Consider the following 280,435-nt stretch of genomic DNA (forward strand, 5'->3'; position numbering starts at 1 on the left):
TCATGGGAAAGGTCCCATTAGATCAGTGGGAGCACACACTAAACAAATACAGCCACATGGATGCACACATTTAAATACTGCCCAAGGGAATATGTGGACATATGTTCAGTGTGGCTGAGAGAGGCAGGCTCTAGGCCTCAAGAAAGCTATGTTAAAAAAAAAGGATTCCATCAATCAGTCCTGGGCCCTGTGAAGTATGAAGATGAAAACTGCAAAGGAAACATGTGCTCGGCTCTCTCCACCAGCTGCCCCATTAAGCAGCACTGCTCTGCAATACTGCCCTGGAGACCCCGCGACTTCAATTCCAGCCTCCCTTTAAGCCCAGATGAGAGAGGGAGAAGGAGAGAGGGAAAAAAAGAAAGAATTAAGAAGATAGACTGGCATCATTCAGCTTTTTGTGTGATCCAGGGTTTTTTGCCAGTGATAATGAAATTTACTTTTTATGTTGGTCTCTGTCCTTTTGACGATGCTGACTGAGGCTTACACGGTAATAGAAATGCTGTTAGCACGGCAAAGCAGGGGGAAAAAAGATAGACACAAACTCAAACATGATAATCTGACTGTGCCAACTCTTCTGGTGCCAGCCGGGGCTTTGTGATGCCATCTGCAGTGATGCTGTCACTGAGGCATTTCCCTGCTTAGGAAAAGAAGATCAAATCAAAGCAAAAGAAACAGGTCTCCCTCCCATAGTGCTGTGCCACTTGCAGATATTAATTCAACAGTCGAGGGTGCTTCCTTGCTTCACATCGCTCAGGCACATTGCCCCAGTGTGTGCACAAAGTCTCCTCCAGGGTCTGCCCATGGGGCTGGCAGGGTGGGGTGGCCAAACCGAGGAGGAGGAGGAGGGATAGGGCGCCTGTGTCCAGGGCAGAAGGATAGGGTGGCAATGTCCATGGGTAGGTGCTGGCCTCACCTGTGGGGTGCAGGCCTCGCTCATTCTTTAATCTCCCAGTGCCTTTAGAAAAGCCATAGAAAGAACCAGGGACATATCAGCATCAGCTTTCAGCAGTAGTTTCAAGGGAGCTGCCTTATAGTCAGAAGACCTTGTTCTTAACTAGCTTTGGTACCCAAACAGCCCCAGTCACTGCTACAGCTCCAGGTACCCATCTGCTCACTTCAGGAGGATCTAAACCCAGACTAAGATTTTCCACTTTTTGACAGCTTCCCTCTGAAAGACAGGACCTTATACATTGAGAAGAAATACTCAGGCATCCCCTAGACTGTAAGCTGCAATAGGCAGCTCAACTCCACCATGGACTTCACCAAAATGTTAAAATAAGTAAAGAAAGAAATTCAACTATATCTGTCTGTCTCAATAAATGCTTAGAAAACTGCTCACAGGTAATTATCACTCACATTACACACACAAGAGCACTCCTCCCCTCCCTCTCTCCCCATGCACAGAGCCCTTCACACACAACAAAGAGGGAGGCAGAAGCCTGCATTTTATGTCCCTTTTGACCTACAACATGGATCTGTTCCAATCTAGCAGGTAATTAAGTGATGAGGCATCTTTTTAATCCACATTTTATGTTCACAATCAGGTCTTTGGGGTATTGATATAATTAAATCATGTGATCCCCTATAATGAAAACCTTAATTAGGGAAAATATAATTAAACTGGGTTTCTTAAAAACTGAATGTCACGATGCCTAAGTGTGTTTTTTCTTTTAAGCATGCACAGCATTTTCTTTTAAACATGCACAGCAATCAGACCAAGTCTCCTGCTGCTGCTTTGCCCAATTTTCTGTTTTAAATGGCACTATCTATAACTTTAAATAGAACAGAAGGATTCTAAACTAACACGTAAGTATAGCTTTTAAAATTAGTTCTCAGTGCAAGATTACCAGATTCCAGATATTTTACTTCGCAGAACACAAGAAAACCTACACAAACTGACACCTGTGTTTGACAAATATCACAATGTTTAAGCTTTCAATCATGAAATACAGAAAATGAGACATAGTTCCAGCTTCTTTGTTTGCCTTTTAGTATTAAACCTTATCTTTATGAAGGTTGCCATGCAGAGAGCTGCTGGAGACCCCAAGGAGCTGTTCCTTTCCCAGTCCCTAACCTCATACTGTAACATTATTCAGCAAGCCTTTTAGGTGGAGGCAGAGAGGGCACTCAGCTCACCTTTGGCTCTTGACTCTCTGCCCCTGTAAGCTGCTCATTGTTAGAGTTTCAGTTTTTTTCTGGGGGAGGGATGGTCTTTTTGTTCACTGCTGGTACAGCCCATGGCACAACACGGACCTGCTTTCTACTTAGGCTTTGTGGGACTTAAGCTCAGGCTGTGGGACCAATGACAGTACTGAGGGGCATCAGTCCCTGCTGCAGGCCAGGTATTTTGGTGGGTGTATTCCTGATGCATACTAGGTGTGTATTAGCAGGTGGGCATTGAGGGTGAGGGTAAGCCTGTGAGTACCCCAACACAAGAGTCCCGTCATGCTACCTGGCACATTCATCTACAATGATTTCCTGAGAGGACAGTGGGAAGAGATCCTGTTTATCCGCTTACACTAATACATGACAAACTGGTGACAAAAAGCTTTGCGTGTTCAAGATTCGCTAAAAGAATGAAGACCCTCAGCTGTCAAGTATCAGCATCTCCTAGCTGCTCAGGGCTGCAGGATCTACTCTGGGGCTACTGATGCCCAGGAGGGGTTTGATGCTGCCTAAGTAACAGGCAAACAAAAAGCCTGGTTGTACTTTTTGCATCTTACCCTGGAGGCCATCAGGCCTTTGCTGCCAGTTCCTCATATGGGGGCTTGGGCTGGTGATGACACTGTGGCTCCTGCTGAGTCAACAAACACTATGTGTTATGCTGGTTTAGGCAGGAAGGAAGAACGAATGGAGAAGGCAGCGTGTCTAAACCTGGCGGAAGACAGTGTCTGAAATGAGAAATATAATTTTATGTATGGTTGAGCACAAAGCAAAGTTTTCTCTGTTTCTATGGCAGTAAAATCAGCATTATCACCTTTGGTAGTGAACGATATAAAAAAGTCTGTTCTGTTCTAACTTGATAGTCAGTGAAATGCACTTTCTTTTAAAATAGCTTGTTCATAACTGCAAATGCTCTGCCACTTTAAGGCAGTGTTTGTATGGTTGTTTGGGTGCAAGTCAGTCTGTTGAGAGGATAAACACCGCATCTTAGGCTTGCCACTGACACTTCCCAAGGAGCTGAGTTTGTTAGAAGCCTCCTGCACTCAAACAGGCAAACACATTAATCCTGAAGACAAGCATATAAAATGTTTGCATTATTTTTGGAAGTAACTCCTTAAGGGAGCGCAAGCTTCTGACCTGAAGGAAGCAGATGAATCCCAAACTGACAGTTGATGTTGACACTCCAAGCAACAACGGCATTTTAGTTTTCATTTTGCAGGAAAACATTAATAGTTCTGGTAAATAAAAGTATTCACGAGACACACGATTTAACCTGTAATCACTTTCTGACTGAAACTGACAGTGAGGTTGGCATTTCATTTATGGTTCATCCGTGTCATGTTTTTCCCACAGACGGGACACTTGTTTTTCCACTGGCCTTATCCAAAATTCCAGTAGTCCCCATTACCTGCTGTGTGGCTGGTCACTGTCAGTGTTTCTTAGAGTGAATTAACTATTGGGTGGTGTTGGAGCACATTCCTAATACCTAATAACGTCTGCAAGGTAGCTGTAATGAGTCAGATTTCCCAGCTGTCTCTCTGAGCCTCAGCTTCTCCTTGACAAAGCAACTGTATGACAGTACCGATCTAAGATGCTTTCATATTTGTGTTTCAGTTCAGATCTGGAGTGCAATTCTGAAGCGAATTTTGTGGTTGTCCCTGCTTACCACACTTCAGTTTTCACCAGAGCGCAGTCCCAGAGGTGCCAAACATGCATGGTAGAGGTTGGGTCCTCAGCACTAGCTCACCTCGTCTGTTGATGCAGTTGAAGGGGCGCCTCCAGGATACCTGAGCAGGCTGAAACCGCAGCCAGTGCTTCTTTGCAGCCTTGAAACACCATGCCATTGCTCCAACAGGACTGCCTGGGTGGGACAGAGCTGCCACTGAAATTCCTGCAGTAATCATAGGTGTGGCACAATGATGCCCAGGAACACGGAGCAAGACACACTCATGGGAGTGTGGCAATATGTACCTAAAAGGCTTGAGTGAGGTGGCAGAAGTGCAAGCACAGCATCACAAAATCATCTCCTGCCTGGCAACTGCAGTACTTGCAGCAAAACCACTCGTAGCTGTGGTTTAGTCTATGGACCACAAGAAAATGTCTGTTGTGGTTATATCCGCTTTTTACCACAGTGCATCATGTCTGTGGTGCAGTATGAGAGAAAAAAGTGGCTTCTCTGCACTTGGAGATGCGGCTACCATTGCGGGAACAGGCTGGCCATGCCTTAGCACTGGCTTTGAACTCATCATCAGCAAACAGTACACAGCAACACAATGAGGAGAAAGCCAAGTATCACAGGAACAGCCCAGCCGAGTGCCTGCTGTGCACACAGCCTTCAGGCTCCAGGACATGGGCTCAAGTCAGGGAGGAGCAGGGGTCATCCCTGGCACCCCTCTTCAGTGCTGTGGGGCAGCTGAGGCTTTCCACATCTTACAGCTTCTGCAGCACTGAGCATCAGCAAGAGCTGGAAACCATGGTCATGGGCCAGGCACACAGCCTGTCCTGTGCAGCAACCCTGATTTTCCAGTAACACCAGAGCCCTGGTAAGCCATTGCTACTGGTGTCATTGTAAATCAGGACACAAAACATGGAGAGTAAGAGGGGGTGAGAGTCAGCCAGCTTCAGCTCATACGATCAAAAAGTATGTCTCTCCCATAATGGCCTTATCATATTGTCTGCTGGAAATAGAAAAGAAAAAACATTAAAGTGCACAGACCAGGTGAACAGCAGTATTGCTGAAAACACATGGTAGTCACTGCACCTCGAACTGAGGTCACTTTCCAGGATTTTTTCTCAGAAAGTGAACAAAACACATCTTCAACTGGTCAACACACTTGCCCTATGATAGCCATTGAAAATACATACTTCAGATGCTTCTGAAGTCTCAGCTAGGGTACTGAGCCTGGCTTTGGGCTCAAGGCAGATAATAGAAGACAGACCAACAAACTGAGGTTGCAAAACCATGAAAGGCCGCAAGAAGAGGCTGCCTTTCATGGCAGAAAACACGTCTGCCTTGACAGGGAGGAAGGAGGGTGAAACAGGCCATAAGGAGAACATATCCCAGTGTATAAAAGGATGTTGTTTTAATTAGTATGATCAGCTATTCCTCATCTCCTCCGGCAGTGTGACAAGATTAACTGCAGTATGAAGTAACAAAGGAGATATAAGTAATGCAGAGGGAAAAGGACAAGAGGTAACAGCCTCAACCTGTGCCAGGGGAGGTTTAGGTTGGTTATTAGGAAATGTTGCTTCACCTAAAGGGTGCTCAGGCATTGGAACAGGCTGCCCAGTGGTGGAATCACCATCCCTGGAAGTCTTCAAAAAATGTAGAGATGAGGCCCTTAGTGCTGGGCTCGGCAGTCCTGGAGTAAAGGTTGGATTTGATCTTAAAGGTCTTTTCCAACCTTGCTAATTCTGATTCTGTGAAAACATAACAATTAAAAAGGTGTAATAGGTACTTTGGTTTGGTAATGTCATTGGCTACACCATTGGAGCAGGGTAGCTTGAGAGACAAAATCCTCCTTAATAGTATTTAAGCGCAGGGTCAGGCAAGCCCATGGTCTCAGTGGAGTAGAAGCCATCCCCTGCCAGGAGCCAGGGGTCCCAGAGGTCCTTACAGCTACCCATTCCTGTGGGTGTCTCTGAAAGGGACCTGCAAAGAAATAGGAAATCTGTTTGGGTTTTCAACATAAGATTCTTATTTCCCTGCTGATTAAGAAAGCAGCAGTCAAGAATAGCGGCAGTTATTAACGATTGATGAAAACAAACAGCCAGAGTTCACATATTTGGGTTATTGTTGTTTTTCATCAGTACTGTGTTTTAGTAAACAACAAAATCTACGATTTTTTCTTGTAATGGAAAATGGTGTTGAGACAGCCATCTTTGATAGATTTTATATCTCATCATATACTGTATTAAATTAAACTGCGTTCATGCATACACTGTTATTTGTCTATCTTGGTGTGTTTGTGCTTAGTAAGAGGCAATTTAGAAGCTGTTTATCTTCAGCTCTTATTTGCAGCCTGAAAAGAAACAAAAAGGAAGAATTCCCATGGCTTTGTATCAGCTTAGACAATTGATTATAAAAGACAGTAAGTTAACTAAATGATTCAGCATGTTTGGCTGCTCAAAAAAAAAGCATTTTTTTGCTGATGTGACCAAAGAGAAAATGTTTGAATGCCACTCTTTGCATTCTGCTTTCCTCAGAAAACAGGTTTGCCTCAACATTAGGGAAATGTATTTTCACACAGCAATGCTGTTGACTGTGGTTTTGTTAAGGTGCTCCACCTGTAGATGAACATAGTGGCTGTTAGCATTTAGGTTTTGTAAATAATATCTCTATTAACAAATCCATATTTTTCCATGGACTGCTTTATGATTTCCCTGATCTCTGAGGAGGATTTTCAGTTTTATCACTTTTCAGATGTTTTATACAATTCTCCCAAAATGAGAAAACCGCCTTTATTTTCATCACCACTGTGTACATGTTGTACTGATTTCAGTCTAATGAAACTGTGTCAGGGCAACACTTGGACTACACGATTCACAATAACAGTGTCCTCCATACAGAGCCTTACAGTTCAACATCTGAAGATTGTAGAGAAATCAGCAACCTTTTCTTTTCCCCCAGTCAGCATTGCCTGTCTCTAGTATCATGGGATGAAAAGCGCGCAAAAAGCCAACAAGCTCAAATGGACATGACTCCTCACGTTAGCTTTTATGACATGATGCACACCGTTTTCGCAGAGCGCATGTATCCCCCCAGACTGCTGTTTAGCAGCAGGCCCCAAACTCACGCTTCCATTGAATCAACACTTCTGATGTTTGAGCATGGATTCTATGCTTCCCATTGCACCCTCAAGCTTCTTCAGCAACTAGAGAATAATGGAAACTTTACAGACTGTCAGCTCTTTGTTTGATAGCTGTCATATGCTTCAGAAAGATGTACTGTCAATAGTTGTCACCTCAGGGGAAACGCTTAACAAGAACATGTGTTTGTTTAGTAAAACTAACGAAGGTTTGAAAACTGAGCCCTCTCATAATACACAGCACACACAGAGTCCCACAGGACCTCCTCCACCAGATCTTCTCCTCCATACGTATGTCCCAAGCACGGTGCTCTCAAGTTTTATGAAGTTTTTTCTCAGGCCTTAATTTACAGCTAGCAGATATTTTTTAACTATCCAGAAGTTGCTTACTTTACCATTTTCTTCACTCCTACAATGTCTGTGGCTTGAAATCACAACATCCGCACTGTTCCTTTTCTTCAAACATTTGCTTTTTGCTCTTTACACTCTGTGTGATGCTCTTTAGTGGCTTCTCCACACGTTCTGTTCTCACAAATCAGCTTCACATTTAATTAAATGTGCATCTTTTTTGCATCTAGACGTCAGACTTTTATTGACAACTTTGCTTTGGCAGGGAGAGAGCATGGTGGAGGAAAACTAATTATACATTGCTTCTTTAGCCAAAAAAACCCAAAAAAGCCACCACAGTCCACCAGTGATCCTTCTAGCAAGGAAGTATGGATGCAAATGGGATTGCTCCAATGCAAAGCACAGAAAAGCTCTGTACTTGACAGTGCTTGCACTCATCTCTCTCTCCTGGAGCACCCATTGTAACAGACTGTGTCACAGCTCACTCACTCATCTTTTCTTGCCAATAGCCTTCACCTCTAAGAAGTAAAGAACTTCAAGAGGTACATAGTTAAGGAGAGAACGTTACAGGGGTTCTCCTTCTCTAGCTGTGGAAAGAGCACATTATTTGAAAGCTTCAGCGAGTACATCCATTTCTTGTCCCTTTCTTCTCTCATTTTCTAAGAGCATCCTATTTCCTACTACGTTTTTCTTATCTTAAACACTTTTCCATTACAGGATAGAAACACCAGTTAATTTGGCATTACAGATATCTCTGTGTAGAATGTTCTCATTGCAGATATTTCTGTGTAGAATGTTGTCACTGCACATCTCCAAAACATCTTCCAACAGCCAAACAGCTCTACTTGTAAGCCTTACGTTATTTTCAAGATCCCTACAAATAACTCACTTCTATTCCTTGGCAAGCCTGGAACTCTCTGGCACCCCCATTCTCTACCTTGTCACCTTACCTCCCCGAACCTTCATTACCCATTCCAAGCCCCTTTCCTTATTACTACAGTCAACAACCTTGTGTTCTACTGATTATGTGAGGATAATGCCACAAACAAAAACAAATAAAACTTCTTCAGCTGCAGCATCACCCTCCCCAAGACTGGGGCCCCACCTGTCCCCTATTTATCTGCACCTGCCCAATTAGCACCTCATTAAGCAACACACCTGCAGTGGCTTTGCTGTACTGTAAACATTAACTCTCTATGGCACATTACATGAATAACATCCTCTGCTCCTAAGCCACTGGGACTTTTTCTTGCGGGTTTTTTTTGTAGCTGTTAATTGAGAACCAACGTGGTCCGAGGCTCCCCCTGTAATAAATAAATTGTAACTCTAATTCACACCTTTGTAACTCTAATTCACACCTGAGTAGCACTGGAAATTCGTGCTGGTGCTGGTGTTGGTGAGGTGCCAGTCTGGTGTTATGGGTTGTTCTGCGAGTTGTATGTATGTAGAACACAACCTAGTGCTGTGTTGCTGGAAAGGGGAGAGTTACACCACGTGGAGGACAAAGACACAGGCACTTCTAGGTAGAACAACATGAAACTTCTTTTCCTTTGAATTATTTTCTATGAGACAGTACTGTTTTAAATTCACAGGCAATTGGAAAGGACAATGGTCCTGTATGATTACTCTCAGAGGCAAAAATAATGAAGATATTCCCTCTGTACCATTAAGGACATGTAAGTAGAGTTGTCTCTGATCTGTATTTTGTTTCATGTTTTTGCTCGTATAGCCTCTGAGAGGCAACAGCCAAGGGAATTCGTAACAGTGAAGCCTGTGCCAGATCACATCAGAGCCGACATCGTACCTCTGACAGCGGCCTCCCGCTAGATGCTCCAGGCAAAGACAACAACAGAAAGCTCCAACCCAAACCTTGCTCCCAGTGGGCAGTCCCTCATCCTTTAGCCACGAAAAATACCAGGATGACAAAGGAATCAAGGGCATCACTACATAAAACTGTATGAGGACTCAGCTGATTGAAATTCTTAATAAAACTCCTGGTGTCTTTCATGAAGCACACTTAGGTTAAGCTCCCAGCACACCGAAGTGGGCTTCTCCTGCCTCTCAAGGCATTAATAGAGCACATATCACCCTTTCTAAGCTACGTGCAGAAAAAATTTCTTCTTAAACCTTCTCGCAGTCGAACTGTGCCCTAAAGCAAGTTTGGCTTATTGTGCAGATGAACACATGATCTCCTGCTTCTCTTTTATTAGGAACTGTTCTCAAAAAAATAACTAGTTGATTATTTTGCCCCCAATGTATAGAGATTTTTAGGCTGATTATCACTGAATGAACAGGCCTCTTCTTATTTTGGACATAAATACTCTCCTTATTCATTTAACATGATCTTACAATTGCCCCAGAAACACCTTTGAACTAGCCCTCCCTCCATATTCTTTAACTATCCCACAAATATTTTTTGATAAATGAAACTGAAATAAGCTAGAGATATTCATGGCTTTGGCTTCTGTTTAAATTGTAATCAAACATATTCATAAGTTACAAAGCCAGCGCCACTGTGGTCATCCTGCCTGATTTTCCCTGTAATACAGCATGTAAACGTCCTCTGATTCAAGTAAAGCATCTCTTTTTGGGGGGAGTGGGTGATCATATGGGGAAATTCAGATGTGATTTAAAAGTGTCCAGTAATAGGGAATCTGTCACTCAGTAAGTAATTCCAGTGGTTCATTATCCTCTGTTGCAAACCTACCCTGTAGCTTGCATCTGCCTAATTTCAGCTTCTTGCTCTAGATTTTGTTAGACTTTGGCAGACTGAGGACTGATGCACTGCCAGGTTTCCCTTCAACAGGGAGGTTCTTGTGCAGGGTGGGAAACCCTTTCTGTTACATAGACACGTTTCCCCATTTTGTACTCAGGCTTGTAGCTCTGCCCAGTTCCCTTCCCTGAAGCCTGCTGCTCCTTACTTTCCCCCCTTACAAACTTTGCTCTCTGCCAATCTTTGTAGACAACATGGCTTTTAGTTTTCTTTCAGATCACTGATAAGAGCGTTAAAGAACTTGGTTCAAGAGCACATCCTTTGAGAGCCAATACAGACGTGTTTTTTTGCTTTCTATTAACTTCGGAGATGTATCATCTGGTTCCTGTCCAAAGCTTTTAGTGCATTTTGTATCTTTCTAGCCTCTTCATTAACAAACCTTAAAAAACCAAGGCTTTCTTACATGGCCCAAGTGCCTTAGTCACCCAAACACACAAATTCACTAAAAAAACCCAGAAAAGAAATCACATTGCTTGTACAAAATCTGTTTTCTTTACTTCCTAATTTACTGGCACAAATTATACAACTTCCTTCTAATTCCCCATTAAGTAAATATCACATCAGCTATTGACTCAATAATATTTGTTTGTTGTCACAAGAAAACAACCTGAAAACATTTAAAGGTCAAACGTAGGTAGGAGGCTGTGTAGAAGCAGAACATCTGTTCTAACTAAGAGCATCAGTATATTGCACGCACAGCATTTATTGCCTGTACCAGGACAATACAGCAGCGCTTCAGAGTGTAACCACCCAACACTCACGCGTTTTAACATCAGCACAGACCTTTTAAGCAGCTGTGAGCAAAATAAAAGCGCTCATGCTTCTCCTTGCCTGTGTGAGTAACATTTCCCAGCGATGCACCTAGCATGGAAAGCAAGGGCTGTTTCTGTGGGGAATGAGAGGAAAAACGAGCCCTGCCCAAGAAAAACCACCCAGCACAGCGTTTTTCTCTTTTCTTTTCTGTGTGTGTGTTTTCTTTTAAGGGGAGGGGGAGCTGGGAGGAGGCTCAGGCAGAAACAAAAGACAAGATTTGTCTTCAAATAGCAGCACTTAAATGCTAAGCCCCGACCACGGCAGGTGTTTCAATCCCTGATGAGCAGGTGCAGCAAACTGGCTATTGGGCCTTGCAATGCCCTCCAGCCAGATTAGACCATTCATTCAGGGAAAGAAAAGGAATGTGCAAAGCCATCGGGGATCTGGCCAAACGCTGGGTGACTCTCACGGCGGCCACCGCTCCTAAAGTGCCCAAGGCCAAAATAATGGGAGCCTCCACTCCTGGTGCCTGCCTTGCATCTGTCGCCCGGTCTTCCCAAGAGAGGGACAAGAGAGAGGGATGGGATGAGCCCACCCGCCCTGCGCCTGCACCCTATCCCTTGCCAGCACCCTGGGGAGGCAAGCCTGGGCAGGGAGGCAGTGAAGGGAATGCATCACTAGGATGCCCCTTTTTCCCGCTTTGGGGATGAGGGTGGGAGCTGGGCGGCCAGCATCCCCTGCCCGTGAATGGGGCATGTGGGCAGGGAAAGCAACTGCGCTGCTGGCACAGGGGAACGGGTGAGTGCAGGACTGCACCCACAGCATAGGCTCAGTCGCCACAACGGCTCATCTGGGTTCACCCCAAATTTTGCCAAGAGTTTTTGTTGGCTTGCTTAAAGCCTTCAGTTTGTGTTGGAAAGCATCCTGCCAGCAAGAGGGGCCCAGAGAGCATCCCTCTGATGCAGCCTGGATGAGCATGGGAGACTGGCTTCCCAGCATCACCTCCTCATCAGGTAGCCAGGATCAATGCCCCACATGGCTGTGTCTGTGTGGGGCAGTGGTGGTAGAGGAGATACATGTTTCTCCAAAACAATCTGCAGATCGCAAGCCACAGTGAGTGCTGCCTGTGCGGGGTCTGTGTGGGGCAGCCATGCTGCCGACAGCCAGTGGTACCCCACACAACCCCATGGCTGTCAGTGATGGGCAGCATGACACACGGATTCCCCCCGCCACGGGCTGGGGGGCTGCTGGGTGAGCATCACTCTATGTGGAGCAAATCACTCTTTGACATGTCCATGGGTGGCACCTTTTGCCCCTTCACCTCCTCCTTGGCCGCTGGCCCCCACACAGCCTCCCATTTCCTTGTACCCTGCTAAAATGAGGCGCCAGCAGATGTGCTTGAAGCAGACCCCATGATCCTGCTGCTTGTCATTTGTGGACAGGACATGCGGTTGCCCAAAAGCCAGTGAAGAAATCAAAGCTGTTGGCAAAGGGCAGTATCTTTCTTATTAGCTGCATGGCTGCCATTAAAACAGGGACCTCATTAACAGCTTGTAATGAACATCAATAAGGCATGTGCTGGTAAATAATAAATACGTGTGGGTATTTGATATGGCAGTTACAAGCATAGTTGATGTTGTTGAATGACTCAGTTCTGGAATGTTATTGTTGAGCAGGACTGTACTAGCTACTCACAGCTCAGTAACAAGGAGCCAGCAGTTTCACCAGGGCTTCCTTGCCCATGGAGGGTGCTGTATGCTTTCCTTCTATCCTCACAGGCAACATGAGCTAGGCTCAGTGGGTGTGATAAGCAGCACATTCATTGCTGCATATTTGCATAAAAATTATCTTACTCCTTGTAATCCCAACCATGCCAATGTATACCTGTACCTATAAATCATTTCTGCAAAGAGTCAAGCCATATGGCCAGGATCTGGGAAAGCTCTTACCAGAATGCTGAACTTTAGGCATTGGTTGCCTCATTGGAACAGGCATAGAAGTAGATATAGTGTGTTTGCAGGAAGAAGTGCAAGTCTGAAAACGTTTTGCAAAGTGTTGCTTGAGGTCCTGAGCCCGTAAGTGTGTGAGAACGGTGCTACTCATTCTGAAAAACAAACCTAGCCTGACTAGGAAGTCAGAAACCAGAAGACATCATCGCAGAGTATCTCAGCAGGGTTGAGTGTGGCAATGGGTGATAGGCAGGGTGTGGGCAGCCACATAGGCAGTTAATGCTGTCTATTCCCTGCTCATCACTCGTCCTGATGGTGTAAAGATCCTCCTGGAGGATTTTAAACATTCATCCCGAACTCCAGCAGCGGAAGGTGCAAATGGCTGTTTGGGGTTGTTCTGACTCTGAGTACACAGGGAACTGAAACCCAAGAGCCAGCTCTGTTATTCTGGTAGAGACACTTCATGAGCCATTCATAAAGCAGTCACCAGCCGGGTGACTGGCTGCCCTCAAGTCACACATTTCAGGTCTGTTAGCTTTAGTGGGGACCAGAGCATCCTGCCAGGCCTGTGCAGCTGTAGGGGTGTTGCACACCCCAAGCAGGGCACGCTTAGAGGCAGCTCTGGACAGGTGCTTTTCCCCAGGTTTTGGGCCACGGCAGAGAGAGCCTGGGAAGATTATTACAGACCCACATCTGGACCCATCAGGACAGGGCTTCCCATGGGCACCTCCATGAAGGAGCCTCTTGCTCAAACCTCACTGCCTCTGAGCATCCAGCATCAAAGGCTGCCCATGGTCAGGGCTTCGCTTGGCATGAAAGAGACACCCCACATGCAGCCTTCAATTTGTGGAGCTTTTGCCACCACTTGGTTGAATTACACCCGTTCTGCCACCCATGAGATTACTGGCCTAGAAAAGAGAGCTGAATTTGTCCCAGCTGGCCAAAATACTATGAAATAAGCTATTTCCAAAATCTGCCCAACAAGTCAGTGCTAGAAAGCCCTTAAAAGAGCCTGAGTGACTGCAGTTTTGTGAAGCTGGCTCATCAAAGGGAAAGACTTAAAAAACGAATCGTAGGCAAAGTAACCTACCTTATTTCCTCACATGCAGGGGCAGGAGAAAAAGAAAACTGGTTATTCTTGCAGCTGCCCTACCAAACTGGCCTCTGAGGCTGGACGGACACCCCTGGGAGGGCACGGGACAGGGACAGCAGTGATTTTGTTTTGCAGTCATAATAAGCATTTGGGGAGGGGGGAAAAGGGGAAGATCAGCAAGCTTTCATAGGGCAAACATACATCCCAGTCTGACAGCAATGCATCACAGCCATCCTCTCTCAAGCTCTTTGGGTGGGCATGTTTACAGCACAGAGCACTAGCAGGGGCATGAGGAAAACATCACAGCTGCAAGAAAGAAAAGTTTGGTTAGACCTCCTGAGTTCATCAGAGCATTCCTGATTTTGGAAGTCAGTTGACACCTCCTATCTACAGCAGGCAACCGCTCGTACACACAGGGTTTGGCAGAGTGTGGTCCTCTTCAAGTCCTCCACACACCAGTATCACCAAACATGCAGCCCACTCTGCTGGCTCTTCCTCTGCCTTGGTATATGTTCTAATGCACATCCAAAAATGCTTTTCAAATGAACAGCCTTGTGTACCCTGAACTTCTGATGCAGTAATGAACGAAAGGTGTAAAGTGGCAATGTTTCCCTCTGATTTCTCATGTTCTGTAGTTGTCTCATGTTTACATTTTGGATGCATCTTTTATATGTTTCTCACCCCTTTCATCCTCACAGCCTTTCATCTTTGAGAAATCATTGCTCAAAACTTCAAGAGTTTGGGTAGTTCTCCTTATCCAGCCAAGCTGTGCTGGGAGCAGCATGGGGCTGGGGAAGGAAGGGAAGAGGGCAAACTCCAGTTGCATCAAAACCCAATCAGGACCGTAGGGTGGATGTGCACCAACTTACGTGTCTACAGCATGCTGGCAGGCTGCAGGTCCAAGCACACAATGCTACAGGTCGTTTTCCACAATCAAAAGGTGGCCGCTGAGAGTGAGCTCAGATTCCTGCTGCTTGCACACTTCCAGGCTGCTTCCTTGTAAGTGGTTCTTTTTTACTTCCAAAGCAGTGTCTAGAAAGTGGTACCAAAGAAACCTAGGGCTTGAAAAATCCTGACACACAATCATTTTCACTGCCAGGGCTGCAAACGCCTCCTTTGATTCATACCAGGCGGATGTATTATTCGTGCTGTAATTTGGCACGGATTTTCCTCCCCTATTTGTGTAGTGTGCCAGGTGCCTTGCTGTTCATGAACCAAACCCTGCTGCTACTAAGGAGCCAGGAAAGCAAACAAGCAGTGGTGACATGCCAGTGGTACAAAACACTCATCTCCGAGGGCCAGCAGTGAGGGCAGGGCCGTACGGCATGAGCTAATACCCGAACGGCAGCCAAGAGGTTGAATGCGCCTTTCTCATTTCCTCTGCTTCTGGAGGTTAAAGGTGGGCCTTTCATGTTCCTTAAGTGTAGCTTTGGTTTTGATGACTCAAACTAATCATACATGGTTGGACACCTATATTTATAGTAGACTGTGCCTCCTGGTAGCTCTCTCACCACCGCGGAGCAATTTATCCTTTTAAGGAGGAGCCGGGAATTATCAGCTACTTGATACTCATTTTGAACTGTATACTCGTTTCAAAAGCTTTCTCCTATTTTTCCTTCCACGGCTGCTTGCTGCCCAGAGCCTGTGACCACTTGTTTCCTTATCTCGCGTGCCCCCTTCACTCTGTCCACAGCTTTTTTGGCAGCGAGCTCTGCAGACGCAGGACTTGTCCAAGTCCTCCTCCCAGCTCTCCCAGTAACCTTTGCAGGAAGAAGTGTCCCATTAAATGTGAGGTGTTAACTGTTCTCCTGCCTACATATTCCAAGATGTTTCCTGCTCATATTTCAGGAGCGGTCTTCAGTGTTGCAACCCCCACTGGGGCCGTTCTGTCAGTCCAAGCATTTAATTAGCTAATTACAACCTGCTGACATGAATACACAGAATATGGTGTTCGAAGAGCAATTTTTTTTTCAATTCATTTATTATTAACCCCCAGTAAACATCTGATATGCTCTTCCCCGAGGGGACAGAGTGGTAATTGGTCCCTTGAACACTGAGTTCCCTTTCTAATCTGCCTGAGCTGGAGCCGAGTGTCACCATCTGTCAGTGTTTGCATATACAGCCCACCGTGCATTTCACGTGGTGACAGGGGAGAAAGAGAAAAAGGAAGCAGGGAAATCTCAGGGAAGGGTTTTGAATGTAGTCAGGTCCCAGCTCCTCTGCCTGTCACTCACCGCTCGCACATCTGCACCGTCCCAGTGGGCGGTACGGAGGACCCAGCTCAAACACCCTGCCCAGGGTGCTGCCCTAATTGAGCTGGCTTCCCTTGGCCTCACTTTCTTCCTTGCTTCAGCAGGCATCTGTATAATGCCTGAGGTAGTGGTGGAAATGGCTCTCCCCTCCTGTGCTCTGACCAAAGCACTACAAAGCTGCAGTCGCTGGGTTATGCTTCTGCAAGGGTGCCTTACAAGTATAAGATGTTATGAGCATCTGATCCATGATGAAACATCCTATCTGGAGACTCTGGTAAGCACAAGATGTACCAGACAAAGCTGGGGTGGTCCACTTGGTACTTCTGAAAGGAAAGAAACTGGTGTTTACCTTTAAACAGCTCCCACAGTCCCCTTCAGTGCTGTTATGTATGGAGCCATGGCAGTGTGAGTCTCGCTGCCCCAGAGAGCTGGGAAGGGCTCCGGCAGCAGGCAGGCAGGCAGGGGGAATAAGGAGGGTGCCTGCTGCAGTGCACTCAGCATGCACAGCCCAGCTTTCCCCCCTGGCTCAGCTGTCTTGCTCCTGTCACACAAAGCTGCCTCCACAGCAGTTGTAGAAAGGCTCGAACCAATCTCCTAAGCATTGTCTCAAAGAACCTCAGAAAACCTGGCAAAACACCTGTTCATGGTGTTTTAAAGCACCGGGACTTCGACTGTACCCACACTGCTCCAGTACCTGCTTTCTACGGATGCAGCACTGATTGCCAAAACACAGTAAAATGCTGGGAAATATCTAGAAAATGCAACATTTTAAACTTTTATTCTGCCAGTAGAGACATATCTGCTTAATGTGATGAGAGTCTTTCTAGTGGGTACTTGCCTGCAGCGTTTTCACACTTGTACACTTTACAGTCCAACAGACAGACAGCAAAGGCAAGGTGGAGGCTTGTAAAGAGGCAGGTCAATCTGGGAAACCACAGGAGTAAGGGATCTCCAGTTATAATTAATAAAATATAATTTATAGTCTCTTCAAATGTTCTCAAGATTTCAACAACAAAACATCTGGTTTTGGCTTATAAAAATGTGATTTGCGCATGAAGAAAAAACAGCAAATCCAGAGGAAACAGGAAAATGAATACAAAATTAATACATGAGAAAAATAAAGATTTGTGTCAAAGGGGAATACAGGAAGACCGAGTACCTTGAGCTACCTGGTCAAAAGGCAGATGTCTGACTGTAGACAGCTTGTCTCGGTACCATCCTGCACAGATGGGGGAAGCTGGTGGTTACCCAGAACTTGTCCTGTCCACAGTGAATCAAGCATGGGCAGGTGCAGGTATCATCACTGAGCCTGACTAAAACATGCGTGTTCAGTGCTGGGAGCATAAAAAGAGTTAGTGTGCGGTGGCTGAGTGGTTTAGAGACTAACTTGCGGTTACACTTCATTGTCTCCCAATGCCAATTATATCAGGGCCCTGACTGACTCCAGCACGGCTTTTTTTGTGGAGGTCTGTGAGCACAGAACATACCACAAAGCCAGTTAGCAGCACTTTCTGCTGCAATGTAGTAAGTTCTAGTTATTTCTAGTGTAAAGCATATGATAAAGTTTCTGCTTTAGGAGACCTTGCTTTTTAGAAAGCTTAGTTCAGGCGCTAACTAGTGACATTTTGGCATCCTGAAAGATCATTCAAAGCTGCTGAGGGCAAAACCTGTGTTACACACAGCGTTCGTGAGGAAAATTTAAGACCTAAAGCAGAAGGCCAGAAATGTTGCTTTCACCCTGTGTAAAGTGCAGAGTCCACTTCAGCCTTTATATCTAGGAACCAACTTCAGAGGCATTTGAGGGTTGCATCTGGTCCATCTCCTCCTGCAAAAGGGTCCGTTCTGATACGATTTTTTTTGCCTGTGGTCCAGCACAGCACAGTGCATGCACTTTGGGAAATGCTTTTTCTCCAGGACCCTGCGGACGCATGGCATGAGCTTCAGCGAGCAGTCTGGCATCAGGACCTGCTGAGAGGAGCCCTGTAAAATGTCTCCACCACAAGTGCCCTGTTTTGCCCTCCGGTGGAGCTGGAGGGACAACATCCATTGGGAAAGGGGCAAGCCTCATGTTTGTGCCCTGGGGGAGGTGGCACAGGCGCAGCAGTAGGCAGGGGCAGAGGGCTGCCATTGATGGTGATGGCACGTGGGAAAGCAGCTGCTCCTGGCAATTCAATAATGCCGCCCTGGGTGTTGAGGCATCCTTGACACAGCTCCACAGCCCTACTGCTGCTCTTTTCTACGTGCGGCTACCCTGGGGCTAAAGCAAAGGGATCTCAGCTGCCTCTCAAAGCAAGGCTCAGGCAGGCACCAAGGCACTCCCAGACCACATTTTTAAGCCTTCCTTCCATGGGCTGGGAATTTCCATGCATGACTCTGGTCGTTCTGGGTGAGGAGAGCACCGGGTCCTTATCGTGGGCAATGGCGCATTTGTGTTAAGCAGGTTTTGGGTAAGTGCCACGCACAGATGGATACAAAGCATTTCAGCTGTTCCTGTGTTGTTTGCTGCAACAAAGGGACATAATAATTTCACTGAATCCTGCTGATAAAGTAGAAAACGTTTCTCTTTTTTAGCTGCCCTGGCCTTTTGTTTGTTTGTTTGTTTCTATATATTTTAATGCAGCATTATTCAAACAGGCTGGCCACTGACAACTGAGATCATGATGGCAAAGACAGTTTAAAAAATATCATGAATTAATTATTTTCTCCCATGCTGGCTGTATCACTTATCAGGCCTTCAATGGGAGCACTGGCCCAGCTCTCTTACCATGTGCACACTAATGGCTTGCTCCTCTATTATCCCTTTTGATCAGACACAGGTGGACAACAAGACCTCCTCCTTGTCTGTTGAAAAAGGTACACACTGTTGTCAGGGTGATTATATCTAATTACATCCTGGTTAATTATCAGACATGAATAATTATAGCAGAGCTACTCTCCTCCAGAGATAGGTGCATCTTCCAGATGTCACATCGCGGTCTCCACAGGGCAGTTTCCCAAGACCTTTTGTCGGGGTGCACCGGATGCAGGAAGGGGCCGCAGGGGAACCGCTGACACCCATTGGGTCACAAACAGTCCAGTGGTCTTCATTTGCCCTCCCTGACCTTACAGCTTGCAGGGCTGGTTCAGTTTCTGTTATTTACACTGCTAGTAGAGTCACACACCCCTACAGCCAAGCTCAGTGCCTGTGCATGCACTGGGATATGCATAAAAGAAAATGCCCCCCTCGCTGCCACACAAACACTGGTGCACTGTTGGGCTCACTACCACCTAGAAGCTTAGGCACAGCCATGTCCCATCTCTGTCCCTTGTCACCACAACACTGCCCAGTGCAGGAGGTCCAAGGCCCTCTTCAGAAAGTGGAAACCTTTTGTTTCCTGGTGGAGTCCTAAAACAGGTCTAAAACCTCCAAAAAGACTTCTTGTTAACTATTGTGTTGGCTATTATTGCTGAGATACTTCTTGTCTTTCCTTGGTCTCATTTACTGGTTGATAGCTGATAGTTTGTAGGTAGTTCAGAGTATTATTTAGGCAAAACCTAAATAGGGAATGAATAGATACCATTAAAAATAGCAGTGCCTACCTCCAGTTAAGTAAGTCTAAGGCTGGAAGAGCTGTCACTGCACATACTATTGAGGTTAAGTGAAATGCAACCACGAACCTGTCTTAAAATGTGTTAGAGCCACCTACCATGCAGACACCCATTGTGCTGTTGGTATTCGATACATGGCATTGCACCCACTTAAACATTTTTTAAAACAATTAATCTATTGGATTTGGTGTAACATATGACTGCTGCAATTTCAAAGGCTACTCCAGAGTCTGCACTGTGGACGAGAGCAGTAAAGAAACAGCAGCACAAGAAACACCCTAGAAAGTTAGATAAACAAATGCATGTTAAGCACGCACAAGTTTATCAAATCGTTTATATTAACCACTCCTGAATATTTCATTTCATGCCATAATTGACTGGCTATGAAGAGACATCAGAGGCATCTGTCTTTGTTAGTCCTTAACCCAAAATATTACGTCCTACTTGTTGGAAAAATACCTCAAAACCTAAAGTAAAACAAAGTAAAAAGAAACAGGTATCAGCTTCCAAGTTTCTCTAATATAATGCTAACATTCTTTTTCTGGTATAATTGTCAAGCCTCACATTGCATCTCGGTATGTTCTTGGGCTCTGAAGATACATCTACATTTCTTTTGAATCATTTCTCCTATGGTCCCTATGTGCCAGACTTTGGTTCACAGTGTGGAGTGGTCACTTCTCTCAACTAACGCATTTACTGGATGAAAATAACCCACAGTACACACCTAAGGAGCGCCGCTGACAAGTTGCTGCTAATGGGCTGTGGCATCAGTGCGGAGCAAAAGCCCTGAGGTCATAATAGCATGGGTGGCAGGTCCCCAGCACTGTCCATTCACTCCACAAGCCCACTCCTATCATGACAAACCACTTGCTACTACAGGCTTAGCAGCTGATGTCCAATGGCATCAAAGCCAATGATATGTGTGCATAAGTTTTTCTGTTCTTAATCAGCTCTGAAATTGCGACTTTTTCAATTCACTCACTCCACTCTTGCTCCTGAATTGGAACACAGGCCAAATAGGCTTTCTATCTGCAATCTGTATATGACAACCTACCTTTACAATATTTATGCCATATCCCCTCTTTTTCACCTTTTTTTTAAAGGCAACATCCAATCTTTTCAGCCTCTTCTCATGTGGGAAATGTTACATGCCTTTTTCCATTCTTGTCACCTTTCTCTGAACTCTTTGAACTTGCTTTGGTGAAGACTGATTGTGGAACTTGGGAGTGCTGGGTGACCAGTCCTGCATATGTTATTCCAAATGTGAATACATCATTGACTTACATTATTAATTGCTTGCATTTTACACATTATTACCCATCCTATTCCTTTCACAGTCTAATATCTTGTCCGACCAATAAATTAGAGCTGTGCTCTGCATCCAAATGATCACTGAGCTGTCCACAGTGACACTCAGCTGCCTTTCCCAAGCCACTGCAGGTAATTGAGAGCCCTGTAAGGCATATGAGCACATCCATTTTTTTCTCCCCTTCAGTGTGTAACACTTTGTCTGAACAGAGCTGAACCTTGCCTGACACTGTGTTACCCATTCATTTCGTTGGATTAGGCTCCTCTGATGTTTCTCACAGACTGTTCAGAATTTGACTAATTCTGTATTCTTTGCAGATTTGGTGATTTCACAGCCACCTTTTCCCAGATCTTTCCTGAATATCCTCAGCAACCCAGAAGGAAGCATGGAACCTCAAATAACCTGAAATGCAAATTTTTACATTTTGAAACAGATATTTAAGCCCACTTTTTGTTTTCTACCTCAGAGTTAATTAAAACTCTTCTATGAGCAAACATTATAAGGGACTTTGGTTTTCCTTTCTGTTTTTCCCCCGCCCATATAGGTGCAAGCAGACGAAACAAGGTCCATTAAGGTTAGCAAGAGGAGAATTTTGCCCCAAGACCATTCCAAAACACTAAGGATGGCTGTGGTTCCCAGTGGTATCCACTAAAAACTCTATGCCTCCTAGGGGCAATTTCCCTTTATTCTGTTGTAATTAAAACACCACCATTTTCCTTTATTCCTCTGTCAGCCCACATTTGCCTGAGGATTTGGGAGCACTGTGTGTTTGTCCCTGTTTTTACTTCTGCTTTATTCTGAGCAAAGAACAGTGCACGGTATGGTGTTGTCCAAGAGTGGCAGACTCAAACATGGCAAGGAAGAGAAGGAAAGGAAAGGTGCCAAGCCTGAATTAAGCCTGCACGCTGCCAGCACAATGCCGCATCCTACAGATGTGTCCTGGAGCACGCACACCCCGGTGATAATTTCACAGAATTAATTTTTCCAAAAAGAAGAAAAAAATAATAAAAAGGCAACAGCACAGAAAGGACGAGGCAAATTACCAGCACTAATCAGGCTCCCTCTCTCTCTTCCCTTTCCCCTTGTATGATAATTATGATAATTAACAAGCTAACAAGCTTCTAGTAAAAACAGTTCCAGAATTTCAATGTATAATTAATATTTACATCCATAACAAGATGTCATTTATGGTGCATGTTGATTTTCCTCTTTTTTTTTTTTTCCAAGAGAAAATGTGCTTTAGACTCAGAAAAGAAAAATCCTTCGAGAACATGCACTAAAAAGGCATCCCAAATTCAGAAACCTTGCCTTATTTGCTATTTATTTATGCAGGGATATGCAAGTGGTTTCTTACAAATTCTGAATACACATATGTAAACAGATGTAGTTTTCTTCTTTTTCTTCACATATAGAAGGCAACAAATCCACCACCATAAACAAAATAAGAAAACAGACACATCTACAGTGCACTTGTGTTTCAGGTGGGTCCTCACACATTATCTTGTATCTTTACTTGGTGACCTGTAAAGCCAAGTTCAGGCGACCAGTCATTTGCAAAAATTACGGGCCCTTACTATGCAAAACTGCTGCTTGGTGTTGCATGTCTTCTCCAAGAAAGATGGATCTGTAGTTTTCCACCTGCTGGGGAATACAGAGCAGGAAGCAAATGCTTCACTAAAATAGGCTCAAGTTTCTCAGTGTTCATGCTCAGATATCAGTGATGATGGACAAGAGCTGTACAGAGAAATAATAGCCCACAGCCACTTCTCTTTGAGTATAAAAGCATCACCTGTGGGCAGCAGGATAAACTGGCTCAACAAACACCTTAAAATTGCTACTTCTGCTTTACAGCTGAAAGAGTTTATAACCTCAGAAATGAGGGTGATACTATCCAAAGGGCAGGTAGCAACTGAGATCCTCTTAACCCATATTCGTATGGGATAACTGTCATCTGACCCTATGGCAAATGGCTGTCCTCAGACCGTCACATCTTGATGGCATTTCAGAGGAGTAACTGAAGGAGATAGGACAACAATTTAAAGTGCTTCAAAAAATAGGTTAAATGTTGAAGCAAAGCTCTATGAAGATACAGAGAGAAGCAATGGGAGATACAGCCAAGAAAAAATCTGGAAGACTTACTGTCCTTATTTGTTAACATTCGATCCAACAATGTATATTCTTGGGCCAGCTGGTTTTCAGGCTTTGTCTTCCCCACAAGTGCAATAACCAGATTCTCAAAGGCAGCATGGGCAGTTGGGTGAAGAGCTTGTTCCAGTGGCCCTGTCCTAGGGGAGGGCTGCTGTGGGGTGGGAACCAGCTTATCCCTCGCTCCCTCTGGTGGAGACCACAGCCCATGCTCCTGGGGTATCTGCTTGGCAGAAGGGTTGGGAGTGGGGAACAGTGGGAAGGAAAAGAGAGGGAATACACACCTGGAAAAACGAGGGTAGTTTGTGATCTCTCTAAGACACAGGTATTCATAAAAAAGGAAAGGCACTCTAGATATCCACAGCCTAGAGAGAAACTCTCAGAAGGGAGTCAACAATGTGATGTTTAATTTGGAACTGAAGGTAGATTTCTATGAAAGTGAAGTTGGACCTGAACTCTGGCATTAATTCTTTGCTACATGACATGAAACATGGCCTAGATATATAGTCAAGTCCACAGAACCTGAACTAATTAAAACAATTCATTAAATCAGCTGCTCATACCCCAGCTGTGGAGGTGTGCATAAGCATTCATCTATACTAAGTCATCATGCTGTACAATATTTCATGGGGAAAAAAAGGAGTCATGAACTTGTGCTTCTTCCAAACTACAGATCCCTGCCAAATGTTGCTAGTGGAGTCATCTTGAGGCTGTTTCCCGAGTGAGTGGCAGATTTGAATGAATTCCCTACAGATGGATTACACCCACCTTGGCTGGACACTTGCACAAGATTGATTAAACATGCACAAAAAGTCAGAACAGAAATAAGTGTTGTGTGCAAACCCAGAAGATTCACTCTAAGCTCTGACTCCTGTAGTTATTTCAAGCCTGAAGGAGGGTATTTTGCCATGATGAAATATAGAAGTATTGTACAGAGGATGCTCAACAGCTGCTGGACCACACATTTGATTAATAAGGGAAAAATAGCAACACAGGAGATTTAGATTTCTTCCATGAAACACTTCACCTGGTACCATATGGCATTTTAATTAAGAAACTAGGACACTACAAGGTAAAAGGCCTGAGATTAAATTTGTTAAATATTAACTGATAGTTCTAAAAGTGCAATTTGAAATAGGAAGTCTTTATCATGGGCATCAATCTCCAGCAACTGGGTGTGATTCTTATACGTATAACATACATTTATATCTATTTTTATCGGGGGAAAATGAGTTTTAACATTGCAGGTGGCATAAGATAACACTTTTCTATTTATCTATGTGCAATTTAAGAATTATGGTAGGAATTAGGCAGTTCAGATGGCCTTGACAAGCTATAAAATATTGTGATGTACTGGAATCCCTCTTTGCTGTGGAAACTGAACCATTTCTCCACTGGAGAGTCAGTTACTTACTGATTCTCTTACTCTGACCATACTTACTAACCGTGCACTGATCCAACAGTGTGAATACTTATAGTTCGCTTAGGCAAGGAAATAGTTCAACAGGGTAGAGCTATACAGGGATAAATTAATACCAGTAGAGGAAAGAAACCTGCTGTTGGTATGGAGAAGGATGGAAAACTGCTTCAACAGTGACTAAATAGTAAGCTTCATATGAAAAAGAGAAAATACAAGAACGCTTTCTTGCAGGAATTTAATTTGAATCATACAACTCTCTAAGTATAAAGAGAACAAGTCTACCTTGGCATGTTTCAGAAGGAAAACTACCAACTCATAAAAGAAGCTGAATGATTTAGAGAGCTTCAGCCTCTTATGACTCTTCAGAAGGATGAGAAGTAAAAATAGGACAAAGATATATAGATGTCCTTATTATTTCTTCTGACATTCATTTCTTGTGTTCTGCTAAGTAGTTTGTAACACTATATTAGAATGTGGTGCCACTGGGCTGTTAGATTCCGTTATGAGAGAATTCCAGTTAGAGGCTATTTTGGCTCACTTTGGACTGGCATTAAATCTCAAACACAAAAAAGTATCTCACAGGTGGGAAACTGTGCTTCTTACTCGGTGGTGAAGTATAAATTTGGTATGGTCTCTACCATATCCTTGGAAGATGCCCAAAAAAGCTTCACTTACTGCACACGCAAGCTTTATTCTTACAACAGGCAACTCAATTTTACCAGGAGAAAGAAAGCTGCTTTCTTCATTCTGTACAGTTAAGGTCTTTTTGACAGCCTGGGCTCAGGATATGGGGACTTGGGAAAGAATGATTTGGATCTTCAAATTAAAAGCCATCACTGAGCTGCATATCCAGATTTTCAAAGGGCCCCTGTTTGATTGAATGTGTTTTAAATTAGACTAGAGAAGGAAACAAATCTGTTCACACAATACATAAATCCTCTACTTTGTGTGCACAATGCAAGACTTGGAGAATCGAGATGTTCTCATGCAAGGACATGGTTGCAATAGTGAAATAGCTCAGAGCCATAGGGAACTAGCGCACCTTGAACATGTTCATTTTCTACTGGGTGGTGCCTACATTCAGGCAGTTCTGGAGATGGGTTAAGTGGCACTCTTTGTCATGTGTAAAGGCATCCATTTAAGGAGCTGATTCAGAGCACTGTTTTAAATTCACCCTCTCACATGCACCCACTTATTTTGCAATAGCCTCCCCATGAGGACAGGTGCTGAGCCTACAGAAATGACGAAGAGAGAATGGGCTTTATCTGCAGTTAATCTTAAGTGCTTCTGGATCAATTGGACACACTTTTGTGCTTGCTCAGGGATGGCAAGACCTCTGATGGGCATGGGACGGCGATAAATCGTGACACAACTCCCTCCAGACGTGACAGTACAATCTCCTCTTGGACAACTCCCAGCACCTATACAGAACCAGGAAGAGCCAGTAGCTCTTGATGATCTTGCTGTAGGTGGAATTTCTATGGCAGTGGCTCCCTGGAACTTCCCTTTTGTTCCCAGGAGAAGATGCCATCTTTCCTGCCCCTGACTCAGCCCAAGACTAAAAGCCATCCTTTATTCTCTGCTGGTGGTACCACAAACAGAGCTTTTAAGTTAGGAGACCCTCATTGCTAACACATGTAAATCTGAACATACTCCTTAAGAATCAACATAAGTTTTTCATGTAAATATGGAGTCTGTATACACCAAAAGTGGGAGAGAGGAGAAGAGAAGAAAGGAAGGAAAGCAAGAAAGTCCACATCCAGAACCAGGGACCTTGACTACACCCTTCACAAAACATAAGGATAGTTATAATTCTCCTCACTTTACTCATGAGAAAATGAAGCTCTCTCACACACATGCTCTTCTTTCTGTTTGCTCCTCTCTCAGAGACTTCTTTCTCCAGTCAGTCGTTCTTACTGTAAGTTTCTTTAAATCATAATAGAATAATATTACACATTCTGGGGTGCCCTTTGTCAGGGGAATTCCTGAGCATTCAGCCCATGTTTGGTGTCGTTGAGAGTTGCAAAGTTAACGTCTAAAGATAAGATTCTTTGTTTGTAATAGAAATCCTGTTTTAGCAGGTCTACTTTTAAGGATCCCTAAAAAAAAAGTAACCACAAACATGTATGTTTATACATTCCTGTTACTGGTTTTTTAGTTTATGTCATATAAGATTCTGAATTTATGATTGCCATGACCTGTGCATGTGCCTCAGTGGGAATTTGGACTGTAAGCTGCAAGATTGCTACCCTCAACCTTACTGATCCCAAATGTGTAGGCACCATTTGAACTAATTTCTCCAAATCCACTCAATTTTTGCACTCTCAGTGTACAAGCAGCTCTTAGTCACATGCAGAAAGCTGCACACGTAACAAGCGAGCTCCCACTAGAACAGGGGCACAGGAAGGTGACAGAGACACAGATGCAGCCTCTAGCCCTTTGGCCACATTTTCTGACTGTGGGCATGGGCCCACTGCCCACCTTTCCATCTGCAGCAGGTTGTGCCTTCTGGCCTTTTCTCTGCACTTGTGTGGAAGGAAAAAGCCCATTGCCTTGCCTTCCTACAGGCCATTCACATAAGGGAAATCCAGGAGCTTTGCGTTAGTCGGGACTTGCAGCATTCGAGTCAATGGCAAACCTGATTTATTTTTAATCCCAGTAGGTAAGAATTGCTTCTGTGCAGAGCAACAGAAGACATCCTCCACCACCCCCTCCTCGCTGCCTATTTGTTTTCTCCCAGTTAAGTCTGTGAGGAAATCCTCTTGGTAAAGCCAGTTAATAAGATTAGATAAATGTCTTTGAAACCAAAATGCTGATATAAAAATCCCAACAACAGAGCACCAGCTGGCTTTTCTTTTGCTCATTCAAATGCAGCTGGAACGCCACAGCCAGTAACGTGCAAACTGGGAGTGATAATCAATAAGCAGTGAAACAAGAGCGAGATGCCTCTGGAGGAATTTTCTCTTGGTGAGAAAGATGGATTAACTCTAATTCTCAAGGCAACAGAACAAAAAACATTTGCCTAAATTCAGACATAATTTAAATACTGCTCCAGAGAAATGTGACAGCCTGAAATAGCAGTGAAACAAGATCCTCCAGTCACAGCCAATGGTGTTATTTAATGTTGGTACTAGCCTTTTATTTTTAATGTTGGTACTAGCCTTTTTTTAAGGGTAGTACCTACAAGCTACAAGGTAGCTGCTGTGTACAATAAGGAACACATATTAACGATGTATAATGATTAAAGGCTGTTTAGTTAAGGACACCAGGTGAGAGAATGATATTGCTGACTATTATAGCTCTGTGCATACAGAGGCACACAGTTCTGGGCAGCTTATCCAGCAGGGTGTTGTGTACACAGCAAGCTGAAGACAGAAACATTAACTAAATCACAAGATTTCAGACCATTTATCTTATCATCACACAGGGGAAGAGTTTAACTTTCAAGCAGGCACACCTGCTCTCCCTGTAAAACTTCAGTCACACCATTACAGAGCATGTTCTTGTTTCTTGTTCAAACATGCCGCTACAGGAGCAGCGCGGAGCCAAAGGCGGGCGTCCATCCCTCTTTGAGCTATCACCCAGCCTTGCATCTGCACATCCTCACTCACATGGGAACACCTGCCTTGGCTTGGGGCACCAGCGCATGGCAGCAGCAGGCAAGCTCCATTACCTATTCGCATTTACATTACATTCTCATGAGAAGGGTGCTGGGCTAAAATTGAAGATGCTTTAGAGGCTTTTAAAGAAGCAACACAAGGTTGTTTGTACTTCTGTCCAATGGGATAAAGTGGTGTGAATTAAATTTGAGAATTTAATCAAATTTGAGAATGTAGTGGGACGTGTTTATGTAGGGAACTGAGGTGAAAATCTCTTTGACCTGAATTTCCAAAGAAACCTGGACTATCTTCAAGACAAAATTTATACAAAATGTCAAACCTCTGACCAAAGGGATAACTCTGTATATACAGCATCAAACCCGTATGGATGAATGATCACCTTGAGAAGAGTACCAAATTCAACAAAAAACACATAAATGCTGGAAATTTGGATTAGGCTCTGAAGAAGTCACATGAGAGATGAAAGTGTGCCATCAAAGTTGAAATTACTCCAGTTTATCTCACCTCAACCTTACCCAACAAAGCAAAGGAAAAAAAAAAAAAAGAAATAAATCAGGCAATAAATATAATGAAAACCACAGAAAATGAGGCTTTTTGGAAGTTAGAGACATCACAGATATTCTAGCATGACCTGAAATCTACATGAAGGCTTCACCATCAGGCATCGTGGGGAAGGGCAATGTAAAAGGTGGAAGCAAAGGTAGGATGGATAATGGGAAGGAAGCCACCGCATCCTGAAAACCTGTGAACTAAGGGACTGAGTAGGAACCTAAAAAAAAAAGCATCATGGGAAGCTGTAAGATTAGTGGCAACATTTTTAACAAGTATTTCAAATGAAGAAGGAGCAAGGAAGATCTAAATAAGTGCATGACATTTTTCCAGAACAAAACCCCAAACTGTGCATGCTTACTTAAGGAAAACAAAGAGGAAAAAGACCTTTATTTGTTAGATTATCATAGAACAATCAGGACACATCAACAGGAGATGCTGCAAAGGCAGATGTGGTCCTAGTGCGTAGCACATGAAGTAAAGCTATTGCAGGCAGGCAGGCAGGTGGGTATTTCTGCTGTTATGTTAGATGGCAGTGCAACCACCTCTGCAAGACTGGTCCAACGGATGAGGAACTGAAACCAGAACAGGTGCAGGGAAAGGCTACTGGGTATATCCAGGAAATAACAAACCTATTTTATTAGTGGACACTAAAAAATCTGGAGTTGTTTAGCCTGAAAGTATAAAGACTGAGAAACTATATGGTTCCTTATTGTAAATACATCAAAGTGATGGGTAAACAACAGATAGAAATAAGAGCTACCCAAATAGGGGACAATGCTGGCACAAGAACAAATGAATATAAATAGGCCGTGAAAAAAACTGGATACTAGAAGAGGGTTTCTAAGCAACCTGAACAAGGTTCTGATGTAGCACTACAGTAAACAGGAGAGTAGGAGACAAATTATTTCTGGTATTTGGTATGGCTCAAAAGATAGTGTGCAATCTGGTTGGCTGTAACAAGAGCATACAGAACCTAGGAGGCCCTTCTAGTCCCATCCTTGACATTTCTAAATGCTTTTCACTAATTGGAGGGGAAACAACATATACAAAGGTCAAATTCAGGATCTTTGGAAAATTTGTATAAAAACACCTGAATAAATAGAACTTCTATTAGGCCAGTTTGTAAAAGTCAAAAGGAAACCATAGCTTCCTCTTGATTGCTAGCAGCTGCAGTCCCTGCCATCCAGCAAGGGTGTTGGCAAGTGAATCCCCACCATCACAGACCCAACAACCTACATGGCAAATGCACTCATGTTCACACCCTCTTTGCTATGAGTCTGCAGAAGCCGCAGCTATAGATCATCGTGCTGCAGATGCAGGGATGCAGGGTTCCCTCCATCCTGTCTTTCCCACAGACAGGACTGCACCTTGCTTGAATGTTAATAAAATATGTTAATCAAAATATCTATGGCATAGATTTGACACAGTCCATGATAAATTAATCTCCATGAATCAAGTAGATGTATTTGCAGAGATGGTTGTTCACTCCTGATCTGTACACAGCATCACACACTGATGAAATCACACATCACACAGACTGAGAGATCTAGTTCAGTTCAGGTGATTTATAATCTCACTTAGGACATCTAATCACAGCCACAGTGCAAATAATAAACAAAATGCAGTTGTAATGCTCAGGAAAGGTCCCTTTCCTGAAATTGGTGATGTCTCTCTTGCTCCAGTACATTACCCTGGTTTAAAGTAAGGGATGCTAAGAATTTCTATTGGGCATTATCTTATATTACCTGGTACAGATAGTCAACCAAAAAAACCCCAACCCAGCAATAAGCCCCCCTGGATTTATACATATGAAAATCACATGGGAGAGTTCATCCCCCCCCCCCCAAAAAAAAAAAAAAAAAAAAAAAGGACAAGAAAAGGAAAAAAAATAAAATAAGAAGGACGATTACAGATCAGGTTAAATTGGCCAGTATTTCTAGCATGAATAATAGGTTGTAAATAAATAACCAACAATGGTGCATGGTAAAGCTTTAAAGCTCACAATGTGATTCCTCATGTCAAGCAACTGCTGATTAATATGAATAGAAATTAACAGCAAACTGGAAGATAATTGTGGAGCAGCTCTGTCTATCCTGGATCCAGAGCGCAGGTGCTGGGCCACATCTGCCCCTGAGGGTAGCACAGAGACCATTATTCTTACGCAGAAAACACCCTGTCCCACTTTTACAGCAGAAGACTCAGGAGGACATAGAAATGCTATCAATTTGATGGCCATCAGTTCACTAATCATCCCATAGCCATCTCCCCAGAGATGTATTTAGTATCAGATGCATTTTTCAACCAAATAAATATTCCAGACTTCAGTGTTAATACACCATTAAAATGACACTGTTGTGCTACATGGAATACGATAAATTAGACCTCGACTATAACAGGCGAGACAGAAATAGCTATTATCCTCTCTGCTGCCCTACTTTCTCCATCCCCACCTACCCTCCCAAAGAAAAATATTTGTATATGAAGCAGAAAAAATGCCTCCTTGTAATAAAGCCTGTGTTTTCAAGGTAGACACTCTTTCTCTGCTGATGCAGGTCATTAAATATCAAGAAATGAGTGCTGAGAGGATATTTTCAGTTCAGAGTGTGGTGTCAAAGAAGTGAGCTGGGTTTGCTTTATCTTCCTCCTGCCTTTTTTTCCCCTCCCTCTTTGCCCACCTCATTTATCCCTGCCCCTTCCCTTTGGTGCTATATAAACCAGAGGGCAGGGCATCCAGATGCTTCCACGGCAGAACAATGTTTGGGCAGAGTCCATGTTGACACAAGTGCATTATATCCTGAAGGGTCAACTGCAGCTTTTTATTTATTTATTTATTTATTTTTGAGGCTACTTTTTCTTTACCAATTGCATAGAATCAACATTCCACTCTTGCACTGATGCCATTGGTCCAAAACTCATGAGCTCATTATTGTCACAATGATTGCTCCTATCATTGTACTGTCCTGCTGGTTAAAGAGTATTATTATTTTTTCCCATTAAAACAATTAAAACCCCTCCCCTTCCTTCACATTTAATAGAAGTTACACCTAGAAGGTGCATGTTGGACTCGTTAGGCAGCCAAGACCCCCCTTCTCCCTTCTTGGGCTTTTCTGAGCAAGGATTATCTAAGCTAAAGGCCAAACACAAAACCACAGTATACCAGCCTGTGGTGCAAATGCTGGCTAGCTCAATACCACAGTATCTACACCCTTGTGAGGTGAGAGCTGTCTAAGGGCTTGGTATGCTGTTCATGACCCCTCTCCACCCTACATCATGCTACTCAGTCATGTGGTCCATAGGAATGGTAAACTTCACATGGGAAAGCTTTTGGAGTACAGCCTCTTTGAGAAGTACCTTGGTAAATGCACCATCTGACAGCTCTGAAGCGGTTTCAGTCACCTAGAAGCAACAGCCCATCCAAGACATTCTGCTTGACTGCCATTTCTGGGAAGCAAAAACATTCCTTGCCTTTAGCAGAAAACGTCCCACTCCAGAAGAGGCACTTAAGGTGGAGTTTAGCTAGTGGAATTGCTTGCAGAGAGATGTATCAGACACAATTCCACCTATTAGACAAGGAAGTAGCATTACCAGTAAAGCTTTTCCCAACTTAGAGACTGACATTCTCAGGACAAGAGGCCCATGATTCTTCTAGCTATTCTAGGCACATTTTCCCCACACCTTACATTTTTCTCCTCATGACAATAGACTCCACAGTCTATCAAAAAATGGACGATGTGATGGTGCTTGGGTTTTCCTGCTCTAATGAGTTGTCTACTAAAATCAGCAAAAGGAACTTTAGAAGCACACCCCCAGCCACCCCACTTCTAAATATTGACTGCACGCCTATAGTTCAGTGTGCAGACATTTCAGAGACAAAAAAAAATAAATAAATAAATCAAACCAATTAAAGGAAAGATTTTTGGCTTTAAAAGAAACTTCCAGCATTCATTTTTCCAGGCAGTGTCTTTGTGTGTTCACTCTTCCAAAACACAATGCTGTGGTATCTCAGAGTTTCTGAAGTGGCAGTGTAGGCACTGTACTCTTATGTCTCATTGAGTGCTCGTTCAAAACAGCTGTATGTTCTATATAAAACATGTTTACATAGTAAATGTACTTCCTGTAGACACAAAGAAATGTTAATGAATAACCGTTCCTGCATTTCAAATTTTGCAGGGCTGTGGGAAGGATCAGGGCATGACAAAATAGTTAATGTTCACCCACTTTCTGGCACATGAAATCTGTTACTACAACTAATCCCTTACACAGAAAAGAAAACATGGAAAACAAACTGGCACTGGCTGGTTCTGCTATGCTTTTCTTTTTTCTTTTTTTTTTAGAGAAACTGTGAGATGCATATACATGGGAGAGGAACAGAGGAGGTATTCAGTGGAGAATGCCAGAAGGCATGGACTCCTTTTGGTAGGCTTTAATTGTATATATTGTCTTGGATTCTCACCTTCAGAAGAAAATGCCAGTTTGATCTCACGCAGTATTCACTACCCATATTTACATCCTATTGCCTGGGGCCCAGGGAAGGCAAACAACAGGCATTTTCATTTCAGTCAATTTCTATCTGAAAACCTATATGACTTAAAAGGCTTCTTAAATAACAGATCTTTATCTATCCTTGAAGATTTTTAAAAAGCAAAAATCAGGTGACTTAACCTACAGTATTGCCCCTGAAAAAGCACCTCAAAAAGAAAACTGATTTCTACTCTAGGTGAAGCTCTTTCTGAAACACAGAAATATTCAAGCACCAAGCATTTGGTATAGAGCTGTTAAGTCCCACACATGATCCTCAGTTCCCTGTGAAGTAAGCCACTAAATTAATTAAGCTTTGCTATACAGCAATTTTATCTGAAATATGTAGCTCTTTCTTCCAGTTCCCTGAAAATACGCAAGCCTGAAAAAGCAGCACAGATAGTAACCAATCCACTTCAAGGAAAACCCAAACAGCATGGGGCAGATCCTCAGTGGAGTAAAGGATCTGCACTGATGAAGATGGGAAAGGAATAGTTTATGCCAGCCAGCAATCTGCTCTGCATCTGCAGACCAATTTATGAAAAAAAGGTGAGACACCATGCACGGACCAGATGCATTATTGCAGTATAAGGCAAAAACAAGCTCTGCTGGGGATGTTCCAACATTCCTACACAAGATTTCACAGTGTACAAAAGTTACTTAATGTGAAAGAAAATCCTTTTTAACTGAAACCCCTCTGCATGGTTTGAAAGTGCTACTGTGGACAAGGTTTTCAAAGGCCACCCAACAAGCAACGCTCAACTAATATCTTCTTCATAGGGTTGGCATATGAATAGCACATTTCGGTTTTAACAGACTGAAAAATCATTAACACAGCAATAAGGCTGAGACCTCAGAGCAATTTTCTCAATAAACACATTCCTTGACAATTATTATTTTTGTTCAAAGATGTATTTTTCTTTTGAGATAAGATTTTTCATGATATCTCAGCAATTAGCAAAGGACAACCTCGAGTTATCAATACCTTCATCTATTTTGTAATAAACAGTAATGCATAAAAATAAACTTATTTATGAAATCCAGTCTCTTCTCTATGAGGAAAGGGGCAGTTGATGAATTTCTGGAAAAGCTGAAAACTCCTCAGCAAATAATGCAGTGAATGTGATGAACCTCTATCCAATTATAAAAATGCCGTTGGCAACACATTTTTTTCAGAGGTGTTTGATTTCAAGGGATCTGAAACAAATGAGGAGAGAAAGCACCAGAAGCAGTGGCCACAATTAAAGACACATATAACAAAGCTGATGAAATCAGATGAAAACTTGATTTCTTCATACACGTTCTAAGAGGTAAGAAAGATGTCAGAATGCAATGCTATTTATGAATTACCAAACACTGCCACCATGTGTTCATTTCAAAGACTACCAGGCGGCTTGAAAAGAGCTAGATTTTAGAGATATTAAAAGATACTAAAAGATAAAGCAGATCAAATTTGTTGCTCTATTACATGTTTCTGTACAATGCAATAGTGATGACAACCTCAAAAAAGGTTGCAAGTACTTCTAGCTACTTGTGTTACAGCTGTATAAGAACACATGCCTGTTTGTAACCCCTCCTATCATAATCATGGAGAGCACCAAGCAGAGAATGACAGTGAGAGAATCATGGACTAGCCAGATGCCTACCGTAACTGAAGTTTCATTGTATTTGTGCAGTGCCCATCTCAGTAAGCTTCTAGTTCATCTTCATGATTCGTAGAAGGTACCAAAACTCACAAATGTTCCCATAACTGCAACATAATTATTTCAAAGATTGGCTTTTATTCAAATATTTATGCATATAAACAAACCCATTCATACAATGATGGAGACAAAGGACTCAGAGGACTTCTTATAACATTAATTTTCACTCATTCTTACGTAAGCAGCAAAGGATCTCCACTCTTACTTGAAAACTATATCCATTCCAACTTGAATTAAGAGCATTCTGTTTATTATTATTTCATACAATCTCTCACCCGAAAACTCCCCTTGAGGTGTAAGGCAGGCAGGGGAACTGCACCTCCCTACTGAAAAGCTAGTATGATTACAGATGCTCCTCTTCTCATCTAACCGGGATATTCAAGAAGAGACAAAGGAATTCCAATGATGTAGTGAAAAAGATGGATACCTGATTTTTCTTTATGACGCATTTTTAAAACTTCTGTCACAAATTCTTTGACTTGGGATGTCTAACATTAGCTTGTAAGATCATGAAGTATGAAGAACAAATATCAGCTATTTTTAATTAATACATATGGACACACACAAATTAATTCATAAGAAACAACTGAAGAATCTTTACTCCTTCATCAGCATTATCCAGGTAAACAAAATATTTCAACAATCTTCCCTGGAGGATGCTGTAGATTCTACATCTATGTGGAAGGCCAACGACTAAAACAACTGCAAGTAACACTTAGATGAAACAACACCTTGTAAGAAAACATTCTTTGATACAATTCTAGGTATTTGAAATTAGAATCATAGAATCATAGAACCATAGAATGATTTGGGTTGGAAAGGAAGTTAAGATCATCTAGTTCAAACCCTCTGCCATGGGCAGGGAAAGTTGCGGGAAAGACTGAATTTTGAAAAAAGGCTGAACAGCTACTCGAATGGCTAATGGATGACTACACAGTTTTGGACAGCTCAGCTCCCGAATTTATTCTGATTAGGAAAAAATGAAGTCAGAACACTTGCATTTAAACATGATGTGTTTTGTCAGCATTACTCATGCATGTATCCACTGGATGCCTTTGCTTATTCCAAGCTTCTTTTGCTCTCAGGAATACTGAGTGCTCAGAGTCAAGATTCTAGTATCTTAAAACTCAAATTGATTCCAAACAGATGGCAAAGATGGTTTGTGGTGTCATATGATGTCACGGTTTAAACTGAAGAAGTCAGTTCAAGTAACTGATAAAGGACAAACCCTATGATCTTTACCATGCCTCTTGCAATTTGTTCTTCAATGTGCCTTGTAGAATATACACTTATTCTGCAGCTCTATTCTGCAAGTCTTTTAACACCAGGAAAAAACTATAAGCCCTGCATGTAGCTCTACTGGTAAATGACAGCATTAAGTCAGAATAAATTGCATTGTCCCAGCCTGTTCCAGATTTGTTCAATAGATGGTAGAAGCATTCCCATCACAGAGCTTCAGAGGTAGGAAAACAAACTGGAAAAGCATCATTGACAAAATTGCCAGAAGTCCATCAGGTTTCTTACTGCAGATTTAAAGCAGGAAATCCTATCCATGGCACTAATTAATAAAAGAGAAACTATCAATGTGCTCCATCTTAAGTAAAAGCATATGAAGAGAACAACATGCAAGATCATTTCAGTAAATTTTACATATAGGAGAACTTATATTGCTGAAAATATACATCTATGGTCTATAAGGTGCTTTTCAGTACATTAACATACTTTCAAAAGGAGAAAGCAGGTCAGCTGTTAATGTACTTTTAAACCATGACTCTGTGTTTGGATTTCTTGATCTCTTTCTTACAATAAATATGTAAAGCTTAAATAAATTTTTTGCCTCACAACATTTACCACCATTGAAGCAAGTGTCATCATAAATGTCCCTACCAACCTACACTTAGAAGATGTTAACATGTCTGAGCAGTCAATGGGTACAAAATAAGCTTTCAAAAATATAATTAGGGTTTGCCAACTCAGACTTTAAAAAGAGCTGAAATTTCAGACTGTGGCTCATATGCTGCATTTAATTCATTATTCTCTATTCCTAGTTTTTACCTTTCTTAGCTAGTTCACATTTCTTCACATCATGTATTTCCACAGTAACAAAAAAATCCCATGGAAAGTGACATAGTTGTATTCCAAACACATACAATATGTTGCAAAAGTAACATAAAGGAAGCAGTATGATATTCTCCATCCCCCACACCAAATAAACCAAACTAGTAATTCTCTCACTGTAATTTCCAGTTAAGAAACACTGCAAAGAACCTTATTAAAAAGTAACTTAAATCTGTGATCCTTTGGAGAGCCAAACATCCTCCAGACATTACCCTCTGGTTTTACTCTCTTCAGGAGAAAGCAATGGATAGAGACCGGTGGTCTTCTGTAAATCTGTTCTTCAACTGCTGCATTCCTTTGAAATTCTACTCTTTGGAGATGAGAAAGGGGAAGAATTTATTTTGAAAAAACAAGTTATTCAAATTAATGTCGTGTGCAACAAGACAGTAACATCTTGAACCATAATACATTTGCGACTGTGACTACATATGAGTGCTCATTTATTCTGAAGGAGATTAACTTACTAACTAACTAGATATTTACTGGGAATGTGCAGATGAAACTAAAGAAACACATATTGTGCAAAACTTATTCCACCCTGTCTCCTTTAAATCCTAGTATATCAACAGCTGGTTACTGTGTTATCAGCTCTATCTCAGTGCAAGATCTGACTCCGTTTTGAACTAACAACAAGCACGGCTGCCAATGAGCACTACTGTCTGCTAAATGTTCATCATTTCTTAACCTGTTGATCAGTGTCTATCATAATTTCCAGTATATTTTAAAGTAAAAAATTACTTTTTTGCATTTAAAATTTTCCAGAGCTTTTATTCACAACCTTTTCTTCAATATTTTCAGTAGAAAAATACAATAATAACAATAGAAAATTACAAAAAAACAACCAAACAACAAAAAATCCAAGCTACAAAACACATAAGGTAGAACTTGCATCATCCTGATTTAGCTCAGTAAATCTTTTTCACTGGATTTAGCAAACAGCCCGCTCTTCAGAAGCTTGATCATAACAACTCCAGTCTCAACAGTCACCTTCGAATAAAAAGAGTAAATTTTGCACCCGAACTTTGACGGCGACTCATGATGTCTGACTTTGAATTAGACTCATCAAACTTGAGGACTCCATAATTTTTAAGATACAACAATGTCCAAATAACCTTAAAGTCATTATGTAGTTAGCTGCATTAACGTTAGCTTTCTGTCACTGATTCTCTTGATTTTTATCAAAGTCTTGTTTGTAAGCTCCAGGGTTTCATCCCACTTGTTTTTCTCGGGGCTGGTGTATGTCACCAAGTTCTCAGTATACTGCAAGACTGACTTCAAAAACCTGCAAGAAATAAAACAAAAGAAGAAAAACTCAAGAAAGGATTTAAAAGGAAAAATAAAATAAAGAAAAATATCTCAATGCCTAATGGAAAGCGGCTAATGTCTCCAAATTTTCAAATCTCCCTCAGGATGGTCAATACATTAAAGATTTCTTCTACTTCTGGAAGAGAACCACTCCCTCATTCCCACAGTACCAAGTCATAATTTTCAGAACTGCAATTAAACACTGCCATAGAAAGAATGCAGTGATACAATGTGTAATAGAATTTTCCCCAAATGGCTTCCTTTCCTTCCTCAGCAAATGTTTCACAACGCCTACGGTATCCAACTAGCTGTGAACTGGCACACAAGGACTAAACAATTTTAAATATGGCTTTTATATATTAAAATATTTTTTTGAGTGATTGTTCTCTATCTATACTAAAGAAGAGTCTAGGTAAAAAGTAAAAATGTGAATAACTGGACCATATATTTTCGGTTAAGTAATTTTAGTTCTTGAGTGAACATTGTCTGAGGTATGATGATGACTATAATAATGATAAGAAGGACGACAATGTACTAAAAGTCATGCTGTTCCTTTTATTTTCTTTCTCTACATAATTTGTATTACAGATCAAAAGGAATGCGTAAAATTTCCTGTTTTCATAAAGTAAACATATACTCACTTTAGATACTGCTGATAATCTGAAGGATTCTTCTTACAAACTAAATGAATGTTGACTAGTTCCACAGTCATCAACACTAAGATGAGTCGCAACATTGGAGACAAAAATTTAATGCTAGAAATAAGAAAAAATATTTTAAAACAAACAAACTAACCCCAAACTAAATACAAACCATTACTATAATAAATTCTTCTGCTTCCATCCTAAATAGCTGGATGCTGTGGGAGACGAGGGAGGAGATGACTATGAAAAGTCCTTCAGCAAGGAGCAGAGCAAATATCAATACTATAATTAAAGACTATAAATGATGAAGCCTCAAAAAGAGGAAAAAAAAAGAGTAACACATATAGTTAAGATTCCAAAGGAAACCACCAGCACCTACTAATCCATAGATAACAAAGTGGAATTCAACTGATTTGCAAATATGTACCATGAGTTGTCAGTTTAAGCTATGCTTCTTAAATAAGATGGTTAACATTTTTAGGAACATAACCTGACCAAGAACACAATATTAACAATTTTCCCAGTTTTTAAAGTAGATTTATAAATCCCTGAAAAATACTTCTGAATAGGAACAAAATTAATGGAATACTAAAAAAATCTCTCTTGTATCTATAAAGCTGCTGACACAGTTATAATGATAAAAAGCAGACATAAAGTAGGCACGGTCTTGAAAGCAGTTTAACCTATTACATTCAGATAAAATCTGAATGGCATTTATATGCTTAAATAGGAAAAGCTAGCAACTAAAGAATTACACTGTAGCATTTATACTTTTATTTGAAAACCCATAATTTACAGTGAAATAATCTAGCAATGCTAAAAATACCCACGAATTATTCTCCAATTTGAGATTTTGGTGTCATCTCAGTACTGCTACAAAACAGATGTCTGGGTTGACACTTTACTCTGAAATGGTTAACAAGAGCACACAAGCACTGTTGACGTCAAACTTCTAAGACAAAGCACTGAAAGCTAGCAACAGCAGCACGCAGCCACCTTCTCATAAACCTAACCACGAAATAAAGAAAAACCATCAGCCAACCTGCTCAACATTCGTAGATAGTTATGCCTCTGACGAGAACGTAGAGTCTTGCTCATCCACTGTTTGTATCTCAACTCTGTGCTGGCAATAACTTGTTCAGACACTTGATGGCACTGTGTACTTATTTTACGGAGTACCACCACTATTTCCAGAACAGGTCTCGGAGAATAAAGCGTGCAAATACGTGTATCACAGAGTTCAATCAACAGCCTCCAAAACAGGAAGGAATTGTTAATTTCAATCTTTTGTTAGCTGGATTTAACACGAGATACATTTCAGATTCGGTGTGGTTTGATTAATCATATTTTAGCACAGAAAACCTGGAATTGGGTTACTGCTACCTCATGACTGAAAAAACCCAAGTATCTGTATCTATTTAGTAGGGGTAGTGATTGTGTTCTCTATCGCTTTACTGAATATAAATACACAACTGCTGGTGATAAATATGTTTCCCATTTCAGATCAAAGAAATACGACCACAGTAAATAAAACTGCCTGGCTGAAATGATATACTGAACACATCAAATCACAGCAGGGTTGTGGTTGAAGCCTCCCACCATAGTTCAATTCACAATGAATTAACATCTACCATAATAAAACTCATTTAAACAAATGGCATTAATTAGTCCTACCATTAGTGTGTGGTCTTTCTTCAGTGAAGAACAAGAAGCAGATTTCACATTTTGCAAAATGCAGGTGGTGGAGCTATTGTTTTAATCAATACCACACCAGAATATGCTTTGTCGAAGCACTCAATTATTTTTCTGCTGTCATATTCTGCTCTGCTAACTTAATGTGTCACACATCACTTTAAATACTCTGTTCTTAAAGAAATGTCTCTTAGTCTACCTCACGCTCAAATTATCTCTGAGACAGCAAAACATTAATGACTAAAAGTGATAAAGGGAGAAAATTCTACAAATGGTTTAATACTTTCGTAATTGGGCTTCTTTTTCTTAAAAAAGAACAGAATGGTAGATAGAAAACAGAAGGCACACATGCTATGTTAAGTAAAGCAACAGATAAAGTCTTCCTTGCACTATCCTATCCATGCCTAACAGGTTTGATTAGGAGGAGTTTTGCTCCGATCTATTTATTCAGTCACAGGACTCTTAAGACTTCTGTAAGAGTGACAACTAAAAGTGTTGTGATCATTATTCCAAGTTAGATGTAATTGGAACTAACATACCTCCAAGTCTGACAAGATATCTTCTATTTCAGAATCTTGATACTAAAGCGTGTAAGAATAGAATTATGTAACTACATATTATTTTAAATACCACACACAGCTGTGACACCAAGCATATTAAAATCAATTTCTGATGCAGTTTTAGTACACAAAAAAGAGTAAAACCAACTAAATATAGTCAGTATATAAATATTTAAGGCATATTGCTTCCTCTCTGCAAGAACAATGGTCATTTTTCTCATGCAGATTTCCAAGTAAAATCTCTACTGTAATGATGTCCCAAATCTACAATTTTCATGTGGAAGATGATGCTCAGCTGCATTCTTAAAACGTTTAGATTAAATCAGCAGCATCGTCAGAAAAGTGCATGCGGTATTTCAAGCATTGTTCTAAAAAAAGGTCAATGAGTAACTCAGGTTTGAGAGTACTTGTGTTGGGATGTGTGGAGAAGCTGACAGTGGGAATCAGTAGGATGTGAAACTCACCTCTCTGTTAGGACATTATTGATTGGATCATCTGAACTACAGCAATTCTGGGGCATGTATTGTTGCAGCTGAGATAGAATTTCAGATATCATAAAAATTAAAGCACTAGCTTCTGTATTTCCTTCCAATCTTAAAAACAAAAGAAAAAATTATTTGAGATTATAAAACTGTGTAGTACTCATTATTTCTCACACGGCATAGATCAAATTGCAGATTCTGGGGACAGTTATATTCAGTGTCCACTCTGATATTATGATTCTTTCCCCTCTACCTTATGAGCACGATTTTATTTCTCGAAATATATCCAACTTTTTTTCAGTCTCAGCATTCTTTTGAAGCCCTCAGCCCTCTTAACACTCCAAAAGACTGCAGCATATTAAGTATGTGGTAGATACACTGAATTTTCTTCTCTCAGCTATAAACAAGTATAATTTCTCCAGTGATATTACTCTTGACTTCCTCCTTTTCAAATAACAAGAGAATATTACATTCTTTTTATGAGTAATACCTCATGTAAAGTCTTCCACTGATTAGGTTACCAAGCCCTTTTCAGAATCAGCAATTGTTTTCTCTTTTACATCTGGCACAAAATCTTTTTTTTTTTTTTAATTGTGAAATTTAAGCTTTAGTTTAACTTCCTAAGAGACTCTTCAGCATCTTTTCAGAAATAAGAGTATGAAGTCACTAACACCTTTGTATGTTTCAGATGTCTTTTCACTCCCTTCAAATTAGCATACTGTTGATCGTATAGTATCTGTACTGATGCGTACAGCACAGATTAAGCTAAAAAGAGGAAAGGGATCTTCTCACAACCCCTGTGGTATCTATTAACTTCCTAGTAAAGTATTTGAAGAGACATTTTGCCGTCTCAAATCCCACTCTTCATCACTACCTTGAGAATTATCTTTTTTTTTATATATACATACCCTTTAGTTGTCTGAACACGCTCCTCAGGCACTGTTGGCAATTCAGGCCATAAGTGAATGCTCTTCATACATTCCAGTACCTTAAAAATATATAATGAAAAATGCTATGTAAAGTATAGCCTTTGACAGCCAGGACAATATATTTTATTTTCCCTAGTGGCATTTTTAGAAAAAAACGCAACAGGCAGTAAGGTACTTGTTCAGTAGTCATAACTGTGTAAGCTGACATCAATTGTTCAGGATCATGTTAGGTCAAAATGCCTTGATGTACACTTTTATGCTAAAACATCATCTGAATAAACTGATTTACTGTTTCTTCCTTTTTTTTTAATATAAAACCATGAATTTTGTAACATTCAGTTTGAATGCTGTCAAAAATTAAAAGCACAAAGTATGCTTACTGCAATCTCAATTCACTAGAGGAATATATTCAAGCAGTTCAATAATTCATGAAGTGATCGGCAGAGAACCGTCACAGCACTTGAAAGCAGATTTTGCTCCAGTGACAGAATCTTAATCAGCTGGCTTTCATCACTAAAAACCTTAGCCATAGCATAATCCAAGATGACCAGTGACATTACCAAACAGAGTGTTCTTGACATAAGAAAGCACAAGGAGATTAATAAAACTACAGAACAGCAAATATTTGGGTAAGAATAAAAGTATTCAGTGATCTATAGCACAAACACAGCATCAGTTGCATCAGCAGTAGTGTGCTGAATTACATCTCATTTTAGCAACTGTAAATTCTGAAAGATAAAAAGATTACAAAAAAATATGTAAGATTTTAACTTTTTGATACAATCAAAGCATGAAGACAACAACTGGACCATTCTTAAGGATTAGCAATTTTAAGGACTGAAATGTTTTCACAGTTGGAAGTACATACCTGTTTCTTGAGTCGGGAAATTGGATGAAATCGAGAGCAGTAGCAACTTGCACAGTTCATCAGTGGTTTTATGACCATGTGTTCCTGATTTACAAAATCACACACAATACACAACGGTTTCTTTAAATTGCCCTAATCATACACAGACCTAGATCTATACTTAATTTTATGCAAGCCACCTATAGTACTGAAGTCGATAAAGACTTCCAAATGTCTGAGGGCTGAAAGCAGTAATCAGCACAGTGAGTGTTTAAAGCTTAATTTCTTTGACACATTTTAACTATGAAACCTGACAGCAGCTGACAGAAAAGCAACCAAATAGTCCTCTAATGCAGCAGCATGCAATATATCTTGTTACACTAACAAGAGCTGCAACTAATAAATGGAAGATTTATCACACAGGTTGGTGTATGATATTGGAAGAAGTAATCCCCAATACTAAGAGGAAATTGGGGTGAACATATATAATAAATGCTAATGTTCAGAAACATGCACTGCTAGACAAAAGGTGTTCACAAATTCAGAGCATGTAGATAGATACAAATCACACCTCCATTAGTGAGCCAGCATTATATAGTGTCTCTGAGACAAAAAAATCCCAAATATTACATACCTCCGTGGCTCAGCTACAGCTGTTCTACAAACCTTTTAGATAATTCAGCATATGAACAGGCTACATATTGATACAATTTGACAAATACAATTAAGTGGAATCACTAAAACTTTTGGATCAACCATACGAATCAGGAGTGTTTAAGTAAACAAATTAGGGTACAGTGAGAAAGGGTAATCTTTAGGAAAACTGCCTGTACTTATTTCACTACAAAACCAGAAAAAAAAAAAAAAGTACTTTCATAATCTTTATGTGGAGGAATACCTCATTTCCATGAAAAACTGCTGCCAGGAAAGATTCAGTCATAAGATATTCTGAAATCAACTTGGCATCCAAAGCAAATGAAAAAAAATCTTCTGAGAACATACCAATCCTACCTTGAAAGTAAACATGTCCTCATCTGAGAATCTGCAGAGAAGAGTAATTGCAAATGCAACTATTTGATTAGCTACTTCTCTGGGAAATGCTTCTAGATTGATCTCTCCATGGCTTAAACGATCTCTTATACGTGGACCCTCCTGGTGGTTCAAGAAATCCCAAAGAAATTCCTGTAGAAACACCAAGTGTATAGAACTCTATTCCATGTATATTCACACTGAATAGAACACATTCAGTATCTAAAATACCTCTGAAAGGTAAGTATGTGATCATGTCTATAGGAAAGGAGCATTTAGAAAAAACAATGCAAACTATGCATGTATTAAAAAAAAGGGGGGGGGACAAAAAAAAAAAAAAAAACAGCAAAACCAAACAAAAAAATCCCAACCAACCAACCAATAAAAACCCCCCAAACCAACCAAAACCCCAACCAAACAACAAAAAAGCAAAGCATAAACTTTTAAAACACTTGCCATGGCTGGCTCCTCAAGAACTGCGGGGAGCTGGTTGACTTCTATCATTATCCAAATGCTTTGCTAGCATCTAGAAAAAAAGTAATTTGAATAGAAGCCTATTATTGAAAGCCAAACACTCAAAGAGAAAACACCAAGTTAACTGGTTTCCCTCATTTTAAGGAATTACTTCCACCACACAAGAACCAAGTTGCCTAATTATTAGTGACAGATAATTTGAGATAAATCAAGATAGCTGTAAAATTGAAGATTTCTGCTTGCAGTGTTTATTTACATTTATTTTGAGTAACTGAATTTAGGAAAAATGACAGAATGTTTCTGTGTGATGAAGAAATTAAAGAGAAAAATATTTAGAAGAAATTAAACTCTGTTCATTAAAATTTATATTATTTTTTATATTTTCTGGGAATTCCAGATTTTACATGTTTTATGTCCATCATCTTCTGTTTGGAAAAACAATTAGAAATAATGTCTTATTCAACACAAGGAAGTGCTTTCTGCTCTCCAGTAATGGGAAACATGCATGTGCTTAAATTCTGACATTGATCTATACTAAAAAAAAAAATTAAAAAAACCCCCCACATACCTCATCGAAAGTGGTGTAGAGAGCAGAAGACTAGAATAAAAGACAGTATTACTTGATTTTCAAATGAAAACAATTAACTCGACATGTATACCAAGCTTACATTTATTCATTTGCATAAGATACCAAAAGTGCATGAATTGCAAATAAATTAAATTACAAAAGGGACTTCCGCATTTTGTGCCAAGTTTCTTAAAATATATATAACATGATCTACTTTCCATCCTAAATTACTGTTTCTGAACACTAACCTTCAAGTGCTTTTTCAGACCTCTTTTACTGGCAGATATTTTTTACAAAATCCATAAGAGGCATTCATGAACTCCACTGGAAATTTGTAAATAATGTTCCACAATTGACTGAAAAAATTTTTGGGGGAGAATCTGTAAATGCTTAGACATTATTCTTCTAGAATAACTATTTTGCAAATATTTTTAAGCACTAAACCAAAATTTACTTTAGACAGAAATTTTACCTCAGCTGTTAGCAATCGATTTGGACAGTTATTGGCTGTAGTGAAAAGCAATCTAAGTCCAACTTCCAGCTGAGGAAGTAATAGAATCACGCAGTCAGCATACCTGAAAAAATAACAGCGATAGCCAAAGAGGTTTTCCTCCCTTATAAATACAATCCTAATGGAAATTAAAGCCATCTCAGGCCAAACAACCCAGACCAAAATTCCTCTGTAATGTACTTTATAAACAAACAACAACTGACAAGCTGTGCCCAAGAGAATCTGACCACCAAATTCAAACCACCTCAGAGATGAGAATAACTTCCAAAAAACGTGGAGCATGAGTGAGGAAAACAAAATGTTACTAATCAAAGATTTGTTTCCACTTGTTTTGTAAAACTCTAGGTTTTTGCTACATCTGCTGTAGTTCTTTTTAGGTTTCAAATATAGTTTATAATCCTAATTGGCATAAAATAAAGTCTAGAAACTTTCCGATACCACCACAACAATGCATAACTAGATATTGTTAAGCAACAGATTTAGCAAAAAGCTTTGTGATCTAAAAATGCTGCTATTCTTCTTTAAATATAGATTATTTTTACTTTCTATTAAAAAAACCCCAAAACAACCAAAACTATTACCTGCTTTGCTTGAAAGCTGTTAAAGCAGCCACCCAAAATGGTATCATTGTTTTTAATACAAAACTGGACAGGTTTATTAGATCTTCAGCTATGGAAACTGCTTCATGATTAAGATCTGCAAGTTAGCAAACCAACATTGAAAAACTACATACAATCTATGGTTCACTAATTAATTCTTAATATTTCACTGAAAATGTAAGATTATTTCAGCATTTGTAAAGGGAGACTCGAAAGCTATCCAGTTTATTTTAACTATGCAAGTACAATGGTAGTCACATTTCAGATGAGGAGCTGAGTTTATAAGATGTGCATTTTTAGCAATAATGTAAAATTACAGAGTAAAACCAGTTAAAAAGTCATGGCTGCTCTGTACTGAGATTAAAAGACTACACAGCAAATGGATGCAGCTTGTGTTAAATTACTTGTTCTCTACCTACTTCTAATACTTTTTAAAAGTGCAATACGTACTAATTATTTTAATTCAGTAAGAATCAGTACATTAGTGCGAACATTTGAACGAGAACATTGTTCCTACTTTATCCATTTTCTGTGCTGGCATAACAAATTCACACTTTGCACGTCAATATAATGTAATATAATGAAACTTACACTTATGAATTCACATTTTAAATATCCAAAAGAAAGCTTAAAATGGCCACTGCAACACTATTGCAGTAGGTGCTGTTTCAAAGCACATCAACAGCTGTAGGACTTATACTACATGATGACTGGAATGTTATCAGATCGATTTGGTTCCCAAAAGCCCTACCTATCTCAGTTGTGTGAACAGATAGACCACTGGTAAACTGATGACATAGCACAAACTATGTCATGACAACCACTGACACCAAGATTCCTCATATGCTGTTACTGGTTTAAAAATAGCAGGAATAAACAAAAAAAGGCCTGTAGCCAGAGAGATGAGAAGATCTTAATCTGACACTTCAATTCCTTCCCTGAAAAAAACATCAGTATGCTGAAGATGTGTCACCATTCTTTACTCCGTTTCACCACTACCTTCCCGGTAAGATGCAGGGCACTCCTGCTGGGACCCTTGCAGCTAGAACTCACTGAAAGAATTAACGAAAGAAGAACTTTTGGAAAGAATTAATTTTCTAAAGACAAACTAGATGGCTGTTACATGAAAAAGACTCTCATCATCAAAAACCTGGAATATACAGCTGAAGTCTTTTAAAAGCAGTAACGCTACACATTTCAAATTGTTACAATTAGTTAAGAATGTAGTATTTTTTGATTCAATAAAATCAGTGGAACTGCCTACATACTAAAAAAGTTTCACAGAATCACAGACTCATAGAATAGATGGGGCTGGAAAGGACCTTAAGATCATCTAGTTCCAACCCCCCTGCCATGGGCAAGGACACCTCACCATGTCACCCAAGGCTCTGTTCAACCTGGCCTTGAACACTGCCAGGGATGCAGCACTCACAACTTCCTTGGGCAACACACTCGAGTGCCTCACCACCCTTACAGTAAAAAGCTTCTTCCTTAGATTTAATCTAAACTTCCCCTGTTTAAGTTTCAACCCATTACCCCTTGTCCTATCACTACAGTCCCTAATGAAGAGTCCCTCCCCAGCATCCTTATAGGCCCCCTTCAGATACTGGAAGGTTGCTATGAGGTCTCCACGCAGCCTTCTCTTCTCCAGGCTGAACAGCTCCAACCTTCTCAGCCTGTCTTCATACGGGAGGTGCTCCAGTCCCCTGATCATCCTTGTGGCCCTCCTCTGGACTTGTTCCAACAGCTCCATGTCCTTTCTATGCTGAGGACACCAGAACTGTGCACAATAAGTGAAGTCTCAAGAGAGCAGAATTCTACTTGTATGACTGACTCACCTTATGCCAGTGTACATAGGTACAGGTATCTTTAAGATTCAATCTTAGAACTGTGAAAAATGCATTATTTTCAACTGTACTTTTGGACAATGAAAGAATAGCAAATATAGTATGACAAAAACTTGTTAGTGGTTCAATACTTGCCTGGAAATATATCAAGCTCCTCTAAGCTAACGAAGATCACGTATGGTCGATGTACTAAATTGCATTTATTTTGTAGAAGATACGTCTGTAACAACTGACCCAGTCCTGCAGTTAAAAAAAGCAGCATAGCACAATATCTAGGGAGAATACCATAATATATTAGAAAAGCCTATAAAACTGAATCTTTTATAAAGAATCAACATTTCTGAGTTGAGGATAAAATTTGCGGTTTTCTTTTTATCTTTCAAAGGCCATCTAAAACCTGGGTTCCCCATCTCTTTTGAATAGGGGCCGTTAATACAATTGCATTCACAAGCATGAAAAAAATACGCAGAATTAGGAATAAAGCATCACTGTATTCTATACTGGCTGACTGTTGCCCCTCCTCTCCCATTCCACTGCCTTTCATTCTTAGTTATGCCTGACTGCTCTCTCTGACAAAAATGAACTAGGTTTCAAAAAAGAGACTTTCAGCTTTCTTGGTTTTCCTGTTAATAAAAAAAACACTGGACCTAAAACTGACCAACTTTATAACGGCTGAAGTATTCTATGCAAATCTCTCCCCAAATGAAGCAGCAGCAGCAAGGGAAAAGTGTCAGGATACTGCCAGAGGCCTTAGGACTTCTCCTTTTTTTTTTTTAGTACAAGCAGTATGTTTTACTAATGGCTTTTTAAGCACTCACAAGTCTGACTGGTAAGAAAATAAGGTTCTTTTTGGTGACTTACTTTGCAGGAATTTCTTTTGGGGATGCAAACCCATGCCACAAAACATTACGAAGATTCAGACCATATGGAGATCCAATGAATACCCTCAGTACGTTCATCTGATTAAAAAAGCAAACTGGTTACTGCATGAAGAAATCTATTATTTATCACCTGTCTCTTTCCCTGACAGAAGATTTCAGAAGTTACTGAGAAACTACAGTGTCTACTGTCAAGATAACTGGCCACAGCTTGTCACAGTAACAGCAACTCTTTATTCGCAATTCCCAGTGTTCTCTGAAAGACAATCTTTCAGCTTAACTGTACATGCTATGTAATATAACACAGGAAGAACAAAACTAATTATTAGACATTCCACACAGTTATTGCACACAAACAAGTAAGATAAAGGTTAGGTCTTACTTCTTGTAGTGTAAATTCACTACAATGTAACACAAATTAACAAGAATACAGAAGTTGTGTTCAAAGCTGCATCCTCAGATCACTATCAGTCAAAAAGGGAAACTCTGTTTTTACTTTCTAACTGTAAGAATTGAGCTATTCCACATTCTATCAAAATCTAATAAATAATCCTTATAACAATAATAGAGTGGCTAACAATACAAGCTTCTACAGTTCATATTCAGTATTTTGTCCCAACAAAAAATTTACGCTTGCAAAACTGTATGCTAAAGACCACCTACTCTGCTTACACAGATTGTAAATTTAATATTTTATTCTTATTATTATGCTTTTGCACATGAGGACGAACAAACTAATTTCCTCTATTTCAAAAAATTTTAGTGTCGTAAACCTTACAAAGCATCTTACTACAGTGATGGCGAAGGTGAACACAGCTTCTCAGAAACAGCGCAAGACGTGTATTTTCAAGCTATGCAACTCAGAAAGAGGCAGACAACTCTGCAGCATGCTCACCTCCTTGACAGATAAGTGACATTTTATACACAGGGTTTTTTCATGTAGAAAAGCAAGAAAGAACTTATAATCTTGCCTTTAAAATATTTCAAATTACAATAGTCACTATTTTTCCATATATCCCCAGACTGTAACATGTATAAAATGAAAGTTTTTCATTTTATATTCAATATATTATAGAATTTGTAAACTCGTCTTCAGTGAAAGCAAAGGCTGTGCTTGGAAATCTGCCATTTGGCAAGAAGAAAACCGGTTCAGCACTTCTTACTCATTTCAAAACTACGCACTTACTACAGCTTGTCCAAAGACAACTGCAAGGTGCTCAGAGGCAATCAAGTCTCTTAGAAGGAAAGGGCAATCTTTACCAATCAGTAAATACACCTATTAAAAAAACAAACAAACAAAAGCAAAACAGGTAACATAAGTAATTCAGTATATTTCTCTGTATTTCAAACATACAACTTGACTATTTCAAACATGCTGCGTGCTCCTGCCTTGCCTCACAGAAGTTACTACACCATCAGATCTTCTGTGAAAGGTATGCTGCTCCCTGTTTCAGTTAAGTCAGAGCAATAAGGACCTACCATACATACACTGATTGAGCAAACTTCGCTCTTTTTAAATCAAACTCACACAAGCAACTCTTAACAGCACAGGTGAAGGAGTCCCAGTTGTTTCCATTAGCAAAACTGGATCCAAAAAATAACATGTGTCCAACTTAAAATGCAGCTGGGCTACTAGTGTACTACTATAGTACAGTGTCACCTCACTTTCTCAACATGCAATTAAATGTAAGAACTTATTCTCTTCTTGTAAACCCAAACCTGTGACAGACTTTTCGTGCTGGCACTTACATCACCCAAGGCTCGTTCCAGGCATGATGTTAGCTTCATTAATCCAAGAGCAACTTCTGTAGTTTGTGTATATTGTAGAACATCAAATATTTCAAGAAATAACTGTATGATGGGGGAGAGGAAGAATGCTGTGTTAAATAGTCAGAAGGAACAATCAAACGGTCAAAAGCATAGAGAAAATTAAATATTCCTCTGTGACAGTTGCTGTATAAATGTAGAAAGAAAACCATGCCAGCAACATGAAAATGTAGATGCCCGGAAATAAATTGCCCCAGAGCACCTCTTGTATTTTTGGTCACAATGTATCTAGTGCCTTACATCTATGAAAATTATCAAGAATAATGTTACATGGTAAAACTTGGTACTAAGCACGGATTATTAGAAAAACAAAATCCTACCATCTTAGGTTAGAATAGGCCCAGCACCTCACGTTCTCTGATTTAAAACCTAATTAGATAGTCAGGAAAATTAGAAGCAACTATGTATACAGAATGACAATCAGTTACAAATTCTAAGTATTTTCATACATTGGTATCTCTTCCGTGTTCTGAAATTAAACTTCCCCAAAGGGTTCATATACCAAAATACAAATTGTCAACAGAAATCTCCATACCTCTGTGCAGTTGGTCCAGTGGAACCACAATGCATACTGAACTACAAATTGCTCCTTGCTCAGAGATTTGAAGTGCAAATAAACAGATTCACATACAGGTCCTAATGATCGTATACTTTTCATATAATCCACACTTTGATCTTAAATTGAAAAACAGAAAGTGATTAGAGTACCAAACCTGCCAAAGATCCAATATTTTAAAACAACTCACAGGGAGTAAAACCTTGTGTGCGTATTTATGACAAAGAACTTTACCCAAACTATTTTAGCACCATTAATACAGTACAATTTACTATCCAAAATAGATAAAATTAAAAGTGTAGTGTGAAACCAGGTAACATCAAGTACCTTTTCCAAAAAAAACAAAACCAAACCAAAAACCAAACCAAAACCCAACCAAAGCCCAAAACACCACCAAAACCGACCAACCAACCAAAAACCAATCAAAAAAACCCCCCACCACAACAAAACAAAAACCCCTAAAACTTAATGGAAGTAAAAAGGGTTATTATGTTCTGATTTTGTTGAAATGGGAAGAACCTACTAGTGCACATAAATTCCACATCAAGATGGAAGCTAGTGCAGGCTCAGAGGGATCAGTCAACTTGCACCACCTATACCCTTTAAAGAACGCAGATGGACATGATACCTTACAGAGTGGTATCAACTGCTCCTCTTTGGTGGGACACTTTTATAGGAAAGGAAATTCTTCTGATTTACTGAAAGATACTGCTTGCGCCAGAACCATGTATCATTTCTGGAAATTAGTAATAGAGGTTGTATGATGCAATTTGGCAAATTAAAATTCAATTAGTTCATCAGGATATAAATACTTTGTTTCGATTAAAACAATTAACAAAACAATTATAAACTGTTCTACAAACAGAAGGGGAACCAAACTGTACTTCTGTACAAGCTAAAGTTGGGGAAACAAAAAAGAGCCTAAGCAACAGCAGGAATACTGATAGCAACAGCGTGTTTTAGATTTACTGAAAGAAAAAAAACAGGAAAAAAAAAAGATATAAAGAGCACAGAAGAAAGCAACAACGAGGTAGGAGAGAAGCAGAACTAAACCATTCATGAACTGAACCCTTTATATACAGGCACAGGAAGCTGAGAACCAAGATGCATGAGAAAGCAAAGGAGCAGCTACTTATGTAGCACAGATTACGTGAATCTTCAGAGGGAGCAATAACCAAATACCAGATGTGGACGAAAAATTTAAAGCTGCTTGTAGATATGAACTGTATGTATTCTAATCTGCAGCAAACCTAATACTGTACTGTGATAAAATGTTATAACCAAGCTAGGATTGCTATGAACTGCACTGAGATTCTGCATTCATGTATCACCAACCTGATTCAAGGTAACACACATGCTCTGTAACAGCTTGCCAACATACTTCGCCATTTTCAGATAAAATATTATTAATATCATAGGTGTCTTTCTTCTCAAATCCAACTTTGCAAATCAGATAATGCACAGGTGGAGAAAGACAAGTAGTGACCGAGTCTGACAATGCCATCTACAACACACAGATAAGTAAAGAGTCTTTGCATTAAGAAAGCATATAAAACAAAATTATCATTAAAGCATACCCATAAGCACATACATATAGCAATACAGCATCTGTATGCAAGTTGTTAAGGTTAACAATGCAGCTTTCATCTATGCATATAATGAAAGGAACTCTGAGCAGAACCACCTTGTGGAAAATTGAGCGGAAGAATTGCTCTACTTGCATAACGCCAGGATGGTATGTTTCTGAACGTTCGATCTACTGAACTGATACCAAGATAGACTGAAGCAAAAGATCCCAGTTTATATATACCTGTTCTATGTAATTTCTGAGTTTGCTGAGAAAATTCATAGAATCATAGAATGCTTCAAGTAAAACCAAGACCTTCAGTCCTTCTGAACAGAAAAATCAGTGGGAGGAAAAGAGGGGAGAGGAAAATGACACATGAATTCTATATGAACTGGTAGAACAATCTAAACATAAATGTTATTTGCACATTAGTCTAAACAGAAAGATGGACGGATACAGAAGCACACACTTAAATTAAAGAATCTGCAAAGACAGAAATACTTATGCTAAAAAGTAGGAAAACCCTTCTGTCCTGGGTTCGGCAGTACCAGTCTTTTTTTTTCTCCTTCTTAGTAGCTGGTGCAGCGCTGTGTTTTTTGACTTTCAGCCTGGGAATGGTGCTGATAACGCCGATGTTTTTAGTTACTGCTCAAATGTTTAGACTGGCCGTAGGACTTTATGAGTCTCATGCTCTGCCAGGGAGGAGTGGAAGCCGGGAGGAAGCAGAGACAGGACACTGGGAGTTACCCAGAAGGGAACTCTCTGTCGGGCTCGTTTCAGTGGGTGGTATCGTATTCTATCCCCTTGTTATTTCCCTTATCATTATTATCATTGGTGGTAGCAGCAGTGATTTGTGTTATACCTTAGTTACTGGGCTGTTCTTATCTCAACTCATGGGAGTTACATTCTCTCGATTCTCCTCCCCATCCCTACGGGGAGGGGGGGGGGGGGGGGAGAAGGAAAGAAAGATGGGGGGGGAGTAGAAACTGTGTGGCTGACTGGGTTTAAACCACGACACCTTCTGATTTGGTAAAAAAAAAAAAAAAAAAAGAAATCAACAAAAACTAATTAAACTCATTAATTAAACAGAAAAAAATAGACAAAAATGGTTTGAAAATGAAGTTATCACAACGAATATAAAAAGACTCCATTAAACTTAAAACACTTTTTTCCCTCTTTATTTAGGTGGTGGAACTGACCCTCACAGTACACGATTTCTGAATTCGCGGCGTTAAGGAGACACTAGACATATACGTGGGTAACAGCACACAGTAGGTATGACAGTTCGTACCAGAACTGACATTGGCTGCCATCAGGAGTATCCTATCTACTACTACTACTAGAAAAAAAATACCTATAACGTCCACACAACATAATTCAGCTCTCCGCCTTACTTTGCGCCCCGCTCCCCATTTCACTGCCAGAGACAGGAGGCAAAACATGATCCCCGCCGCCCTCTGCTGCCTGGAACAGACCCGATCCGGAGCAGGCAGCTGCCGTTTGCAGGGAGCGTGGCCAAGCCCCGGGTTCCACCCGCGGCTGACCCCCCCTCCCGCAGCACCAGCACGTTCCCCGGGCCGGCAGCAACCCCGAAGCCCCCGATCCGCCCCCTCTCGCCCGCAGAGCCCACCCCCGCCGTTCCGCCGTAGCGCCGTTACCTCCGCTACTGCTGGACGCACCCGCTCACGTCACGACGCCCAGCTAGCGCGCGACGTCACGCCTGTCTCGCAGGGGGCTGGTCCAGCCCGCGGCGGGCGAGGGTGGATTTGCTGCGGCACGTCGGCGGGAGCGGGTGGAGGCAGGAAGAGGGGAAAGGAGAGGCGGTTGGGGTCTTCGCTTCGCCTCCCTTCGGGGGAAGCGGCGCTGTTTGCCGCAAGCCCCAGAGATGAGCTCCAAGGCGCAGAAGCTCGACGTTCTGGTGCGGCAGGGCTTGGTGGATAAAGGCAGCGAGAGCGGCCGCCTGGCAGCCCCGGCGGGTTAAGCCGCCGGCGGCTGTGGTATACCAGCTGTGTATGGAAGGGAACGGGTGTGAGGGCAGCGGTAACGGCCGTAACGGCCGCACCGCGCGCCCGTCGCGTGGCTCGAGCGCGGGCTGCGGTGGAGTGCGGTGTCCTCCCGCTCCATTGTGCTCGCCTGAGGCAGGGGCGCTGGCTCGGCCTGTAGCGCTTCAGCTGCCGGTGGAAGGAGGGAGTGATGGGGCTTGGGCCCTTAGGAGGGCCGATGTGGTGGGAGAATGTGGGGTCGGTGTGTGCTTAAAAGGTGAGTGTGATCTTGTGCAAACTTGTAGCAGAAGTGCTGCTGCCATCTGGTTTATACTAGGTTGGGTAGCTTGTCCTCTTTCTGCTTGGTCACATGGCATGTCCATGTCAACCTTGCAGTTGGTATGCTGCCTCACGCATTGGCAGGCAAAGTTGTTAAAAGCTTGTGAAGGTAAAAAGTAGGCAAGAGTGGGCCTCCCTTCAGTGGTGCAGTCTTTCCAGCTCAGGATGCTACTTTAGGTTCTCTAGGTTAAGAAGTATGCCCTCTTTTGAATAAATAACCAAGAACTGTTTTCTTTCATTATAAAGCAACTACTGATTGTTAAAACAGACTTGCCACCAAACGGCTTTTCTTTCAAGTATCAAAAGCTTTTTCTCTCAGTATGCTTATTTCTGTGTGTCCAAAGTTAAGCCTATCTAGTAGCATAAAGTAACATAAGAACAGGCTTTTGTACAGTCACAGAATCATAGAATAGTTAGGGTTGGAAAGGACCCTAAGATCATCGAGTTCCAGCCCCCCTGCCATGGGCAGGGACACCTCACACTATACCATGTCACCCAAGGCTCTGTCCAGCCTGTCCTTGAACACCACTAGGGATGGAGCATTCACAGCTTCCTTGGGCAACCTATTCCAGTGCCTCACCACCCTTACAGTAAAGTTCTTACTTATATTCAATATAAATTACCCCTGTTATAACCTGTTACCCCTTGTCCTATCACTGCAGTACCTAATGAAGAGTCCCTCCCCAGCATCCTTATAGGCCCCCTTCAGATACTGGAAGGCTTCTATGAGGTCTCCACGCAGCCTTCTCCAGGCTGAACAGCCCCAAGTTCCTCAGCCTATCTTCATACAGGAGGTGCTCCAGTCTCCTGACCATCCTTGTGGCCCTCCTCTGGACGTGTTCCAACAGTTCCATGTCCTTTTTATGTTGAGGACACCAGAACTGCACACAATACTCCAGGTGAGGTCTCACGAGAGCAGAGTAGAGGGGCAGGATCACCTCCTTCAACCTGCTGGTCATGTTCCTTTTGATGCAGCCCAGGATACGGTTGGCTTTCTGGGCTGCGAGCACACACTGAAGCCAGCTCTTGTTCATTTTCTCATTGACCAATACCCCCAAGTCCTTCTCTACAGGGCTGCTCTGAATCTCTTCTCTGCCCAACCTGTAGCTGTGCCTGGGATTGCTCCGACCCAGGTGTAGGACCTTGCACTTGGTTTGGTTAAACCTCATGAGGTTGGCATGTGCCCACCTCACAAGCATGTCCAGGTCGTTCTGGATGGCATTAGTTCCCTCCAGCGTATCAACCAAACCACACAGCTTGGTGTCATTGTCAAACTTGCTGAGGGCGCACTCAATCCCGCTGTTCATGTCACCAACAAAGACGTTGAACAGACCGGTCCCAACACCGATCCTTGAGGGACACCACTCGTTACTGGTCTCCATCTGGACATTGAGCCATTGACCACAACTCTGCTTGCGGTCATCCAGCCAGTTCTTTATCTACCGAGTGGTCCATCCATCAAATTGATGTCTCTCCAATTTAGAGACAAGGATGTTGTGCAGGACAGTGTTGAACGCTTTGCACAAGTCCAGGTAGATGACGTCAACTGCTCTACCCCTGTCCATCGGCTCCGTAGCCCCATCATGGAAGGCCACCAAATTGGTCAGGCAGGATTTCCCCTTAGCTGGCTGTCACCAAGCACCTTGTTGTTTTTCATGTGCCTTAGCATGCCTTCCAGGAGAATCTGCTCCAAGGGTTTGCCAGGCACATCGGGAACTTCACCTGACTGCCATGATTTTTCAGATATGATGGGCAGTGTCAAATGTAAATCCTTTCACAAGGGATACAAATATATAGAAAGGTAATTGTTACGTTGTGCTAAAACTTAGAACCACGGTATTCATATTGTGAAATAAAGAGGTAGGTTTATTTACATGCCATTTGTGTAGAGGTATCAGTAATGTTTTTGGTTGTCTCTAATAAATTGCTTCTTGCACATGAGCAAATGATTATGAAGTCTCCTGTCACTAATAGTAGCAGTTAAACTTGTAAGTAACAGCATTTTAGAAGTAATGTGCTATAGACGTGAATTTCTGCTGTCTGTACTGGTACAGCCTGAAGGTGTTGTAACTTATGCTAAACCATATTAGCAAAGAGTTGCTGTTATGCATTTTTCATGGGTTCATTTCCACTGACATGTATTGGGATGCTCATTTGAGCAGCTCAGCTGGTAAACTTGAGGTGGTTTTTATTCTGTTAAGAGACCTGTGATGAGCAAGTAGGGGTTGTAGTCTTTATGGATCTGAGTTTCAGTTAGAGGTTAACAAGTATGCATAGTCTAAGTGCAGTTGTGTTTGTTCCTTGCATTTTTAGCATAGTGTAAGCAGTATTTGGAATTTGCATTGTTGGCGTGGTATCAACAAATACCTGCAGCCAGTCTGGCAGCCCTAGTGTAACATCACTAGTTTTCAACAGCCATCTAATTGTAAGGAACTAAAGGAGAGATGTAGATAATGTCCACAGTGTTGATAGGGTATGTGACAGCATGTATGTGATCTCATAAAGAAACTGCATTGCTTCCCTTATTCTCAAACTCTGACTGAAGGGCTTGTGAGCCCCTGAGCAGTGCATCTTTTCACCAGACACCGTAAGTGTATAATTGTTTTATTATACTTCTTTGTGTAAGCGTTACACTGTGGTATTATATCACCTTTGTGTTCTTTTCTGCTCTTCTGAAAAGGAACTGATGATTTTCTGTCACCTAAGTTCCAGGTGTAGTCAGGTAATGGAGCAAGAGACTGAAAAGTTAGCAGAACTTGAAAGCAGTTAGGAAGCAGATGGTATGGAAGACCACAGTCTGTAGCATTTGTTGTGATCTCATAGGTTCCATGTGCTTTCCTCTCTCTTTTGTTTTGTTATCCTTTTACAGTTATGTTTTAAGCCAGCCGTGGAGGACAGCAGGTGACACATTTTGTGTGCATCAACAGACTTGCAGCTTGCATTCACAGAGGGCCAAATTTTATTATGTTTGTTGAAGAGTGATCATATACAACCTGGATGGAAAGAAAATGTGGATCTTCAGAGTTCTGATGACAAATAAAAAGAACTGCTCTGTTTTTAAGTTCCAAGCAAAATTACAAAGCTCACAAATTGGCGCATAATTCCCTCCCCCCTTTATTTTTATTAATGAGAAATTAAATCATTAATACAGGATGCATTTGTTTGGTATCTTCATAAGGAATGAGGACAAGAATGAAATTACATAGCAAATTAATCAAGCAAATATTTTGTATAGGCTGTTTGAATGAAAATCTTGAAGTTGTGGTTTACAGTTTCGGACACATGTTAATGTTATGTGGTTTTAACTGGGAAGCAGGGCAGATTCAGAGTGCTAGTATGGTGTGTCTGATTCAGTTTAAATGCAAACTTCATTTGGGTTTTGGTTGAAAAGAAGTCAAATTTTGGCAGAAATTAACTACTGTTCTCTTTTTTTCAGTCAAAACAGTAGTGTCAAAACAGCCAGAAGATGATACCCATTTTCTAGCCTTTCTGTTTTTTTTGTAACGTGTTCCTAGACAAATTGTGGTGCTTTTTTCCTCTTAACTGTAAATCATAAAGTATTATTTAAACTGTTAAATGCTGAAATATTGACATGTGAAGTAGAGTTTTTTATTATTTTTCACAGGTGAAAGGAAAAAGTGCACAGTCTTATGAAGTTTCAGGTCTGGCTCCAGTGGAAGAAGAGCAAGCTAGTGATCCAGCAAAATCTAAGCTAGCATCCAGAGCTAATAAGGCAAAGATAAGATACGCTAATACTTACAGGCTGGAGCCGTACAATAGAGTTCAGGACTACTTAGTAAGAAACAAAGCTCAAGCAATACTAACGGTATAGTATTTATTTAAATTGTCTGATTTTATTGCAAAAGTAGTGTGTTTTGCAAAGATTATATTAACAGTGTAAGTTGCATAAACTTAGACATATGATAAATCTGCAGACTTTGGGTTTTGGCACACAAATGTAGAATGAATGCACTCTGTTTTGTGAAGTGCAGGTGGCCCTCTGCAAGGTGAACACGGTGTGAACACATGCTATTCAGATGGAGCTGAAGCTTCTTAAACTCTTAGCCATTTCTAAATCAAATTGAGCTATAGCAATGTTCAGAGTACATTAATCTGCATCCAGTTATCAAAATATCCTCACCTTGAATTTGTGGGATTGTACTCTTCAATTAGTTAGTACTACTATCACATGACCACAAAATATACTTGTGGTGTCCTTGACAGTCTGACTGCCACGTACAAAAATTAAGCAACAATGAAGGACAACAATCTTTTATAGCATCATAGAATGGTCTGGGTTGGAAGGGACCTTAAAGATCATCCAGTCCCAACTCCCCTGCCATGGGGAGGAACACTTTCCACTAGACCAGGCTGCACATTCAACCTGCCCTTGAACACTTCTAGTGATGGGACATTCACATCTTCTCCAGAAAACCTCTTCCCATGTCTCACCACCCTCACTGTAAAAAATTTCTTCCTTATATCCAATCTCACTCTACCCTCTTTCAGGTTAAAACCATTGTTCCTTGTCCAGTCACCGCAGATGCAGGTGCAAAAAGTCTTCTCTGTCCTCCTTATAAGGCCCATTTATATATTGAAAGGATACATTAAGAGCAGCCTGAGCGAGGTCTGTGAACAGTTTTGAGCAGGAGGTTGGCCTGGCTACCTCCAGGGAACCCTTCCACCCTAAGTCCTTCTAGGAGTCTACAGAAATTGCTGTGAAATTCTGTTTAGCCTAAGTCTTCTGCCTTTTCATGAGTGAAAAACAGAAATGTGGCCAACACAAGGATGTTCCTCCCTGCTGAAGCTCCAGGTTGTCCTTGGTTGTACCCCACACTGGTGGTAGAGGACAACATAGTATCTTGAGATATGTAGCTGTTAGTGGTAGGTTGAATAGATAAACCCAGCTCTTGTAATTATGCTGTCTGGAAGACACACCTTGGATATTTGGAATAGATTTTGTAGTGCTGTTTTCCAGTGAACCAAGTTCAAATGATGGAGAATACACTCCTGTTTGATAAATGGAAATTGGCCATCTGTGTTTGTCACTTTCCAAAAATAGATAAAACATTTAACAGTAAAAATAGTGCAGCCTTTGCTGTTTGAGAGCACTGTCTGTATTGATTGTTGTACTCATTAGTTCTTCTAATGCTCTCATAACAGAAATGACTGTAAAAGTTCTTCAGCAAAAGACTACCAGGATGAAAAGCTTAAGATTTTTCAAAATTGTTTTTAATAGAGTGAACTTCAACAAGACAAATATGATGGAGCTTCTAGTCTCTCCTTGTGTGCTTCGATCTCAGAAGAAATATTAAAAGCTGTGAAGGAACTGAACTTTGATCGCTATAAGTATGTGGTATCAGTACTAATTGTGGAAAAGGCAAATCAGGCAGTGGAAGTGAGCAAACATTACTTATCTCTTGCAAACTGAAAATAATTTTTAGAATTGTTGTTATCTCCTAGGCATTCATCCACATTCAGCAGCTTTACTAGTTTGAGGTGGTCTTGAAGCCTTTGGGTTCTTTATGCAGAGCAGTAGGCCGGGGGGACAATTGAAGGTACTGCTGCAATTCTGCCTAACCCTTGTGGATGTTGTAATCTGAGACTGGCAACAGTGGTAAGCAGCCCATGCTGCTCTTCCCCCTCCAGCGGTTATTTCCACTGTGTGCTGGGCCAGTGCAGTTGCACAACTGCAGTGAATTTCTTTTTCCAGTGTGTTTTGATCTCCACTTGGATTGTCACGTTCAGCACAAAATGCTGTGTGGCTGCAGTTTGGGGTGATATGGAAAGGAAGGGGTGACAAAGAAAGGGATGGGAACTGTTTCAACTGTAGCTGCCACCAGACATGCTCCTTGAACTACAAATTAACGTTAGTGATCTGAAGTTGGCACACCCAAAAGAAAAGTGCACTAGATATTCCTATGTTTGTATATGAATGTACATGTATTACAAGCTCATGCTGACATTCAGAACACCTTTAAGTATCTTGCTGAGTTTCAGAGCACTTTTATTTAGGAGTGTTTCGACATCAGCTCTTGAACCTGATGAAAGATGATGAGACTATATGTGGTTTTAGTGGGTTACATGAAACAGTCTCTGAAGGGTTGTGATCTTCAGTACCAAAGCCAGTCACGGGGGTGGGGGGGGATTGCTTTTTCGAGAAGCCAACAGCATTAGGACAAGAGGAGACCTAGCCACTTTTCTGGTACTGTCTCATGGCATGCTGCCCTGAAGTTGTCCTTTGACTGAGGAGCTGTAGGATAGAGCAGGTAACTGAAATGGTCCAAGTTGTTTTGTTTTGGTTTTTTTTCTCCTGAGGAATGTGTTTATTCCAGAAGCCAATTCACACCTTTTAGCTTTGAAAAGAGTTTTATCAAAAAAGCTGAGAGCCCCGTGAATGGTCTGAGATGGACTGGAGTAAGCTGGAGGTGGAGGAGTGGGAGAAGTGACTTCTTTGTGACATGTTCCGCAAACTGATGTCTATTTACCTGGCTTTTGAAGGGGTGCTGTTATGGTACGCTAAAGTGCCAACAAGAGAACATGAGAGAATTGAAGTTTTGGTGTAGAGATTTTTGGGTCTGTTGGGGTGTGAGTGAGAATGTGTATTTTAACATTGAATAGGACCTGTTTATTCTGTGATTTTGCAGTTGTTATTACTTGTAAGTCTGTAATGCAATTGTATCAGCATTTATATCATGCTGTGTGTTCTATACAGACATAGAAAATCTGTGCTGTATAGAGATTCACAAATAGCTTTTTCTTTTCTTTCCCTTAGGTTGCCAGCAGATGGGTCTGGGATGTTGAGAGAGACACTTGGGTTTCAGCTGAATATGAAACTAACACATTTTTTGCACTGGCTTTGGTAGTGGCTTGTTATTACGAGTAATACTCTAAAAGCCACACCTGGTTTTGGTATATTAAAAAAAATCCAGAATGTCATTATTTTAGCACTAATTTTTGCCCTAATGCTCTTGGTTTGTTGAAATTGACATACAGTTGAGATAATATTGCTCATTTTTCTGTGTTAAAAAAAAAACCCAACAAATGAAAGAAAAAGATAGTTTTGAAATGTGTATGATTCCATACATATGAGCTTCAGCTGCTGGAATGCTCTGCTGTGAAGGTTGAAGCAGCTTGGTAGGAGACCAAACTTTGCCAGATTTTGAATGCTCCTTGTCTGTTGCATGCCTAGGGTTGATAATGAAAGTTTACAATAAATGGCAGGTGTCGCTACTCTTAAAAATATTCTCTTTGTAAAAAAAAAAAAGCGAGTGTTCAGTCTTTTCCTAGTTGTACCTATGGTAAAAAGCCAGTCTGTATAGAAACCTGGCCGGGAGGGCAGCTATGCTTCGCACACCTAAAAATTCGTGGACATTTCCAGTCGTTTGCTTCGCATGGAGGGTGAGTTCAGTCATCAGCTTCCCTGATGTCTGAACTTCCCTGATGTTCCCTTCATGTCGAGTGTCAGCTGCGCTGGGGCTGGTGGCTGAGTGCTTAATCAGGCAGGTTTGATCGTTTTGTCTAGTGGCTTCTGCTGGTGATGGCAGGATGGTGGTGCCAGTGTCAAGGTTATTGATAACTGGGCCTTAATGGGCAACGACAGTGGTGACCATATTTTTAAAAATAAGACTTTGGCAGATCTGTTCGGTGTGCAGACATCTGCTTTGGAACGGCCGTGCGTGGAAGCAGAGGGCCAGTGCCTGTTCCACACCCCCTGTATTGTGGAGAGCTGCAAGTGAGCGTGTTCGAGCGCCAGTGGGCTGTGGTGCTCCTGAGTGCCCCTTGGCCTGCTCGGGTTTGGCCACATACCGGCAGAAAGCGACGGGAGGGGGACCGGGCAGAGGTGCGGGCGGCGGGTCGCTGGGCGGGCGAAGCGAGCCCGTGGGGGCGGCGGCTGGGGAGCGGCTCCGCGCTTTGTTCGTCGGAGCGGGGGCCGTGCGCGGCCACGGGGCCGTGCACGCGCAGTAGGCGGTGGCGACAGGACGGGGGTCTTTGCTGCCGGGAGGGGGGTGGTGGCGGCGCCCGTGCTCCGCCTTCGCCCCGCCACTGCGGCGGGAGCGGGACGAGGCGCCGCCCGGCGCGCAGCTGGTTCGGCGGTTCCGCGCAGCGGCGGGGCCGGCTGCGAGCGCCCTCCTCGCAGGGGCGAGCGCGCCCCCCGCCCCCCGTGCCCCCCTCCTGCGGGGGCTGATGGTTCACAAACGTAGCTCGTCCCCGGCTGACGTTCCCGGAGACGGGAGCCTGGCGGCGGAGCAGCCCAGCCCTGCCGCCTGCCAGCTCCCGCGCCGGTCAGCGGCGGCGCCCGGCGCTCACCACCGCGGGGGGATGCTGCCCCTCCGCCCCGCGCTGCTGCCCAAGCGATACCGGGGCGGCTCGGCTCCGCGCTCGCGGCCGGGCCGCGCGGCCGCCCGGGCGGCGGCAGGAGGAGGAGGAGGAGGAGGAGGGCGCGGCGGCGGCGGCGGCAGCACCATCACCATCGCGGGCGGCGGCGCCCCGGCGCTGGGCCCGCGCGGCGGCGTCGGCCCGGGCCGGCTGCCGGTCCGGCGGCGCGGGCCAGGGTCGCCGCGGGCTGCCCGGAGGGGGGCGGAGCAGGAGCTGCGCGAGCCGCCGCGCTCGTGCGCGAGCTGGCCGGTAGGGGCCGTTGCCACCCCCCGCAGGGGAAGGGGGGGCGGAGCCGGGCGCGGCGCGAGGCCGGGTCGCGGGGCGGCGGCGCTTCTCGTCGCTCAGCCGCCGGCGGGCCCCGCGGCGGTCATGGCGGCCGTCCTGTCCCCGCGCCTTTGCGACAGCGACCCGGCTACGCCAGGCGCGCAGTCCCTCAAGGTGAGAGCGTGTGGCGGCCGCGGGTCTGCGGGCTCGGCGCGGAGGCCTGGGGCTGCGGTGCGACAGCCGCTCCGGCGGGAGGCCTGGGCTGCTCGCCGGTACCCCCGCGCGAACTCCGCGACCCCCTGCTAGGGTTCACCGCACGCCGCCCTGGGGATCCGGGCGGCGCGTTGGCGGCCTCCTCTCCGAAGTTGCGCCGTGGGTCCCGGCTCGTGGGGGGAAGGCCCCGCCGGGTGCCCGGAGCCGCGCTCGAAGTCCCGCGGCGCCCTCCCGGGTGCGGCGCCCGGCAAAGTTTGTGTCTAGTGGCGGGCTCCCGTGTGCGGGCCCGCGGAATCGCGCCCGCGCTTGCGGCCCCGAGCGCTTGCTCCGCGGGTGCGGTGGGCAGTTACTTTTTTGAAAGACGCCTTGGTCATTCAGGCTGTCCCATCGCAGAGTGAGGCATCGTTACGTAGCTCTCGCGGGTGATAGGCGTACCAGGAGTGCGTAACGTAACCTTGTTCGGTAAGGACTAACAGAAACATGCGCTTTCAGGGGAAGAAGAGGCCGTTCTTAGCAATGTTTGACTTTCGGTGTGAAGAAAGTCATAGGCCGTCCCTAATTACTAACCTTCTTTACAGCAGCAGTGGTTGAAGTACAGTGTGCCTTTCTTAGACCACAGCGCAAGTGTTTTCACTTCTTTCTGCAAAGTCCTCTGCGAGGAGCTGCCTCATTTGACGGCGCGTTTTAATTTGTGAGCCTGGGTGATAGAGTTTGCTGACGTCTTCAGCAAATGAGAAACCGAAAGTGGAAATGGAGGACATTGCTCTTCCCTGTGGTGTGGATGTGCACATTTTTAACAGTACCGGGTTTAATAAAATTTCAAAGCAAAAGCAGAAACTGATGTGAGGCACTTCCTCTTAATTGTCATCTACTTCTGAATTGAGATCTGTCTTTTAAAAATGTTTTGAAGTTTCTTAGTAGCTTTGGTATAGCAAAGCTTGGCTTTGGCCCTGCTCAAGTTTTTCTCTATCGGTTGAAAACATTAGGCATGCGTTCATGTTCTGTGTGGGAAGTAGGGATGAACTACTGATGAGGCATAGCTGTGTCACAAGTTACCCAGGTGCTATACTGTTTTGATTGGAGACGGCTGCTTGGTTTGTCTACTTGGATTTATACAAGGTATTCTCAACAATAGTAGGAAATAGTGTTGGTAGTCATACTGGTGGAGATGCTGTTTACCTGATTATTTAAGTATAGCTTCATTAAGTTGTGTTTCAGTTTTTGTTGTTGTGTGAAAGATACTTATGAAATGCATTATTGCTAGTCCACAAGAAAGAAAGGAAAACTGTGAAAAACATTAAATAAACGAAAAATACAGGAAACAAATGCCTGGGGCCTGTCTTGGTTATAGTACTTTGAAATGTTCTTTATCAAAAGTAATATATTCTCATTTGCTGTAATCTTTTAAAATTATATTCCAAGTAGTATGTAGAACATACTAGAATGAAGACATTAGCTAAGGTAGACCTAGTAATTGTTCTTGCTATTTAATAAGTGTGTATAGTTTGGCTTCACCCATTTATTTCTGGTATGTTAATTCTTTCTTAAACTTTTCTCAGAGGGTACAAAATGTGACTCTTCCATACTGCTCCACTTCAGCGTTTCGATTACCTAGAAAGCTATCTTGTTCTTGGCTCTACTACTGGTTACAACCGGTGATTCACTTGAACACTTCTGCCTTCTGTTTCTCAATTATAGTCACTAAATGCTTTGAGAGTTGATGATGTAGGCAGGAGTTGTATAGCGTTATTGGATAACAAAGCAGTAAAAAACACAGTAAAAAACATCAACTGAATCCTGGTCTGCTTGATTTTACAGAACTCCTTGTTTTGTTTTGTTGCCATTTTATTCTCTTTCTTTATGTAGATCTCATGAAATCTGAATAGTGACATCTGTAAGTTAAATTCTAAATGTTTGCCTGTAGTAACTTTGTTCTCTTCTATATCTGTTGCAATACAACTTTTTTTTTTTTTTGTTATTTATTGTTTCCCCACAAAAGACAAGTCTTTGCTGCTTGCTGTAATCATATCTTTTCGTGAACTCTGTACTAGTCCTTTAATTTTAACTGTGTGTCCATAGTATTTTCCTTGATTTTATGAGTATCAGCTCTCAGTAAAGGCTTGGTGGTTTTGCTCTGCCCTTGCTTTTGCGAGCTAGTCTGATTAGGTGAATTAGTCCTGTCTCTAACAATCATCAATGAGGGAAGTATGCTGTGTCTACAGCTGTCTGGCTGTGCTAATGCCAAGTTAGTTTACATCAAGAACAGTGAACTTGGTGGTCAGAGCTACAGCTCTGTCTATTCAGTGCTCCACCTACACCACAGGTGAGAAACTACCTAATCCTCCTCCTGTGCCACTGTGTGTCATACAGCTAGTTCATAGCTAAGAATAATTGCTACATAAACTGTCCTATGAGTTGTTTAGTGAAGAGCATTATTCAATAGCTTGGTAGTTCAGGTATATTTAAAATCTGGATTGCCTTGCCAGTTTTTCTGATGTTTTACATCATCTGCTGATTACTCTGAATTCCTTGAATATTAATCTTTATTTTTGTTTTAGGATGACACAGAAGAAAATTCCAATGATGGCAGCCAGCCGTCCAAAAGACGACGCATGGGCTCAGGGGACAGTTCTCGGAGCTGTGAAACTTCTAGCCAAGACCTTGGGTAATTTTTTTTATTTTTCTTTTTTTTTTTCTTTTAAGAATTCCTACTTTTTTATTGCTAGTCTTACTGTATTGTTTGATATGCATAAGAATTAGTTCTTCCTCCTTTGCTTGTCCTTGTTCTTCATACATCTTTCTGAATTGAGGCAGTGTCCTGTGAGGACCCAGCTATATTTTTCTCCCAGCATATTTTAAGAAATCTCATTGTAAAACAGCGCAGAATGTACTGCATCTAATTTACAATCAGAGGCACAGCTTACATGTTTTAAAACGTTACATAATTTTTAAACTTAATTTTGACACTTGAGTAGCTGCTTTTCCTGGTGTCCTCTCTGCTATCATGGGTATCCCTTTGTATTCTGCCCCTCAGCATATTGATGAATGCCGGTTTGAAGAAACATATGTGAAGTGGAGTGTAACAAAGTGACTTTGAAATGGATGAACAGGATGCAGTGTCCTAAAGTGCTTGTCCAAATTAATATAAATAGAAATTACTGAATTTCTAGAAATATAAGTGGCCCTCTTAAGGGTTCTTTGATTTGTTCTAACGTTGTTCTTAGATACAGCTATTTTCCTGCTGAAAACTTGATAGAGTACAAGTGGCCACCAGATGAAACAGGAGAATACTATATGCTTCAGGAGCAAGTCAGTGAATATTTGGGTGTGACTTCCTTTAAAAGAAAATACCCAGGTATTTATTTTTGAAGCTTTTCTTCTGAAAAGTCTTTGTGTATTTTGGATGTAATCTGTGTCTCTTTGACAATATAGCACGAGCCAACTGATTAAAAAGACCCAGAATTATTTATATTTGTATATTTATTTTATAATTTGTTACTGGCCTATTGAAAATGTATCCCCTGGTTTTCCAAATAATTTAAGACTTCTTGGTATTGAACTGAAAATCTGTAAACAAGTTGATTTGAGGGTTAAAACAGCAAGAGTCTTCTGAAAACTGACCTCAGTTTCATTTTTAAGTATTCTGTTGGTGATTTCTTACTGTATAGCTTTATCTCTATATTCTGTTTTCTGAATTGTGGCAACAATTAGATGGGGACATTCTAGGATTTGAGCCTTCATTATTCAGGATTCTCAAATCTGGTTCTTCTGTCATGGAGCTTATTTCTAAGAGGCATATTAAAAGAAAAAAAAATACTGTCAGTACTTGATAATGTTTTTCATGTCTGAGCTCCTGTGTCAGGTTTCTTTGGTATTTCTTGAAATCATAACAACGGGCAGGGTACTCAGAAAAATTGACCATGTCTCTACAGTACGTGCTTAATTTAAAATTAACTTGTAAGATTAACATGTTTGTAGAAATAGTAGTATAATACAGACTTTCCCAGCCTGGAAATAATATTGGCAAAATACTTTGACCCTGCTTGTGGGTGAGTTTGAGTAACTGCATACGTTTTTACTGTTCCCTTTTGTTTTCTTTGGAGATTTAGAAAGACGAGATCTATCTCACAAGGAGAAACTCTACCTCAGAGAACTAAATGTTATTACAGAGACTCAGTGCACGCTAGGTAAGAAAACAAATTGTTAGATTCCTTCTTAGTGTATTAAAAATGTGACACACTGAAAATGTGATTCAGTTTGGTAAAAAATTGCATCACTCTTAACTGAAAACAAATTTTGGAATGAAAACTGAATTATTATTAATTTGCATGAATTGGCCACAGAGTATCAGGGTTCCAAATTTATTATAAGAAATAAGTTTTGGATCTATTTTAATTACTAAGCAAAATCCCTTCTGTGTTGGAAATTAACTTTTAGAACCTTATTCTCTTTCTAGAAAAGAGAGCACCATGATTTTTCAAATTGAAAAGTGCATCAGTCTTGTTTTGCTGAGTTACTTGGAACCCAGCAAATATTGGTGTATCTTACATGGTTCAATTTTTATGTTTGAAGTTAGAAGGGTGTGTATTAAAGCACTTTAATGTACTTGAAATTGAGTGATCCCATGGATTTGGCTTATATTGAAAGAGCTTGAAGTATTTTTTTCTTCTTCTGCTAGTACACATGCCTTGGAGCATGTTAGAGATTGAATGATGCCTGTTGCATCTTTTTTCTGTAATTCGTGGGTCTATGTAAATGCAGTGTCATTTTATATACTGACAGTCTTTGGAGTACCACCTTTATGTCTCACCTGCCAGCCCTCTTGATTATTTTTTTTTAACTTAAACATGTAGGTAAGAATAGTGTCTGATCTTTAGCAATAGAAGGAAAATGCTATATCCTGCCTCATATATTCAGTAGAGATGTGTGCTGAGTTAACTATCCCTATTTTTTTAAGGTTATATTTATAATTGGTGGTAGTAACATAAGTCATCCTCCATTCTATAGTTAATGATTAGAGAGTAGTTGTGTTTGAACCTTTAAAGGAGTTCTGCATTGTAGCTGCAAACTGAGGCATTTTGCCTTCCAAACTTCAAATGATTTACTTCGGAGTCAGAAGTCTGTGTGTGGTTTGCTGCTCTGAATTGCCCTCACACTGATTCTTCCTTGATTTGTATGCAGAGGTTATCTAAACCTTTTAATTTCAGTTAAGGTTCTGCAAGTTAATGAAACTTAACACTTCACCAATATTGGAAATGAAAGCTACATTCCATTTTACCAGGTCCCGCTTAGAACTAAAGTTCTGCCTCACATGGGAGTTCAGTAGCTGGCTGAGTCAATGTTCAGGGGCCTGTAGCTGTAAGGAAGAAATGAGTCTTGACTCATTGGGTAGAAGCAAACCCCTAATCAGCCTTGAGAGCTAAATGGCACAAGTTCACTCCTACTTTAGAGGGGGAGAAGCATTGTGCACAGCAGGTTGTTGTTTCTAGCTGCTCAAAAAGTTAAGCTGATCATTGTGGGATATAAATAACCTACAGATAGTTTTGCCAGATAGCATCATTATTGCTTTTATCTATTTTAGGTCTAACAGCTTTGCGTAGTGATGAAGTAATTGATCTTATGATTAAAGAATATCCTGCCAAACATGCTGAGTATTCTGTTATACTGCAAGAGAAAGAGCGTCAGCGAATAACAGATCATTATAAAGAGTACTCTGTAAGTAGCTAGCATATAAGTGAACTAGATCTGTAACATGTGCAGTATAAGAAAAGGCTGTTCTCAGGCTGATAGTGAAATATATGTGAATTGATTAAATTGTTTTTATTCCAGCAAATGCAGCAGCAGAACACACAGAAAGTAGAAGCCAGCAAAGTTCCAGAATACATTAAGAAAGCTGCCAAGAAAGCTGCAGAATTCAACAGTAATTTAAACCGGGAGCGGATGGAAGAACGCAGAGCCTATTTTGATTTACAAACACATGTAGGCAGATTTAAATTTCTTATCAATCTCAATAGGTATCTCCTTGCTTGTTTAAGGTTAAGTTGGTTTTCATACCATTTTTAACTATTATTGTCAAGGGTTTTCATTAGTCTTATTTCAGTCATGTAGGGACTTAAACAGCTTTGTTGTTAAAGGGGTAATACTGCTAAAAGCAGTAATCTCAAGTACATTTAATGTGAAGTTTTTATCCTTTAACTTGAAAATATTTGTCTTGGGAAGCTTTAAAAGTTTCATTGTAACTCTGTTGTCATCTCGTGTGTCGTGGTTTAAACCCAACCACAAAAGCTCGTTCACTCACCACCCCCCCACCGACCCTCCCCGCTCCCAGAGGGATGGGGAGGAGAATCAAGGGAATGTAGCTCCCACGGGTTGAGATAAGAACAGCCCAGTAACTAAGGTATAACACAAATCACTACTGCTACCACCAATGATAATATTGATAAGAGAAAATAACAAGAGAATACGATACCACCGCCGACTGAGTTCGACGCCCCCTGAAGAGAGACTGTGCCCTTCCGGGTAACTCCCAGTTACCTCCCTGGGCACGACGTGCTGTGGTATGGAATACCTCTTTGGCGAGCTTGGGTCAGGTGTCCTGTCTCTGCTTCCTCCTGGCCTCTCCTCGTCCCCAGCAGAGCATGAGACTCACAAAGTCCTTGGCCAGAATAAACATTACTTAACAACAATTAAAACCAATCGGTGTTATCAGCTGTCTGCCCAGGCTGGAAGTCAAAACACAGAGCTTGCACCAGTTACTAAGAAGGAGCAAAACTGCTCCTGGTAAACCCAGGACATGGTGGTAGTACAAAACTTAAGAGGGAGGCTTAGGTAACTAAGAAGCTTCTTGTTACTATTTTATCTATTCATATGAATGGCTAATTCTGTTTTGGAATACCTTCGAAATTTTGCCTAAACAATACCTAGGAAAAAAGCTAAACTATTTATGCCCTAAGAGTCTGCAATGTTATGCCTTTGTTTTTGTTAGGTGCTATATAGTTTTTGTATTAGATAGGTTTAATGTTTCAGTGCCTGATTTAAAAAAGAATTAGCTGCCATTTCGAAGCAGGACTGTCCTGCTCATGTGAAGACAGTAAAAATCTTCTCAGTGCAAATTATTACATGGCAGTCTGTTATGTTTTTGTGGTGCTGACCTGTGTTAGACACAAGATAGTGGAGAATTAGTTTTATTTCTTTCTAAGGGAAAAAAGACATCTGTGTAGGCTTCTCCTTTCCATATATTTTTATTATTAGTGGTATTTTTTTAATGCTGTGATCTGGTTTCAGAATTAGATGAATGTGTTCTTGCTGCATGCTGCCAGTATGGACCAACAATGTTAATTCAGGCTAAAGATGCCAGTCACAAAAATAATGTTTACAATTTCAATTGTTAGATTTTAATTTTCAAATTCTTTTATGTAATATATTATTAGAAATAGTCTTAACTAATAATTGTTCAGTTCGCTAGTTACTCAGTGTTTGGATTTAATTGGTGATACTATTTTGTGACTGGGATCTCTTACCATTTTAATGAATTAATTTCCTGTGGGAGTGCTCGGGTAGCTGTTGCAATTCAATAAAACTGACTAGTTGAAAATGTCTGGGGGGAAGATGGTGAGGAAGGCTCAAAAGTTTGTGTGTGAAACAAAAATGTCTTTGTTTTGTCTTAAACAATACAGATTATCCAGGTGCCTCAAGGAAAATACAAAATCTTACCTACAGAGAGAACAAAGGTTAGTCCTTATCCAGTGGCTCTCATACCCGGCCAGTTCCAGGAGTACTACAAAAGGTATTTTGAAAGCGTCCTAACTGCTGATTCTGTTGCACTGATCTGTTTTCTTTGCATCTAGCAAATGGAAAACATTTAAATGTATTTCCTGTAAGGTTTTGAATTTTTATGTTTGAGACACTTGCTAGTCTTAAGAGGTGCATAGTGTGACAAGAACTGTCAACGAAACACTGCTAGTTGCAAGGGGGATGTCCCTGCTGATGTGTTGCAGTGCCTGAGATGTGGCCTACTCAGATTTTACTATGGTAAAAGAAGGCACTGATTTCATTCTTGCCACCCTCATGTGTTTACTGATCTTCTTCATGTGCATGAGTGCTAAGATTAATGTTATTATATCAGAATTTTGTAATGCTGGCCTGGGATCGTGTTTTCTGTGTGACAGTCTTGCTGTCCTTCTTAGAAAATTCTTAATTAAAAAAACACAAACTGATTGTTCTTGTGGGCTAAGTTTAGTGTTGGATTTGTAAGTGAGTGAGAAAGGTATCACTAGTTGGATCTTTGTGTTTCGTGAAAAATGCGGACCTGACTGTCCACACAAATTTAAGACTTTTCCAGTGGTATGATCCCATTTGAGAAATACACACTGATTTGAAAATTGTTGCCTAAGTATTACCATACATACAACAGAGACAGTACTCATCCTGTACCTGCACAGTTGTCTTGGGAGAAACTCTTTATCTGTAAATGCCTTGCTTATTCCAGTGTGTGTGCATACAGACCACGCCAGATTTGCATGTTACAGGACATTCTGAAGGACTTACATTTTATTAAATTAATTGAACTAAAGAGTTTGAATTTAATTTTGAATTAAAGATTAAATATCTTATTTTGCACTTACAAGCTGCAAGGGGAACTGCTTGTCCTTGTTAATGAAGGACACAACTTTTCAAAATATGCATTAAAATAATACCCTATTCCTTATGGTGTCTGTCCTTAATAGTAAGAGGACTTTCAATTTTTTCTTAGTATTTCAGGTTAAAAAAAAGAAGTATGTTACAGCTCTTAAGCTGTATCTGGTTATAAGCAATGTGATTAGGTCTTCAGTCTTCTGAAATTGTATTTTTATATGCACTTTTTGTTCTCCTTCAGTAATAAGGAACTTGGATGTATAGCTGTATTCTTTACGTACTTTGCTTTGGACCCTAGCTGTTCATGTGCCCTGTGCTGGAACTGTTGTTCATACGCTATATGGACACTGCACATTTATAAATAAAGTATATCGTTGGGCATAGAAATATGGATTGGTTAAAAAATTTTTAGGTCTTCTGTGGCCTATTATGATTATGTAGGTTTGGAATATTGCAGAGATACTCTTCCTGCATTCCACAAATATCTGCTATACAAAGAAGACAAGTACTATATGGTACCGCATTTGGAAGGAGAAATTAATGTTTCCTTTGTTTTCAGAATTGTGTGTTTTTATGTGCTTCCCTGCAGAAAAGGGAGCTTTTCTTGTTCTTTTTCATTGAAGTCCTTGTACACTGTGTGACATAACATTGATGTGTAAAGTACACACGAAGTAAATATATTTATCTATTAACTTTAGATACTCTCCAGATGAACTTCGTTACTTGCCATTAAACACAGCTCTTTACGAACCTCCTTTGGATCCAGAGCTGCCTGCGTTAGACAGTGATGGAGATTCAGATGATGCAGAAGAAGGACGAGGGGATGAGAAACGGAAAACCAAAGGCAATTCGGTGAGACAAATTGAAAGTATTCTTCAACAGAAAAATCCTTTCCCCTCACTTTTGTTAGGTTCAATAGAATCTTTAACATTTGCAAAATGAAGGAGAATCGTAAACTAAAAGCATACTCCCTGTTTTTAATGCTTCTTTTTATTTTCATAACATTGCTCTCCAGCTTTCTGTTTTGATCTATTTTAAAGTAAATTGAACAAATACTTGAAATTTCAGGCCCTTTCTCCATTCTTTTTAAAGAAATCTTGAAAAGCCTTCCCAACTCCAGCTCTGCTATGCCTTTTTCCTCAACAGGAAGTTGCTGTCATTTCTGGGGTGAATGAGCCTTGTAGTTCAGGCCACAGTATATTTTGCTATTCAAGTCCTACAGAGTCTGTCACTAAAGCCAAGGTGTTGATAGCCTGATAAATTTTTCTTCTTGTGAAGTAGAAGCAGGAAGTATTCAGTACAGAAACAGATACTTTATTTGAGTTCAAAAACAAGGTGAAAAGCACTAGTTTTTTTGCTTTACGATACATCTTTAAAAAGATGCTTGTATTCTCTCTGTGTATGCAAATGCCAAATTAACTGTTACTGGTTTAAGGGAAACTTTCACATGCATACCTTGGCACTGTTTTAAATGCTTAAGAGCAGCTGAGCTTCAGATGAGCTGTCTGAGTACAACTGAACCATTGGTCTGTCGGTACAGTTAGTATGTTGGTGAAAACCATTTTCCAGAAAGTTAACCCTAGTTTTAAGAGAAATAGAACATAAAGTCATGGGTGCATTGAACAGTTTCTGGTTCAGTTCACAAACATTTTAGATGGTGGGTGTATTTAGTGCTGAATTTTGCCATATAAACATTATTTTGTTTGAATATTCATAAGATACTCGTAACTGAAAAGAAAGGGTCAGCTTGTAGGCCAACAAAGGAGAGAGGAGTGTTAATATACCCTTTCTGCTTGCATTTTGTGGAGAAAGAATCATAAACTTAGCAAGCTAAATGTCAACTCAAAATTTTTATTTCATTACATTCCAGCTTTTTTACAGTTGGTCTTTAACCATTTCTTCCCAGTTCCCTTTTCTTTTAACTTCCATTCCCCTTAGTGGTAAAGAAAAGCAGCTGGACCACACAGACCGTGTTCTCATTTTTCAAAGAAGCTCACAGTTTTTGGTGACAGTGCAGAAGGGAAAATGTGCTTGTGTTGGAAAAGCATAGGGAAAATTTAAAATGAGATTCCTGTGGAGTGTGGTTTGACTATGGGAGCAGGGGTTGTTTGCTACTCATTGGGGCATACTGCTTGGGAAAAATACCTGTTGAACACAGAAGTGGGCAGCTGTCAGGCCTCAGTTTTGGGCTACCTACCATTCGTCAGATCTTCCTGGTGAGTCCTACAATATGCTTTATGCTTTTTCCTCTTTCACCCTCCCTATTGTTGGAGTCAGCTGGCAGTTTGCCTGTTCTATAGTGTTTTAATGGGCCTGTCATAAATAACCCCCTAAAATAATGATGAAACGTACCATTTCTTCCTGCCACAGAGTTTTCTTGCTTTTGTATTATACTCCTACCTTTGCCCCGTGTCTCTTTTGTCTGTTTTGATTTTAAGCTCTGGGACATAGGCTGACTACTGTTATGTTTGTACAGAGTGCCTTTTACTGTAGGGCACCATTGTTATTTGGCCTCTTGGGTTTTATTGTAATCAGTGTTATTAATTATATTGCTTTCTTCTGGAGCTTCTTGGAGGCCTTTGTTAACGCTTTTCTGAGAAAAATCTTGTGCTGCTGCTATTAATTATGCTTACATTGATCTTTTACCTTCTTTGAACCTCTTTCAAGCCCCTCTTTCTTGCCTCCTCATTCCTCAAAACAACAACAACAAAAAAGCTTTAACTGCAGCATATATTCATAAATTCTATTATTTGGCTCTGAATTAAATATTGAATTGTGTTTTGCCTTTGATGGCACTCTTCTGCTGCAATCCAAATTAAATTGTTTAGATTGCTCCTGGTGAAAATAGTAGATGAGGGTGGCAGAAAAAACCTTCACATGTTTAATTCAAAGCAATGCTATTTTGTAGTACACTTAAATGCATGGCAAGGGTACTTTTAACTTTTTGCTGGCCCTTTACATTGAAAACGGTATCTCACATATAGTTATTTTCTTGCTGACTCTTAAAGGAAAACGGTTCAAAGAACTATACTGATGTGCTCCCACTCTGGTATCAAGACCAACTGGAAAACATGACTGGTACTGCTGATGCCAGTCTCTCAGCATAATCAAAAATAGATAATGAAGGTTATAAGCAAAGGTGTTCTAGATTGTAATGTACCCTGTGCTTTTGCAGAAGGAAGGATAATATCCTTCTCTTACCTTAGTTGGCTCTAAGGGGCATAGGAAAGACTTGTCTGTCTATCCAAAAAATAAAAAAAATAGCTATGGTATTTTTATTATAGGACAATTCGTCTGGCAATGTATCTGAAGGTGATTGCGCCACAGAGAACCAGGAGGATTCTTTTCAGGGAAGACAAAAAACAAGAGACAAAAGTGCTACTCCAAGAAAAGATGGTTCCAAACGTTCTGTTTTATCCAAATCAGTTCCTGGGTACAAGGTAGAAGAAAAAAGCCCCTGATGGAACTTCTTTACTGACCAGCCTCTCCCTGAAATACACGTTTTTAAAATAATATGGAACTTCTGCTTGCTGTACTTCACTAGCTGCTCTCTTGTGTGCTCCACCTGTTTGCTTCCTTACTTCCTTTTTGCTTTTATTTCATGTGGGCCTTTCCTTTACCCTAGCTATACCGTGGCCTCTGTTTCTGTGAACTTCTCGGATTCCCAGGCAGTAACATCAGAAAAATCCATTGTGGTTTTATCACTGGAACTCTGCATCTTTCTGTCTGCCTTAACAGTCAAAATTACTTGCCAGTTCAAAACTAGCATTCAGTATCCGTTATATTTTTTTCTACTATTTAGTATGGCAGCATACCAAGAGATCAGTGCTGTAAAGTGCAGCTATGTGGCTGAACATATTGTTATGATGTTCATTTTAAATACAGCCTTTCATCCTGAGATGTTGCTATGTATAGCATGGAAGGCAAGAAGCTTACTACAGTTGTGTAGGCAACACTACATAACCACTTTAACAGTATATGGAAAATAGCTTTTTATGTAGTTCACACTATGTAGAAACGTTTGTGGGCAATATGCTTATATCCAAGCTGAAGACTTGGTGAGGATGTTAAGACATTTCAGCTGTCAAGAGGTGGTTGCCAAACCTAGGGCCCAAATCTTCAGTATTACTGTACAATAATTTCAAAAATTAAGATAAAATAATAGTTTTCAGAGGAAATGGGAATTGACATGCATTATTTATGTGTTGTTTTTCTGCATAGTAAGGGAGGACCTGAGTATATGTAGTGTATGAATATAATGTAACACTTTCAAAGCACATTAGTGCCTAATTTGGTTCCACTGAAAGGAATGAGAATTTTCTGTTAACTTACATGGGAGCAGGAATAAACTTGTAAAGAGGTAAAACACTACATTAAGATAGGGTTTAATATTTAGCGATCAGGAGTGCTTGTTAAGAGAGGTTATGGGACAAGGAACACCTTTGTCAGGAACAGGATCATGCAGATGGAGAAACTGTCTTAGCATAAGCAAGCTGTTGATGGCTTGCGTTTGATGTTCATAAATACTTGCTATCTGTATTTACCAAGTTGATAGTAAACTATCACTTATGTTAAGAAGCTAGTTTCCAGCAAGAACTGGACAGCTCTGATAAATTTTCTCCACATAGGATATTTGTACAAGAGAAGGCAGCAGCTGTGTTTTCTCTTTCCCAGAACTTACTCAGAAGTATGCGAAAATGGAGATTTAGACTGTGGTACTGTATGTATATTATTTTATATGTGACTTTGCAAATTGTTGTAGACACAGAGTGCATACTAGTATTCCCATGAACATGAAATCCAAAGATGGAGCTTGAAATTATTTTTTAGCTCTGTTTAACTTCACATTAGAGACTGTGTGCCACTGGTTTAGTACAGAAGTTTCACTTAGCTGTGAGATGTCAGAGTGCTTGATGAGTCCAGTGTGTTTAATTGACATTAGGAAGGCATAGAGAAAGAAATGGTGGAGCAGAACTTCCTGTAAGGTTCTGAACTTCTAATTGTAGAAGAGCAATGGTAGCATACAGCATTGCATTTTGAAAATGGGATCTGGTAGCAGTTGCTTATTGGTTTAAAATCAGTGGCTGTGTTAGTGTTACAGTAACAAGGTGTTACTGTAAATGTACAGTGCATCTTGTACTGTGGCGCGCCCAGCCTGCAGCAGCCATCAGGCTCTTGGTAAGTCAAAAGTGGTGATGTTGTGTTGGGAGGGTGAGAGGATTGGCTTTCTTGTTTGTGGGAACGTTTGAACGCTTTCAGTAATCCCAATCACATGAGCTGTTTTAACTGGTAAGACAGAAAGATTCTTGTTTGTTAGTCATAAAAACACCAGATACTGATACACCAAACGTGCCTCAATGTTAAGGCACTTTGAGCTGAAGGCTTAACTCATTTAAAATGTTGTCCCTATGAACTCTAAATCTTTGTAATACTTCTGTATTGTTCTCTAATATTTGACTATTTTTGTAGGACAGTAATTTTTCATTACATGTAGTTAAAATTGAAGGATAATTGCTATGGTATCAACATGCAAATGTACAGTTATAGCCACATTATAAGTATAGAATTCACACATTTCCACTGAGTTATTTTTGAGTAAAAGAATAATGTATTTTATATGGAGGCATTTTTATTGTCAGTTCTTTAACAAAGAACGGCTAGCATGTTTTACATTTTATCATGTTACAGGTAGTGAGTCTTTGTTGCTGCAGTACTTGCTACTACAGTTGCACACACAGGGTACTGTTGAAAGTACATGAGATTTTTTGCACATAAAACTGAAATGTATTGAGAAACTATATTTTACAACAGTTCTGTTTCAGGTCACTATATATAAAAATGGAACGCTTTGCATTCTGAATAGGACCTTCTAAAAGTGGTGTAGTTGGAATGCTTACTTAAAGAGCTGCAGCACAGCATCATGGAAGCAAAAACTTACAGAGCAGGCAGTGGTCACTTTGACTCTGCATTCATTCCCTCTCTATTCCTCATCCCAATGAGATGAGGATGTAGAAAACAAAGTTTAATCAGATGAGATATTGTAACTTCCCATCTGGATTTTATAGACTTTGTTCATAGTGTTTCTAAAAGCCATTTATGGTGGTAGAACTTGAACTGGTTTGAAATGTGAATAGTCTTGCATTCTTTTAAATTTTTTAATTTTTGTAAAAATACTTCCATTCTGTTGGAACTTTATTATTAATAGGCTGTGATTCTCACCCCCCCAACATGCACAATTTCTAATGAATACAATTTAGTGAAGTAAGACTAGATGGAAGCACTGTTGGTAAAGGCATCTATATTAGTGTTTAACTTGGGAGTTCTGTGTATGAGTGTTAACTCCACATATGCTAATGCAGGTTAACAGTGATCGAAAAGCAACTCACTTTAGCTTTCCTGGATTACCAGGGAGTACGCTGCTGTGTATTAAAGGCAGTCAGATATAAATCTGTAACAAACTAGAAGTCTGGTTAGAAAAGTGCACTTGCTATTCTAGAAAGGCTTGGTTTACTTAGAAATAGATAAAAACACAATAAAATTAGAATTTAGCCTAATCAATGAAAGGGTAGATGCTGCAACACTGACGAGGTTTAAGCATGTGCCACTTTTGTTGGGAGGAGCAGGGTATAAAGGTATACATGTAGGACACATAGTAAACCATAAAGGAGTTTGTGTGGTATTGCTCTCATTATATTTATTATTTTGTAGAGACATTTGTGAATGTTAGACTTTTCTTATTGTTTTATTATATTTATGTATAAAACAGGTTGACTCTGCTTTTTTAAAATAAATAAGCAAAAAAAGTCTGCATGAATGCCTCTGTCATCTTTTGAGGGAAGTCACCTATAAACATCTGGTGTGGTGTGCTGGTTTCGTAAATAAACTGCTTCAGACAATTTGAAGCAGACTGTAGCCATGTTTTAACTTTGAAAGCAGAATGAAAACTTCAGAGAACTCAAAGCAATGTATCCTGACTGCCCTAAACATGAGTCAAGATGCTAATTATCTTGCTAGGTGCTAGAAAAACTGCCTGGGGACATAGGCACACTTACAGATAAGTTGTAGTGCAGAAGATATCACTGATTTTATATATGTATCTATATATATAAACATATATATATCTATATATATGCACATATATATCTGGTTTTGCTTCTAAAATTTCTTTTAAAATTAAACCTCATTCATCTCCCCACCCATGGTTAGTAGCTGACCGGAACTCTTCTTGGTTACTGACAAGCCATTTAGCTCCTTTGAGAACAGGTTGTGCCTTGAACTCCTCTGTTAGCTACATCTTTTAAGCAACACTGTGTTTTAGAACTTTGTCACCTAGTCTGTTTAACACCAGTGAGTACAGTGTTAATTTTAAACCACATTTCTCACTGATTTCATCATGCAGTGGGCAGAGCTGAGCAACAGAACTACTGAAACGTTTCAGAAACTTGCCTTACTGCTCCCTTGTCCTCATTGCAGTTCTAAACTCCCATCAGGGTATCTCTTGGGTTGGCACACAGAATACACGCACACAGCTGTTACTCACTGTAGCAGCCGGCTATTTTTCTCTTACCTTGTAAATGGATCTCAGGAACCCAAATACACTCCAGGTGATAATTTAGACAGATGATGAATGTAAAACTGTAGTTAAATACAAGGCTGTGTTTCTTACCACAGTTATGGCTGGATACAAGATAAAATGGTAAAACATCCAGCTGTGTACAGCAGAGCTAACCAGGTATTTTGAAATTAAAGATAGAAAAATAAAGCTTACTTATTTACTAATTGTTTTTGTATATTCAGGGACAGATGTATTGCAAATGGAAAATTTTATTTCTTCCATAAATGGGAAATCTGCAGGAGTATCCTATATTGGAAAAAAATGACTGTCAATTTCATCCTCTGTCACAGTTAATTTACACTGAGGAGAATGTTAGCTGATGAATTCATAGGAAGAAGCAGGTACATGCTTTTGCTCCAATCTGATCTACATATAACTTGCCACATGTGCCAAATGCAAATCTTACATAGTTAACCTGTTTTTTTCAGTGCCACTGCTTGTCAATGATTGTCCTGTTTTAAGGTTCACACATCCTAACAGTTAATTTTAAAGAGTTAAGGAATTCTATGACATTTCCTGTTAAATCTGTCAATTCTTGTGGAATGAATTTATAGCCCTCTTCTACCCTTCCAGCCAAAGGTCATTCCAAATGCTATATGTGGAATTTGTCTGAAGGGTAAGGAGTCCAACAAGAAAGGAAAAGCTGAAGCTCTTATACACTGCTCCCAGTGTGACAACAGTGGTAAGTATCTGCATACACTAAGCGGATTCCTAAGGGAGTCTGTTTGTCAGATCTGTTTGTGGAAATACTCAGTGTACTAGGCTTCTGTGCCGACGGTTCAGCTGCCTTTTCTGTCCTTCGTTAAGACTCCATCTCTAGTTAACATTACATGCACCAGCACATTGGGTGTGCTATGGGATCTCACCAGGAGGTGAGCCAAGATTCAGCTTCTGTAAAAGCAAACATTCTAACTAATTTTAAATTTCATTTCAGACATAGAAGTAATAATACTGGTTTTAATCTAGGCCATCCTTCTTGCCTTGATATGACCCCGGAGCTTGTTGCTATGATTAAGACTTACCCTTGGCAATGTATGGAGTGTAAAACATGCATTATATGCGGGCAGCCTCACCATGAAGAAGAAATGATGTTCTGTGATGTATGCGACCGTGGTTACCACACTTTCTGTGTGGGACTTGATGCCATCCCTTCAGGTAATAAGAGTTAATTGTTCCCACCCTCTTGGAGTTCTGGGCTTTCTCTGTCAAGAGTTAATATACACTTTGCTTTCGAAAGAATAGTTTAAAACAAGCGTGAAGGGTAGGAGTGAGAAGTGCTGTAGGAAAGCACACCATAGGACACAGGGTTTTTTAATAAGCTTTAATTTGGTATATTTGGTTGCGCACAGTTTAACCTGGCCATTCCTGTATAGGAAATAGAATTGGCTTTTACAACAGAATCCAAACAGACTCACTCAGAGCTAGGGGTTTCTTCCCCCAGATCCACAGAATACTGAGAATAATTACCTCTCTTCATAAAAGAAACCTGTAAAAAGGCTGTATTGCTGCATATTGCTGGAGTATAGCTTTCACATTAACAAAGTGTTTGTGCTATCACGTCAGTTTCTAAATTAAAAAAAGTACACTCAATTTAGTATTTGTAAACACCTTTTTAAACCCATTCCTTTTTTTCTTAAACATCAAAGCTGGAATGCAGTACCTAGATGTCAGGCAGCCTGTACCTTTAAATTACTTGGTCATTTGTTATCAGCTGGCCAGCTCAAGGCAGTGTAAAGAAAATAACTGGTGGTACTGTTGCTTTTTGTGTAATACTAAACTCATGGTAAGTAAATTCATAAGTACACAGTGGCTGTGAGTTATGCAGCAACAGAATCCCCTGTAAGTACAGTGCTCCAAATATGTGGTACATTCCGATTTTGGGAAGCACTGGCACTAGCTGTCACCTTAGTACAGGTTCTCTGGCCCATTTCAGGCTGACATAAGGACAGGATCTAAACAAAATAGATTATATGCCTGCTAGACAATGAAATTACCAAAGCAGCCCTTATGATTCCAGCTGCTGTAATAACAAACAGTTAAATGCTTCTGCTCTTTGCTCAACCCTTTTTTGAGGGTCAGTAATTTTCAGTACAAGGTCTAGTGATGAAGCCCTGCCAGCAGTTGTCTGTGCTGCCTGACTGCACTCAAATAACAGGCACTGGTTTGAGGAACAGGACCCCATACCTGCAGCAGGAGAGCAATGTTCCCCAGCTGCTGTTCGTTCACCTTGGGCCATGGTTATTCACATCAGAAGAGAATTTGCAAACTCAAGCATCATTCGTCAGGTTCTTTCCTAATGATCCACCTCCTTAGCAGCGCTGGTGCTTCCTGAAGTCCACAAATCGGTGTAGCCAGCTGTGACACATCAGGAATCCAACAAGGGAGGGCACACTGCTCACACTGCTTTCGGCACCTCCTCCAAAAGCATTTGCATTTCAAAGCAAAGCACTGGCTGTTTACATTGAAGGAAGTACTGCAAACAGATGAGCACCGATTAAGAGTGGTGAAAGGTGCATAACTAAGCGGGTGAGTAACAAAGTTTCCCAATAATTGATAACTTTCTTTTCTTAGGTCGCTGGATTTGTGATTGTTGTCAGAAAGACTCTCCCGTACCAAGAAGAGGAGGAAGAAGGGGGAAAACCAGCAAGGAGGGCTAAAACCCCCCAAAACTTGCTGTCCAAAACTGCACAAACTGAAGTGATACTTTGGTGCTATTTAACCAACCACTCTAAGAGGAACAATACCACTTCTTTTTGGTGTTTTTTTTTCCTTTTTACCAAATAAACTCTTAATTTTGTCTATATAATGATTTTTTTTGTGATACAAATCACTAATCCTATCCTGTCGGATGTTTGGATAGAGACAGACAAACCAAATTCCCACTCAAAAACAGAAGGCTTTTGATAATGAAATTTAAATTGTACATGCACCATTTGCATAAAGTTATAGTAATGTACTTGTTTACCTCAGTGCACTCATCAGTAAGCTCTGTGAAAAGGAAATTACAGAGCAACTGGTTATTCTGAAAGACTCAACCAAGGCAAAAACTATGCCTCACAAAACCGATTTTCAACAAAGAGTGGGCACAGCCTGACCTTCTTACACCCGACTGCACACTCGGCAGAAGTTTTCTTTGCAAGCTCATGACTTATTCATAAAGATGTTCTACTAAAAAAAGAAAACCAAACGATCAATCACAACAAGCTATCAGGGGAGGTGTAAGAAAACACCTCCCAAGTTCAAGATACCTTATATATAGTGCATCGCTTTTAACAAGGAACAAAACCACCCTACTGACAAGTAACAACAGCTGACAGCTCACAGTGACAGCAGAGAAGTGATATGCATTCAGTTTGGGTGGTGGCTTTGCAAAGGTGATGAGTGACTGGACAGATCTCTGCTTGGCATGATGTAGAGCACAAGCAGGCAAAATATAGATCATCTATCCCCCCTAGACAACTGAGAGGTTTTTCCTTCCTTCGCCCTCGGCTCCTCAGCTTCAATATGCTCAAGCCTCACTGCTAATTATACTGGAGATACTTGCTCAGGAAAGAAGTAGATTTTATTTTTAACCATGCACTAGATTGAGAGTGGCCCTGAAGTGCAGCACTTAATTTCACTTTTCTTTATAAAAAAGAATAGAAAATACTGAATCAGAGTTGGTTTTCCTAAGCACCTGTTTAAAGTTAATTTAACAAGATCCCAACTGTACATTCATTTTTAAGCCCTGATCTCTGAAGAACACTGCAAATACTGTGCTCGCTGCTCATTTTATGTATAGGGGAGGATTGACAATATAAAATTAAATATGGCTTTTTCCCCCACTTCCTTTACGGTTTAGGAAAAGTAACCTGAATACCTCTTCAGGAACCATAACAAAGTGTATTAAATATCACAGCAAGTCATTCGTGTTCAATTTCACAGGCTGAAACGTGACTTAGCCCAGTGTGTCAATTTAAAAAAGAATTTCAAGTATTAACTTCAGGATTCCAATCAGTATAGTCCAGAAAACAGACTCCTCATCCTGAGACTCATCTTCTGTAGACTGTGAGTATTTCTGGTTGGCCTCCATCTCCTCAGGGTTATAAGAAGCCTCACCAAACGGGTACTGTACAACTGTCCGATCATAGTACACTTTCATTTCAAACTCGCTCTCCAAGTGAGAGGGGTGGCCATAAATCCCTATTCCCACTGGGCGGCGGAAGTGCGCTGGTACGTGGACAACATCCTGGCCACAGGTTACAGACTGTAACTCGTACTCGTCAAAGCTGGGGTGAAGTGTCATGTCAGATACGTACAAGTCTGCATCACCTTTCAAACTCCGCATCTGAAGTACGATCTTTCCCTCGTGATTTAGTCTCAAGTAGCTGTAGTTGCCTGCTCCAATCTGACCTTGAACAACATGGAGAAGGACCCATTCTTCAGGTACATCCTCTTCCTCGAAGGCATTCACCACAACGAGTACTTGAGCTGCTGCAAAAATGATCAGGATTCTTTTCCAGCATGCCGCCATGGTCTGGAGCTATATTCAGACTCTTCCTTTCTCCCGTTCTTGTCTCCTCCTTCTGAATACAAAACATAATTCAGATTTCAGTATATACCCTTCTTGGAAGGAATCAAATTTAACTTGGTAATTTTTATAAGTTCTCTCTAGTCCACACACAGCTAAGCAACTTTAATTAAGTACGTTCATTAACTTTTCTGTTTTTAATAGTAAGAAAACCTCATTGCTAAGATTCAGAGCTCTGTCAGATTAAAGTGGCCTGAATTTCTTAATGAATTAATCAAGCAGGTAGGTGTTTTATCATCCAGGACAGACACAGAGCTATTAGTTTTATTCTACCTGCATAGCTGCTAAATTTGACTGAGATGAAACACGATAATGATCTTAGCCTCAGTTTTAAATAAAACCAAGCAGTTAAAAAGAATGCTGTTGTATGCTTGAGGAAGTTCAACGTTGCATCAGGTGTTTAGAGGATCCTATTTGTTCCCCCATCCACTCAACTTCCAGAGGCAGTAAAGGTGCAAGCCTGCGCGCACACAAGAAGCGGTACGCACTCTGACTTGCACTGGGAATGGAGTTAGAAATAAAACCGAGTTACCTAGTGAATTAACACATTCAGATATGATTTTACTGTGTGATTGTTTCTAGGACTAAACTTGGCATATTACCCGTGAAAAGAGGAGTTTCCTAGAGATCCTGTTGCCGTACAAGCACTCAGCTCTTTGCAGCACAAACTTAATGCAACTGTTCAAAGATGCAACTTGTGAACCCTGCTGACAGCTTCCAAAGTACACAGCTGACTGTGTACTTGACTGTGGCATGCGGTCACACTCAAATACGACAGCCACACGTAGACATACACACTTCCAGGTTTAAGAGGAAGCTTCTCATCCTTTCATTAGAACACTACAGTTACCTCAAACATGAAAGCTACAAGCTGTTTTGTACCCTGCTGGCATCGAAACAAACTGCACTGCTTCCACTGCGATGTCACTTAAACCTTGAGAGGTTTTACTGCTAAACACAACAAGGGAAAAAGTGTAAGAGTATTTCTCTAGCTCCAGATTTGCTGCCCCGGAGGCCTCTATACAAGGCCACAATTGCGCACAGACGGCATAAAAGAAGCAATTCTCACAGCATTCGCAGAACCTGCCCGGCCGACACAACACCCACAACAGCGACATTAAAACCCACTCCTCTGCCTCCCCATATCGGGGGACTAACCCTCGGCCACTTTTAAACCGAAGCGACGATGAGGTACCCGAGCGGGGAACCGCGCGGCTCCGCTCCCGAGCGGCGAACGATGAAGTTACCGAGGGACGCCCGGCGCCGTTCCGGAGCTGGAACAGCACCTGCGAGGGGCCGCAGCTTGGAGAGCTGCCCGCCCCGCGGACCCCCGCCACCCTCCGCCGACCGGCAGCTGGGGCACGGCTCACCTCTGACCGGCCGAGGGGCTCCGGCACGGCGAGGCCGCGGCGAGGCGCAGCAGAAGGCTCCGCGGACGTGCGGCAGCGCAGCGCGGCCGGGGCGCCGCGGAAGAGCCCCTCCCCGGGGCGGGCTGGCACGGAGGCGGCCCCGCGGAGCAGGCCGGCCCCTTCGCACCCCGGAGCCGAGACCGGCCCCGCAGAGGCGGCTACCAGCGAAGCAGGCCGGTTGGAGGCGGAGCGAGGGGCCCTCCGCACCGCCCTCTCATAGGCCAGCGCGGAGCCACTCACAGCCGGTAACACCCAGCACTCCTGCCCCAGACCGCCCTCCTCACCGGGGGGGGGGGGGAGCGTTCCCACCTCGCCCAGCTATCGCGAGAGCGGACGGCGGGGGGGGGGCTGTCGCCGCGGCAACGCGGAGTACGCGACGCACGCGTACGCACAGAGCCCGCGGGCCGCAGGGCGGCGCGTCCTGCAGACCGGCGGAGGCGGGCGGTTGCGCCCTCTGGGCGCGGAGCTGTGGCGGAGCGCGGCGGTGGGCAGGCTGTGGCAGGACCAGGGTAATGACCATCCCCCGTACTTGGCACTGGTGAGGCTGCAGCTCAAATACGGTGTTCGCCCTCACCACAAGACGGACATTGAGTTGGTGGAGCAGGTCCAGAGAAGGGCAACGAAGCTGGTGAAGGGCCTGGTGCACAAGTCTTATGAGGAACGGCTGAGGGACCTGGGGAGAACTGAAGAAGAGAAGGCTCGGGGGGACCATATTATTCTCTAGAACTACCTGAAAGGAGGACGGAGTGAGGAGATGGATGGTCTCTCTACCTAAGTAACCAGTGATAGAACAACTTTAAATAATGAGTTTTATCAGGTTTAATATTTCAATGTGTACTAAAGAGGTTGATAAGCCTGTTTGAAAGATTTAAATTGATTTAATAAAACTCAGATTTAACAGAATCTACATTTGGCAGGTTTGTGCAGCCTGTTAGTTTGAGGTATGATTTGACAGAATGCATTACGTGGCGTTGATGAAGTTTGAGAGCTTTGAAGAATATTGAGACCAATAGAAATATGCTGTTTGACACAAAAGCATGCTATGATAACAAACTGCTGTCTGGCTAAAATGACCCTTTTTTTCACATGCCTGTCAGTTCAGTCTGAAATGGATGGATAGCCGAGCTGAGGGAACATGCCGGAGCCAAGATCTTTGAGCATCTTGTTGCACAGAAAAGGGATGTGGCAGGAAGTGTGCTTTACAGGCGCGTGATCTAAATTTCTCACTGCACGCTCACACTGTCACTAGTGTTCGCATGCAGCTGTCACCTTGTGCCAACAGGGCAGAAATCTGCTTCTTGTCACTCTTGGATGACTGGTGTCGTAGCCACTGAGAAGCAGCAGCATCTATTGGAAAGGCAAAAATCAGTGATGGTTTGCACCTGTCTGAATCGGTCTCCATGAGACTGACGCTGCTGGCTGAGGGTCCAGCTGCAGGAAAGGAGCTGGTGTTCTAACTCCTGTTTGATCAGTCAAGAAATCAGATCAAGGTCTCAGATACTGTTTTGGATCTTACTAGTTCCCTAGTTGTTATGGATAGGGGATTGTTGAAAGTATTGTAGCTACAATACTTTTAACATGAAAATAAACCATAGTGAAAAGAACTGGGGAGAAACATGCTAGACTGCCTAGAAACAGTTATGGACAAAGACACACCATGTTTCAGAACAAGTTCTTTACTCCTAGGGGTTGCTCGCCTGTCTGAACAACACCTTTTTTTCTCTACCAGCATTTATCTTTCTATACTGATGCCTAAACTGTCATGACACATTCATGACTGTATCAGTCATGGAAACTGTCATCAGCAAATTACAGTAAATTTTTTTGCTAGTATTCTTATCCATGAGTCACAATTCAGAAAAGAAATACTGTCCTATGCAGTGCACTGAGTTACTGCTGTGTGGCTGGTGCTCAGTACAGTGGTTTTATCCAAATTCACAAGGACACGTGAAGAAGAATTTGGACAGGTACTTTCTCCAGGCAAATCTAATAAAAGGAGATTGTGTTGTCAATGATAATATATATTAGGTGGTCATACAGTGCAAAAATGCTTGTACTGTTAATTACAGACAGTTACAAGAAAGACATTCCTGTAGAAAGTATCTGTTTGAAATGCAGTTGAGGTGGATGCTGAGTCTGCAGATTGACCTGCACCAAAATGGTTTAAGTTGGTGGATCAAAATCTTGATCATAGAATCATAACTTGGGATGAAAGGGACCTTCAGACTCCTCCAACGTCCTGTTCAGAACAGGTCTAATTAAATTCAGGTTGCTCAAGGCCATGTCCATGTGACTCTTGGACAACACCAGGGATAGAGATCCACAACCTCTCTTTAGAAACTTGTTTGAACATTCAGCCACCCTCACAGTATTTAAAATAAATAAGTAAATAAAAAATTCCTGACATCTAATTGGATTTTCCCAGGTTCCAGCTTGTCTTACCACTGAGTGCCTCTGAAAAGAGTCTAGCTCCAACTTCCCTGCATCCTCCCATTAGGTAGGGATCAGTAAGGTCTCTTCTCCAGGCTGAAGGATGCAGATGGCTGCCTCTGCTGCAAGGGTGCAGAGGTGGCTCATATTCAGCTTGTCCAGCAGGATCTTTGGATCATTTTCTGCAGAGCTGCTTCCCAGACAGCCAGCCTCCAGCCTGCCCTCTTGCATGGTCTACCCTGTGCCAGACGCAGGACTCTGCACTTACTCTTGTACACTTACTCCATGAGATTCTTTTTGGCAATTTCTCCTGCCTGATGAGTCCCTCTGACTGGCAGCCCTGCCCACCACCTTGGTGACTGCTTCTCATCACCCACAAACTTGGTGAGAGCGAGAGGTTTCTTTTTCTTCTCCATGATGCTGCTCCACACACTGTCATGAGCTGGTCCATGCTGTGCCCACTGTATCAAAGAACCACAGAATGGTTTGGGTTAGAAGGGACTTTAAAGCTAATCCAGTTCCAACACCCCTGCTGCAGGCAGCGACACCCTCCACTAGACCAGGTTGCTCAAAGCCCCATCCAACCTGGCCTTGAGCACTGCCAGGGTTGGGGCAGCCACAGCTTCTCTGGGCAACCTGTGCCAGTGCCTCACCACCCTCACAATGAAGAATTTCTTCCTAATGTCTAATATAAATCTACCTTATGACAGTTTAAAGCCATTCCCCCTTGTCCTATCCCTACATGTCCTTGTAAAAAGGACAGTTGGCTCAGGCAAGGGGACTTTGCCCGGTGCCGCGGATGGCTAGAGGTCCTCGAGGGAGGCGGCCGCCTGTGCCCATCGCGGACTGCGGGCGAGGGAGGTTTTGTCCCTCTCGGCGACCCGTCGGCGGCGCCGCTGCCCCGGTTACCGGCCGGCCGGTGAGGCGGAGCCCGTGTTGTGCTGTCGCCGGGGCGCGGAGCCGGGCGGGCCCCTCCGCCTCCCCGTATAAGGGTGGCGCTGCCAGGGGATCAGGACGCAGCCGGTGAGGCGAATCCGGCCCCGTGTGGTGCCCCTCCGTAGGATGGAAAGCGACTGGGACGGGTGTGCTTCTGGAGGAAGCTGCGATCCTGACGTTGTCTGCGAAAAACGGTTGTTTAGGTCCGAACTGTCCGAGTCCCTCGTTCAGCTGGCGTGTAGTCACCATCACTGCGCTTTCCCTTTGAACCAAAATGAATTATGCGTCTGGAATACAGCGACTGCTCAGGTAAACCCAGAACATATCCCTCCACAGGCTGATATTTCAGAAAGCAGCTGTTTATACCTCTTAAGGAGGGTATAGACAAAGTATCTGAGGGCAGTGTAGAAGTGAGGGTTTGACTCTAGTGCTGTAAAGAGAGCAGCTTTTGTTCTAAAGCTTTGTTCCTGTCATGAGAATAATGTAAACTGTGGTGGCTGGCAGCTAAACCACCAGCCAGTCTCGGGCTCACTCCTTCCCAGCAGGCTTTGAGGGAGAATCAGATAGGCAAAAGTGAGAAGTCATGGGCCCCCATGATAAACTAAAGAAGATAGTTTAACGAGTGAAGAGGAAAAAAGTGATACAAAGGCAGTCACTCACCAATTCCTACAAGCAGACCAATCCCCATACAAGTTTCAAGCAATGGCCACCTTAGAAGACACCCCCCCTCCTACCCCCAACACCTTCTTTATCCAATACCCCAGTTTTATTGCTGAGCACAACATCATATCATAGGGATTATCCCTTTGCCAGTCTGGGTCAGCTGTTAAAGCTGTGTTCCCTCCCTCCCTCCCTCCTATTTGCTGGGGCAGTTTGGGGCTGGGACAGAGTGGGAAAAAAGAAAGCCTTCATAAAGTCTTCATGCTGTGCAACAGCCAAAACACTGTTTCAGGTTATCAGTGGATTTCATCACAACATCCAAAGCACTGCACCATGCAAGCTGCTATGAAGAAAGTGAGTCCCATCCCAGCCAAACCCTGTACGCTGCAGCTGATTAAGTGGTTTTGAAACAATAAAGAAAAATAGTTGTCTTGTTAATTGCACGTACATGATCCATTTGTAATTTTGTGTTGGTCATAACCTTTGTTTGAGGTGACTCATTTAACTCTTCTTTATCTGCATTTCTCAGCCATTACTTTTGTCAGGACACCATTACTCAATTTCTGCATTGTCATTTGGAAGTAAAATCAACCCACTTCTTGTCTGCTCTGCATCTTGTGAACGCGTGATAGTGTGGAATCTTGATGAATGCACACAGAAGGTGCAAGAAGGTACTGTTTATATAATTTATACATGTTGTATATGTAAAAAAGAAGTGCAAAAGCAATAACTCACCACCTCCTACAAACAGACCAAGGCCCAGCCAGTCTCTGAGCAATGGCCACGTTATAAAATGACCCCCCAATACCACTCTTTCTTCCAGTACTACTTGTGTAAAGAGATGGTTATTTCTGAGGAGCACGTGTTAGCCACTCAGATGCAGCAGCCCCAGCACCGATAAAGAGTGCTTACTTCTCTGCTGCTCCTCTCCGGCAGTGCCAAGCGCCACCAGGGCAGCGGCCCAGCTAGCCTGCTCACCGTACCTTCTGGAACGGCCGGGGTCACCCCTCGCGGCCCCCGGGCGGTGCATCCCTGCGGTGGACGCCGTGCACGGCCGCGGCGGCTCCGGGAGCTGGCCGAGGTGCTGGGCAGGAGTAGGCGACCGCTGGAGACGGGCGGGGAAACGGGAGGGGGAGTTCTGCCCCTGTGGAAAAACACGGACGGGAAAAATACTAATCCCAGTAGCACTGCGTAACTGAGCATAAAATGCCGGATTAACCGAATGCCGCCTTTTCTGGAATATCTGTAGAACTAGTGTTTTACATCCTGCTTTGCCTCTCCTTCTGCCTCTGTCTGGAACACTGATGCGTGTGTGTGAGCAATGCAAGGATCTGGGAGCAGAATGCATGCGTGAAAGAGAGTTGTAATGGCATTAAACAAAGAAAACAGAAGTTCTAGTGTCCTGACTACTGTCTTGGTTTGGAGCCTCAGCCAATGGAGTTAGATTCTACGGATCAGTTCTAACCCCTCCTCAAGCTTAAATTGTTTGGAAAGTAGGGGAATGCTGAAAAACAAAGAAAAGGAGTCATGCAGTTTCAGCACAAAGACTTTTGAAAGCCAGATTCTCTGCTTCTGGCTTGCTTCTTTTTCTTTTTTTCTATCTACAGGCTTTTCAGCAAATGCTGTATAGCCTTTCTTTCCCCAGACTGTGTTCTACACAATCTTAGCATGTTTTCTCTGACCATATTCTTAACAACTGTATCGAGGTGTTTGATCTGTCTCTCCATCCTGCTAGATCTTGACTTACTAATCAGCTGTAAAAGCACTCCACAGCATCTAGAATGAAACCTATAAAAGGACACCTATAGTTGTTGTGCCTGTATCCTAGTTAATTTGTTGCCTGTGAAATCCTGAAATTTCATGAGATGTCCAAAACCTTCTCACACTGTTAAAGGTAGCATCCTAAAACTGGGAACTGCAGAAACCAGGCTGCTTGAAGCAGTGAGATGACCAGAATGAAACTGTGAAGAGAGAGATGAAACATGAGCCTGTTCTCAAAGCTAGTCTTATCATTTGAGTCTGTAATGCTATTTAGTGGTGTACTTCCTCTTTCAGCACACAGAAGAATTAAAACCAGGAAAAGGAAGGTCCCCCTTGCTTGGTGGCTGAATGTCTGGGATATTGTACTGGGAGAAGTATTTTTCAAATGCCTGTTTTCCTGGGCTTCAGTCATTTTATATGATGACACCAGTCAGGATTTCTTGCCTTTAAAATGAACATGGCATTATCAGGTTCCTTGGGCATATAACCCGACTCCAAAAGTCCTGTCCCTGGCAGTCTTCCATGGAAGTATGATGTGATAGGCACACTTTTTATTAGTGTTTCAAAGAGTACCACATCATGTCCAGGCAACAAGGCAAATGGAGGAATCTTACTGGTACATAGTATTGTGCTTTGCTTTCTAATAGCCTGCTACAGTAAAGCTGTGGGTTGTTTGGTACAGCTTCCTGACAGACACCGGGATAGCACTGTGGTTAGGTGAAAGTTTCTAAGAATCTCACTGCAGCAGAGTTTTATATTTCAGCGAGTCTCCTTAACAATGAAATTGCTGCAGGGTTAACACCTCGAGGAGTTGTTATTGGAACTCTTCTGGGAGCAGTACTTCATGTAAGATTTAGTCTGGATGATCAACAAGTGGCAGTATGTGCTGGAAATCAGATCTACATGTTAAGTGCAAAGGTGAGACTCCATTCTTTGTAGATATGGTGCTCGTATTTTTTTAACTTACTTTCAAATAAAATCATGATACAGAAGTGTTAGCATAATTAAGCAAAACCATACATTTTTCTCATATAGATGACAAAAAGTCTGAACTAATGCTTCATAATGCGTCATACAGCAGGTAGAAGACTAGGTTAAAAAATTGAATTGGTCTTACAGTAACTTACAAGAAGAAAACATTCTGAGGAGATCTGAAAAGTTACTCCTGTATCATTCATTATGAAGAAGAAAATGTAAATGTGTGGCTTTCCCAGCAGGATAATATACAGGGCTACAGTTTCAATAAGAAAAACCTTATTGATATAATATTTTGTATCCAAATCTCACAATTTTTAGCAACTTATTAATTATTAAAACATTTAACTAATTCTAATTTTTAGTTTTAAATATAATCTGGTTTTATTTTGACTTATCACAGAAGGAAGCTATACTAGCTGAATTGGATGGCCACCTGGCTCCAGTGACTGCTGCTGAGTTTTGTACATGGGAGAAAAGTATGCTTGTATCAGTGTCAGAAGACAGAACCTTTAAGGTAAGGAAATTGTATAGCTGCACTTTAAAAGAGCAGGGACTGGCTGGCTGTGACTATTTCAATCCCAGCTGTGATAACTATAATAATGTAGTGAAAGTATCTGTGGAGAGGAAAGCTCATAGAAGTAACGAGAGAAAAAGTTTGGTTTTATTTAGCTTTCTTAATTGACTATTAAGCACAGAATTCATCACTTTGTCTTGTTAATAATGAAAGCTGACTTATATGTGTGTCTATAGATCATAATAACTACTGTTATTATGACCTCTTATTCCTGAGCTCAGTATGAAAACTATGAAATTATGCAAGGTCCCTGTGTGAAATTTAGAACCAGTTAAAGTATATATTTTCAATAATTTAGCTTAAGTCATTAAGAGACCAGCCAAAGCAAAGATGATAAGCGTTCTAAGTACTTTGTGTATCCATACCAGGTGAGTTTCGCCTTTTTCACTATAGATACTTATCAATGAAGCAAATCTCTTTGTAGTTATTAAAAAATGCTGAAAGGAGCCCTTACCATGTTGCATCACTTTTAGTGGCTGCACTTTCCCGTTTTCACCACATGATGGCCTTTGAAGTTTGTTTTCCTTAAGGATCTAAGTAGTTGGCTATATATACTTTTTTTCCTAAAGGTGTGGGACTATGCTACCGGCCAGTTAATACATCAGTCAGGAGTATTAACAGGTAAGTTTTATTTTTATATATGCTTTTTCCTAGCAAAAGATTGTTTTCCCTAAACAATAACACACAATTATTATAGAAGTATTTAGCTGATTTAGTGAACATAATTCTAGTAGACTAGGTAGTAGTACACATATCCTTTAAAGCCAGTAGTAAATATATTTTCCTTTAATGTGTACTTCTGGGTAGATTTAGTATACTTTTATAAACAGCTCTTTTTGTACAGGGTATGCATGTAGCTGTTGCCATTTTACTGAGATAAGCAAACAAAGCTATTTGCAGGTACAGTTCCACTCTCTGAGTACTATGTGCTTGTTTTCTTTCAGCTTTATATATGACATAGAAAGAAATACTATGCCATATGTAGATCTATTAGCAGTGGCTGCAGCTGATGGCATACGTTGACTTTAAAGGTGAAAGCTACTTTTATGGCAAGATAAAAGGAGGAGGAGGACAAGCATTGTTTCCAGTGCAGCAGGGCTTCCTCTTCCAATAGTACTTTCCACATAAGAAACATGTAGTTTTCAATGGGACTTGCTCCAACTCACCTTTGATTGTGCCTGATTGTGGTGCTGCTAGTGGTTATTGGAGCACACTCTGGGGCATGAGCTATGAGGAGACTGGTTGTTAAGCTTTGTGCATATGTATTATTGAACTGTCTCATGTAAACTAAAAGCTAATACCACATGGTAGGAAAGGAGAAGAAGAAGGGGTAATTCTACCCTGGTTGGCTGTGGCAGTTGCTTCCCTTGAAAACCTTCCCCAACTGCAATCAGGGTTTGCAGGTGGAGGCCATGAGAGGAACAGCAGGGGAATGAAAACTGCCACTTGGGGCTCTGAAAACCATACGACAGCAGCATGAGTGAAAGGCTGCAGAAAATCACTACCATGGCAGTGTGGGTGGAAAGCAGACTGTACACCTGTGAATGGAAAGCCCTTAGCCAGACAAAGTATTGTGCAACCATAGGAATTGCAGTAAGAGATTTTTTTCCACTCATTTTTATAAACAGGAGGATTCAATTTGAGTTTCATATCTGATTTGTGTCTACTCTGTAAATAATTCTATCTTTTTTTGAACCAGCATTTCCTTTGCTAAGTCTGTTGGTTGATGAAGAAAATAAACAAATTATCACTGGATGTTCTGAGGGACAGGTGAGAATTACCCAGAAAAGTCTCTGTCAAAATAGCCATCTATTGTTAATGTATCTGTCTGTAAAAAAGCTTCATAATCTGCGTATTTGTTTTGAATTGTTACAACAGTTACTTTTTTAGGTAGAATTCAATGCTTTGACTACAAACCAAATATGGTATATAAGACTTCTACTACAAAATGGAAACTTTCTTCTGAAAACCAGGGAAGTGTTTAAGAGCACAATCAGTGTTTATATAAGAAGAGTACACTGACAGGCTATAAATATATCTGTTTCAAAATAAAAAAGGTGAAAAATAGGATTCTTCTATTCTAGCTAAGGAATGAAACACATGACAGTAAATGGAAGAGATTATGATTTCCGCATGTTGAAATTCTAATAAAAATGTGATAAATATGAATATGCATTTTACCTGCTCTTTAATTTAATGTTAAGAATATATTTACAGAAGATTTTCCAGTTGCTTTCCTTCAGTGTTATCATTCAGTGAATTGTGAAGTTAAAGATTTAACTATAATGCTGCCTAAAATCAAACAGGTATAAATGAAATGATATTGTACATTATTCAGTGAGCAATCACATGCAGGTTACTTGTTATTTTTAATGTGGAAAATAGCCTATGAGGCTTTTCTTTCCAAAGACATAGATATGGGAATTGGATGTGCAGTTCAAATTTTAATAACTGCTTCTGCTAATACTGAATATATTCTTTAATAATCTTAAAAATGCGTATAATTGAATTTTGGTCCAAGATGAGATTACAGATACAAAAATTCATCAGTTACATGAATAGTTTTATATCAGACCCTTAGTCTGTATTCATGTAAGCTTTACGTTTATTGTCAAAAGGTCATTGCAGTTGCTTTTTCTTTTTCTTGCAGCTTTGGATCTTCAGTTTAATCAGTGATCATAATTACCGTTGTGTAACACGTATCAACTTAAAGAAAAAGCAAGAGAAATTCTACACTGAAGTGTTGAAGAAATCTGGAAAAGAAATAGGTAGCACATTGCTTTTAGAATGTTGTTTATGATATAGTCTAGTTGTTATTGGCTGCTGACTGTAGGCTTTTTATACAACGAGAGTTTTTTTTATGTGATAGTTATGAGTCTCAGACTGTGGCATGGAATTCTTACTGAAGCTGATGTGAAGTGGGGTATTGACGTATCTGGAAAGAATTATGTGACATATCTGGAAAGAATTAAGCTTGTATGCGTGTAATAAAATCTTGGGTAACGCATTTGCTTATAAAACATTGCAGGATGTGAACTATTAAGTATTTGGTTTTTACTGAATTCATTGCCCAAGACTTTAGTGAGAACAGAATGGGTGCCTAAAAATTAATCTGTTGTCTAAGTGGGATACCATTTCTCAACTACATTTGGTACTTCTAGGAATCTTTCTTTTTTTCTTCTTTTTTTTGTTGTTTAAATCCATACTAATGCCTCCATGATATGATATTTCTCTGGCTGTGGTATTTCCAGTGTTATAATGCAGAGTACTTATAAAAGACTGCACTTGGTCACCTCAGCAAGGTGATTTCATGTTCCCAAATGAGGCATTCAGACTACCTGCACCCCACATGAAGTGAGATGAAGTCCTCCCAAAGGAAGCAAGAGGAAGCTTTCTTTAGGAAAAGGGAGATCTGGTTTCCCCTGCTTGCTCTTTTTCTGGCTTCAATGACTGTTGTGTTCTTAGATGCCTAGTGGTCCAGCTTCAACAATTCAAAGGTCCTAATCTAATGAAAAAGACTGCTACATTTCTTGTAATTATTTAAAATATATGGATGGCACTTTCATATTTGGATGTTTAAAAGAGACTGATATAGTGGCTGTGCCTAATGATGAATTAGTGTTAGTCATTCCTAGGTTTTAACTGCGTATCCATAATGGATGGAGACTTCTTGGGAGGATGAAACTAGTGGTGACTTTCCATCATGGTTTTGGATTATGTTATAACTTTAGGATCAAGGGAATTTTCAGACTAAGCGGAAAGTTGCCCAGCGTATTTAAAGGTTGTTAGAATATGGCTTTCAGAGTCACTTTTTGAGATGGACACATCTGAATTCTGCCAACTGCTTTTCGGTACTTAAGTAGGCTCTTTAGATTTTTATCTTTAGGTATTTGAAACAAGACTGTACTAAAAAAGCATAATAATGAGGAAAGATATTTCAAGAGGGCTCTCTTAGGCTGTATCAATCTGTTTAAATAGAAAGTTCTGGAGTGTGGAGTTAGTTCATGCTACCTTATTACTTTATAACTTTATTTATAGTAATTTATTTTTCTATTTATAGTGCTATATTTATTTATAGTACTTTATTCCTTCAAATTCTCTATTAAATCCTAACTCTTTCCCTTAGTCCATTGGCTTTTGATAGCTAATGTTGATTGTATTTCTTAGGTGAAGGGCAAAATACTTCCAAGCTTTGCAGAACAAAACCCATGAAACCAGAAGGATCAGTGGAAACATCGTTACCTATCCTCTTAATTGAGCACTGTGACTTTTTAGTGTGTTTCCATAATGAAGAAAACATGTAAGTCCCTTAAAATACCACCAAATACTTGGATGGAATCTATTCCTAGGAGTTCCCATTGGTTCTTGGATTATTTTCATTGCAGCTTACTCTTTTAAGCATGCAGTAGGAAGAATAAAAGAATATTTTTAGTGATCTGCTAGTTTTGGTGGTCTGCTTTGGGCAGATAATATACACAAAGTGATACACAGTTAAAACTGGTTTCTTGTTTGCAAAGTAATTTTATAAAAATGGCATTGGGAATATCCGTTTTAGCATCTATTGATGCCAGTTGATCAGGGAAATATCAATTAAAAAATAATAAAGAAGCCCATTAGAATTAAAAAGCCAAATTTATTTTAGTTTGCATTCGTATGGAAATATGTCTGATGCAGTCACTGTGTGCCTCTGTCTGTTTGCTTTCTAAATTTAAATAACTTCTAAATTACATAACCTGTTCTAGGCAAACTTTTGGCAGACTCAGTCTCGTTTCTTTTTCAATGCCTTTTTCTGGACATGGTTGACTGAAATTGACCCCTGATAACAGGTTAATTGAAATAATTTTCTGAGTTCAGATAACATCAATTTCCAATACCCACCTGATGCTGCCTAGCATTGTACATCTGAGGACTGTTTACCCTTTCAGTTATTGCATCACAGTTGGAGGTTTTGCTCTGCTTATAACCAACCATGACCATAAAATTCTTATTATTAATCCAGTTCCATTGTCTTCTGGTTTTATGTTTTTGTTTTTATAATATTTTTCTGTTCACTTTTAAAATTACCATGTATTGGTTTTAGCAGGTGGCTCCGATTCTTCTGAACAATCCCTGATTTACCACTTTACCTGCCTGAAATGAAATGCAACAGTGAAATACTTTTGCAACACTGATGTCCAAAAATTATGTGTCTTCTATAAACTTTTTGACATTGAGTAATTTCATTGCAGCCTTTCATTATTGTAAAGTGGGTGTGAGATCAACTTCCTGTATCTATCACTTGATATTGTTGTTTATTATGACTTCATAGTGCCACTTTGAAATAATTCAAAGGATTCACAAATTAAATCAGTCTGTTACCACCGTGCATGAAAGTAGCACAAACCACAAATAAAACTATACAAAGCACATAAAAGTATCACAGACCAGAACTGAAACTCTTTCCCAGTCTGCTTTATAAAGTATCCGACTGTTTCTCTTCCCTTTTTTTATATAAGGGAAAAAAAAAAAGAAAAAAGCCACTGTGGTGAGTCTTTTCATGCCATTCAGCTTTATGTTTTTCCATTCTCTTGCTTCTGCTCTTGTGGTCTGACTTTAGAAATCAAACCAATAGTTTACTCACTCATATTTGGAAAATCTATTAAAACATTGATGTCAATTTTTATTTACTGTGGCATCAAAACATTTTTGAGTTTTGAGAAGGACAGCTGTTATTTTGTAATAATAATCTTCTGCTTGATAACATTTTTTTTTTTCTGTGAGGGTGTTGACTGAAATTGAAACCGGTTGGTCTACTCTGGTGTTTGTGAAGACTGGGTTTCATTACTTAACAGTAGTACTACTGCCACTAAGCACAGACTGAAACAGATGTTCCAGGCTTGCTGGTTTATCCCCACCCAGCCCTTAGTTTGTGCTGTTTTTTCTCTAACTACGTACAAAGACACTTTAAATTTCACTATTTTTTATGTGTTCATATTACAGGTGGTAAAAGTAAGAATATATGTGGACTTGCCTCTCTGTTTGAATTTACTCTCTGTATATAGAGTGCTTTTACAGCACCTCCCAGATGTTACAAACCACAGTAGTTTTTGATAAGTATTTCCTATGCTGGTTTAGACGAGCACTTTCATAAAATCAGGGACTGTGTCCTGTTTTTAGTTTTCAAAGCTTCATCAGTTTTGATTGAAAGATTTTACTTTGAGCTACAGGTTTCATAAAAATACTGTAAATTTAAAATCGTTTTTTGGTGTTTATTGTTGTTTTATTGGGACTAGGTAACAAGTATTAAAAAAAGCAATTGCTGTACCTTATACTGTAATAAGGAAAGCTTCATCATCATACTTAGATGATTTTTTTTTTTCCTCCTTTCTTAATAGGTGTTCAGCCCTGAATACTAGCTACTTTTGGATAGGAAGCTCTACTGGGTTGTTAATACTTAATTTGGCAAACTTTGAATTAGAAGCTTTTTTGTCTTACAAAGGTACGATTATAAGGTATCTGACCATATCATAATGTGATCACTTTGCTTTGTTACCTGATATAAATAGTATAACAATTTGGTTTGCAAAATAGCAAAATACAGTAGCAACTGTGTGGGTTTTTTTGTGGGTTTTTTTTTTGTTTGTTTGATTGGTTGGTTTTGTGTTTGGTTTTTTTCCTTAAATGTTCATTCTAATTAATTTCTGTGTTTTTCTGGCACTGCTGACTTGTCTCAGAAGATATGTTGAGACTAGATTTTGATACTGGCTAGCAATGAATTTTTATTTCAATTTTGCAGTTCATGAGTGTTAAACACAAGGAGTGTTACTCTACTACTTTGTAATGTAGAAGTAAGCTAGCAGGATGTACACTGAAGATGGTGGATTATAATGGTGTCAAATCAGTATGAGTAATTTTTTTTCCACTCTTAGAGATGATACCTTTTTCTTTTGAATGCAAATACAGTTTAATAGCACTATGTTCTTTTTGGTAAAGATTTCAGTGACCTCAGCATTTGGTTTGTCAGATCATGTGCGTTAACAAGGAAGTCAGTTAATGGAAAGGTGAGTATACAATAAACATCTATTTAACAAATGTTTACATTTCCGTTATTTTCAATAATTGCCAATTACGCATTTTGTTTGCAGATTCATGTACACATTTCTTTTTTTGATGTGAATTACACAGTAGCTTCTCTGGAGAGGGTTGATTCTTCTTTATGGGATCTGCTATTTTCAATAGCTGCGTAGATTTAAAGCTGTCATAATTTGTGTACTGTCCAAAGTGAGTAATAAGCAAAAGGTGTATTGTTTTTTATAGTGTTCGGTGTATACCTTGAATTTCAAGAATGCCTCTGCTTCCCCAGTGGTCAGTCTTTTAGGGGGAGAAAAAAGATATAAGCACTGTTACACGTTGTTCAAACAAATATGAGGATGAACTGCTTTTGAATCCTTCCAAAAAACCTGTGAAAAACTATTTGAGTTGTGAAAAATGTTTGCTAAAAGTCACTAAAAGTGCTTTTAAGGAATCTAAAGTCATTCTTGTCTGATTAGTCCATTTTTGATGTTACAGTTTTCCTATAGAACTGAGCTCAACCTAGGCCTTTCTACATATTTAACATACCAGTGTTTTGTTTTAAAGAAGGATTTTGTTTGAAATTCAGCTCTTACCATGTTCTTGGCATGTCTCTGAATGCAATCTTTCTTCCACGTTTGCTGTTTTTCTCACAACTCTTACTGCAGAAATATCTCTATTGTGGAACATCTTGGAATTTCTGTGACTTCCAGATATAATGCACATATTTAAGCAACATAAGCATATTTTGAAGGACTTCTTACTCTTTAATGCTCTGCAAGATTAAACTCATGGATTTGTTTGCTAATTTTCATAAGTGACAGAGTGATTTAATTTTTCATTATAAATGCAATATACATAATATATAAATACGATATAAATACAATATAAATACTAAATTCATACACATCCATAAAGTGTTGAAGCTTCAATTATGAATTAAATAAAGTACTATTTGATGGTATAATTGCTGCAGGTTTTATGCTTGGTCACATCAATGTTCGAAGATATGATTGCTGTATTGGAAGTTAACCTTACTGCACTGGTGAGAACTCAGCAGACGGATTTTCTCCCACGTGGAAATGAGAAGAGTCTATCAGTTATTGCCAGGTACAGAATAACTAAATGCTTTTTTATTTTTATTTTTTACTTTTTTTGACGCTTTTTTACTGTGAGGGTGACTGAGCACTTGCACAGACAGGTTGCCTTGAGAGGTTGTGTTGTCTCCCTCCTTGGAGAAATTCAAAACTCATTTGGACATGGTGCTTGGCAACTGACTCCAGGTGGCCTTGCTTGAGCGGGGAAATTGGACAGCAGATAGCACTGTACAAAACCATCTGATGCACTTCATTGTCAGGAAAACAAATGGCAGGGAGGAACTCTTCGTTAGGGACTGTAGTGATAGGACAGGTGGTAACAGGTTTAAACTTAAGCAGGGGAAGTTTAGATTGGATATAAGGAAGACATTCTTTACTGTTAGGGTGGTGATGCACTGGAGTGGGCTGCCCAAGGAAGCTGTGAATGCTCCATCCCTGGTGGTGTTCAAGGCCAGGTTGGACAAAGCCTTGGGTGACATGGTTTAAGGAGAGGTGTCCCTGTCCACGGTGGGGGGCTTGGAACTAGCTGATCTTAAGGTCCTTTCCAACCCTAACTATTCTATGATTGAAGTGTGGATTTTGGTGCTTATAGTAAAATCATCAGGTAATAGTCACAGAAATGGGATTTAACATGTAAATACAATGTTCTATGAATCTACTTGGGGCCAAGGCTTGCCTGTGCTGCTGGCTATCTGAGCTGATAACTAATACTGTCTTATCTATATTTATGGTATCTCACTGGTATCACACATATACATACACACAAGCACACAAATAACTAAAAATAATTTTTGACACCTTTTCCTGATATGATGCTTTTATCCATTACATTGATTGATTTTTTTTGCTTGGTTTTATAACTTAGGTGTTCTTTACTGAAAAGTTCTCCATTGTGTAAAGGTTTAAAGAAAAACATGAAAGAAACTTCTAGTAAAAAACTTGGTAAGTATAAAACAATCTTGAAATTAATTAATACTTTTATTTTTTTTTATTTTTATTAAAAGTAACTGAGTCACATCTGGCTGGTGCCTAATACAACTAGTATATTGATTTCTGTTTTAAATATATCTTGCCAATATATTTTTATATTAGTCAGAAGAATTTTATACTTCTAGCAGTGTTTCATAGCATACATATATAATTATAGTGAAAATTATGGTAATATGGTATTTTTCTTATTTAAAAACAATATTTTAAGAACTTTGTGGATTTTAAATGAGTTAAGGTGTAGAATGTTTAGATTTTTCGTAAGTCATTCTTTTTCCATGGCATGCACTAGATTTTTTCCATATATTTTGTTGTTTCTTTCTTGACTTTGATTACCTGTTATGGTTAATTTTATTGTCCTGAATAGTCTTTTGTTAATACCTGCAAGTTTAGGAAGTTAATTTTGGCCTCATTGTCCTCCTGTTTTAAAAAAATAGAAATCTGACTTCCAGTTGCTGTTGAAACACCTGTAGCTTTTTTGCTTAGCAATAGTTAAGCAAAGTCCAAAAAGTACTTACAAAATAACTTTCATCATCACCGTTTCTTTAGGAGAGGTGTAAAAATACTGGTAGCTGTAGACATGTAGAAATAATTGATTTTTACTACACTGATTGTACTTGTTGGACCTGTTAAAATGTCAAAGGTTTTATCTTTAATGTTGTATGATATTCCAAGAATGCATCTACAGAGTTTGTCTGCTTTGGACACCCAGCACTGATACCTGTACTACCCACATTGAGACCTCATGCTCAGATAGATTAGGTGTTCTAAGGAAGTCCTATGCTCTCTTATGACAAGTGGTACTGTGAGCTTCTCAGAAATGGCACTTTTTCTCTTTCTCATGGATACTCAAAGAGAAAACATAGCCTGTGGGAGCTGAAGGAGCTTCTATCCTCAGCATGCGTAAATATGTCCATGAGGTCAATCCCAATGCACCTGAAATTTTTCCCCAGGAATATGAGCAAGATTTCCCCTTTTGCAACATTTATTTTATTAGTTACCTTCCGCTGGTATGAAGTACTCAGAATTAGTTTTGGGCTAGAGGCTGCCCTTCAGGCTTCTTAGTATAGTAGTGTGAATGCAGACATTATTAATGACTTAAGTCATGTAAAACCCCAGGAATATATGTGTACCCACTGACAGTATTTTAATGATATTTAGATGCATCCCATATTCCAAGTATAAGGTGTGAATACAATATGGGTAGTGTTTATGAAGTCAAAGCATAAAGTAGGCCTTGAGAAAACACATTTGTGAAGGAACGATGAAAAAAGTTCCTCAGAATTATGTTCTTGTTAATTCAAAGTTTAAAGTTCTTTCTCTTTGATATTATTGGAGGAGAGCTGTTATGCAGTGTCACAATTCATATTTCTTTCTTTTCCTCAGTAATCTTTATTTTAGAGTGACTGATAATAAATATATTTTGTAACATAAGGAGACATCAGATATTTCTACTGTACTAGCCTGTCTACATAACTGTAAAAATATGATGTTAAACCCCCCTGATTTTAATGTAAATGTAATTATTTTACTGTAGGAGCGAAAAGCACAGTGAAAGATCAGCCATTAGTTTTCCATAATAAAATTAAGTCATCAGGTTATACAGCAGCACCACGGTGAGTAGATTCATTACTATGTTTTATTGGTGTGTGATGTTTTGTCACGTTAAAGACACATAGTCTAGTGACTGTAAAATTAATCACCCATGAAAAACAGGTATGTTATCAAGCAATTTAAAAAGTATGTTGTAAAAAAAATTTTCACAGCTTCTGGCCAGTGTTCAACCTCTTTTCAATAGCTGTATCAGGGATTCTGTCTCTTTCATATAATTAAACTCTTTGTTTCTTCAGCTTGCAGAAAGAAGTGTCTGAGAACTTTATGTCAATGGATTTTGACCTTCAGAATGAATTATTCAGCAAATAACACACAGAAAACAAAACTTAGGTGCAAGTGTGAGCATTAGATCTTTAGAAAGTTATGTTGTCATCAATGAGTGCATTATCTTAATTACTGACATTACATGTATACATTAATAGTAAGAAAGAAGCAGGATTGCTTTTTGTTTGAAATAGACTTTCTCTCATGCAATGTTTCATATTTCATATAGGAGAATCTGTGTTCATTTTTTTGTAGAATGACCATGTTTTCCCCTGTTAATAATCTGAAGAAAAATAGGCTATCAAAGTGGAAGACCAGTTGTAAACGGTAGGTTATTTAACAATTCCATTAGAGGAGGAAAAAAATAAAATGAGGATAAATGCAGGTCTGTTGGAAGGTCTCAGTGGAACTTTTTATTTCTCTTTAGCATTATATAAAGACTTTGATCTATGTACTACAAATATACATGAACATAATAATTAATGCCATCATTATGCTCTTAAAAAAAGAAACAGCAACCTGTTAGTGTGTTAAAAACCACCCAATGTCTTAAAACTAAGTTTTTGTAATCCTTGCATGTATTAGATAAGCACTTCAGATAATTTCAAGGTTGATTTGTGCTATTTTATGATAAGTTAAGCTACTTAGTATTTTTTGTGTTGTGTTCTTTCAGTATCTTGATTAAATGATCAGTGTAGTTCTTATTTTTACATATGAAGATATTTTCATATTGCTTTTTGTCACAACAAGGTAGAGTTTGCATTCTTTAAATACTTTTATTAGATAGGTATGCAAATTAAGAAGTTTGATTTTTATGAACCAATCTATGTTAATTCTTATTCTCGTGAATTCATAACAGGAGTAATTTAATTATGATGATTTAAAATTAATCCTGCCTCTTATGCTGGATTTAACGTACGTTTTCCTGGAAATATTTATATAAAGGTGTTTAAAATAACACCCAAAGCACATTTATTTCTCAAGTGAAATGAAAATGTACTGGGTTTAGATATCTTAATATTTTTATTCTCTTTCTCTTTTTTCCTTCTTTGAAGTAAAAATAAAGAATATCCATTGGAAAGTTGTCCTCCAGTCAAATATGAGAAAGAAATATCTGTAACTGGTAAACCAACCCCAATTTGTTGCATTCAGTATTCTGGTATGTACAGGCATTATAAAATGTACAATTCTGTCAGTGTGCAGAAAGAAAAAAAGTAATTGTTTGACATGGTTTATTAGGACCACGGCACTTAAATTTTGTAGCCTTTTTTTGGTGAAAAGTGAAATTCTCCTGTGTGATGTATAGCTACTTTCAGAATATGCCAGGACAATAAATTAATTGTGTACAAACTCCTACCAAATTCTGTAACATGAATTTGTGATGTCCATACAAAATAGGTGTTAAATGTATGAAATAAGTGTCTCTTCTGTGTTTTGTTGAAGTGATGTGTGATTTTTATTATTAAAAGTAAAGGCATATTAGGTTTTTTGCTTTCAAATATAAATCATCAGGCACTCTTCTTTTTAGGGGATGGAGAGATGCTGGCTTGTGGCCTGGCTGACAAAAGTGTGCTGATCTTCAGTTCCAATCTCACTGATACATATAATGTTTTTTCAGGTAGAGTTATGAACTGTATTATTTAATGAATTATTTAATATGATTATGTTTAACCTAAAATAGCATAGTAACCAAAAGTTTCTGTTTATATTACCCTGAGAAGAACAAGGGAGAGGGGATACTGCTGATTCAAGACGTAGAAGTAATTTCTGTGATTGGTCAATTTTGTTCTAGAATTAAACTGCCTACTAGGTTTTCCCATTTCTTATTTTTTGGGAGGTAAATAATAATCTATCACAATGTATATTGCAATCTGCCTTGTATATGACAATAATTAAATAGAAATAATAAAGGCAGTTGTAATGAGAATGCTTGTGTATATTGCATTAGTTAGCATTGCAAACGAGCCTTAAAAATTCTAAATTTCTGCAAGAACCATCTGTTAAGTTTTTAAAAACAGTAAATCTTATCATTATATCTCAGTCCAATTATATGAATTTCCTGTGTAATTTCATAATGGACGTTGCCTGTAATTTACTAGCAGACCTTAACAAGTATAGAATTAGACTATTTTAAGTTATTTTTTTCTATATATCACAGACTATTTTGAGCAAATTCATGGTGCAATTTTATATAAACAGCACACAGGAATAGTGTTGTGAGGTTTTATTGAAACAAAAGCAGTAATTTTATCCGAAGAAACCCCATATATGTTGAATATATTTAACATTATTTTAGAAGATCAGGATTTTTTGAAAAAGGCAATAAACCAAAAGAGATCAAAAATTCTGTATTTCCTTCCCTTACTTGTTACAAGCATCTGTAAAAATAATAATACAGCAGTGGCATACAACAGATTAACAGTCGTGCCTAAAGAATTTTTTTTGTTTCTTCAGATTATTAACACATTTCAGATTACTTTTTAAGTAATCTAAAAAAACTAAAACATAAATTATTTTCAAGAACTTTATCTTTTTGTTTGTAGTAGTGCTACTCTGAACACAAAGTAGAACATAAATTTGGTGTAAACCAAATTCTACTTCGTGCTCTTTAGGTAGCATAAGAGTGCAACCCGTGCATATAGTTTTTTTCAAAAGCCACATAAATGTGACACTATTAGATACTGTTGTGTAGGGCAGTAGGAACTGCAAACCATCAGTTACATGCTGATGTCATTCATGTTGTTCTTCTGTATAGTTCAAATTATCATGAAATCACCTATTTTCTACTTTGCTTTTGGTTTTGAAGTGTCATAATAAATGTATTTTCTGTTCATTAGAAACCAGAATGCATTCCTTTTATTCAGAGCTGCAATCAGTGGTAATGTAAAACTTTCCTTTTCCAAGAAGTGGCTGATATGTATCCTGTAAAAAAAAAAAAAAAAATTAAAAAAAAAAAAATTGGTTTCGAGGCAGCATCAGCATCTGAATGTAGCTGTTTATTGAAAATAATTTTTATAGTGCACCTTAGAGCAGTGGTATAACAACAGCAGTTTTGCTATAAGCCTAATCTATCCAGTTTTGTTCTGTGAAGTGCTCAGTTACAGTTTTAAGTAGTTTTGCATTCCTGTTCACTGTTGGCTCTTCAAGTGTCTGTGCGTTATAGTGAAGTGCAGGTAATGCTGACCAGCTTTAAAAGAGTTGCAGCCAGGACGACCTTTCTGAGGTCTTTCTACAAAGGCAGCTGCTCTCCTCAGTGTGCTTCAGGACTGGGGACCCTGAGTAATGCCCATTTGGAAGCTTACTGGCCTCTTGCAAGCCAGCCGGCATGCAGCCATCTCCCTCTATGTGTTTTGGGATTGGGGGGCCTGGAGTGTAGAGATTCTTAAGGTTTTTTTTTTAATTTATTTTTTTGCGTGGCTCTTCCATTTTCCAAATCTCAGATTTTCCTGAAGTTTCTCATATTCCTTACCCCTTTGGTTTTTTGTTGATGTTCCTGGTTGTTTGTTTTCTTTTTTTTTTTTTTTTTCTGTAATGCAGATAATTCAAGGCTTCCAAATGTTTTTACAAAACCAAAGATTCCAAATAAATGTTTGTGTTGAGAATAAAAGAAGTATAGTACTTACATATGTACTTACCAAGCATCTGTGTAGTTTCCTGGTGAAAATTCTACAGCACTTTGGTAACTGGGAATTAAAAAAACTTGTTTCTAAGCCTTTTTATAGATATATATTGCCATAGAAGATCTTAATTGCTGAGATAAATTGATTAGCCTTCCTGTAATTTAAAGCAATATAATACTTAAGTTGACTAAAGAGAAAATGTGCACAAGAGGGCAGCATAAGAACTTTCAATGTTTTAAGGCTAGGTGAAATTCATCAGACTTCATCTGAACAAATTTGAATAACATGGGCCAAAGTTTGTTAAACTTGTTTAACATATGTTGTTCTTTTTGACCTTTTTTATCAGCATCAATCTAATTTTATATCATATTAATAATTTTAGCTTCTAGATGATGTTTCTGGCTTTTGAAGTTCTTCCTTTGAAAGTTTCTAATCTTGTTTTTAACTGTGACACCAAACAGGAAAAGTCTATTGTAGAAGCTTTTTGCTATTAACTGAAGCTTATAATATTTTAAACTATGATTTTAAACAGGCAGTTATATTTCTATTTTTTTTTAAATCTAATGAGGCAGTCCTGCAGAAGCTGTTGTGGCACATTCATTTTGTATTTTTTTTTTTAAAAACAGATAACTCAGTAATAAAAGCCTGATGAATAAAATAAAGTATTGCAACTATTTGCAAGGTCTTGTTTCCAGAGTATGTTTAATATAAAATTTCATCATAATATAATACCCAGTTTCTCTTTTCAAGTAATACTGTATCTTTGCTTTAATCGAATATCATGGATGTTTCTTGGAAATGCTCTTCCATTAACTTTGGAAAATGTCAGAATTATCATTGTCTGATTATTAATGAGAGAGATTTTTCCATGATTTTTGGTGGAAGAAAAAAAAATCAATACCTGGTTTACTGTTACCAGTTCTAATCCAACCATTTGAAGCCTGTATTTGAAATGTGTTTTAGTATTGTGTATAATTATATTAAAACAGTGTCATTAAATCTGGTGAAACATATAAACACAAGAAACAACCTTTATAAATATTTCCATTATTATTTTTATTAGGTCATGATGGTGTAGTTAACTCTGTTGGCTGGAGTCATGACAAGAAGTGGTTAGTTTCTGCATCAGAAGACAGAACTTTAAGAGTCTGGTCAGTCTGCAGTAATGAACCTGCCTTAATTCTGGTAATGAGAAACTTCGTATGGTTTGGTTCATAGGGCACTTTATTAAAAGGGCACTGTTTGCACTTTCATCTACTTCCATCTTAACAGCTCTGTAGAAGAAACATGCAGCCTCATTTTCAGAGCTACTGAATGGTGGTGATTCCAACTGATACTACAATCCAGGTGGTCTTTATGGCTTCAAATTAAGCCATGCTAATTTATGAAAATGAGAAACCAACCTTGGTGGACAAAACTAGAGGACATGTCTGGAAGTTCTGGGTTTATTTTCTGCTCTGCTTATTCTACATTCATTGACTCATCTCTACTTGACTGTGTAGTCTACTCGCCAGTTCAAATGGAAGTTGAGTGTGAAGCTAGATTGTGTTAGATTCAATAAACTACAGATACTATTGACTTTACTGCCAACTAATTTAAGTAGAATGAAAACTTTGAGATTAACATCTCAGAAATAGGAAGTGCCGCTACACGGTAGGTTAACCTCTTGGCATATGATCAGGATAAACAGAGAAACTATGCCTTAACAGTAGGAATCTCAGGAAAAATATTAATTATCTTAGAATCCATTCTTAATAATTTTCTTCACATTTCAGGGTAAAGAAAAGTTCCATAAGACTGTACGCTTTGCGCAGTTTTATTTTATAGACGCATTTATATTGCTGTGTTGTGGAGCTGAATTTCATGTATTAAGTTTCCATCCAGATACAACCAAGGATGACCTCAAAAGGTGAGTACAATTTTTCGTTAACAAACTAGTGAAAGTACTTGTGCTGTTTGATCTGGGATTTTGTGGGTTGTGAGATTGGCTGGGGGGCAAGAATATTAAAGAATGAAAAAAACCGCAACCAAATAGTAAATGCTAATTGTAAAAATATATTTGTTCTGGCATAATAGAAAAAACATAAAGTATTTTTTTTATATAGTGCATAGCTTAACTGCTGCAAATACTGTTTTACTATTAGTGTTCCCATTTGGGAACTTCTGAGCTTTACCTCCTGCCTGTTTATGTCCCGATGTGAATTAATGTCTGAAGTTATGTTTGCGTAGCTGTTGCAAAACTTTCTCTTGTGGGAATATTGTATATACTTTTTCCTTCAGAGACACCAACATGCTCTGACACTTTTCTTCCTTCTCTGTAAAATGGAAGTAATCACTTTTTTATAATTTTCACTGACTTTCCAACTGTTACATCAAATTACTTATTATCCTATTTTGTCCCTGTATTTCTTGATTGTGAGTCACCGTTCATACAGTTTTTCCTATTACTATCCTGTTCCTTCTTTCCCACTTGAAATCAGTTCTTTTATTGAATGTCTGATATATTTTTTATGTTCTTTTAATTTATAACTGGAACTAAAATTCTCCTTGTGTCCTTTTACTAAGTTTCTCTTCATTTGCTCTTGCTGGTTTTCAGCAGTATTTGCGTACATGAGACTTTATTATGTCCAAATATATATACACATGTGTATGTTTAAACACAGTAACATTTAAAAACACGTCAAAGAGATATTTGTCTTATATTATGACATCAGATTTTGACTGGAAGGACAAACAGAATTAAGGTTACGACACTGAAGTCTATTAGTATTGTGAATGGTCTGTTCTGTCTGGTCATAGTATTGAAAATAACTGCTGTAGCCTTAGATGGAAAAACTGGCCTACATCCTTGGCAGTTTTACCACTGCACGGAAAACCATACTAGGCACAGGGTTAAGTACATTTTTGAACAGGAGTGCTTTCCTGGACTGAGGTATGAACCTGGTAGGTACAACTTCACTGAAATGTTAAATGCTCATCAAGAAAACAAAAGGAGAAAAAATGGCAAATTATCTCTCTCCTTTAATATATGCTTCTTGAAGAACAGAAATTCTTTCTTATTTGAAGAAGTAGCTAATAGATTATGATCTAAATTCTGTTTAAAAATTCTTCAAAATGGTTAACTAATTGTGGTTTTCAGGCACCTGCTTGATTTTTCAGTTAATCCTCTCTCACTTGTGATTCTTTACCTTCCATTTCTGGTCAAAATCCTTAATGGAAGGAGGTGTCGTTGCTCTTATTTTAGCCACATGCTCTATTTGGAATGGGAATATAGCAAACAGAATAGAATATAAATACCAAGAAATAGATAATTTTCTGCTTTGATTTTATAGTATATACATTTGTCGTGGTTTAAACCCAACCACAAGCCTCATCCACTCACTCCCCCCCTTCTTGCCCTCCCCCTGCTCCTGGAGGGACGGAGAGGAGAATCGAAAAGAATGCAACTCCCACGGGTTGAGATAAGAACAGCCCAGTAACTAAGGTATAACACAAATCACTACTGCTACCACCAATAATAATAATGCTAAAGGAAATAACAAGAGGAAAGAACACAACACCTCAGCACCAGCTGACTGATAACTCGCCCCACTCCCCCCAGCCGAGCACCGACCGATACCTCGTCCAACCCTGCGGTCCCCAACCCTTCCGGGTAACTCCCCGTTACATCCTGGGCATGACGTGCTGTGGTATGGAATACCTCTTTGGCTAGTTTGGGTCAGGTGTCCTGTCTCTGCTTCCTCCCAGCCTCCCCTCCTCCCTGGCAGAGCATGAGGCTCAGAAAGTCCTTGGCCAGACCAAACATTCGAGCAGCAACTGAAAACACTGACGTTATCAGCACTGTTCCCAAGCCAAAAGATCAAAACACAGCACTGTACTAGCTCCTAAGAAGGAGAAAAATGACTGCTGCTGCTCAACCCAGGACAACATTGCATTAGGAGGGTAACACTAATAGGATAAAAAAAAAAAAAAAAAAAACCACCAAAAAAAACCCAAACCCTGAAACCCAAGGTGTAACAGTACGGGAGGAATCTGGAAGGGAAGAAAAGAGATTCCTTCTCCCAGTTTTGCTAGAAATCTATTCATAGTGCAGACAAGTAATATTTGGAAACTGAGGCAGGCAATTGCTTCTCTCAAACCATTCTTGAAATTTATAGAGGCAATTGTGAAAGAACTTAGGAAAAGAAGATGGAAAACCATATTCTGATCTTTCAGTATCCTGATCTTTCAGATCTTTGTGATCTTTCAGCTCAGAATACTTTTCAGGTTTAAGATTTAGTTAATTTATTTTTTCCTTTTATTTGTGTGGGCTTAGGGTTCAGTAAGGAGCTGATATTGCAGTATATGATGTGTTGGCTCTAGGTATCTTCTTATTTATTTATTTATTAACAAATACCTATGCCTCCCAGGAGAAAGTATCCAACAACCTGAGGAAAATCCATGCTGCAATTACTGTTGTGGGAGACTTGTCTGAACCCCCTTTAAGCTAGTTCAGAAACTTAAAGTAGTATGGAACTTGATGTAATTGTAGAATCCACCCAAGCAGTTTTCTAAGGACTTGGGCAGTGAACTTGTACTGTGTTCTGTGTTGTTCCAGTTTCTTTGTTAGGACCGTATAGAATCCTGGTTTAAAGCTGTCAAAGTATGTATGGGGGATTGTACTTACGGCAGAATTTTGTTGTCATGCTGTCAGTATTTCTTGATGTTATTAACACTACCTCAAAAAAGTGCATTTACACTCTGAGATACTAGTGTAATGCTACACAATTGTAGGCATTACAACAAATCCACAAAATAGTTTGAGGCCTTATGTATATCTCTCTATAAAAAAGGTATTATTTGCTTTGACATTTTCTTGTGAATTCAGTTAATTTCCCAGCATTTGTTTTATGGAACACTGCAGCATTCCTTCTTTTTTTCCTCACAACTCTTTCATTCTGCCTTCTGAGTCAAGTTTGGAAGAATGCTTGAACGGAACTGATTCAAGAAGATGCTACTTCTAACCCCAAAGCATGCTTTATAACCTTAATTAGAAGGGCATGGCAGTGCAGTCTGGCTAACCAATAGATTGCCACTGTATTTCAGAGGTGAAGACAGTACAATGACAAATCACTGTTTCTCTGTGCAGAGTTTTCAAAGAACTCATAAGTTGTAATTAACTAAAACATCACAACGACTTAATAAAATGGTTAAATATTGGTTCAGTTTTAAAGGTGAAACTGAGAAGTGGAAAAAAGAAAAAAAGAATGTTATATTCCTTATTGGCTTATTTACAAATGCCAGAGAGGAGATTTATTGCAGTCCTGTGAATAGGATGCAGATACCCTGACTTCTGTTTCTGTGATTAATCTGAAAACTATCCACAATCTAAATTATTTTCTTTACATTCTCCAAAATTACTATTGAATTTCCATACTCATCAGCAGTTGTGCATGCTGTTATGAAGTATAATGTGCTGTTTGTATTTTGTTTGATTCTTAATTATTTTTGATTCATGTATGAATATGTACAGAACAAAGCATATTTGGGTTGTTATCTCATTTTTAGTTTTATATGTTCTTTTAAAGATCAGCATGAGCAAACTGAAAGGAGTTTGAAAAGGGGAAAATGTGTTCCATTCACAGAAATAATGCCTTTAAAAGCAATTTTTATTTAGCAGCTGGTTGTGGTGATTATACATACAGCAAGGGAAGTAATGAGAAAATGCCTACGCTGGTTAAATGAGAAACTATAATAGAACATATTATGGATGGATAGAGCAAAGGCCATGCTAAGTGGGTTTAAAATGTAGCATGCTAATCATACATAGGGGAGTGATTATTTCAGGTACTTCTGGAAAGTTAATGTTTAAGAAGATAATTATTTTCATGCAAACCACTTTAGGCCAGTTTAAACTTTTTATGTAATCGGGCTACACAAACCTGATTTGGCAGTATAATAACAAAAATATTCTGAGCTTGGTTCCTTTGAGCTTTAGCATTTAGATCGGAGAACTTAAACACTCTTTGCTTTTTATCAGAAACTAGATAAGAAGTATCTAAGTCATAAGACAAATTCTAACAAGATTCTAACAGCAACCATCTCTAACTGCTTTGGATTTTCACGTGCTTGTCTTTTACTATGTATAAGATTCATTATATAGGGTCGTTGAATGACATCCACTCTCCTCCTTGGTGTAAGAGAGAGAATAGTTTTTCAGTTATGATAAATTCTAAACGTTCCAGAAGATGAAGTGATTCTTTTCCTTTTTATGTAACTGAAACTGGTGGATTTTTAGATTCAATATACATACATGATTATTTCAGTGTTTCATGCTGATGGAAAACCTGTCTAATGTATATGAACATCAGGTTTGTTTTCATCCAAATGAGCTTTGTTCCCAAGTTTTTAATAGAGTTCAGCAACAAGTCAAAAGGTTTGTGGCTTTTATTTTTAGTAATGAAGGAGAGCATATTGATTTGCTTTGTGATTCCAATAGGAGTTTACTGGTGGCCACAAATCATGACTTATTTCATTGACACTAGCAGTCATTGGATATTTTTTGCAGATATAAACAGAGAAGTGTTTGCAAATTGGTACAGACATTTCCCATGGCTTCAACAATGGAGATTACCAGCCTTTCAGCAGTAAATGAATTCTACTCTTGTATCCTTTATATTTCCTATTTTCTTTATAGTTCTTTGGACTTATTACATGGAAATAATTTCAGTTAAAGTAATTGACATTTGGTTCTTTACTACTGTTTATCTATCAGAGTGAAAATGCTGTATTTTTTTTGTGGTATTGAACTTCAGACCTGGACATAAATATTTTCTGACTGTAAAATTTTTGATGCTGTTCATAAAGCAGTAAATACAATGGAGTCTTGATACCTATGTATCTGTCTTGTTGTCTATCTGTGCTTTTGTACCTTTAGATTAGATTAACTTTAACACAGAGAACTGTACAGATATTGTACTTACAGCTGGTAGCAACCGAGCACTGGAAGTTTTTGACCTCAATGCAGGCTGCAGTGCAGCAGTGATACCAGAAGTTCATACTAGACCAGTCTATCAGATCTGCCAAAATAAGGTATATGCTTTATTAAATTTTATTTGTAGTACCACTACAACTCCATCAACGAAGAAATTGGAGGCTAAAAATATTGTTGATAGTAAGAGTATTTATATGTTCAAAGGATGAGCAAGGTCATAAGTCTGTGTGATGAAGGCACCCAGCTCTCATTTGATATCTAATGGAAAGCAGGGAGCAGTGAGAATAAATGAACAAGCTTGCTATCACGGGATTCTATATTGCCCTTGGCTTTACTTGACTGTAATACTGTAGTTCAGTGGGAACTTTTGCTAATGTAATTGTTCTCCTCTAAAGCTGAATCTTCAGAAACAGCAACCAAAGAAAAAATAAAATTGCTTAGTACTGCACCAAAACAGATGACTTAAAATCCCTCATCCTTGCTTTTTTTTTTTCTCTTGCTTGAAGATTAATTTGAATGTTTGGGGATCTCATGGTACTATACATGATGGAATGCCTACTGCGTTAGGTTTGGTTGAACATGGCTCCTCATCCCCATTTAGAAAGTCCTTGCTTCTGTGGGTTTAAAACAATTCCTTATTACTACTTTGTAGAACTTTAGTGGGTTTTCCTGAGAATTGTGATCTGGTAAATCACTTAAGATTCAGCTAACTATTTCAGTACTGTTTATAACACATAGGCTTAAGGTTCTGGCTTTTCTTTTTGCTTGGTCAGCTTAGTGGCTTCAGGTTATTTAATCAAGAAAAACTTTAAAGCTGTGGGCAAGTATTCACTTAGGAAAAAGCCTAGAGGTATGTGGTATAACAAATAAAATTGACAATTTTTTTGAATATTATAGATCAAGGTTCTCTATTTTTTTTTCAGTTATATGAAATTAATACCTTAGATAAGTCAATAGGAAAATCACACATCAGCTGTTTTGTTACAGTTGTATAGTTTATATCTGTTAGCATAAATATAAGCCAGTGCATTTACATTAAGAAAATACCCTAAAAATTTTACAAACTTTGAAAAATATGCAGAATGCTGTGTGTAAATTGCATTCTGTTTGAAGTGTGAAGCATATTGGAGTCTAAGGCTAGGTAGTCATGAGGGGAAGTCCAATAGAAGCAAATCTGTGGAGTGAAATAGTTGATGCTGAAGATCCAGTGCCTACACAACAAAATTTATGAAGGCTTTCTTTTCGACTAGCCCTAGTTTTGCCTTGTGGACTAAATGCTCATTGATGATTGCAATATATATGTTCTTGAAGTGCATTTTCTAGTTTAGATTCATTAAAATTAGTTCCCATGTTCCAGGACTGCTTTTTGATGCTACCTGGGCAGTAGTAAGTGGGGATGATCAGATTTATTCTTTAAATAAATAAAAAAAAGGATAATCTATTTAGAATGTCTTGTAAAACACTAAGGAAGATATGTTCTGATTAAGTGTGGGGAAAAACCTGTTAGCAAATTATTAAATACATAGGATATTCTGGAAACAGGTGAAGAGCAGGACATTCTTGTTAATTCCGGTTTGGGACAGCAGCAGCCGTAAGCAAGTCTATACAACTTGCACTGTAATGACTTTACTTTTAAATTGTCTTTTGGTCTATTTTAGGAATTGTTTGCAGGAACTGTCAATATATACTTGATAAGCTTATCATATAATTTTGAATGAGCTCTCTTTACAGCATTGTCTGATGTATAATAGAGCAGTATTCTGAATCTTCTTCCAGAATAGTTTAGCAGGAATATTGCAAATACATACATATATATATATATATATGCATATGTATACATATATATATACACACATATTAAAGATTTGGCTGAACTATTATAAAGTATATCTCTTAGAAGATGATGGGGTAGGACACCTGTTTTAATGGCTGTGTGTAATTCCTGTTTTGCTTTTTCAAAATCTGCAGTATAGTTGCCCTTCTTTAAATCTGTGCAAATTATACTGGCTAAAATAATTCAGTTCACCCACACTGTGCCATGACCGTAGGTGGTCCAGACCATCACTTTACATTTAGTAGCACAACCCTTGTTGCAGTGGCAGTTATAAGTATAATGAAGCCTTTATCCAGTAATGGTATGCTGAAGATGATGAACCACCCTACTGAATCACTTGCCACAGCTTAGTTTATCACAGCAGGAATGTTTTAAATCTTCCTGACTGTAAAAAGGTTGTAAAATCAGACTGTATCCTTACCTGAGATATTAAATCTGCAGCCTATGTACAGATATAAGTAGAGTTGATGAATACTTGTCCCTTACTTGAAGCTTGAATTATGCAATGTAATCTCTTTTCTTGTTAATGCTGTGATATATTGCCAATGAACATAGAGTATGTAGCTATACAGTGTACATTTGTAAAATAGGTACATGGAGTGTTTGCTGTTGTAGGCTAGAAAATCGCTGCAATGGTTCTTCTTTTCAGCTGTGTCAATCTGGTGGTGCTTCTGCCCATTCTTACTGACTCGTCTCCTTCGCTGGAGACAAGAACAGTGGCAGCAACCAGATGGGGCTTGCATCTTGTCTTCTATCTTGTCACTCTTCTCTCTTTCTCACTGGCAGCCTCTGGGATGACTGTACTGCCTCAAGCTTCCTTACAGTTTGCTGGAGCTCCAGAACAACCAACATACGGCTGAAACAGGCACCTGTGATCTTGTGTCGCTTGGCCAGTTTACATCTCCAAATTTATTTCACTAGTTGAAGCTAGGCTATATGTCTCTCTGTCATTACAGGTGCTTTGCCTCTGCAACTGTCTTCAACTCTTAAAACCTCTTTCCTTTCTCCTACTTCTCATACTTAATTCCCTCACTCTAGTAAAATCTTTCACCCGCTACCCCTGCCCCCATACTGTTCCAGTCACAACCACACATTACTTACTGTTGTTCCAGAGCTCCTGATTACATCTTCCCTTCTCATCTCCTTGAACCTCAGTGTCTTGCAAGGGTCCAGAGGACACATATACAGGGACTGGAAGAAACTAGGTTTAAAGAGGTAACTGCCATGAGGAGAAGGATGCAGGGAGGCGAAGAGAGCAGCATCAGTAAAGCTCACTCCCAGAAGGTTGGGATTTCTACTTTAGTGTGAAGAATAATTCTAAACATCTTTAAAGGCAGTAGCACAGTTAGAAAGTCTCATTTTACACCCAGCTTTGAATGAAAGGTTTACTTCAGAAACAAAAAATTCAACAGTATAATGCTGAAAACAAATTAAAAAAATTGCATAGAAGCTGGGGTAAAATAGTTGTTACTGTGACTCAGAGCAGATGGAAATGTAAGAAAAAAATCTTGGCTGGTAAATCTTAAAAATCAGTAGTTTCCGTATTTGCACAAGAAGCTGTGCTGTGTTACGTGTTTATAGTGAGATGAAGAATAATAAATACAATGAAAATATATCTGCACACTAACATCACTTCATGATGGAAAGTATACATTGCTGTACTTTATCTTTCCTTCTTTATCTCTGTTAACTATAGGAATAGCCAAATGGCTTAATACTAGCCTGTTTAATTTGAAAACCTTAAATTACAGCAGTGGTTGAAAGTAATGTATGTCTATATATATACACTGTATATATATGTCTGCCAAAGATATATAAACATTTTCACACTATACCTTTCCATCTATAGTTTTCAGTGACTTGATTATGTCTTCCTCAGGTCTTTGCTTATATTCTACAGAACGGTATTTTGCGTTGTGAATTTTTGTTATTTTGTCAACATGAGGGAAGGGAAATCAGAGCAAGAATGCAACAAGCATCTCTCTGATGGGAAATAGATATTCTGAAACTTATAAAAAGGCCATTTTAGATCTACATTTATGGGGCTGTGACAGATCTAAAGTACTGGACAAAATAAATCAGTAAAAGGAAAAGAGAAAGCTGGGCAAAATTGTAACAACAAAACCCCCACCTAGGGAAGAAGTTGTTCTGGGTAGTGTGCTTACCACCAGATTTTTGTCTATATATTTGTATGATGTGGCACATTACTTTCCATTTGACATCTGCTTTAGATTAGTACAGTTATTTAGGATTTGATATATAAAGAACCCTTAATCCTGGAATTACAATAATGTAATTTAGTTTATCAAAGTCCATCAGAGGAAACCACAAAAAACATGCCTAGCTCTTGAAGATCCATGTATGATTAGCGCTTACTCAATTAAATTCCTTGCAGAACTTCAGGCCTTATACTACTTGCTTAAAGCATCTATAATCTGAATCTAATTATGCATATTAATGTTTATTATTCTAAACCTCAGTGTATTTTAGTTTCCTTAAAAAGCTTTTTGGCAGCAATTTCCCCTGAAATATAGGGCATACCGTATGATGATGATACAAAGCTTGTCTGTCTTTGTATGCAGGTTCTTGCAGCAGTAACAAAACTGAGCATTCTTTCTAAAGCCCGTGTTCTCAAATATTGCTTTCCAAATCCGCCACAGAAACTTGACTGTTGCACTCTTTATAACCTTCAGCTCCCCACCACATGCACTTTCAGTTTTGTTCCCTGTGTTCCCTAAAGACTCCTCCCCTGTCACAGCCTTATCTTCTTGTGCTGTCGCTCTTACTAGCTGACTGAGAGGCATGCAATGCTCCATGCCTGTTCTAAATTATTCTTCTGTTGGCTGGTTAATGACTTGTCAAAGAAAATCACTTTTCTAATAGCAGTGCTGGTTTTAACTTCTCTGCTAATTACCTGTATATTGTGGAAACACCATAAGACCATTATGCCTCTGTCAGGTTGGTTTTAAATAGTGAAGCAGGTTAAAAAAATTCTGGATGGGAATCAGCAGAGAGTACACTTGCATAAGCATAATTTCATTGGGAAAGTAGGCTAAATACATGGTCCTGTGGAGATGCAGTGGTGATACTGCTGCAGGTTCATGTAATAGCTTACTTCTCATTGTGCTTAGCAGATGGGGGAAAGAGGTTTATTGTTCCTCTCTAGCCTGAGGCAACTGATGGAAATCTCCCACTCTTCAGTGATAGGCTGGTGTTGACATTGCTTTAAGCTGTTTTATTGATAGAGTCATAGAATCAAATTCAACCAGTCATTTCCAACTAGTTCATGAAGTGAATATGTATACAGGTTTAGAACTTTTTGTATTGGACTTTGAGGTCATTGCTGACTGAAGAAAGGGATGGTGAGTAAAAGTTCGGAAAGCAAAAATGGGTGTTCTAACTTTTGATGGATACTATCCTTTGGACAACTGCTGTCTTTCTCTTTTACAATTACTTTTTTTTTTTTTTTTTTTAAATAGATACAGCTAATGTGAAATTATGTAGACTTTGTTGGAAATATGTTGCATGGTACATTTTAGTTCATCTGTTAGAGCAAGCTGTGGTAATTCTCAGTTTAGAAAGGAAACCCACTTGAAGCAAAATAAATGAAAGCTCCTATAGTCTTTTTAATGCTGAATATGCCACTTTGTTTTGCCATTTGGGGAATTCTATTGACTAAATACTAAAGCATTTTCCAGTTATATGCCAGTTTTCATAACAAATAGAAGATTCCTGGCAATGAAGCACTGATTGCGGGAAATGGCCTTGAGGTTTCTGTGATGTATTCAGCCAGAACAAGAATGTGAACAGTGGGGAAAGGAAAGAAGGAGTTTTAACTGTTTATGTTTAGTTCCCTGGAGAAACAAGTTTGTAGCCGGTGAAAAGGCCAGGATTTGCCAATATGGATGTTAAAAAATCAGAGTTTTAAAGATAGGCTGAACTTAATTATTTAAAGGTACGAAGCCAAAATGAGTCCTGTTATGAATTAATGCAATTGCTGCTGAAGTAAATGAAAATACGCCCACTTATGCCAAGGTTAAACATGGCTTGTAATTAACTGTTAGACTACTGTTTGATCCCTCCCTCTTTTCCTGCCCTTATTTCCTGCCTTAAATGACTATTGTCTTGTGCAGTCACAAAATTATCTTCCCCTGCATCCTATAAAGGATCCCATATCCCAGTAGGTAGTAATCCCCATCAGTTTGTGAGATGACCTGGAGGGCCTCTCCCATTGACTCATCATGGTGGGTGTCACTCCGGGACCAAAGGGCTCACATGGCTGTCCTGGGGACAACACTGCAAAGAGTCGAGGCAGTGCTCAATTTCTCTGACTGCATTATGGAGGTTTCTCCACATGCTCGCTTGCCTCTGCCCTCCTTTATGTGTGGGCAGACATGCTTTTTTACGCATAATCTAACAAACACTTTTTGTTTATTTTTTAAATTGACTAAATTCTTCACTGAGACAGTGGTTGGTCACTGGAACAGGCTCTCCAGGGAACTGGTCTCAGCACTGAGCCTATCAGAGTTCAAGGACTGTCTGGATGATGCTTGTAGTCAAATGGTTTAGTTTTAGGTAGTCCTGTGAGGAGCAGGGAGTTGGACTTGTTGATCCCTGTGGGTCCCTTCCAACTTGAAGTATTCTATGATTCTTTAATGCTATAAATATTTAGTGCCACAAGAATAGTTATCTGAAGCTGATTTCATATTTTACAGGGGTCATCCTTCAGTACTCAACAACCTGAAGCTTATAATCTTTTCATGACCACAGCTGCAGGTGATGGCATCAAACTATGGGATTTAAGGACTCTGAGGTAAGGCTGAATTAGATACCTTGGAATAAACTCCATGCTTTATTCAGAATTGTCATACTTGCTGTGATATACCAGTAGCAATTTGGATGTGGAATAAAATCTACAGTCAGGTCTTCATAAAAGAAAATTAAAGGCTAATTGGAATTTACTAATTTTAACAGACCAAATAAAATGCTGCTTCCTCAGGAGTAGTTAGTTTTGTACCACTGAATGTTCAATATTTATCACCCATGTTTACCTACCTTTGTACATCTAATTGTATATGTAAAATACTATCTTGAACTGAATGCTGATGCATGTCATTACTGCTAAAGGAGGTAAAATTTATGATCCAGCTTTTAAAATATGAAAGTAATTGTATGAAATGACAAATTATGTATGTAGTGCTATGAATTTGCATAATACATTATCATAAACTCAGAATAAAATGCTACACTTGCCAAAAACCTTTCAGTGTTGTACTTAGGAAAGCTATGGGACAAAGACAGAGAGTGGTGGGAAGGGAACATTGGTCAGAAAAGGAGATACTTGGGGCAATCCCTGTTGAAGAGGCTGAAAGAATTATGTTTAAAAGCAAACGGGTTTGGGTAGGAGAATGTTTATATTTTACAGAATAATTTTATATTTGATTTGTGTGTATGTAAGCATATGTTTCTTGAAAGATGTAATTTATTTTTTTTTTTAAGCATTAGGAAATGCTTAATGAGTATTTAATTTATTTCCATCTTTCTGTGGAAAGAATACATTAATTCTATAGGGGGCATATATGTTCTTGCCAAAAACATTGCTATATCACCTGCACTGAATGTCAAAAAGTATTGAAACTAGAGACTGCTGGGGTTGGAATCTGTTACCTTTTTATGTTTTTCTAATAAGCCACTCAAACTGTGTTGCTGAAGAGTAATGAAAAAGTAGAAAGCTTTTCACAGATCACTTATCTGTCTCTTTGTTTCTAAATGCTAATATAAGTAGAGCAGGTGAATGGTAAAATAGTTAAAGTGTAAAATCTGGGCAATCAATTATGTGAATATGTCCTGGGAAGAGAGGAATAATTTATGTGTGTTATTGCTCTATATTTAATTTGGCAAAATTGGTGTATTCCAATGTCCACTGAGTTCTATTAGCCAAACTTCAAAAAAGTAATTCAAGTCCTTAATGACATATGTTTCAAGGGTGTTAGGTATTATGTGTATGTGTGTGTTTGTTACACATTACACAGTGGTAGTAACTGTTGTGGACAAGAAATGATGAAAACAAATGATTACTTTTCCCTTTCACTTCACCTTTCAGGAAAAAAAAAAAATTAAAACTCAAATTTTCTCTCATTGTTCAGAGCAGAGATCGAGTCTTCTGGATTTTAAAATCTATTTTTGAGTTCTCAGAAGGAAGAAAACTGTTCACTTTTTCCTAATGTGTTCACCAGGTGTTTTACACATAAATAAAATTGAAATGGCTGAGTTTGGAAAGATCTATCTGAACTTGGAATGAGTCTCCACTGAAGTGTTAGGTCTACTGTACAGTTACACAGACTGCTGAAAACTTTTCCTTTTTTCTTTCTTTGTTCATAGTCTTGTCCAATCAAATCCAGTCCATCCCTTGCACTGTTAGGTGCTTAAAGGGGAGATTAGTTCCTATACAATCTTATGGTGGGCCAGTACCTTTAATCTCTTAAAGCTGTTGATTTGTAAAGTTGGTGCATCAGCCATTGCTGTGTTTTGAATGGTCCCTCTGGAATGACCTCTTTTTGTTTCTACTTTGGGTTTGCCAGAATAGGGTTTGCTTAGTGAAATGTTTGTCCAGTGTTCTTGAAATATAGCAAAGGTAAGTCCACCTTCTCATTTATACTGTTTGCAGTGTTGTGGCTAATAACACTAACTGCAAGATCTCAACTTTATTGTTTGTTGATTTTTGTTCTAAATATTTGCCCTAAACATCCACAGTGAAAATTGTTTTGCTTTTTGTTTAATTTGCTTGTTGCCCTTCATGAGTTCAATTGATTGTTACTGTATTTAATAATACTGTAAAGTACAAAATTCTGATTAAATAGGGGAAAAAAATCTCCAGCATGGTGCTCTTGAAAGCTGCAGTTGAAAGCATGGGAAATAATTTTCAGAGTAATGCTGCTTAGTTTCCTGGGACTCTTTAGTTGTTTCTTTATTTAATTTCATTGATGATGGTTGGTTTTTTTAATTCTTCTGACATGTGTTCCTGTTCTCTTAATTGGCTCAGGATTCACCGCAGGACTCTCAGGTTCTTTTTTGATCTTTGCTTAGGGTAAATCTTCAGACTTGCTATCCTGGCCTGTGGCTTTACAGGTTTCGAATATATTGATTTTTTTTTTTTTTTTTCTCTGAGTTCTGCAAGATTTTTTCCACTCAGTCTGTGCTATCAAACTACTTCTTTTTTTTTTTTTTTTTTCCCCAGTGGAAATAATTTAACTTTTTTTTTTTTTCTTTTTATATATATAAGTTGGTGAGAGTATTTTGCAACTTCCATTTTCATCGTCCTCACTGGATAAAGCTGTGGATCTGTCTCTCTCTTTCACTATTCATGATCTGGAGGCATTCCAAGATTTCTTCAGAGAATGCCAGAAAATCTTATGGGCTCCTCTGGAGGTGGTACAAGAAAAGGCATTTTAGCTTTCTGATCTTGTCAGCCAATCTCAAGCAGCCAGGTCATCTTGCCAATAAATGAGGGAATCTTGGACACTGCTAGTGGCTTTTGGATTTACTCAGACTCCTGCTTCATTTGCTTTGAAATGCATGAATTTGTAAAGGTCCATCTCAATATTTCAAATGTTTTTACACTTCTCTTGCATTCTTCTCATTTATAACTGTAGCTAAGAAAAGCTCTAGACAATCTACAATGCACACTTATGAACAGAGAACCAAAGAGAATAGATCTTTTTGGAAGAAGAACTATAACTACTCTTCTTCCAGGTTAGGATAATAAACTGTGAGGCTTTATTAATAAATACATTAGGGTAAGATAATGACCTTTGATCAGATTCCAAGAAATTGTGAAGAAGAATTTGTCTAAAAGAATAGCTACTTGGAGAACAGAGGAAAATACTTTCTTTTGGGTCCAATGTGGAAGCAGAACACAGGAGTTAGACTGAGGTGCAATGGGAAACTGAATGAGAAGATCATTACAGTTGCCATCTTCAGGATTACCAAGAAAGAGCCAGACAAACATTTAGTTGTCGGGAGGTACAAAAGCTTGATGCATGCTTAAATGTTTTGAAGGAGTTTGTGTTCTGTATGATGAATCATACAAAAGATGCAGTAGACTCTTAATTGTCCATAATGTGCAAGAAACTTTGCTGTTCTACCTCTGTCTGCTGTCTGTCTATTGAATGTCTTTTAGAAACATCACAACTTCTGATGTCAAGAATCTAACAATGATTCATAGGGATTGGTACTGGTTGTCTCCATCAATTAATCTTTTGGGAAAGCACCAGTATATGCCTGGGGGGGAGTGAATAGCTGGAAAGCAGCTTTGCAGAAAAAGACACCAAGATGAACATGGGTCAGAAATGTGCCTTTGTGGCAAAGAAGGCTAAGGATGCCCTGGGCTGCATCGGAGGAATGTTGACAGCAGACTGAAGGAGGTGGTGGTCCCCATCTCCTTAGCATTAGTGAAGCAACACTGGCTCTATGTGAGCAGGGAAAATAGATCAGGATGACCTCCAGAGCTGCCTAGCAACCTCAACCTTAACATGACATTGTGATTCTATGAAATTAGCATTTGCTCTTCTCTACTTGCCACAGAAATACAAAAATAGGAAACTTGCTGGGAGAACTGATATAATCTTAAGTAAGAAAGCAGTATGAGAGAAGACTCAGGGGAGACCTTAGAGCAGCCTTCCAGTACCTAAAGGAGGTGTATAAGAAAGCCGGAGAGTGACTTTTTACAATGACACATAGTGTTAGGGCAGGGGCAATGGTTTTAAACTGAAAGAGGGAAGATTTAGAATAGATACTAAAAAGAAATTCTTTTCTGTGAGGGCTGCGAGGCACTGCAACAGGTTTCCCAGAGAAGCTGTGGCTTCCCCATGCCTGGAAGTGTTCGAAGCCAGGCTGAATGGAACTTTGAGCATCTCTAGTGGAGGTTGGTCTAGTGGAGTGGTCTAGTGTTAGATGTCCCTGTGCATGGCAGGGGGATTGGAACTGGATGCTGTTTCAGGTCCCTTCCAACCCAAACCGTTCTATGATTCTATGAAATTAGGAATAAATTTAAGAAGAAGATATGAGACATGCTGTCAGATGTGCTTGTCATCTACTGAGAGGTGGGGAGAGCAGGGAAAAGTTCTTACTGCCCAATTTAGAGGTCTGAGCTGCTACTATAGTAGGTGTGGGAAGGTAGATGTGAAAGCTGCTAGACTGCTGGTGTAAGTAATGAGATTGGCAGGGGCAAAGTGTTGGGAGGAGCTCCCAACCACCACCATACTAACACCTTTGGTGGCAGAAGCAGCCTCTCTCTGATGCATACTCCGAACAGTTGAGGAATAGAAGTTCAGCTGCTCTAATGCTGATTACTGCTGAAATAACCATTCCTCATCTCTTTCTGCAAAAAAGGCAGTGAATGCTTATCGGACCACTGGAAAGATAACTGAAAAATATTGGGCTACTTGGACATACTGAATTTCTTCTGCAGAAACTCAGAGGCATGATAATGCTTTGATGCATGATCCCAGGGAAAAATTATATCCTCTCTCAGTCTCTGAGAAGATTTGCTGATCATATATAGATAGTTTGAGACATTAACGTAAAATCTCCAACTAGCATTATCCTGTGCAACTAGATCATAAGCTTCCCTGGCAACATACTTTAGTAGAATTCCTGCAGCCACATGGAGCTTATCTCATACATTTTCTAAGAATTACCCTTTGAGAGCCATAGGGTCATACACGCAGTTTGAGTGAATGGCCCTTAAATTTTCAGATACTTTCCAGTTTGTATCTCCACTGTGAACTAACTGCTCGACATCATCTTTAGGTATGCATAGATACATACTGAGAATTTGATTACTTCTTAGTCTGTTCTGAACATGGGGATCCCGTGATTTGTCATCTCTTTTTTTCCATGGAGCTTTGAATCTTATTATCTGGATTCTGAGGGGAAAAAGGGATGAAGCAGTGGCTGGAGTTCCTCCAATTTTGGGACTGGCGATGCATGAAAGTCTATAGGATGGGGAACATGTGGTACCTGATGCATGCCATTGGCGAAAACATGCTGAGCTCCTACATGAAAGGTTGCTGTGTGTTTAAAATTAAACGTATATTTCACAAAGCTTCTACAGCTGTAAAGTTATACTTGGATTTCATAGAGCTTCAGTGGATCTTTCAGTACTGAAGGGTCAATGAACAATTACCAGAACACTAAGACAAAGCAGCAGAATATAGGGAAAACTGGCTGAAAGAAAGAGAAAACTTTGGTTTGCTGTCAAGTTATGTTTTTTTAATGCAGCAAGTAGAATGAAATAGCCTTATTTGCGAGAGTATTTTATAAAGTCTACACCATTCCAGTATCCTTTTCTTAACAAGACAGAAAACCTTTTCTTTTTTCCCTAATATTCTACAACTTGTTTGCAACATAAAAAGATACGTATTTTGGAATGTGGAATAGAGCTGTACAATGGAGAACACGGGGAAAACTTGGCTGTTTGCTGTCCCATGCAATTACCAGATGTTTGTCATGGTAACCCCTGAAAAGCTCTGACCAGAGAAGCATTCTTAGGAGGCTGGACGTCATGCCAGTTGGCTATGTAAAGCTTGCAAAATTCAAAATAAGTTCAGTCACCACCTGTTGCTACTTAAAAAATAACAGGGGGAAAAAAAAAGCTTGAAATAAGAGAATTCCTAGAATAAGCTAAAATTATATACAGAATACCTATCTATTTATTCTGAGGTATTTTAGCCACTTTTTTCCATTGTCTGGAGGTATGTGGAGTTAATTGAGTCACAAAGTTTCTGCTCGATTCTGTGGAAAGTTTAATCGGAATCAATTTTTTAAATGTCTTTTTAAAGCAGGGTTTTGAGGAGGTGGGGCTGTAGTTGTAATACGTACATCCTGATTGTAATGGAAAAGTTGAACAGGAAAACAATTAAGAAAATAGAACCCAGGATGTTAGTTATTACTACAACCATACCAGCACAAGGAAAAGTGACACTGTCCTTTATTAAAGTGACACTTATATTGCTGTAGTATAGCAGAGAAATGATCAGTGAAAGCACTGGAATCCTGTTAGTTCTTATGCCTCTATTTCTGGGTGGAGTAATTGAGTTATTGGTCAGAAATGCGGAACAGTCAGATTCCTGTGAAAGGAAGTTGTTTGCAGTGATTTATTAGGCGCCTGTTCTGTGAAGAAGAAACACCTCATTGAGGAAGTTAGCTTTTACACACCTTGAGAACAAGGTCTTAAACACTGAGAACTAGTCCTGTTTGGCCAGAGCTCTACTTAATGGTCATCCTGAAGGCATATTCAGGAAGGACAGAGGATATATGAATTTTGTTTATTTTTCTTATGAGGAAATTTCTTTCATGGGATGCCGTTGAATGTTACAAGTATAAGATTAAAAAGAAACTTTTCCTTCAAACATTTCTATGAAAGTTTTCCACATGTGGCAGTGAGCAACGACACTGAAAAGAACTTTATCTTGGGGGGGGGTACTCTGGTTCACAAACAGTGCAACTGGGACTCTGGCAGAGACAATAAAAAGCCATGATTGAGGCTAAGTTGTGGGAGAGATCTACTGTATGCAATGAATATTTGGTGGGAGCCTGAAGGCAAAATCTTGCAGTGTCACATCAGACCACAGAGGAACAGCTGACAGATGCAACACGTCATGCTTTGGTTTTATTTCTGCCTAAATTATTTGAAAGAATTGCCCAAAGTTACAATAATACCTTTGCTGCTTAGTCACAGAATTATGTAATGATGATGGTTGGAAGGTACCTTTGGAGGTATTGTCTGACTTCCCTGCTCAAGGGTTCCCTACAGCTGAATGTCTGCCGCTGTATCCAGATGGCCCTTGAATATCTCTAAGGATAGAGATTCTACAATCTCTTTTGGGTAACCTGTGCCAGTGCTCAGTAACCCTCACAGTAAGAAAATGTTTCCTGATAAAGTTAAGACTGGATCTCCTGTATTTCAATTTTTTTCCATTGTCTCTTGTTCTGTCACTGGGCACTGCTGAAAAGAGCTAAGTCCGATTTCTTTAAAGCCTACCTTCAGCTTATTGATGGCTGCTGTCATTGTGAGGCCACTCTCAATTGTCTTTGAAAGATCACGGTAGTCAGGAGAGGTATCTGAAGACTGAAAGAAAGTAGATGTCAATCCTATCTTCAGAAAGGCCAAGAAGAAGATCCCATAGAACTACGGACTGGTGAGTTTCACCTTGATCCCTGGGAAGGTGATGGAACAGTTAATTCTGAAAACCATTTCCAGTGACTGAGCAGTGGCACAGATTGCCCAGGGGGGTTGTTGAGTTTTGTATCATGGAGATATTCAGAACTTGTCCAGACACGGTCCTCAGTAAATCTAGGTGGGGAGGAAGGCTGCATAAGGTGACTTCCAGAGGTGCCTTCCAACCTCAATCATTGTATGATTCTGTGAAAGCTGTGGTGTGAGAAGCATGTGTTACCCTTTATGTTTTCTTTTAGATTACCTTAAAAGAAAAATAAAGTTTTTTTAAAGTATAAATCAAATATATGGCTTGTAATACACTGCCTAAAATTTGGGGTTGTATATGTTAGAATGCTGCATTTGAGAAGAGACTGAGGTAGCTAATATCCTCATTTAGTGTCAACAGGAAGCTTGAATTGAAGTAAGTTATTCAATGACCCAAATGTGGCCATCGATTATTCAAAGTCCCTGAATATTCTTGCAGTGCTATGCGCAAACTGAAGTTAAAGAATACTTTTACATCTTAAGTCAAAGTAATTGACAGTCTTTAGAAGTTTTCTCTGAACTGTAGTGTTTTCTTCAACAGTTTTAGTGTAGAACTAGTCTGAGATGAAAGATCCAGTTACTGTATACCGAAATTGTCCATTAATATCAGTAGTTTTGTTATACAGAAATTAAAATGTACTATCTGTGAAGGTTCAGAGTTAGACTCTGTAAAATGTGTCTTTTTTTATGCTTTACTGCATGATAGCCATTGGATCAGTCGTAAAGTAATGTTTTTGTTGAAGTATGCCTGTTTCACCTGGGTGAACAAAATCAACTCAGTATTCAGTGCGTTCTTACGTACACATGTGAGTCTATAACAGAACAACGTGGTACAAAGTTTTAGAGATTCCTGCATATGGGTTCAGTCAATCACATTAACACAGAGTCTGTGATTTCACTGGCCAGGAAAAATTGTGTATCACAGGTGTTGGCAGGAGATGTTACTCTTCCAGATTTGTTCCTGGACCTAGCATGCATAAAAAAAAAAAAAGAATGTGTGACAGCTGCATTACGGTGAAGTTGATAACATTCATAATAAAGGCAAAAGAAGAAAACAGATTGTTATGCCTGATTTGAAATAATACCTCATGGCTACAGAAATAAAGCTCTGAAAGAAGTTATTTACATGTAATGATAATTTGGAATGGGGTTGAAACTTTTGTTAAAGTGTCTTTTAACACAGAAGCAACTTTAAACACTACTTTTTTCCTTAGTTTTATAGTGGCTACCAAGCTATCTTTACAACCATGGATTTTTTTTAGATATTAGTCTTCATTTCATTAAAAACATTCTTTTTAGATGTTCCAAGTGTGCTCAGCTATCCAAGAACTCACTCCACAATACTGCCTTGCAATGTTAACATGAAAAGTAGGAAATGAATTCCTTGTATTAAATTTAAATGCATTCCTTCCTTTAGACTATATTAACACAGATATGTAAGAAGTTATCTATAGCTGTAGGACAGATAGCTAGACTTATCAGTTTGATTGTCATTTGGATATTGTCTTTCTTGAATTCACAAGATAAATTAGTACATGGAGTAGGAATGTAAATAGAGTAGCACAGATTAAATATCCAGATTTGGGTATAAGAAAAGCGAACAGTAATTATTTATGATTCCACATACTGGATTTTCATTTGATATTATAAATTACTCAAGGGAGATTTCTAAAGTGTCACAGAGCAGACTGGCTTTCACAGCACCCTACCCTTAATGCAGGGGAGTTTTTCTTTCCCTGCTGTGATGGCTAACTAACAGTAACTTAATGGTAGGCATCGCAGCTTCTCATTTCCAAATAGGAATGATTTTTTTGATCTTTGTAAACTAAACAATGCCCAAGTATGATTTTGGGCATTTTCCTGTGCCAGTTTTGTGTGTTTATTTTCTTTTTAGTTGTTAATATTCTTTAATGACTTTCAGTTTTGACAAAATCCTACTGCAGAGATATTTAAAACTTATGTGGTGGATTTGCCCCAGTAAGTTTGTAGACTAAGAAAAATGGATGACACTTCAGCATTTCATGAAAATGGCAGTCAAGAAGCTAGTTTTCCACTGGTGTTAATAAGACTGAAATTTCTCTGAAGGTGTGAACGTCGTTTTGAAGGGCACAGTAGCCGCTGCTATCCATGTGGAATTGCAGTGTCTCCTTGTGGACGGTTTATAGCCAGTGGATCAGATGACAAATGTGTAAGTAATGTTTTTCCTTATTTTCCTCCTATATCATAGGAGCTACTCCTATTGTATGCAAAGTAGTCTTTTTATGCATGTTTCTAGGATTCAGCTTGATGCAAAACAGGTCTATTATACTTTTTATGTCTTTCATTTTTATGTAGCAGTTATATATGATTCTTGATCTGTATGTTCGTTATTTTGCCTGAAAAAATCCCTGACCAACCAAATCTTAGTGTTCAAAGTAATTGTTAAAAGTTTGTTTCTGAATGGTTTTGTAGTTTTTTGACTCTCAATTGTCACGTGCCATCAAAGGTGGGAACGACAGCCCTGTAGCACAGCTTTATGTAGCGTGTATATATCTGACCACTAGGAACTATGTATCAACTATGCATTATTTTACTTAAGCTCCCAAATACAGCGTGATGAACCTTTCATTACTCGTTTTGTATGAACCCATCAGCTGAATACAAAAGAACAAGTCATTCAACTGTAATTAGAACTTTTGATAATTCAAGGTGTACTTTTGTGTGTGTGGTTCCTCCTCAGACAGGTTCTCTTCTTATTCAGTGTCAACTGTATTTAAATTATTACACTTAGCAAAGAGTCCTGAGTAAAAGTGTATTGCTACCTTTTTGACTATGCACTTATTTTTAATACAGTAAGTCCTGCATTGTTGCCTCAGTTTCTTGGTGTTTACTAAGAGGTAGATGACTGCTAGCTTGTAATATATGGCTTTGAAACTAGGTTAGGATTGGGTTCACTGTAAACACATCCTTCCAAAACAGCTAGGTAGGAAAGCTATTTAACTTCTAGGTATTTCTAGGTGACTTACCAGGACCATGACACAGGTTATTTTTGGACAGCTTCAAATTCAGAACAAGAGGAATTTATCGTTGTGGCTAGTTTTGAAATACTGGCTCAAATCGTGTGAAGATTAGAGATTTTATTGGCATATTGCTAGAGGTTTGGCAATACCTAATGTGTTCTTGACATTTCCATGATAAAATATTTTTTAAATTTTTGGTACTTGGCATTTCAAAATGTAGCTTGCTATACAAAAGAAAGGCTTTTTGCTTTGTTTGCTAAACAAAATGCATCTAATATTGATCCCAGCTCATGACATATGATATAAATATATTTAGTTGAGATTAATGAAAGCTATTTAAAGTTGATTTTGATTAGTATAAAAAGGTGCGGTCACAAGAACTTCTGTCTCCTCTTTTGCATTAAGGTTGTTTGGAATTACTGCTGATGCAAGAAAAGAAAGGCATAAAACTTGATTTTGCCATTACTCCAAAATTCTTGGCACTCGGTTGCTTGTCATAAGAAGCTGAATAGCTGGACTGCATCCTGCTGCAGTTGGCATGTGGTCCCTGGTGGGCACTGTGCCAGTCAATACTTTTTAGTATGGCTCTTCAGTTGGAATTTTGCATAATTTTCATCGTATGTCTGTAAAGATCTTTCATTGTTCTTCTTGTTGTCCCCTCAGGAAGAGGGGTCAAGTTTCAGACTCTTGCTACAACTGTACTGTTAGGACAAAATACAGTTTGAGGGCATTTTTCAAAGGCTTCTCTTTGAAATGTTGAGACTGGATGTACATTTGTGTTTCCTATTGAAAAAGAAAATTGAACATGGCACTGAATAGTTCATTCACATCTCTAAATTAATAATATCCTTACAGATGGACTGATGTGCAACTGAAACTGGTTTAAGATCATCGAGAAGCCACATATTGTTGCAGATTTTATTCTATGAGTGAATGTCCATTGGAATTCAAAAAGCTGCACAAAACTTCAACAGTGTGGATACAAAGTGTTGCCTCAAAATAATGCATTCTGGAAATACATTATGTAGCTTTCCACTGACCAGCAACTGCATCTCCAATCATCTCCGAGATTAATTTATCAAGTGCAATGCTTGCACCCTGTGGTTAACAAATGTGATTGAATTTACAGCCAAGGAGGCAGAATTGGAGTATAATTGAGAGACATCAATCTTTAACTGCCTTTTTTGATTTCAAAATATTCGAAGTGTTTGACGGAGAGGATTATGTTTGGCTGCACTGATTAATATAAAATCCACAGGGCATAGAATTAGAAAACTGAAATATGCTATTGTAAACAGAGAGATGCAAATTCTGTCTGCCTTTTTCTCTACTTACAAAGTAGATGGCCTATTTTATATGAGAACAGCTTGGTACAGCTTCTCTGTGGCTGAAGCAGCCCCTTGTTTTTATTTGAACTGCTTTTGTGTGTGTTAGTATGAGATTTGTACATATTGTAATTCACATGTTGAAAGTGTTCCCCTAACTGATTACTGCAGCTTCTTTAAGAGAACCTTTGTCAAGACATGTAGGTCCTGACAGTGTGATCAAAGCAAGTACCTTCAGTATCCTGGCTTTGAATTGTGATTATCCTTTCCATAGTTGATTGTGATTAGAAAACACAGAAAGTCAACACTTCTAATGTCTTCTCTTCATCTTAAATAGCCTAAGGTTGCAAACGACATGGGTGACATTTTCTTAAATGAATACACATAACATTTTAATTTCTAACCATTGTGCAAAAAGGCAGTGTGAGGTTTCTGTTTATCAGACAATAGTATTTAGGATGCTGGACAAATACTCTGATTTGATTTAGATTTCTATTTTCCTGGGCTCTGCACAATTATGTTTACCTAAACATTTGTTGACCAAAGCAATCTTAGTCTAAAAGGACAAAAATATCTGGAGGATGTTAAATGCTACTTTTAAAAATAGAAATTGCTAAACTTCTCCTGTGCTCCATGTAGTACTAGTTAGCTGGTTTGCTTCACATCTAATTAGGTTCTTCATTTCTGTCTCTGAAGACCTTAGGGTTCTCTGAGTAAATTCCAAGTTTCCAGAAAATAAAATGGGGAATTCAGAAATCAAGATTTGGCTCTTCAGTTGTTTACAAATTCATTCTTGCTAGCTCTCTTTGAACTGTAGTCTTTAAGGGGCATGTTTGATCCTAGTGCTGAAATGGAATTTGCTAACATAAAACCATGTCCATGTCAAATCTCAAACCTGGGCTTACAGTTCACACTGACAGACCCATATTGCAAACCCAGAAGTTTTTCAGCATAACAGGTAATGTATGCAATTGTCTTCCATTTTATTTATGCTTTACATCAAAGTAAAGGATTTTGCCTAAAACACTGTCTTTGAAACACATTCTAAATCCAGGATTAAATTTATGCTTTCTAACTGTGAAGGCAACAAATATATAGAGAGTAAGAAGACTGTTGTGTCTTCTCCAGAGGGCATCAGCACTGAAAAAAGTAACAGGAGACAAGATAAGGCAATTTGATCTTATACGTAACACTAGAGTTCTCACCGCATGTTAATCCCTGAATGTTAACATCTGGACAAAATTGGTTTTAGTGTAAATTTCCATTATACAAGTGATGCTGAAAACATACTGGTCAGAGGACAGATCCAAAGAATTCTGCAAACCTGTGAGTTCTGGCTGGATGCAAATCTCGACCTGATAGTGCTTGCAGACTCAGTTGTTTTCAGATACAAGATTCTGCATCTGCCATAATACAGTTAGAACTGTTAGTTACAGAGGCTGATATTCCAAATAGAATGTCAGTCCTACTGAGCAACATATTTTAATATTTTGCTACGATATATCTATTTAGTTGTCTCATTATTCACTGCCTCAAATAGCACAATATCTTTATTATTTTCCCACTTGGATTAGAAAAAATAACTTATAAGGACAAGAAAAATACGTATAATAGAACTCTTAGTTTTATTTTTATTTATTCTTACATCAGGATAGGTATCTTTAAATATATTATTTCTTATTTTATCAATCACAAATGCATTCAAAATGCAGTGCTGCTATCTCTCCAACTCATCATCTACTTTACTGAGCCACATATGTTTTGGCTTTGAGAAGCCACAGTGAAAGGAGCTCTATAACTCGAAGTAGTTTAATAGTAGTTCATTATTCTTGAGAGTATTTGGAGGTATCATTGATATTTAAATTAGGTATCTTTGATACAGTAGAGTATGCTGTAGTGTTGACTTTAATACAGGGTTTGAAAATTATGAGGATAGTTTCTTTACTGGGAAATTACTTCTAGAAATGTCTGATAGTGGTGTTGCATAGTATATATTGTCTGGTCTATCCTTCATACCAGAGGGCTTGCAGAACAGAATGTATTGTATGAAGCAGTGTCAGGGACTATTTGGGGTGTTTTGGTTTTCAGTGTCATTGGTATCCAGTGCTCATTTTCTTTCATATGTCCATATTGTTTATCTAAGATACTTTTTAAGGGAAAACATCTGGAGAAAATAGCACTAGTAATGTTTACTGTGGAAAAACCAGGGCTGCCATTGCTTGGCAGAAGGAAAACCATGGCAGAGAATGAATGACAGATACTGCCTCTCTGCCAGGTAGAGAAAATCTATCCCTTTCCAAACAAGAACAGAACTTTGTGTTACTCTTGAACCCCAGTTTCTTGGATTCTTTGGTAGTGTGATTGTCTCTTAGACCTATTATCCTAGGAGGGAAGAGATAAACATTGATTTCTTATTGATACAGCCATGACTTTACAGAGTGTTGTTACTTGGTTGTCTCTTGGGTATATCTTTAAAGATGATTGCAGATCTTAGCCTTGGTAGGTTATTTTATGAACCATGATAATATGTGAGCCTGAGCACATCAGTTATTCTTGTTTGCTTCTTGATCGGTTCAGACTGTTGCTTTATCTAAGCCTCTACACCTCTGAAGTGACCACCAAGAAAACAAACTGGCAGTTGAAATTATGGGAGGATTTTCTGCTGGCTACGGATGTGTGCATATTTAACCATTAAAGAACATCTTTTTTTCTAGTGGCCTGTTAAACTGCATTTTATGAGGCTGCAGTGTGTTACTGTGTTAACCTTTAATTTTGGTAATTAGGGAGCTGAGTGAAAGTATGAGAAATTAGCCTTTTTGCTAAAGAAAAATAATTTTATTGAAAAATACCCCATATTTAAACGTAAGCATGACAGGAACCCAAAGTAGATATGAATACCCAAATTTCATTTGGCATGCATGTAGCAGTGAAGTGCCAAAAGTGGGTATATATAGAGTTATACCCAGAGGGCTTGTGTTTTCTATATGTATGCCTCCTACTCTACAACTTTGACAGCAGCTGAATTTTGTGTCATTGGTATATATGCCTATAAACCTACAAGTTGATTGCATTGTGCTTGCAAATTTATTAAAATGGGGTAATCCTTTGTAAAGCTAATGAAATTTCCTATTATACCTGAAGATCTGAATGAAGATCCTCTACATCATGTGAATCTTGCAGTATTTCTGCCAGTCAACACCGGCATGTGAGCAGGGAATGCAATTACTGGTTCAGTTAATAGAGAAGAGTCTCAGCAGCAGTCAGAAAGAGATATGGCCAGAGTGGGTGTGATCCAACCATGCTGCTTTGTAATGAGAAGTGAAATTTTCTGTATTCTTAGAACAAAATCTTCAAGTAATAAATCTGCACTCTGCCAAACCTAAGTATGTTGTAAAAGTAAAAGGAACCTAAATACAACTGTGTTTGGTGCTACGCAAATTCCACAGGCAGATACGTAAAATCGGTCATATACATAAGGCTTTGAAATTGACTAATTAAATAGAAAGTAAAATCAGGAAAAATATAAATTGGAAGCTTCTAAGAAAGATGGCTTACAGAGATATGGTTTAGATTGGTTTATATAATCATTTTTTTAGTGAGGAAAATTCAAACTCCATTAACTATAACTGCTGGCACACTGATAAAATTGAAAAGTAACCCCTGCAAATTGAAAGATGACCAATCTTGATAATATTAACTTTTTAATAATAAAGAGCATTATTAATTTTCACTTACTCCTTTTGTAGGTATGTTGAAAAAACTCGGATGGAAACTTGGATCTTAGTGTAGTGGGCAGCTTCCTGTGACTACCAGGAAGACAGCCTCCATAAGAGACATTTAGAAGGGGAAGGGCCTTTCAGAGGGCATACTGTACTCAACATTTTGGTGACAGGGTTGAATAGACTTTCCATGTTACCATGTGGCAAGTGTATAAGATATCTTGGGACTAAAGAACGTTAATCAGTGCTTAGGATACTTGTGAAATCTGTTTTATGATGTGTGGGTTTGGCACTGATGCCTATAGTTACCGTAGTCTAACACTTTCCACTATAATTCTGTTTTCAGTTGCTTATAATTGAGAACATTTTGGGCTGAAACTTTCCATGCTGGGTGTCTGCTTCAGGCTGATTGTTATTTTTTGTTTTAGTGTAAGTAGTTCAGTTGCTTTTTCAGCATGAGATTGAGGAAAACTACATGGTTCAGTGGGAGATGTGCCCCAGTGTAAACAGGGGGTGGTGGCGGAGTGCAAGCCAAACAATCATATCATGTAGCGTGGGAGTGTGCATCAGGTTTGCTGGCATTAATGGAGGTAATGGAGACTAATACCTTGTTAGTAAATCCAGATATCTTTCATAAAAGTGTAAGTAAGATTATGTATTTATTTTTCTATCAAGAGGCTTTAAAGCTTCCATCTTCTGTAGCTCATTTGAAATATTAGTAAAAATAATCATAGGAAAGGGATGGCTGGCCAAAACTACTGAACTAAAAAATAGTTTTATTTTTGTAAAGTCAAATTAAGTATCCTGGATACCAGTGTCTTTTTTTTTTTTTTTTTTCCCTGTGATTTGTTTGTAAAATATGTGCTCTAGTTTAAAGCCACAGAAATTACAAATGTCTTTTCTTGAAACTGCTGTTGCTTTTCTGGTCCCTGTGCAAGAGCTGATAAAAAGGAGAACTTGTCTGTTATGCTTTCAGTGTTTCTCTTTGATTGATTTAAGACAAGGGGGTGATGGGTTTAACGTTAAACAGGGGAAGTTCAGGTTAGATATAAGGAAGAAGTTCTTTACTGTGAGAGTAGTGAGGCACTGGAACAGGTTGCCCAGAGAAGTGATAAATGCTCCGTCCCTGGCAGTGTTGAATGCCAGGTTGGACAGAGCCTTTGGCAACATGGTCTAGGGTGAGGTGTCCCTGCCCTTGGGAAGGGAGTTGGAAATAGATGATCTTAAGATCCTTTCCAACCCGAACCATACTATGATTCTATGGTTCTATGATTTCCTTCCCTTTCTTTCCCTTCCCAGGAGGGAGTGAGAGTACAAGTAGTTTGATTCAAATGCATATGGCAATGGATTGGACTAGGGGGCTGTGGGAACAGATGGGGACAGGTTTTGTTTGAAGACAGAGTATAAGAAACAGTGGAAAAAATTTCTAGTGAAACTCTGCAGATAGAGAGTCAATTTATAGAGCACAGTCTCTCTACCAATGCAGTAGAATTAAGTAGTTTTCCATATTGATATAAATCCTTCCCTTTAAGGAGGGATCTTCACCCTTCTTCCTTGTCTCTTGCTACAAACTTGAAGAAGAAAGCACAAGTTTGTATGTATGTGTAAGGTGCTAAATATGCTTTTACACTGTGGGCTAATGAAAACTGACTACTCCAAATTTTCTTCAAACTTCAAGTGAAAAGAAACACAAATATGTATGTGGTTATAGGTGCAGGAAACTTGTTTGGAAGCTATTGGTACAGGTAAATGATTTTTACTTTTGGCTGACCCTTGGACAGAAATGGAAAGGAAATGCCAATATCTACTGAAGCAGTATTTTTATTACAAGAAATTGGTCTTAATATAAAAAAAAGAGATTGACTTTGGCTAAAGTCTATAACAGATTATGTGCACATATGCGTATTGGGGATTGCTGAGTACTTCCTAGACTGTTTTGCTTTCTTTTTTATTACATTTGGTTTGCTGAAAATCTGTTCTTCCTCTGTCATTGAATTTATATTTTCAACTTAAATTTTGTTTTTCTTCTGTGGCTAGTGTTATGGTATCATTTATAAACCACTTACTGTTCTTTATGTTTTTTTTTCTGTAGAGAAGAATATGCTAAAAAAAAATCTAGTAAGTATAGAATAGAAAACCAATTTGAATGACTTCAAAATGTAGTAAAACTAGAATGATGGCAGGCTACAGTAAGAGAATGTTTATACTGGAGTTATTCCATCTTTTATGAATTCCTGAATGTAATTTCTGTTAAAATACAATTTCCTTTTTTTTTTATTGAAGTTAAAAATAAATTTACTTAAAAGTTTATTTTTAATCTTGCACCAAGTTGACTTTTATTTTCAGAATTTAAGTCTATCACTGGCTAGCTTAAATACCTGTGACCAGAGTTACTTATATAGAAACTGGTTTTATATAGTTTTTAATGGTGATGTTTTTCTTTTAATCACAATTTATTGTGTTGCCTGTCAAGATTTCTCTGATTTGAAATACTTGCTCTACTTCCCTTAAAGCTGCCATAAGTGGAAGAGAAGATGATAGCTGCCACTACACAATAAACTATTCTGAGATGTAATTGGGGAATCTGCCACTCTTTTTTTTTTTTTTTTTATTTCGTTAAGCTGAACCACCTGCCCTAAATATTTCAGGTTTATAGGTCTAGAAATTCAGTATCAGAAGGAAGCTTAACACTAGTTCTGTTAGGATAGAATTGTATGAATAAAGTACAATGGGAGAGTTGTGTTCCCAGCCATGTTCTGTGTTTTGTCTAGCTGATGAATGCTTCAGTGGTTAGCTACAGGTGGGCATCTCTCAGTACTTGCTTGTCATTATTTTTCTCTGACTGAGTAAATCTTGTTACACAATGTGATGATTCACAAAAGTGCTGCATTCCAAGCTAGCCTCTAGCTCAGGGCTTGAAATGATTTCTATAAGACTTTCAATGCTTTTTAGGTTGAGAGGTGTGATTAGGTGTCATCTCTTTTTAGACAGCTGAATACATGCTTGCTAGATTCTATTGAAGCTGCATAGCGATTTTTGAAAGAAAGGTATGAGCTATATGGTTGATTTAGAAACTGTGTGGAATACCTGGGTTTCACAAGCATTGAATTTGTCTTGAAAAAAAACACCCCAACATTGAAATATTATCACATCTACTTTACGGAGAGGAATGGGGACATAGAGATTAAGACAAAAATGAATGTACTTCTCCCAAAATTAAACTGAAAACCTGGAATGGAAAATTAATTTTTATTGGATAAGTTTGGCAAAGGTCTATAAGCCACTAGATTAGGATGGAAAATTTTCAGCTTCACTAACGATGTCTCTCTGTGGTATGTTCCCTTAGTTAAAACATGAGGCCATGTTTCTTAGCTCAGAAATTGTTGGAAGGCATTGTAGATCTGTAATTCCGAGCATTTGGTGTTTTGTCTCTTGCTGTCCTTGACTTTCCCTTCTTTGTGCCCAATTTCATGGAAGGGAGGGAGGAAAGTAGGCTTGAAAAGTAAACGCAGGGCAATTTGGGGCCAGAAAGGGAAAAGATGGTGTGCGATAGCATAGTGCTGTCTGGTGCCTATACCTCTTTGCAAAGACTGGTCTCAGTATATGCAGAAGAACAGATTCAGGCATTCGAACAACTTGCAATTGCAGAGTAATTAGCTTGTGAATGGAAGTAATTGTTTGCGATAGGAGTTTCATAAATCTATAAATTCTAGAGTTGATTCAGTTATCTCCAGTATTTTCCTTATTCAGTTCTGTTCTTTTTAATTCTGTACTTTCCATCAGAAAAAATAATTTCATGTCTTAGAGACACGGCAGAATGGTTTTCTTTGTGGCATCATATCTATCACTTTTATCTTGTTCCTATCTTTTCCCTTGTCAACTGATCATGTCCCAGATGGTGTAAGTCATGGCACTGTGGTGTGGCCATATGCTTTACGACAAACATAAAAAAAAATCTGCTTTTATATTACTAGCAATCAAATACTCATTATTATGACCAGTTTCCTGAGATGTCTGAAAAGTAGGGAGGAGGGTCTTACTTTTTAAGGGAGAATTTCCAATTACCAAGCATTTGCTGTATCCTTTTAGGAAGGACACGATGATTTTACCACATTACTGGGAATTGTGCTACTTTCCCAGCTAGTATGGCAATATCTTTGTGGAATGCTATGCAAGATCCAGAGGTTAAAAATGGATACCTATGTTTCTTTCTGTTTTTAAGTATTTCATTTATGCCAGTAGGTGGTTTTAATCCTATACCCTGGACTGAATCCAGTATATGTGAGGTATATAAACTGAATGCATTTAAGTAGATTTACAGTTGGCCTGTTGGTTTACCTCTCAATGAATATGGTCATGAATGGAATATTTGACATTGAGGATTATCCGGTGTTTTTTCAGTGCTGGCTTGGACTAGATAATCTTTGCAGTTGACTGATAAGATTTGTTTTCCGAGTGAGGCACTAAATGTTTTTCAGGGCCTACACTGGTCCATGGATCTTTTAATAAATTGGGAAGACTGTCTATTGAGTCCACAAGTTTTTGGGACACACATCTTGTAGCAGTTTGCCATCTGCTACGGGAAGCTCAGCTGCCTTGGTTCTGAATGATAACTAATTTTAGGGTGGTATCAACGAATAAAATGTCACAGAGTAATATATTGTTGCAATAATGTCTATGCAATTTGGGTTAATGTATCTTAGGCTGTGCTCTGAATTCCATGTTCATAGTCTTAACTGCAGAGATTTAGTAAAGACAGTGGAACATTTTATTTTTTTTTATTGTGACTGAAAAGTTTGGATTGTTGTATTTGACTATTTTTTGCATGCTTTACAATATATTATTTTGAGAAGCACATTTTATGTAGAATGTACAAAGTAAGTCTGCATCTACATTTGTGCCTTTTTTGAATATACCTTGTGTATGCATACTGTCTGACTGTATCCTGCAAATAATTGTTATTTATACTAGATGAGGCATAGTGTAAAACAATCCTATGTGCCTGTATGTGACTCTCTCAAGAGTTTTTTAATTTAGAAACTGAGATTTCTAAACTTTCGGTTTAGATTCTACATATTTCTACTTAAAATAAATGGTTTAAATTCTGAAGGACACCCTTTAAAATACATTTTTAAAGGGTCATTTTACCTGCCTACGTGAAATGTTACTAATGTTTTGTTATTTAAGGGGAAAAGATAGTGTTACTCCTTCTAAATATTTTTTTTTTTTAATTAACTTAAGCTTTTGCTAAATTATCCTGAATTATAGAAATCAGTTCTAAGATGCTGGTGACTTTCCTATCTGTTTAGCTATTATGAAATTTTCCTAACTTCTCCATAGGCTGAATCTTTAGTCTTCGTATACTATAAATTCTTTCTTCCAAAATGTTGTTTGTTTTTTTTTTAAATGAGAATACAATTTTACTGTTTTTTAGGCTTACATATATGAAATGCGTTCAAGCCCTTTTTCACATAAACTGGGTGGACACACAGAATCTGTTACCAATGTGACTTTTAGTCCCTCATCTCCACAGGTAAGTCATTGCTTTTTTTCCCTCTATTTGTAATTAAAATATGTAAAATCTTCACTATAAGCTTGCTTTTTACTACTGTTTTATTTACCTGCCAAAGTGCTCTGCGGCTGTAAGGGTTGTTCCTCTACTTCCGCCGTGGTTATTGTGTCAGTTATAAACTCATACAAAATGCTGCATGCTACAGAGACAAATGCTTTGACTAAGTGCCTACAAAGAAGAATTCTGGCATGGGAACTATTGCAAAACTGTACTTCTTGAATGTTGGGAAAATGTACATCTGCCTCAAATTACCTGACTGGACTATTAATAAGAAGTAAGTAGGGGCAAGGAAATGGCAAGGGGCTTAGGTGTGCTCTAGTTACTCAAAGGCCTGGAAGATTTAAAAAGCAGTGTTATTTTAAATGATGCCATGTCAGAATAAATAGTGTAATAACTTTATCACAGTGTTTTGAACAAGTATCATTGTTGTGTTTTGAGCCTTTCAGATATCTATAAGTAAAAAGTACTCCAAAGAAGTTAGGCATTAGGCAATGACAGTTCCTATTTTTTACTGATCATTAATACTAAACTATGTTAACAGCATTGTATTTCAATGTAATGGTTTAATTATAGTACAGCAGTAGAAAACAGACTTCTGTATGTATATGTTTTACCTTGGAACAATAGCTTCCCTACAGCTTATCAGTCACATGATTTTTTTGTATATTGTTTTGAATCCTACAGACTTACCTTCTTTGTTTTAATTCATTGAAACATTAAAATGCATTGAAGGATTGATGCTTTCTATACTTCTTATTTTAAAAAGACAACAGTGGTCGTTACATACAAAAGAGTGTACAGTAGCTCTTTACATCCTCAACACTGGCTGTACTGGGTGCTATCAAAAAATATTTATGGAGTAAGCATAATTTCTTTACATGTGGAAATATTGTCACATTTACATATCTCCTTTCATTTGTAAATAAAAATGCCAGCATTCCTGTGATTTTAGAATTTCTGGAAGCTTTATTCCATGTGTATGATGTGGTTGAACTGAGAACCTGTTAATTGCTATCTTGTGGTAAGTATTATGAATTTCTGTTCTTTGGATTCAGCAATGCTATGTTCAACCAAATGGTATAGTTTATTAAATTTTGCACCCAGATAAAAACTAGTTTGAGGTTTAACACTGGACAGAGTTCTGCAAAAAATACGTTATATTATATACCAAGTAATAGAGCTGTCTGTAGTCTTGCAGCATCCTGATCTGTGGTCCAGCTGTTGGAATGTATTTTAGTGGAAAATATCTTATTAAAGTTTAACTGTTAAAAGCCTAGAAGCTCAATTGCAATAAGTCTGTGACTCAAGACTTTGAAGTAACTATGTTAAGGCAAATAAGTTGTTGATCAGGTGGGTAGAATCCATAAATGGTATAAAATAAACAGTGGCGATGGTTACAAGCCAGACTGGTCTAAATGGAAAGTGTTCCTTGGGGCTCAAAGCCCTTAATACTGAACTGTATGAAGTAGAGTCAGTTTGGTTAAGAGCCAAATCTGAAGTCCAAGGACCAGAAACCCTTTTCTTGAAGAGCTTTCCTGGGAAGCAAGAGCCGTGGATTTGAACCAGCTGATAAATTTCCCTATAAATATGGTTTGGGGGAAGATTTTGAAGCTGATGTTAGTAGGAAGACTTTACTAGAAAGCAAGGAATGCACAGAAACTGCTCCTTTGAAGGGTTACAGTTGCATTGTAAATTCCATTAATCAAGTCAGTCTATATAATAAGTACTCCAAAATGTTTTCTAAATAAGTATTTTTTGGGGAGTTGCAGAACCACAAAAAAAAAAAAAAAAAAAAAAAGAAAGAGAAAAATCACCTGGGCTTTCCAACATAAGATGTAGCATGAAGTTAGGAATAGAAGCTAAGAAATGAAATGGTAAGCTTGTGGAGTGGAAAGGAAGAAAACTGCTATTAAATCAGTAAAGAATAATGCCATGCCTTGGAAGAAAGACTTCATTAGGCAGCCAGAGTTTCCAACACTAGAAGAATTTTATACCTACCACTAGTGAGGGATTTAAAGTTGACACTGTTCCTGTTTCATCCAAAGTTTGAATGAATACGACCGGGAATTATATTGGATTATGAATAACCTCTGCACAAAGCCCCATTGCATTCAATGGGAAACACTGGCAGGGAAGAAGTAAGGGGTGAAAAAAGGGAAGTGGCTGATGAGTGAAATTCAAACATTACGGCTAAGTTTTCTGTTGTGGAAAGATCCAGCCAAGAGTGAGGTGTGCTGGCAGCACTCCAGTTCAGTGGTTGCTTGCCCAGCACCTGTCCAATGAGGTAGTTTGTTCCAGCCATTATTATAACTCTCACTTGCATAAGTGTTCTTCCAGAAAAGGGAAAAAACCTGGATGGGTATAATAGTAATTTTTTAAGTGATGGGGGGCATTGTTGCTTTCACCATATAATACTCTGGAATGACTTATCAAATGGCTGCTATGAAAGCTGGACAAGAGAAATAAAATGGAAGCTTTGCAATTATCTTAATTTTCTAGATGATTTATCAGTTTTATTATTCTCATTGTCACTTCCTCATTTTCACTCATTGTTCAAAACTTACATAGCACAAAGCGTGTATCTTATCAAAAATATTAATTGAATTTCAATCTATTTTAGGGAAAATACATTAAGGGATATTATAGTGTTTAACTGTGATGACTATAACACATTTGAGTCAATCTAAGTTAAAATAGGGTGGGAGCCTTATCTTCCAAATATGGGAACAATAAATCATCTTTCTTTGAAATGGTTTTGAAGCAAGATAAAAACAAATGGGGATACTACTGTCATCAGCTGGTTTTTGGTGGCTTGTAGTTGAGTATTGGTTTCATCTTTGTGCAAGCTGAGTGAACACTGTGTGGCAAAACCGTCCAAGTACACTCTTGCATATTATTATCCTCATCAGTAGCTGCTTAAGAAAAATAATTTAAAAAAATGTCCTGGAATTTAATGTTTCGTGACAGAATCATGACTTTGGATTCAGTATGTAATTGCTACCACTGTATGGATACACTCAGACGTAGCTTTGAGAGAGGAAAAGAAAACCCACCAGAAACTACACATAAATAGAACAAGCCCTGAGCAACCTGATCTGAGTTCAGCATTGACCTTATTTTGGGTGGAAGGTTGTATGAGACCATTTCCTCAAGTCCTCAGAAGGTTTCCTGTTTGAAGTATGCAGATATTTAAACACATGCTTGATAAGTCGATGTAGGGAATTTGATGAAAAATAATCAAAAACATAATTTGCATTGTATGAAATATGGAAAATCTTTTCTATTCTCTTTGTCTATAGATTTAAAGGAAGTAAATATATGACAGTATGATGTAACCACCCAACTGATATCCCAAGAGATAACTTCAAGATTAAAAAACCTCCACAGATCAAAACTAGACTAAAATGCACAAAGTCCTCCGTAACCTGGTCTGAGTTCAGTGTTCACCTTACTTCAAGCAGACTGGATGATAAGATTTCATGTTATTCCTGCAAATTGAATTATTCTTTGTGCTATATATACAAGCTCCAGAAATCTCGTTACTGGAGACATGACAATTTAAAATTGCCATGTAGTAAACATTAACATCTTGTGATTACCATGTAAGCTCAGCTAGTGGTAAAATATCTAATTTACATGTGTGGAAGGTATTAATGAAAATTTTTACTCAATAGAATATATATATATTTTGTATTAATTTATAAGTCTGATTTTATGTTTAGAAGTACAGCTATTTCAAATAGTAGTAGTTTTAGGTGTTACTATATTGTGGCACATTTAGATGTGCCACACTCACACCAACTCACCTCATGTGCATTACTTGGCAGCTGGAGAAAGTTGAATAGTAGAGATCTGGAGAACTCTCACAAACTAGATTTGCATGGGAGCCACCAAAAATTTTGTACTGATTTTCTGCTGACCTGCTTGAACAGGGACATATTTAATGTTCCCAGTCAGGATGTTTGCTTGTGGGTCTCAGGTAGATAGTAATATGATTTCACACTAACACCACAACTTAGTCAGGGTTGGCTACAGGTGATTTTGGGTGTGTCTGGAAATATGAGTTATCATCTTTTACTAGCTCCTAACAAAGTATATTTTTCCTGGTGGTCACATCTGGAGGTGTCACTTTAAATAAACTTATATGAAAACTCCATTCTGTTGCAATTTTGGTTCAACATTGATGGTTCACTTAATCATAAAATTTTCCACAATGGAGGTAGGTTTTGTAGTGATGTGGAAAACTTTTTCAGACTTTAATTTGCTGAGTTTTGGCTTTAGTATCGTATTAGTCTTGCCTGATTCCTATGTAGAGCGCATTTTTTCCAGCATGATATTGTTCCTTAGGATTCAGGGCTATCTTGTCACAGACTAGATCATGTGGATTTAGAAATTGTGACCAGTTTGCCCTCTAATATGATATCACAGAAGTTAGGAAAGCTCTTTCACATGGATCTTTTGACCCTACTGTTTATCCCAGTCGATCCCAATTACTCCCTCTCATAATCCATAAGTACATCAAAGCTAGTTGTAAATGTAATTTCATAATTTTTGGTTTTATCTCTCCCGTAATTTTGTCTCTGAGAGGAATAAGCAGCCAGCTGTCAGTTTTTCTGATCTTCTGTTCCAGAAGATCAAATTCAAAGGCTAGAAAATGCTATCAGATTCTAAAAATTCAATTTTTTCTTTTGCTTTTCTGAAATGTATTAAAAAAAATAATTCTGCTTGAAGATAACTTTCAAGAATCTGGTTTTAAAAAGTTTTTTATAGACATTTGTTGAAAACTGAATTGGTAAAATACCTTTGTCTTATTTACTGCCCTTGGATTGAGCAACCTATATATTCATGAAGCAAGTCGAAGCAGAAGATGGAAAGTAGAGCTAGCTTGGACATCTGAGGGGAAGCTGTTGTCACAAAAACTTCAGGAGTGTGCGAGTGCTCTCATAAGGAACAAGAAAGCAGCGAAGTAGCAATGAAAAGGCTTGAGATGAAGTCTGAGAAAAGCAAGCAGGATCAGAGTGGATAGCTCATTTAAACAAAAATCTGGCAACTCTGCAGCAGCCAAGGGGCAGAGATCCTCTTGTACTGTCTAAAAAACCATAAACATCCACATATATAAAGGCTAGAATGGGTTTTCTGAAGCCTCAGAAAGTTAGGAACTGAGACTAGTGATGTAAGCATATCTGTGGAAAAGGACACCTGGTAAAACTCTGAAGACAGCTTACTTTCTTTAGGACTTTAATTAGCTTCAAAAGTAATAGGCTTTTGCAAATAGGTTACTATTCATCTCAGAAAACATACTTTCCTTGAATTTGAGGAAATTCACAGATTTCCTGAGCTGGAACTTAATATACCTCTACTATGCATGTTAAATAGCTACAGTTAATTTACATAATATGTGTATATATATATATATATATACAGTTAATAAAACATAATTGTCTAAATGCAGTAATGTCCTGCCCAGGAATTATTGATGGAGAAGAAAAGACGTGGGTTTTTTTTCATCAGAAATGGACTGCTGAATTGTTAATTATTCTTGAATACAAGAATTCCCAAACCTACTCGTACCATACAGGTCTTTTTTTTTGCTTTAGGACTTTCTACTGTAGAGACCTTCAAGCATTTGCTGTGCTGCCATCTTAAGAGTTTGTACTCCTATGACAATGTAAGTTAGGTTACATGTTAAACATGCTTGCAACTAAAGCAGTTTAAGCTAGCATGTTTTACTTAATTCTTTTGATTCTCTGGTGCTGTATATGCAGTCACTTAGCTGGCTTGGCTGAGAATCTTCAAATGCAGAGTGTGATTAAAATTAAATGACAAAACAGAGAAAACTGTGAAAGGGACTAGTGTTTTTCTAGCACATCCTTATGCTTCTGAACATCAAGTTTTCAACTCCACTTATTTCACAAACCTGTTCTCTTTCTACATACTACTTTAAGGTGCTGAGGAAGAAATTTCATCAGTTGTCTTTATGAGCAGTAGTGTGCAGTAATGCAGGCTTTGTATGCACACTGTCTTTGCCAAAGACTCTGCTGCAGCTTGTGTCTGCTGAGAAACTATTTCCTTTACCTATGTTCAGCCAAAGAAGACAGCTGCATTAAAAAGAAAAAAAGCCTGCTGCTGACCTCATATACATGCTTTCTGAGGTTTCTGAATGTATTTCTTTCCTTGTCTTTTAGCCAGATTTGTGTACTCTCATTTGTGTAGCCTTAGAGTACACATATCTTAAATTTAATGAACATGTAAGTTTAATTTTTCTATCCAATTTACTGAAATCACAGTCTGCCTAAATTTTATTAACATTCTGTTTTCATTCACCATCATGTTCAATATACCTCTTCATTTATCCTCAAATGTACAGATTTATTATCTTGGTATTAATTGTAAAACAAAAAAACACCTGAGATGGCACTTAATACAATTTGTCTTAATTTTCATAGGCTAAAGGCTGTTCCAGTTTGATCAACTTGTAAATGGTACTAAGATATTAACATAATGCAGTCTAAGGCAGATTCATGTGCCCTTTCTTATAATTCTCAGAAATAAGACTTATCGGAGGGAGAAGTTGGATTCCCTGGACCAAACACTGCAGTAAAAAGATCTCTGCAAAAGGTAACAGCACCCTGAGTGCTGCTGAGCAAATAAATCATTATGACAGCGGGTGAGACCTTTGGGGTATTTTATGTAAGACAGTGCTTTTAAAAAAATCATTAACAGTCACTGACTGATGCAGCTGTGTAGTTTACAAGGCTGTAACTTGTTAATAACCTGTGAGATAGTCTTCAAATTTAGAGAACTGCATAACCATTCAACTTTCAACAGTTAAATGAATTAAGAAATTCAGGCAAAGTACAGAGGCATAGCTTGTCTTTTATCCTAATTTTAGTCCTAGTCTACATGGCTTCTGGGAATAGAGAAGCTTCAGCTTCACCCACCTTTGGGAGATTCTCAAAGTGGACTTGGTTTCTTACAGTGCCTCCTTTGGCTGCTGTGTTTGAGTCACTGGTTACATTTGGAAATCTTGGCCTTTGCCAAGCTTTCTTAAAAGCTGCTTTGATGGAAAACAATGTAGAGCTTTGGGTTGTGCCATACTCTTGCTATGAGGGTGGTCAAGCCTGTGGAGAACCTATTGGTGTGACACAACAGATAGTCCTACTGAATTTATTCCAGTCCCTGAGAATTCAGAATCAGAGTTCCTCACTGCACATGTATGTCTCTGCTTATAGCAGGAAGATCATTTCTTCTGCAGTTTCTAAGAAAACCCAGTGGTGCTGTGTGCCAATTAATACAGGAATTGATGTTGTTTAGCGGGAAAAAATTGTGCCAAAGAAATTCTTGTGAGTATGTATGACAACTCTGAAGAAGGATGGCAGATTTTTAAAAAAGAAAGAAAAAGCCTTCTGTAAAGTAAAAGGGACGTTATAATTCAGCTTAATCACGGGATACTCCGGCCATTCTAAGTGTGTTGCCAGCAAATAACAGCTGTACACCACATGATTTCAGATGAATCTTGCAGTGGCACGCTTCTCAATTCATAGCAGGTTTGTTATAAAACCTTTACTGCATTTCTTACAAGGGTATATTTTATTGAATGACACTACTAGGTTGAAAGGTGTGGTACTAAACAGTTGATTACTCAGCTGTTTAATGTAAATTCTGTTTACCGAGTATCTAGACAGGAAGGGCAGGGGTCCCCTGTGGACTGAAAAGAGAGTATTGGCTGGGAGTAGGAAGGAAAGGCACTAACTGTAGTCATAGGGATAATTTGGAGAACAGACAGCTTCTTGGAAATCATCAGATAGAAAATGAGAGTGAAGAGGGAATGGTGGAGACTTTGTAAGAACTGTATGGAAAGAGCATATGTGTGGAGAGAAGTGATGATAGTGGAGAGATTAAGAGAGTGACTAGAGGGAGGGATTGAAAGCTTTGTAGAGAGAAGAGAAGATAGCTGCAAGGTTAAGAACTGTATTTTCTGCACTTTTAGTTAAGCCTTTTTTTCTGAAAAAGATTGAAAAAGTGGGATGCCCATGGCCTGGTTTTCAGACTTCCTGAGAACGAGAAGAGGTTGCTCTTGACTTAACAGTTCTGCAAATCAGTGTATTCAATGCCTCAGAAAAAAAATGCTTTTTCAAAGGACAGGAAGAGAACTGCCAGACAAAATAAACCTCTCTTACTCTCTTCACACACTACACAACTGTCTTCCAGGAGCCAGTAATACACTATTGAAAGGGATAAGTGAGCACGCTCCATGAAAGGGCATGTAGAAAAATATGTTGTGAAGTGTGCTTTGAATTTTGAATACAGTCTCCTCTTCTGTCCTGAGAAGCTAAAGTGAGGAAGGTTTGCCAAATGGGAAGAACTAAAGGACTAATCATTAGGAGTTCGTTCAGTTATGCCTTTTATATAGAAGTATAAATTAGAATTTAAGTATCTCACACAGCCCTCTAAGAAGCTGTCCTTACAGTATCTCATTTCTTGCCGTCTTGAAAAGTGTCTATCATGCATTTCTCTTGCTCAACATTCATAGAATGCAGTTGGACATTTGCTGATACTAAAAGCCATTCTGGAGTAGATTTCACTTTCCAACTTAGATAAATTCACGCGCTCACATTCCAAGAAGATTCTCCCTTCTTACGTGGTCTTTAAGAAACTTAGGGCCAAAATGCTTGGCAATTATGAAGTAAATGTATAGAGGACATATAAAAAGCAGAGTTCAGCCATTAAATATACAATTAGTTAAAATGTAAGGAGAAGGAAATATGGAATGAACTTCATTCTAAATGAGCTTTTGGAAAGGGAAAAGTCTTAGCTAACAGATTAAATATGAAAAGAAAAACAGACACTTCTTCTGTCTCAAATTAAAATAGCAACATAGAATGATTCCAGCTGTCAGATGGAGTATGATAGCCACACCAAGCATTTTGGCCCAGCTCCTAGCTGTATGTGAACTGTGTACAGCATAGTGCGGGGAAGGCGGGAAGCAAAAATTCTTTTAAGCTACCTTTTGTGCCTCTTTTTTTCCAGTTCACTGCATAAAGTACAGCAGGCTCATAAGTCCTTGTTTCTGCACTCCCTAACAAGTTTACCCTGTGAGCTGATCTGGCAGCAGTGGGGACTTCTCCTTGCCTTCTTCCTTTCAGGCTTGCAGTGTGAACTAGAGAAGGCTGGGAAGGAGATCCTGTGACCCTTTTTCTTACCCCATAGAAAAATTCAGCAGCCACTGTGTTTCTGAAGAGTGGTATTTGAGATGTTTAATGATTACAGTAATTCGTGCATTAAAATACTGGCATTGTAATCTGAGGGGATTGGTTCATCTATGCTTTTTCATAATTCAGACGCAATATATCTACTTTGTCTAGACTATCATAGTAGCTGAGACACTCTGTGACAAGTTTTTTTACAGAACTGTAGCTGTATTCAATCCAGCTAGTTGCTTAGTCATTCAAGAGCCTTACCTGAAAGAAATTTATCATTTTCCAACTGACATACCATACCGTACCTTACCATGCCATACCGTACCATAGATCCACATATGGGACTTCAACATTCATGACTTTCATTTCAGCTCCTCTCCTACGAGGAGTGGCTAAGGCCTTTGGGTTTGTCTAGTTTGGGAAAAGAGGCTGAGGGATGATCTCATTGCTCTCTACAACTTCCTGAGATGGGAATGTGGACATAGTGCTGACCTCTTCTTCCTTGTATCCAGTGACAGGACAAGTGTGAATGTCTCAAAGCTTCATCTGTCAGGGGAGGTTTGGACATGACATGAGGAAACATTTCACTAAAGAGACAGTAGTCAAACACTGGAACAGGCTTCCTGGAGAACTGATCAATGTCCCAACGTGTCAGTGTTTAAGAGGCATTTGGACAATGCCATTAATAACATGCTTTAACTTTGGGAAAACTATATCTTTCATTATGCAGTTCTGGTTTTGTCACCTTTGAGTTTTTTGTTGGTTTGTGTTTTGGCTTTCATCTCCTTTTAAGCATTTGAGAAAAATTAAAAGGGACCTTTCAGAAAACTGGAACTTGCTGGATTTATTTTGACATTTGTCATCCTCACAGGTAAGGTGAAAATTAATACTTCTGCTATCGATATGAAAACATTCTTTGCTAGTAAAAATGTTAAAAGTAAAATGATTCATATGCTGACAGCATATTATCCAGGATAAGTGATGGACCTCACAGAGAGAATTGTTATCATGCATCTACTGCAGTTCAAAAGTTTTGAAAGGCAGCTATTCCACACCACTTTCTTCTTTTAGTTCTATAAGGTCTGGCATACTGCAGGCAATGAAAAAGTTTATGTAATATGGACACTTTTATTATAAACCAGGGATTTTGGTACAGATACTGATCATATGGAGGCAGCTTGAGTCCATTAGACTTTACTAGCTCTGTCTCAGCAGTAGCCCTACAAAGTCACCAGTTGTTCTTCACTCGTTTAGTTTACACTAAAATGTAGCATGTGCCAGTGCAGAATGAGGTTGTTTTTTACAGTTAAAATTCTGGTTTTGAGATGTGATGAGGAGTGTAGTAGAGGAGCCTTTGTAGAACAGAATAATCAGAATTGGATTGCCCAGTTTGAATTTGGACAGAACTGGGGTTGAAAAGCCTGCAGTAGTGAAAAGCAACAGCTGATTCCAGTTATCAGATTTTAGCTAACTTTGCTGTAGTAGAGATTTTATTTTTTTTTTTAAATATATAGATCCAAATATGATTAATAATGCAATAAGGTCAAAGGAAACAAACCTTAGAGCTGTCACTCTAAGGAAAGGCATAAAGTAAGATTACAGTTCCTACAAATTTGTGAAGAATATGACATAAAGGTTACTTTTTCAAGTGTTAGTATTTGTTTTAGAATTTCTTAAAAGTAGTAGATATAGAGCCAGCAGATGAATCTTGAGAACTTCCAAGCAATTGTACTGTAAACCGAATAGCACACTACATCTGGCAGCGTTCGGTTGCATCTGGAGCACGTAACATTTTCTCCTGTGATTCTAACTAAAAGTTGCATTCCTTCCATTTTATTTTCAGGGCCCTTTTACTATGAAGTCTGATACAAAATTAAGAAAAACCTTTTTTGGTTTCACTTACAAAGCAGTCCGAAAGTCTAGAGGAATACATTAATGATAACAATAGATGCCTATAAACGCCTATCATATGTAATTTACCTACCGACAAGTAATAATAATTGCAAAAAAAAGGTGCTATTTGACAAAAATAACCTTTTCATTTTGCTATTGTAGTAAAATATCTATTAGAAGTCATCCTAAGCTTAAAAAAATACCCAATAAAGGACACCCAAACTGTGATTACTTTCAAAATTCATAAGGATTTCCAAAATTCCTTCTCTGTGTTGCAGAATACTGTATTTTTAGTATGAAGTATGAACACAGACTACCACTTTGTTTTCCTTGTAATCTATATTTGATCTGAAAGTTTTGAACAAATTCCAGCTGGCTAGCTGGCATCTGCTCAGAAATTCAACTTTTGAGGTTCTTCCATCAATAATGTGTGTATGCAGTTACGATATTTATTGAGTGAAATGTTTTTCACTTCTCAGTGCATTCTCTTTCCAAATGTCAGATTTACTCTATATTTGAAGGTTGGAACAAATTCTGTCTATGAATGACTCAACTTCAAAATGTTTTGTTTGCACTGCAGAATATGATATGCTCTCCATTGGGAAGCTGCTAATCTGGCAAGTTTAGCTGGTTTTCCCACTGTCTTACCAAGTGTTATGCAAGCATTGCTATCTCATGACTTGAACAGCTCCTGTTACTTTTACTTTAGGTACAGAAACAGAGGTTTTAGAACATCTTGTAAATAATAAGGTCCATCTTGAAAATTAAGTGCATTATTTCAAGATTCCTGTAAGTGATACAAAGGTCTGTATGGAATAAATACGACTCCACTTTCTGTAAGTGTGAGTTATATGCCTTTATTATTTTACAACAGAATATCCCTTTCTCTTGAAAATGTTTAAATATGCAGTATGTCATTTAAAACCATGGTTTGGCTTTTGAATTTGCTATGATCTGCAAATATTTTACTGAGGAAAAGGTGGATTACCCAACAATAAAATTAGCTTTCTGTCGGTAGATAGCTATGGGGAGGAATAATTCAGAAATAAACTATATTTTGGGTCCCAGGCTATATCATCCAGGCACATATATACATTATAAAACCCTCAGACACAGAGAATGAGTGAGTACCACCCAGAGGAAAACAAAACCTCTAAAATAAGGAAACAATCCTTTTTTAATAAAACCAGTTGTTATCTAAATCATTCAGATGGAATGATGAGGTTGCGTATTAAGAACTGCAGGGTGTGTTAGAATGGCAGAAATATTTCTTTCAGATAAGTTATTTTAAAAGGCAAATCACTATTAATATTTCATGAAAATATGATTATTATATAACCAATAAAAACTGATCATTGTGAGGGAATTTTATACAGTGAAATGAGCTGTGTTATCTCCTGTGTGCATGCAAAGGAGCCCTGGACTAGAGCTATCATTTCTGGCCACTTCAAAACAGAGATGCAAACAAAACAGACAATGATGGAGTCTGGAGGAAGAGACTTTTTTTTTTTTTTTGATTCTCCAGGACCAAGACAAGGAAAACAAATGTTAATATATTTAATTGCCTAATTCAGACTTGTATTAGTAAAGACTAATATTAGTAAAGACTAATTCAGACTTGTATTAGAAAAGATATGATTTTCTTTAATCTATTGCACTATATGGGAAATTGTAAAGAAACAAGAGATTTTTATTTATTTCATAAATAGTTTTGTAACTATCTATATGATATCAGGTCTGGAATCTATTCGACTGACATCACTACAGCTGGCCCACCTGTTACAGTGCTTACAGCTGAAGTGAAGAATAGTCATAGTTTTTAAGCTCCCACTTCTGTAAACGTTTCCTGTTCCGCTGAGTTATTTTAGGAGTTTTGATGGGCAGTGGTTTCAAAGAAGTGATGCCAGTGAGCAGAGTATAAAAAGCATATATGAAATGCACTTACTTTAATTTGGTAGAATAGTGTATACTAGGTGGCAAAGTGCCTTTCAACTTAGACATGTATACCTTTTCTCTGACATTATTTGATTTATTGTTTGCTCTTTTGTGCCTGATGGGTACAAAGTATGGCCTCACAGTTCAAGAGAAGAAAAAATGAGAAGGTCTATCAGAATTATATTCAAGACCTAGAATGAAGGGCTACCTAAGAGCTAAACTTAAGTTACAGGTCATTAATGGTCAATATTTGAACCATATCCACTGTGCATCCTCTTGTTCTGTTTACATTTCCACTATGCTTCTAACTTACAAATTCCTTGACTAAAAATTGTAATGATTTAAAGGTAAAAATAAATACTGCTACAGTTAAAACTAACAGAACATCAAAAGTGACTGAGATTTATTCAGTGCATGGTAGGGACAGTATTCTGTAGGGAGTGGAATTTGGTTTATAGCTAGAATAGGTCATATGCCAATTTTCATGACATACTCATGAGACAACTATTAATATTGATAAAGAGACACCTTATCAGTAGTAATATTGCAGTTTGGAAATATAAGTAGGTTTCAAGAACATACAACCGATATTAATGTATCAGAGGCTTTTGTACTGTTCCAGGATTTTATACGTAAGAGTGCAAGACATCTACTACACATGTTGGCTGATAGACTAAATAGCATGACATAAAGATACTCAAGTGATTCAAGCTTCTGAGAGCTTTTTGAAGATCCTTTTTGAAGATGGGATTATCAGATTTTAGCTATCATTTATTAATTTGTTAGATCTTTTATTCGGGGTTTGAGCTTTTAGTCCTTTAGCTTAACTCATGGAGGCTCTTCCTGGTTTTGTTGAATGGCCTGAATTGCATTCCTCGAGCAAATCCACAGTGAGTGGTCATAATACACTGGCAGCCTGGGAGAGTGTGTCAATAACAAATAGCTCTCAAATAGCATGTATTATGAGTGGTCCAAGGGTTTCCTGGGAGGGACAGTTTCAGGAAGACACTGTGGCTTAGAATGGGAGTAGCGCTCTCTGTTCATAGATGTGTTCTTCATTTATTCTGCTAAGCATGGCTGACCTCGTGACAGCCACTCCACTGGGAAGGAGAGAAACGTTATAGAAAAGGTAGAAAAGGAGATTCTGCGTACATAATAACTCCATGTGAATTGGTCTCATAGGTCACAGTCTTATTTTAAGGCATTCTTTGTTTAACTGTATTTTTATTTTTCAGTGAAGAAAATCAGAGTTTGCAAATCTAAATTTATAACTAGAGAGGCAGGCATAATTACTGGGTTGTGGTAAGGTAGTGAAAGATCAGAACATCTGATTGCACACTTTGTAATATCTTTTAAATAGATAAACTCTTTACATTAATTATCATAGTGACACTCTTCTGAAAGAATGCAGTTTTGCTTCTTAATACTGTATAGAGTTGCACCCTTGTGCTTCTTTCTTGTCAAGCCACAGAACTTTTCCAGACCTTGAAGCTGAAGGGAATTTGTGTGCCAGACTGCTGTAAGGAAATGTTGATTTGAATTCTGTTTGCTTAGTATGGGGGTCAATCACTTTGATTACCTTGTAGTTAGAGCAGAGTTTCTTTTTGCTGTTTCTTAAGAATGATACTACCTCCAGTAGTACAGTTCCTTTTGTTCAAAATATCAGTGGTGTTATTGCTAATGGTTTCAATGCTTCTATGTATTCCCCATAAGTCAGTGCATTTATCCATTCTTAGTGGTTTATATTAACATATTTAGGTCAGAGATGATAAACTGCAAAATGCAGCAATGCCAAATCAGAAAAAGTAGCTTTTTCTTTTTTCATTCCAGTAGTCTGGGTAATGTTTGTTTATTCTGCATTAACTGTAGTAGTCTCATGTCTTTTTGTAAAATGTCAATCCTCCAATAACAAAAACAATTGTGCTAAGTGAAATGAAATAAAAACAGAAAAAGCATGTTGCTATAAACAGCTATTAAGGTTGAATCATGCTAGAGTTTTGTGAATGTTTTCATTTTAGCACATCAGTTGTTTATTAATTTCTGACTTTTTTTTTTGCTTTTTGGGCAAATTAATAACACATGTTTTTCTTCTCAGCTCTCAAGAAATAAAAGTTTCAGTATTTTTAAAGTGAGAAAAAACACTTATCTGCACTTTTTCTGTGCTTGTTCTTGTCTGTCTTGAAAAATATGAATACTTCAGCAGTATGAAATAGACACTAAAATCATAACAAGGATCTAGTATTTTCATGAAGTGTCTTTCATTGGCTGAGGAGAAGAGACAGTTGCAGTTTTCTGCTGCATCATGTTTCACATGTACAACAAACCTGACACGAGCCTTTATGCTGCTTAATTTGTGGGGAGGAAAAAAAGATTACAAAGAAAGAAACAATAAACTACACAGCATTAGTATTAGTTAATTCTGGCACAGAAAGCGGCATTAAGGACAGCTCGGAATGAGCTATTGGTAATTTTATGGTTTGTTATGCAAGCATATGAATCAGACTATTTAGTTATTGAAATCTGCACTATGTTCTTATCCCTCTGCTTCTCTGATAATACAAAAATAGAAACAGACTACTGAAGTCTTTATTTAGCTGTAATTAGGGTTCTTTGTCATCTTCTGTTTAGAAATCCATACCTAATTAGGCTAGAAAAATGAAGGTTATTCCAAGATAAACACTGATAATTGATTTTGCAAGTGCAACTTTGACAGTGTTTTGAATTCAGTTCAAGTTTGCCTTGTGATTTCAGAAAAAATTGGCTCCTGGTGTCTTTTATTTTCAAAATTCTTCCTGTGAATCTGAAACCAACTAAATCAACAACAGGTTAATTTCGCAGCTGATTTCTTGAATGGTATGGTCACTTCTCTGCATATTAGTGTTTATGAAAGGATAAACTATCCCTTTTTGATTTTTGAATTTACATTGCTGTCATTTGGAACATGAGTAAATAAGACTGGAGTGTTGGAATGGAAGGTTATAGGCTCTTTAGGAAAGACAGGCCAGGCAGATGGGGCGGGGAAGCTGCTATTTATGTTAAGTATGCTATTTACAAAACATGGTGGGATGGCTCCTATGACTGGAGTGTTGGAATGGAAGGTTACAGGCTCTTTAGGAAAGATAGGCCAGGCAGATGGGGAGGGGGAGTAGCTATTTATGTCAGTGATTGGCTGGAGAGTATGGAACTCTGTCTGGGGACAGGTGATCAGTCAACGGAGAGCTTGTGAGTCAGGGTCAAAGGGAGAACAGTGACGGGGGACATTACTGTGGGGGTCTGTTACAGACCACCCAATCAGGAGGACTCTGTGGATGAAGCACTCTATAGACAGATAAGAGCAGCCTCAGGCTCACAGTCCCTTGTCCTCATGGGGGACTTCAACCACCCTCATATCTGTTGGGGGGATGATATGGCCTGGCACAAGCAATCCAGGAGGTTCCTCAATTGTGTGGAAGGCAACTGTATCCTGGGCTGCATCAAAAGGAGTGTGACCAGCAGGTGAAGGAGGTGATCCTGGCCCTCTACTCTGCTCTCATGAGACTCCACTTGGAGCATTGTGTGCAGTTCTGGTGTCCTCAACATAAAAAGGACATGGAACTGCTGGAACAAGTCCAGAGGAGGGCCACGAGGATGATCAGGGGACTGGAGCACCTCCCGTATGAAGACAGCCTGAGAAAGCTGGGGCTGTTCAGCCTGGAGAAGAGAAGGTTGCGTGGAGACCTCATAGCAGCCTTCCAGTATCTGAAGGGGGCCTATAGGGATGCTGGGGAGGGACTCTTCATTAGGGACTGTAGTGATAGGACAAGGGGTTATGGGTTAAAACTGAAACAGGGGAAGTTTAGGTTAGATGTAAGGAAAAAACTCTTTCCTGTTAGGGTGGTGAAGCACTGGTATGGGTTTCCCAGGGAGGTTGTGAATGCTCCATCCCTGGCAGTGTTCAAGGCCAGGTTGCACAGAGCCTTGGGTGACATGGTTTAGTGTGAGGTGTCCCTGCTGGTTGGAACTAGATGATCTTAAGGTCTTTTCCAACCCTAACTATTCTGTGATTCTGTTTGTGGCTGCCATTACAGCCTGCTTATAACTATGGTGCTATAAATATTGTCACTTGTCACTGAAGACATTTATTCCTTCATGCTATATAAGAAATGTAGGTATTTTTAAAAAGTAAATTAATTCTTTGGGCAAAATGAAAACTTTTCCCTTTTTCCTTTCCTTTCCTTTTTTTTTTTTTTTTTTATTTTTTCCCTGATCGGTAATGACAGAGAAATCTTTCTGGGATTGCAGAAAATGAAAGCAAATTAACGACCTGTTTGTGCTTTAACATGTTCTTGAACGTTTCTAAATGGAAAGTTAATTTAGGCAGCAATCTTTTCCTGTCACTACAGCTGAAAAAATATTTTTACACAGCTAGATCCCATATATGATCTGATACCATGCTGAGGTGGACAGGCCGGGGATAATTAAATCTTGCAGAACTGTTGGCAGCTCTTCTTGATTTCTCTGTGTCCTTAGCTCAGCTTCTCTATCACCATTTCAAATAGTCCGCAATTATTTAGTGGCTCTGCTGGACAACCACGCACACTATTCTGCTTTGATTCAATTCACTAGTGGATTTTTAAAGGACATCACACTAACAAATGTTTCAGAAAGTGAAGCATCTGCAGAAAGGCTCATATGTCTCTATCTCATTTTAATGGGCCGTGGGTGCTTAGAATGAGTAATGAATGGTAGTTTGATGTTATCAACAGTCTGTACTTTTGTTCTTTGCCTTATATCAAGTGACAGAACAAGATCAATCATTAAAATACTTGCAACAAAACCAACCTGTTACCTCCATCGCTACTGGTTTCTATTTAATAATGTTCTTTGTAAAAATTATAATGGAAAACTGGTAAGTTGTCCATGTCTCAAGAAATTGCTCTATGTCAAGAGTTGCATGCATGAAAAGCTTTGACAGGGCAAAGGCCTGGCAGAGATTGCCAGAAATATAGTCACCATCTAGGCTTCTGCACAGCATTTGATCTGCAAGGAAACTGCCCTTTGGAAACTGAATGGATGCTGAGTCTGGAGTGGAGCTGGAGAGAAGAGGGAAGGAAATAGGCTGATGAGAGTGAATTGCATGTAGGTAAAGAAGGAGTAACAGGGGAGAGAAAACAAAGGGAGCCACAAGAAATAAAAATTAAAAATAAAATTAAAAAAGGAAAAATTACCTATTTTGAGTGAATTCCAGACATTTATTAAGGATGTATTTCTTTGGGACCAGCCCACTAGGGAATTTTCTAAGCTTCCAACGAATGAGACAGAGAGTTTGCAACAAGGTAAGAATGTATTTTTAAGGAAATGACTTCATGAGCATCCATTGTGTGTCTGCTTGAGTAAGAAAGTTTCCTGCCACAACATGTAGTTAAAGAAAATCCAGAGATTGCTTACCCTGCCTTGTTATAGTTTGTCCTTGTGCTATAAAGGGATTCTATGGTCAATGTGTGGGCAACTGGAAGTACTGGAATTTCACATTAGACCCACATTCAGCATGCCCAAAGCTAAATATTCCAAGTTCCAAAGAAACTTAATCTCTGTTTGACATTAGCAATTTGTGTTGAATGCTCATTTTAGGCTATTTTTTTGAGACATGAAACGCATATTATTATAGCTGATGTAATACGGTCTTTTTAAACCGAAAGGTTATATAAAGAATAATAATATAGTTATAGATGACATGTTATGAAACTAGTAAATATTTTAAATTTAACTTTGTTATTGTGTTATTAAAGAATAATAGTGGTATGTCTCTTTGCGTTTTTACATCACAGTCATTTTTTATCTCTTCCCTGTGAGCCCTCATTATGCTGCTCAGAGTAAATATAAAATAATTTCTTCAGACCTGTCTGTCCGTAAGTCTTTGGTCATTCTGTGAAAGAACTGTATTCAACATTCACATTTTCAATTAATAACCTACAAGAATTAATACTCTGACAGAATAGCAGTATACCTTACTTGCATGCTTTCTCTTACTTTATACTACCATAACAGTAAACCTCAAAGATAATTATATTTATATTAATAATCTTTTCAGGAGTAATTTTCTTTGCTATTCAAACATAATCTTTTTGATTTTCTCATTTTGGCTATTAACTTAGTTTTGAGCCAATTAGATTAAGTTCTATCTTTGGATGTCAAAATAGATCAGTGTAGCACTAATAAACACTTTGGAACGATTCACAATAACTGTTTCGGTTTTTCTAAATAGAAGGGCCAGCTAATGAATCATTCATTGCAAAATTGCCTGATACAGATGAGTTGTGCCCCCGTGCAAGCAAGATGCTCAAAGCTTGATGCAGAAACAAACTTTGCAAATTCGGTAGTGAAAATTACTAGCTTAGATGCAGTGAAAAAAAGAAGGGAAGGTGGTGGCATGGTCAAAGTAATGGACTTGTGATTTTTGTTTTGAATCAAGGGGTGCCAATAGTGAAGGAAAGGAAGGACAAAAGCAACTAGCAAGGCAAGGAAAAAGGACATTGTTGCAATGAGACCTAGACTTAGAGAAATGTTTTAGCTGTTTAAATGAATGTGGAAGACTGTGTCCTTGATGTCATAAGCAGAAAGAATTTGTAGGACTAACACATAACCTAGAAGTGATGATCTAGAAGGAAGTTGAAGTTGTAGATTATCTCGAACTTACCTGTACCAATGACAAGTTGCTGTCTGAAGTGATGGAGAAGTTTTGAGCAAAAATTTCAATAGAATTAAAATGAGGATCTTTGTTCTAATCCTGTTGGATTTGAAATAATGGTGAATAATTAGATGTGGAGATAGAACAGGAACAGGGGTTTAATTGTGAGCCATGCTTAGAGAGCTAGTGATTTGATATCTGAAATTAAGATGTAAAGAGGGAGGCAGAAAAAGAAAAGACTTCTGTGAGAGGTTGTAGGGAATTGACTGGAAAATGAGAATACTCTTCTGAAGGACTGATTTATGGAGCAGAAAGATAATCAGGACAGAGAAGAACCAAAGAAGCCAAGAGAGATCTAAATTCCAGGAAAACCATTTTCAGCTATATTGAAGGCAGCTTGATAGGTGGAAGCAAATAATGATGACATTTATTTTCAGTTATGGTTAGGAACAGAGGGATTGCGAGGAGTCATTTCAATGAAATTCAGTGCACAATGTATATTAGAGAAAAGGACTGGAAAAAACCCACCAAACCTGACTGCAAACAGCACTTTCTTTGTTAAGTAAATGAGAGATGATCTGTAACTGGAGAAAGAAGTAGGGACAACGGCAGGCATTTTAAGGACACAGAAACTAAGGAATGTTTACATTGGAAGGAGGAAGAGCCAGATGACATTGATAGGTTAATAAGTAAGGGAGAGAATAAAGGAAATAAGTTAATGTTTGAGCCTAGGACTTTGAGGCAGGGAAAGGAGAACAGAAGAGAAATTTCTCAAATGACAAGGAAGCAGGCATTTCCCTTGCAGTAGGGAAAAAGGAAGCTGAAAGCTGGAAAATACTGTGGAGAAATAAAGACTGTTAGGAAAGAAGCAATGGGGGTTACAGACATGAAATTTCATGCTAGAAAAGTAGTATTATTTAGCCAAGGTTGTTACCACACCAGAAGCAGAGAAAAATAGTTCTCAGAAACTTAATTGAAGCACTTCTTGACAGATCCTACAGTTAAAGCTGTTCTTCTGCTTAACTGATGCAGCACAGTTTACCAGGCCAGGTTTAAATTGTTGCTTCTGGACCCATATACATACAACGCAGATTTTATCTGTCATTAGGGAAGGGGTTTGTTGTTTTTTTCTATTGCATTTCCTGGTATTCCATATTTTATCTTCAGTGGAATTTATGTTTGAGATTCGTACTTTGAGCACACAAAGTACAGATAGAAGAGACAGCCCTTCATGGAGTATGCAGAGATTTTTACAATTGTTCTTTGTTTAATCTTTTTGATATTATGTATCATTATGCAAAGTGCTGTGAAAGTTATGCTCTTGGGGAAGAGGATGGAGTAATGTTCTTTAAAAGTGTCTAGAATTTTTTCTTCTCAATTTTAACATAGATCTATTTGAGCCTCTTAAAATCTTTCTTTATTAGCTATATGGGCCAATATAATATTCCTTATGGATTACACTTTATAGGAATGATGGCAACTCTTGGACATGCTGTTCCAAAGTGATCCATCAGTCTTACAACTTCTTTAAGTTCCGACTTTTTAAAATGAAATAAGAACCAAGGGAAAGGATTTGCTTTATGGGTAGTTTTTACTAGTGTTAGCTTATGGCATTAATAAATGTTTGGATAATTACATGACAAAATAGTTATACTTTATGTTCTCTGTATGAAATTCTAGATTGCCAAAAGACTAATTGCACTATCCTACTCTACAGTTATACATGGAACATATTATTAAGCTGGTTGCTTGTGTTTATTCTAAAGGTGCCTTTGAAAGAGGCGGTATTAGCACTGTGTACACCTGTCAGACCTTGACAGTTCAACATTCTTGACTTTATTCTGTCACCTAAGAAAAAAAGTTAAAAAAAGGGGAAGAAAAGATTATTTGTTTCCATTTGCAAAGCCTTTTGTTACAGAAAAAAACACACCTACTAAGTAAGTATGCAATAAGATTTCTGCCTGTTTCTGCTCTTTCTGTGACCAAAAGGAGAAATCCTAGGAAAAAATGCAGAAAAAAATTCTATTGAGATCACAGGTTTGTTCTTTTAAATAAACTGGAATATATTTGGCAGTGATTTGACTTAAAATTATTATTCGAAAGTATTAGCAATTTAGCACATCACAGTATTAAAATTTCATGTAAGATAATTGTATACAATTAAACTTATGGAATGTAACAACAGCAAAAAAAAAAAAAAGCAGAAGTAAACAATCTGAAAGAAAAGAAAGAAAGAAACAAAGGAGAGTTGTGTATTCACACCCAATTTCAGTGTAAAGCTTTAAAGTGCAGGAAAGGGTAGAACGTTTATTTTTACAAAGTGAAAAGTTCTTCAAACAAAGAGTAATGAAAAAAAATACTAAAACCCCCCAGTAAGTGTGAGGTGAATGAAAAAGAGATATGATTTGTATTTGCAAGACAATGACGTTAGAAATAACATTTCACCAAAAATAGTAATTATTCAACAGAAATTGAATTTTGCTCTGATAGCCATATGGGAGAAAGTTTGTGTTATGAAACAGTGGATTCTAATATTATCGTGAAATGCAAAGGATTATCTGGACCACTGTGCATAAGGACGTACTAATAGTAGTAATAGTGTCAAACATACTTTTGCATGTAGATCCAATTTTCCAGACTTATAAATTAAAAAAATATAGTTTCAAATTCCGGAGTTCTGGGAAGGAAATTGTTTTAGTAAGTATTCTGATTTGAAAAGAAACAGTATATTACTAATTTACACCAGAGCCATTTTCTTATACATGTTAAAGTTTAGAGAAAAACTGGAAAAAAGCTTAATTAACTTCAGAAGGAATTTCAGTTCTTTAGAATACAGAATATACTCACAGGATTGAAAACTCTAGGTTTGACAAATTTTCATCAAATGTTTATAGCAGATCCACACTGCTATTTTATTTGGCAGTGGATTCTGCATTTCAGGCCAAGAGCTTGGGGTTTGATTGGCCTGAATAGGACATTATACAATATGTATGGTGAAAAATCTTGATATTTGGAGACAGGATCTTTTTCTAAATACAGATCTCTTTTTAAAGTTTAATCACTGTATTTGGACTTAATTTTACAGTGATTTGGAAATATAAGCAAGGGTGCTTTCATGTTTTGTATGCTCAAAGTACAGGACCTTGCTCTGATTGACATTAGTGGAAACAGCTGTCTGTTTCATTTGGAGCAATATTGTGTCCAGAGGCTGTCATGAAATTATAATAAACAGTAGCAAAGCCTACTAGAGTGGTACCTAGAGCCACAGTTATATAACATAATAAATAGGGAACCTAAATAGGCAAAGTAACCCAGTTCTTTGTGAAAGGTGCATAAACAACCAGTTTCTTTGCAGAACTTATTCAAGAAAATGTTAAAAGCTTGAAAGTACGAAGAAAGATTCTTGACATTATTTCCTGTGTAAGTATTCCACACAGGTGCAATGGGACTGATTTCCGTAAGTTTTCAAGCACATCTAGGTATCTGCTAATTAACTTGACAGAATTAGATGTGAAAAGATAAAATTAAAACCTGACCTGCAAACCTTTGCAGTAAACAAGACCCCAGACATTTATACCCTCTGCAGTAGGCATGTTCCTAATCTTCCATTGCTTGCTATGTGAAACTCTTAGAGAATATGCCACCTCTCTTTTTAACTGTCCAGGGGAGGAAAACTGGCCCCATAATGGACCTTTTCCCAGTTTTCCTACTGCTAGCTCTTCCACCAATAGGAAGATGCCAGTTTTTCTGCTCCAGAACTAGCCTATGGATCCCTGTTGGATCTATCTGTTGTCTTTATCTGAGGCTCTGATACGTGTCTTTTTGTTTCTGCTTTATCAAGCTGTTTTCCTCTAGTACTATAAATACAGAAGAAAGCAAGGCAGCATGTTTCCAAGAAAATTACTTCACATCCATGGTAATGACAAGTCTTGATTTTTGGATGTACTCTGCTTACTAGTGCAGTCTTTAATGTTGGTGGCAGACTTGTCTGATGACTTGGAATGAAGCATCCACACAGACTTTATAAATCTGGTCCAGACTACTGGGATATTTTATGATTCTGAGGACTAAATCGAATTTACTTGGCACTTAATAATAACAGAAAGGAACCTGCAAACAGGCAGTGGATTGGCATTCTAATGGAGAATTAGTCAGATTTCTTTCAATCCCCCAGAATATTTCCGCCCCCTTTACCATGAGGAATTCTGTGAACTGTGTGAAGATGCAGTTGGCATCGCTCTGCTCAGTACTTTTGTGGAAGGGTGTTTAATTTTTTTCACATGCTGACACCCTTAAGCTCTTCAAACAAATGAAATTTTCTCCTTCTAGAGACCATATTCCAGAAAGGGATGTCAATTTGCTGTGAATCTTTATGTCGGTACCTAGTGTCTTTATCTTTCAATGCTAATGACCTTTTGGTAACCAGCGTCTTCCCTGGAAAAAATAGATAGATTCAGGCTTTTTAAAAAGAACTGCTGCATATTATTTCTTTTTCCTGATGTGATCATTTTAAGGCTTTCGCTAAGTTCTTCTCCACAATAGTGTGAACTTTGTGCTTATCTGCTGCGAAGGTCCTGGAGAGAGCTATCATCAGCAAAATGTCAGCTTAAGCCAAAGGGACTCCCAAGAAAATTCTGGAAATGTTTCTAAGGTAGTGGTGTGTATACTTGCCGCCTTGAAGATTAACCCATGCTTTTGTTACAAATTGTGCTACTGCTAAAGTGAACATGTCCTAGTATCTCTGAGTTTGTCTCATCAGTTAGGCTAGGAATGATACTGCTTGGTGTCACCCGGAGTATGAGTGTGAAGGGACAATCACCTGAAGGAAAAAATATTTCCTTAAAAACTTGGGGTGGGGGGGATTCTTTGGAAAGTGTTGCCCGTATTCACAGTTGCATTCCTTCCCCTTGGTTTGAAGTCCTTTCGAAAGGGAAAGGTTAGATTTGTAACCAAAGGTGGGTCACTCTATGTGGCTTTTATCTCACGTTCAGACAGCAGGACAGCAAACAGGGGAGTGCAAACTTTATGGCTATCCCTAGTCTAAGATATTTGACTACACACATATGCAAGGACTGTGAATGTCTGTGTAGACCACTCCACTTTAGAGTTACTAATAAATGGCTTCCCTTTATCAGTAAAGACTGAAGTCCCAATAGTAGTAAGAACACTTTTATTTAGGTGTGCTTGAGGAATCTGCTCTTGCTTTATTCAGACTTAAACTCACCACTGCAGTACTGGCAACCAGTCTGTGGCCTAGGATAACTGTTTTATTCCACCATTGTAGATGAGCTAATAACTCTTGTCACATAAGAGTTGCTCACGCAACTAAGACTGCATAGTACTGTACTAAACCATATGGGCATATCATCTTGGTCCTCTGGTGACTCAAGGATGACAGCACCATGGTCCATTTCACAGTATAGACATGCCGTAAATTTCATACCTTGAAGTTCTTTGTTTTTGTTTCTATTACAATATAAATAGCAGACTTCTCCTTACAAGACTTACAGTTGTTTTAAAACTTGGGTTTAAATTTAATGTGTACATTCTAGCCACCCCCCTAAGTTACTTAATGCAAATGTTTTTATACGTATATTTGAAGTACAGCACACTGAATCAGCTTGTTACTTGACATGCTACATTTAAACTTCTCATCTGGCTGTACAAATCGTGCACTTAGGAAAAACACGTTTTAAGAAAGCTATTAATCTAATTTCTCTTCTGTTTTTCTTTTGTGAGCTAAGAAATTCCAGGAAACTAACTCTGGTTAGTCTTCTGTTAGCATTCTGAGTATTTTGTGAGTGTATATTATTTTAGCAATTTTTTTGTTCCAAATTGCAATGTGCCATTCCATTTCTTCCTGCAGAATATTTCTCCCTGTTTACAATTTCAAAAAGTTAGCAGAAATTAGCAAATATTCAGTGCTCTGAAAATAAAAATATTCTTAGTATTATGCATTCGCCATGTCACTAGCTATAGAGAATGTTTACCCTGGTGTATATTTAGGGGCTTTCATATTTTATAGGATTGATGTTAAAAGCATATGTAGGAATCTGCATGAAATGACAGATAAAATAAATCGAAACATGATTTAAAAGAAATTATTTTGCTTTTTTTGCGTGAAGATATTTTACGTGATGTTCACATGAATAATATTGTATTTCCTTCATTAATATAGAATAAAGAATTAATTGCTACTAGAAATTACATTAAAGTAGAAAAGAAAAATATAGTTCAAGGAGTCTGAAACATTTTAGTTTGAAAAGAACAGAAAACTGTACGAAATCACAAAGAATTAATAATGCATATTGAGAACCAAACTGATCATTTATAAAACTTTTTACTTCAGAGGGATTATGTGTGGTATTAAATAATGGATTTTCCCAACTATGGTATACCAGCAAAATTTTCTTTTAGAAATGAAATATGCCTTACAAAAAATTATTTTATTTTCTCTTGTAAAGTAACAAATCTGGTATATGAGTCCTTGTCTTAGTGAGACTTCTGTAAATGCTTGTATTTGAAGTCCCTGGGCTTTGGCCATGGAAATCAGTTCACATAATTCTTTGTGACTGTTGATCTAGTATCTGTCTAGTGAAAGCTATTTGTTACTAATAGTCTGGCAAGTCACTCAGTTCTTCATGTGCTGAGTACTGGTATCTCCAGCAGTGAGTGCACTGAAGTCATATCTGAGGAATGTGTCAATTTAGTAGCAATCTCTTTTTCTGGGAATTTTATTTCTGGGCAGTTTCTAAACTTGGTGTGTATTATGCCTTCTCATCAAGACCCTTTTTACCTCTTCCCTGTATGTATAATCCCTTTTCAAAGTGCAGTTTTCCAGTGTGATGTATTTATGTTGTATATGCTGTTCAAAAGATATCAGGTTAATGAGGAAATTGCAAACAGTAAAGCATAGAATTTGTAGGAACTTAAAATATAGCCCCTATTTCCCAAATGGCAGCAAACAATATTAAATGAATTGTTTATAAATAATCTTCGTATGATGAAAGAAGTAATTCCATATGTAGAACATGCTATTTCATAGTCGAATTACAATGGTGATGAATCTGGAAATTACACATTTGATGGGTTTATTTCAGCTACCAGAAACATTAAACTTCCTAATTTTGCTAAGTTAAAATGTAAAGTGAAAAGGAAAATCAGTTCATGCTCTCCTTCTACTCTTGCTTGCTTTTGTGAGAGAAGTGAAGAGTATTCCAGATGTGATGACCTACTCTTAGTAACAGTGCAAGGTAACGAAATAAAAATATGTACACCCTCATCTCATATTTTGCACAGGAATGGGAGGCTATTGAAAAGACATGTTTAAATATCACTAGGGCTTACAGTATAGATTTAAAGACTTAAAGGTGAATCTGCAGAAAATCACAATAATCTTAAAACCTAAATTTCATCAAAATATAGGACTAAAGATATTTTTTTTTCATATTCTATTATGTAACTAGGATATAGATTTAGGGCTCATCTGTGCTTTTTAGTGTGTTAGATTCCAAATAACAATAGCCCATGACTGAGAATATAGCCTGTGGAGACTATAAATGCACATTCACACTGCTATTAATGAGTTACCTGGACTCTTTCATGTATAAGATGTTGCGGTGTGTCACTAAGTAGTGGTAAAATAATATTTTCATATGGTGAAGACTTATTATGTTTCATGTTTTTTGACTGCCAACAACTGTACTTCATTATACATGGAAAACACATTTTGCGCCTCCTTCTTCTCCAAGGTTCATCTTAAGAATTACATTTAGTAGTTGCTTCCAGAAGTATTTTTGACATAGTAAAGTCTCCCTGGGCCATCTGTTTCTTTCTTTGGGAAAGTGGTATTATAATACTTCTGCATTTTTTAAATTTTTTTTATTTATTTTTTAATGAAATTGCATTTCCATTACTTCTATCAACAAGGTAAAATTCTGCAATTCATGGACAATTGCATGAAGTTACATTTTAATCTCAGGTTAAGCTTTGTTGAGTACATACATTCGTGGAAAATGCAAATATACATTTTCTTCTTTTATACCATTTTAAGGCAAAGGAATAGACATCTGGATTTTTTTTTTTATTTATTTAAGGACTGTACTTTCACTTTAATAAATTTTGCAATACATGTCTGTTACTTAGTCTGCCTAAAACTCATTACTAAATGCTAAGAGACTTTTGTCAGTTTAACTTATGTAAAAGTATCATTTTCTATTTTGTAGGTGCAGGGCAGAACTGAGGTTGTTTAGCATTTCAATTGATTAAACATTATTTAAAAATTATGTTGGTGTTATTTTTAGTATAAATTATGTATTTAAATAGACTTACTATATGTCAGCAAATTTTTTGGTATGAACATGTAAGAAGATTGCTACTAATCACTGTTTATTTAAATTGCTGACCCAGAAGTAAACTTACACACTGCAAATTTAAGATGCCTCATGTCAAGGTAGTAACTGCTAAATGTTTTAGTTCTGTGTCTGCTTTTCTACCCCTTTCTTTTAGACAACTAATCTGAGGCAGTGTTGATTTTCTATGAATATGAGGTCTTTTTATTTTCTAACGTCTTTTAAACTATGGTGACAATTTGAACTACATACATAGATGTCCTGAAGGAATGCATCCATTTGCAGTTACTTTCAATTGGGTCTAGATCTGCCAGACATAGATTAATTCATTATGCTGCTTTGTGCCTATGCGATCAGTAGTTAACACCTACTTTTTAAAATAATGTTGCTCTTTCTCTCAGCTTTTGTAACCCAGGAACATTATAACAGTTGGAGAAATTTTGTAAATAACATATGGGGATAGAAACAACACTATCAAAGATGAATCATACTGAAAATTTCCATTTACTCTTGTACTTTGTTTTGAAAATGTTGAATACAAGAAATCATAGAAATTTCTTCATACAGAAGGCTATCTTTCGATAGCTGTCATTCTCTTACGAAGCATCATTTCATGATGAAGTGACTGCTTTAAATGTGCAAGTTGTATGAGCATGTCAAGGGTTTGAGCAAAAAAAAAAAGTCCAATATACTCTAAGTAAAAATGTTCAGTCAATTGAATGTGGAATAACAAAAGAGGAAATGTGAGCTTTTTGAGTTCTGATACATACTTTGGTTTTAGGAATAAAAATTAATTCCTCTGGTGTATCAAGGATAATTAGGGGTATAAGACAACTACTTTGAAGGGGACCGCTTGACTACGCTTGTGTGGCTAGGTTTGCATGAAAGGATTTTGGGTTTTCAGTGTATTTTTCTGTGAGCTAATGTCCAGATTTTGAAGTGGAATTTGAAATTATACACCTGAGTAGGATGCTAGTAAAAACTCCTTTTCATGTTTCCCTCAGCTTTTCTAGTTACTGAGTGAAGAGACAGGATTGTAATGACAATGATGTCATGCAAACATTAGCAGCCTCAGAGATTAAGGCAGGCTTTTGAAGAATGTCTGAGATTACATTTAAGTTGTTTCAAACCCATCATTAAAAAAAATGATCTGGAAACCATTCCTGATTATTTGTCCAGCCATGTGAGTTCTAAGTGTATTTTGCAGACTTTAAAAAATCACTACTGTAAGAATATAGTGGAAGTGTTTTCTACATTAAAAATGGTTTATTAGATGTTTTCATACTGCTCATTATGTATTTTCATTCTTCTGAATTTAGTTGAAGTTTGCTTTTATGTACTCAAGAGTTTAGCTAACCTTGGCATCCTTCTTCCTCATACGTTAATGACTGAGTACAATAACGTCCTCCATTCAGTTCACTCTTTGTTGTTGTACATCGTGCAGTATCTTCAGATATCTCTGTCTCTAAATATCTCCAAGAACAACCGAACAATTTCTGTGGGCAACCTGACAGCAATCTGACTGCTTTAGGATTGCTTTCAGTATACTGTAATTATGACAAATCCTTTATTACTGTGCTGCACATTTGAAATAGAATAAGTAAGAGATATGTGTAGCTATGTGGCTGAAAAAGTAAACAGCCGGATTAGCAGCTGTCCTCTGATTTGTGAAAATTTATGTCTGCTTCACGGAACTTGTGTTTGGGAACTTCAAGGAAAGGAGAATTGTACGGCATTCTGACATATTGTGAAGTATGAATATGTGAAATGCTTAGTAGAAGTCTTGGTCCAGCCATGAAACTTTCAAAAAGGATTCCTTAGATACAACAATCATGGAAAAACTTAAAAACTCCTTCCTAGTTTCCTGCCCAGTAATCAAATAAGTGGGGACCTGGAACAGACTTCTAATTGGAGGTGTAGGGATAGAAAACCTTTTAGTAACAAATAGATCTTGACAATATATGAAACAGATCAACATTTCTTGATCTAGAATATTCCTTTTATTTCATGTCCTATACTCCCTTTGTGGGGAAGTGTCAGTGAAGGTTATTATTTGGTTCATCTGTAAATGACTGGCACCGAAACAACTCTGAGCACAGAACTGCAGCCACATGCCTACCATATACTGGTGGTTGTTCTCCTAGCATCAGTTTCTTTTATGCAGTATCGGTTGTTTGATAGTACCCTAAAACACAGTAGTCTTTATCTAGAGAGCTTGCTGTTTGAATTATATATATTATATATATATATAAAGTTAATATATATATTATATATATATATGAAGTTAAATATGAAGTTAATACTAAATAAAACATTCAGAAGCTTAAAGAAATTAAAAAAAATCCCTTGTGGATCACAGTTGTCAGCCAACAGTTACAGCAATGCAGCCCATAAATATTTTCAGGGAAATGTTCTAGACCACGAATCCAGAGTGAAGTGAGCTTTTGACTACCTAGTCCACAGTAAGCCACTGAACCTTGGGAAAGGACCGACGTTAAGGCATATCCCTGATTTCATCATTGCTCCTATGGTCTGTTGGCAAACAATTTCCCTCTCAGCATGTTGTTCTTAAAGATTCCATTCTGAGGTGCATACTTTTCCTTAAACTATTTTATGGAGATCTGAGGTGACCATCTTGAGAATTAGCTGCATGGTCAAATTTTGTGATAGAATCATCATTTGCAACTCAAATATTGACTATGATATCATCAAAACAATGAAAATTTGTAGTTACAATATGGAATTATCCAGTTTAAATCTGGTCAGAAATGAGAATCTGTTCCAAAGATTCTTAATGTTCTTAGATCTGAAAATATTTTTGTGGCATTCCTATTCCACATTTCAATCTCATCAAGATCTTTAAGCAAAGATAATGATCATTGAGTCTATTTTTGTGACTGCAAAACAGATGTAGCAGTCAATATGAATACCTGAAGCAGAAGTAGTAATCTTTAGTGGTGGTATAAACCACAAATGCCTACAGATTAATTCCAGCTTTTTTCAGTTGCAGGTGACTTTCCTCTCAATTCCAGTGGGAGCAGGGCTTCATACAGGGACATAGTAATTCTTCAGCTTTTTATCAGAAAGGATCAAAGCACTGACTCCGAGTATGAACTCTCAAAGGAAATAACAGACATGAATGCTCACAGGCTGTTTAGATACTGCAGACTCTGAAGAAATAGTATAGGTTTAGGTTGTGTTATTCTAACAATGGGAAGATGTTTTTATGTACATAAACAAGTGAAGTAAGATATTTTTAATTCCTGCAATATAGTATCCTGAGGCAAAGCAGCTGTATTTTACATTGTGTTGTGGTTTTTTATATGTTAATTGATGTGTATTTATAAAGACATGGTAATAGAAACATAGCACTCCTGTTTAAATGAAAATTTAACAGGCTCTGGGGTGTTCTTTATCTGAAATACAACCGGCACATAACCAATTTCTAAAGTTTGAAAAAAGTAAAAATAAACTTTGTATATGTGCATGGATATGAACTCATGCATCTATGCCCATATAAACATGCATTGTTTCTGTATGGCATGATATTACCAGTGGGGTGGTAATGCAGTGTCATAGTTAGAAGAGGAAATGTTCGCAGTATGTTGCCTTTTTTTTCTGCCGAAGCACATACATACATTCACAGCACAGGTGGGTGTTCATTAGCAGTTGAAGGCAGAGGCTTTGTAACAGGTTATTTCGAGAAGAGTACGCATATTCCACTCCCTCTTGGGACAGGCCATGGTTTATGTTTCTGCTGTACAATGTTTTTTTCCACTTGGAGCTTTTGTCAGCTCATGTGTGCCTTCAGAGAAACAAATGTTTTCTTAGTTTACTCCATTTTGGTTTTCTTCTCTTCCTGTGCATTTTGACTACTAAATTTTCTGTTGTTTCCTAGTGTACAATGGCTCTGAACTATGGCTTCTAGTACCATTCTTTCCTGCACTTCTTGGCTTTTATCTTTTCTCTCTTAGCATTTTTGTTCATAAACTGTGTGCACAGTGGTTACTCTCTTGAGAGATTGTTTTCCCCTTTTTGCTTTCTTCTTGAAGTCAGTTCTCTTGGAAACATAATATCATACGTGCTTACACAGGGAAAATGAATTCCACCCCAGCCAAAACCAGCACATTTGTCAATCCCTATTCACTCTAGATATCCTTATATTAGTTTCTTCTGGATCTAAATAAGTTGAAGATTTAGCACAAAATTTTTTTTAATTTCTTGTAGATAAACTAAGTGATACACCAATGTATGATTTTAGTTAAAAGTGAAAAATCCAAGATGTGCATTTGAAAGGACTGGAAAATTCTGATGGAAGGCTGCTATAAGAGTTTATATGTAGTGTATCTACCTACTTCCACTGCTGTTACCTTGTAATTACACTAATGACAAATAATGTTTACTGTAACTGAAAATTGATACCTCTGATAGTCCCTGCAATGGACTATGCTACATGTCTAAAACAATAATATGTAGAACTCTGTGTTATGGGAAGTGGGGTGTGGTGATTTCTTGTTATAAGAGATGTGGTCTGTAGAGAACTTTCCCTTTTAATCATGAAACATACGGAGTAATGAATTACACTTTATTGTTGTGCTTCAGTACCTTGACCCTGTCCTGGGTGTATAATACTTTGAAAAGTATAGTTCATCCTCTAATTTCACACCTATTTCTTCAGTATTGCCATTTGTGATTTTTCTTGACATAGCACAAATGCATTCCCATTAGCAGAGTGAGCCTCCCCCCTCACCCATTTAAAAATGAGTGGTATGCTGCCTTTGATAAATACTAACCTGAAATGGAATTAGCTGCTTCAAAGCGCCAGGCTCTGTAATCTTGGAGCGGTCCCTCAAGGTGTCAGAGCACCAGGATGGAACATCTGCTGAGACAGAATTTTATGCTGGAACCAAATTTAATAAATAAAAGATTGTGTGAAAAAAACAATTGTACTTAATGAGACCTTTCCTAAGTTCATTTTTTATTACTAGGATGGTTTTGGGTTTTAAATTAACCTTTCTTTTAAACTTCAGCTTTCTGCTTACTGTGAAATCAATAACAAAAGCAATTATTGTTTTTGATAGAAAACCAGGTCTGATGTCATAAAGCTCAAGCCAATATAATTATTTCAGTAAAAATAATAAGTCTGTAGAAAGAGGACATCTGTAGTGAGCAAAGCTTACCTTCAAGAAAGGAAAAAATAATTTCTTTAGGTTCATGATACAAATTTTGCATGAGACACTCTCCCAATAGTTCTCCAACAACTTCAACAACAAAGTTCAAGCAACACTTCATATATGAGAGTACTTAAATCGTGACTGTTATGTTTATTGAACCATTTTCCAGTGTTGCCACTGCTCACCACAACCTTTTGTTCAGTCTGACATATTTTTATTTTCAGTTATTTTTTAAGTTGTCTGCTTTCACTTGTATTCTAGCTGCTGGGATTTGGTGTACTGATATGTATTTAGTTATGTAAGGAACATTTACCACTACTTTGTCCTAGTGCTCTGCACACATAAGGGTCTACTGCCAAAATGGCATGCTTTTGGGAATGGAAATATTTAATATGGCCTATTAAAATAAATACAGCATTTGGGGGCCTATGTAAGTCATCATTAATAGCCTAGTAGCAAGCAGTGAAACTAGATTTTTCGATCATTGTGAGTTGTAAAGAGTAAATCTAGTGTGTTGTTCCAGTAACTGGCTTTTTTACATTAAGAACTGGTTCAGTGCCCCTTAAGTCAGAGGAAACTCACTTGCTGGGGTTAAGAAGCATTGGCTTATATCATAAACCTGGAAAATGTGCAGAATTTTCCATAAGACCGTATTCTGCATCACATCTATACTCAGAACATTTGCAGTGATGTTGTGTTGATCTATCTTCCAGTAGTGTTATAAGCTTTATAACTATCTTCTGTCAGGTATTTGTTTCTTCACTAGCTCTAGAGGCAGGAAATTATGAAGCGGGTAACATTCTTTTAGATGAGGATATTTAATATGGTTTTTACTATCTTGCTTACACAGATTCTTATCTTTGTTTGAGAAGGCAAAGCCAAACAAATTATATCCGTTTCAGGAGTTTGTAGTCATTTGAGATATCTTATTCAGGTTTCCTCCAATTATTAGATTTAAATGAAAAAGATTTCTGAATGTTAGTTTAGAACAGTAAGATAGGTTTAAGATTGCTTCACATATTATATTTTGGTCGAGTAAATTTCACATATCCAAAGATTTGTTTTGATGTGTGGAAATTACTGTTTTTACTTGCCTATTAAAATGTCATGAGACTTCTGGGTTTTTTTTGAGCACATGAATAATACTAAAAGCTGACAGCAAAGAGATGCAGGTGCTGAAACAGGTAATACATTCAGAAATATGATACCTGGAGGAAACTGCCCAGGAGGTTCCAGGAACATCTGTCCAGAGGAGATGAGCTTAATCTGAATCATAAGGGAACCAAGGTTTTAAAACTCAAGGTTGAGTTTGGGATGACATTTCTGTGAAAAATCAAAGTGCAGAAATTCTGTATTGTCACAGATATGTAGAAACGGACAGGCAGAATCTAGAAGTTAGGCTGCCAAGAGCAGAGCTTGTGATACATTTGCACAAATACTAAGAAATAAGGTGGGAAAATGGAATGGTTGGGGCTGGGTGAAGGCAGCCTTGGGTGATCTGTTAGGCTTATTACAAATTTGGTGGAAGAAGGGCAACCAGTGAAACACATCATGGTTATACAGTTAGAAGCTGCTAACGTGTTTTCTGTGTTTTCTCGGTTCTCATTTCTGGAGTAGGACAGCTATCTTAACAATAATAACTTGTATTCTGTCTTTGGTCTCTAAAAAAAAACATGTGGCTTTGGTCTGATTGAATGCTTGGTGTGTGGCTGTCAAATTAAGTAATCATCTTTCAACAAAACAAATCTTTCAAAGTGCTACTTACATGTCTTCTGTTGTTGGGTTACACCACAAAAGCAGAGCTGGTAAACCTTTCATGCACTGTAGATCTTCAGGAATAAAGGTGGGGAGTTCTACATTGCTTTATTTAAGGCTTTCTGAACAGGAAAAATACAGTAAAAGTCAGCTCCATAATGTCTTCTTCTCTTATTGCTCTTGATTGTTGCTAGCTGTCAAACCAATGCAAGATTCAAGAGCAACAGTAAGTACTACAGTATGGGTGGTTTTGCTTTGATCGATAAACTCTAGTGTTTAGTGATATCCCATCAATTTAATTTCAGCCACATAATTTGCTTTCTGAGAGTTTTATATTTCAGCTGTAACTGTGACACTAATAAATTCAGAGTTTACATCTATTCATTCAAAGGTGGTAAAACCAAAATTCTATTCTAATAGACATTGACTATATCCATTGAAGAGAGACCTGTCTCTGCTGCTCTGATTGATGACATTTGTTCATCCTAAATTCCTACATGAGGAAGTCCCTGCCACTTCCTCCTGCAGGGGCTGCTGCCAGGGCCAGCAGTACCACTTGCCGAAGCACCTTTGGTGCCCAGAACTGCCACCGCAGTATAGCAGGACCAGCCAGTCTGTGGGGTGAGTGGGACACTGTGCTGCAGGATGGGATCCCACTGTCCCTCCCTGTTTCTCTGAGGGTCACATGAAAAGTTACAATTAGTTAATTTAGTTAGTGGGATTTTTTACTGTTTCTTTTAGAAGGACAGAAATGCTAAGTTTGTAATCAGAGCAATTCAGTAGGTGACAGGCTCTAGCATAGCACTTCTTGGTTCTATGAAAAATCAGTGATTCTGGTTTTGAATATCTTCAATTTGTGATTTTAGTAAGTTATTCATACAAAATCACTTGAGATACACAAATAAAAATTATTTTTATTTTTAATTTGACCATTATTTACTGTTTATTACTGCATAGTTCTCTATATAATAACTGTGGCGGTTGGGAAGCAGCTCCATATGACCAGTTTCAAAACATGCTAATTTAATAGACCAGAAGGCTATGGGACATTACTTTAAACCTTGAACTTTCTGTTTTTGATGTTTGATGACTGTGTAATGAGTTAGTATTTCCTTTGAAAAGCATTTATTTCTTTTCGAGTTAGTTAGGTTTTGGTGTATTGAAGCACAGGCAATGACAAGCCTCTGCAACAAGTGGAATAGGAGCCCAGACAATGTTAAACAGATGCTCTTGAACTAAAGTCTTTAATGTGAAAATGCCACTAGGGCACTCAAAAGCAGGTGTAAAAAAGCATAAGTTGAATTAGAAAATGTGTGTATTTATCTAACTTGGTATGTTTATTTTACCTGTCAAGTACATGGCAGAATGCAAAACAGCTCTAAACTTCCGTAATGAACAGTCAGCCGTCGCAGGCTCTTGTGCAAATGTTGGAGTTACAGTTGGTACTGAACAACGTTTAGGTTATTTATAAGTAAATATTCTCCAGTCTCTTATTGAGGTATTAAACTAAGTAATAACTCATTATGTTAACTTTCATTTCTGTTTTGATTACTTTTTTCTATCACATCCATATAAGCCATATAAGAAAAAGAGGGGAACAATAAGATTAACTAACTAGCCAAACCGTAAATAAATGCTTCCCTGAATTTGATTTCTACTTTGAAAATAGAATTTGTGGCAGTTATTCCTATAAATTGTATGTAACAGCTTGACCTGCAGAATTCTTTTTCTTGAAGCTTGAGGGATGGCTTTGCTTCTGGTAGTTTTGGTTCTATGTATGCCCTCCCATTTTCAAATAACAGTTTGAATAATGAAAGCTAACCCTCTAAAAGTTATATTCTCATCTGGTCTTCTGAGATAGTGGATTTTTGGCAAGATTATACTTTTTGCTGTGCAGTTGTGGACCTTTTTAAGATTTTTTTCTCTGCATATTATACATATTTATGTATTTATACTAACTAAAATGAAGCAAAAATCATATTGTGTGCCTGTAATGTGAAACTAGCTGGAATTGCTTTGATTGTTATTATTTCCTAAAGTACAGTATGTCCTAAAACTTGCATTGTGTACACGTAAGCATGTCATATGAAAAATTAAAATAAAATATTTTTTATATGTATTGCTGTGCATAACCAACTGCTTGTGGCTTAAAAAACTCCAGTTCTCTAATTTAAAGCACATTTTTTAGGTGGCATCACTACAGGAGCATATTTTCCACCCTCCAAAGATAATTCTAAAACAAAATATATACTGTGTTATTATAAAAAGAAATTTATTACACCTTCTGCAGCCCATCACATAAAGGAGGACTGTGGTCAAGAAGTTGCTCTCCCCCCATTCTGGCACCAGGTGTTGTAGGTGCTTTGTAAACCTTGAAGTTCCTCTAAAAAGCTCTAAAATGTACGAACCCTAAACCTCTGCCCTGCTTTATGGCCTTCACTACTCACACATTCATTGACATGAAAAACAGTCCATGCTCTCATACTCCTTCTAGTATTCCATAATACTGTAGTGTTTGTCCCATAGGAAAGCTTTGCATAGGTTTCAAATTATTCACAAAACTGATGCCAAATTTTGAATACATATCACCGAGATTTTTTTTTATTTTTAATTTTAATTCGTATATTGACTTTACTATAGAGGTTTCAAATATAATTTAAAACACAGTTTTAGAGTAGTATTCTTGAATAAAAGGTACTGTTTGTAGATCATCACTTTCTGAGTTACCACAGGTTTTTAACTCCTTGTTTGTAGAAGTTTGCAGAAAATGGTATTTGCTCTTTTTTTATAAGTAAAAAATTTATTTGCTCTTTAGACTGGTAAAAGAAAGCTAATGCAGTTGAAGGCTCTTCATGCATGCCTTTGAGACTTCCCGCTTCATAAAGGATTGTGGCCTTTTGCAAAGTACTCTTTTACGAAGGAAATTCTTATACTGCATTCAACACCAACAAAAATCAGAAAACTGCATTTGTTGGTATGCCTGATTGAATTCATAGTATTTTCCATCTTCATTTATTCCAGCTCTTTCTTATTTCTTCCAAGCTCCCTTCCTGAGTCATACAGAGTGACTGCTGTTTGACTTTATGTGGTTTAAACATATGCTTTGGTTTTAGAGACTGTTGATGTGTTAACGGATGTTGACACAAATCTGAAAATAGTTGGAAAATAAAAATCTAAGTAAAATGGAATTTTCAGATTAGCTTGGTTGAGAAGAGTCTATAGATTAACTTGTTTCTGTTTCTGAAGTGAATCCTGGACCTTTAAACATGGAAGTAAATGTCCTCTTAATGTTCTTCATTCATTTCGTTGCTCTGAAGCAAACTTCACTCATTTGAAAGATCTTTATTAAAGCCATATGTTCTTTTCTTTTTAACTGCAGCTCACCACAGCCACCTTGGATGGCAAACTCAGATTGTTTCTACCCTGATATTTGCCAGCTTGTGGATCTTTGTTCCTGGTGGTCTGAGAATAATGACTTGCTGAGAGAAAGGAGACTGGTAACTGGCCATAGGCAACAGTATAATATTTCCCTTTAAACTACAGTTTTCTTCTTACTTTGTTTTCTGCAGGTTCCTCAGGCTGTTTTCAAAGTTTTTTCTGTTGTACAATCTGTTACCTTTATTGCAAAAATAAGTGGAAAAGATCACGAAAGACTCTACTAATTCTGACTTCATTCTAGCAAGTCATCACAGAAATGGCTTGGGTGCTTAGTTAGGTGTATTCTGTATTGCTTTGCTAGACTGGAACCCCTTCAGTCTAGATTGAAAATGCAGTTAAAACAACAACTGTTCCACTTTTAAAGCTAGATCTGCCTGTGACCAAATATTTAAAAGAGGGAAGAATTGTATGTCTTCCTGAAATACCATGAGAGTCCTTCTGTTGCATTCCTTTGGGGTTACTGGAATCAGCATGAATTTTGTTTGAAGGCAGAATTGTACTGGTTTACCCTTTATACTACATTCTATAAATTTCTTAGGGAATATGTGAGAAAGATCTTTTTAAAATATTACCTTGTTGCTGCAGTCTGATATTATTAAAACAGCTTTAGTTGTAAAGAAACTATTTCTGTCTTTTCATTACTGTTTAAATATTAAAAAATAAAATATTTAACTAAAATGAAAATAAAGTTATGGGAAAAAAATTAAATTCTTGTATTCTTCCTAGCTTACTTGGCTTGATCTTAGAAGAGATTTCTTAACCAACTCTTTGGATTTTGTTGTTTGGTTTTTTTAATAGGCATTCAAAGTGGTCATTGGCTCTAGGTAAGAGTAGAGAGCTTGTATATGACTTGTGGAAGGAGACAGATTTCTTCTTTTCCTTGCAAAATTGTGCTGCAATTTCCATTAAATTTGCCAGAACAGAATTACTAAACTTCATTAATCAGATTACTAAGTTGTTTAATTTCCATAACAAATGTTCTTTGAAAAGGCTTTAGCTGCTTTTTGCTAAGGAGAATAATTTACCGTCACTATGTATCATATTCAGACATTTTCTAAAACACAACAGTCTCTTCAATAACTATAGGAGTGTAGTGCATCTAGATCTACTCAGCAGGAGTCTGAACATCAGAATCGGACCTGCTGTGATTAAAAGAAATCTGAAATAAGTCACATGAATTCTTTTTCAGTTCAAAATCAAATTAACCAAGAGAACACCTTCTATGCTGTGGCTGCACACTCGTGCACTACAATCACAGATTATCAGCAAGGTTGGAATTTTTAGCTCCCCCACAGAGATCCTCACAATGGTCTTCAACAAACATTTAGCTAAATTTCTCATCTGTGTGCTCTGGACAGCACACCTGAAATACAGAAAACCAGCATGGTGCATAACTGTCTTTGCAAGGAAAGTGTTCCTGAACCCCACGTTGCAACTTGCTTAGTAATGACCAACTCTTTGGAGAGTTTGAAACATTTGCTGAGGGGATGTGAACTGTAATTATTACTATTATTTTCCTTCTAAAAGTGCCAGATTTTTAAACAGGATAGCATTCTCAAGGCTCAAGGCAGAGGATGCACAGAAAACCTCTGAATCCGTGCTGCAAGCATGAACATTGTCATGATCCCCATGGAACTGAAGTAAAGGGAAAGGCTTTGATTTTCTAGATCTCCTGTCTTCTAGGACTAATTATTGTCAGTCCTCAGTCAGCCAGTGTGAATCACAAAACTCCCTCTTAATCCTGGGCTAGTTTATCTTTGCATGAGGAGCTCTTCTTCCAAATCTAATGTATTATCTCTGTTTCCTTAAAGACTCAGCTGTCTGATGCTTTCTGGTTACTTTCATCAAGGACTTTTGCTATACAGAAAAGCCCTTTGGGGCATTTTGGTCATAGCCACAGCATCATCAATCCATGCTGAATAGAGGCTTTCATGTGTTCAGGACTTGCAGATGTGCAGCTCTTCAGCAGACCAAGAATTCGTTAACCCCTTTTCCCCTCAGGGGCTGAGAGAGAATCTGACTTACCACACAGGCACAAGAACTTTTCAAATGGAAATTCACAACAAATTTTTCATGTGTTTAAAGAAAAAAAAAAAGAAAAAAAGAAAAAAGAATTTTCTCCCCCCTGGGTTCCTCAGAAATGCCTGAATGCTTGTGGGTTTGAGAATGGAAAACTTTAGCTGACATGCTTAAAGTTTGGCAAAGTTAAATGCTCAAAAGCAGGTTTTCTAATGGCACATAGGAGGAAAACAGCATTGTGGATGATGCTACCATCTTATAATATTTAAAACTTTCATAATTACTAGCTTTTCCTTCTGAGATCTGATTGATAGAAGGACACTACTTAATTACTAAAGGGTCATAAAAGATTACTCTTCAACATATTGCTGTATCCGCAGAAGCACTAGACCTTTGGTTTTAAACAGCTTGTATTTTCAGTTTCTGGCATAGAGGCAGAATTATTTGAAATGAGACAGTCCTGAAAGCAGATAGGAAAAGTTCCTGGTTAGCTAAGGCGGATAGCATATCTCAGCTATAAAAACTTGACACAGACAGCTGGAAGTGTAAATATTTAATAGGTCATTGTGAGGAATTTTGGAATAAAGTGACTATAGGATAACTTCCAAATATCTTAACGAAAGATAGAATTGTGGCTTTGAAGGAATATGTGGCAATGTGTGAGGGAAACAATTGGCAGAAGAATAGTCTAGTTTCATTAAGTATTTGCCATGTCATTATGTTGCATCTGACCTTGATTATCCTATATGTTGAGGAGAGGAGTGGTGTTTTTCTGACTCTGTGTGTGCTGTTATGTGGGGGACTTTCCCAGCTGAACATCTTCTACCAAATGTTGCGGAATTCTTAAAATGGATTTACACAGCACTTTGGTCTGGTGCTCTAAAGGTCAGAAGGCCCAGAGGAGCAGCCAGCACTGCTCTGAAGCACATCCTATTGAAAACTGTTTGGGATTAAGTGGTTTGCAAAATATCAGGTATTGCCCATTTTTCTGTGTAGAATGAAAGAAAACATGGACAAGTTTGGGTTGCACTGTCAGGATGCGGGGAAGAACAAAGACCATGGAAACACTTCACTTTCCCTTGGCCTTTTCTTTTTCTTTAATTCACCATGAAATAAGTGCTCTTTAGATGTATTCTTCAAGACTATATTGCTTTCCATTACACATGATGCTTGCATTTAAATACACAACTAAATATTCCTGGAATATCTGGAGGTAGTCAGTGGCACTTATTTTTATTTTCCTTCAATTATTCCTTTATTTAATCATACCAAATTATCTTATCAAAACTGCATTGCGAATAATATTTTCCCTTTTAACCAATGAACAGACTGCTTGTGTTATTGTATCTTGTTACAAGAGAAAAAAACCTCAATAAAATTGCCTAAAACAATTAAAAAAAAATGTTAAGGTGCGCCTGACAAATAAAAATGAAGTGACGTGATATGAAGTTGCTATCAATATAATTTAGGGTGCCTTACTTCAGTGCATGAGGAACTGCTCTAGAATGCATACCAACAGAAGGGATTTCAAGGAAGACTAAATCAATGCCTTCCTTGAAATCCTTGCAGGTTTAAAAGAGTAATCTTATTTAAGGACAGTAAGATGTTGCTCTGGGAGATATTCCTTTTTATCTTATTGTCTAAATTTGACTTCTCTTCACCAGTATTCCCATCATCAAGCCAAATTCTGCTCTTCAGAATTCTGTACTACAGTAAAGTAGGAGTAATTCTGATTGGTTTCATGAGCATGGTGCTACTGGGAGTGGACTATCTCAGGCATTTTAATAACTTTCAAGGGAGAACAGTATACTTCTATTAATAACAGATTTTTGGTGATGGAACAGTGTAAGCTATGAAAGCTGGATACACCTGAGGAGGACTACAGCAGTTACTGATGACAAGCAAGTTCTATGTTTTATGTTAAATCTTTACATGTTTTATGTCAATATGGTATCTTTACCTGAAAAATATCTTAATCCTAAAGGTATTATTTAGCTGAAGGCCTTTCTTGGATATATTTCCATGAAAACCAAATGTTGCTAAAAGGAACAACGCAGAGTAAATGATGTAGCATGAATGAGAAGAATTATAGCTATGATGAATTTGATTTAACATTAAGTGATTTACATTCTGTTCTCTGATGAAGAGCTTCCAGATTAATTTTATGTTGTGGCCAAAGTTAAATGAAACATAGTGAAACACTTGCATTGCTATACTTAATGTAAACAAATGAACTCGTGCCTTCCCTTCCATTCAAAAAAGACAGTTTGTGATTTGTTAGGTTTTGCTTTGTTAGATACTGGGCAAAACCCTGTTCTGAGCAGAAAAGTGTTGTAAGATAATATGGCAGTTATCTTTATCCTGTCATCCAGTCACAGAAGAAAGACAAATCCTTGAGAAGTCACCTTCAAAGACCAGTACACTAGCCCAAAGCATTTACTTCTAAAACATTCCTGACAGATGTTTGTCTTGACTATTCCTCAAAACCTCTGGTGAACAGAGATTCCACAGCCTCCTAGGTGGGAAATCCCCTTGGTGCAATTTAAACCCATTACTCTCTGTCTTAATCCATTAGGCACAGGGGATAATTCATTACCTTCCCCTTGTAGCAACTTTCTACGTACTTGGCAGTTATTATCATGTCTCGCCTCAGTCTGCTGTCTACTAAACAAATCCAGGTCTTTCCACCTGTCATAGGTCATGTTTTCTACATCTCTGCTATTTTTTGTTTGGTTGGTTTCTGTACTTTCTCCAGTCACATGTTCCTCTTTCTAGCAGTGCAGCCCTCTCAGAAGGTTACACCACTACATGGTATGCCAGTACTGTGTAGGTTGAAGGTGTCACTCAGTGTATCTTAAATATGGCACTCACAATTTGACATTGCATCATGGTGTTGAGTTTGTCTGTAGCTGTGGGGCATTACTGACTCATATTCATGCCCTAGGTTGGCTGGGTCCTGCATAATTTCAGTTCTTCTTTCCAGCTGGCCAACATCACAAACCCAAGTGCCTCCGGACCCTCCTAATTCATTATTTTCTATATATTGGGTACATAATGATTCTGAAGGGTGGAGGAAGTTAGTTGCTTGCTGTCTTGGCTCCTAGGTTATATATTCACTGCCGAGAAAGGTGGTTTCCTTATTTCACTTACTCTAGATGGGGGCAGGGAGAGAAGACATCCAGTGAGATAATCAACTGAAATTATTGCCTTAGTCTAGCGATTCAGTGAAGGAAGGGCACTTCACCTTTTACTGATGTTGTTGAGGTCAATAACGTGTGAGTGTCATCATTACTATGTGACAGGGCAAATTTCTTGTTCCTTCACTTATCAGGGCTTTGTATAGATGCATTAGTCATCTGCTGTAAAAACCAAACATTTTGCACTGTTACATGCACACATTTTGGTTTTATAGGAAGACATGGGCTTTGAAACAATGTGTTGGCCTGACTCTCCTATTAGGTTCAAGGATGTTCCTACCATGAGAAAGGTAATTGGGTCTTGGACCAGGATGTTAACCACAACAACTTCATATTTGTTTTACACCTAATCTCTGCATTCATTCTCAAAGAGCTGTTCCTCATTTGCACGAATAGAATTAAGAGGAGTTAAATCTCTTGACTTTTCTTCCCTTCAAAGACCTTGTATTGAAGTAGCACCAAATGCTGCAGTTTGGTTGTGTGGATTCAGACTTGGGGAACTCGCATAATTTGGAAAGGGACAGGAAAAAGAGAAAAGGATTACCACTCTATTCTTCAAGAAACATTTTCTGATTTTTATGCAGTTGTCATGTAAAGGCTGGAATGCAGTCCTAATGCAATACCAGCCATTTGAGGAGAAGTACTGGAGGCTCTGACTACTCTTTCTCTCATTACAGAATTATAGAATAGTTAGGGTTGGAAAGGACCTTAAGATCATCAAATTCCAACCCCCCTGCCATGGGCAGGGACACCTCACACTAAACCATGTCACCCAAGGCTCTGTGCAACCTGGCCTTGAACACTGCCAGGGATGGAGCATTCAAAACCTCCCTGGGAAACCCATACCAGTGTCTCACCACCCTAACAGGAAAGAACTTCCTCCTTATATCCAATCTGAACTTCCCCTGTTTAAGTTTTAACCCATTACCTCTTGTCCTGTCACTGTAGTCCCTAATGAAGAGTCCCTCCCCAGCATCCCTATAGGCCCCCTTCAGGTACTGGAAGGCTGCTATGAGGTCTCCACGCAGCCTTCTCTTCTCCAGGCTGAACAGCTCCAACTTTCTCAACCTGTCTTCATATGGGAGGTGCTCCAGACCCCTGATCATCCTCGTGGCCCTCCTCTGGACTTGTTCCAACAGTTGCATGTCCTTTTTATGTTGAGGACACCAGAACTGCACACAATACTCCAGGTGAGGTCTCACGAGAGCAGAGTAGAGGGGCAGGATCACCTCCTTCGACCTGCTGGTCACGCTCCTTTTGATGCAGCCCAGGATACGGTTGGCTTTCTGGGCTGCAAGCGTACACTGCCGGCTCATGTTCATTTTCTCATTGATCTACAGCTGGACATTGAGCCATTGACCACAACTCTTTGTGTGCGGCCATCCAGCCAGTTCTTTATCCACCGAGTGGTCCATCCATCAAACTGATGTCTCTCCAATTTAGAGACAAGGATGTTGTGTGGGACTGTCAAACGCTTTGCTCAAGTCCAGGTAGATGACATCAGCTGCTCTACCCGTGTCCATCAGTTCTGTAGCCCCATCACAGGAGGCCACCAAACTGGTCAGGCAGGATTTCCCCTTAGTGAAGCCATGCTGGCTGTCACCAAGCACCTTGTTTTTCATGTGCCTTAGCATGCCTTCCAGGAGAATCTGCTCCATGACTTTGCCAGGCACAGAGGTGAGACTGACTGGTCTGTAATTCCCTGGGTCTTCCATTTTCCCCTTCTTGAAAATGGGGGTTATATTTCCCCTTTTCCAGTCGTCGGGAACTTCACCTGACTGCCATGATTTTTCAAATATGACGGCCAGTGGCTTAGCAACTTCATTCGCCAGCTCCTTCAGGACCCGCGGATGGATTTCATCAGGTCCCATGGACTTGTGCACATTCAGATTTTTAAGATGGTCTCAAACCAGATCCTCTCCTACAGTGGGTCATTATCTGTGTCAAGTACAGGGAGCTTGGATAATACTGCATAATATTTTTGTGAGCAGTTGAATTAACAGAAGAAAAGAATTATACAATTTTCTTAAGGCCAGAGGAAAAATGCAGACTATCTTAAGTATGCATTTTGTCCATTGTTTCTGGCTCTTCATGTGGCAATTAATAGCAATAAAAGCAAAGAATTAAAGTTAACCTGACTTTCCTGCACCTTGTTTTAATTTTAAAACAAGACAAGATTTCGAAGTTCTGAATGTTATTAGTTTTAAAGCCCTGTCAATTCAAAATTTCATATTCTGTACATGAAAAGAGGCTTCTAATTATCTACAAGCATCACCCAGCTTCTTTCTGCCTAGGCACTTCAGTGTGGACAGTTGAGCTGAACTCTCCTCCTAGAGGGAGTCAGCTTATACACTGCCAAAGATTCACAGCACTTTCCATTATTTTAAGCCACAGTGAGACAATAAATAAGAAAAGACAGCTATAGCTTAAATACAGGCCCAAATTCATTGGAATACTGGTTGAGTGCTTCCCATTCGTTGTGGAGTTTGTAATGTCAAAGAGCTGACTTGCAACATGAGCTGTGAAAAGTAACAGCACATAGTAATGTAGCTGTGGTTCTGCTTCCATGCTACTATTCAGAGACCTGCCAAAATCCCTGGATTAAGCACTTTTTGCTTTCCCAGTGCAGCACCTGCCCCTAAACTTGCCATTTAAGCTTTCATTTTGGAGCTGAGAGATGTCTGTATATGGTTTACTCTCCCACAACACCCAGAGTATCTCAATTTACCAATTTGTAGACAGGACTCACAGGCAGCTACCAGTCCCTGGGCAGCAAGTATTGCCTCACGTCTGTGCATGCTGCCTAGCCAACCCGAAAGCCATGCCTCATGGGAGGATGCTGGTTTCAGGTGGTAGTGATCCCAGAAAGGAGACCAGAGGCTGAAAATGTTCCTGGCCCAACACCACCCATTTGGCTTGGGTTACACCAGGGGCAAGCTTGGCCTAATGAATATAAAACACAGCCTCCACAATTGTAGATAAAAAGACAACTTGAGGAAAGGAAATAGAAGCTGAAAAAAGGAATGAAATTACTTCCACCATGTGTGATCCTGGGCTATGAAAAATACATTTGGAAGGAGCTTTTTACCCGCCTCCAGTTGAAACCACTGTGATCAGTGGTCTGACATGGTGGTATGTATCCTTTTACCCATTCATCGTCTTTGCTCCCACCCATGAAGTCATAATAGAGAGTATATTCAAGTGAAGCATGATGTAGAGCCAGGATAAAGTAAATGCAAATTACCTTTCAAAATTACCTACCAAATTACCTTCTTCTACTACTTCTAATAGAGTAGTGTGGGGGTTTTTTTGTTCATTCATCCGAAGGTTTTTTCATCCGCAGCAGTTTTTTGATTTCCTGATAGTTGCTTAAATGAAAATGCTTAAGAAAACAAAGTTGTGTAATAAGATAGTTGTGAAAAGATAATTACAGGTTTCAAGAGACATGCCACCATGCTTTTATTACTATTCTTCAGAAATATTTTATGCTTTTGCACTTTCCAGATTACTAGTCAGTACCTTAATACAAATAATCTTCTTTATTATCTCACTTCCAAGCGCCTTCTAAAATGATCTTCATGCTGAGAACAGTCGGAGTAATCTAATATACAGTGATTAAAATAAAGACTGTAAGATGATGTAAAAGCAAACACAGTTTGGGTGGAGGAGACTGGAGATTTAAGGCATTTTTCTTCAAAGTGTGGACATTCACTAAGGGTGATGGAGTTGCACGCCCTTTGTATATGTCATAGTATACGCACACCATCATCATCCTACATAGTCCTTTGGCAGACAGACTGGAAAAACATCTTAAAGTAAGTAAATGACAACAGGAACTAACACCCAGCAACATCCTTATGCATTTCATATTTATTGTATGCAGTTAATACATTACTTAAGAAGACACCTATAAAAATATGTAATTAAGAAGGGAAATAGCTTTGTCCCCAAGAGAAACCTGTAAGAAGGGTAAGGTTTCCTCTTGTAGTGCTTTTTCCAAATTCCTTTCCAGGAGGTTGCCGAATTATGTGAAAGATACAAGAGTTTCAAGTCCCAGTCTTCTCTAAGATTCACTGGGAACATATACTCTCTGTATTTTCTCTAAATGAAGCATAGCGAATGATATCCAGAAAATGAACCTGGTTAAGTGACTAATTTCAGGCATTTCTTTTGGTCTAATTGGTGTTTCCAAGGCCCTATATGATAGCAAAAGCTATAATCAAAGCAGAAAGGATTTTTTTTTTTTGCTAAAGATATTGACTCCAGGCTTATGGGTCCCTAACAGCACTGAAGAACCTTCCCCCAAAACTGGCCTTCTCTGCAACAGAGAATAGCTGGTTTTATGTTCCGCTACTTTGTGTGTTATATACAAAGGATAAATAAAATAAAATGAGTTGCGACAGCCGCTTCCTCTCAAATCCTAACCCCATCATTAATATTCAGTTGGGAAAACTTCCTAACATAAAAGTCTGGATTAAAAAGTAATATAATAAAAAAGACATTATGATAATTTCATGGTCTTTTAGCCCTTCCTCTAGATGCTTGTCCTCCTCTGCTTTTGCAATTTGCCATTTACTGCAAAAGGACTCTTCTGGCCTTTATTTTTGAGAAAAAAAAATAAATCTCAAATGAAATGCCTGAGACTCCAGGACTCATCCCTGGCATTTTTTCCTTAAGGAATAGAGCTCTGCAGAAATTCAAAGTTGCAGTCACATTTAGCTCTGCTTTCCTCACCCTTCTTTTGTGTGCACACTTCAGAGAGAGAGGGAATGCGTATCTGGCTCCCATTTGAAACAAAATTAACCAATAGCCCCATCCATGGTGCTGGCAGAAAGAGAATGTCTTCCTGGGAAATGTTGCTGTATTGTAAAAGGGGCTTTGTTTTGAACAAGGACAAAATGTCAAAGGGCAGACTTTGGGGTTTATTTCCCAACATGGGGAGATTTCCAGGAAATTCGCCTTCATGAGACAAAAAATGAAATGTTCTGCTCTCCCTGCTGCTCCTGCCTGGGTTGTAGGCAGACAGGCTTCCTGCTTCCATGTTGTCTTGCTTTTCAAGATAGGAGTGAACATGGCAAGTCAGATACCTGGAAAGGAGGCCCCAAAGCCCCAGATGAGCTCTAGGAGCCGGTGAGCAGCTACTCTTGTTCCCAAGCAATGCAGGGAACAGCAAAGCCTGGGGGTCTGAGAATCCAAATTGCTGGATGGGCAGGGAGCTTGCCATGGAGTGTACTGCTTGACTGCTGGGCTGGCACACATGGTAAGGCAAAAAAGACTAGGGAACTAGTAGGCTGCTTACTCAGCTTGGAGTAGCCTCTGACATCTGGAAAAACAAAGGCCTCTGTCCAGATCCCTGGCATCTTCTTGGAGACCATGAGCAAATGTAGAGAGGTGAAGACCTTAAAGCTAACCCACACAGAGAAACCAGGACCCCGTAGCATAGGTGGGCTGAACTTACAAGTAAGTAGTGAGTTCTCTGCCATAAAAGTGCCAAGTTTTTCTGAAGTTGCCACAGTATCAGCCTTTTCCCATGGAAAATTTTGATCATGGAAAAACTTCCACCAGAACTAGTTACCTGTCCTGTATCAGCAAACTCCAGAAATGTACAGGATTTCAAGGGGCTACAAACTAGAGTGCGTACTCTGACAGGATGCGTCTGCAAATCCAGACTAGAAAATGTCCTTCTATTCTGTCCTTTCAGAACAAACCCCCTGATGGTCCATATGGTATTTAACAAGTTAATGGCTTTCTTTTCTACTTGTGTTCTCTTAGATAGCCCGAAATCCTGAATTTTCAGGCTGGGAGCAGCCTATGCTCATCAGCTCATTCCCACTTCCACGTTGCATTTTGCAGGAGAACAAAAGATTGCATTTTTCACATTTTTGCCCCTTAAGAAATTTTCTATTAAACCATTTTTCATTTTAATGAGGGCTTCAATCAGAAGATGAGGTTACGACTAGACTAACTGGCAAAATACCAGTGAAAGTGAAATTCAGATTCCATCCTAATGCACAGCAACCACATGGGATCGCTAGGCACAGTCAGACTATGAGAAGTACATTTGTTTAGTGCAACCCCTTGAATAGCTGCAAGATCTGGTAGATCACTTTGTGCTTGAGTGGCCTAAATTTAATAGCAGAACCACAGCTTCAAATTGTATTGACTTTGTTTTGCTGAACAAAGCAGGAAGTGGGAGAGGCTTTCCATGAGTCCAACTGCAGTTTTAATGTCAAGTGCTTGCCATCAAGATCTCTCACTTATGTTATTCCAAGATCTGCTCATAAAGGGCTCTGTGTTTCTACCAGGAGATCACAGACCACAGGGCATTTACAAAGCTTGCTCAGTCCATTGCCACACTTCATGGACCAGAAAGCCACTGTGCTGGGAAATGTCAGGCATAGCACTGACATTTTGCCCTGATGATCTGTGCAAGTATGGTATCTCTGCCCGCAATGTTCTTTGGAATAAGGCCTTGACACATCTGTGGGATATCTGCTACATGTCCCAGATCTTCCAGTTCTACCCAGACGTAGTTTCCAGGCAATACAGTAGGAGACCTAGCCCTCTGAACATCCTCCCAGATCCAGCTCAGCAATCTCTCCTATGCAAATCCAAAGCCTCTGCCTCTGGGCTGGAAAATAATATTCAGGCATTAGGGTTTGAAGTTTGTCCTAGTTTACAAATAAGAGTGCAGTTGGAATGCATGGAACTCTGCCTTGGGATGAGTCAGGTCAGGAGCCAGTCGAGAGCTTATGGCTCATGATTCTGGGCAACCTGCTTTAGGAGATCCTGACTGAGTACGTTGGACTAAATCTCTAGAGGTCCCTTCCAACCTCAAGCATGCTGTGATTCTGTGATGAGCTAGGTAGGCACGAAATACCACTGCATTGCCGCAATTGAGTAGTCGCATGGAGGCTGGAAAATACTTTTAATGCTAGTCTAAGGGAACTAAACAGCCTTTTGGAAGGATGAAAGCGTTTCATACTCCAGCTTGACTTAGTTTCTCTGGCTTACATGCTACCCAAGGTTTTTTTCAGCTATACTGAAGGGCTACATTCAAAATTACTAATATTAGTTAGGTTTGACAACTTTTGCCACCTAAGAAGTAGAATTGTGGCAGTACTGATGCTCATGCAGTAAAGAGAAAGGCAGCTCATGTTTTACGCAAGTGCAATAAATTCCAGTGCCATTTCTTCTTCAGGGTAACTCAGTGGGTAGCTGAGAGGAATTTGTTTGTATCCCAAAAATGAAGATAAAGTTAGGCTTGAATATTATTTGTTTGGATTTGATTGCTTTTGTGGCACATGAGTGCTTCGCAGATAAAAAGTTAATTTTGTTATTAACTAACAACCAAATTTGGTATGATTTATTGATAGCCTTGGCCATGACTTTAAATAGGAAGGAAAAAACATATTTCAAGTCCTTCAAGCCTACAGCCTTTCATTTGGACTCCTATTACCATTAGAGGACCTTTGAAAATCCAAACGAAGGTGTCAAACTTTCAATATAACTTTGTTAGGAAAATAAAAGCAGTAGGTCTCTAATGACATGACTTTCAAATGCAATCTGAAATAAGAAATAGTATTTTTCTTGATAACATTTTAGGTTTCCTACCACATGTATTTTCTATTCCCAGTCTTATCTATAGGAAGAGTACATATAAGTCTGAGGTTTGGGGTTCTCAATCATGTCCAATCAAGGCACATTTGTAGCACAGAGACACTCACATGATGTAAATTTTTATGCTGGTACAGATGCAGAGATAAAAAGAGTTTAAATTCTTGGGTCTGTTGAACCCACTGACCTCCTGGCAACCTGAGTGTTAACCAGGGATTAGCATTTACTGGTACTGTATGAGTCATAGAATCATAGAATAGTCAGGGTTGGAAAGGACCTTAAGATCATCAAGCTCCAATCCCCCTGCCATGGGCAGGGACACCTCACACTAAACCATCCCACCCAAGGCTCTGTGCAACCTGGCCTTGAACACTGCCAGGGATGGAGCATTCACAACTTCCTTGGGCAACCCATACCAGTGCCTCACCATCCTTACAGTAAAGGACATCTTCCTTATAGCTAACCTGAACCTCCCCTGTTAAAGTTTTAACCTGTTACCCCTTGTCCTGTCACTACAGTCCCTAATGAAGAGTCTCTCCCCAACATCCTTATAAGCCTCCCCTTCAGATACTGGAAGGCTGCTATGAGGTCTCCCCGCAGCCTTCTCTTCTCCAGGCTGAACAGCCCCAACTTCCTCAGCCTGTCTTCATACGGGAGGTGCTCCAGTCCCCTGATCATCCTCGTGGCCCTCCTCTGGACTTGTTCCAGCAGTTCCATGTCCTTTTTATGTTGAGGACACCAGAACTGCACACAATACTCCAGGTGAGGTCTCACGAGGGCAGAGTAGAGGGGCAGGATCACCTCTTTCGACCTGCTGGTCACACTCCTTTTGATGCAGCCCAGGATACGGTTGGCTTTCTGGGCTGCGAGCGCACACTGAAGCCGGCTCATGTTCATTTTCTCATTGACCAACACCCCCAAGTCCTTCTCTGCAGGGCCGCTCTGAATCTCTTCTTTGCCCAACCTGTAGCTGTGCCTGCGATTGCTCCGACTCAGGTGTAGGACCTTGCACTTGGCATGGTTAAAGTTCATGAGGTTGGCATCAGCCGACCTCACAAGCGTGTCAAGGTCCCTCTGGATGGCATCCTTTCCCTCTGACGTGTCAGACGAACCACACAGCTTGGTGTCATCAGCAAACTTGCTGCGGGCGCACTCGATCCCACTGTCCATGTCAGCGACAAAGATGTTAAACAAGGCTGGTCCCAACACTGATCCCTGAGGGACACCACTCATTACTGGTCTCCAGCCGGACATTGAGCCATTGACCACAACTCTTTGTGTGCTGCCATCCAGCCAGTTCTTTATCCACCGAGTGGTCCATCCATCAAATTGATGTCTCTCCAATTTAGAGACAAGGATGCCGTGTGGGACAGTGTCGAACACTTTGCACAAATCCAGGTAGATGACATCAACTGCTCTAACCCTGTCCATCAGTTTTGTAGCCCCATCATAGAAGGCCACCATATTGGTCATATGTGTTCAACTCAGCATGCTGTGGCATTGATTACTCTCATGTTTTACGTCAAATTGTTTGAAATTTCTCTCATAGAAAGTTTTAATTGCTTTAAATTCTTTTTGTCCAGACTGAACAGATTTTAGATGGGTGGAGTGAACTTGCAGACATGTTTTTGTGTGCCAGGAAGTTTTGAGATTGCCCAGCTACCTCCCTTCACTTCACTGAGGTTGCCTTAAGTCAGAAACCACTGAGACCCACGTCTGTGTCTCACAAAGAAGAAATGTATTGAAGTGAATGACACAGAAGTGTGTGTGTCTTACTGAGGAATCAAACAATATTAATAGGCATCAGCTTCTCCTCAAAGACCAGTCAGCTCTGCATTCACTTTGCCTGTTCTGAACACAGAACCAGGCATGTAGGTGTTTCTTCCAGGCACCTGGCATGCTTTGGGACAGTCTCAGTAAAGAAAATAATCATGTTTATAATTGCCCTACATGGAATTCATCATAGGTACACTCAGTGCTAGATTCAGGACTGCTGTTGTATAAACCACTGAAAGAGACCAGAAGGGAACAAAATATATGCACGGATTAGGATAACAGTGGGACATCCTGGCTCTCATTCTTTCTTTCACCATATACATTTCCATCCCTCTCAGCCTTCACTGTGTCTGAGCTCCAGACAGCAAAATGATTCAAAGTTTTGTTTGAATTCAAATTCAAAGTTTTGCTGGTACTGAAAATCAGGCCAACACTGAGCAGTCAGGCGGACTGGGTACATGTGTCTGAACTCAAAGGTACATGCTGCACAGCACGGTCAGAGCTGATACATCACCTTAAGATTTGCCCCAAACTGCAGACAAAAGAAAGGGTCATTCTTGCTGTCTGGGTATTCTTGTTTTGGTCCTTACTGGAACAGTGGGGCTCTGCTTTCTCTGCCTGGGAGAATATCCTGTTTCCTGTTTCTTGAGTCTCTCCTCAAAGGCTGATGAGACAAAACCCGCTTAAATTTTTTTGCTATGATATTCTTTTTGAAGATTTAAGTACAAAATGCCAAAAAAGCAATGCATGCAAAAAAGAACGTCACCTTCAGTTCGAAACAATAAGGGTGATAATGAAGTTCACATAACATATGGGAAACGGTACTGCTTTGTTTAGCCACTTGGCTTGAAATGTAGACTCTATGGTGCTTGCTATGCAAACAATGCTCAGTTGATCAATCAAAACAAAATCATAGCCGTATATAATAGTAACTATTAAATGCTTATTCTCCATGATCACATAACATATGGCTTTGTGCTAGAACTTACACAATCCCGAAGGACATTATGTGAATATAAAAGATTGCGGACTCATGATTCCCTGGTTGCGTTCTCTGGCAATGTCTTTTCAGGAACAGAAAGACATATACACGAATAAGAGGATCCTAATGGGATTCTTTTTCCCCCTTCAGCTTAATATAATACTGACAGTAGTGTTTAGGAACTTTATTAGGAAAAATACACATAAATATATTGGCTACATTGAACTCCAGGCTGCATGAGTGATCCAAGAAAGCTGAATTGAAGCAGCAACTTTGAAAATATTCTTTTTCTTTTGTTTTGCATCATGTTTTTCTTCACATTTGTTATTCCTTTATGAGATAGTAAACAAAGGATGGGGTAACAATAGCTTGCTTTGCTTTGTAAAAATCCTCAGAAATACTGCTGTGGTAGCCACAGACTTTCCAAGACTGTATCTTCTTACCGTTTTGGCTGCTTCTTGAGGATTTTTTTTATTCCCCTTTGCTTGGACCCCACTCTTTTCTTTCCAGCTTCCTTTCATCTTGTGCCTCTTTTCCCTATAATTCCTGTTAGCCCTCCTTGGCAGCCCGCAAACCTTTTATTTGCTCAGCTAGGAATGGATGGTGGCAAAGGTCCCCAACAGTTTCCTTTGCCTGCTTTCTCTGCCTAGGCAGCTCCTTACAGGTCTGGACCAGGAGGAGCCCGGGTTCTGCTGCTTTCCACCAGAGCGGAGATGCTCAGAGGGAGGAGTGACATGGTTGCAGCAGGGGTCCTGGCAGGTCTTCTGAGTGTCTGGAAACAGGCAGGGGGCAGGGAAGGAGGGAATTTCTCTCCTGGATGGGTGAAATGGCAGCCAGGGCATGACAAACAAGCTATTAGTAAGCGCACAAAGCTACTGAAACCTCCTACCAGGAAGGAGCAGTTTGTCAAACTTCCTTCTCTGAGGTGTGAACAGTGGCCTGGATGGCTACACTAGAGTCATGGCTGCAGAGCACTGCTCTGCATCGGTCTGTGCTCCAACCAAGACTCACCTTTCTCCTCTCTACAGCAGACTGCCATCTCCCTGGGCATATTTAACACCTGAAGCACAATGTGGAGGCATTGCTGCATATCTTCAAATGAAAGTTGAGTTAGCAGGATTCACACCATAATTTGCATGCAAGCTCTTGCCCTTACTTTTTATATTATTCATTCTGAAGCGTCTCTATCTAAATATCGGCATTGTAAATCCTTTCTTTTAGTTTTCATTACTTGTGAATGTACATAAACAATGTTTGAGGACATGGCTGGCACATGTGACTGGTAAACAGTCCTTATATTGGATGAAAAACTAAATTTCAATGAATTTTATGTCTTCTAGTACAAGTACTGAATACTTGTTTGTACTTAGGAGTCTTCTTGCCTGATTCACGTATAGGTTTTAACAGGAATAAATAAGTACTAGTTGAAAATCTGCTTCTTTGGTAGCCTGTTTGTGGCTGACCAGGAAGGAGCATGGGTGCTACAAAACAAAAATGTTGAAGTTTTCAAAAATATTTTTTAATGTTCAAGTGTTTCTGATTATGTTTTTATCATTCAAAAATGATGCTCTTATTCTCTATTTATGTTTCTTTTAATCTGCCTGCTCTGGTGTTTCCAGGTACTTGTCTTCAAAATGTTCCAGAGAATCAATGAACTCCTTTATTTGCCCTCACTGTGCCAGTTTATTTGCTCCACAGAGGTGTAAATGGAAGTGCAATGCTATTTACGAAGCAAATCTGAAGCAGAGGTTGGGGGAGAATCTCAGATTCATTACTCTCCCTCCAGCCGATTCACAAGCTGCCTTACTTCAGTGGTATCTTGGCTGCAGGGCTGTGAATTGGCTAGATCACTGGGAAAACAACTGCGATAGTTTGTCCAAGAATTAAAAATCCCATGCTCCACAGCTGTTGATATTTTGCCTCCTTAGCCAGATTTAGGCAACATATCAGTAGTTTATAACGAAAACCTTTTATCTTTCCTGCCTCCATTTAGCCAGAGCTGTAAACAGGACACGTGTAACTTTTCTGAGCTGAGCCAGGCTGAGCATGGCTGCAGCTGTTAATCAAACGGAGTAACTGTAAACATTTGATTGTCTAAAAAGTACCAAGAGGTCTGCTTCGCTCTCGGTTGCAATCAACAGCACTGACCCACAGGAGCGTTGCAGTATGTCTTCTGGGGTCTGATCTAAATTAAGAGCTATCAGATGGACAGAAACCCAGCTCTGGGCTTTGGCTCTGGAGGTAATACCAAGGCTGCAGGTGAGGCAGCAGATAATTTGCCCAGAACTTTCCAGTTCACTGGGTAAAATCTGGAGTTCCCCATTTCAGTGTAAAATGTTCAACTGTTAAGACATAAAGCTGTGTATGAAGTGCAGACATCTAACTGGCAGGCTGCAGTAATGTGCTGGCCAGGTCAGAGATTTATACTAGCCTGAGCCATGATTAGGTCACTGGCAACCTGTGGAAACAAAGCAGGTTGTACTACAAAGTAAAGAAGTTGCTTTCCAGGTCCTGGGGAGAGGGCTGAAGTTTGCCAAAACATTCAGAAAGCTCAGAAACAGCCAAGGGGAGGCTGACATAGGTTCTTTATCTGAGATGTTTTATCTTCTCTGCCAAGTCCTTAGCTCCTGAAACAAAGAAACTCTGTCTTTGTTCATGCAGAGCATGGCACCTACAGCCAAAAGCTAAAGGTGACTTTATCCTGTCAAGCTGCTCAGGTCTGTGCGGCTGCCAGGTCCTTCACAGACCATGCTCCTGGCGTAGGCTCAGGGCCAGGGAATGGGCCACAGGCATGCAGCAGTACCTGAAGTGATGGAGGGGGCAAAGCACTGGCCTCCAAGTGCTGATTTCTTAGAGAAAAAGCCAATTCTGCTTGAGAGATGCAAGAACAGGAGTGGGATTTGGAAGCATCAGAAAATAAAGGATGTCTCTCTACTAAAACCATGGTGGAGTGGCAATCTCACCGCACCAATAAAAAAATATAATCCTTTAATATTGACAGAAGTCGATATATTTGTATTACATTCTTTACTATCAGACACAGATAACTTCAGTCCAGAAATTTTAAAGCTGAGAATATCTTTGGCCTCCTGATACTGTTTTTAAATAAATCTTTGAAAAAACTGAGGACATTTCATAAAATTTAAGTGTGCTAATGTTCTGCCAATATGTAAGAAAACTACTACACTGTGTTCAGATGAAAAATACTGGATCTGAATTAGGTCTTGGATAAAATGACAGACAATTGATACAGATATCAGATGATGGTTAAAAACCAAGGCTATAAATGACAACATAATGCATGAAAAGTTATTGTTAAACAAATGCTATCTAAATCATCGAAGAGGTTTCTAATAACTAATGCAAAAGAGTTGCATAATTGAGTGGCTTAGACTTGGTAAAGCAATTTGGTTACTACAGCATGGTATCTGAATTAACACTGCACAGTAACAATGCATTTTAAATGGAGTAAGGATTGAGTGTGAGATGAATCTCACAAAATACAGTGAAAAACTGTCATTGGAGAACCATTATCAAAAGAATTATTTCAAAGTGTGCTCTCCAATGGGCCATTGTTGAGCTGGCAATCTTTAATGTATCCGTAACGCGGAGGAGGAAAAATAAAATAGATAAAATTTGCCAGTGGAGCAAAACTGGCAGTCATATACAAAAATGAGAACACAGCAGCTGGAGAAGGGGTTACAGTGGACTTATAGCTGGTGATTAACTTACAACATGAAACTGGGACACAGCTGAGGAGACCTAGGAGAGCAACAGAGTGATTTTGCTTCGAACATGCCAGACATTAAAGATTCAATGCTGCTGTCAACCAGTCATCAGGAAAAAATAGAAAATTAGAGAGAGAATTTAAAAAAGAACACCAGAAACAGCTGAAGAGATAGAAAAATTATTCATATTGTGATATTTAAACTGCTTCAACTGTTCGGATTATCAAAAGGAAGTGTGCTTGGTTGTTCTATTTGAATACCTTCATGTCTGGGGTAAAGGAAGTACTAAATATAGATCCATACAAGAAAAGATAGAAAGAATCTGTGACCGTATGGTTTTAACAGTGCGTGAGGAAAACTATCAAGGGAAGACGTGGATTCTTCATCTCATGAGGTCACCAAGATGGGGTGTCTTTGTCAGAACTAGGAGTGCATCAACTGACAGGAGTGGAGAAAAGAACTTCCTCCACAACAGAGCCATGAGATCTCAATTCATGTAAATCCGACCTGTGGGGAAGCTGCTCGGCTGTATTTCTTCATCAGATTCTTCTTAGAATGCAGTTAGTGAACTCTAGAAAAAACTTAAGCAATGATCTCCGGTTCGTGCTTAGTTCTTTTGTAAATATAGTAAAAGTGTTAGATAAGGAACAAAGTTTCAAGCAAGAAGCCTTACATCTGCTCTCATGTCCTTGGCTCCCCAGCTGTTGGTTTTCATTCACAGCATGCAGTTATATTTCACAAGAAAAGGATCTGAATGCTGGTGATTTTTGTCACCAACACCAAGCTCCATGCCTGGGGTAGCATCCAGTAGGGTGGATAAGATAGACAATGGAGTTGTGAGCCTCCTGCATCCACTTTAGTGTGATATTCAAGAGGAGTTACAAGGCCATTGGCATCTTCTGCAACTCTGCAGGAGACCTGAGAAAACCCCAGGGGTCATTCCCTGCTCCCATCCACCATTCCTGTCTAATTTGGTGGGTCTGAAGATGCTGATTTATAGAGGGGATCCTTTCTTAAAAGGACAGAGTTGTGGGAGTCAGTTAGAAACTCAGAGACACCAAGAAGTTTGCTTGAATCAAGTAGACACCTGGATAGTGTGTCAAACCCAAGAGGTGCCTTTGGGATGAGTATTTTGCTGTTGGCAATCAGTTGCCTCATAAGTCATGACTAGACTCAATTTACTATTAAAGGTAAATCAAGCAGTAGAGGATTTATTGAGTGTTGGGTAATTGCTGAATCAATGCTATGCAGTTTCTTTTACACAGAATCAGATGCCAAAGTTGTGCTTGACAGCTAATTTAGGCTCATGGGAAAATTGTAGGTCTGGAGTTTTCACATGGACAAGCAATGTTAACTGGGTTGTGGAGGTGATAATAAAAGAAAATGAGGGAGGACTGTTGTGTCAGGAGGGAGCAAAGTCCATACAGAAGAGGAAGAGTTAATTTTTGCCTAGATCAAGGGTACTGAAATGAAAGTTCTCACCTCTGAGGATGTGGTTATGTGGAATGGTGAAGTCAGAATAAAGGGATGCAGAACCTCAGGAGAAGTTGGGAAAGATATCTATTGGAGATGCCCAGTGTTAGAAGGTGGTGCACAGATTTGAAAGTGAGTGTGCCAAGAGCCTGGGAGGCTGCAGACTTGCTGTGAAGCCTTGGGCCTGGGTAAGTTTTGTCCTAGTGCAAAGCATCCTTGAATATTCAAGTGTTTGCTTTGGAGTTACTGAGAAACATTCCTCTTGTGTTCAGGAGATTCAGCTTCCAAACTGCATTGCAATCCATGATGTCATGTATATGCTGATATCATATGTACCTTAGGGTCCTCTTAGGAGGGCCTTCATAGGAGGATGAGAAGCTTGAAATAGCCCTCATACTGAGATTTCATTGGGTTACTGTGGGATACCAGACCTGCACTCACGGTTTCTGCTCTTTTTTTCTAGCACAGGTGAGACGCTAATGCAATCTGCTTTATTCTTTTATGTTGGGTATCTGAAATGTAAATTTCATCTTTGCAGCTTTTTTGTCAACAGGAAAAGATCAGAGTTTTTGAAGCCGCTTACAATAAATTTTCATGAAGTGCTGCTATTTTGAAAGCTTAGCTTAGTGCTAGCTGGCACTTCTTCTCCAGTTGTAACCATTTTACAGGCACTTCATGGGTTTTGGTCTCTGTGCAGCATGCCCACAGGAACATTTTTGGTCAGAACTGGGAATAAATGCTGAGAACCAGACTGTATTTGTCACCTCCTAATGACAGGCTTATTTTGAGGAATTGTTAAATAACAGGTACATGCTCTGGTTTTAGTTGTTTCTGTGAAAAATGAAACTTATCCTTGAGGAATTTTTCTGTTACTTAGAAAAGTAACTAAAGTGAAGACATGATTTACCCCCTTTTTGGCCTAGAATCTAGTCATTCTCCACAAAATGATCTCTGTCTGAGAACTGGATCAATAACTTCAGATCTCAACAGTGCTTTAATTCTATCCTGTGGATGACATATACCAGAGACCATGCGGGTGGTCTGCCAGAGCCCACGCACCAATGTCAGGGAATGTGGCACATCATGTAGTTTCCCATGCAAAAATTAATAGGCTTATTTTGAATCATGGATCATTTTACTACCAGTAGGCATGCATGCACCGTTGTAATGCAGTATGCTGTCCCTGCAGTTTAGAGGGTCACTCCTGAAGAAAGGTACAGTTCAGGATTAGCCCTCTATTTCTCACTGTCTGCTTAAAACCAGTAATAAACAACTACCACACTCTGCAGCACATTTTGGGAGCAATACTGAACTCTGTTCTCCCTATTCACTTGAATTTCTGCTCTCCTTTCACCCTGGTGAGAAAGTTGTCCAGGAGCACTGTTTAGGTAATGTTGGGTTTAGATAGGACAAAAATGAGGAAGGAGCAAAGCCCATACAGAAAAGGAAGAGTTAATTTCTGCCCATAGCAAAGGTACTGAAATTAAACTTTGTAAATTCATTTACTTACTATAATTTCATAACAAAAAAATTAAGGCAGAGGCGATGCCATTTTGCCAATGATTCTCACTGAACTATGGCTCATTAATTATTTTATGTTGCTTAGCAGAGTCTGTTTATATCTACAGAAATTCAGCTAATTCAATGAGTCCCTTCTCTCTGCACAGACTTCCCAGTATCCTTGCTCATCTGCCCATGCCCTGTGGGTTTGCCATCCATGTGATATATACAGAGCTGAGAACATAGGCTTATTTTGATGAGGAGAAACAAAACTGTTGAGATCCATTTCAGCTCCACTTGCACTCATCTGGGCTATTTCAGACAAGGCCAGAAACTATTTCACCACGATTCCCCCCACCTTTTCTATGTTTTTATGAGCCTTTAGATCCAAATCATATAGCTCAGGTCCAGGCCTCTTAGAAATGCTATGTTTCAGGAATATGTTTGAAATATTTTTTCTTCCAAGCTGTGGTTCTTTCAAGCACTCTATTTTGACACAGATAAAAATAACCTTTCCAAAAGTTCTTGTATCATTCACAAGGTACTTTGCTGCCGCTGATACCAAGTACATATTGTGCCCTTTCATAGGACAACAGCCAATGGAACACAAGCAGGAGAGCACTTCATTGATGTGGAGTCTTGGGAACAACTTGCTGGATGCTTCAAAGAGTCAGGAGAAGACCACGGTCTACTTGACAAGAAGACTGGAGCTGCTCGCGAGCAGATTGGTGTACTTCCAATCTGATGTAAACCAAGGGTGCTCTGCGATTAAGACTAAACGCACCTGTTTGCTCTTCTATGTAATGATCTGATGAGGTCCCAGTGACCCTTTCTCAGCTGATTCACAAGTAAATTGCCATCACAGACAAACATGTATATCACGTTTGCTTTTTTCCTACCTTTAGGTCTTAATGCTGGTGGTAGAAACTACCTTTGGTAATTCATAACACATTCTATGTAACTGCAGCTACTTGGCACATTTTTAATAATATATAGTAGATAAAAAGAAACATCAAAATTGGTGTTTTCCTAGTAGTTTATGGCTCTTTTTTTTTTTTTTTTTTTAATGTACTCCCCAGACTGTTTTCCAGTGCGATTGCTTTCAGACACAATAGCTTTCTCTTTAACAGCAGAATGAACCATTGAGACAACAGCAGTCCCAGGATTTGGTCTTACACGCACCATTGGTTGGTATTATTTCCAGTATAGAGTTCAAAGTACACAAATCGTCAGCTTCAAACCAATGCCTAAAACTCCATTCCAGGCACACTAAATAATATGTTCACTTTACTCAACATATTTCTTCAGCAACACAGGAATATAGTTTTGACTTGGTCTCCCATTTCCATGAAACTCTTTGTTTAAATCCTTCCAGAGTGAATTTTGTAGGCAAGAAGCCAAGTAAGTAAGTGAATGAATTGTTGGCAAATTTTTGAGTGCACTGAATGGTAAATGACTTTATGATCTGAACTTTATACCCGTTTTCAGATCTTTACATGTTTTATGTAAACTGGAAGGATACTTAAGAATGCCTCTGCTTTCCCCATCCCCTGCACACACACACGTGCGCACACAAACACGCACACAAACACACACACACACACACACACACACACACATTTCCAGGATTTCAAGTCAATATTTCAGCCAACGAAAGTTCAGGGAGGCCCAGTCATCACCTTAGAAAAAAACACCATGATGTGCCACTGATCTAACATTCAATACGTGCAAATTCTTATCACAAACCCACAGTTCTTTTTCACCTGGAACATTGAGGATCCCCGTACATGGCTTTCTCAGATTTGACAGATGCTGAAACCACAGGTGTTATTAAGACAAACTAGACTTTCCTCATCAAAAGGGCTTCCTTTCTTGGCACCAGAACACCCATCTCTCTCTCACCTTGCAGGTATTTGAATCACTGCAGATTTGTCTTCTCACCAAAACTAAAATAACAAATTGGAAACCAAGCTGGAACAATACATTTTTTTCTCTTTCTCCCCCCTCGAGCTCCTTCTCATAGTGGAATGAACCAAAGGGACAAAGCGCAAATAAGCAATTGGGAATTGAATTAATTGACAGCCTGAGGTAAATAACAAAGTTTTAAAAATAAACCAAACCACCCCATTAAACAGGAATGAATAACGTGATTCAATAACACCCCAACAATAACAGCAGCATCTTTCATAGATTCTAGGCAAGCAAAGTTCAAGCCAGCAAAATACTTTCCAGTTTATAAAAGTTTTAAAAACTGCCAGGGGATATGTCCTGGCCTTCCCAGTAATGGAGCAAGAGTGAGCTCCAGCAAATCACATGGAAAAAGCACAAGGGGAGCAGATTTTCCAGGCATCAATTCAGTGAAAAAGGGGGTCTCCCTTCCAATATTATAGAACACTGATGTGTTAGTGGTCTCCTTTCTCACATCACTGAACTTTGTTGGATGGATTGCAGGGGGTCTCTTTCCAAATGCCAGTAAGTCCAAAGAAAAGGAAAGTTCTCTCTTCTCTAGTATCAATCTGTTGAATATTGAGAAATGGATATATAGAAGGTCATACATTTTGCTGGAGATTTTCTGCTGCAGGATAACATGGGAATATTTGCTATAAGCACTTTTGCACGTAGAACTTATGGAAAAAATATAATAGATTTAAATACAGTGATAGTTTTCCTACAGAATTTAAAAATCAATTTAGAGAACTGTATAGGAGGGATACAAATGTTGGATAAAGTAATTTCTATTGGGACATTTGGACTTCACTCTTACTATAATCCAAAGGATTTTTCCATTAGTGAATAAAACTGAATATAGTGTACTGGATGCTTCTACAGTTTACCTTGTGTAATATAGTGTTAATATATATGTGCTGGTACAGTTTTCTTGTAGTACATTTTCATTGTCTTTTCATTCATTTGAAAAAGCCAAACAATTCACTAAATCTATTTTGCCTCCCTTTACATTTGGAGAAGATCTGCGCAGCGTACCTCCTGGTAAGAAAACTGACCCCTTATTGTGAGTTTTTATCCAATGTTATGAGAGCCATTCTTTCCCTAGTACACAGCAAAATGAGTTTGGAATCATCAATGAAGTGATTTATTATTCAGACCTCTGCTTATTGACAACAGCCCAGTAATTTTCTCAGTTTGAAAACTAAGAAACAGAACGATTTCACCCATTTATGATATTGTGAGATACAAGCAAAATCCACTGTGCAGTCTCTGGAAAAGTCCTCAGTCTTTCATCTTTGGTGCCTTTGACCATAACCTCATTAGCTCATTATATCTGTGTTATTTCCTCATTGATTGATTGGAGCATATTTATCGATCAGGACATATGTTCATTTACTTGATTGCCTGTGTGCTTAATTTCCAAAAAAACATTTTATAGATTTTACATAAAAATAACTGCCTTAATGTGAGAAGGAATCCCTTATTCCTTTATGTCTGCAGTCTTGTTGTTAAGGCAGGTCTTTGAAGTTACTCTAACTTTACCACCTTCCTCTTCTAGTCTGGTATCACTTATATATGTATGGTATTGGAAGAGAGGTGTGGCTAGTGTTTTTAGCTCTCTTTTTGCGAACAACACGGGTGATCAGTTTGTGTCCAAGAAATGTTATTTCAGAAAAAACAACTGCAGATGCTCATGTACAGCCCTCATGGTCTATCACAGTTGTTTTCTTAGACTTCATGCTCCTCTGCAGCAAGCCTTCTGCTATTTCCTTCCAGCCTGCTCAAAAAGAATGTGCTGGTAGTTCAGGCATGGCCTACAGAATATTTAATGTTCCCATGCCTGCAAATAGATGCTGAGCACCTCAAAAAAAAAAAAGCTCTCAAAATCATCTTGTGAGTATTTTGGACAGAGACAGATGGCTAAGACCAGTGAAATTAACTATTCTGGGAAGATATCTAGCACTCTCTATTGCCTGTGGTCAACTTAGATTGGATGTCTACACTTTTGTGACCCAAAGCTACGTGTGATGAATACAACCCTTAGTGGACATGGGTGCACTGGACGTTGCCACCAATTCTGGAGAATTCCTCAGGAGGAACTCTCTATAGAAAAGTGTTACTTTTTCTCAGCATCTAACAGAACATCTTTCTCATAAAAATTGTGCTGCTAAATCATTCACTTTTGATGTGCTCTATAGCAAGGAATAACCCAAATGTTTAGTTCAAACTATCCTATCAGACTTAGCGAGTAAATAACTGATCTAACATTTTTATTCTCTCTCACTGTTCCTGTATTTTCTTCTTGACCCTTTAGCTACTCAGACGTTTATGGCAAACCCTTTTGTTTACCACTGTGTTCTAGATAACACTTTTTAAACTGTAAGCTTCCAGCTGTCCAGCTCTAATACAACAAGCAGCTGCTGAGCCCTACTGTTGTCAAATGCATCTGTTTTCCAGGCCATGAACAATCTAGAATATATTTCACTGTTCAGAATCTGTGAATGGTTACATCTCAAACCTTGCTGGGTCACAGAGTCCTCGCTACATCTGTTTTCTTTGATTTTGTAACAGCTGGAATAAAAAAAGGTGAATTTCAACTTCAGTTCTGGTAGGACAGATCCTCCTTCCCCCCAAACTCCGGTTTCCTATTTGCAGACCAGAATGAAATTTGTCAATACAACTTCAAAAGAGAGAATCTTCTTGCTGTCTGCAACCTGTGGTTAAGGAGAAGTCATGGAGGACCTATCCTTCTGTTTGCATTCAAAATACAATTCATTATCTTCTTAAAACATTTGTGAAATACCCAAATTTTGGCATATTTCTCTAGATACCTCTGTCTCCCTGACAAATCATATGCACCAGGAATGTCCAGCTGCAACTTTTGCAAGGAGAATCCTAGAGGAGCACGTTCGTGCTGTTCCTTGAAGAGTGAGGCAATATCACTACTATTGCTGTCAGCTGATCCTTCAGAGCATACAACCACAGGTTCTGGGATGAAAGGCATCCTGGACCTCTGCCACACACTCAAAGTCAAAAGGACTTCAGAAGATGAGCAAGATACAAAGCAGATGCTGCTAAAAAAATTCAGGCAGAAGTCATGGATTGTTTTCAGCTCAATGTGGGATGTAATTTCTTTTGCTTGTTAATCTTTGGTAAAAGTGCAAATAGAACTTTCTGTTTTCCAGGAAAATAGCAAAGCTGGAAGTTTCTGCCTCTTGAAACTCTTCTACCTTGGGCCATGAGAGAATACCTGGTGTAGACAGATAGTAGGGAACATGCCAAAGACTGAGATCTGTATGAAGTTCTTTCTGTGCTACATATTACTTAACAGCTTGGGGCAGTCTGAAGAGGGCTGTGTTGCTCGTATTTGCCTTCTTAGTGAATTTGAGATTAATATTTTTAATCTATATTCTGAGACTTCATCCATAGTCTGAGATTGCAACTAAAGAAACTATTTAAAGACCTAAAATCTGCATGGCAGTTTACTATCTTCTGTCAACTGTGGTGATATGGTGGTCTCTTTTTGCTAATCATTCAAATGCTCTACATTAAAAAACATTGCATTTTAAAATTTATCATTTTGCATTTCCAAAGTAGGCATAGTACAGATTTTTACTGCCTGATTCCATCCTAATTACATACTTGAAACTAGAGTTTAATGGAAAAGGAATTAAAAATATTTTCTTCTATGTAAAGAGGATAAATATTTTCTGAAATAAAAAGTTGAAAAGAATTTAAACCAGTTGTAAATCCTTTGAGAGAAATTGTGCAAAATGGTCAATTTTTATTTTTATATTGCTTGGAATGAAAATTTCCTGCTGCTTCCCATTGAAACCTGACTTTTACAGCTATACCTGCAAATACCGGCAATACATGCAAATACCTCCAATACCTGCAAATACCTCCATTGTAGTGTGTGTAATTTGATGTGATCATAGAATGGTCAACGCTAGATAATATTGTGGTGGGTGAACTCTCCACGACTAGGAAGGTACAAAGTTGAATGCTCAGCTGACCTTTATTTGAGCCACCCAAACTATTGTAGTTTGCACAAAGGAGTCAGAAATCTTGTGAGAAGACCATTGCAAGAGATAGAATCATAGAATCATAGAATAGTTAGGGTTGGAAAGGACCTCAAGATCATCTAGTTCCAGCCCCCCTGCCATGGACAGGGACACCTCACACTAAACCATCCCACACAAGGCTTCATCCAACCTGGCCTTGAACACTGCCAGGGATGGAGCACTCACAACCTCCCTGGGCAACCCATTCCAGTGCCTCACCACCCTAACAGGAAAGAATTTCCTCCTTATATCCAATCTAAACTTCCCCTGTTTAAGTTTTAACCCGTTACCCCTTGTCCTGTCACTACAGTCCCTGACAAAGAGTCCATCCCCAGCATCCCTGTAGGCCCCCTTCAGATACTGGAAGGCTGCTATGAGGTCTCCACGCAGCCTTCTCTTCTCCAGGCTGAACAGCCCCAACTTTCTCAGCCTGTCTTCATACGGGAGATGCTCCAGTCCCCTGATCATCCTCGTGGCCCTCCTCTGGACTTGTTCCATCAGTTCCATGTCCTTTCTATGTTGAGGACACCGGAACTGCACACAATACTCCAGGTGAGGTCTCACAAGAGCAGAGTAGAGGGGCAGGATCACCTCCTTCAACCTGCTGGTCACGCTCCTTTTGATGCAGCCCAGGATACGGTTGGCTTTCTGGGCTGCGAGCACACACTGAAGCCGGCTCATGTTCAGTTTCTCATTGACCAGCACTCCCAAGTCCTTCTCTGCAGGGCCGCTCTGAATCTCTTCTTTGCCCAACCTGTAGCTGTGCCTGAGATTGCTCTGACCCAGATATGTATAATGTTTACTTTTCCAGGCAATATGGGGAGAAAACCCATCCAAAGGTTAGTCAAAACTCCAGGTGGGTAGGTTTTGATCAACCCCAAATAATGAACCATGTGTACACCGTTTCTGCTTTACAGCAACTAGAAATCCCAGGTTTGTATCTGGTTTTATTTCATGAAGGAAAAAAATATAGCTTGCCAAGTAGAATAGACCCTGGGGAACTGCTTCTGCAGTTTTGAAACCACATCAAATGCCAGTGCTGACCTCTGCTCTCATTGCAGATGTGTGTGTGATGAAGTTTTCTAGCTTTCTTTTTGCTGTGGAGACAGCAAGAAAAATGGAAACCAATCAATCAGCTCCCATCCTGAGACTCTTGTTAGAAAGAAAGAGTTGTTTCTAGTCCAGATTTTCCTGCTTAGGGTCTGTTGTTGTAGGAACGATGACTATGTGCTATCCCTATTCTCTCCTCAGAAGAGAGGAGAGATCTGTGCCTGACAGATCAGTGGCTCTGCATAAGCTGTAATAAAAGTAAATCCAGTGGTTCTGGGGTGATAACTTTCCTCCACCAGGAAATACTCTGTGGAAGTGGAAACAGAGCTGAACTCAGGGGTAAAAAAAACCATCCCTGCAGTCAGGGAGTTATAGGAATTATATGGGGCAGACGGGTGTGTGTGTCCTTGCTATGTAACTTCTGCCCCTCCAGTAAGAGGTGCGAGAATGTGTTCTAAGTGCAGCAGATGCTGCTGCTGCAGGTCAAGGAGAGTTGATACAAGATAAGTAAAGAAATCTTTAGGACACTGGACAGTGCTGTTACCTGTTGACAGGCTGCATTACCTGCTGTAACAGTGAACAACCTCTGCTCTCAACACTGGTTTAAGGAATTATTCCACTGAATCAAGAGTCACAGAGACCTCAACCATGCAATGCCTGCAAAGCCTAAGTCCAAGATGACAGATTTCCATTACCCACCCTTGCCTGGTACCCTCTTGGGACCCTAATTGGTCTGTTAAATGATGAGGACAGGAGGCATTTGCAAATTTCATGCTATCTTGAAGAGAACATTGATTTTTTTTTTTAAGAATCTGCAGAAACAATAAAATATCCCTTATTTATTTTGTGTTTATTTCTGTGACTGAGGCCTTTCATTTCGATTTACCAAACACCTGGATCAATGCAATGAGTAAGTTAGTTAGGGGGAAAAAATGTCACATAAATAGAAACAAAACAGAGCAGAAGAGCCATGCTGAGATAATGAACTTGACAGGAGGGAGACAGAAAGGATGATTATGGGACACTGATTCGCTCCCTGTGAACCAGATCCAATTCCAATTATTTTGTACCATTCAAGATCACGTACGGGAATTGTTTATGGCCAGGGGAATGAAGCAAAAGGGAAGACAGAGAGTGATCTCCTTTGGCTGGCCTTTCCCAGGGAGCCTGATACACTTATGACTCAGAGAAACAAACACATTGAAATCCTCAGCCCTGACCTTGTTTTGAAGGTTGTGTAACCAATGCACCACTCTGGTCAATTGGACTTGTTTATTTGCTTATATTTCAGTTAATATCTGAATGATTCTGTGCTGTATTTTGGCGTTTGTTTCTAATTCTTTGTTTTTCTTTCTTACATATATATTTTTAATTTCAGAAGTTCTGAAAATTGGTTGAGCTGAAGAAATTCCCATGAGGCGTTGCAGAAGGCTTGAAGGAGGGATCAAGGTGCCAGGTCTATAAAGGACAATATGGAAAGTAAATGAGAAAGAAGGCACTGAGGACAGCTTTTGTTGTATAGGCTTGGGGTCAGAATTTTTATTTCAGGACATGCGGCAAGAAATGGAAGTTTGGGATGGGAAAAACAGACCTGCCATAAGAATGCTGTTAGAGCTCGACATCCGATAGCTCTCTTCCTGCATGTGTCCACCTGGCCTTTGGGATGAATGAAACAAATCCTGCCTCAGAAGAATGGTAAACAGAGTCTCAGGCAATCCACTCTGCTGCTAAAGGGTAGGAATGAGTTTTCTTTGGTTCTCCTGATGTCTGTAACACTTTGCAGCTTGTTTGAGAGATCCCATTCCTTCAAACGAAGTGTGGCCAGAAATGAAGGAGACAATACTTGTTGATGTCCAACAGTTTTATTTTCATTTTTCCTTTATGCTCACTGCAGAGACAGATCTGGAATTGAGTCTAAGAAGTAAATCAGGGAGAGGTCCTAGAGGATGATGAAGCTTATAGGTAGAGTAGGAGGACCCATCCTTTTTACCTTCTTTTAGTTCTGAGAGGTACACGTCTGAGTGGAAGAAGCTCCTCCTCCTCTCATGTAGCTGTCTACCCTTTTGAAGCAGCCTGTGGGAGCTGGGACTACTGCTCATACCCCTCTGCCCTGTCTGAGCCCCATGGGAGCTATACCTCTCAGGCTATGTGTATCTTCCCCTTAGGTGCTCCGTGTTTAGCTGGGGTAGAAAGGCTCCCAAGGGCACAGGTTATCTCTCAGCATGAAGCTCAGCAGATATTCCAGTGAGGTAATACGGTGAGACAAACAGTAAAATGACTCATAATAAATAGCCATAACTTCAATTTGTAAAATGAGTTTACCATTCACCACCTTCCTCGCCTTCTCTGCCAACATAATGAATGCACTCGTCACTGAGTTTTAGGGTTTTCAGTGTGTTATGGCAGCAAGGCACTCTGAGTCATAAGCAGAAACAGATTAATATTAATAGCAAATGTCTAAGATTAAGCTATGGACATTACCCATCTCTAACAGATAGACTCTCAAGGTGTGCACAAGAAGGAATTCAAAATTGCTACTGATACTCTGGATATAGGCTGACTCCTATCTCCTTCCAGGAGCACAATAAAACTAAAATGATCCTGTTATAAGCTTGATCTATAACTAGTTTCAAACCACCTCTGTACATTTAATTAGCAGATATTAATAATGTTCTATGCACTCTAATGATCCAGTCAGATGCTGTATAGCATTGCAAAAGTTTTGTTTAAAACTCTTATGTATTCAGACAGTAAGCACATTTAAAAAAAAAAAAAAATTAAATGTAATATAAAATGTAGTGAAACTGAGAGGGCAGAAAAAGGCCAATGAATGACATTTATGAAAGCATTTTCTATAAGGTTAAAACCCTGCCAGAGCCAGTGGTACGGCAAGACAAACTTTGCCAGAAATGGCTTTTATGGAAAATGCACACAAAAAGAACATTTCTGAAAACAGTGGATGGATCCTGTGCTCACAGTATGGTAGAGAAGACCAGAGTTTCCCATCTCAGTTATTGTTACATGTTAAATTTTCCTCTGGTATGAAGATAACAAAAAGTGATACCTTGGCTCCTCCCCATCACAGGAGGTTCATTCTTGCTCTTGTGCCACAGTTTGCCAGGCCTTCAGGTGTGCTGCTTGAACTGCATGTGGTATGTCCTTCTGTCTGTGAGCACTGACATCCCTCTAAACAAAAATAAACTCCTTTGTGAGGAGATGGGAAGGGAGAAGGCTTGAGGGTAGGTGAGCTGCAGCCTGAGGACAGGTGTGGGTGATGGATGAGGGAGTGGGGAATGAGAACTAAGCCATCTTTGCTGTTGCAGGGAACTTTCCTCATCTGTCAGTCTTGGCCAGTACTCGATGTTGCAGAAGAAGCAAAGACATACTGAACAAACTGGGGCAATGGCATGCTGTGACACCGCAGCTGCATGTCACCCTGGAAAGCATTTCTAACCCAAATATCACCAGTTTGCACCCTGAGCCAACACAGCTGCTTGTCCTTTCAGATGGTCCAAGCCCTCCTCGTCCTCCCTGAGCAATTGCTCAGTGTCCAGGAGCTGAGATTTATTTCTCCCACACTATTTTCTTGCTCTTGCCTTGCCTTCCTTGTCCCCATGTACTTCTAAGCTGTCAAGTGGCAGGGGAGCCCTAAATGCCTGCAAGGAGCCAGCCTGCTGAGCCGTCAGCACTCTCCCCCCCTCAAGTTCATGTCCAAAGGAGACTGAGCTCTGACTGTGGACTGCTAATGTGTTACACAGAGCAAATGAATAGTCCCAAATGTGGGATCCTCCTTCCTCAGTCAGAAGCTTTGGCTGCTCAGCTGATTTAATTTCATAGCTGAAAATATTATTAGTGGTAATAAATTTGTCCACCCTTTTGGAAATCCAGCCAGTGAATCTTCACTCTCCTTTGTCATGGGATGTAAAAGGATGGGGAATTGCTACAGTCCAAAAAAAAAAAAAAATACTGCACCAAGGAGCTGCAGGATTTACAATGCACTGGTCATGAGAAGAATGTTTGCAGTCATCCCTTGTGTGTGTACCTAGAAACGCCTGTTGAAGGGGTTCAAACAGAAATAAACACACACAAACCACAAAGGCTGTATCAGGTCAGAGTTTCATCTCCTGAAAATTAATACCAGGCAACCTGAAGTAGGTCCTTTATGCACCACATCTCTGCACAAGTGAGATCAAACTTGGACCTCACGAGGGAAATTCAGAGGATCCCTCAGGCAGACTTGCACAGCGGGCCGTCTTGTGATGCTCTGGATGCTCACAGCTAGAACAGTCCTGAAAATGTAAACTTACATGGAAGAAACATGTAAATATTGCTTCCCCAAGAGGGCATGTTCTAAAAAATTATACAAAAGCAAGTCTGGCTGTGTGGTACACTGCAGATCTGCGATTACTTCTGCAGCACCACGACTGTTAATCCATCTCCTGCAGCCTTGTTCTAGCAGTCCACCTTGAGACAACCAGTATCTTTAAAGAGTAAAAAAATCCCTTCTCTCTTAATATTTCTTTTTTTCTTATGGATGTGAAAAGTCCTCCACAAATTACATCAAACACAAAAATAAGTTAAAAGCAAACCTGCTGCATTTCAAAGAGCTGCTCTAGGCAATGCAATTGCTGGTGCACCTCTGAAAAAAGGTTACAAGGATCTGTGTAATGGAGGCTGTTCAGTCAAGGATTCATTCCCCATGTGCTGAAATGGGCCTTCACTAGGCTCTGCTGTAGGGATAAAACAACATACATGAAACCTGTCAAATTATTTTGGACAAGTGACACTATTGTTCCAGGCTGATGTTGCTCTCTTTTATTATTTGGATACCTAACATGGCTTGAGGTCACTTGTAACTTCTGGCTATTCCCCTAACAAAAAAGATACTAATAAAGGAAAAAAAAAACAAAAAAAAACACCAAAACAAAAACGAGAGAAATAAAAAAAAAAAAAAAAAAGCTTCAACAGGTTGAAAGTTTGCTTTAAAACAAGTTTATTGCATTGAGGATTCATTCACATCATGACGTGACCATACAGTTGTGCTGACCAAACTTTGAGACCTGTGTAAAAATCAATTCTATTAAGCTATTCTTCTCTGAGGTACAGAAGTAAATTAACTTTGCCTATTGCTACAGTAATAGCCCATTGCTACAGTAATAACCTATTGCTACAAAGATAACAGCAGCCTTTTTTCTTTTTTTTAGAAAGGAAAGGACACCATGTGGTAAATAAGATTGTTTCCCTTCAATTCTGGTCTCACTGAAGCACCCGGAGCTAGAGACTTCATATGGCTTTGGGTTAATAATGCTGTGAATAAGAGCACAATGCACTAGTCACGACCTTTCCCACATTCTGCGTGCCATGTTACTGGGAAGATTACCAGGCCTAATAAAGCAAATGATAGGTCTTTCTTATGTAAGGAGACAAGAAAGCTATTGTCATATCTAAAGCTGGGATAATAACAATTACTTGTTGCAGTAGGAATGTCAAAGATCTTGCCTGGTTATGTCCACTTGGCATAAAACACCTTTGTTTATGCCAGGCTCAGAGGAATCACTGAACTCATGTTTTTTGATTGAACATTTTGCTCACCAGAGCTTTCCTAGGACAACATAAATCATCCAGAGATAGTAACGTGATGCTAAGAGACAACTCATAACTCAATAAAACTACTGTCTTTCTGGAACTGTTTTCTTTTCTATTCTAGCGCTTTTCAAATCTAGCAATTCTAGATAGTGCTTTTGTCTGCTGACCTTCTTCTCAGACTTGGAGGCACTGGAATCCCTGTGTGACAGATATCTTACAAAAATCTTTTTGCTGACATGCGAATCACTTGCTAAACTCACACACTGGGATCAGCTACTTTGTTTTATTCAAAAATCTACATTCCAAGATACGAGATGCATGATGAGGTTTTGCAGCACACTTGTCTCTCCTCTTTCCCTTTCTGCTGGTACAATACACTTTCTATCACAAAACAAGCCCTTATAGGTGTTCTGCCTTTGAAAAAATGCTACTTTTCTTCTTAGTGCCAGACAGTGTTTTCAGGAATCTTTGATTCCATGGTGATTCTTGCCCTCAAAGTAATACTGAAGCCTCATCAGGAACAGGTCTCTGATGTGTTCCAAGGATGTTTTCACTAATGGCACATCAGGTCCAGTTTGCTCTTTAACAGTTTTACTCACAGCTTGCTTCAGAGTGGACATTTGCATCTACATGCTTGTGAAGTTAGAGGATATGCTTGACCCATAAGAACTAAACCTGTGCTTCTGCTGGAGTTAATAACTGTTAGTCTAGCACTATTACCCACTTGGAAAAAACTCTTCAAAAATCTCCCTGGTGTTAAATAACTGACTTTGGGGTGCTTCAAATGAAAGTGCATCACCAATTAAGGATTATTTGGTATTTATAGACCCATACTGTGCAGTTTAAGCTGTGTGGCTGATTATGGCTCCCCCTCTTTTTAACAGCTTCACACTTTCTTAAATCTTCAAATCACTGTTTCTGTTTGTGGTTAGTCAGACTCGAGGACCACAGCCTGTTCCTGGTAGTAGACAATTAGGTTACTCTTCAGCTGTCAGGTTTTGACACTTGATGGTTTCTAATTTTGTCTGTGGGCAGTTTGTGGTGGATAAAGGTTTGGACTGCTGCCCTCTTGCAATCCTGCTGGCGTCTGAACATACCTTTGATGCTCTTGGAAGCTAAAGTGGACAGCTCACATTTCTTCCTGGTAAATGAGCAAAGCCCTCGAGAAAGACATTACCTGGGCCTACCACTAGGTGATCTTGCCTCAGAGACATTTTGGAGTGCTGGCGCCGTGAACATGAAACCTTCAGATTTGTTCCTGACCAGGGTAAACACTTTTACACTCGTTACACACTTTGCCAGTAGATTTGTAGTAGCTGTCTGCTCCTATGACAGTCAGGGATACAGGAAATCTCTTTGCAAAGATGAAACCAGTAAAAGCAGGCTCTGGAGTAAGAGGAATGGGGTAAGATTTAGACAAAATGCAAAGAAAGAATCTTTTCCCCTGCTGTCATTTTCTTTTAAGTAGAAACAGATGTGTCAGTAAAGACTGTCTATTTTAAATTTTGCAAACATGAATTGTACTCTGAACTTCCCAGGGAAAAAAAGAGGGACACTGATGTTTTTGATACCAAGGGAAAAATACTTTTGGTTTCAGAGCCCCAAGGCTATAACATGTTAGTGTCTGAGAAGCATTGTTATTCCAGAGCCTCACAGGGAAAGGAGACCTGCCACTTTGTCAGAAAAAGAAAGAGACTAATACCCCCTCAAGCTTTCTTCTAGCATTACTCCTCCAAGCCAAGCAGCCACTCCTTACAGTCTCCCTGTGTCACCCATTGCCTTCCCCTGCTTTCTACCTATCTTCTCCCACTGTAATGATGCTTTTATTTCTCGTTACTTGCTCTAATCACAGTTTCGCTTTCTCTTAGGTTTATGATAACATAAAAAGGGACTTTCTCATAAGAAGTTTGTATATGAAACATGTTGACATAGATTCCTTAGATGTGCTGAGGGTAGTTTGGGGGCAACACCCTTTGTAGACAGGCTGAGTCCTTAGGCAAGAGATGTAGCTACAACACTCCATCAATGTCTGTGCTGTCATGAAGAGTCAGTCTGAACCAAACATACCATAAGGGTAAGTTCTTGCAAGCTGGGACTCCATTCCATCTCTGAAAATGGATATTAGACAGTTGTTTTTTAAAGAATTGTTATTACACTTTTATATGTAAAAGAGCTCAGTCTGGCAGCTGCAAAGAAGTAGCAGCTTTATAACCCAGTCCAACCTGACCCCTAACCTTCTGGTAAAACTAGCACACGTAATGTCTCTGGTTTTGGCTAGTCGTAACAGATTACCAGTAGATTGTGAACAGATGCCTTCAACATATTTCTGAGAAAAAAATGAAGACATTTCATGGGCAAATATGGTAAATGAATGCATCTTTTCATAGTTTTAAATTGTGGGAAGGACCTTTTTAAAAGACAAAACAGTGGGGTATTTGGGAATTGCTAAAGAGACCAACTTGAACTGCTATTATGGGCAGCAGGGAGAGAGAACATGCAGGCAACAGAGAATTTCTATTGTGTAAACCTAGCTGTCATTTTTGACCTCATATGTTGGTGGTGAATTGTGTTTTGGAGATGAGGAGTTAAATGTTATATTGCAATAACAAAGTCTATGGTCCACGTGTTTCACACTGCACTTCAGGCTGCTGGCTGCCACGTCAGCTGTAAAGACTTTGAAAGCCTTAGGGATCTCACTGACAGGTCTTTATTGTTCCACAGGAAGGGTTTCTTGGGAAAATCAGAGGGAAGCCTCGTGAGTTCATGTGTTACAAATGTCCAGTGGTCTTAGCCTTGCATGGTGTAGGCAGGAAAGGACAGCATGGCTCTTTCAGTGACAACCACAGGCTACCCAAGCAGGCCTCTTGGCCATTTGAGACTGATGATTTCATTTCTCCTTTCTGAGTTTTGCTCATTTCCTCTTTATAGCCAGATCTCTGGAGTATTTTACACTATGCTAGAATACTTTTCAAATGTCTCTATTCTCCCAAACCAAAATTGTCCAATTATCCTAGGAAGAAAGCCTTTGTAAACATGCCCATCAAGCTGAACCTATCATACAGAAGAATGCATCTCAACATGATGGATACACATACCCTTGGGTAGAGTAAACTTCTATATTATTAGCTTGTGTTTCAAATGATGGGGTTAGCATTCATGCCTAGCCACTAAATAATTTGGTTTCCGGAAGCTTTTTTGGAATAGGACACAGTAATTCTAGTAGCTGCATATTATGTAATGTAAATACTGAAAAGCCAGCCCCACAGGATGGAAAATACCCCATAAGTTTATTGTGGCTTTTCTCCCTTTCATATTATTTTTCCCTTTTGCTATTTAGAAGTACGCTAAGTTCCTACCCTTACTGAACTGAAAACAGGGTGTGACTGACTTTCAGGTGCTTGGAGATACAGTTAATGGTTGTAAGAGGCTGCTTTCTTCTCCCTTGTTGCAGCCACCACTTCACATTTCTGTCCAAGCAAAATGGAAAATGCAACATAGACTATTCTGAAATCTGAAAAAGAGTCATACCCCTCAATAACTTCAGCTTTATTAAAAGATCAGCTTACATGCTGTTACATTTATTAGTACTTTGACTCCTAGCCCTGTAAAACTGCATGAAACATCATGGCAGATCAGACCACAGGGACATGTACCTTCTGAGAAAGTAGAGTTGTGCTTGGGCATGTGGAAACTGGTTGGCAACACATGAGAAAGTCAGAAACTGCCATTGTGCAAGCTGATGGTTTTCTTGGCATATACATGCCCTCCAGCCAGGCTGGTTTTATGGTATAGTCTTTAGCAGTGATTCAGTGTGGGAATTCTTCGTGACGTTATTTATAGCTTTATGTCTCTGCCTGTCTGCAAACCACATTCATAGATCTCCAGTCTGGTACAGCGAAAGCAAAGAGCACACATTGAGCACCACTTGAGAAAAGTCTGGCTTAAAAGACTAGGCCTGTCCCCTGGGCATTCTGGGGGAAGAGAAGAGATAGAGTCTGTCTCTGTGGCATTGTTCAGCTGCCTTAGCCATGAGCTTATCCTCTCCAGCAGTCTTGCACAGTTCCCTACAGACAAGCCTCTTACCTCTTGACTTGTCTCTAGGTAGAACATCTATCAATTCAAAGGCATGAGGTGGCATTAGGAAGTACAGGCAGCCCTATTTAACAATTACTAGTTTTGGAGAGCTCAAAGCTGGAGCTTCAATTCTGCAGTATAAGATAGGATTTATGCTAGATATTAATTCAGGTCATATATTAATAATGTAATTTAAACTGAAAACCAGAATACTGACACATGTGCATAGTCATCATTCGACACTTACCTTTGACACTTGCCACAGCCCTATCCTCGGCAAATCTCCATGAACACACATCCCAGCCTGATCTTAGCTTGCTCGCAGCTTCTCAGTGCTGCTGCTCAGGACTGACCATTCCCATTTTTCTATCATAGTGAATTTATATGCCTTCACGGCTTTTGTCTCCCATTGTCTTGCTGTATTGTTTATCCCCATTGTTTCCAGTCTTAGTCTTCTTCATTTGGCTCTTCTGCTAATTTCAGTCCTTCTTCCCTGATCAGGCACCCCTAACATGGTTCTCACACCTTGCTTTGCTGTGTCTCCATGTCACCTTCTGCCACACCTCCACGTCTCTTTCTCCTCAGCTCCATTCTCTTTGCAGCTTCAGGTTTCTCTTCCTCACCTTTCTGCCCAGATTATTACCTTACTCCCTTACCTACATAGTCATTCTCCTCATCTACCCGAAGTCTCTCTCCTTCCCACAGCATGGAAGATTGCATTCACACATATACTATCTCCACACATTTGTAGGTTTTCTTGAAGGGCAGGAAGTACCATCTACACCCATCTAACCTGTAGACTGTGAAGTTGCCATAGTCTTGATATGCTGGTAAACCACTCTTGAATCAAGACTTTGGCCTCATATTAGGAGGAAAGAGCTGGTGTGGATGAACTCTGAACACCAAAAGACGCAGGAGAGGGTTTATACGAGAAAGGAAGACAAGCCTTCGTGAAAAAATAAGCAGCATAATGGGAATGATGGACGTGCCCAGGCTGCGAGAAGCTCTGTGAAAATGTGTCTGTCTCACTAGATGGCACTGCAGAACAGTTTGGCAGAGGTTTGCGGGTGCTTTGACAAGGATTAAAAATATTCATGTGTGATGGGGCAGCATCCTGTTTAATCCACAAAAGGGTCTGGGAGAAGTGTAAGAAACTTCAACGTTTTCTCTGTAGAGGTGGGGATGTGTCTGGGAGCAGGGAGTGGGTTTCCATCATCCCTCACTGAAATTTGAGAGTGATTTCCAAAAGGTTTTCCAGCTTTGGGATCTGACAGTTCTGAAGGATGACTAGATGAAGCATGAGAGGGTATTTGGGGCCAAGAAAAAAAGGTGCTGAGAATCCTGATAATAGCATTTTGACTACTGGAAATACTGTAGTATAGGCTCTTACAAGTCCTTAGTAGGTGCCTCGTAATTCCCAATTTTCTTATTCTGATGAATGGCCAGGGTACCAAGGAATTCTCACAGAGTTTCATTGTGGAGGTGAGGATGAATTCTCCTTGGAAAGGTGAGAGCTAGAGAGACCACGTATGTGTAGACAGAAATGGAGCTATCAAATAGGAAACAGCTGCTCCCTGGGACTAAAAGGAAGCACAAAGTACTTACTTACCCCTCAAAACACACAACCGAGGAGGTTGGGTTTGCAGCATCTTTTTGGGTAGTGAACAGATGAGAAAACCTGTGGGGCTCCACAGGACCCAAATCGGGGAACAAGAGAGACAGTGAAGAGAGCTCAATTATTGCTTTTTCCTCATTGTTCCAGACAAAGGAATGAGCATCAGCTCTTTGGTGGCCTGATCACCTTGTGCATCCGTCAGCACATGGCAAAGCTGCTACATCAAACTGCATTTTGGTAATACCTCCTGCTCCCATGAGCCACATCATGTTCTGCCTCCATTGCTGTGAACTCACTGTTTTCTCAGTCACAAGCACACACAGCACTGCATAAAGCAACCTGTATTTAACGGTGACGTGAGCGAGTTCATATCAACAATCCAACAACACATGAGGTAACCTAGAGCCTGTGTGCCTGGCTGGTTTCATGTGGAGGAAGTGGTTTCATCAGGAATAGGAACTAGGTGAGTGTTGACCCAGAATAAAGAAAGCACTTTCTTCATCCTGTTTTTTTCTGCTTATCAGGATTCCTCACATAGCAGCTCTGCTTAGGGACCCTCTCAGAAGTGCTCTCTAGGAGACAGTGCCCTGAAGTAAAGAAGACAGTAAATTAACTTTGCCTATTGCTACAGTAAAGTGAACAGCAGCTTTTTTTCAGAAAGCAAAGGACAGCCAATTAACCATTTGGTAAATATGATTGCTTCCTTTCAATTCTAGTCTCACTAAAGCACCAGGAACTAGGACTTCATACGGCCTTTAGGCTTAATAATGCAGTGAACAAATACACTGCACTAGTCAAGACTTTCCCCTCATATGCGTGCCATGTGACTTACCTGCCCTGGGGAGTGCGTGCTGGTCCCCCAAGCCTTGTTCACATCTCTGTAGGCATTGCAGGGGAAGGTGACAGTAGGAAGTGGTTCCTTCTTGCTCCTCTGTCTCTGGTCTAGCAGTTGAAGGCAGCAGGAAGTCCTGCTGTTGGGCTGTTGTTTGTTGGCCCCTGACAAGCACTGTCTGGGCTGTGTGTGGTCGGTGTGCTGCTGTGGGGGCCCTGGGGCAGAAAGGATCAGTACCTTGTGTGTGCTGCTCTGCTGTAGACTTGCTTTATAACCTCCGGTCCCAAACATGCAAATGTTCTCCCTGTCCCTGGGTTAAATTGAGCTTCCTAAAAATTATGTGACTGTCCTAAAAACCTTGAGCTTCAAATAAGCCCATTTGTGTTTGCTTCATTGCCCTTTCATCTTTTGGAGTTGAAGTTTTAACTAAGTCAAATTCTTCAGCTTTTTTCAGCAGCTATAAGGGTGAGAAGCTTTGTGGGAAAAAATAAATTCATACCATCCTTGTCTGTAAGGCTTGGAATAAACTCCAGCACTTGTGAAATGCAAGAAAAGTTCCTTGACTCAGAATAAAAGGCTAAGAGTTGGTAAAGTTGCCTGGTTGTCAGTGCAATAACAGCATGTGGTTGCTTTCCCTGGGGAGCAATGAAGTCGCGCTCTGCTTCCTGGTGCTCAACAAGCTCAGAGTAAGCAGGTCCATACCCAAAGCTCCTATTTTCTAATGCTAGGACATGTTATCTTATATGTTATGGCTACATCAGTTGGTTTGTTGTAGCAGCCAAAACATTGCTAATCCAGTCTGCTGTGGCCAGAGAGTAGGTGCCTGAGGCAAGGAATAATTGGAGAAGAGTCTCAGTGAAGCAGATAGGGATGCTTTGGAGCCATTTCTTTTTGTTGTTGAAACTGACTAACATAATCCAAACTACACGTAAATTTATCAATTTTGGGATTTTACTTCCCCATGGGTCATACATTTTCTAACATTTTTTGACATAATGTTGTCCCTACAAAATAATAGCACATATGGGAGGGATTGAAGCTTGACTAAACCAGTCTAGCAGCACTTTTATTTTAACTGATGTAATTAGCATTATATCTACTGTGTGCTCCTTGTATTCTCAAAGAGAGGCAATCAAACAGCAAATAGATAAACTTCCCTAGCTGAGGCACCTAAACTATACCACTACTGCCTGATTCCCAAAGCATAGCTCTGTTTCATTGAAAACATTGCTAGTTCAGATATATGCATATGGTCACTGGAGGAATAAATTGCATTGCAAAACTAACAATGCAGTATTTGATGAACAGTGAACTGCACCTGAGTACTGAGAACCTATAAGCATGTCCAGAACCTATAAGCATGTCCAGCAACATCATAGGTAATGTCATCAAGGCAATCAAGAATAGGAAGTAATCTCTTCCTTAAAATTTAGTTACATGTGACTGGATTTTAGTCTGACTATTCACAGTTACTTTATCTTTGACACATCCTATTGAGATCAAGGAGACTATATTGTATAAACACATGCTTGCAAGTCAATAATTCAGCATGTTCCCTAACCTAAACTTTAAATCACCTGTTACTATAGCTCATACATAGTACTATAAGTTTAAATAGCACTCTGAAGTTGTAAGATACAATTAGGTGGCAAAACTGAACCCTTGATGGTTACCTGCCTCCAGAACACTGAAGAAAGTCACTGTCACCATGATTTAGGGTTGTATTTAACTCATGCATAGTCATATGGGTAAGGAAAGGAGGAAATTGATTGAGGTAGATCTCTCCAGCTGTGTTTGCTCAGGTATAAACGAGAGATGATGTTTACCAGCACGAAGACCTGCAGAGGAATTAATCAGTTAACGCTTTTGAAGAAATTAGAAGATCCAAGTGGTGTCTTTAAAAGCACGATTTTGCTTTCTCTCTAGTGAAAACAGTGATAGTTTCAGATGTTTACAAAGTCATTTCCTTTCTCTGGTTTTCATATTCTAATAAAGTAGAAACAGATACTATGCAGAACCAACTGAGAACCAGTAAAGATACATCAGCCAGTAAATGGAGAAATCTTTTCTCTTTTTCTCCTGCAAAAAAAAGTCAAGATGGCTGGTACGATGCTCTATCTGAAAGTGTACTGCTAAGGTGGTCTATGCTTTCTATAGCAATCCATAAGAATTCCAGGTGTTCAGAGCTTCTGAAGGAATGTTCTTGTTTTCCTCTTTCACAGTGCCAAAATTGTGCTGGGCATATACCATACTGCAAGATTAATGAGGTTCATACCAGATGTGCCTTAGCACAATAAGCTCCAGTTATTTCTCAGGGATGAAATGGATACTTTAACTATTGGAATAAAAATCTATTGAAAGGCAAATTCGGTACTAATCATTTCAGGTGTCCAGGGCAAAATAAAGGTGAATAACTGCAAGAAGAAAGCCCTGGGTCAGCTGACCATCATCCATTGTTGGAAGTTTTCATGCCAAAAAGCCACACAGGACTCAAGAACAAGTGTTAGCATTAAAAGAATGTCAGATGACCTGAACTCTATATAACTGGTAGATTCACACTAGGCTTGTTTACAGAGATTCAAATGTAACTGCTTCTGCTATTGATGGAATAGCTGTTTAGCTGATCATCTAGGGCTTTTATTCATTATAATGTAGTAATACTACACTGGCTCAGGGTGTGCGCTCTCTTCTGCTCCTCTTTTTCACTGGTCAAACTGCTTCTTTCTTTAAAGTGAATAAGAGTTCTACAATGCCGACTGACACTAGTTTGTCCAGTTAAGCAGCTACAGGGATCAGGAGCAGCTCATGAAGTGCATATCTACAGGTTGGGAGTGCAGCCCTCTGCAGTGGGTCCTGGTTCTTCAGCACCGCATCTGCTCATATAATTACAGTCTCTGCCTGCCAGTGCAATGTAGTGTAAAGCTGTGAACAGCTATGCATTTTCTTAATTACTTTTCAGGTACCCATTGCAAATGGTCTGCAGACACCATTGAAAGTCATATCAAAACCTCATTTTTTCAACTGGTGCAGTGGGATATACTAGTTATCATGTCTGTACTGGGTATGCTTGTGAGAACTGCCAGTCCTGAACAGCTACATGTTTAGCAGATACTTAGAAAGAAGAATAATTAAACATGGTGTATCATGTGTTAGAAACAAAGGGAAACAGTTCCTGTAGGGTGACTTTCAAATTACTGTAAGAAGAACCAGCTCTCCTGGGTGTGAGGAAAAGGCTCAAGCTGAATTAACTCCTGATTTTCCTCACCAACTAAGACAGCTAGATCCATCCAGGTCTGGGCTAGGATTCAAGCCAACACACAGCATGCAGTTTGACTTAGTAGGGAGTTCAGGTTTCAGTGTAAGCACAGAAGACCTGGTGGTGGGGCAGGGGTTCTCTCCCAGGTGTGTTGGCTATCAAGATGCTTCTGTTCATACTGCTTACACCGCACGTGTGCCTTTTACAGTGAGCCTTGGTTATATATACTGACACAGATCTAATGATGTATTTGCTTCTTAGTAAGTAATACAGATTTTCTCTGTATAAAGGCAGTCATTTGATGCCTGATTTTTCTTTTTTTTTTCCTTTTTCTTCTTCTAATGTACTCAATAATTCCTTTGTGTATAGTTTGTCAGCCCATGGAGGCATACTTGACTCATTTACTGTAATCAGCAAGCATGACTGGGAGGGAGAGGTTCACAGGTGACAGCTGGCAATAGCCCAAACTGTACTGGAGTTTGCAGGCTGCAGATAGTGGGAAACAGACCCTTTTACTCGAAGACAGCAGGAGAAAGCAGGCAGACAGTCTCAAGACCATGTGTCAAGTATCACATTCAATTCGTTATGCTGAGGTCAGGAGGTGATTTGTTTTTGCATATGAGATCATTATGTCAACAGGACTAGGAGGCAATGAAATGCAAAACAAAATTCCCAGTGCTGGGAATCTTATCGCTTAGCTCACACGCCAGACAGCACGGAGTCCCCAGAAGGGGAAGCAGCTATACTGGCAGAAAAGCGCCTGTGTTCTTACATACCATTTTTATTTTCAAACATAAACAGGCTGCAGAAGAATGAAAGCAAATCAGCTCCACTGCTGTGACCTGCTTTTACACAACGAACTCTCACCCATGCTGTCTGCATCCAGCAGTCGTCATTCAGCTGCAGTGCTTTAGAGCAGGACTAGCAGAAATCACCCTTTGTACCCAGGGACCCCAAGCCAAGGCTCCTCCTCCAGAGCTCTCCTCTATGGGAAGGCTGAAAGCTCTGCTCACTGCAGCTGCAGGGAAGCCTGCTCTGCAACGTAGCTATTCGCTTTGGTAACACTTACCTACTGCACAAAAGCAGAGTCCCAGACAGAAATGTTAGCTTTCCGAAGTAGCAAATGTCCTGGAGCAGTTGTCTTGGAAAGGAGTCTCTGCTTTTCACCCAGCCTGTGTCACCTTTGTGGAGTCTGTATTCTCCACTAAACGCCAGCGGGGCTGAGTCCTAATCCCCAGCATTGTTAGCATGTTAGTGACTCCACTAATCGAAATGGAGATGTGCTGGTGAGCCCAATTCTCTCTCTTTTTTTTTTTTTTTCCTCCAAAACAAGATATCATAAAATATTTGCAGTGTACTTCACCTCAATTTACAACTGTGTCAGTGTGAGCAGAATTGAGCCCAATAGCTGTCAGAGAATCAGGATGAGTTTAACCAAGATAGTGCTTGATTTTGTGCCCTTCTAAGGAGCAGAGAGCTGCAACTAACCACCAGGAGCACTCCTGTTTCCCCATCGTTTCACTCCGCTTTCTCCCTCATCTCTCCCCCCAGCCAGCCAAGGGAAGGGATCTGGCAGGAGGCGCAGTGCAGGTGGCAGCTGGAGAGACACTGCAGCCCTCGTGCTGATGGGAATACCTCCCAGTCACACAGGTTGCACCAACAGGGTGGAGGAGCAGGGTGAGAGGAAATTCCTTGTACTTCTTCCAGCACTCACTAATATGCACCTCTGCAGGAATGGGGCAGTGTCTGACCCTGGGTAAATAGGTTCTTTGGGGATGAAAGGTGTTATAAAAGCAAGACTGCAATCACTCAAAGTTTGTTGCTCTCTTTTTCCCCTTCCCTTGATCCTTTGTGGATTTGGCTAGTTGGATCTGTGCTGTTCCTGTGTCAGGATTCAGAGAGCAAGCAGCAATGAATTTCTCACTGCTACTGCTCCAGCTCTAATAGCAAACAGCTGAGTGAAGAATGAGGTCCCGGCTGAAAAACAGAGTTTTTCCTCCCCTTGCCTCCACTTTTGCTGGAGCAGCAGCAGCTCCAGTGTTATTGTAAGCCCCTGGTGTTAGATGCCAGTTCTGGGACTGTAAGTGTGGTTATATTTAGCCTGCCGCCACTCTATTGTTGGGGAATGGCCCAGACTATACTGCCTTTTTCTGGATAGGTAGAGCCTGATTTTCAAGCCAGGAATAGTCAGATTCATTTTAAAGGTTGTTTCCCACATCCCATTTTACTGAGCAGAAAAATCACGTGGCACAAAGAAAACAAGGCAGAGTTTGATTGAAAGCGCATTTGCATTATTTTTGACTGTTTTCTTATAACTGGTATTTCTGAAGAGGTGAAGGAAACTTTCTTTTGTTTTTTTAAAGCAGTCAAACGTTTTAGCATGACTTACCTTATTTGAACAGAGTGAAAGTTGGCAGATTTGCTTCTAACTCTCGGCTTCATCAACTTCTTGGGCTGCTCTACAGTAGTTGAAGTTACGCCAGCCTTTCCATTATAACATTCCCTTCTCTTCTCATTTTCAGGGGTTTCAAACTTGGCTGTAAAAATTTGCTCCGGGATAAAATCTTGGCACCCAAAGTCCCAGCCCAGGTGTGACTTCTTAAAATCACCATGGGCCAAACCCTGAATTTAGTTTCTACTTAGTCTTTAGTCACTGGCATACAGTTGTATGTTCACATCAGGAGAGCTTGACATGAGAAATTATAACGTAAAGATTAAAGGGAGATTGCTTTTCCTGAAGGGAAAACTAACTAGAATAAATATACAAATATTTGTGAGATATACATGTGTTGAACTGAGGTTGTACAATCACCCAAGTTTTCTAAAGGACTCACTGAGATGCTGTTTCCTTACTTCCCACAGACCTCACAGTCACATTCACTTTGTGGCTGTACTCTACACAAAGCAAATGGCCTGCTTTGTGCTTTCCACAACTCTTGGCAAAATATAGAAGGGAAGACTGGCCAGGGGCTGGGTTCCTGCAGCCCTCCATGCTGTTTTCTCAAGCCCAGTCTGGGCTACAACCTGCATTTCACAGCCCATCTGGTGGTGCATGCCTGCACAGAGCCATGTGTCCCTGGCTTGCTTATCTCCTGGCACTGAAGCAGGGGCCCCTCTTTCAGATAGGACACAAGCCTGGGGTGATCCCACTTGAACTCAACTGCATCCAGGGGACATAATGCCATCCCATTTCAAGGCTTTTGTGTATGTCTGTGGAGAGGGACCAAAACACAAATCCCTCAGGGGAATGAGTCAGATCACAGAAGACGTATAACAGCCTGCAATGAACAGCTCCAGTCCCAGCCAGAGTCTTGCCTGTTGTTCAGGACAGAGAAATAGTAATTTGCTTTCTTTATCTGAACACACAAAAGGAACAGCTTCTTGTATTCGATGCAGAGAGCAGCACTCCTGTGACTGCAATGCCTTGCAAAACATTAACTTGTTTTGATTCACTTGCAATTCTCTGAAATCAGGTGCTCTGAGGCTGGGAGTTAGACCTAGGCTGCCTTTTCACTTGAGCAATGACAAGAAACATCAAGAAAACTCATGCTGACACTTCCACAGAAGCTTTTTAAATATTCTCTGCTTCCATGCTTGTAACATTTGGCTCTAATTAGCATGAAAAGGCTCCATTCTAGTCTGTCCTGCAAGGCTGCCTTGCAAGTGAAGACTGAGGTCTGCCTGCCAAGGCACACGGAGAAGTGGCAAAGAGAAAATAACACAGACAGACTATCCCTCCAAAGGCAAAGAGAGGGAGAGAGTATCCACCAGCTCTCTACCCCAAACATCCTCCCTTTTTAAGAGACATGTGAAAACTCAAGGACTCAGGACAGCTGTTCCAGTGGCTCATTCCTACATTGGGATACAGAGACATTTCCAGGTCCTCTATGGTAAATGACAAAAAAAAAAAAAAGGATGTATGTACTGCATCCAAGAAAAGGCTCATTAGTAACCTGTATCCTGCCTCTGACAGTAGGTGAAAGCAAATTTACAGTGAAGATATATATTATATATATATGTATATTACAAGGGAAAAAAATAAGTAGCCATACTTCCTCTAAATATTATTCTGACTCCCACTAGTTTTTGGCTTACAAAATTACTCAGTTGTAGATGGAGTCTCTGTATTTGATGACCCTTGGTAGCTTTTTCTTTCATTAGTTTGATCAACTTTGATCTCATTTAAACTTTGCAATAGCCATCAATTCTACAGTATAATTACATATTGTGTGGGAAAAAAACTCCGACAACCTTTCTTTGTTTTTACTTGATTTGTCACTTAGAGTTTATTGTAGTGGGAGAAAAAGTGAGCAGTTTCTCCCTTTTCACCACTTCATGCCATGGCTTTACTGACCTCTGTGGCATGTATCCCTGCAGCTGGCTGGGGTGTACCTCAGTGACTGCACAGGTACTGTAAAGTCTCAGCCTGAATCACAGGGGCTGTGTACTTGAGTATATGGACATAGAAACTCACAAGTATGTTGGAAGGCATGTCACTGTTTCTGCTTAGATTGGTAAACTTCCATGTATTTTAGGGAGCTTCTGAAGGAATGCTGTATAGGATTAACTAACTCAGGGAAAGCTTGTGTTGTGGTACAGTGCTTCAAAATACTTCAAAATAACTAAGTGGCACTTCCAAAAATATTCCTGCTTTGAGAAGAGAAATGAAAAAGACAGAGGTACAATTACAAGGTAGTGATGGACAGCTGGGCCTTTGCCGCATTTATTTTCTTGTTCCCCATGGTGGATTTGGAATATGTCATAGACGCAAGTGTTGGTTGTCGTAGCCCCAGAAAATGTTTGCCAAGCATCCTTCTCTGGGGATAATAATTTTAAAGAAAATAGATCTTTTTGCTCTGCTAATCGCTGTTGTGGTTATCAAGCCAACGTACTTTAAAGATGTGACAACTGCAATCATCCAGAGGCAACTTGGATCTATGTTCTCTAACCTGTGTAAATGACAGAAATGCTTTTTATCACCTGCTAACATTTTCCCATAACCTCATACTTTCCATAGTTGTGTCTTTCTTTTGAGGGAAATCTCTTCCTCCACCCACACTACTCCCACATATACCAGCCGACATCAGACAGCAGCTGTTTCTAGTTTCATAATAAAATCCAAAACATCTAATGTGGTATACCAAAACAGAAAGTGTTGTTCCAAATTACTCAGAAGTACGAATATTGTTAGAAGGAAAAGGTCCTTTTCTAATCAGCTTTCCATGAAATGTTCATGCTCCATCACTTTCTATTTATGACTTGGTGCTAGTCACTTCTCTAGTTGTGTAGGGGAAAAAGCTGCAGTAGAGGAAACTGAAAGGATATGTGCCTGTTATTTGTCTATATGTCACTGAGAAATCTTAGGGAGCACATGAAAACCTAATACTAAAAGGCATGGTCACCCAGACATTGAACTGTAGGCAGAGAGAACTGAAAAAACCGTTATGAGTAATTTTAAGTGGATGAAGATCCAAGCTCCTAGTATTTGCTACTGATTTTCTTCTATTCCTTTTCTTTCTAGATAAACTTGCAAGTTTGCCTTTTTTTTTTTTTTTTATCCAGTGGCAGGCAATTTTGGAAAGGTTGCTCTGCTGACACCTCCTTTCCATACTGGTGCCTTTCCTTTCCTTTTTGATATTTGCAGTTTCTTTGTGGAAAAATAAAGTCGGGAATTAATTATCTTTAATCCTTGGTAACTCCAGAGAATGACTCTCGTATTTTTTTTGTTGTTGCATAAAATTGGGTATTCATGGAGGTCAGTGGATTCCAGTTCTTTCACTTTGTTCACATCCCCTTTTACAAGGAGCCAGGATCCCTTCCTCTAGACGACTAAATCAAACCAGCTGCGATGAATGGCATTAACTGACTTGAGGATGCCATCTTTGCCATGATGTTTAAGAGCCTAAACTTTGGTACTGATGACATATCAAGCTCTCCTCAAACACATCTTAATTGCACAAACCTTCTTTGTTCCTTTAAGCACAGAATTAAATACATTTAAAATTAATGGAAGAATACGTACAGTTGCTTAATTTTCAAAGTAGGAAAAGCAGAACAATAAGAAGAATTTTGCAGCCCTGCCTTGGGTTTTAGCTACATCTAATGTAAACTGAGAATTAAGGGATTGACTAATCATGGGACTAGTGTGTGAGCCAGATGAGGGTGGAGTATACTATATGCTAATCTTTAAAGTACACACTGTTAAAAATTGAGGTTTTGTTCTTTTTTGGCATTTGTTTCTATAAATAAACCTTGAAATCTTATTGAAGAATATTGATTTGAAATCTTTTTATTTACTACACCCCTATATTTGTATGTTTATGTGAAAAGATGGAACAACATAAGTCTCATGACTCAGTTTCTCCAGAGTAATGGTAATGGCTTTTATCTTAATATAAGAATAATGTAGTTTCTAGTGACTTAATTTTACAATTTTTTGAGACAGACTGAACAAAAGGTTACACATTTCTGCCTGTGTTTTATCTGTTGAATGACGAATCCTTTACTCTGGGGAAATACTTCAGGATTTTCCTGTGTATACTAGACATAAGAAACCTGCATCTGCCTTTTTATAATGAATAGATGAAATGTAACAGGAAATTCAAGGAATTCAAGATAACTCAGCCAGAAACAAATAAATATGGTGCATATTTGACAATGCAGAAAATTCATTTAATGTTAATTATAATAATGATGCTTAAAAAAAAAACTTGAAAAGAAACAGGAAATCTCTTGTGAAAGACAGTTCTTCCAGCAAAGGAAACACTCCTTTGGCGGTCACATCAATCTGGTCCTTCACAAACTCACATAATACATCATGGTTGGCTGTCTCCTCAGGAACACCTCAGGAAAAAGTTCAGATGGATATTGTAGAGGTCAAAAGAGAGGTGTTAGGGCTCTCCTGAATGCAGAGAAATTTTGCATGACTCCTGGCAGATTTAGGGTACTTCTGTCTAAAATTGGCAGTTTCTTCATTACATCAGGAACACCTCTAAATCCCTACTGCAAAAATAAGTAAAACTTTCCCTCCTTCTTCCAGCTCCAGCAAAGAGTTTTGCTAGCAGTGTTTGAAGACAGAAAAGAACAGCTCTTGAGTTCAACCAGCCCCAAGATCTGCAGAAGACAATATTCCGGGCTGTCCCAAGGGGTTTGCTGAATCACATTCTCCATTTTGTAAAAAATGTAAGTGGCTGTAAATCTGTATTACCAGTGGTCATGGACATTTTCATACTTCATCCCTCAGTTTCAAGAGAAAAAAGGTTTGTTCTATGCAGCTAAACAAAAAAGGAAGGGAATCTGAGAACTACAGCTTTGAAATTGCATTGTTGAGATTTCTAGTGCCTTTGGAATCGCCTTTTATTGCAATGTCTAGCCCAGAAAAGTTCTGGAGAATCGTATATTTTTACAGTTCTTTGAACTGCAGCAATTGGATCAAGAATCGTGACTGAAGAAAGGTTCAGAACACTTTCCCTCCCTCACTCATGTTTTTGAAAGTCAGCTACCATTGGCAAGTGCATGCCAATTGTTTCCTCTTCAGGATGAGGCTCAGAGTAGGAGACTGTATGTGTACTAGCAAAAAAGAATACCAAAAATTCAAACCCAGTCAGCATCTTGCTTGGGACAGGTCTGTGGCACCTGGCTGCAATTACATCAGCAATGAGAATTGTTCCTGGCCCTGGAACCTTGTGTCCAGCATAGCTCTCAGTGGTTTCAGTGTGGAGAAAATGTCACCAGTGAAGTAATAGTGGCAGGTGAGTAGGTAATTAACATATCTTGTTATCATGCAATTAGTATTACAGTGCTTGAAACCTTTAAGCAACCAAAAGTTACATCAATTCCATTGCTTTCCCCAAAGGCACACATCCCTGGCTACTCTCACCTGCCTGCAGCTCCACCTTTAACATTTCCTATTTCCATACAGCTGCTTCAACATGTTCATAATGACCGCAATGGAAGTGGGGTAGGACAATGAAGTTGAAGGTTGGTAAAGAGGGTTATTAACAATCAACAACACTATTAAGATACTATGGTGTGAGACTTAGGAGATGCAATAAATTTCACTCTCTGGCCTCCCATTTCTCTCAGCAGTTTACTAGTACACAGTAGCAACAATCACTCTCATTTTGGACGGTAGCATGGAGGTGGTGGTATTTGAAACTGAATGAACAAAAATGCTGACATACTAGCTTCTACCTTCCTTCCTCCACCCCTTCACTCCCCTGCGGAATATTTTGCTCATGTGATGTGGAAAATAGGCCAATTTCCAAATGGTCTCAAAGTTGATCCTCACCCTGGTTTCTGATCCTCACTGTCAAAACCCTTCTCAGCTGAGGTCGCATATGATTACAACTGTGTCTTTATTCACTGACACATCATAATCTTTGAATTTGTTTAATCAGGTGTTATTTGTGTTTCTTTAATCCAAAGTCCACTTTGTGTTAAATCAGTGTGCATAAACAGCAGTGGATGACTGCCCTTAAATCCAGTAAACAGCTTTTATCAGCATGAGTCACTTGAGAGGGAAATCTCCAGATAATGTCAATAGTTGAAAAGAAAGATAAAATCTAAATATCTGCCTGTGGGTACATAGCGTGTACAGCACTTTGCTGGCTACCTGACCTATATTTAAGTTTGATCCTGTGCTCAGGAAAGTGAATCTTTCCACTGTTTTTAATTCAACATTTGACTATCTATTTAGAGGGCATACTTATATTCAAAAAATAGTTCAGGGTCAGAATGATATTTGTCCTGCTTAGAATACATCTATGCTATATATAAACCTTATAATTTCAACTGCATTTTTCACTGTTTTACATATGCATTTCCTTATCGAATGCTGCAAAGGACAAGAAGTGAGGAAATCTTTTCCAGCAGAAGCTGTGAGGGTAAAGGTGAAGACTGTGTATACTCACACTTGGAATCTGACAAAATAATTGGAATAATGTCAGATATAATATAGATCAAAGTTCTATTTTATAAAATTTCAGTCAGAGTTAGCACATCCCAGGGGAGCAGGGTATGCAAGTAGGCGCTACTTTACCACCAGAAAAGATTTGCAATATTGTCTATGGCATCTGGTTTTCTTTTGAACGATTCAATCTAAATGCTATTCATTCCTTATGTTATGTTTGAAAGCCACAAAATTTAATGAAAGCTGTGCAATTAGATCTAAGCATAAGATCATAGTATATCAAATTTCATTGTGTCACTTTTTGCTGGCCTTGAACTGAGTCTAATGTTGGTGAAAGCAGCTTTTAGAAGAATGGAAAGTTTGAAGCTGGAAGCATGAAGGGTTGAGAATTCTTTCGTGCTTTATTTCAGTTGCTAAACTAGAGCAGCTATTCTTTTTCAATTGCACTTGGCTGACCTCAGTCGCAAAACAGTCTTCCTGTCGTCGCTTTCTCTCCTATCTTTTATTCTTGCATTACATATTTGCTCCTTATGTAGACTTTATATCTACTACAAACAAGGCACCTGTCAAGTTTCTTTTTGCAAGACAAATTTATTAAATGTTTGTCATCTCTCATAATAGGTCACTTTTTTTAATCCCTCCGCTGTCTTCGGCATCTTTCATCTGAACTGCCTTTTCTTGGTACTGACCACAGTATTGATTCAATTCCTGTCCTTTAAGTCTCTTTGCATTGTACCGTCACTAAGTCTTCTGGAAACTTCTGGAGTACCAGCTTTCTGCACCTATGAGCTATGTTGTAAAATGGATTGCATTAGGAAAAAAACCACCTTTTTTAAAACCTCTCACCTGAGTTCCTAGCCCTAGAATTGAGAAAAGTGCCAGTAGGAACCCAGATGTTTGAACATACTTCTGATGTAAGCTGGTACTAACTGCCTAGGTGGCCTCATTCATCTTTCCTCAGGGTAGGGGAATAGACCACGTGAAGTCCTTTTCAGACATGTTTTACAAGCTTCTTTCTCTTTTTTGTGTCTGAGATTGTTGTCACATTAATGACATTGGCCACATGCAGTGACTGGAGTTAAATGCAAGGAGAAGGAGGGATATATATTTTCAATGCAGACTTTTCTGACTAAATAAAATACAAACAAAATTCCTCTTGAATCAGCACAATTACTGCAGGAGAATTATCTGTCCTTTCATTATTTATCTATTTTTCAGCAGCTTCCTGACTATACCCAGTTAATATTAATATTTGGATCGATATATGTTCTGGAGGCATTCTAATTAGAATTTTTTTAACGTATCTGATAAAATCTGCTGCTCTAGGTTACTTATTCATATTTTCTGTCAATATAGAGAGCTCCTTATGAGATAATTACAGACTCCAAGAGCCTTGCACTAGAAACAAAAAAACTGGGGCTAACTACTCTTTATTATGGCACGATTACTTTATTTTTTTGTTTGCTTTTTTTGCTGGTTCCAGGCAGTACAGTCATGTTCTAATATTTTGTCATGACTTTGGTAGATGAAGACATAATCAAAACTGGCCAGCTTGGCATGTGCCATAGCCCAAACAGAAATGGCAGACTGGTGCAGAGACTGATGGCTACCACTCTACCTACACTTTGCAACCTAAACCCCCACTTCAGCAATTGACTACATGGGTGTAAAGAGGGACTAACTTCAGAAACAGAAATTCTACTGACTTACATCAGTGCAACTGAGAACATAGTTCAGCTCATCATCAATTTGCCTTTAAGTATAGCTTTTTACAGAGTTTTACATGTGACAAATGTTCTGAATTATTCTTCTGTAAATTAAGACTGCATTTATACTGCCAGTGAGCTATTTTCTTTCTGCCCCTTCTGGTTTGCCAAAAGAACAGTGGGAGAGAGACATTCTCATGACAGCAAATATGTTTGAAATGTAATATCTCCATAATGGTGTAGTCTACAGGAAAGAAAATTAAAATGCCCATAACCATACTTTAAGTGTTATGCAAGCAGTCTCTCTCGGTGCCTAACAGAACAGACGTATACCTTTTTGATGTCACAGGGTTGTTCTTATTTTTAAAAGATTACTGGCTCAAATTTGCTGATTTAACAGCAACAATTTATTTATTTTTTAATCCAGTTTTTCTTCTGTTCTGCTTTTAGGCTCAAGACTAATTTTTATGAAAAATTTCCTTCTGAGAAACTGCAGGTGAATGCATAATATACACTTGACAAATCTGCATGTGTTGACACAATATGTAATTATGTGCACTGTTTGTAAGCGAGGGAAATAAAAGCTGCATAGAAGCTGTGAAGCTAGCATAGCATGTACAATTAGCAGAAATCGATTTTGCTGGGTCACACATGGAGAAATATGTAGTCACTTGCTTACATGTACATCAGCAATTGCGTGTTTGCAAAGCAGATGTCTATAGATACAAAAGTGCACAGTTCTGTCTATACCTGTCCATGTATTAATACATCTAGATAAGTCTGCACACTATTACTTTTGCATGTGGTGCAATTTAGTTTTTATTCAAGTCTCATTCTTATAATAATAATAAAAATAATGCATTAAATCAAGGAATTATTTTTAGTCACCATAAAATGAAATTATTTTAGATGCTATGGAAGCCTGATGTTTAAGAATACCAAGTTGTCCCTAATACACATCCTTTTGACGTAAAGCAGTAGTCCGATTAGAAATACATAGCTTGTTTTTCTTAGTAACTCTAAGACTCTAAAAGACTCCAGTGACTGTACCTTCATATAACTTTATAAAAAGAATGGAAGGAAAAGAAAGTAAGTGTTAGCTAAAAATAAGTTGGACTGGCAATGCAGTCCAACACTGAAAGCTGTTGATGCATTTCATGAAGCCACTGAGAGTCCCTCAGAAGCTGAAGGCTTTCTGCAAGTAGCCAGAGATCACTTCTGTTAGGCATTAAGTGGAAAGTGCTTCAGTTTCCTGCCAAATTTCCTTGCACTTCTGCCTGAAGTGTTGGTCCACGAGGCTGCTGCTACCTTTGTTCTCATCTTACGCTGCTTCAAGAAGTATTCATTTTGTGCAGCATGATAAAGCTCCTTTTCATGTTTTCTGCTTTTGTAGCTGAGCAGACCCAAAAAATCTGTGGATTGTCTGCCCGTTCCCCCATCAGTATGACTCTTTTGACTGTGTTTTTATAAGCTGTATGATTTTATTTTAATTTTTCCATGCTTTCTGATATTTTCCTACAGAAACTCAGTACAGAGTGCATTTTGTCCCCAAAAATGTCTGTTGAAGTAGCTGTTCATATGACTGACTAAGAAGATATGCCACCTCTGGAAAAATTAAATCAGGAGCCTTAGCTTACAGCTGGAGAGAAAAACATTTGGAGGGAAACTGCCTTTCTGAGAAGAAATTAAAGACAGTGTTGAGGCAGCCAAGTTGGAATTATACAGAGACCTTGATCCTAGTAACAAGTCCTGCACACTGAGAACTTTCGTTACTTGAACCAGGTCCTCTATTGAACTTTGGATTCAAGCAGAATTCCTCTTGGTGGCCTGTGACTTCCAATGGAGTCTTTAATTCCTTGTGAGAACAGCTTTTACCTGCTCCTGCACTGGTATCTCGTTCATCAGTTGCTTCACTAGGCTCTTCTGTTTTACAAACAAGTTTAGGTAGCAAAACCTGGGAACACTAACTCTACAAAACAAAGCTGAAGGACTGATTGTTCAAAGGATACTTGCTTTAGGGATTACTGCACCCTGAGTACTCCCTGTCCTCTAACAGGACAGCTCAGGACCACTCTTTGTGCACAGATCTTCTGGCCTTGCTCTCCAAACACTTATTGTTTTGTTGGGGTCTTTTTTTTAGTATTTATTTGCAAGGCAAGTAGAACTGTTTAGAGGTATCTTGGTTTGGGATGGGTTAAGTATTTATGTTACATGCTCCATTCTGGTGTAAGTTGTATTGATATCAATCCAAAATGACATAATTGCTCTGCATATCAGGATGGTTCACTAAAACTGCAGGACATTATGTTCCACAAAGTAAAATACACTATGGGGGAAGAGTGGATTTAAGAGACAAGTTTTGTTGCTGCTGTTAGAGGCAGTACTAGTAGAAACACTTCATGGCAAAAATAAGAAAGCTAATGATAATAATTTTAGAATGCTACATACCATACTTTCCCAAATGTCTTTTTTGACTTTTAGCAGTGATTTTTTCCCTCCTTGCCAGTTAGCATTCATGAATGACTGGGAAGCAGAGGCCCTGCAGAATTCAGGGTTTATCCCCAGCAGTAATACTATATTCATAGAATCACAGAATCTAGAATCATAGAATCAGCTGGGTTGGAAAAGACCTTTAAGATCATCAAGTCTAACCATTACCCCAGGACTGCCAAGACCACCACTACATTCTGCTAATACAATTAGAAAGACTGGAACAAAGATCCTAAAATGTATCAGAGCAAGATGCAGTTGGAGTACTACTCAGGACAGGCAGCAGCAACATTTTCCCTACCAATTCATGCAGACACATGCACCATAAAGTAAACCTATTGGCTTTGAAGGATTACAGCATAGCCCTCTTTGGCCCTCAGGTCAAACCTTCTCTAGTAATTCAGTATTTTTCAGACTAAGATGCTCAAAGCTGTGGTGAAATATTTGTTTCTTATGTACTGAACTGCATTACAATCACATGTTCATTACAGTTTTATTAATATTGTGTTAAAATTAATTACACTAATTGTGCATGGTCCTGAATATGTGTGTGGGTAGTCCTAGAGGATCTTCTACCACATGATTCTGCCATAGTTTCTATACACACTCATAATGTCATGTCTAAAAATAGCACATTCGATAAAAAAAGATATAATCTTTTCATTTGATGAGGAAACAGTTCAATAGTTTCAGCTTCTGTAAAGGAAAAAGGCTTCCAACAAACTTTTAGTTAATTTTTAGTCAATTGCCTTTTTAGTTGTATGATCTTTCATTCCTCTGCCCAATTCAAGCAGCTGATGCTGGCCTATAAAAGCTACTCCTTGCTTAATGTATACCTCTTTCTGCATTTCTGCAACTGAGTCTTCTCGAGGAAAATCAAAGGTACCTGAGCAGTCTCAAAGATCCTCAGCTGTGGAATTTTTTTTTTAGCTGTTGTTTTGACAGACTATGAATCACAGAACTTTAAAGGAAAGTTCTGCCATTTGTTCCAGTCTTCTCTGAACAGGAGAGTGAGTGGAACAGCTTTTTTGGGAAACCACAGTCTATATGATTTATTACGTTTTGAAAAGTGTACATCTGTTCAAGGTCCATACATCAAACACATTTTATTAATAAAGAAGTAAAAACCTTCTTGAAGGAGTACAGTACATTGTGTGGCTTTTTCTTCTGCCTTGACTTCCATGTGTTTCTAAGACTTTGTATCCGTAGCTCATATACTAATACCACAAAAGTCACATTCTATTTGGAGACAAATTTTTTAAAGTTAGAAAAATACTTATTTCACATAAATTCAGACACACCTAAATGCAACATGAAGACTGTTTCTTAACTTCACCAGAGGATATAGGAACGGCTTCTCCGTTACTGGTTTCACTCACTTTGTTGGTTTTCTCCACCATTCATGCAAATGAAGCAAAAGATTCTACTCCTACAACATGGTAATACTGTAAACAAAAAATGATTAATTGCCCTGTCAAAGGTACTGTATGTTCAAGATCCAGAGGATATGTTTAACTTGTAATATTTATTGATCACATAGCTGTTACAAATAAGTGAGCACTTTTAAATTTATCCTATTAGAAAAGCTTTGATTCTCTAGAGTTTTTTTTCCCCACACAATTAGGCTAAATATCATTAAATACATCTTTTTTAAAAAATTAAGAAGAAAAAGGAGAATAAGAAAGAGGAGAACATTAGCAAAGATTTCTTCACTGGAAGGGTGATAGCACTGGCGCAGTTTGCCCAGAGAAGTTGTGGAGTCTTCATCCTTGGAGGTATTAAAAAGTCATCTAGACATGGTCCTGGGCAACAGGGTCTAGGTGCCCCTGCCTGAGCAGGAAGAATTGGACAAAATGACTTGCATAGGTCCCTTCCAACTTTCTTTTTATAACTGTATTTGAACCTGCATACTTTCATTTTAAAAGCTTCTAAATTGCAAGCTGAATTAATAAACGTAGGCATCAATTTCATGTACTTGCACCAGAGTAAAAGAACATCTTGTGAGACAACAAAGTCATAGAATCATAGAATCATAGAATCATAGAATAGTTAGGGTTGGAAAGGACCTCAAGATCATCTAGTTCCAACCGCCCTGCCACGGGCAGGGACACCTCACAATAAACCATGTGACCCAAGGCTTCATCCAACCTGGCCTTGAACACTGCCAGGGATGGAGCACTCACAACCTCCCTGGGAAACCTATTCCAGTGCCTCACCACCCTAACAGGAAAGAATTTCCTCCTTATATCCAATTTAAACTTCCCCTGTTTAACTTTTAACCTGTTACCCCTTGTCCTGTCACTACAGTCCCTAATGAAGAGTCCCTCCCCAGCATCCCTGTAGGCCCCCTTCAGATACTGGAAGGTTGCTATGAGGTCTCCACGCAGCCTGCTCTTCCCCAGGCTGAACAGCCCCAACTTTCTCAGCCTATCTTCATATGGGAGGTGCTCCAGTCCCCTGATCATCCTCGTGGCCCTCCTCTGGATTTGTTCCAACAGTTCCATGTCCTTTTTATGTTGAGGACACCAGAACTGCACACAATGCTCCAGGTGAGGTCTCACAAGAGCAGAGCAGAGGGGCAGGATCACCTCCTTCAACCTGCTGGTCACGCTCCTTTTGATGCAGCACAGGCTGGGCTGCGAGTGCACACTGAAGCTGGCTCATGTTCATTTTTCCATTGACCAACACCCCCAAATCCTTCTCTGCAGGGCTGCTCTGAATCTCTTCTCTGCCCAACCTGTAGCTGTGCCTGGGATTGCTCCAACCCAGGTGTAAGGCCTTGCATTTGTCATGGTTAAACTTCATAAGGTTGGCATCAGCCCACCTCACAAGCGTGTCAAGGTCCCTCTGGATGGCATCCCTTCCCTCCAGCGTTATCAACCAAACCACACAACTTGGTGTCATCGGCAAACTTGCTGAGGGCGCACTCAATCCCACTGTCCATGTCACTGACAAAGATGTTGAACAAGACCGGTCCCAACACCGATCCCTGAGGGACACCACTCATTACTGGTCTCCAGCTGGACATTGAGCCATTGACCACAACTCTTTGTGTGTGGCCGTCCAGCCAGTTCTTTATCCACCGAGTGGTCCATCCATCAAATTGATGTCTCTCCAATTTATAGACAAGGATGCCATGTGGGACAGTGTCGAATGCTTTGCACAAGTCCAGGTAGATGACATCAACTGCTCTAACCTTCTCCATCAGTTCCATAGCCCCATCACAGGAGGCCACCAAATTGGTCAGGCAGGATTTCCCCTTAGAGAAGCCATGCTGGCTGTCACCAAGCACCTTGTTGTTTTTCATGTGCCTTAGCATGCCTTCCAAGGGAAACTGCTCCAAGATTTTGCCAGGCACAGAGGTGAGACTGACTGCTCTGTCAGTTCCCTGGGTCTTCCATTTTCCCCTTCTTGAAAATGGGGGTTATATTTCCCTTTTTCCAGTCATCGGGAACTTCACCTGACTGCCATGATTTTTCAAATATGATGGCCAGTGGCTTAGCAACTTCATTCGCCAGCTCCTTCAGGACCCGCGGATGGATTTCATCAGGTCCCATGGACTTGTGTACGTTCAGGTTTTAAAGATGGCCTCAAACCAGATCGTCTCCTATAGTGGGCCCAAGGTCTTCATTCTCACAGTCCCTGCGTCTGCCTTCCAAGACCTGGGTGGTTTGGTCAGAGCTTTTGCTAGTGAAGAGTGAGGCAAAGAAGTCATTCAGAACCTCAGCCTTCTCCAAATCCTGTGTAGCCAGTTCTCCCGAGAGCTTCCGGAGGGGCCCTATGTTGTCCCTAGTCTGTTTTTTATTTGCTATGTACCTGTAGAGTCCCTTCCTGTTATCCTTAACATCCCTAGCCAAGTTTAATTCTAACTGGGCCTTAGCTTTCCTAACTTGGTCCTTAGCTTCCTGGACAACACCCCTGTACTTTTCCTAGGCCTCCTGTCCTTGCTTCCACCTTTTGTAAGCCTCTTTTTGCCTTTGAATTTCCCTCAGCAGCTCCTTATCCTTCCAAGGAGGTCTCCTGGCCCTCCTGCTGCACTTCCTTCTAGTTGGGATGCAGCACTCCTGAGCTTGTAGCAGGTGATCCTTGAATATCAACCAAGAGTCTTGGGCCCCCCTGCCCTCCAGGGCTATATCCCATGGAACCTTACTAAGCAGGCTCCTGAAGAGGCCAAAGTCTGCTCTTTTGAAGTCCAGGGCACTGAGCTTGCTGCACGCTCTTCTCACTGTCCTGAGGATCTTGAACTCGACCATCTCGTGATCGCTACAGCCAAGGCTGCCCTGGAGCATCACATTTCCAACCAGCCCTTCCCTGTTGGTGAGCACGAGGTCAAGCATGGCACCTCTCCTTGTCGGCTACTTGCAGAAGGAAGTTGTCTTCCACACAATCGAGGAACCTCCTGGATTGCTTGTGCCGTGCAGTGCCATCGTTCCAACAGATGTCAGGGTGGTTGAAATCCCCCATGAGAACAAGGGCCTGCGTGCGTGAGGCCTTTCCTATTTGTCTGTAGAGTGCTTCATACGCAGCTTCCCCTTGATCAGGCGGTCTGCAACAGATCCCCACAGTAATGTCTCCCATAGCTGCTTTCCGTTTAACACTGGCCTTCAAACTCTGTTAACTGCTCACCTGTCCCCAGACAGAGTTCCATACTCTCCAGCCTATCCCTAACATAAAGGGCAAGTCCCCTTCCCCGCCTGCCGGGCCTGTGTTTTCTAAAGAGCCTAGGTCAACTGGCTGTACCTATCAGTATTCAAACAACAGTAAAAAAAATGCTACTGGAGGCCACACAGAGGTTTATATTTATGTTTTGTTTTGGTATTTAAACAGTAACATACCCTGGGCAGCCCAGAAAACACTGTATGGAATGCACGGCGAGGAGGGAGTAGCCAGTCTGAGATGAATCTTCATAAAATTGCATTTCTTGGAAGAATACCAGGGAATGCTGCAAATAAAGCACAGCATATGTATAAAGACACTCTTGTCTAGACCACTGAGGATTAGGTGTTCCTTATTTTTTCAAAGCAATGCTGTTGTTTCCGCAAGATGAAACTCAGTCCCCGATATGTAGTTACTGGCTGTAAAGTAAACAACTTCCCATGGCATTTATTAGTTGAGCTCTGTTTTTAGAAACAAAAGCAGACTAAGCATGCCAAACCTTAGTATTATGAGAGCTCATGCTCATTTCTGTGTGTTTGACTTCTCCTAGGCCTCATGTGCATATAACCTGACACCACTGATTTGCAATGCATGTATACTCTTCATTCTGATAGTTCGCTAACAGAATGTTTTCATAATCTTTGGTAATTAACTGAAACCTAGGTCAAAATCAAAATAATTCTATAATAAGTTGTTTTTCTTTGGAGTGATGTAGTGAACTTGCATAGAGTTCTCTAGTTGATTCATGCACAGACCCAGCCAATCTAGTCACCAGGGCTCAGAGAGAGGATCCAGGTACAATTCCCAAAAGTACAGCTGCACCTAATACAGACTGGGTGGTTTGTTTTTTTTTTTCTGGTTTAGTTTTGGGGTTTGTTTTTGTTTGTTTGCTTTGTTGTGGGTTTTTTTCCACATCTCAGCTGCTCATAAGCATTATTAGAAAGCTAGTCTTTATTTTCTTTTGCCTTGCACAAGTCTAAGTACTGCCTCCTCGGAAGGTGACTAGAGTACCATTGCCATTGCCTTGAATGGATATACCTCAAGTTAATCATTATATCTGCCTTCTGACATTTTCCTGATTTTCTATAGGTGGCACTACTCCAACTCACCAATGTTTATCAGCTGTACCTGAAGAAGTTATATAACTATTCACAAAAAATCTCTGAAACATAATAAAACCCAGCAAAAAGACCATGGTGTTTATAACCATTTAATAAAGGCACCATTTAATAAAGGCACCATCTGAAAACTGGCATCCTAAGGGCTTCACAAATGAGAAATAACAAATTTCTAAGCAAGACTAGCAATTCTAGATAAAGAATTGCCCACAATTAATGCAGCAAAGTAAAACACTTCCAGGACTCCTTCCCAGGGCCTTCAATTTAGTGTTTTTAGTGAAATTTGTCAATTTCTCTTTCTTCTTACTGCTAACACAGAAACTCAGACCTCTGAATTCTGCCACTGCTCTGTTAAAACAGCAGTTTGTTGAAGCAGTCATTACAGCAAACACCAAGTGGTTTCATAGAAGAAAATTAATAGTGAATTAAGTGAATCTTTCAATGAATGCCAAGAGTGGGGGTTGCAAGACATGGTTCTGTTTAATATTTTCATCAATGACCTGGATGAGGGAACTGAGTGCACCCTCAGCAAGTTTGCTGATGACACAAAACTGGGAGGAGTGGCTGACACACCAGAGGACTGTGCTGCCATTCAGCGAGACCTGGACAGGCTGGAGAGTTGGGCGGGGAGAAACTTGATGAAATTTAACAAGGGCAAGTGTAGAGTCTTGCATCTGGGGAAGAACAACCCCATGTACCAGTACAGGTTGGGGGTTGACCTGCTGGAAAGTAGCGAAGGGGAAAGGGACCTGGGGGTCCTGGTGGATAGGAGGATGACCATGAGCCAGCAATGTGCTCTTGTGGCCAAGAAGGCAAATGGCATCTTAGGGTGCATTAGAAAGGGAGTGGTTAGTAGGTCAAGAGAGGTTCTCCTCCCCCTCTACTCAGCCTTGGTGAGGCCGCATCTGGAATATTGCGTCCAGTTCTGGGCCCCTCTGTTCAAGAAGGACAGGGAATTGCTTGAAGGAGTCCAGCGCAGAGCCACAAAGATGATTAAGGGAGTGGAACATCTCCCTTATGAGGAGAGGCTGAGGGAGCTGGGTCTCTTTAGCTTGCAAAAGAGGAGACTGAGGGGTGACCTCATCAATGTTTACAAATATGTGAAGGGTAGGTGTCAGGATGATGGAGCTAGGCTTTTTTCAGTGATATCCAGTGATAGGACAAGGGGCAATGGGTGTAAACTGGAACATAGGAAGTTCCACGTTAACATCAGGAAGAACTTCTTTACTGTAAGAGTGACAGAGCACTGGAACAGGTTGCCCAGGGGGGTTGTGGAGTCTCCTACACTGGAGATATTCAAGGCCCGCCTGGACAAGTTCCTGTGTGATGTACTGTAGGTTACCCTGCTCTTGCAGGGGGGTTGGACTAGATGATCTTTTTAGGTCCCTTCCAACCCTTGGGATTCTGTGATTCTGTGATTCTGTTTGATTGGTTGGTGATGCTTCTAAAAACATTTCAGATAAAAATATTGTTCCTCAAAGACTTGGTCTGACAAATTCAGTGTGTGTACGCAATGTGAACAAAATGATTGTTCAGAGTTAGAACAAGGTATATTTAATAAGGCAAGACTAAGATCAAATTCAGAACTACTCACTATTTTCCCACTAAGCATACGCACATAACTGGGTGAACACCCGATGATATAAGATTCATCATTTCAATCAACTTAATAAGTTGATAAGAAAAGATGTAGAATAGATTTTGCAGCTATAGAGATCTGTGGTTGTGAAATAGATGATTCAGCCTGTAGAATTACACTAAAAATATTTGAATGGGGAATTTTCCTTTGTACACAGTTTACAATAGATGCTAATTATGTATGAGTTGAGATGTAGATAAATTATCACATCATAAATCTAAAAAACATTTTATTATTATTAACTGTAAATATTTGTGAGGTAAGTGGAAGCAAGCTAGTTGAAACTTTTAGGAGCTGAATGACACTTCCAGCTTACATGGATACTTAACAACCTGATCTCTACTGGCACTTGGAACATGAAGGTGGAATTATTAATTTTATTTTATAGCACTTGAAATTGACTTACTCAATTAACCTGTAGACTTAACATTTTAAACACGGAAAATACTCGGCTCATTCTCAGGGAATGCAGAATAGCAAACTGGCCAGATGCTTGAAGACCCTGGCTTCTATAATTTTCCTATGTTATATTTTCCCCCTACCTTATGCTAGACATATCACATAATTACACAGTTTTTATTTTCACAGCATCCTTTCAAAATGCATGCACAACTTTGGCAGTGGGCTCACACTGAACATGGTGCAAAAAAATTTCTGAAGAGCTTGCTGTGGATTTTTCAGTACTTGTATACTGCCTTTGATTTATCCCCAAACAAGTAGGTGTTCCCAGTTAAGGATCTTTGTTGGGATTTTTTTCATGCAATACTTTCTTTCAAGAAATTATGTGAGTATGCTCCTCAAAAGACTTTGGAGGATTTTGAAGATTTGGATTTATAATTAGGCTTAACATATGTTCTGAATTGTCCTGTAGCACAAGACAAAATTGGAGATTTAACTATAGCATTTTATATTCATGATCCAAACATTGGCAATGTGCTTACTAAGTTCAAAAACACCTTTACAGAAATGGAGGTGAGATCAGGCAAGAAAGAATTCTCCTTCAGGCCACATCTAAGGATGATAACACCATGATACAAAATAATAAGAACATTGAAGAACAGATGACATTTTCACCAGTGTTACGGAAAACAACTTTTTGGAACACTGGGATTTCTGGACATGATTAGTTGACATCCATCAGAACATTTTGTTCAAATTATTTCTCTTCAGATAGTTATCGTATTTAACAACAGAAAAGGAGATTAATGGGTTTGGAATGATCACAGTATAAAAAAAAATTATGTAATATTTTATTTTTATTAGTATCGTTATAAAACATCCTCTTGGCATTTATTATTTTAGTAGAAAAGTATTTCCAGGATAATATATTTTCTAACTTCCATTAAACACATACATGTGAGTTTTCAGAAAGCAGAAATACAACCATTTAACCGGAATGCTTCGCATGAAAGCTACATCTTTCTTGCTGTCGCCCAAGCATCAGATTTTAATCTACTAAACTCTATCTATGCTTATAACAGAAGAATGGAAGGAATGACAAAATAAAATTGTTACAAGACTACGGAGTCAGTTGCATGCTCTAACTTCTCCCTCTGCCTCTTCTGTAGCCTGTGGACAGCACCATGACATCGCTGGTTACTGGGGTATGCAGCCAGCACTTTACTGTTATTCAGACCACGTATTTGTTCAATGTAGCCACATTGCAGTTTTTTTCTGCTTAACTTTTCTAAGATATGCCTCTCCCCTCAAATTAAAACTCAATTTCCTAAATTTATAGAATATTATTTTTTTCCAACCTAGAAAATTTGAATTTTTCCTTATTAATACTGTTCAAGGAAAACTATTGTAAATTCCCATTTTCTTAGGCCATCATAAGTTACCTCTCTCTTTGCATCTGTTTCCATATTTTATCAAACACAGCCTACATATCTTCTATTTTCAGACTCTTCAAGTCCAATCTTCCTTCCCATTGTCATTTTTAATTCATTGGTGGAAAGCCCTGTTCCTGCTAATGAGCTCCACTCTCATCACCTGTTAGGTTTATTTCAAACAGGATGTTAATTCTTTTTATTCATGCTAGTCCTTTTCCTTGGGAGGATCTCCCTAAAAGTCAAATCATTGCTTTTGTTTAAGTGTCCCCTTGGGATTCTCGTTTGTGATAATACCTGCAGAAAACTTGATACCTCCTCAGCCAAGAGTGATTAATACCATCCTGTTCTCTTAAGCTCTCCTGCATCTACCTTAACTTTCATTGCAATATTAAATATAGCATATCTTTCTTTGGCCTAGAATTTGTCTTGTTCTGTTTCTGGTTAACTGAGTATGATTAAAACTCTTCACCATTTAAAAAATAGACAGAAATAATCAAGGGAACTATAAAACAAAATGAATGAAATACTGAAACACACATGTTCTTTTTCCCACATAGGAATTTATCAGCATTTCTCCAAGCTTTGCAAGTTTGGTTTTGAATAAGACCTGAGAAATGTCAATGCTGAGAATTTTCCCAGAAACATCAGCTTTGCAGACTTTGATATTATAATTTAAATTATTTGCTTTTGCAAGTACACAGTATCTGAACTTATAGGATGGAAACAGAATAAATACAAAGAACTAATAATCAAAACAGAGTAACTTGTATGAGTACAGGTAGGAATAAGCCCTCATTTTAACCATATGGTTTTATTTTCCCGTGTTCCTTATCACTGGGGGAGCAAGATAAGTCAGTATTACATTTTTTTTACTGCTGATACTTCAGTCATGCCTTCTAATCGTTCCACCAAAGAGCAGTTGTATGTGTAGGCAGATCAAACACTAAGCCAATGCTCCTGAGTGCCGTAACATGCAACTTCATAAGCATAATATAGTCCAAGTTCCACCATGATGTAATCAGCGACATCGTTAGAGAGCCAAAGTAAATAGATGATATATCAGCTGATACTCTTAGGCCAAAATATATTCAGGAAAAATTCTTCGAAGCCAAACCAGGAATGCAAATTGCATTCATTATTTGTAACATATCAACTAAGTATTTGTTCTGTGTCACTGCACATATTTAAATGTAGATCTGCACACTATCAGCTTCCTCACATTTTTCACTGGCAGTCATGTGATGTTGCTGTATGATTAGGTAAATTTTACCTATATGTGTTCTTCCTCTTTGAAAATCATTGTCTGGACTAAGTGCAGTGAAAAAAAATACTCTTAGACATGCCAGTAAACAATTTTTCTTTACAACAATCAAGCTAAAGGTGAAATTTTTTTTTTCTCCCTGCTTCCTCTTTCAAAACTCACAAATGCATATTTCTATCCCTGTGTCCCCATCACAGCTGGATCCTCAGGCTTTGTGCTAGCCTTTGTGGTAGGGTTCCCTTCTGGTTGCTCTCCTTCTTATCCCATAACTTTCATGCCCACAGGTTTCGACAGCAGCTCTGGGGAGTGTTCTCTCAAACATCTGAAGGACTGTGTGCCCAGCAAGTTAGAGCACTGCCCTGAGAGGCAGCAGCTGTTAACCTGAATCCCTGGGGTGGGAAAGTAGGCTGGGCCTCCCCACACCTTAAGAAGTATCCTAACCATAGCAATATTCATCCTCTCCTCCATCCCTATCTCCCACCTGTTTCTCTGCATTTGGTTCTGTCACTATGTATTGGATGTGGTAGCTCTGGGGAGGTAGGTGGTAGTTCTACAGTGTAGGACTGTAGTCCCTACAGTGGGAAAGGTGCCACCATGCTCCACCCATCAAACAGGGCAACTCTTCTTCACAGGAAAAATAGCACCACTTGAACTACTTAAGGCAGTTTTGTGAAAAAAAAAACAAACAAAAAACCCACCACACACACACGCACACACACACACACAAAACCAACCCAAAAACCCACAAACAAACAAACAAACAATATAATGCATGCGTGTCCCTTAGGCACCTCAGGAAGACAGAGAGGGTTTGTTTCTTTATCTTGGAGTTAAGAACGTCGATGATAATTTGTGTGCTTAAATGATTTTTTTTGGACGTTATCCTTGAACACATTACAAAGGCCTGAGATTTGTTTAATCATCTTTTATTTTCTAGTTTCATAATATTTCCAAACACTTTTCTGTTCCTCTCTTCTGCGAAGCTCATCCCAAAAATATTTATCTTGGCTGACAGTGAAATTAAGCAGTATTGCTGACATCTGTCACACATTAGTGGATTGAAAAGTTACAAGAAACAAATTTGGTTATCTGTGACTGGTACCATTTGAAACGTCTTTTCACTTTTTTTGTGACAATAGGTGGCTTGTGCCTCTAGCTTTCCAAGTATGTAGCTACTACCAAAGCCTTCATATGTCTGATGTTTTCCAGATGATAACCACCACCAGACAAATATGTAAATCAAATCTATGAACCAGTTATTGTGGAGTAAAATTTCTTTCCCCTCTAACCAAAAAATATTTGTGAATGATGCATTTATTATCTCATCGCATGGCAATTCTTGAAGAGACCAAAGCAACTTGTGCTGGGTATTTCTGAAGTACAGAACAAAACCATCCACTCCACAGTATATATTTAAATGCAGGAACATGAGTACTTCTATTGACCTCAAAGAGGCTATGTAGGTTCTTAAAGACATGCAGACTTGCACTGAGGCCCAAATATGAAAAATTGTATGAAAAACTGTTGAACATTTGCTTGCTCTTTTTACTTTGCTGGTACTGTGAGAAAAATTGCATTTCAAATTGCTACTTCAAAGCTCTTTATTTGTCTTTGGCTTCTTTTCACTTCTGTTTCATAGTTTCTGGGAAAAAAAAAAATCAACTAACTTAAAAGAGCTCATTTCATAATGTGTTTTATAACAACTTCATGGATTACTACTGGAAAATTAGTTCACTGAACTTATAGACCTATAAAATCTTTAAGTAACCTTTCCCAGAGTAGTAAACTATGTATTTTTCAGTAAAGTAAGCAAATATAATTTGGGACACACACAGGGATCAGAGCTGTTGAGTAAGAAGCTACTGCACTGACTTTATGATTTAAGATCCTTGAAGAAAGGATAAGTTGAAAATGGGGTAGAATATTCATCTGTGATTCAACTATGATTCAACAAGAGGGGACAGACAGCACAGAGCATGGAACATATGAAATGAACATACTCAGATAAGGCAGATAAGAGAAAAAAAGCTTCAAGGGGGAAAAAATCAGATTAGCATTGAAACCTTGAGGTGAACTTTGGTTGCGATTGTTTTGAAATTAACAGAGACCTCTCCTGACTAGTGTTCTTTGAGTTTGGTTCATAGTGGAAGTCATGGTAGAGATAGCAAAATATCAGGTGTGAGTGGAAGTGCCTAAATTAATTTGAAAAGTATTTCACTTTAGTTTTCATAAAGGAAAGATTATTGTGTGGTGAATATACTGTAACATTATATGGACACTAGTTTTACAGATACACTAGCATGACCCTAAGCTAATGTCAAATACAACAGTTTGACATTCACAGAATCACAGAATCACAGAATCCCAAGGGTTGGAAGGGACCTAAAAAGATCATCTAGTCCAACCCCCCTGCAAGAGCAGGGTAACCTACAGTACATCACACAGGAACTTGTCCAGGCGGGCCTTGAATATCTCCAGTGTAGGAGACTCCACAACCCCCCTGGGCAACCTGTTCCAGTGCTCTGTCACTCTTACAGTAAAGAAGTTCTTCCTGATGTTAACGTGGAACTTCCTATGTTCCAGTTTACACCCATTGCCCCTTGTCCTATCACTGGATATCACTGAAAAAAGCCTAGCTCCATCATCCTGACACCTACCCTTCACATATTTGTAAACATTGATGAGGTCACCCCTCAGTCTCCTCTTTTGCAAGCTAAAGAGACCCAGCTCCCTCAGCCTCTCCTCATAAGGGAGATGTTCCACTCCCTTAATCATCTTTGTGGCTCTGCGCTGGACTCCTTCAAGCAATTCCCTGTCCTTCTTGAACAGAGGGGCCCAGAACTGGACGCAATATTCCAGATGCGGCCTCACCAAGGCTGAGTAGAGGGGGAGGAGAACCTCTCTTGACCTACTAACCACTCCCTTTCTAATGCACCCTAAGATGCCATTTGCCTTCTTGGCCACAAGAGCACATTGCTGGCTCATGGTCATCCTCCTATCCACCAGGACCCCCAGGTACCTTTCCCCTTCACTACTTTCCAGCAGGTCAACCCCCAACCTGTACTGGTACATGGGGTTGTTCTTCCCCAGATGCAAGACTCTACACTTGCCCTTGTTAAATTTCATCAAGTTTCTCCCCGCCCAACTCTCCAGCCTGTCCAGGTCTCGCTGAATGGCAGCACAGTCCTCTGGTGTGTCAGCCACTCCTCCCAGTTTTGTGTCATCAGCAAACTTGCTGAGGGTGCACTCAGTTCCCTCATCCAGGTCATTGATGAAAATATTAAACAGCACCGGTCCCAGCACCGACCCCTGAGGAACTCCACTAGTCACAGACCTCCAGCTAGATTCTGCGCCATTGACCACAACTCTCTGCCTTCTTCCTTTCAACCAGTTCTCGATCCACCTCACTACTTGATCGTCAAGCCCACACTTCCTCAGCTTATCTATGAGGATGCTGTGGGAGACAGTATCAAATGCCTTACTGAAATCAAGAAAAACCACATCTACCGCTCTACCATCATCCCTCCACCTAGTCACTTCCTCATAGAAGGCTATAAGGTTGGTCATACATGACTTCCCCCTCATAAAACCATGTTGGCTGTTCTTAATGACCCCCTCATCCTTGATATGCCTAGTGATGGAGTCAAGAATAAGTTGTTCCATCATCTTTCCAGGGATGGAGGTAAGGCTGACCGGTCTATAATTACCCGGGTCCTCCTTCTTGCCCTTCTTATAGATTGGTGTGACCTTTGCCATCCGCCAATCCTCAGGCACCTCGCCCATTTCCCACGACTTACCAAAGATGATGGAAAGTGGCCTAGCAATGACCTCCGCCAGCTCCCTCAGCACCCGTGGGTGCATTCCATCCGGACCCATCGATTTACAGATGATTCTGGAAGGGATTACTTGAGTATAACTTTAGCTGTTTAAAAATTAAGCATCTGGCCTAAAGTACTTATATAGGCTCCCCATACTGTTAGTGGAACAGACAAATATCTCCAGAGGATGATTGAATCTGTGTTGAGTTTGATGTCTAAGGTAGGTGAGATCAGTTATACTTTGGAGGTGAGATCAGTTATACTTTGGAGGTGTCACCGTTTATCTCCTGCATATAGGCAGAAGTCAAACAATTAATTTTTAGATAAGTCAGGAGGTAAAGTCCATGGTCCCAGTCTATATTAACAGGCCTTATAACACTCATCCTCCCTTAAGTAACAGATTTGTGTGGTTGCCAGTATACGTTACAGATTTGTTACAATCACAAACAAAATACAATGTTTTAAACTTTTCTTTTGTGAATAGTTCAGTAGCAGCAATAAAAAGCAATGTTGGGAAATTACTCAACAAGTCACAAACGTCATTAGCAAGAGCTTGCACAATAACTTCAGACAAGTTGAACAAGTAGGCTAAGAATTCAGTTTTATAATTTTTCTTTTCATATACATCCTCTGCAAGAATCTTGTTCTAAGGAAACCACTGACCCTTTTTTCTTGAACTGTAAAGTACAACTCTCTCTTAGGTCCTGCATGGCACATTACACCTGTCATGTTGGCATGCTCTGTGAGAAAGCACATAAAGTTCACTTGCTTGCTTTACTCTGCTTTCTGCTATTTCATTTTACTTTTTAATGCTTTTTATTAGTATTGTTTATTTTTCCCACCGGAAGAGCTTATGAAGTTCCCCATTCACTGCAGTGCAGAACTATGTTCCTTTTGTATGCTTTATTTTTGGCATGAAGATTAGGATTGTGGGAGAACAGGTTCTGAAGGAAAGGGTGGGAACTATGATGGGTAGTGGAGGATTTTTCTGCCCTCCTTAGCCACTGCACTTCACCTCTTATTGTCCTAGGTCAGTGGTTAGAATCCTCGCTGTGGATTTGAAACTATATATAGTGGAGGAGACTATACGCAGATCTTTCACATACTGTGTTTTGTCTGGTTTTGTTGCTGGTTTGGGTTTTTGGGGGTTTATTTATTTGTTTGATTTTTTTTGTGATTTTTTGGGTTGCTTTTTTTTTTTTTTTTCTTTTGGTTGGGCGTCACATGAAAGAGATTGGTTTTAAAAGAAAGTGTCAGTCATTGCTGTATATTTCAAAGAGCCTTTAGGTATGTGTGACTTGGGCTTTAGCTAACAGACTGGAGCCATACAGTTCTTAAGCTTTTTAAACAAAGTACCTATTATTTTTATTCTGATCACAGTGAGCCAGGCACTGAGATACCCACGTTTCCTCAGGCATGTCTGAGATACCCAGGGAGGTTCAGACTCAGCTTCTGCAGCTTGCCTGGCTACAAGGTTGGGCAGCAGATGGAACTAAGTTTTTTGGGATCAGTTCATATCCCATTTTAGGCCCACAAAGTTCCTGAACAACAGTGAAAATCAGAGTAAGTCTGGATGCTGCTGGTGTTTAATGAGACCTGTGATACCAATTCTGCCTTCTTAAGTCCTTCTTCCCTATTGTTACATGATTTCAAGATAGTTGATCTGAATCTGTAGCTCCCTTTTTATCTAACAATAAATTATGAACACTAGTATAGCCTGGAATGTTTTAGAAGAATCATGGGAGGACCACAAGTTGCTCAAAAGCCTGCAATTCAAGTAATATGAGGACGCTGAAAAAAGTTTCCAGAGATGTGTGGTTAATATTCATCATGTGCATTTTTTCCATCATGACTAAAAAGCTTTTAGGCCAGTCTTGCATTCCTGCTCACCTAATCCAAATGATGACACTGTGCAATCAGTCACAGTGAACAGAGTGTGCTTTGTAAGCAGTTAACACTTCTCATTTCCTAAGCCTGGACCAGGACCACTCATCATTTACTTGCTGAGAAACATGGCATTGACCTTCCTGATTTCCGCTGGCTGTCTCTGCTTTGTAAATCACATCTTGAGAGTGAGTACTCTCTGACAAATACAGAGTTATCTCTGTCACTGCCAAGTATTTCACTTGTGATAATTTTTGGGTTTGTGTTTCTTTCCTAAAAGATATGTCTACATAAAGGTGAATGCTGTTGTTTCATTGGGAGAATGGGGCAAGTATGTGCTATTTAATTTTGCCTGGAAGAACCATAATAGATGCTAGTGAAAAAGGGTCTGAAATTGCCAGTAAGTGACTAGGCATCAGCCAGAAGTGAAGCAGAAGCAGAGAAGAATGAAAGAGCACAGTCAGGGCCCTGCTGGGCTCAGGGGTTCCCCAGGGACAGAAGGGGTTGTCCATGGGGGTTTGTCAGGGCAGAGCCTGGCATCCAGGGCCCATCCCACCCACAGCCAGCTCAGGGCAGCTGGAGAAACAGGGCAGCCCCAACCCCAGGCATCGGACATCTTCCTGGGGACAGGGATGGGCTGAGGATGGTCCAGGATGTGGGCCTGTTGTGGCGGGTGTAGGGATTTGGGCCTGCTAGAGGGAAATCAGGGTCAGACATGCCTCAGGAAGAGGCAGCAAGGCTGAGGGTGGCAGCCTCAGCTGAGGTAACCACCAAAGGAAGCAGCTCCTGACATGGGCAAGCCAGCCCTATCTGCTACCAGCTGAACCCTTGGTAGGGGTGTGCTCAGGACAAATCGCAGCAAGGACTCTTTGAGCTGCTAATAGCAATGTTTCTATCAACAGGAACATATATAGCATTACTGCTTCTACAATGCCTTAGGTATGTGGGGCATTTTATTGGCAAAGTATGAGATATATTTAGGTACAAAGCACAAGGCAGGAGATTTCTCTTAGCTGAACACAATGGGCAGGGCTCCTCAAGCAGTGGTCTGTGGCCAAGCTCTATCTGCAGAGCACAGCTAAGTAGCATCATGCCACAGTGGCCACCAGATGAGCATGAAAAGAAAAAGACCACTGGCTACTTAAGGTGAACACTCACGAAGTTCTTGTGCTATCAGATCATCTGAATCTGACACTGATTGGCTGAGTTACTTTGTCTTTTTACTCTTAAGATGCTAGCTGGGGACCCAGGATGCATATGGGCATGCAGGCCAACCTGGGAACATCTCATTCTGATGGACAGAAGAGGCATTTCTGGTTTTTCCCTAAGTGATGCTCAAGGCTTCTGGCCCCTGTGCACTGCAGGACCTCATTACTGTTTGGTCCTTAGCTTCCTACTGCAGCCATTTCCAACTGCTTTGCAACATTTGGATAAGGTTTCAGTTATTAAGGGAAGTATGACAACATAGATGAAATAGAAAAAAGACAGATACCTCAACAATGAAATCATCTGCATATAAAGCAAAACCCACTGCCTTGCTTGAGCATTATGGTTCCACTAATGGTATTGTTGCATCAACTGTATAACATGAGAAAAGAATAAAGTGAAGGTATGCTTCTCAGCTTACCAGGAACTGGGCTCAGAATTCACAGCTCCTGCTCCAGTCTAATATCTGTGAAACTGGGACATCTTACAACACAAGAAGACAAAATATGAGCTCCCCAAATGTGCATACTACTTGATTACAGGAGTCTTTGATTTGGTCACAGACTGAAACAGCAATCCAGCTGCTAGGGAAAAGGCATTTCCCCATCAGTAGCAATGACCATCAGCTACTGCTACATTCATACCCAAAGACAGCTGACATTCAAGAGTTCTTGCTTATCATCCAAACACTTTGCACCTGAGAAGAGCAACAACTGATAGACTGAAAAACACTCCTCTACTTGAAATCTGAGAAGCTACTGCAAATGCTCTGAGGGCTGGATCACCCCTCCTATGAAGACAGGCTGAGAGAGCTGGACTTGTTCAGCCTGGAGAAAAGGCTCCAAGGAGACCTTAGAGCTACCTAAAGGGGGCCTACAAGAAATCTGGAGAGGGACTTTTTGCAAGGACATGTAGTGTTTTGGCAAAAAGGACTGGCTTTAAACTGGAAGAGGGTACATTTAAATTAGATATTAGGCAAAAAATCTTTATTGTGAGGATGGGGAGACACTGACACAAGTTGCCCGGAGAAGCTGTGGCTGCCCCATTCCTGTCACTGTTTTAGGCCACGTTGAATAGGGCTTTGAGCAACCTAGTCTAGTGGAAGGTGTCCCTGCCCACGGCAGGATTTTTAAGGTCCCTTCCAACCCAAATCATTCAATGATTCTATGAAACCATATGTCACTGTCATTTTCACATTATCTGAGTGAAAACAAAACATCTCTTCCTTCAACTAATCAACAGAAAACACACGGGAAAAATGAAATTGTTCATAACTTTAAAATCCTGCATTCTTTAATTAATTATAGTATATTGTCTCAACTTTATGTTTGGGAATTTAATACTATGGTCCACATAGTATTATTTACAGCATAAAATAAAGTAGTATTTTATAGTCCCAGGAAAATACTGTTTATTAGTTACCAGATATACATGTATGAAGAGAAATGTCTTCTCGGCAACTATTTCTGTGCTTTGTCTTGGGAACTATCTTTCACCTCTTTAAGAAGCAGCTGCTCTGCTTTCACAGCATCCCTTCCCCTTTCTTCATTTCTCTTTATAAATGTGTATATTCTCCTTATATATGTGTACATTTATCACCGTATAGCTTGTTAGGTTGGTTTGTAAGTTCTGCAGATCTTGTTCCAAAGTACTTGAGGATCTAGAGTAAATTGTTTCCCTAGTGTAAACACACATATCTGATATAAGCAATGCAGAAACCAATTCTCTTCATGATATTTCACTATGATACTTAGAGTTCATGCTACTACATCCTTGATGTTCTTTGCCCAACATCACAATTTACCATTTAAAAGACAAATTAATTAAATACGAACACAAATCATAGTTCAGTGTTGGAGTCTGTGTTGTAACATTCATCCTAAACTACAGTGGAAATGAGTGAGAGTTCATTCCTGGTGAGTTTTCAAAAAGCCTTGCTGAGTTCTACCTCCTAGGTGGTGAGCAACTAGTGCTCTAAAGCTCAACTATTTCACTCCTTGTTCCCTTTAGAATTCACAAGCTTTCTGACCAGTGATAAGCTGCCTCTAGGGTTTCTAATTAGTAAATGCTGAGATCACAGGATGCAAAGTAATAACCTGGTATGGGTTCATTTTTCTGATTCAAATGAATTAAAAAAGTTTTAGTCTTTTAACTTTGTCCTTCCAAGTTTCACACTGAATCAACCACTGCCTAAGTCATTCAAGTTTTATGCCAAAAACAAATGTCTTCTACTTCCCACAGCTGACACATTGTTGGCTTAAAAGCATAAAGCTGGCTATCTGTATCCTGTGTCCTGAGTACTTGGTGCGAAATTGTGTGCCCAGGATTGACTTTTCTTTGAATATATATGTCTCAGTGATCTAGAAGCACATAGATCTGGTGTGAGTGACTTGAAAGTCACAAATACTTCTGATCTCTGCCTAGATTTTTTCTTTACCAGAAAACTGTCACTTTGGGTTTGAAAGATAAGCTGTAGTTTAATTTATGGAGTTAGATTAATTATATAGGAAGTTTCACATTGACTTCATGGGTTCACATTCTCCTACAGAAACAAACCCAGTGATTACTGATAGTTCTTTGATTCTTCTTGAACTCTTTAGAAACATCTGGCCTTTTACAGTTTCCTGATAGGAGGCAGGCATTTTTTGCCTTGGTGTACGGTAATATAATGTGTTATTGTAATGACTTAATCACCAACAAAACAAAGTGATGGGCTGACACAATAGCCATAAAACATTTGAAGTCTGGTTGGAAAAAATACATCTGACGAAAAAGATCAAATGAGAGCTTGTTTTCCCTTTCCTTCTTTTTTTTTTGAAAATGCTCATGGTAAATAAGACTCAGAAGACCTTAGAGTATGAGAAATCTTAATCTGCTATTTCTATTACTAATAGATAAGAGACTATGGGATGAGATAAATTATGTTACTGACTGAAACAGGATAATGTAGCAGAACGTTTTTTGCAATCTGTACCTAAAAGCACAGGGGAGATGTGTAATAACATCATTGATATTAGTTTGCAGAATATGAGAACTAAAGATCGGGTAGCATAAATGTAATACACAGTAGAGCACAAATGAACATGCTTGGCCTTGAGACTTGATAAAGCACATGCATTAATCATAGAATCATAGAATCATAGAATCATAGAATCATAGAATAGTTAGGGTTGGAAAGGACCTCAAGATCATCTAGTTCCAACCCCCCCACCATGGGCAGGGACACCTCACACTAAACCATCCCACACAAGGCTTCATCCAACCTGGCCTTGAACACTGCCAGGGATGGAGCACTCACAACCTCCCTGGGCAACCAATCCAGTGTCTCACCACCCTAACAGGAAAGAATTTCCTCCTTATATCCAATTTAAACTTCCCCTGTTTAAGTGTTAACCCGTTACCCCTTGTCCTGTCACTACAGTCCCTGACGAAGAGTCCCTCCCCAGCATCCCTATAGGCCCCCTTCAGGTACTGGAAGGCTGCTATTAGGTCCCCATGCAGCCTGCTCTTCTCCAGGCTGAACAGCCCCAACTTCCTCAGCCTGTCTTCATACAGGAGGTGCTCCAGTCCCCTGATCATCCTCGTGGCCCTCCTCTGGAAATGAAAGCAAATGACTAAAAAGTTCAGTCAGATTTCTTTAATCTTCTCTTTGGTTTTAGCAATTCTATTTTTTTTAACACTACTTCTAAAAAGCAGTCAAGAACCCATGATGTAGCTTATGCATTTTAACTTGTAATAGCAGAACAGCACTATCAACTTTGGAAATTACTTTCCATTCGTATTATAAAAATTGCCTGCATTCCTAGCTGTACTAAAAAGCATGTAAGTTTGGCAGTTCTCTATTAACTTTAGCTGTATCTGTTTCCCCCCTCTTTGCATTTATTTTATGCATATGAGGAAACTTCAGCACCAACATGCTGAATAGTGTCACAAAGAAAAAGGCATGTAAACCAAGGGATTTTCTTAGAACTTTTTCTTTTAAGTAAACAGTAGTAACCTATGGGAGTGTGTCCTCCTGAACCTGCTCAGAGGTATTTGTTAGCATTAGGGCACTGTATCTGACTCAGGTGCACATCTGATGGCACATGAGATAGAAAATACCAACTTAAATGAGTTTTCTAAAATCAAACTCTGTATTTGTTGGTAGGCAGACATGAAATGCCTTTAGAAATTACACACATATTTGTTCTTTCCCCTAAAAAATTGCTAACCTCCAAGTAAAAGAATCACAGTGAAAATACACACTTCTAATTAAAACACAGGGGTTTAACAGTAATTATGATTTTGCAGTTAAATCTGCTTTAGCTATGTGCTTGGGCATATGTTAAATTTCATGCACATGTGTAGCTCTGATGAAAATAATAAATCTAGTTGTGTTGTTATTTATTGGCTTATACACTTTACAAGGTGGGAGGAAAAAAAAGCAAAAAAAAAAAAAGAGAGCTAGTGTAATTAAACTAGCAGAAATTTGTCACTCAAAGTTACTGTAGTCTATCATGCCACTTATATATGAACTTATAACCAACATCATATGGTTCATGTCAGGGCATCTACACTCCATGTATTGCTAGCATGCAACTCTGGGGTGGAGCATGACAGTCATATTAGGGTGGCTTAGGAATTGAAAAAGCAGGTGCATTACAGAGCTGAAGGAGAATGGAGAGAGTTGTGCTCCAGAGCTCTGTTCTTGCTTTGAGTAATGGAATTGTGCGTACACAAGGGCACACAGTACAGAAGAGAGAAGAACAGCTGGTGTTCCTTCTTTGCAGAATTAAATGCCACAAAATAAAAAGTACTGGAGAAATTTATGAGCAGATCTTCCTAAACAGCAACAAATAAAAGAAAAAACTCTACTGCCCAGGCTCTGTGTTTGTGGCTATATCTTTCTCTCTGGAAGACAGATGGACTGGAAAGGTATAGAGTCTTACACTTGTCTGTAGGGTATGGGAAGTGAGAAAACCTGTGATGTTCAAGCACCACCACTATTCTGGACTAGTTACACAAAAAAAGCACCTTTCACTGAGGTGCAGAGTTTATATATAGCATAGAGTTATAGGAATAACAAAATTTGTCAAGCTTCCTTCTGGTCTTATAGGGAGCAGAAATGTGCCATTGGTGATGGCAGCATGCTCCCAACTTTGCCGTTTATATAAAAGCAGGGCTAGGAGAAGACTGCTGTGGATGCAGGCTGTAGCTGAAGTTTCAATGCTTTAAGAGAGGAACGGGCAGTTTTCAGTCATTGGTCTGAGATGCTTCTCTGTTTTGTACCTTTGCCTTTCTTGCCTGTCACTGTGCTTGGCTCAGATGGGAAGAGAGGCAGCTACGTGGCAGTGTGAAATTTTGTCATAGCACCGCTCATCTCACTGGCCTCACCGTTGCTGCTTCATTTCCAGTTGTGTGCTCCTTCTGCAAAATCACAGTGAGGTGGTGAGGAGGCTCCTCAAGGCAATTTACAGTAAAGTTAAAGAACACCCAACCGAACCAAACACAGAAAGCAACTTGGATTTTGAAGAAATTCCACTACTTAGACTTCTGTGATTTAGGAAATCAGTTTGTCCTCTGGAGAATCTCAGAGATTAGGTTTCTCTTCCAAACGCAGTGCTGACTGCAGGGCAGTTTGCAGAGAAGGCACATTCCTTTTCTAGGAAAACTCAGTAGCTTTAATATGCAGTCTGAGACGGACAAAGCAAAAGCAGGTGCTCTGTGCAGGAGGAATGAGGTCGGGGAGATGATGATTTATATTTAGAAAGTTTAAATGTTTTTTTTTCTACACTTAGGAAAGTTCCTTTTTTATTATTATTTTTTTTTTTTTTTTTGTTAAAAGCTTTCTGAGGGGAAAAAACCCTGTGGTTTCAACAGGATTTTTTTCCCAAGACATATTACAGTTGTGCAAGAAATCTTTGTCTCTCCAAAATTTACTTCTCAAAACTGGAAGTACTTGCATCTTATTTCTTCACTTTACTCACCTGATGACACCATTCATGCTCCCCCTATTTCTTGCTAGACACATGAAGAAAGCAACAAGCACTGTATTGCTGACTATCTAGCAATGTCTAGTGGACCTGACCTATATGTGTATTTGATCTACATGGATATCGCTGTGAAAAGCTGCATTTAATTACTTTTTCCCCTCAAGCATAAGGACTATTTTTTTGTTTTTAACAATAACAAATTCCAGAAGCAGGCCTCAATTAATTAGCATTTTGTATTTATTTCTTTTATTATATATACGTGCATGCATACACAAACATCTCTCCTTCACATTCTTCCCATTACTGGCTGGGCTAACATTTTTAAAAAAGAAAAATATTTTATAAAAACTAAGCCCTTTATAAAGACATACACTTGCCCTCTGCATAACTGCCACTCAGTATAATCTAGCAGCTGTTGGGGAGAGCCCTGCATCACTTTAAAGTGTTTTTATTTATTCTATTGAGTTGTTTCATTTTATTGATTTATATAAAACACAGATATGTTCTTAAAAAGAGCTACTCCCCCCTGCTTCCCACTGACGTAGCTGTTTTCTGTTCCTTCATGAACTGTTGAAGAAGGGAAATAGTAGCAAAAGACTTTTAGTTCTAGAAGCATTTCTATATGACAGTAAGGACTGTCTGTCATATCTAGAACTGGAGCACCTCTGCAAGTCCACCCTTCAAAATACAGGTGGAAAATGGATTAATGGTTTTTCTCTGTCCTTTCCACTGAATTTTATAGAAAGCGCTGCCACCACGTAATTACTCAAACACCAGGCTAGTCCCTTCACCTGGTAGAACGCATCTTCTGTAGCACAGTAATGTTGTTAGCTCTGTGTTGATCAACTCTGCTTATAATTGCTCAAATAGGATATGGTTACTTACTTCACTGACTTCCATTGAGTCCTCTTTCTCTATTTTATCACTGTGCTTTTGGTTTATTTGGATTACATGGTCATACAGTATGGCAAATGGCTTATGAAGAGATTAGCTTCTATTGAGAGTCAGTCTGGGAAATAACATGATTTCAGCTGAATGCTTATCTGACTGAGCCAATAAGAGACAGGGAGCCTTATTTCATTCAACAAAATATGAGTGGAAAGAATGTTTTTTATTGACTTCCTTTCCAACTCTACATAAATGAAGTCTTCATTTCCACACATGGCATTTCTCAAAATACAGGGTTATAGTACATACCAGGTTGGCTCAGGTGGAACAGTACCAGCATCCAAAAATGACATTGCTTTTCCAGTAGGCCAGAGAAATATGTTTATTAAGTAATGTAAGTAACGCGTAGCAAAATAAATGTCTTTATAGCACTTATTAAATTTTTTTTGTTGTTTTTTTTTTCCACTTCTTACTTTTTCTCTTGTCTCTACATTTTATTTTCTGCAGCTCCTCAATCATTTCTTTTCTGTGCATCTCTTTGGATTTCTGGTGTAGATCATCCCTATAGGAAGCATCACATGATCTTTGTGCTGAATTCAATCTGGACAGAGAGCCCCATGTTTTTTGTGATGCAAATCTTACAATTACATAAAGAGAATTCTCTATAACTCACCTTCTTCTTCAGACAAAATCATCACTATTGAGGAATCCCAGTCCCAGCCTTTCCAGGTGGCTGGGAAAGAAACTTATAGGTCACAACCAGCTGAATCTTTTGACATCAGCAACCAAAACAGCTTCTTCAGGAAAACAATAGGGAAATTTCTGTTCCTAGTGAAGAACAACATATTTTGTCCTGTTCATGAAAACAGTTCTGCTTTTGTCACTGTACCTTCTTACAGCTTTCTCATTATTTTGATCCTTCCTTCTTTCACAGAATCACAGAATCACAGAATCCCAAGGGTTGGAAGGGACCTAAAAAGATCATCTAGTCCAACCCCCCTGCAAGAGCAGGGTAACCTACAGTACATCACACAGGAACTTGTCCAGGCGGGCCTTGAATATCTCCAGTGTAGGAGACTCCACAACGCCCCTGGGCAACCTGTTCCAGTGCTCTGTCACTCTTACAGTAAAGAAGTTCTTCCTGATGTTAACGTGGAACTTCCTATGCTCCAGTTTACACCCATTGCCCCTTGTCCTATCACTGGATATCACTGAAAAAAGCCTAGCTCCATCATCCCGACACCTACCCTTTACATATTTGTAAACATTGATGAGGTCACCCCTCAGTCTCCTCTTCTCCAAGCTAAAGAGACCCAGCTCCCTCAGCCTCTCCTCATAAGGGAGATGTTCCACTCCCTTAATCATCTTTGTGGCTCTGCGCTGGACTCCTTCAAGCAATTCCCTGTCCTTCTTGAACAGAGGGGCCCAGAACTGGACGCAATATTCCAGGTGCGGCCTCACCAAGGCTGAGTAGAGGGGGAGGAGAACCTCTCTTGACCTACTAACCACTCCCTTTCTAATGCACCCTAAGATGCCATTTGCCTTCTTGGCCGCAAGAGCACATTGCTGGCTCATGGTCATCCTCCTATCCACCAGGACCCCCAGGTCCCTTTCCCCTTCACTACTTTCCAGCAGGTCACCCCCCAACCTGTACTGGTACATGGGGTTGTTCTTCCCCAGATGCAAGACTCTACACTTGCCCTTGTTAAATTTCATCAAGTTTCTCCCCGCCCAACTCTCCAGCCTGTCCAGGTCTCGCTGAATGGCAGCACAGTCCTCTGGTGTGTCAGCCACTCCTCCCAGTTTTGTGTCATCAGCAAACTTGCTGAGGGTGCACTCAGTTCCCTCATCCAGGTCATTGATGAAAATATTAAACAGCACCGGTCCCAGCACCGACCCCTGAGGAACTCCACTAGTCACAGACCTCCAGCTAGATTCTGCGCCATTGACCACAACTCTCTGCCTTCTTCCTTTCAACCAGTTCTCGATCCACCTCACTACTTGATCGTCAAGCCCACACTTCCTTAGCTTATCTATGAGGATGCTGTGGGAGACAGTATCAAATGCCTTACTGAAATCAAGAAAAACTACATCTACCGCTCTACCATCATCCCTCCACCTAGTCACTTCCTCATAGAAGGCTATAAGGTTGGTCATACATGACTTCCCCCTCATAAAACCATGTTGGCTGTTCTTAATGACCCCCTCATCCTTGATATGCCTAGTGATGGAGTCAAGAATAAGTTGTTCCATCACCTTTCCAGGGATGGAGGTAAGGCTGACCGGTCTATAATTACCCGGGTCCTCCTTCTTGCCCTTCTTATAGATTGGTGTGACCTTTGCCATCCGCCAATCCTCAGGCACTTCGCCCGTTTCCCACGACTTACCAAAGATGATGGAAAGTGGCCTAGCAATGACCTCCGCCAGCTCCCTCAGCACCCGTGGGTGCATTCCATCCGGACCCATCGATTTACAGATGTCCAGATTGCATAGCTGATTGCATAGCTTTCCTGCATATTCTTCTCCCTTTGCAAGCTTATGAAAACTGTTCCAATTCTCAGCATGTTTCTTTAATTCCTCCTGAAACAACAGCCCCCACCCATAATGTTTTCCTTTGTTATCTTTGGAAAAGATTAGATTTGGGTGTAAATCACATGCAGGGCAATGTGGTAACTACAGATAGGAGAACTAAGAGAAACTGAAGGAAGGAAAATGGACAGAAGTATTGCAATGGTCTTTTCCCAGCTGCATAGGCAGGGGAGATACTTAAGGGGCTGCTATTTTCTTAATGTAGTTTCCAGAGCTGTGTATAGTCTCTAAAATTATTCTATGCACAAAACTTGGACAGAGTAAACAGCTGGAAATACAGAGGTAACTGTATTCAGTATCAGAGAAGGCTACTACAGTTACTCTATCTAGGCTCTGCACCTACAGTGTAATGGTTTATACATCAATAACTCTTGGTTCCTGTTCATGTCTCACAGGGGTCTCAATATGCACTATGCTAGTGTGTCAACATTATGGGTTCAATCCCATTTCACTATCTGACTCAAAGGAAGATCAAATAAATTTTGGATGTATCTAAACCTTCAGCCTTTTCAAAAGCCACAAAAGCTTTTGTTAAGTGACCAAACTACCCTTGAAATCTGGACAGGGAATGGAGAAAAACTGTCATCTGAAAACCATGCTTGTGGGCTAAGTCTTCAAATGGGCTCAGAGGGATGTGCTGAGCAAATATTTAGATTCTCCTAAGTGGAATATGGAGACATAATTTGCCTTAATTGAAACTGTGCACCACTCTTTAAGAAAAAAATCTGTACTTTTTTCTGAAATGTACATCATGTCCATTCCTCAGTTCCAGTAAACCAACACAGCCTTGACACAGTCACTACAGAAAAGCCAAATGAAGTTGTACTGAAGTTGTACAGGAAGATTCATCTTCTAACTGTCTGCAAATTTAGTGATTTCAACAAAAAATGCCTGCATGTATTTACTGTATTTTTGCAAACAAATATAGCACTTGAATATGCAAATGCACCACTTGACATGCAAGTGTGAACAGTTTTAGCTGAGCTCATCTTGAGCACAAATTGATCTTTTTCTGTACACTCTTCAGGTCATCTAGTAGAAGTCAGTCACATATCTTGCATTTGTTGTATCTGGGAAGATTTCTTCATTTGCCAGCTTCAGAGAGCACAGGTACTTTCTTTTTTTCTAAAGAAGTGCTGTGTTTGTTTTTTTTCTTGGAAAAGATATCCAGGATTCAGATATAATCAGTCACTCCTTAATTGATTTCAAATGCTGAGATTCGGTGTAACATAAATTGAACCACTGAACTGTACTTCACCCACTACAGATTTTCTTTATAGTCTTACATTTTGTTATCCCTAAGGCTGTGGGATAAAGTACTGATGTGATACTGCACTCCTGGCATAGTAGTGTCCACCGAAATGAAACACATTGTGTTGGTCATGTAAAGCAGAAGCCCTTATTTCCTTCAGAGACAGTGACATCTGGAAACCCTGCCTCTCATGTTACTGTGAGAAGAATCTGGGGAGAGCTGAGAAGCTGCAAGTGTCATTTCTGCATATTGTAATTTTCCCAGCAGGGGTGTCCTCTCAAAGTCAAAAGAATCACTTTAAAGACTCTGACATGTTTAATGAGAAGTAAAATAAATGCTACATTGCAGATGTGCAGGTCCAAAACTATTATTTTCTTTAATGGCAGGCACACCCCCTCATTCCAAACATTTAATTAGATCTACCACCATGACATGAAGAACTGAGAAAGGAAAATTAATTATGAGCACTCAGAAATATATAGCAGGTAAAGGAAGAAGGCAAGGAAGCACCATGCAACCTTTGGTGACTGTTCTAGTAATCACTGAACCAACCTCAGATGATTTCATTTGCTAGGTTTGAATATTTAGGGAGAAGACTTTATTTTGACAAATCAGGTGCAAAACAACTTGACAATTGCAAGGAGCAATTCAAGGAGTGAACAAAAGAACAAAACCCGTCATTACAGTCATCACTCATACGGAGAGGAGAAAGTGAAGGGAGTTTTATTGCTGCCATGTACAGTATCAATCACTACAACAGTAAAGACTGTTTTCTGTGCCAAATCCTAAATGCTAGTCAATGAGAAAAGTCTGCTTGCACTATGCACTTTCTGCTTCATCATCTGCACCACCAATAGTAGAACTCCTATGAACTATGGAGAATGCTTCACATCTTTAATTCCTCCACCAGTCTATTTTTTGACATATGCATATTTTTTTCTGCAAAGTTGTCAAGATTTTGTCCAAGATATCTGACACAAGCCAACCAACATTCTAAATTACTAAGCCTACTCTCCATTCAATTTATTCTCCTCCACTTTCTTGGACGGGAGAAACAGTTCTAATGGAATATGCAAAAATGTAGTTTCATATTTCTTGACTAAAATATTCCAGAAGTCTTTTTACAAACCATGACAGAGAAAGGAAATAGCTGATGGAGATACTTTTCACAGTTGGCTAACCACAATATATAAACATACAGTTATGATAAATACCAATACCATTTTATTCCCAATTAAAATATGCATTACAACACCCAGAGGATTGCTGTATTCTCAATATTTGCAGACTTTTAACTCTCTGTTGTTCACAATTTTTAAATTAGATAGACTTGAAAGTGCCATGGGTGCTCTTCAGTGTCTGTGTGACTGGTTAGAACTCAGAAACAAATGATATGCTTTCTTGAAATGTCTGAGAGTATCAAGCTTCCTCCAAGAAACTTCTAAAGCGCCTTGGAGCAGATGAAGTCTTAAATTTTCATGGTATTAACCATATTTTCACAACATTTCTCTGCACTTTGCTAATGCAGAGCTTAGGAGAACACAAAAGCTACGACTCAGTGTAATAAAAACTTCTAAGAACAAGGAAATTACATTAATTGACGTGCCCTCTTCTCTTCTGCCTCTGGAGCACCCTCTTGCATTGTACACCTTCTCTCTCCCTGCTTCTGAGCCCCCTGCTGTCTCCTTATGCTGATGTCCCTATATATTCCTTTTAACCCCAAAAAGCAACTGAGAAGCATCTGGAAGTGTCTTGAAGAACCCTTTCTACAGAATCTGTATGAGGGATCCCTTTGTCCACACAGCATAGTGACTTGCTGTGTTGTCTTCTTTATACTTAGGTCTGTTGGTCAGAAAGTATGCCAGTATAATTCTAGCTACTACATCAGAGTTAATTTCCTTGGAAAGGATTCTTAAAATAAAACTGGAATCTGTATAAAGGTTTTCAAGCACCTTGAAAACATCTTTGCATCTAAAAATGCTGATGTTATATGTATTGGTTAACAGATAACCTGAGATCTTTGTGTGCTCCAAGCTTTCAGCTCTGCATGCACGTATAATTCATGTCTCAACACAGCACCAGGATGAGATCCATGGAAATTTTAGGCTCTTCTTTACAACCTCTTGCATTCTTATTTTCTTACTTACTTCGTTGGAAGACAAATCACAGAATCACAGAATCATTAGGGTTTGAAGTGGCCTTTGGAGATCTTCTGGTCCAACCCCACTGTCAAGGCAGGGCCACCTAGAGCAGTTTACCTTTGTCCAGGTGGGTTTTGAATGTCTCCAGAGAGGGGGGCTCCACAGCCTCCCTGGGCAGCCTGTTCCAGTGCTGTGTCACCCTCAATGTAAGGAAGTTTTCCCTCATGTTGAGGTGAAACTTCTTGTGTTTCAGTTTATGGCCATTGCTACTCATCCTTTCACTAGGCACCACTGAAAACAGTTTGGCACCACCCTCCTGGCACCTGCCTTTGAGATATTTAAATCCAGTTTGCAGGCCAGAAAGTAAGCATAACACATTTCAGCCATTGCCCAGCCTGGATGACCAGATGATGGCTCAGGTCACTGATGTACACGCTTTCTGTGCAGTTGTAAATGCCCATATGAAACTCCAGAAAGAGGCCCATTAGGCAGGAGCTGGGAATAGCACAGGGTCTCCAGAGGCCCCAGATGTGAAGTTTAGCTTCACTGGGAGCAGTGTTCTTCTTTGAGCCCCTGAGGCACTGAGTCAGTGCATGCGTGGAGCTCTTTTGCCCCTCAACAGTCACATTGCTTCTTTCAGTTCATTTTCCTGGCTGGCTTTGTGCTTCTAACTTAAACTTTGAGAAAATTTGTATGTGAACCCCTTCTTACTACCTGTCTGCCTAAAAGGCTATGGTTCTTATGTTCTTGAGACATATCCAAAATGTCTTGGTTCATTCTGGGAAAGGCTGAGTAGTCTTGGTTCATTTTGGGAAAGACTGAGTAGGTTTGAGCCTTAGTTGTACATATAAAATGAAAGATCATGTGGCTTTGTGTGCTGCTCCATGGGTACAGTATGGGGAAAACTTTGGAATCAATTGCTTAAGTAACCTGGGACCCTAAACCTGCCTTGCTGGCTCAGGAGAGCAAAAATTTTCCAAACAGTCAGGGTTATAAGTGAATTTTGAACTATTTTGAACAGTCATATTTGAAACAGTAAGTCACTGTCAATCCCAACTATAACTCAGTCTTTATTCTGGCACAGTTCCCATTTAATTCTGTGACATTTTTGAGTAAAGAATGATTAAAAACTGAGCATGGACATTAGAATTTGTTCCATGTACTATAACGCTGAGACACTGCGTGCTGCCTTGTCAACTCCAGAAACGCATGTTTTCCTGGCAAGACTTCCCAGTTTGATGTATAGTTCAGTGACCTCTTCACACCCTTTTCCAAACACAGCTATAATGAGGAGTTACTTATGTCCATCCTTTAAGCTGAGGAGCTCTTTTCACATCTGTCGCTAGGACACAATTTAGCAGTTGTCATTTGAGATTCCTCAAGTCTCACAGGTAAAAGAACTAACAAAATTGTCTTATATGTTTGTGGTGCAAGAAGCATCAAGCATTTCCCCAATAATTTTTACTCTTAGCTGAGCACTGCTGCATATTTGCATACATAGAACTGACAGCTACACTCTGTGAGAAGTTTATTATTATTATTATTATTAATAATGAATGTCAATTCTCCGGAAGACCTAAGTTCTCCAAAAAGACTCCTTTCTGCTTCCAGAACTTTATAAAGCAAGCATCATATTTTATCTTCATGTTGCCTGCTTGAAGCATAAACTGTATATTTACTGATGTTTTCCTGTCATGCTTTAAGATTCGGAAAAATGTACTGATGACATTTCAGTTTGTATCTGTCCACAAGTAAGTCCAAATTAATTTTTTAATTAGCACAGAAGAAAAGGATTTTTTATTTGCTCAACTGTACCTAACTTCAATCCTTTGGACTAGTCAGACACTAAGAGAGAAATTTCTTAATAGAATAATCACTCAACAGATCATGGCCTGACTAGGAAAAATTCCTTGATCCTCCCTTCCTAAGAACATTCCTACGCAGTGAGGGTCAACTTTTATTTCCTACTGACATAAATCTTTTCTGTTTGCTTAATATTTGGTAGTGTAGTTAATCAGGTACTTATCCCAAGGCATTCAGTAAAAACTGCTATATATATGATAAGACTGTTACAGGCAGTGCAGATAACGACATCTACATTAAGAGTGTCTGATTTTCTTTTTATTCGCTTTTAATTTTTTCCCATGTTAAAAGCCTAAACTAAAATTTTCTTGTTTTAAAGCTGTGTCAGAACTCAATTTTTAGGATTTTTCAGGAAAAATAGATGGAAAGGTTGTTTCTGAGGTTGGAATGAGCCCATCTTACATCTGACATCCCCAATTCATATGTAAAAGCTGTTTAGAGGAAGCTTCATGTCCTCATTTTTTGAATAAAAATTAAAACTTCAATTAGAAGAGCAAGTAGACTTACTTGGAAATGTCAAGAATGCAGTTTAGGGGTTACTTTGAAGAGCTGATCAGGGGAGTCAAGCGTGTGGGAAAGTAGTGTTGTTCAGGAGATAGCAGAAGGACAGCAGATCTTGGGACTAGACAAGAGAGATGAAGGCAGGAAGGAATCTTGCGATTGGTGTCACATAGAGGGGACAGATAAGGGTAATGGGTTAGATAAAAGAAAGACAGAGGAGTGTAGTAGCAAAAGAAGAAGAAATGACATCCAAGAGAGAAGCTAGATTGCTAGAGAATACTTACAGATAGTTTTAGCACCCTCACTGTCGAATTGAACCTTTAAATGTCCAAGTCCATGGCTCCCAACAGGTATGTGTGAAACCTGTAGAACGGTGTAGTAGGACCATCCTTGTCCAAAGCCTGAGTCATTACTCAGCTACCCACTCTCTCTGCAGTGTCTGGCAGAAGCCTATACTGATGATCCAACCTGTGGGTAAACATGGTTTGAAGGAATTTATGTGGGTTTTCAGTCGGCCTTATATCACTTTGCGAACCTCTAAATAATGAAGCATGGTACAATGTGGAATAATTTGTTCCTTTTATCATTCCAGCCTGCCTGTTTCACGGGTTTCTCTTCTGTGTGTCGGGCTCAATGTCCTCACTCACTCACTCTGGGATTTTAAGTATTCATTCTTCTTTGCCTTCACTATTAATTTTCAGTATCTGCATTTTCTACTTTTTTTTTTTTTTTTTGGGGGGGGGGGAGGGGGGATGAGGTACATATTGAATTGTGAGTCCAGGTAACAGCTATCTCGTCATAGAACAAACTGTGAACTTTCAAGAGACTTTAAGCAGGAAAGACCAAAGGGACCTTCAAAATGTTATAGACGGTAACACTTAAGGAAAAATCTGCTCAGGCTTATGAGAATAATGTGTGAACTCTGACATGTCAGTCATTTAATGTCACTGCAACCTTTAAAGGCATGATTTCTTCATTTTGGTCAGCACCTTTGGATCTTGTTTATTTTAGACTTGCTTTTAGGAGGGGAGGAGTCATTCTCTCGAAATGCCTCTGTCTCTGTGTCGACCACAGAAAGAATCAGTCTAAGGCTGGCTAAGACTTGTACAACCATTTTTTGAGTTAAGTGAGAAATTTTTTTTTTTGTAGTTGCCATCACAATTGGAATTTTCAAAAATCTCAGTTTCCCACTTGATGTTTTTTCTTCCTTAACAAGCATAACCTCATTAGTTTTAAAAGTCTCCTTATGAATCTTCTCCTTTTCTGCATGGAAGTAAATATATATATATATAAAGATAACCCACAAACCAAATCACCTTTTTTTTTATTTAATTTTTTTTAAAGTTTAGCTGGAAAAGGATGTTCTTTGACATCTGTGTAAGTTGTAATGAAACTGCAGAATCGACTTAAACAGGAGAATGTCTAAAACATCATTTTTAGACAGAGGACACAGTTCCATGGTCCTATGCCATAACCTGATTACCACTTTTACAATGCACAGGCATACACCAAATCTGTTTTCTATCATGAAGGCAGATGACTAAATGCAGTTGTGAAATAGATTGTCTATAAAGCAATTCACTAAAGATCAAAGACAATCTCAGGCTGTCCTTGTGTTATGAGAGCTCTTAAACACATTTCCTTTTGGCTGTGTGCTCACCCTTACACAGACTTCTATGATGCAGAAGTCTGATGATGTTTTAATTATATCTGGGACTGAATTTCTAAGAAAATCAGCATTCTAACTAGGCCAAGCCTCAGAAAAGAGCATTCATTGTCTTTTTTTCCAAGAATAATCTGAGATAATTTTCTTTTGCAGCACAACAGCCATTCTTCCACAGATCCGACTTTTGGAGGACATATGTCTAAGGCAGTTGGAAGCTACTGATTTTCCTGGCAGAACTAATCACTGCAGATTCATATGATAAAAGTCAGACTGTATCCTACCAGAAGCAGAAATCACTACTGAATGTTTAAAAGATGAGAGACACCCTCTTAACTGAGATAGTAATAACAGCCAATGAATAACTTCTATACCTATGGCTATACCACTGACATAATTAGGCAGATTTCTTTCAAGACTGTTTGAACTACAATCCCTGTAAGCTTACTTGTTACTGTTTCTCTATGGTGTGTTAAAGCTGTCAATCTGTTGATCATCTCATTGCAGTCTTTTCAGCTACACACAATAACAGAGACACATACATAAACCAAATTTACATCCTGTTCACACTGGGCTGATGCACACCTCTGGGGAGAAAACAGTGAAAAGGCAAGCATACACCTCAGCAGCAAAACGCAACTAAGAGCCATGTGGTGCAAATAACCTTGTCCTATGGTTATGTGACACTCATCAGCTCCCTTCACATGGTGCTTTAAGAGACCGAAATCAGTATTCAGCTAACATATCTTTCTCCATAGTCCATTTTTCCTTACAAGGAGCCCCAGCTCGGCTAAAGAGATCGCACCATTTCCATTTACAGAATGGAATCCACTCCTTCAGGTGGTGTCTAGCTTTACTTTATAAACCAAAATGCTGAAACAGTAATTCTAAATAAAGGCCAGGCAGTTATGTTTTTATTAATTACTAAAACCTTGATTTTCAACAAAGAACCTCAGCCTAATTTGGTACACAAAATGTACAATGCAACTATTCATGCTCCAACTATTCCACTAATTTACATATATTAGAAATGAACCTGAGAAAATCATAACAACAAGAGAGTACTGAGGAATTAATACAGGACACAAATCAGGACTTAGTTAACTATCTCTGATGATGTGAAAAATAATAATAAAAAAATTGTTAATATCTAATAATCTTTCACTGAATTTGAAATCACAAACTACAAAGTTTGTTTATCATTATGAAAAAGGCTCCCCATGAAATGCATGACTCATTTGGGTATAACGTATTGAAAATTATAGCTACAGTTCTTAGAGAGGTTTGGCCCAGGGAATATACCTTACTGCCCACTTTCTGTCTGAAGAGAAATGCAGTACGGCATATCAGGAATGTTTCTTCAAAATCAAATCTGAACAGGACTATACCTTACCTACTAGCATCTTCTTATCACAATAATATTATGCAAGCCATACAGAAAACTGAAATTTTAGACTAAGTCTAAAAGCCTTTACTCCAAGCAGAAATCTAATTTACCACCTAGTATCAAAAATTCAGTGTCAGGAATATCACTTTCCCTCTCGAGTTCTAGAACGAATGGAAAAATAACCCCACATAGAAGCCTATTTCTAATGAATTACAGAACTACATCTCCACAGATTTATTGTCTAGGAACTAATCCCACTGAAGGTGTGTCAATTTAATTAAAAAACAGAGGTCCAATTACTGGTTGCTTCTGAACATGGAAGCCAATGGCATTTCAGTATGATTTTAGATGCCTGAAAGAATAAATAAAGATATATAGGCAGATTTATGTAAAAAGGATTTACTTATATAGTGAGTTCCATTTCAAGTGAGATAAGAATATCTATGTGTACACAGAGCCTTCAACACCTCATCTTGATAAGTGTAACAGTACTTAATTAAAATGATTTAGATTTTCAGGGCATCTTCCACAGCAAATTGTAAAAACACCCTCACACATGCCTAATCTATTAAATGCATAGTTCCATGAGGGAAGTAAGAAATATTACAGCCATGGAAGAAAGGAGTAGATCTTGCCAAACACTTTCTTCCTAAATTCAAGAGTTGCATGTACCTGAAACAGTACACGAAGACTGCTGAGGTTTTCAGATTACACAAAAATTTGAGGTGTCTCATATGAAAATATTTTAACTAAATGAAATGTGAGAACATAGAAAATAGTGACTGTAATAAAGATATGTAAAGGGTCATGAGCTAATAACTAATTGAACAACACATTCAGCACTATGCTAGGATTAGAAAAAGCACGTAAACGTTGGACACATACATCAGCAAATACTGAGTAGAACAGGGAAGATATTTTTATCACTCATTTGACTGAAAGCTGTGTGCATTTTTGGTGCTCCTATTTAAAAAAAATATACGCTAGTTTTGAAAACAAGGGGAGAAGGGGGAAGGAAATTAAAAAGAAGAAAAGAAAGTGAAAGGAAAAGCAAAAAGTAATAAAGCACATTGAAAAAGAATTATAACACCTGAGGTGGAAGGAAAGCCCAGACTCCCAGGCTCTACATGCTCAATATTTACATCACCCAATGATCTCTGTACCAGGATTCAGAAGGAACTGGCACAAGAAGTTCCAAATCCAGTAGCAAGCAACTTGAGTAAATCTCATCTGAGACAGTCTCACAGGAAACTGGAAATATTAATGTAAATATACTTTATAGAGAAGAGAAAGCACCTCAGACATCAGTAATGTGCAAAGAATTTAGAGTAAATGCTGAAACAAAGAGTAAATGAAGATAGGGAGGAAAATTGGATAAAAGAAAGATGGATTTACCAAAGGAAGCTAAGACAGACCTTGTAGATAAGAAAAATGCAAAACATCTAATTCTGTAGTTAGTAAAACATTAAACCCAGTGGCAAATGAAGAATTATCAGTTAAACTTCAGGAAAGGAAAATGAAGCATGTTAAGAAGATAATACCATTAGGGAGAAATGCAGTTAATTCCTGCATGGTAAGTACCAAGCAAGAATATTAATATCAGTAAACAATTCATAGGTTGAATTAGATCGCTGTTGATCAACTTGTATTTTTTATTGCCAGAGAACAAGGATAGAAATAGGAAGAGTACGTTTAGTCAATTAGTTCTTGAATAGAGTGAAGTATAGAACTAATTGCAAATAAAGAACTAAATAGCTCATGACTTGAAAGAACTATCAACTCTGCAACAAATATGTGTGGAGAGAGATTGTTTTATTTCTGGTGTATGCTGTAATAGGTACTTTTCCAATTTTTCTAGTTTCTCCAGCATTTTTGTTATATGACTATACCAAATTGAGTAGTTTATGGTTATCATCAGAACAAATTTCTCCCTGTTCACTTTTCAAGGCACAGGAATGCAACCCAGGAGCAAAACAGCAAACCCAGTTTTCTTCACCTTTGAACTGTTTCAGAGGGGTTTTTGAAATTATTAAATTGTATGTGGATGACAGCTTTCAGAGCCATCTGAGAGCAAAACGGATGCTTATAAGCATGAACACTATACAAGGCCCCACTTTTAATACCTATGCACAAATATTTGCTTGGGAATTGATTGTGTACTGACAGGAGAGCTCCAATGCAGCCATCTGACTCTGACTATTCACAGCTAAGCAAGATGATTTGGATTTTAAATATTCATCAACAATGCAAGAAACAGCTATATGTACAAAACCAAGTAATGAATGTGCTAGGGGAAGCTGCAGTCTGTGTGGATGTTCTTATGAGCAGAAAAAGAGGTAAAACACAGAGTTAAAAAGTAATATAATATGGGAATTATTTGTTCAGCTTTAATCATCGTAATCATTATCAGGCCACACCTGAATGATGCTCTTTCTCCCAGTTAGAGACCCACAGCCAGCTGCGGTAGCTTCATGAATTGATTTCTTTCATCTCTTCCCTTCATCCTGTGGGACCCATGACTCCGTCTGTGGGAGTTTTGAACACATGGAGAGATATCAAACCCCTAGACTGTTCCCTACGGCCTTTCAAATTTCATGCAATCAATTTCAATTCTTTTGAGTACGCTTTTTTCTGTGCCTTGTTGGGGCTTTCATCCATTTGGTTTCTCTTCCCAGTTGTGTCTTTTGGTATTTTCAGAGACTGTGAATCCCATGTTTCAGGGATACACTATACCTGGTTAGACTATACTTTGCTGTTAGCCAGCCACCCGGCTGCACCTATAGAAAAAAGGAGCGCAATGGGAAGGGTGCAGATGCCCAGGCCCTCACCAGGAGGTGGGAGAAAGCAGCACCCTTGGGCATGGGTCTGCGTGCCTGCCTAGGAGAGGAGCTCCCATCCTGTGCTTGCACCTCAAATGCCCCCAGGATGGTCCCCTGCAGTAGTCAACACATGCAGCAGTGGGATATTCCATGGGGCAGCTGTGTGGGTAAGGCAAGGACCTGTCACAATCCTGGTGAAACAGAAATTAAGGTCTTATTTCAGTAACAAAATCTTTTTAGACTGAGATCATTCAGGCATTTGTTATAATAACTTGTTCAGCTCTCAGTGAGTGTTTGGTATTTTATTTCACCTAAATATGTGAAAAGAAGGTAGGCAAAAGCCTTCCAAGGTAGCTTGGCTCTACCTCCTCCTGAAGTGAATGGCATCTGGTCCCCTGAGCAACTTTCATAATCCAGCTGGACCACTGAAGTTATGTTTCAGTTGTATCCACTTGCTCCTCAGCTAAAACTACTATCAACTTCAGTATGTTTTACTTCTAAACAGGGATTTAATCCAAAATTGAATCTAAAAGCTTTTAGAGTTGAGCTGTCTTTGAATATATATAAACACAACAGACCAAATTCCATTTGATATACAGATCGCACGGCACTGCAAATAAAATAAAAATGATATTACTACAGCCTGGATAATAAGGATACTCTTAGCTGTTTGAAAGTCAGCGCTGTAGTGGCATATTCTTTTCCTGTTATAAGTGAAAATATCTATACCTTTGTGATAGAATGTGAAACTGCGTAACTAAGATGAATAAAAGAAGGTCTTTGGGTAATAAATCTGCTCCAAATCTAGCAAAAGGCTTTTTTTTTTTGGAACTCAGAGCAACAATGTTGGATTTACTGAGCATTTTCAGTGCTCATTTGCATTGCGCTCGGTCAGGGAATGTTCCTTTTTGGAGGCTGAAAATACTTGGCAGCCCTAACATGTTCAGCAGCTCACATGTGGGGAAAGAATACAAAAATTCTGTAAAATGGTTAAGGACACGTTTAACTGTTTGTAGATGGGTATTTATTTTGCCATATATACTGCAAGGACAGGGTAAAAACAGTTTCCAGATTAAAGTTTCCAACCATGAATTAGAAGCCCAGGGCTCCACTTACAGCTCTTTCCATAAGTTATTGTGTGACACCAGTTAAATCATGTAGGAATCAATCTAACAAAACATTTAAACATGTGCTTAGCTTTAAACTCAAAGTCTTCCTGCTGACACCACTGAACAAGCTTTTTTGTATAAGCATGTTGTTGAGTAAAAATGAGGTTTGTAAATGGGTGGTAGCAAGATTTCCCTCTTTGACAAGGTTATTGTTAAAGTATACCAGCTGGTACTCTACAACCCATGGCCATTTGGTCTGACGGAATGTGTTAGTATTTGTGTCTGGATACATTTTGTACCTGGAAATTACTTAAGGAAGGCTGGAAGTAAAGCACTTTTCCTTCTGAATCAAACAGCAGAACACTAAGTACCTGATTATGATGCCTATTTTTTCTGACTACTTATTCACCAGAACTTAACTAAAGCATTCATAAAGCTTTGTCAGAAATAACATTCTCCCTCATCATAGATAAATTCACTGTCCCTGGTGTAATTTATTCCCCCATTCAAAATCTGCATTTAGCTGGTGTACTTACAACATGTGTGAGGAACCACCCAGGTCTTTCTTCCTACCACTACAAGCTCATTCAAAGACCGGACTGGCTGAGTTACATGCTAATCTGAAGCAATTTGCTACTGTTTTGGACCCCCGATACAGTGAATTATGAAAATCAAACCTCATCACAAGGAAAAAAAAAAATCATGTTTGTGGGACAGCATTTCAGAAAGAATGTTTATCAGCATCAGGTCAAGATCCAGGAATGCAAGGTGAGACCTGAAGGAATCATCTTATTAAGGCAACTAGATCTATTTCAATTAGTGGGCATACTTTTTTTTGGGGGGGGGGGGGGTGTGGGTGTGGAAAGTCAGCATTTAACCCAGCAAAACTAATGGAATTTATCTTCTGGCATTATGTTACAGTAACTTCAATTTTATCAGAAAAGCAGTCCAAAAGAAATTTCTAGTAAGTATAGAGTATTCCACTTCTCTAGTGGGATTTCTTCAAATGTAGGAGGGTTCAAGTCTTGCCCCAAGATAAGCTAAGTCAGAGTGCCAGGGATGACCTCCTAGGCAAAACCAAGGATTATCTGATGAAGATCCATCAAATCAC

General features: G+C 39.4%; 5 protein-coding genes across 9 annotated transcripts; 3 read left to right on the forward strand and 2 right to left on the reverse strand.

Annotated features, from left to right (window-relative positions):
* Positions 1 to 37,859: 37,859 nt before the first annotated feature.
* On the reverse strand, positions 37,860 to 53,364 carry ERMARD (ER membrane associated RNA degradation). Its single transcript, XM_065680362.1, is given in 18 exon segments — positions 37,860 to 38,394; positions 39,059 to 39,172; positions 40,104 to 40,313; positions 41,778 to 41,906; positions 42,704 to 42,783; positions 43,593 to 43,676; positions 44,583 to 44,753; positions 45,057 to 45,095; positions 45,097 to 45,126; positions 45,643 to 45,672; positions 46,115 to 46,217; positions 46,735 to 46,849; positions 48,735 to 48,871; positions 49,461 to 49,558; positions 50,664 to 50,753; positions 51,227 to 51,328; positions 51,840 to 51,979; positions 53,196 to 53,364. Coding segments are annotated over 18 exon segments (2,001 nt in total). The 3' UTR covers positions 37,860 to 38,234.
* Positions 53,365 to 55,211: 1,847 nt separating this feature from the next.
* DYNLT2 (dynein light chain Tctex-type 2) lies at positions 55,212 to 62,939 on the forward strand. The gene is made up of 4 exons (XM_065680371.1): positions 55,212 to 55,345; positions 59,374 to 59,574; positions 60,988 to 61,146; positions 62,524 to 62,939. The coding sequence occupies exons 1-4, from the start codon at positions 55,313 to 55,315 to the stop codon at positions 62,632 to 62,634; spliced, it is 504 nt and encodes a 167-aa protein (XP_065536443.1). The 5' UTR covers positions 55,212 to 55,312; the 3' UTR covers positions 62,635 to 62,939.
* Positions 62,940 to 63,920: 981 nt separating this feature from the next.
* Positions 63,921 to 83,659, forward strand: PHF10 (PHD finger protein 10). 3 transcript variants are annotated; one of them, XM_065680364.1, is made up of 12 exons: positions 63,921 to 64,565; positions 67,163 to 67,269; positions 67,829 to 67,959; positions 68,708 to 68,791; positions 70,186 to 70,319; positions 70,434 to 70,583; positions 72,281 to 72,390; positions 73,937 to 74,090; positions 76,523 to 76,678; positions 81,427 to 81,535; positions 81,820 to 82,008; positions 83,425 to 83,659. In XM_065680364.1, exons 1-12 carry the CDS (start codon positions 63,936 to 63,938, stop codon positions 83,508 to 83,510), a joined length of 2,040 nt encoding a protein of 679 aa, XP_065536436.1. In that variant the 5' UTR covers positions 63,921 to 63,935; the 3' UTR covers positions 83,511 to 83,659. The 3 variants fall into 3 exon arrangements, with proteins under 3 accessions (XP_065536436.1, XP_065536437.1, XP_065536438.1); XM_065680366.1 differs by having other exon boundaries at positions 64,406 to 64,565; positions 68,714 to 68,791; XM_065680365.1 differs by lacking the exon at positions 76,523 to 76,678.
* On the reverse strand, positions 82,154 to 87,005 carry C5H6orf120 (chromosome 5 C6orf120 homolog). Of its 3 annotated transcripts, none has more exons than XM_065680367.1 (2): positions 86,794 to 87,005; positions 82,154 to 85,418 (listed from the first exon to the last, which is right to left on the reverse strand). In XM_065680367.1, exon 2 carries the CDS (start codon positions 85,364 to 85,366, stop codon positions 84,809 to 84,811), a length of 558 nt encoding a protein of 185 aa, XP_065536439.1. In that variant the 5' UTR covers positions 85,367 to 85,418; positions 86,794 to 87,005; the 3' UTR covers positions 82,154 to 84,808. The 3 variants fall into 3 exon arrangements, with proteins under 3 accessions (XP_065536439.1, XP_065536441.1, XP_065536442.1); XM_065680369.1 differs by lacking the exon at positions 86,794 to 87,005 and adding an exon at positions 86,671 to 86,781; XM_065680370.1 differs by lacking the exon at positions 86,794 to 87,005 and adding an exon at positions 86,582 to 86,644.
* Positions 87,006 to 90,223: 3,218 nt separating this feature from the next.
* WDR27 (WD repeat domain 27) lies at positions 90,224 to 182,591 on the forward strand. Its single transcript, XM_065679069.1, has 24 exons — positions 90,224 to 90,507; positions 91,388 to 91,529; positions 93,413 to 93,537; positions 93,998 to 94,111; positions 94,741 to 94,792; positions 95,871 to 95,941; positions 96,822 to 96,939; positions 98,339 to 98,471; positions 100,546 to 100,649; positions 101,144 to 101,211; positions 102,198 to 102,331; positions 103,184 to 103,260; positions 104,843 to 104,921; positions 105,439 to 105,510; positions 106,239 to 106,342; positions 106,712 to 106,801; positions 109,867 to 109,988; positions 110,579 to 110,712; positions 115,351 to 115,448; positions 115,753 to 115,874; positions 122,326 to 122,423; positions 131,961 to 132,063; positions 143,353 to 143,451; positions 181,845 to 182,591. Exons 1-24 carry the CDS (start codon positions 90,325 to 90,327, stop codon positions 181,890 to 181,892), a joined length of 2,490 nt encoding a protein of 829 aa, XP_065535141.1. The 5' UTR covers positions 90,224 to 90,324; the 3' UTR covers positions 181,893 to 182,591.
* The last annotated feature ends 97,844 nt before the right edge of the window (positions 182,592 to 280,435 follow it).

Source organism: Lathamus discolor, chromosome 5 (genome assembly GCF_037157495.1).
Source record: "Lathamus discolor isolate bLatDis1 chromosome 5, bLatDis1.hap1, whole genome shotgun sequence".
NCBI lineage: Eukaryota > Metazoa > Chordata > Aves > Psittaciformes > Psittacidae > Lathamus > Lathamus discolor.

Bases quoted from the DNA above. Each gene is read 5' to 3' on its own strand.
- DYNLT2 (XM_065680371.1), top strand. From the start codon at position 55,313: ATGAGCTCCAAGGCGCAGAAGCTCGACGTTCTG. The intron at 59,575-60,987 runs GTATAGTATTTA...TGTTTTTAATAG, and splicing joins AAGCTCAAGCAATACTAACG to AGTGAACTTCAACAAGACAA. The intron at 61,147-62,523 runs GTGAGCAAACAT...TCTTTCCCTTAG, and splicing joins AGGCAAATCAGGCAGTGGAA to GTTGCCAGCAGATGGGTCTG.
- PHF10 (XM_065680364.1), top strand. From the start codon at position 63,936: ATGGTTCACAAACGTAGCTCGTCCCCGGCTGACGTTCCCGGAGACGGG. The intron at 64,566-67,162 runs GTGAGAGCGTGT...TTTTTGTTTTAG, and splicing joins CAGGCGCGCAGTCCCTCAAG to GATGACACAGAAGAAAATTC. The intron at 76,679-81,426 runs GTAGAAGAAAAA...CTACCCTTCCAG, and splicing joins AATCAGTTCCTGGGTACAAG to CCAAAGGTCATTCCAAATGC.
- C5H6orf120 (XM_065680367.1), bottom strand. From the start codon at position 85,366: ATGGCGGCATGCTGGAAAAGAATCCTGATCATTTTTGCAGCAGCTCAA.
- WDR27 (XM_065679069.1), top strand. From the start codon at position 90,325: ATGGAAAGCGACTGGGACGGGTGTGCTTCTGGAGGAAGCTGCGATCCT. The intron at 94,793-95,870 runs GTAAGTTTTATT...TTTTTGAACCAG, and splicing joins TCAGTCAGGAGTATTAACAG to CATTTCCTTTGCTAAGTCTG. The intron at 101,212-102,197 runs GTGAGTATACAA...TAATTGCTGCAG, and splicing joins GGAAGTCAGTTAATGGAAAG to GTTTTATGCTTGGTCACATC.